General features: G+C 37.7%; 4 protein-coding genes across 10 annotated transcripts; 2 read left to right on the forward strand and 2 right to left on the reverse strand.

The window, feature by feature from the left end:
- Window positions 1-92,432: 92,432 nt before the first annotated feature.
- SPCS3 (signal peptidase complex subunit 3) lies at window positions 92,433-99,591 on the reverse strand. Its single transcript, XM_053585216.1, has 5 exons — window positions 99,449-99,591; window positions 97,824-97,899; window positions 94,759-94,833; window positions 93,629-93,744; window positions 92,433-92,588 (listed from the first exon to the last, which is right to left on the reverse strand). Exons 1-5 carry the CDS (start codon window positions 99,589-99,591, stop codon window positions 92,456-92,458), a joined length of 543 nt encoding a protein of 180 aa, XP_053441191.1. The 3' UTR covers window positions 92,433-92,455.
- Window positions 99,592-99,656: 65 nt separating this feature from the next.
- ASB5 (ankyrin repeat and SOCS box containing 5) lies at window positions 99,657-149,440 on the forward strand. Of its 2 annotated transcripts, none has more exons than XM_053585190.1 (8): window positions 99,657-99,792; window positions 107,334-107,617; window positions 143,136-143,215; window positions 145,043-145,150; window positions 145,819-145,969; window positions 146,104-146,238; window positions 147,760-147,951; window positions 149,071-149,440. In XM_053585190.1, exons 2-8 carry the CDS (start codon window positions 107,422-107,424, stop codon window positions 149,196-149,198), a joined length of 990 nt encoding a protein of 329 aa, XP_053441165.1. In that variant the 5' UTR covers window positions 99,657-99,792; window positions 107,334-107,421; the 3' UTR covers window positions 149,199-149,440. The 2 variants fall into 2 exon arrangements, with proteins under 2 accessions (XP_053441165.1, XP_053441175.1); XM_053585200.1 differs by having other exon boundaries at window positions 146,104-146,193.
- Window positions 149,441-156,930: 7,490 nt separating this feature from the next.
- On the forward strand, window positions 156,931-168,022 carry SPATA4 (spermatogenesis associated 4). Its single transcript, XM_053585229.1, has 6 exons — window positions 156,931-157,184; window positions 158,851-158,980; window positions 159,358-159,476; window positions 159,595-159,815; window positions 163,078-163,194; window positions 167,788-168,022. Exons 1-6 carry the CDS (start codon window positions 156,967-156,969, stop codon window positions 167,898-167,900), a joined length of 918 nt encoding a protein of 305 aa, XP_053441204.1. The 5' UTR covers window positions 156,931-156,966; the 3' UTR covers window positions 167,901-168,022.
- Window positions 168,023-170,246: 2,224 nt separating this feature from the next.
- On the reverse strand, window positions 170,247-243,532 carry WDR17 (WD repeat domain 17). 6 transcript variants are annotated; one of them, XM_053585244.1, is made up of 32 exons: window positions 243,404-243,417; window positions 233,441-233,563; window positions 231,785-231,879; window positions 226,335-226,463; window positions 223,222-223,405; window positions 218,835-219,065; window positions 213,960-214,211; window positions 213,283-213,405; window positions 211,561-211,745; window positions 211,020-211,188; window positions 208,228-208,319; window positions 205,588-205,670; window positions 203,669-203,755; window positions 200,241-200,405; window positions 198,538-198,740; window positions 197,019-197,168; window positions 196,801-196,931; window positions 196,406-196,531; window positions 195,184-195,339; window positions 193,277-193,341; window positions 192,324-192,456; window positions 191,297-191,388; window positions 189,818-189,917; window positions 188,482-188,621; window positions 184,649-184,669; window positions 180,471-180,582; window positions 179,981-180,122; window positions 179,550-179,652; window positions 178,598-178,699; window positions 176,601-176,699; window positions 176,071-176,251; window positions 170,247-173,661 (listed from the first exon to the last, which is right to left on the reverse strand). In XM_053585244.1, the coding sequence occupies exons 3-32, from the start codon at window positions 231,833-231,835 to the stop codon at window positions 173,542-173,544; spliced, it is 3,927 nt and encodes a 1,308-aa protein (XP_053441219.1). In that variant the 5' UTR covers window positions 231,836-231,879; window positions 233,441-233,563; window positions 243,404-243,417; the 3' UTR covers window positions 170,247-173,541. The 6 variants fall into 6 exon arrangements, with proteins under 6 accessions (XP_053441219.1, XP_053441210.1, XP_053441243.1 ...); XM_053585235.1 differs by lacking the exon at window positions 231,785-231,879 and having other exon boundaries at window positions 243,404-243,532; XM_053585268.1 differs by lacking the exons at window positions 200,241-200,405; window positions 231,785-231,879 and having other exon boundaries at window positions 243,404-243,532.
- Between the last annotated feature and the right edge of the window lie 9,360 nt (window positions 243,533-252,892).

Genomic DNA, 252,892 nt, shown 5'->3' on the forward strand with positions numbered 1-252,892 from the left:
GCTTTAATAGGGATTTCATTAAAATTGTATGTTGCTTTGGGTATTATGGCCATTTTAACAATGTTTATTCTTCCCAGCCATGAACACGGTATGTTTTTCCATTTGTGAACATCTTCAGTTATTTTTTTCTTAGAATTTCTTTGTCCTCTTTTTTTTATCATTGTTCTCTTTATAGAGATATTTCACGTCCTTTGTTAGATAAACTCCCAAATATTTCATCTTCTTTGGCACTACTGTGAACAGAATAGAGTCCTTGACTGTTTTTTCAGCTTGACTATTGTAGGTATATATAAAGGCTACAGATTTATGGGCGTCGATTTTGTAACCTGAGACACTGCTGTATTGTTGATCACTTGTAAGCGTTTTGTAGTAGAATCCCTGGGGTTTTCAAGTTATACAATCATATCATCTGTGAAGAATGAAAGTTTCATCTCTGTGACCCTATTAGATACCCTTGATTGCCTTTTCTTTCATGATTGTGATGGCTAAGACTTCCATTACAATGTTGAAAAGCAGTGGAGACAATGGGCAACCTTGCCTGGTTCCTGATCTGAGTGGAAATGCTTTCAATTTAATTCCATTCAATACGATATTGCCTATGGGTTTGCTGTAGATGGCCTCTATCAGTTTAAGAAATGTCCCTTCTATGCCAATTTTCTTAAGTGTTCTGATCAGGAAAGGATGCTGACTATTATCAAAAGCTTTTTGTGCATCAAATGCCAGAGTCATATGGTCTTTGTTTTTTAACTTGTTTATATGATGAACTATATTTATAGATTTACGTATATTGAATTAGCCTTGAGACCCTAGGATAAATCCCGCTTGGTCATGGTGCATAATTTGTTTGATGTCTTGCTTGATTCTGTTTGCTAGGATCTTGTTAAATATTTTTACAGCAATAGTCATTAGTGCTATTAGTCTATAATTTTCTTTTCTTGTTGGGTTTTTTCCTGGTTTGGTGATCAAGGTGATATTTGCTTCATAGAATGTGTTGAATAGTATTCCTTCTTTTTGTATATTTTGAAAAGGGTTGAGTAATATAGGTACTAGGTCCTCTTTAAAGGTTTGGTAGCATTCTAATGTGAAGCCGTCTCATCCTGGGCTTTTCTTTGTGGGGAGATTTTGTATAGTTGATGCTATTTCAGAACTTGATATAGGCCTGTTCAACATTTCCACTTGATTCTGGCTAAGTCTTGGAAGGCTAAGGTGTGCTTCCAAGTATTGGTCAATTTCCTTCAAATTTTCACATTTCTGAGAATAGAATTTCTTGTAATATTCATTAAGAATTTTTTGAATTTCTGAGGACTCGGTTGTTATTTTGTCTTTGTCATTTCTGATTGATGAAATTAGAGATTTTACTCTTTTTTTCCTGGTTAGGTTAGACAAAGGTTTACCTATTTTATTGACCTTTTCAAAAAACCAAATTTGGATTTATTGATCTGTTGTATAATCATTTTGTTTTCAATTTCATTTAATTCTGGTCTAATTTTAGTTATTTCTTTCTTCTGCGGGGTTTGGGATTGGAATGTTCCTCCTTTTCCAGTTGCTAGAGATGTCCCATTAAGTTGCTAAATTCTTCTCTTTCTGTTACCTAAAGGAAGGCTTGCAGTTCTTTGAATTTCCCTCTTAGGACTACCTTTGTGGTATCCCAGAGGTTTTGACAATTACTGTCTTCATTGTCATTTTGTTACAAAAATTTGGTAATTTCCTCTCAATCTCATCTATGACCCAGCTATCATTCCACATGAGGTTAGTTTCCATGTTTTTGTATGAGTATGCAGATTCCTGTTATGGAGTTCAACTTTCATTCCATGGTGATCTGAGAAGATACAAGGAATAATTTCTATTCTTTTAAATTTGCTGAGGTTAGACTTGTGACCTAAGATGTGATCAATTTTGGAGTATGTTCCATGGGCTGATGAGAAGAATGTGTATTCAGTTTTGTTAGGATGAAATGTTCTGTAGATATCTGTTAAATCCAATTGTTGAATGGTTAAGTTTAAGTCTAAAATTTCTTTGCTTAGCTTCTTATTGGAGGATCTGTCCAACTGCCAAGGGAGTGTTAAAATCTCCGACTATTCTGGTACTAGAGGAAATCAAGTTGCTCATGTCTGTTAGAGTCTCTCTTATAAAATTCAGGCAAATTCTGCTTGGGTGCATAAATGTTAATAATTGAAATCTCATCATGTTGAGTGTTACCCTTAACAAATATGAAGTGACCATCCTTCTCTTTCCTTACTTTTGTTGGTTTAAAGCCTTTTGTATCTGCAAATAGAATTGCAACACCTGCTTTTTTCTGATTGCCATTTGCCTGAAATATAGATGACGATCCCTTCACCCTGAGACTATATTTATCTTTTAAGGTAAGATGAGATTCTTGTATGCAGCAGATATCTGGCCTGAGTTTTTGTATCTACTCAGCCAACCTGTGCCTCTTTAAAGGACAATTTAAGCCAATCACATTAATTGTTAATATTGATAAGTCTGATAGAATTTTGGGTATCGAGTTTTTCAAAAGTCCAGTGGACATTTTTAATACTTTTGCCACTGTGGAAGTTGGAATTTGATCAAAACTTTCTGAGTGAGTTTACTTTCGTGGTAGAGGATTGTGCTGGTCCTTATGGAGGATAGTTTTAAGAATATCCTGGACAGCTGGTTTAGTTATGGCAAATATCTTTAACATGTGAATGTCATTAAAGTATTTAATTTCTCCATCATAAATGAAACTCAGTTTAGCTGGATACAGGATCCTGGGTTGAAATTATTTTGTTTTAGGAGATTAAAAGTTGATGACTACCCTCTTCTAGCTTGAAAGTTTTCAGCAGAGAGATCTGCAGTCATTCTAATATTCTTACCCTTGTAAGTTATGGTTTTCTTATGTCTGGGTGCTTGCAGAATTTTCTCCTTCATTTTAACTTCGGTGAAGTTAATTATAATGTGCCTAGGAGATGTCTTACTCAGGTTGACTTGTGCTGGGGTTCTGAAACTGTCTGCTATCTGAATTTTAGAATTTCTTGGCATGTCTGGAACATTCTCCTTCATTATCTCCTGAAGAAGAGCCTCTGTGCCTTTCGAAGTCACCTTGTCACCTTCAGGAATTCCTATAAGGTGAATATTAGTTTTCCTCAAATTATCTCATAGCTCTCTGAGAGAATGATCCATTTTTGCTCTCCACTTCTCTTCCTCTTTGTTTGGGAGCATTCAAAAGCTTTCTCTTCAATGTCAGAAATCCTTTCTTCTGCCTACTCCATTCTGTTACTGAGAGATTCTACTGTATTATTCAGATATTTGAGGACTGCAAATTCTTGTCTCAATGTGTCAAAAATCTTTGGTGATTTTTGTCTTTGAATTCATTGAATTCTTGAGACAACTTCTGAAATGCTCCTTGAATTGCTAATTCCAACTTTACTTCAATTCTATCAATATTATTTGCGATCCAAATTCTGAATTAGATTTCTGACATCTCAACCAAGGAATAACTTATGAATGGGATCTTCAGTTGTGTCTGCCATGTCGTTCCTTAGGGGAATTGATCTACTCTGGTTATTAATGTTACCAGAGTTTTTCCACTGATTCCGTCCCATGATTATTTTATACCACTTGGCTAGATGAGCAGATAAGGTGAAGTTGGGTTTGGGACTCCTGGAGTGGTGATTAACCAGCCTTTTGTCCAAGATCTGGGACTGGTGTCTGTACCTTTTCCCCTAGAGCTTTGCAAATGACCAGTACAGTGCTACTGCCTGAGAAACTGGAGACCTGCTTGGTGTGGTGGGGCTAAGTGGCTCTGTCTTGTTTTCAGGTGGTCTCTGTCCTACCCTAGTGAATCAGTTACTCTGGGTTGAAGTCTCAGCTGTGGAGAAATACGAGCAATTAGGTCACCCTGCCCCCCATGGGCAACAACTGAAAATGGAAAATCTAACCTTCCCACAACCACACACCCAGGGTACCACTTTGAATAGTCTTCGGGTGATTGGCTCAGTTCAAGAGGTCCAACTCAATTGTCCCAGTGAGCTCTGGTCTCAGGTGGGAGATTTCAAAAGGTCTCTGGCAACTAGATAGCAGAGGTCTGCTGGCAGCTCAAGTATGACTCACTCTGGTGCTCTGTGAGGTCAGAAGGACCCACCCAGCAAATGAATTAGTCTGGGAAGGTTGATGCATCCTTCCCCACCTGCACCTCTGTCACACCCAGTCACTGCAGGGCTGTGACCCAGTTCTCTCCAATGACAGATGCTCCAGAGGTTTGTGCCTGCCTGAGTCACAGGGAGATCTATGTCTCCTCAGCCAGGCTGCCACTTTCTGCCACTATCTGGCAGGGGGAACTGAGCCCTGACAACCTTGGGTGCTTAATGGAGACTGGGGCAGTTCACTCAGTTCCAGTCCTGCCCCTGATTTATGTTGCTGACAGAACAGAACAATTTCACAGAATTTGTTTCTGTCCTGGCTATATTCTGCTACAGATCAGATGCTGTTTTAGTTCACAGAAACTGTGACTCAGCACCGGTCTATGCTGCTGTCCAGAGCTGATATGTCTGTCCTGGCTAAAGACTGTGTTGAGGCAGGCATGGTTAAATCTCACACTCAGCTTTAAGTTCCAGCCTCTGCCCTCCTGCCTTTGTCTCAGCTATGATCCCCTGATTGCTGGGTGCTTCTTAAGCTCACTAAAGCAATCCTTCTGGCTGAGCTCCACCCTGGGAGTATGCTGTCTTGTGCATGTATTCTACTATCTGTCCCCACCACGCTCCGCCCAGGCAGGTACTGCCTCAGGCATACCCTTTACTCACAGGGCCTGTGTTTCCATCCCAGATCTGTTCCACCAGTGGCTGCCACCGGAGAAGATGCCTGGCTTCTTCTGGTTGCCCAGAGAGGCAGGAAGTGTCTCTGCAAAATATTCCCAGGGGTGTGAGCCCTATTGTACCTAACACTGCCGCTGCTGCTCTGTGCCGCAGGGCACCGCCTCTCTCTCTCCTGTATGGTTCCCTCAGTTCATCGTCTTCTCCTTACTCCCATGCCACAGAATCAGCAAAAACCAGTAACACCTCACACCCTGTCCACACTTCTCAAGAAAATGCCCAAGAATCTGGACTCCATGGAGGACAGGCCTCCAGACCTCAGAGTGAGAGTAGTGGGGAGTGCTGGGAGTTCAGAATTGCAGGTAGAGAATATATACAGTTTTATACAGTTTTATGCCTTGCAGGATAGTGCCATGGCACATTCGTAAGTCTTCTCTAGAGAAAGAGTTCAAGTTTTCAGAGGGCCTCTCTTGTGGGATAAAATAGGAGAGGATCTGAACTCTGCTTGCTTGTTTGTATAGAGTATACTGCGAGCTGTTCTTAGAGGGGAGGGTACTCCCATCCTCTTGGCAATGGATTTTGTACCTATTGTTTGTTTTCTTGGATTTGCAGCTCGCCTCAGCAGGGTTTATGTGCATTCTTCAACCTTCTCTTTTGGCTCAGCTCCAAACCATCAGCTTACTTGCTAAACTTCTGTCCTACAACTCTCCTTCTAGACAGGAGCCTCTGTGGAAAGCTGGCTCCAGTCAGCCATATTGCCTCTACCCCTCCTAATTTCCTGATCTTATAGTCACCTTTGTTCCAATTTTCTATCCTTTATGAATTCTAATCATACTCATTCATATCTTGCCCTCTATGTTAACTTTTCCATTGCATTGACCCAAAGAAGTACAGTTTTTTTTCTCCTGTTTCCCCCAAGCAATAGCCAAGTCTATTGTGAGTTATAAAAGAAGTTAACTGAAGATTTGAAAGGAACAGAGAGTGGGTGTGTAGCGCACAGCTACTATGTTTAAAATGAGAATGATGATATCTTGAGATTCAAACAATCTGCATATCCAAATTCTTTTCCGTTCCTTAATATTCTGCTTCAATATTGAGTGCCTCAATGAGCTATCTTTGCTTTAAACTGGGTAAGGAGGTTCCTATTTGGCTGTTTCTCAGACAAATTATCTACTGCTTCACTCCAATCCAGCATGATTCTTATAATAGCCCACAAGAGAGGTAACTCTCCGTGATGACTTGCCTTAAGAAAACAGATACAAAAACCATAAATATAATGTCAGCCAATAAAATGTAGTAAAATACTTTTAATCATAATATCCGAAGAGAAGAATGTATTCCAGAAATGAAAAGACATTTCATGGCTCGGTACCCGTAGCTCAGTGAGTAGGGGCCCAGCCACATACACCAGGGCTAATGGGTTCAAACCTGGCCTGGGTCTGCTAAACCGCAATGACAACTACAACAAAAAAAATTTCTGGGCATTGTGGCAGGTGTAGTCCCAGCTACTTAGGAGGCTAAGGCAAGAGAATCGCTTATGCCCAAGAGTTTGATGTTGCTGTGAGCTGTGACACCACAGCACACTACTCAGGATGACATAGTGAAACTCTGTCTCAAAAAAAAACAAAAAGAAAAGAAAAGACATTTCAGTACAATAACCTAATTTAAAAATAATTAATAATTACAATTAAAAGGAGAAAATCTTGATCACCTCCACAGATTAAACAAAACAAGTACTTGATAAGATAATTTCTGACCAAAACTACTAGTAAGCAGAAAATGGAAAAAATATTTTAAATATGATTTAAAAAAACTACCTCAAGGCAAGAGACTATTTTTCTATTTATTTATTTATTTATTTTTGTAGACAGTCTCACTTTGTCACCCTCAGTAGAGTGCCATGGCGTCACAGCTCACAGTAACCTCCAGCTCTTGGGCTTAGGCAATTTTCTTGCCTCAGTCTCTTAAGTCGTGAGACTATTTTTCTTGATAATAGAATCCTACAAATGATGCTCTTGGAGTCTGAAAAAGACAGGACCATCCACTTTCTTTAAATTACTTGAAATCTATTAGACAATGTTAAAACAGGAAAAGTAAGGTCACATAAATATTTGAAAGGAGAAGACAGAGGATCATCATTTGCATATATATATATATATTTTTTTTTTTTTTTGTAGAGACAGAGTCTCACTTTATAGCCCTCGGCAGAGTGCTGTGGCATCACACAGCTCACAGCAACCTCCAACTCCTGGGCTTCAGCAATTCTCCTGCCTCAGCCTCCCGAGTAGCTGGGACTACAGGCGCCCGCCACAACGCCTGGCTATTTTTTGGTTGCAGTTCAGCCGGGGCCAGGTTTGAACCCACCACCCTCGGTATATGGGGCCGGCGCCCCACCGACTGAGCCACAGTTGCCGCCCTCATTTGCATATTTTTATTGCTTTCTATCAGGAAAACTCAAGAGAACAAATTGAAAGACTTTTAGAATTAACTAAAGATATTAGTGGCCAACCAAAAATTACAGAGAATTTATTGGAAAAAAATACTCTAAAAATATGACAAATAGTCCAAATAAGGGTAGTGCCCTAGTCCACTCAGGCTGGTATAACAAAATCCCTTAGATGGTAATTTGTGGATGCAGAAATTTATTTTTCACAGTTCTGGTGCCTTAGAAGTCCAAAATCAGCCCATTCCTCATAGACATTTCCTCCCAAGGCCAGAAGGGCAGAAGGGATGAACAAGCTCCCTCAAGCCTCATTTAGAAGAACACTCATCTCACTCATGAAGGTTCTGCTTCCAGGGTCTCAACTCTTAACATCAACTTATTGGAGATTTGATTTCGACACACATTTTGAAGGAACACAATATTCAGATCAGAGCAAGTACATGTTCTGTAATTTCCCTAAGGCAAAAAATCCTAAGTTTGAAAATTACACCTTTTATAAATATTGGAATCTAATGCCTTTCAAAAGGTGTAAAGAATCGTTTTTAAAGATGGTGGATTATTTATATTTTCATACTATAACTCTTCAAGTCTAATCTCCCACAAAATAGCCCAAGATTCTTCCAAGTAAGTTCAATGCATAGAATTCATGGAGTTCAAATGAATTTTGAAGCTCTACTGTAAGGACTATTCTTGTGAGCAGTAACTAGCAAGCGCTACAGAAGAGTCCATTAGATGTTCCCAAGAGCAACTGAGTTCCAAAGCATTGTGGTCTTGGTCCAGAGACACCCTGGTGGAAAGTCCTTGCCAGTCTGTCACCAGCAGAGCCCACTTTGTTTTACGTGACACTTGTATACTCCATCAAGGGAAGTGCTAATCGACATGCGATTGTGTTTATTTCAGCCTTTAATGCTTATAAAGGATAGGTCACTGGTAGCTCTTCCAAATGAGCTCCAGGATAGGGAAGGAGAAGCCAGAATAAGCAGTCCAAACCCACTGCCCCACCACTGACCTTTATCTTCAGCTAGAGTTAACTTCCTGATGTCGATGTTGGAGAAGGTTCAGTTTTCATGTGACTTTAATGTAAACCAGCTCCCTAAAATTAGATAGAGACAAAGCTTTAGCTCTTAATGAACCAGAGAAGAGGTAAGCTAAGAGTGGTGCTAACTGTGGTTCAGGACCACCTCTGGCAGGATTTTCATTTTCTTCTCTTGTATATTATAGGCTCATCTCTTGAGAGTAAAGTAAACAGAAAGGACATTTGTATCCAAATTCAAATTTCTCCAGTTCACATTTGTGGTTTAAAAAATAAAAACTGAACAAAGGGCAATTATTTCAAGGGACAAGAGAGTTTTATAATGAGAGATGTAGCACCAGCAGTTATCCTTAAAGATCTGGAACAAACTGTGTCTCTAAAAATATCTGTGCCAACAGGACAGGGGCAACAGCTGGCAAACTGAGGACATAAGGAGAGAAGACCCTACCTGGATTGTGTTGTTAAATGTATCAATAGTTTGAATTTATGATATAGGAGTCAGCTGGCCTATATGGCTGGCTTCTAAGTAAACAGATTCCCGGGTGGTCCTGACCTATAACTTGTACGTCACCTGCATAAGCTTTCCAGAAAACCAGGAAATCCAACACTAAGCTTTTAATCATAAAGTTTCATTTCAGAGGTGCTTGATCAGTAAATTTGGACCCAAATCTACCCCCATTCTATTTTTTTTATTTCCTCAAAGACTTAATGGAAAATTGAATGGGAACAGGAAAAAACATCTCTAGGATTATTATCCATTTAAATCATAAAATATACTGGGAGAATGGAGAAAAAATTAAATATATCTCAATTTCTTTTTTATCAGAAAAGAATAGGCTTATAACATTTTATGAAGTTTCAGATTTAATCAAATCTATATTCTGTGAAGAGTCACAATTTGCCTTCCTATCATATGCATAGGAAACTAACTGAAGGATAATGAAGGAAGGAAATGCTTTGCAAATATGGTAACTAAGATTTCATGAGCCTGGGAGCAGGCTTTTAGAAAGGAACCAAAGTCCAGCCATGGTGGCTCGTACCTGTGATCCCAGCACTCTGGGAGGCCAAGGTGAGAGAATCCCTTCAGCTCAGGAGTTTGAGAACAGCATGAGCAAAAGTGAGACCCCATCTCTACAAAAAATAGAAAAACTAGCTGGGTGTGGTGGCAGATGCCTATAGTCTCAGCTACTTGGGAAGCTGAGGCAGGAGGATCAGTTGAGCCCAAGAGTTTGAGGTTGCTGTGAGCTATGATGCAGAACTCTCTACCCACAGGACAGAGTGAGACTCTGACTCAAAAAAAAAAAAAAAAGAAAGAAAGAAAGAAAAGAAAAAAGAGAGAGAAAGAGAAGAAAGAAAGGAGCCAAGGAATCTATTTTCATGGAGGAGGGGTAAACAAGATGTGGACAAGAGTAGTAATATAGCACAGAGAGCTTGAGGAAAATGTAGAGAAGGTGACGCTTTTTAGTAAGTAATTGGGGAAATTTGAGCAATAAATGTAGTCTCTTAAAAACACTGAGGAACCTGAGGGACTTGGAGACTGGTCTATGAAGTAAAACATCACAAGAAGGAGAAACAAACACACATATTCAATACCAAATTAAAACTAATTAACTGATCAACATTCAAGTGCATATGTGGAAGTGAATCTCAATAAAAATCAAGCTGGTGGAGGGGAAGGGAGGTGGATAAATTCACACCTACTGGGTGCGGTGCACACTGCCTAGGTGAAGGGGACATTTACATGTATTACTCAATCTGCACAAAAACTATGTAAACAGACTATGCGTACCCCTAACATTCTGAAATTAAAAAAAAAAAAGAAAGAAAGAAAAACTACAGATTTACAGACTAATATCTACTGTCTCTTTCTGTAATGACTTACAAATATCCCTGGGAGTTGTGGGGTTAATTCTCACAGCCTCACTTATGCCCCATTTTACATGGGGGGGACTAACATTCAGAGCTGGTGTCTTGCTGAAAGTCACGCTGTTTTCATGACTAGGCTGATAACAATGGCATTAATGACTAATTAAAGTGGTGTGGAGCCCCAAGAAAGGAAGATCTAGAAAAATTTGAAGCAGTGGAAGCAAAAGAAAAATCTGAATTAAATTGAGGAGCTTGGCTCCAACTCAAGTAACACTGATCTGCTTTCCTTCTCAGGAAAACACACTGCTTTGCAGCCTCCAGTCTCTTCCTCAGATCGCTCAGTCTCCCTGGAAACCCCACTCCTTGCCACTACACTGTCTTTGTCTAATAAGTGTTGTACTCATTGCTTCCTCTGGAAGGCCTCCCCAGTGTCCCCCCACCCCAGGAAATGCAGCTGTCCCTGGGCTCCCCCAGCACCCTGTGTGCTTGTCTCTGTCAGTCCACTCACCGTGCCATGGCTTGGCATTTCTCACATGTCTGTTTATCCCTGGGGGTCTTGAGCTTCTTGAGGGAGAGAACCATCTCTTTCAGCCTTTGAACTGTAGAGCTTCATTCAGCACCTGGGACATTAGCAAGAGTTTTGCACATATGGTTGGAAACAGTCTGTGATATTAAAGACACAGAGGGAGAAACACATTCAGATGACACATTCAGGATTGAGGTAAGGCAGGCCAAACTCAGGACAAGGAGTGAAGACACCCTCCTTCACAGATTCTGGGTTGCAGGATGCCTCAGGAAGGACATGAAAGACCCAGCAGTTCAGCAAAGTTATACTTAGTGAGAAGCTTGCTGACACAGGGAGGTGAGGAATTTTTGAACGACTCCTTTCAAAAGTTCTTTACTAGCCAGCTGCAGTGGTTTATGCCTGTAATCCCAGCACTCTGGGAAGCCAAGGCGGGATCACTTGAGCTCAGGAGTTCAAGATCAGACTAAACAAAAACCAGACCCTGTCTCTACTAAAAATAGAAAAACTAGCTTGCTGTGGTGGTGGGCATCTGTAGTCCCAGCCACTTAGGAGGCTAAGGCAGGAGGATAACTTGAGCTCAGGAGTTTGAGGTTTCTGTGAGCTATGACACCATGGCATTCTACCCAGGGTGACAGAGGGAGACTCTGTCTTGGAAAAAACAAACAAACAACAACAACAACAACAAAAACATAAATGACAGCACTTGGCTTTCTAACTTTTCACCTAGCATATGATTTAGTTTCTGAAATTCATTGCTTCTACTTCCTTTGACCCTCCCATCTTGAAGGAAATTCTTATTCTTCCAGGATTTCCTGCACATCTCTGTGATTTATCTGTGGTGTCGCTTGCGATATTAGATGTGCCAACCTTTTTGCTTTCACAAAGCCTTCTACATAATTGTGTTAAAACTCATGGCACATTTAAATTGCAAATTTGTATTTTTTTGCCCCACTCTCCCTCTAACTAGACAGAACTATTTTGAGGACAGGGATGTTGTCTTGTTGCTCTGCTGTCATCAATCCCTGTCCTAGCATAGAGTAGATTCTCAGATGGCATTTGTGAAATTAAATGCTACTATTGTTCAATAGCTGAGAATTTTTAAAATTTGTTTATTCCTCCACACTTAAGAATTCAAATTTTCACCAGTTATCTAAATAATTAATCTTGAAATGACTAGAATTGGATTAATTTTTTGTTTTTATTATAAAATAGTCAAGTTAATTCACATTTTAATCATGTCAGTGGCAGGCATCCTGCGAACTGTGTACTGCCTGAAAAAAACGTACATAAATCTGGCTTTTCCTTAACCACGTTGCAGAACCACACTCATGGGGGCTTAAATCCCCTTCACTTAGCGTAGTAGCTCATTTGGCCCCTCTTCTGGGTCAGTTTGTAACATATGCTTAGTTCATTCTAGATAAGGAAACCTCTAGCAGTTCAGCATTGGGATTTAGTTAAGCAGATAATCTAAAACACTAGATATTTTCTTAAGTCTTATCTGAATAATCCAGATCTCTGGAGTTTTCTATTATTGGGCTAGAAATCTTAGAAGGAGAGGTGTTCTCAAAATATTTTTCAACACAATTTGTATCTGGCTTTAGCCAAAAATAATGTAAAAGAGATCTGTGGAAGGTCCAAACTTTAATGAGAGAGAGAAAAAGAAAGAAAGGGATTTGGAGGGGGAAAAAGTTCTTTGAAAATTCAAAAAATTCCATTCTCCCTTACAGTTGAAACAACCATAACAACAATAAAACCACAACAAAAGTGTTAAACACGTGGGAGATCCATCCTTCATTTTAGGAGGAGATGGTGTGGTTCCCACCCATTCAGATATGAATAGTCCATTCAGTTTTCCCTGCCTCTGGCAAAATCACCTCAGCTAAGAGTACTGAAAGATGATGAAAAGATAAGAGTTCCAAGTAGGTCTGGCCTATATTAAGAAACACAATAACAGGAAATAGGTGGTGGTCACACAAGTATCAAAAGGTGCCTCAAGTGTGAACTTGGGGGAGGTGGGGAGGGCAAACAAAGCAATGATGAGGCCAGGAATCAGAGCAGCTTTTCAGCTGTGCTGAAGAGCTGCGCCTCAGTGTTTAGAATGTGTGGATTTTTCACTTCAATTAAATATTCAACTTTAATTGAATCCCTGTTCTAGGAGAGATCCCTCAGAAATGTAAGGTACCACCTGGGCCTGAATTCAGAATTCAGAGATGCATGCCTAAAGATGACGTCACATTTCTAAAAGCATTCCAAATGTTTGATTTGTTAATCTGAGAGCTATTTTGCTTTTAGGATTCTGCAAAGAAGAAGCATGGTCTAATTATTTCAACCAAATTTGATATAATCAAATGCTTGTTTATAGTGGACTAGAATTCCAGGGAGCTTGGAAGACCCAGCTCCAGCTGCAGTAGTAAGGTATATAATTCCAGGCAAACTAGAGCATGAATAAAACCACAGTATATAGAACTAGTATGAGAAAATAGTGTACACACCACAGTCAGTCTCTTAAATGGGTCATTTTGTAAGGTATTTATTAGTCTATGGATGCTGCAGTCTAAAATCCATATGCAGAAAATCTTTTCCTTTTCCCTTTATTTTTAAACTAAATTGGTATCACCTGCCATGATCATTTGTCTTATTCAGTGGGCTATTTCTGCTTTTGGGGCAGTTCCCTAAATTTGAAGTCTACCCTTAAAGAACAAACTTAGATCACCGCAGAAAATATTCAAGACTCTAAAAGTGATTTTTTAAAAAATGGAGTTCAAAATCATCTGAATAGAATGAAATGCATAATATTCCATGGCAGGGAAAAGAGTGAAATAACTCTAGAATGTTGCTAGTGGTGGTGTTTTTAATTTTTTTCCTAATCCTCCATATACACATCCTAATTGTAAGGTTGTGTTTACCTCCCCATTACTCAATCTCTAAATAACTCCCTTTCTGTTGCTCCTAAAAATATTTGAAATGAAACCAAATACATTTACAAACTGTGCATCTGCACCACTAAGGGGCCCATTTGTGAAATATGGTGCTCATTACTGATGGTGGAATTGGTAGGGAATTTGAAACCCATTTAGAAATGTTAGGAATTATCTCAGGAGGAGTAAGAACCTTATTTGGACCCAAGCTGTCTGCACAAATATGAAAAGAAAGACTCAAAGGCTTGGCTGCCATTGGTGAGTCTTAACCACCCAGTCACTGCGCAGCTGGGTGGAGATGGCTCATTTTCCTCTCACTGAGGAGAACTAGGAGGAGTTAATTGAGAACAGCACAAAAAGGCTCTCCCAGCTGCCTGCCTTTCTTTATCAGGAGCAGCAGAGAAGGTTAAAAACCTATTTATGATTGAAAGACTTCTTCCCATTCTTGCTGCACATGCAGTTAATGGGTCCCACAGAAGGGTCGGTTGCTATCTTCTTCTTCTTCCTTTTTTTGGGGGGTGGGTTCTTTTGAATCCTGGGAGAGTTCGAAATAAGAATGAAAGACAGCGAACTGTGACATGGAAGGCAGGGAGGAATTTCAGAGGGACGGTGCTGCACAGAGCTCCTTCCAAAGTGTTCAGAAACCTTATTTCAGCAATAGTAACAAGGAGGGTTTGGAGGCTGCTTGGGAGTCCAGGCTGCTATCCTGCCAATTCCCTGGAAACCAGGGGTGTTTCTGGGGTGAAATTAATCTGGGCCACACAGAGGAACACATCAAATTATGCAGGCAGCAGTCCGTCCAAGCCGCATTGGACATGAGACATTCTCTACTTCCTGACCCTAACAACAATTTGGAAAGTCCTAGATGAAGATTATGTCAATGACAGTCTTGCAGTGTAGATGGAGGCTTAGGAGGACATGATTGGTCCAGAACTGTTACTGGAATTTCTTTCTTCAGTAGGTCCTTGGTCTTGGGGATTCGAAGACTGAACTCAAGAACCACAGATAAGTGTTAAGATAGGATTTTATTAGATAGAAAGGAATACAGAAGGAGTAAAAAGCACCAGAGCTTCTGGCAAAGGGGAAGACCCAAGTCTGAAGTCTCCACATGGGTCCTCTATCTAGGGGTATATATAGTATTAGGTCTTTGCAGTTTTTGCCTCAGGGAAGGAATTAGGGTGTGTGCTCCCTGCTCATAGTGGAACCACCCAAAACCTTTCAGGCTGCTTTGTTCATGACCTTGCTGGAGCTCAGAGGGTGTGGCCTGGAAAGGGGCAGCCTGTTTGTGCCTAGAGATGGGGGTCTGATTTCTGAGCTCACCTGGACCTAGAGAATGGGAGTGGGGAGGTGTCCAGCCCTGAGTACAGGGAACCCTGTATCACAACAATCTTTAGACTCTCCCTCTGCTGATCTTATAGCACCTCTGGGAAGCCTTCTCAATGGCTGTAGAGATGGGGGTCTCCCTCTTGCTCAGGCTGGTTTCAAATTCCTGAGCTTAAGCAATCTACCAGCCTTGGCCTCCCATAATGCTAGGATTACAGGTGTGAGCCACATGATGGTTTATTTTTGATTAAGTGAATTATATAAAAGAAAAGGTTTATGTAGCAAAGGGAGGGGTGAGGTTGTTGAGAAAGGGAAACTTAGAAGTTTATAACACTCTCAGCCATCATCTGAAACAGAGGAAAGGAAAAAGCAAAGACTGAACTTTCAAATTCTTCCCAGTTTGTACTCAAAAGGGTGAGGTCTATAGTTTCTCACCTTTTATTAAACAAAGATCATTCCTTCAGAGATGCAAAGGTACCAATGGAACCAAGTAGGAGGTAGAAAGTTAAAATTTTCTGCAAGATAAAGTGAGGATAATTAGGCTGCTGGAGATGTACAGTAAGGAGGCCTGGGCAGCACCAACTCCTGGTGCTAAATGCTGGATGATGAAGTGATGCTTTGAAGTGATAGGGTCAAACCCTGCCCAAATAGGGTGGATCCCCCCTCCAAAGAATCAACCCATTACCCTCTCCCACCAGATGTTCCACCTAAGAAAGGTAAATGGGTCAACCCCCACCCTTACAACAGATGTCCAACCCAGGAAAGGGAATGGCTGGACCCCCACCTTCCTGACCTTTAAAACCCCTGTTTGCCATTACCCACATGTACTTCCCAGCCCAGTTGGAAATCCTACCCCACCTGCACCCAGGTGGAATAAAGCCATTTTAATTGCATGAACCAGGCTTCTGTTTTCCTTTCGTCTCAGGCCTTGGAATAATCTTTCATCTTTGGCTCTGTAACCTTTCATGAAGGAAAGTCAAGTTTCCACAGGATGAAAAAGACCATGCAGCACAGTGACGCTGCACACCCCTGACTTGAGTGGAAGCAGAAACTGAGTCAAGGTTGAGGCTACTGGCTCTGCCCCCTCAGTCTGCACCCTGGCCCACTCTTGTTCTCTCAACTAAACCTGACCTCTGTGAGCGCCATTCACTAGCATCCTTCTTTCTGATGGCCCATCTGATGGACTGCCAACTCTAAGGTAGTCCTGTCACCTTCAGCCAATATGCAGAGACAGGATAGGTCCACCAAACTTTGTCAGAAGGCTGGAGATTCTGGAAAACAGTGAGAATAGCCTCACCAAGAATGTTTTGTTCTTTCATTTCCAAAAAGCTTTTCAGAAATAGAGCATCTATGAAGTTGGCTTCAGATTGTAATAGTAGAAAGATCAAGTCTTTTTGAAACCACAAAGAGAATAAGGTTGCAGAGGTCTGTATTGTCAGGGCCAAAGTCCAGGCTCCCTGAGAGGCCCAGTTTCATACATAAAGGTTACTTTAAATAATAATTAGCACAACTCAGTGACAATCTATTCCATTTCCAATTCAAAAGTTAATTCCTTAAATCAATCCTCCTAAAGCAAAGACCACATTAACCCTTATTTTAAATAATCATCATCTCAGTGACCTATTACATTTCCGATTCAAAAGTTAATCTCCTAAATCAATCTTCCTAAACTATTCAAGCTGGGCACCCTATCTTTAGGGTGAGAGCTAAATTTACAAAACAATAAGAATGGTAGATAGGAGGTGAAGGTCACACAAAACCTAAAACAACCAGACCCAGCTGTGTCATGTCAGCTCTAGCCTGACTGACTCCATCTTATTCTCACTACCAGCACTTACAGGATATTAATGTTTCCATTTTAATAGGAGCATTTAAGATCCTGCCTCAAAGGAGTGACCATAATGAACTGGACGCTGGCAGTGAGGTATTTAATTATGACAGCCTTCTTACACCATCATATTGCACCTGCTTCACCTATAACATGCTACTTCTGACTATTACCAAAACTCAGTGCTGACTTTCCCAGGTCCATGCCAAGCACCTTGGCAAAGCCCCAAATGGTACCTTAAGTCCCTGAGCCATCATCCAGCTGCTAGAAATAATAATGTTTCTCTTCTGTACAGTATAAAGAAAATTCAGTTTGGGAATCATTGTCAGTAAATATTCAAACTTCATGCAAGTTGGCCAGATTGATTCTTCACATTGCTGCTACTGCTTCTTCAAAAAACATGACAACAACCACAAGAATTTTCCATAATTCTGCCTACAAAGCTCTTCAGAAATAGAGCATCGATGAAGTTGGCTTTCAGATTGTAATATTAGAAAGATCAAGTCTTTTGAAACCACAAAGAGAATAAGGTTGCAGAGGTTGGTATTGTTAGGGCAGAAGTCCAGGCTCCCTGCGAGGCCCAGCTCTTTACCCACAATTCTTCTCCTTTTCCAACTTGGCTCAAACCCACTAAGACCTTTGCCGCATACATAATGTTTATCGTTTTCCTCCCCCACTGTTATTCATGACTGAAATTGCTCTAGAAGGTAGGTGTGGGAAATGAAATATTCCTAAAATATAAGGCAATGAGAGCCATTAGATTTTGAGCTAAATTATCTTTATTTTTATTTTTATTTTTTTTAGACAGAGTGTCAATTTGCTGCCCTCAGTAGAGTTCCGTTGCGTCACAGCTCACAGTAACCTCCAGCTCCTGGGCTTAGGAGATTCTCTTACCTCAGCCTTCTGAGAAGCTGAGACTACAGCTAATTTTTCTAAAATCAGGATTTAAATCTTTTAAACTTCATATAATTTCAGAGGCCATCTTTTTTTCCTCAGAGAAAAAGAAAAAACCTGGTACATTATTTTGATGTATTCAAATAGAAGGAACCAGAGGAAATTATCTTTGACTGGCAGTGAACGTAACTGGTTATACAGAGTGTGTCCAAAAAATGTATACACATTTTAAACACTACTATCTATGTATTACTTTGCAAAGTTAAATTGAAGGTACATTACTTCTCAAATGTGCCTAGACATGCTACCCACATCCACTTTACCTGCAATTTGTATACTTTTTAGGAATGATTGATTTTACTTCCAACCAGATCTCTTAAAATGTGTATACATGGTCTCTCTTACTTTTCTTTCATTAGAGAGACCCACTACCAACTCTGAAAGTGCTCCAAACTTTCTCTTTGTTCTTAAATAAAATTTCTCTTTGTTCAACTGAAAAAAATGTGTATAAATTATTTTGGCACCCCCCAGTATCTTTTAATTGTGAAATGTGACTATCCCTTATAAATCCTGAATGTCAGCTGCCCTTTTCTCCCCCTCCTCTTCTGGTGTTATCTCTCTCTCTTTCTCTTCCCCTTTCTCTCTCTGTCTCTCATGCCCAGATGAAAATTAGAATATATTTCATTTCCAGCTTAACTTGCTCAGGTATCAAGTAGAATATGTGTACAATCTTCCCTCAATATAGCCCTAATACTTACTAAATAAAATTGGAACAAATAGTTAAGAATTCCCTTGATGGCTCAAGATCATCTCTAGTGAGATAAAAATGAACCTGAACATGGAAAAGAAAAATTGAAATCAAGACAGGCAAAGACCTCAATAAAGTAAAGCTATTTCTTTTTAAAGTGGAGTAACATCTAGAAAGCAAATAGCTGTCAGTATAACAGGATGATCCTGTACAAGGCCTGAGTATGGCAGTCCCAGGGAATCTGGGATGGCCATGAATGGATGTGCACTCTCTTTGACAGATTATTAGAAAGATAAGGGAGATTTCAGTGGTTTTCAAACTGCGCTCCAGGACCACTGCCAGGTTCAGGACGTGGTCCAGAAGACAGACATCTTACTCTTCAGTCCTGTCTCCACAATGACATCACCTACTTCCATTTAGTTTATGTTTCCTGCCCCAACACCTTGAACAATGCCTAGTACTTAGCTGGTACTCAAAGACTCAATAAATGTTTGTGGAATGACAGGATAAATTAGTATTTGTTAAAAAGTGAGAGTTTGCTTAAGATTATGTACTTGAAAGACTACTGCATTTTCAAAAACAAAAAAAAGAAAGAAAGAAAGAGGCCGAGTGGTGCGCTGGCTCTCACCTGTCTTCCCAGCACTCTGAGAGGCCAAGGAAGGTGGATTGCTTAAGCTCAGGAGTTCCAAACCAGCCTGAGCAAGAGGGAGAACCCATCTCTACTAAAAATGGAATAACTAGCTGGGCATGGTGGCACATGCCTATACTTAGTCAGCTTGTACTGGGGAGGCTGAGTCAAGAGGATGGCTTGAGTCCAGGAGTTTGAGGTTGCTGTGAGTTATGACACCACAGCACTCTAGCCAGGGTGAAAGAATGAGACTCTAAGAGAGAAAGACAGAGACAGAGAGAAAAAGAAAAAAATAAAAACTCACCCAGATTGAGTTCAACCCCCAGAAGGGTGAAATATCTTGCCCAACGTGTACAAGAAGTTACTGTGTAAACCTGGTCCCTGTCTCTGGATCTGCAGGGGTTCACAGCACACCCAGCTGTTCTTAATCTTTTCTTCACATGGTCATAGCTCAGATAATTACAATGGTACCTCACCTTTGTTCTGCCAAGAACACATTTGCCTATATCTAAATCAGCAGTTCTCAACCTGTGGACCCCACAGGAACTGTATTAAAGGGCCGCGGCATTAGGAAGGTTGAGAACCACTGATCTAAATCATCCAAACCTTCGTTCAAGTACTGGATAGAATTACAGTCAGTGATGTGATAAACTAGGAGATAAGAAACTACCTAAATACAGTTTATTTTGTTTTTATCTACAACCACTTAAGGACCATAGTCTAAAAACCTTTAGTTTAAATGAAACAGAAGATCTGAAAAAATCACAATCATGATTTGAAAGCTTTTCTCTTATTTCAGCTTCTTCTATCTCTTGGTTCTCTAAGAGCTAAATCCCTCAACTCACAGCCTGCTAGGGGCATTTCTATTCTTACTCAGATAGGAGATATCAAAAAGATCATGGGAGAGCTGGTCCCTGAGAGATTTCTAGCCTGGCGTGTATAGCCCAGAGATTGATATGTGTTAGATAATACTCAGAAAAAGTTAATACTCAATTATCAAGTTTTATCCAAATAAATCCCTTTCAAAATAGTCCGTTACTAATATTCAGATTTCAGTTAAGAACTATTGGTAACCTTTGTATCTTTCATTTACCCGTCTCATTCTTCTTTAAATACATCTTTGTCTTGGTTAGAAATTAGTTCTTATTAAGTGATCTTAAAGTGATTATCCTTATATCAATGTAATACCAGTTGCTACTTCACTAAATTACTAGTAACTCACATTGAACATGCATTTTCTTGGTTACATCTCAAGTTATCACAATGTCAAAGTGATTAAATTAGCAAACAATTGGTGTTAATGATTCTTGGAAAATCTTTAAGTACTAAAAAGAAAAAGTTGTCATGACTCTTAAAATTAGAAATTAATCATACTTGTTTTAAGTGCTAAGAGCTTTAAATGTATTAATGTTTCCTTACACATGTAATTTTTTAAGATTACTCATTTTTAAATGAGTGCCTCCCAGATTTTTAAATATTCTATGATAAAATTAACTATCCTAGTCTGCAGTTTAAATTACATGAAAACAATATGAAATAAAAAATAATAGTAAATATAAGTGGGAACTTACAGGGAGTAAGCTTTGGGGGGTTTAGGATATGGAAAAACAAGTTATTGTTTAGGTACACCCTTCACCAGCATTCTCACTAAATTACTCTTGTTCATAGATTGTGTATCTTGGCCAGACAACTTTTGAGAAAAGGAAACTCCACTTTACCTCTGGATCCAATTTTCCAGTATAATGCATTAGTACAAAGTATACCAGTGTTGACCTCACTCAGAGCCAAGAAGTTAAAAGTATGCTATTAAAGTTATAGCAGAAACACTCAAAATTGCTTAGCAGAGGATTAACTTGTTTCTCTGTTTATCCCCCTCCTCAGCAGGAATGAGTACTGCCTTTTGCAAGCTGTTTTCTGAGTTTTTATTAAATATGCACAAAAGTGCAGCAATATGAAACAATCTTCAAAAGTAATCACAACTGTTAGCTAGAATAACAGTGCCAGGTCCTCAAGTCATCTTGAGGCAGAGCAGACAGCATGAAAATTATGGCACTTGGGAGGGGAGACAAGATGGCGGACTGAAGCCAGCTTTCAACAAAGGCTCCCGTCCAGAAGGAGAGTTAAGGGACAGGAATTTAGTAAGTATCCTGGTGGACTTGAGCCTCACCAAGAGAGAAGGCTGAAGAACGCATATCAACACCGCTGAGGCAAGTTGTGATCGCAAGGACGCAAACAAAAGGTACAAAATCCACCACCAAGCGGACGGGAGTCCCCCTCCCCCATGAGACCGGCTCAAGAGCCCCACAATTGAACAAGCGGGCAGAAATTAAAGGCCCTCCCACTACACTCCACGGGAGAGACCTTCTAAAAACTGGACCTACCTCCCCTACTGGGGTGCCGTGGCGTTCTCCTGCCGGACATAGGGCTGAATAAAACTTTGGGAATCCTTTGCCGGCAACCCTGAATCCCCGGCGCTCCCCTCCCGCCCACTGAGGTCTGGAGGCCTGTCCCCCAGGACTTCGGATCCTTGGGTGATTTATCAAGGGGAGTGGAGAGTCCCCGAGTTGCGACTGGTCAGCATTAACTCTGAGGCGCGCAAGTGAGGAGAGGGCACCAGGCTGAGAGGGAGTCACGCCTCGCGGCATTTCCCTGCGGTGCAGTGCAGCAACCCTCCCCGGGCATACGGGGCCCAAGACTGAATAAGTCTCTGGCCTCCCCGCTGAGAGCTGAGAACCCCTACTCTCACTCGGGGTCTGAGGGCCTATCCCCCAGGAGTTCGGCTCCTTGGGTGATTTCTCGAGGGGAGTGCACAGTGCCTGAGCTGCGTCAGGTCAGCGCTGACTCTGGGACACATGAGCGAGGAGAGGGCACTCTGCTGAGGGGAAATCAAGCCTTGGCGGCACTTCCCTGCAGTGCAGTGCAGGAGCCCTCCCCGGACGGTAGTATTGCGTAAAACTGAATGAAACTCTAGCTTCCCCCCGCCCCACTCCCAATCGGGGTCTGGGGGCCCATCCCCCAAGAGTTCTGATTCTTGGGGGATCTCTTAAGGGGTGTGGACCCAGCACAAACTGCGGCCGCTCAGTGCTGACTCTGGGGCGCGGGACAGAGGAGAAAAGGGACGCCTGAGTGCCCACACCAGAGCAGCAGTTCCCTGGAGGTAGATCAACAGCCGTTTTTTCTTTAACGGCAGAACGCTCACTTCTGGATATTCTGAGGCCACACCCCCTGTCTCCCTGGGCAACCAGAGGAGGCCACCAGTGACACGGCTCACAAACCCGGAAGCCTCCAGGGCGGGGCTGACCCAGAGAGGTGTTCAGACGTAATTCTCCAACAGCAAAGACGTTTGAACTCAAAACAGCCCTTCTTCTGTAGGCAACGACAGGAACAGAGACAGAACCTCACAAAGTTGTCTGTTCTGTTCTGTTCTGTTAGCAGCATCCATCAGGGACGGGGCTAAGCCTGAGTGAACACCTCCTTCCCATCACCTGCATCAAACACTCAAAGATGTCAGGCCCCATCTCCTCCTGCTAGATAGCGGCAGTCTGCGGGGGCCTGGCAGACTTCCTTGCGATTCAGGCAGGTGCAAACCCCTGGAGTGTCTGTTCACTGCAGGCAACTGGGTTAGCCATCTGCAGAGATACCAGTGACTGGGTCCGACGGAGGGGCAAAGTGGGGAAGGAGACGTCAACCTTCCCAGACTGCTCTGTTTGCTGGGTGGCTCCTCCTGACTCCACGCTGCACTGGGGTGAGCTGTGTCAGAGGAGTCACCAGGCCCCTGTGATCCAGTTCCCAGAGACCTCTTGAACCCTTCCACCGGAGACAAGTGCCAATTGAGACAGTTGATTCGGACCTTTTGAACTGGGCTAATAGACTGAGGACTTTTCAGGCGGTGCCCTGGGTGTGCGATTGCAGGAAGGTTTGATTCTCCTTTTCCAACTGGGGCCAGAGGTGGGCAGGCGGGGTGACTTAATTGCTGATTTTTCCACACAGCTGAGACTTCAAGCCAGAGTAGAAGTTGCAATAGGATCAAACAGAAACCAGCTGAAAACAAGACAGAACCACTTTGCTCCACCACACCAGACAGGGCCCCAGTTTCTCAGGCCACAACACTGTGCGGGCCCTCAATAAAACCCCAGGGGAAAAACCAAAGGGAGTAAACCATGGGGCGGAATCAGCGGAAAAACTCTGGTAACATGAATAACCAGAATAGATCAACACCCCCAAGAAAAGATACGGCAGATGTGATTGAAGATCTCATTCATAAACAACTGGCTGAGATGTCAGAAGTCGAATTCAGAATTTGGTTTGCAGACAAGATTAATAAAATGGAATTAGGAATTCGAGGAGAAATTCAAAAATTGTCTCAAGAATTTAACGAATTTAAAGACAAAACCACTAAAGACTTAGACACACTGAAACAAGAACTTACAGCCCTCAAAGATATGAAAAATACAGTAGAATTCCTCAGTAACAGAATGGAGCAAGCAGAAGAAAGGATTTCTGACATTGAAGATAAAGTCTTCGAACGCTCCCAATCTCTCAAAGAGGAAGAGAAATGGAGAGCAAAAACGGATCACTCACTCAGAGAACTCTCAGATAATTCAAAAAAAAAACAACATAAGGGTTATAGGAATTTCGGAGAACGATGAAGTGGCTGCCAAGGGCACAGAGGCCCTTCTACATGAAATTATGAAAGAAAATTTTCCAGACATGCCTAGAGAATCTGAAATTCAGATAGCAGACAGCTTCAGAACCCCAGCACGATTCAACCCCAATAAGCCATCTCCCAGACATATCATAATTAGCTTCACTAAAGTTAACATGAAAGAGAAGATTCTCAAAGCAGCCCGGCGAAAGAAAACTATAACGTACAAAGGTAAGAATATTAGAATAACTGCAGATCTCTCTGCTGAAACTTTTCAAGCAAGAAGAGGCTGGTCATCAACTTTTAATCTCCTAAAGCAAAAAAACTTTCAACCCAGGATCTTGTATCCAGCTAAACTGAGTTTCATCTATGATGGAGAAATTAAATACTTCAATGACATTCATATGTTGAAAAAATTTGCCATAAGTAAACCAGCTCTTCAGGATGTTCTCAGACCTATCCTCCACAATGACCAACCCAATCCTATACCACAAAAGTAAACTCACTCAGAAACTTCAGATCAAACTCCAACTTCCACACCAGCGAAAGGATTAAAAATGTCCACTGGACCTTTGAAAAACTCGATACCCAAAATTCCACCAGACTTATCAATACTCTCCATCAATGTGAATGGCTTAAACTGTCCTCTAAAGAGGCATAGGTTAGCTAACTGGATACAAAAACTCAAGCCAGATATTTGTTGCATACAAGAGTCACATCTCAACTTAAAAGACAAATACAGACTCAGGGTGAAAGGATGGTCAGCCATATTTCAGGCAAATGGTAATCAGAAAAAAGCAGGTGTTGCAATTTTATTTGCAGATACAGTAGGCTTTAAACCATCAAAAGTAAGGAAGGACAAGAATGGTCACTTCATATTTGTTAAGGGTAATAATATGACGAGATCTCAATTATTAATATCTATGCACCCAACCAGAATGCACCTCAATTTATAAGAGAAACTCTAACACACATGAGTAACTTGATTTCCTCCAGCTCCATAATCGTTGGAGATTTCAACACTCCCTTGGCAGTGTTGGATCGATCCTCCAGAAAGAAGCTGAGCAAAGAAATCTTAGATTTAAACCTAACAATCCAATATTTAGATTTAGCAGACATCTACAGAACATTTCATCCCAACAAAACTGAATACACATACTTCTCATCAGCCCACGGAACTTACTCCAAAATTGATCACATTTTAGGTCACAAGTCTAACCTCAGTAAATTTAAAGGAATAGAAATTATTCCATGCATCTTCTCGGACCATCATGGAATAAAACTTGAATTGAGTAACAACAGGAATCTGCATACCCATACAAAAACATAGAAGTTAAATAACCTTATGCTGAATGATAGCTGGGTCAGAGATGAGATTAAGAAAGAAATCACCAATTTTTTGGAACAAAATGACAATGAAGACACAAACTATCAGAACCTCTGGGACACTGCAAAGGCAGTTCTAAGAGGGAAATTTATAGCACTGCAAGCCTTCCTCAAGAGAACGGAAAGAGAGGAAGTTAACAACTTAATGGGACATCTCACGCAACTGGAAAAGGAAGAACATTCCAACCCCAAACCCAGTAGAAGAAAAGAAATAACCAAAATTAGAGCAGAATTAAATGAAATTGAAAACAAAAGAATAATACAACAGATCAATAAATCAAAAAGCTGGTTTTTTGAAAAGGTCAATAAAATAGATAAACCTCTGGCCAACCTAATCAGGAAAAAAAGAGTAAAATCTCTAATATCATCAATCAGAAACAACAAAGACGAAATAACCACAGACTCATCAGCAATCCAAAAAATCCTTAATGAATATTACAAGAAACTTTATTCTCAGAAATATGAAAATCTGAAGGAAATAGACCGATACTTGGAAGCACGCCACCTTCCAAGACTTAACCAGAATCAAGTGGAAATGTTGAACAGACCCATATCAAGTTCAGAAATAGCATCAACTATACAAAACCTCCCTAAAAAGAAAAGCCCGGGACCAGATGGTTTCACGTCAGAATTCTACCAAACCTTTAAAGAGGAATTAGTACCTATATTACTCAACCTGTTCCAAAATGTAGAAAAAGAAGGAAGACTACCCAACACATTCTATGAAGCAAACATCACCCTGATCCCCAAACCAGGAAAAGACCCAACAAGAAAAGAAAATTATAGACCAATATCACTAATGAATATAGATGCAAAAATATTCAACAAGATCCTAACAAACAGAATCCAGCAACACATCAAACAAATTATACATTATGACCAAGTTGGTTTTATCCCAGGGTCTCAAGGCCGGTTCAATATACGTAAATCTATAAATGTAATTCAGCACATAAACAAATTAAAAAACAAAGACCATATGATTCTCTCAATTGATGCAGAAAAAGCTTTTGATAATATCCAGCATCCCTTCATGATCAGAACACTCAAGAAAATTGGTCTAGAAGGGACTTTTCTTAAACTGATAGAGGCTATCTACAGCAAACCCACAGCCAATATCATATTGAATGGAGTTAAATTGGAATCATTTCCACTCAGATCAGGAACCAGACAAGGCTGCCCATTGTCTCCATTGCTTTTCAACATTGTAATGGAAGTTTTAGCCACCGCAATTAGGGAAGAAAAGGCGATCAAGGGTATCCATATAGGGTCAGAAGAGATCAAACTCTCGCTTTTCGCAGATGATATGATTGTGTATCTGGAAAACACTAGGGACTCTACTACAAAACTCCTAGAAGTGATCAAGGAATACAGCAGCGTCTCAGGTTACAAAATCAACATTCATAAATCGGTAGCCTTTATATACACCAACAACAGTCAAATTGAAAAAGCAGTTAAGGACTCTATCCCATTCACAGTAGTGCCAAAGAAGATGAAATATTTGGGAATTTACCTAACAAAAGACGTGAAAGATCTCTATAAAGAGAACTATGAAACTCTAAGAAAAGAAATAGCTGAAAATGTTAACAAATGGAAAAACATACCATGCTCATGGCTAGGAAGAATCAACATTATCAAAATGTCCATACTACCCAAAGCAATATATAATTTCAACGCACTCCCTATTAAAGCTCCACTGTCATATTTTAAAGATCTTGAAAAAACATTACTTCGTTTTATATGGAATCAGAAAAAACCTCGAATAGCCAAGACATTACTCAGAAATAAAAACAAAACAGGAGGAATCACACTACCAGACCTCAGACTTTACTACTAATCGATAGTGATCAAAACAGCATGGTATTGGCACAAAAACAGAGAAGTAGATATCTGGAACAGCATAGAGAACCAAGAGATGAATCCAGCTACTTACCGCTATTTGATTTTTGACAAGCCAATTAAAAACATTCAGTGGGGAAAAGATTCCCTATTTAACAAATGGTGCTGGGTGAACTGGCTGGCAACCTGCAGAAGACTGAAATTGGACCCACACCTTTCACCATTAACTAAGATAGACTCTCATTGGATTAAAGATTTAAACTTAAGACATGAAACTATAAAAATACTAGAGGAGAATGCAGGGAAAACCCTTGAAGAAATTGGTCTGGGTGAGTATTTCATGAGGAGAACCCCCCGGGCAATTGAAGCAGCTTCAAAAATACACTACTGGGACTTGATCAAACTAAAAAGCTTCTGCACAGCTAAGAACACAGTAAGCAGAGCAAGCAGACAGCCCTCAGAATGGGAGAAGATATTTGCAGGGTATATCTCTGACAAAGGTTTAATAACCAGAATCCACAGAGAACTCAAACTCATCAGCAAGAAAAAAACAAGGGATCCCATCGCAGGCTGGGCAAGGGATTTGAAGAGAAACTTCTCTGAAGAAGACAGGCCGCACGGCCTTCAGACATATGAAAAAATGCTCATCATCTTTAATCATCAGAGAAATGCAAATCAAAACTACTTTGAGATATCATCTGACTCCAATGAGACTAGCCTATATCACAAAATCTCAAGACCAGAGATGTTGGCGTGGATGCGGAGAAAAGGGAACACTTCTGCACTGCTGGTGGGAATGCAAATTAATACATTCCTTTTGGAAAGATATATGGAGAACACTCAGAGATCTAAAAATAGATCTGCCATTCAATCCTGTAATTCCTCTGCTGGGCATATACCCAGAAGACCAAAAATCACAACATAACAAAGATATTTGTACCAGAATGTTAATTGCAGCCCAATTCATAATAGCTAAGTCATGGAAAAAGCCCAAGTGCCCATCGATCCACGAATGGATTAATAAATTGTGGTATATGTATACCATGGAATACTATGCAGCCTTAAAGAAAGATGGAGACTTTACCTCTTTCATGTTTACATGGATGGAGCTGGAACATTTTCTTCTTAGTAAAGTATCCCAAGAATGGAAGAAAAAATACCCAATGTACACAGCCCTACTATGAAACTAATTTGGGACTCTCACATGAAAGCTATAACCCAGCTACAACTTAACAATAGGGGGAAGTGGGAAAGGGGGTGGGGTGGGTAGAGGGAGGGGAATCGGTGGGATCACACCTGTGGTGCATATTACAGGGGTATTTGCGAAACTTGGTAAATGTAGAATGTAAATGTTTTGGCACAGTAACTGAGATAACGCCGGAAAGGCTATGTTAACCACTGTGATAAAAATGTGTCAAATGGTTTATGAAGTGAGTGTATGATGCCCCATAATCATATCATTGTATACAGTTATGATTTAATAAAAAAAAAAAAGAAAATTATGGCACTTGCTGGGGGAGCTTTCGTGCATGTCACCTCTGCAATCTCCTTCTCACACCACACACACACACACATGACTACACAGGAGTATGTGAACTAAGAGATGGATCCATGGTACCACATACATGAGGTGAAGCCTTCCATGTGAGTGTAATGACATAAGGGAAGGTCAAAGGTTGAGAGAGTGTGTGGACTTGACAGAAGTTTGATGTGACTCTGGGGAGAAAATGTGTGTGCCTGAGTGTTTGAGGCAGTAGAGAAATAAACAAGGGGAAGAATGATGACAACACTGACCCGGAAATCAGCGAGTCACAAAGGTGACAGCCTTAGGTGCCACCACAAGAGTGTGGACTCTGTCTTCAGAACAATTAGGTCATTAGAAGAATTCAAGTAAGAAAGAGGGAAAGAGTTTGGAAAGGTCCTTGTTGTCAGTAATGATTTTTGTCTTGCCTGTGAGGCCTATTAGGAAACAAACAATTAGGAGAGAGACAATGAGGCAGCTACAGGAGGGAAGCCATGAAGGGAAATTTGAAGCAAGGGCTGATTTAAGGTAGAGTGATGATGCATGTACTTGACAGAATTTTAGGTTATCTGGACATAGGGATAATAGAGAAGGAAAATTCAAGGATAACACTGCATTCTATTTCCTGGGGTACCATGCAGATAGTGTTGCCACTTATCACTTGATCAACTAACTCCCCACTACACACATTTGCTCTCACTGAATGACAGATAATCTTTAAGATAATTTTTAACTGCTTTACAATGTTTATCCTCAATCCTCTTGCCACTGAGGTGTTTAGAATCATTTTTGATGGTCATCTTTGAAGTACTCCCCTTGGCCATCTGGTGTCGGGAGTGATTGCTATTCAGTAATGAAGTATGTAGCACTTTTTTTAGGATAAGTTTGGGAACTTAATTGTCAGGCTGAGTAGGACAACAGCTCTGATGGCTATTCCAGAAAAAATCTTCCAAAAGTGCTGGCCTGGTGCAGTGGCTCATGCTTGCAATCCTAGTACTCTGGGAGGCCAAGGCAGGTGGATCTCTTGAGCTAAGGAGTTCAAGACCAACCTAAACAACAGTGAAACTCCTGCCTCTACTAAAAATAGAAAAACTAGCTGGGCATGGTGGCAGGTAACTTTAGTCCCTCCTACTTGGGAGGCTAGGGCAGGAGGGTTGCTTGAATTCAGGAGTTCAAGACCAACCTGAACAAAAGTGAGACCCAGTCTTTACTAAAAACAGAAAAACTAGCTGGGCCTGGCAGGCACCTGGAGTCCCAGGTACCTGGGAGGTTAAGGCAGGAGGATTTCTTGAGCCAGGGCACAAAGTGAGACTCTGTCTCAAACAAACAAAAGTGCTCTAAGGGATGGGCTAGGCGCTGGTGTCAGGGCGTAGCTTCCCAAGGGGAGTACCTTGAAGCTGACTGTAGTGACGATATGATGATATTTAGCAGTGAGGTATGAGGACATTTTCTAGGATGAATTCTTGAACTTAATTGTCTAACTTCATGTTTCATAAGTGAAGGAGATTTTCTTTTCCTAGATAATGATTTGGGCCCAACAGCAGCACATCCAAGTAAGTCACACAATGGTAACTCATAAGATATATGTCACAAAATATTAGAACATCATTTTACAAATAGAAAAACAGAGCTTGGAGAGGCGGAGCAAGATGGCAGCCGAGTAACAGCTTCCTTGCATCTGGGCACCGTGAGTCTGGGGAGATAGGACTCCAGGCATCTCTGGCTGGTGGGAACTGCCTATCATCACTCCTATGAGGATACAGGGAGTCAGCGAGAGACTTCTGGACCCCAAGAGGTGGACTAAAACCGTGGAAAGCCGGCAAGTGGTCGCGTGTGTTCAATCCGTCTAAACCCGCCCACAACTGTAAGTTCAGTAGCAGCGAGACTGCAAACCAGAAAGGCCTTACCTGTGAACTGTTTTGATGTCCTTGGACTTGGCACTGAGTTGAACTGCCTTGGGGAAGGCCTGAGCGGGAGTGCGGAGAACTTTGGCCATTGTCTAGGGCCCCAGTCTGAGCCGCTGAGCCAGACGGAGCTGATAGTGTTTGGCGGTGGGTCACACGGATCCATTGTCAGTGATCTGCCCCGGCAAGCTCTGCCCTCAGGGTCGCAGAGCTAGAAACGGGTGGGAGCTGGTAACCCAGCAACCAAGTAGCCTAAGGGTGGGGTCTGAGCCGCCTTGCAGCCCTAACCCTCAGGGGCAGAGTGAGATCGGTTTTGGCACACTGAGTAAGTGCATAGCCACTTCAGCAGCGATTCCAGCGAGAAAGCTGGGAAAGCTTCTGCTCAGCAAGTTTACAAGTTCAAAGTGCCTTTTAAGTAGGCTGAAGAGAGATTTAGGGTGTCTACCTGCTGGGGTTTGAGAAATCAGCAGCCTCCAGTCGTATCAGAACTGTGACTAACATCTCATACCCCAGAAGACCACGTGTTGCCCAGACAATATTCAATAACATATACAAACTGCTTTGTTTTTGGTTGTGTATTTTTTTCTTCTTTTTTTTTTTGGTTTGGTTGTTTTTTTTGTTTGTTTATTTTGACGTTGCTGATGTTCTTTTGTTTTTTTAATTTCAATCTTTTCCACACAGATCCCTTTTTCTTTCTCAATTTTCCTAGTTTAATTATAATTTCCCATTGCTGCCTTTTATAATAACTTCAACTTCATTTTTGCTAGTGTTTCTACCGATATAATTTGGTTTTTCACCCAATTTTATCCCCATAAAGTTTTCTGTTTGCTTCTTTTGGTTTGATTTATAGCATTTTTGTCTTTCCTCTCTACTTGGTGGAGGTGGGGTACTGTGTCTGATCAGGTTAGCAAAGAGCTGCTGACCTCAAGGGAACCACGCAACTGGGCACCCCCAGAAGGTGGGGTTTTTTAAGGTTGTGTCAAAGTACCCTACTGTACACCTATATTGCCCTGTCTCCCTCTTTCTGTGCCTCTCTTCTTTTTGTCAATATTCCTTATACCCACCCCCTCTCCTTTCTCTATCTTTCTTTTTTTCTTATCACTCGGTCCTCCTTTCTTTCATCCCCTTTTTTTGCTCTTCAACCTTCTCACCCTTCTGGTCCTATAACCCTCAGTCCACAGGCACAAGAACTTAAAGAGCAAGAGGAAGTGAAAGGAAAATTAGGGCAAGGAAACAGATAAAAGAAATCACTCATGAGGAAGAATCAGCAGAAAACTCCAGGCAACATGAAGAACCAGTCTAGAACAACCCCACCAAGGGACCATGAGGTAGCTACTGCAGATGATTCCACCAGTATAGAAATGTTAGGAATGACAGAAAGGGAATTTAGAATACACATGTTGAAAACAATGAAAGAAATGATGGAAACAATGAAGGAAACTGCTAATAAAGTGGAAAATAACCAAAAGGAAATCCAAAAACAGAATCAAATAAGAGATGAACGATATGACGAATATAAAAAGGATATAGCAGACCTGAAGGAACTGAAACAGTCAATTAGGGAACTTAAAGATACAATGGAAAGTATCAGCAACAGGTTAGACCATGCAGAAGAAAGAATTTCAGAGGTAGAAGACAAAGTTCTTGAGATAACACAGACAGTAAAAGAGGCAGAAAAGAAGAGAGAGAAAGCAGAACGTTCACTGTCAGAATTATGGGACTTTATGAAGCGTTCCAACATACGAGTTATAGGAATTCCAGAAGGGGAAGAAGAATGCCCCAGAGGAATGGAAGCCATACTAGAGAATATTATAAAAGAAAATTTCCCAAACATCACCAAAGAGTCTGACACACTGCTTTCAGAGGGATATCGGACCCCAGGTCGCCTCAACTCTAACCGAGCTTCTCCAAGACACATTGTGATGAACCTGTCCAAAGTCAAGACAAAAGAAAAGATTCTGCAAGCTGCCAGGAGTAAGCGCCAGTTGACCTACAGGGGCAAATCCATCAGAGTGACCGCAGACTTCTCTAATGAAACTTTCCAAGCAAGAAGACAATGGTCATCTACCTTTAATCTACTTAAACAGAACAATTTTCAGCCCAGAATTCTGTGCCCTGCTAAGCTAAGCTTCAGAATTGACGGAGAAATCAAATCATTTACGGATATACAAACATTGAGGAAATTCACCACAACAAGACCAGCTCTACAGGAAATACTTCAACCTGTTCTGCACACTGACCACCACAATGGATCAGCAGCAAAGTAAGAACTCAGAAATAAAAGGACAAAACCTAACCTCCACACTGATGCAAAAGATAAAATTAAGCAATGGACTCTCACCAAATAAGACGAATAGAATACTACCACACTTATCAATTATCTCAATAAATGTTAATGGCTTGAATTCCCCACTGAAGAGACATAGATTGGCTGACTGGATTAAAAAACACAAGCCATCCATTTGCTGTCTGCAAGAAACACACCTGGCCTCAAAAGACAAATTAAAGCTCCGAGTCAAGGGTTGGAAGACAATTTTTCAGGCAAACGGAATTCAGAAGAAAAGAGGAGTTGCAATCTTATTTTCAGATACATGTGGATTTAAAGCAACTAAAGTCAAAACAGACAAAGATGGTCACTTTATATTGGTCAAGGGAAAACTACAACAAGAAGACATTTCAATTCTAAATATTTATGCACCCAATTTAAATGCTCCCAGATTCCTGAAGCAGACCTTACTCAGTCTGAGCAATATGATATCTGATAATACCATCATAACAGGGGACTTTAACACACCTCTTACAGAGCTGGACAGATCCTCTAAACAGAAATTAAACAAAGATGTAAGAGATTTAAATGAGACCCTAGAACAACTATGCTTGATAGATGCATATAGAACATTCCACCCCAAAGATAAAGAATATACATTCTTCTCATCACCCCATGGAACATTCTCCAAAATTGATCATATCCTGGGACACAAAACAAATATCAACAGAATCAGAAGAATTGAAATTTTACCTTGTATCTTTTCAGACCATAAGGCACTAAAGGTGGAACTCAACTCTAACAAAAATGCTCAAGCCCACCCAAAGGCATGGAAATTAAACAATCTTCTGTTGAATAACAGATGGGTGAAGGAAGAAATAAAACAGGAAATCATTAACTTCCTTGAGCATAACAACAATGAAGACACAAGCTACCAAAACCTGTGGGATACTGCAAAAGCAGTTTTGAGAGGAAAATTCATCGCTTTAGATGCCTACATTCTAAAAACAGAAAGAGAGCACATCAACAATCTCACAAGAGATCTTATGGAATTGGAAAAAGAAGAACAATCTAAGCCTAAACTCAGTAGAAGAAAAGAAATATCCAAAATCAAATCAGAGATCAATGAAATTGAAAACAAAAGAATCATTCAGAAAATTAATGAAACAAGGAGTTGGTTTTTTGAAAAAATAAATAAAATAGATAAACCATTAGCCAGACTAACTAGAAATAGAAAAGTAAAATCTCTAATAACCTCAATCAGAAACGATAAAGGGGAAATAACAACTGATCCCACAGAGATACAAGAGATCATCTCTGAATACTACCAGAAACTCTATGCCCAGAAATTTGACAATGTGAAGGAAATGGATCAATATTTGGAATCACACCCTCTCCCTAGACTTAGCCAGGAAGAAATAGACCTCCTGAACAGACCAATTTCAAGCACTGAGATCAAAGAAACAATAAAAAAGCTTCCAACTAAAAAATGCCCTGGTCCAGATGGCTTCACTCCAGAATTCTATCAAACCTTCAAGGAAGAGCTTATTCCTGTACTGCAGAAATTATTCCAAAAAACTGAGGAAGAAGGAATCTTCCCCAACACATTCTATGAAGCAAACATCACCCTGATACCAAAACCAGGAAAAGACCCAAACAAAAAGGAGAATTTCAGACCAATCTCACTCATGAACATAGACGCAAAAATTCTCAACAAAATCCTAGCCAATAGATTACAGCTTATCATCAAAAAAGTCATTCATCATGATCAAGTAGGCTTCATCCCAGGGATGCATGGCTGGTTTAACATACGCAAGTCTATAAACGTTATCCACCATATTAACAGAGGCAAAAATAAAGATCACATGATCCTCTCAATAGATGCAGAAAAAGCATTTGATAAAATCCAGCATCCTTTTCTAATTAGAACTCTGAAGAGTATAGGCATAGGTGGCACATTTCTAAAACTGATTGAAGCTATCTATGACAAACCCACAGCCAATATTTTACTGAATGGAGTAAAACTGAAAGCTTTTCCTCTTAGAACTGGAACCAGACAAGGTTGTCCTCTGTCACCTTTACTATTCAACGTAGTGCTGGAAGTTCTAGCCAATACAATTAGGCAAGACAAGGAAATAAAGGGAATCCAAATGGGAGCAGAGGAGGTCAAACTCTCCCTCTTTGCTGACGACATGATCTTATACTTAGAGAACCCCAAAGACTCAACCACAAGACTCCTAGAAGTCATCAAAAAATACAGTAATGTTTCAGGATATAAAATCAATGTCCACAAGTCAGTAGCCTTTGTATACACCAATAACAGTCAAGATGAGAAGCTAATTAAGGACACAACTCCCTTCACCATAGTTTCAAAGAAAATGAAATACCTAGGAATATACCTAACGAAGGAGGTGAAGGACCTCTATAAAGAAAACTATGAAATCCTCAGAAAGGAAATAGCAGAGGATATTAACAAATGGAAGAACATACCATGCTCATGGATGGGAAGAATCAACATTGTTAAAATGTCTATACTTCCCAAAGCAATCTACCTATTCAATGCCATTCCTATCAAAGTACCTACATCGTACTTTCAAGATTTGGAAAAAATGATTCTGCGTTTTGTATGGAACCGGAAAAAACCCCGTATAGCTAAGGCAGTTCTTAGTAACAAAAATAAAGCTGGGGGCGTCAGCATACCAGATTTTAGTCTGTACTACAAAGCCATAGTGCTCAAGACAGCATGGTACTGGCACAAAAATAGAGACATAGACACTTGGAATCGAATTGAACACCAAGAAATGAAACTAACATCTTACAACCACCTAATCTTTGATAAACCAAACAAGAACTTACCTTGGGGGAAACACTCCCTATTCAATAAATGGTGTTGGGAGAACTGGATGTCTACATGTAAAAGACTGAAACTGGACCCACACCTTTCCCCACTCACAAAAATTGATTCAAGATGGATAAAGGACTTAAATTTAAGGCATGAAACAATAAAAATCCTCAAAGAAAGCATAGGAAAAACACTGGAAGATATTGGCCTGGGGGAAGACTTCATGAAGAAGACTGCCATGGCAATTGCAACAACATCAAAAATAAACAAATGGGACTTCATTAAACTGAAAAGCTTCTGTACAGCTAAGGACACAATAACCAAAGCAAAGAGACAACCTACACAATGGGAAAGGATATTTGCATATTTTCAATCAGACAAAAGCTTGATAACCAGGATCTATAGAGAACTCAAATTAATCCACATGAAAAAAGCCAACAATCCCTTATATCAATGGGCAAGAGACATGAATAGAACTTTCTCTAAAGATGACAGACGAATGGCTAACAAACATATGAAAAAATGTTCATCATCTCTATATATTAGAGAAATGCAAATCAAAACAACCCTCAGATATCATCTAACCCCAGTGAGAATGGCCCACATCACAAAATCTCAAAACTGCAGATGCTGGCGTGGATGTGGAGAGAACGGAACACTTTTACACTGCTGGTGGGACTGCAAACTAGTACAACCTTTCTGGAAGGAAGTATGGAGAAACCTCAAAGCACTCAACCTAGACCTCCCATTCGATCCTGCAATCCCATTACTGGGCATCTACCCAGAAGGAAAAAAATCCTTTTATCATAAGGACACTTGTACTAGACTGTTTATGGCAGCTCAATTTACCATTGCCAAAATGTGGAAACAGCCTAAATGCCCACCAACCCAGGAATGGATTAACAAGCTGTGGTATATGTATACCATGGAATACTATTCAGCTATTAAAAAAAATGGAGACTTTACATCCTTCGTATTAACCTGGATGGAAGTGGAAGACATTATTCTTAGTAAAGCATCACAAGAATGGAGAAGCATGAATCCTATGTACTCAATCTTGATATAAGGACAATTAATGACAATTAAGTTTATGGGGGGGGAAGCAGAAAGAGGGATGGAGGGAGGAGGGTGGGGCCTTAGTGTGTGTCACACTTTATGGGGGCAAGACATGATTGCAAGAGGGACTTTACCTAACAATTGCAATCAGTGTAACTGGCTTATTGTACCCTCAATGAATCCCCAACAATAAAAAAAAAAAAAAAAAAAAAAAAGAAAAACAGAGCTTGGCAATTCAACTATTTCTCTTAAGCCACGCCTAATGGAGACAAACTTTCAGAGCTCCTTCCCTCTAATTATTTTTCTTTTCCTTAAGGGTATTCCCAGGTAAGAGAGAGATCCTTCTGAGGGCCAGCGGAGAGGAGAAGGCTGGCAGATTTGACCAAATGCTTTCTCCTGGGTCACTGCATGTGAACTTTGAGCATACAGACCCCAAGGTGATCTTGCCCAACCCAGACCCCAGTACAGGAGGTCATGAACGAGGACATCAATTTTGCATTTGGGGGAAGCTCCCAAAGGGTACAGATGCTGCTGGCCTGTGGAATACCATTGGAGGGCAAGCTTCCAGGTGAAAGGAGATGGACATTCTCTGCTTTTTCACGAATTTCCTTCAATTCCCAGGCTTCTTTTCAGGACCTCAGAGCCGCAGATCAGTAAAGGCAAAAAAAAAAAAAAAGTCACACGTCACAGTCACAATAGCCTAGCACAGAAAAACTTTTGAAAAGGAAGAATTAGACTGACTTCAAAGTAATCCCCAGGAAAGAATGGATGTTTATTTTAAAGAACAAAGCACACTCATTGAGAATAAAGTAAAAGGACAGCCAGCCTTTTCAGTTAAGTAGTCTGCCTACTAAGAAATAACCATCCAACCTTCAGAGGAAAAATAAGACTCTACCTCAGGTTTAGAATTAGTCCTCTTAGGGTTCTATGGAGTCTTTTCACAGGAATACAGTATTATGAGAAAAGTTCAGGGCTGAACCCCTACACCCCCTTCCCCAAATGTTTATTATAATCCTTTCTCGGCATCTGAATTTGTATTGTTCAATACTTGCATTCTTGGCAAAGAGAATCTATGACCTGTCAAGATTAAAAATTTATTTAGGCATGGAATATGCCAAGATGATACATAGTTATGAATGAACATATTCTTCACCACAGCTGTTTCCAAATAGGAATGAATATCACAAATATTTAGTTTGCCCATTTTCCACTAGGTGGTATTTTCAGATTTCTCATTGCTTGAATTACAAAAGTAATATTCATTAAGATTGACCATTCTTTAAATGTGGTCTTAAAATCAATTGTCAAATCCTTGTCAAGCTTGTATGTGCAGGAGTCAGGTGTCTGTGGAATCTAAGTAGCCTTATCATGAAATTCTAAGGGAATTGTTAGAATAGTTGAATTTAAGATTAATGAAAGGTATTTACTTTCTCAAACAAGATAAAAATCTGATGTCCCATTAACAATTGTATACAAATACTTTTATATAAATAATGGTAGTAAAAGTAAATCACACACAGTGTAAACAGAAATGGCAGATTTGAACTGTGCTCATAAATTTTATAAAAAAGAATTTTTTGGCAAGCCAAAAAATGTATTACACCTGTAATCCTAGCAATCTGGAAGGCCAAGGTGGGTGGATTCCTGAGCTCAGGAGTTCAAGACTAGTCTCAGCAAGAGCAAAACCAACTCTACTAAAAGTAGAAACATTTGCTGGATGTCCTGGCAGGCACCTGTATTCTCAGCTACTTGGGAGACTAAAGCAGGAGGATTGCTTGAGCCCAGGAGTTTGAAGTTTCTATAAGCTATGAAGCCATCACATTCTACCCAGGGAAGCAGAGTGAGACTCTGTCTCAAAAAAAAAATAAAAAGAATTTTTATTGTTGCTCCATTATCTTATCAAGTCTATATTCTTGACAGTGGAAAAATAGCAAACTTTTCCAGTACATTGGTCCTTTGGTTTTACATGAATAGTACTCAGAATTCAGAAGAATAGCAGGAAATACTAATAGATTTAGCATTTGTTCTATAGGAAACCAGACACACTTGGTAATCACTCCTATGTACCTTAATGTCTGAGCAAGCATTAGAAGATGTTTACTTTTTCAGTCAAGTAATTAATAATCTATTACATTAGCACACCTAGAAATGAGAAATTGAGTCATTTTCATTGCACTTGGTGGTAAAAGGTTGTTGATTAAAAAATCCATAATGAATTTTTTCCTTTCTTTCAAAAAAGTAATGTTTATCTCAGAGAGACTCTGCAGACTCTGCCACTGTGTAGACTTCAACTTGCAAAATGAATCTGATGCATTTACAGAGAACATCTTTAAAAGTACCCTGCAACCCTATCAAAACAATACTGATTCCATTAACTTCAATGTCAAACTTGATAACTACGGATCCAAAAGAACTATTTAAAGTCTGTACTTTCTGATACTAGACAATGTCCAGAAAAAAAATGAATTAGACTAAAAATTAACACATTGTCTATATTAAGATGTTATATTTGAAAATAACTTTTTATAGAAAAAATAGAAAATGAATATCTTAGTTATCAACTGCTGCATAACAAAGCACCACAAAAATTAAGAGATTTAGAGCAATCATCATTTTATTTGATCAGAATTATTATATGTGGTTCTGTAACTTGGATTGGCCCAGGTGGTGGTTTTCTGGTCTTCTTGCCCAGGTATTATAACTCCTGTGATATGGCTGCTCAGCTGGGCTCAGATTGGCCTCCTCACCCCATCTGGGGTTGATGTGGCTGTTATATCCTATGCCTCTGACTCCACATGCTGTCTCATCCTCAAGAGGGCAAGATCAGAAATCGTAAGGTCTCTCCAATCCTCTGCTTGGAAATGACCCAACCACCCTTCTGCCTCATTCTCTTGGTCAGAGCAAGTCATGAGGCCAGCCCGGATTCCAAGGGTGGGAAATGGACTTCAGCCCTTGGGAGGAGGAGGGGCAGCATCACGCTGCCAAGGAATTAGCACATTCATCTCTGCAAACAATCTATCAGTTCAAACACACAAATAGGTCACATAGGAAAGCACCAAATGCTTATGTATGTATGGTATGTCTGTGTGCATATATTTCTTGTAAATGATAATTTGAGATGTATGAATTGTATAAAATGGTGTGTGAGGGAGGCATATGTATGATAGAGAATTAGCAAAGCAATGTAAGGACCACCCATAATTTTTAGTTACATCGTGTTTCTTGGGTTTGTGTTGCAGAATCCAAGTAAGAATAGGATTATATTATATACTGTTAGAGTATAGGTAGTTCATTTAAATAAAGTGATAAACACCTGTTACAAAACCATATTAATCTTTAGGGTACAGATACATTCACATGGCCTTTGAAAGACTTAATGAGGTAAGATGCCAACTGAATAGCTATGGGCTAATCTTCCTTTCCATAACATAATATACCTTCTCCCTTTCCAATCTTTAGTTGCTATTAATTTTTCTTTTTGCTTCTCACATATTAAAAGTAGGTACAGAGGGGGCGGTGCCTGTGGCTCAAGGAGTAGGGCACTGGCCCCATATACAGAGGTGGTGGGTTCAAACCCAGTTCCGGCCAAAAACTGCAAAAAAAAAGAAAAAAAGGGTAGCGCCTGTGGCTCAACAGAGTGGGGCGCCAGCCCCATATGCCAGAGGTGGCTGGTTCAAACCCAGCCCCAGCCAAAAAAAAAAAAGCAAAGAAAAAATTAATAAAAGTAGGTACAAAGTGATGGCAAAGTAAGAAGATCAGCAAACCCATTTTCTTTAAAAAGCAACCATACAGCTAGACAAAATGGACCAAAGCCATACAACAACCAGAGAAGCATTTATGACAAAAAAGATTGTCATTTATCATTTTAATATAGCCCACATTATCAGAACTTCAATTTTTCCTGGGGCTCCTCCCTTCTCAGTTGGTGCAGAGATCCTGCCAAGAAGGGACAAGCCGTGGGAACCGGCAGTTTCTCTGCAGCTGACAAGGCTCAGGCAATGTGGAATGCAGCAGCATTGCTGACTGAGTGACTTCTTGGAGCAGACGAGTTGGGACAAGCCAACAACTCTTAGCCCAAGGTTACAGAAGAAGTAAGGGCAAGCACACTCCGGACTGCTTAGTCAAGAATTTATACGACACTTTTTAATTAAAACTATTCCTTAAGTGCACTTTGACAGTGTTAAATAGAAGTATAATTTAAAAGCAGAAGTTAAAATTACATTAAAAATCACCTAAAAGGGCCATTATACACTGGCCCTCTCAGATTAAATAATTTTAAAATTGCCTTTATTTTTTAAGTTCATCCTAGAAAAAAATTTTGTTAAAAAGTGGTTGTCTTTCTCAAAGGAGTAGGGCGCCAGTCCCATATGCCAGAGGTGGTGGGTTCAAACCCAGACCTGGCCATAAACTGCAAAAAAAAAAAATTGTCAGCTAGGCCTGATGGCCGACACTACCCAGCATTCGGGAAGGCCAAGGCGGGTGGAGTTCGAGACCAGCCTGAAAAAGAGCCAGACCCCATCTGTACTATACATAGAAAAATTAGCCAGTTTGGGGGTGGGTGCCTGTAGTTCCAGCTACTCCAGAGGCCAAGGTGGGAGTGTCACTTTAGCCTCAGAGTTTGAGGTTGCTGTGAGCTAGGCTGAACCACAGTGCTCTACCCAGGACAACAGGGTAGAGCTCTACCTATGTCTCAAAAAAAAAGAAAAAAAAAAGATTGTCATTTATCATTTTAATATAGCCCACATTATCAGAAATAATTTTCCTCCAGCTCACTCTTTGTAGCTAGCTGTTTTTATACATATAACATGATCTCATGAAACCAATGACCTATCTGGTTTTAGCAAATGCAGGCAAATTAGAACTAAAAGTTCTAGTTTTTTCAGTAAAAGTCGGTAATGGAGAAATTAAATCTAAGTATCGCTTAATTAATTGTTGCCACATTGGAAAAAATACTGAATGTGAGCTGTATGTATAACTGCATATCTTCGTAAGTTGTCAAACAGAAGAAACCACTGTTCTTTATACTTTACACCCTTTTCCCATAAAACATAGCCCTAAAAATACTATACTGGACAATAGCAAATTACACCATTTCCCATTTTTTCCAGTAATTGTTACCTAACCAGAAACAAACAAACAAACAAAAAAAATCCAGACATTAATTCTGAGTACACTATTGTTCCCATTTTATCATCCAAACCAGAGACAGTAAGTTGTACATGAAAAACCAGCCTCATCACAGAAACTCATGCAAGATGAAGGAAACCTTTGTAGACATAGCCATTTTCCTCTACATTTCCTGACAGATGCATGAACAGGTTTCCACACCTGCCAAATAAGTTAGATAGATGTATCTCAGGAAATAGGCTTAGATCTTTCCATTATTAAGGTTTATTCAAGTATAATACATCAAACTGATGAGGTCACTAAAGATTATGTTTTCCAATGTCTGTAAATGCATTGATGCTTAATTATTATTTCCGCACCTAACAAAAGAACATATAGTATGAAATATGATTCTGAATTATAAGATAAAAGCCCTAAAAATACTATACTGTTATAAGATAAAAGCAGTTGGCCATCAGGAAGACTCCATTTTCTTTGCAATGAATAAGGAACTAATGTTAGAATCTTTTCAAATGATCTAAATTTGGGACTTAATTTCATGTCCCCTTCGACTCTGGGCACATTGATTCTATATTGATTCCAGAAGCTACTCCCTTAAGCTATTGTGTTTAATTTGCTGCCTGTCCTCCATATGCTAGATAAGCATTTTTAGATAATTTCATAATGAACATAATAAGGACATTCTGATGATATTCAAATTCTCTTATCACTTTGAAATAGGCCTTTTAATTTGAGGCACATGAGTTTAAAAAGCTAATTTATCAAATTTTATTTATTTGTTCTTTTCTCTACATATAAGCACATAAAGCTCTATTTCTCTTCTCCTTACTTAAATATTTTCTCAAATTTTTTATCTCATTTACTAACAATATTTTCTATTTGAAATTAAAGAAAATAGGCATTAGTATTTCAATGCTAAAAACAAAAAAGAAATAACTCATTTGCTCCATGAAGAGTTGAGCTATCATGAGGCTAGAAGATAAGAAGTATCAGAACATCTCCTTTACAATTATCCTGAACCACAACTTCACCTCCCCAGATCCTTCTGCAGGTGACAACTACATGAATAAGGTCATCCAGTTGGATACATTCATATTTTTGGGGATGGGAAAAAAGTGAAACACATCTTCATACCACTCCTTGACTCTTGCACTCCCACATAGGCACTCAATAACTTTCATTCACATTGTTGGAATTTGTAATTCTCCAAAATAAAACCAATACAGAGACACTGTACAGAGAACCAGGGGCCCTTGGGAACCATATCAGGGCTGGATGTGAAGAAAAGCAAGCCTGGTGAACAAATGAACAGGTAAGCAGAATGTGATGAGGAGTGCTTTTGAACAGCAGTCAAAATGGACAGATACAACTCTGGCTAAAAATAAATGAATCATAAGAGTTCATTAGATATGTGCTTCTTGGTCTATAGCCATGGTTTCAATAATATCAAGTCAATAAAATGGTTGCAGCATCATTATTTGTGAGAATCTCAAGATTCCCTTATAAATATGGAGAAGGAAAATGGAATAGAAAAAATTTCATGGGAAAATATTTTCAACAAAACTAGTTACAAAACATCTCCCCATATCCCAGAATATGGGTGATTGGCACCAGATTCTAGGGCTTTGTAGGATCAGTGGCTATGGAGAGGCAGCAAAAAAGAAAAGAAATTTCTGTTAGAAGAAAGGAGTTTAAATAAGCCCACATGTCAAAGTTCAGAAATTACTTTAAAATATTTCTCACACTTTTTAACATTGTAATGGAAGTTTTAGCCACCGCAATTAGGGAAGAAAAGGCAATCAAGGGTATCCATATAGGGTCAGAAGAGATCAAACTTTCGCTCTTCGCAGATGATATGATAGTATATCTGGAAAACACTAGGGACTCTACTACAAAACTCTTAGAAGTGATCAAGGAATACAGCAGCGTCTCAGGTTACAAAATCAGCATTCATAAATCGGTAGCCTTTATATATACCAACAATAGTCAAGTTGGAAAAACAGTTAAGGACTCTATCCCATTCCCAGTAGTGCCAAAGAAGATGAAATATTTGGGAATTTATCTAGCAAAGGATGTGAAAGATCTCTATAAAGAGAACTATGAAACTCTAAGAAAAGAAATAGCTGAAAATATTAACAAATGGAAAAACATACCATGCTCATGGCTGGGAAGAATCAACATTGTTAAAATGTCCATACTACCCAAAGCAATATATAATTTCAATGCAATCCCTGTTAAAGCTCCACTGTCATACTTTAAAGATCTTGAAAAAACAATACTTCGTTTTATATGGAATCAGAAAAAACCTCGAATAGCCAAAACATTACTCAGAAATAAAAACAAAGCAGGAGGAATTACGCTACCAGACCTCAGACTATACTACAAATTGATAGTGATCAAAACAGCATGGTATTGGTACAAAAACAGAGAAGTAGATGCCTGGAACAGAATAGAAAACCAAGAGATGAATCCAGCTACTTACCGTTATTTAATCTTTGACAAGCCAATTAAAAACATTCAGTGGGGAAAAGATTCCCTATTTAACAAATGGTGCTGGCTGAACTGGCTGGCAACCTGTAGAAGACTGAAACTGGACCCACACCTTTCACCATTAACTAAGATAGACTCTCACTGGATCAAAGATTTAAACTTAAGACATGAAACTATAAAAATGCTAGAGGAGAGTACAGGGAAAACCCTTGAAGAAATCGGTCTGGGCGAGTATTTTATGAGGAGGACCCCCAGGGCAATTGAAGCAGCTTCAAAAATACACTACTGGGACTTGATCAAACTAAAAAGCTTCTGCACAGCCAAGAACACAGTAAGTAAAGCAAGCAAACAGCCCTCAGAATGGGAGAAGATATTTGCAGGTTATGTCTCCGACAAAGGTTTAATAACCAGAATCCACAGAGAACTCAAATGCATTAGCAAGAATAGAACAAGGGATCCCATCGCAGGCTGGGCAAGGGATTTGAAGAGAAACTTCTCTGAAGAAGACAGGCGCGCAGCCTTCAGACATATGAAAAATGCTCATCATCTTTAATTATCAGAGAAATGCAAATCAAAACTACTTTAAGATACCATCTAACTCCAGTGAGACTAGCCTATATCACAAAATCCCAAGCGCGGATGTGGAGAAAAGGGAACACTTTTGCACTGCTGGTGGGAATGCAAATTAATACATTCCTTTTGGAAAGAGATATGGAGAACACTTAGAGATCTAAAAATAGATCTGCCATTCAATCCTGTAATCCCTCTACTGGGCATATACCCAGAAGACCAAAAATCACATCATAACAAAGATATGTGTATCAGAATATTTATTGCAGCCCAATTCATAATTGCTAAGTCATGGAAGAAGCCCAAGTGCCCACTGATCCATGAATGGATTAATAAATTGTGGTATATGTACACCATGGAATATTATGCAGCCTTAAAGAAAGATGGAGACTTTACCTCTTTCATGTTTACATGGGTGGAGCTGGAACATATTCTTCTTAGTAAAGTATCTCAAGAATGGAAGAAAAAGTACCCAATGTACTCAGCCCTACTATGAAACTAATTTAGGGTTTTCACATGAAAGCTATAACCCAGCTACAACCTAAGAATTAGGGGGAAAGGGGAAAGGGAGGGGAGGGGGGGGAAGGTGGTTAGAGGGAAGGGGATTGGTGGGATTACACCTGCAGTGCATCTTACAAGGGTATATGTGAAACTTGGTAAACAGTCTGTGAAGCTAGTGAATGATGCCCCATGATTATATCAATGTACACAGCTATGATTTAATAAAATAAAATAAAATATTTCTCTCTCAAAATAAAAGACCGTAGTCTAAGTAGATTATAAGAACAAAAGGTGAAAAAGGTAGAAATTTTCACAGTCTCCAAATAATGGATGAGTACAAATAGGTCATAGAAATATTAAAGGGCTGCAACAAAATCAGAGAATGCTGGGTAAGCCCAAGTTCTTAGGAAGTGGAAACTCCCAAGAAAATCAACTTTTCATTAAGACAGAGCCCACTTTGAGGAAATATTGCTAAAAACTGAATCCCAATTGGGCAGGCAGGAACATTGGTGGTACAGTAGAATTTTCACATGTTAGTGGGAGGAGGGCAAAGGAAATTGACGTCAGAAAGCTTTTTTTAGAGGTAATTACAAAGACAGGCATTATTTTTCATACTTCATAAGACCCATCATGAGGGAACTTCCAAAAATGAAAGTAAATGCCATATTGGTCAAATCACCCCCATAACACTATGGCCTCCTTTCAAAAATATAGAAAAACCCATCTCATTGAAACATGAAAACAGAAAACATATGTGATTGTTAGTCAAGACAGTATAAGCAAAAAATTACTCAAGTAACATACCAGCAAGGAAGCACATCAGAAAAATACATAACTTACTATTGCAAATTTGTCTCAAAAGAATTAATAAAATTCAGAGGCTAAGAATGAACAACATGAATCATAAAAGGAAAATCCAAAAATAATATAAACAGATAAAAGGAGGATATTAACAAATAGCAGAAAAAGAAAGGAAAAAATTCAGAAATAAAAACTAGACTAGAGACTAAAGAAAAATAGTGGTTCAAAGGAGGAAATATTTTTAAATTAAAAGTATGAGGAAAAAATATAAAAAAGTATTTGTGGGAAACAAGTAAACATGGAAAAGAGGCTGTGAAGATACAACATATGCATAAATAAAAACAAAGCAATGTAATGAATCAAGAACTTGACACACTATACTGGGGAAATTAAATTAGAATAGTTAACAGAAAAAAAAAAAGAATAGTTAACAGAGACACAGCTAAGTAAATTAATTGGACTTCAGAGAAAGAATTCTATGGACATCCAAACAAAAAGAGATTATAATTTGTAAAAAAAAGAGAATCAAATTAGCCTTACACTGACATCAACGTTTCATGACAAATGACAATAAAGAAGAAGCATTCTTAAATTCTCAAGGAAAACAATGTGGACCTAGGATTTTATATATAGCTAATTGATCTTCAAATGCAGATGCCAAAGAAAAACAGTTGTAAACACACAAGACTCAGGGGTTGTTTTATATGGTCTTCCTAATAAATCTGTAGAAAATAAACCTTAGACAGTAATAAATAACTTTGAAAAATTCATCATAAAGATGGGTAGCCGTGAATATATATAATTGTAGAATGTAGATTACTCAGGGCCATAAGCCAAAATAATTATAAAATTGTACAGGCTTTAACAACATACATACAATAAAACTAAGAAAAATTGAACTAGGGGAGTATATATGGAAAATAAAATAAGTTTGGTGATTGCCTTATAAAAATTAGCAGAAAGATGGGTGGCACCTATGGCTCAAAGGAGTAGGGTGCCAGCCCTATGCCAAACCCAGCCCTGGCCAAAAAAAAATTAGCAGAAAGTAAAAAAATAAGGGATAAGAGGTAACTAGCTAACATCAATATTGACTTTTACAGGAAACCAATAAAGAGTATCTAAAATTAGAGATGTGACTAAGAGTATCATATACAGAACCAATTAGTAACCATAATATGGTTTAAAGGTAACCATAAGGAAAATAATAGAAACCTTTATAATTCTAAAATAAACACATAAAAATAAAAAGTACAAAGAAAACAAACTTCATAATAAAAGACAATATTTGTATGTATAATTTTATAACTAATATTTAGAAATATAAGGCAAAACAGCATAACAGAACTAAAATCACAGATATAAGTCATATGATCATATGTCCAAATCACATAACCAGTCATATTGAAATCACTATTGTCCCCATTCATCTATTAAATGCAAATGAATTTCAGATTAGCTACCAATGCAAATTCCAACTCTATGCTTTTACAAAATAGAGCCTTAAAAGTAGATATCCAGAAATGCTAAAAATAAAAAGACAAAGATACACCAAGTGACAGTAAATAAAAGATTAAAAAGCATTAAACAAGTGAGGAAGTACATATTTTACTGTTAACAGCTATATTTCATAATAATGATAGACTATCCAAATGTGAAACTAAATCAAGGGGGAAAAAAGTGGGATTTAGGAAATAGGAGATCAAAGCCAGAAAAGAAAGGTATTGCCTGGATAGTAGTGAAATAAAGTCCTAGAGGATATAAATACAGCAGACTTAAAATATAACCAAGATGGAGGAAGAGGGAAAAAACATGAAGCTGATATCTGATATCTAACCCAGTATATGAGATTATATTTAAAGAATATTCATAATTTGAATATGGGGAAGATTTGGAATATATACTTAGAAAATTTAGCAAATAAAAAATTAACTCCTGGAGAAAAATATATGTGTGTATGGGTAGGTGCGTATGTGCATGTATAGGCATGTGTGTGTACACATGTATATATGAGGCCTGACAAGTAAGTCATGAATTTAAGAAGGTTTCAACATGACATGAAAAGATATTCTTGATAGTGGGAAGTGAGTAAAAGAGGAGCAAAGCAACAGACGACATTTTGCAGCCGTGTTCAAGGCTCTTAGGAAGTTTGTCTTTATGAACATAAAGGGTGTCCATAGACTCACACCTATCCAGGCGCCATATCAATCAGAAGTGGCTGTGGTTTTCCCACAGTCACTCCAACAGACAAGAGAGTGGTTTCACACATAGGAAAGAAAGTAGGGCAGATGTCCTGGGAAATTTTCTGGGCTCTTTTGGAAAGGTCTGAGGAAGGTGTCAACAAATTCTGCAGGTTGATTATGAGCCAAAGAGTATTTTACTATTTTCCTGTTTAAACACTGTTATATTCCACAGGCTTGAGTGTACATGAAAAGAGAGGGGAGAATCTATCATCTTATTTGATACTCAACAACACGAAGAATGTGAAACTACTGGCATTGTTTTCATTTTTCAGTTGTGAAAAAGAGTCCTTAGAAAGTGAACAGTGAGGCCAGACCTGGAACACACAACTTCTACCTTCTATTGAGGAGACAAAATATTAGCCTTACTTCTTAGGGGTTTTGGCTGGGCCTAAGAATTTGATTTACACTAAAAAGATTAATAAGAGAAAAGTGTACAGATTTATTTTTTATATGACATGAGAACATTCATAAAAAAAGGAAGACCCAAAGCAGTGGCAAAACCTAAATTCTTTTATACTAAATTGAACAAAGAAAGGCAATTGAGAAAAATCACCAAACTATGTGGGGAGGCTAAAGGAAGATGAGAATTATTTTAACGAGGTCTGCTTGTGCAGGAGGATTCTCTTGAATATGACTCCCTGTTGAAGAATGTTTCTGTTTTCCTGGAGCAAGGAGAGCATTTTTCACATGGGAATTTTTAATCTCCTGTTTTCAGGAAGAAAGGGTGAGATTAGAATACCCTTCTTCCATCTGCTGCTTTTTAAGTGCCTTTAGCTAAAAATAATCCTTCTGCCAAATTGGCACATTTTGGGATGTCGTATTCTGTCACCCTTCACTTTGAATTTTTAGTTTCATTTTGGTTTATTTTACTCTGACATATGGCCTCAATTTTAGTAGATAGTTTTTTTAAATGGACTGTATTTTAACTTCTGCTATTCCTTTTGCACATAAATTCTGAACGTCTACCATCCCCACCAAGGAAGAGACGATCTATGGTACTTCTTTTAGATTCTGCAACCTCAATTAAATGTAATTTAGGAAATTCTGTGTTCCCTGCAGGAATTGGAAAACCATCTTATTCATCATCACCCACTTAAAGGGAAAGACTTTCTAAAGAAAAAACATATTTTTTAAAACCATTTATCTTTCCAAATCTGAATTCTTAAAAATTTTCTTAACTTAGACACCTCCTCAATCTACCTTCAATCAAATTGTGCCAATTTCCATACTAAGGACAATCTATTAAAGTGCTTCCCCTTGAAAAAGTTTACATATTCCAGGAGAATGAGTAGCTAATTTTTATCAGTACTTAAATATGTCATTCAATATCCCAAAGACTTAAAGGGTTGTTTTGGGAAGATATTAAAACTTGAAACCCAAATTTTGCTTTGAATATTACTCACCTACTGAAAAAGAATTTTCAATAAACTCTGAGGATCCTTAAATCAACAAATCCTTATCAACTGTGATAACTGGACACTAGGTCCTATTAATGCTACTGACATTACTGATAAACCAAATGCTGTCACTCACTGTCTTTCCCTGAATTCTTACTCTACAGCTAAAAAAGCATGATGTCTCCTATAAAGACTTTTAAAATTCCCTCAGGAAGTGGTTATCAGCAGAAGCATACATTAAATTTGGTTGTCTATTTGACTGTCACTTATCCATGGAAATTATTTGAACTCTCTTAGTTTTCTAGGCAAACAGAAAGTGGTTGACTATCCATTTGCTCCCAGAGAATATTTCTTCTGGAGGAAATGGAAAGCAAGCTCTAATGTCAGGACCCAACCGCATCAGTAGCATTTCAACTCTTGAAACCCAGAACCAGATCTTAAAATCCAAAATGGATGAACAGCTAAATTTTTATATCTTTATTTTTCAATTTTAAATTTCACTATAACTCAATCATTTAAAATGTCTCAGAAAATCACTTTTGCCTAGTTAAAGAAATTAATTCTAAAACAGAACAAAAAAACTTCTTAAGGTTTTGTTAGGGCAGTCCTTTAGAGCATGTTAACACACTTCATGCCAAAATACTTTTAACTACATCCTCTTCAAGATTACCCATATCACAGTACATTTAAATTGCTAGAAAATCCTTGTAAACATTTACACATGCCAGAAAAAATCTAATGTCATTTCTATCTAAATATTTCTATCTAAATATTCAATCGAGGAAGTTATCTACTATCTGGCACATAAACTCTCTGTGTGTTTAATTTAATCTAGTGGACTTTTTAAATAAGAATTAGGTAGAAGAGTTACGTGTGCACAAGCTCGTGTTTACTAAACTCTTTTGATTGCTAATCTACTAGAAATAATTTCAAAGTATGTATGTCTTCATTTACTCTTGGATACTATGTGTGTTCCTCTGATAAAACCAGAGAAAAGACACTTCAGGTAAGGAAAAGATAAATCAAATCTATTTGTCTAATATTCTTAGGTACAAAACAAACATTAAATAATATGAGACATTTCAGGAAGAAACAAACAAACTAATCCAGAGCACTGCTCAAGACTTCTTAGTTTCTCAAGACTTCAAGCTTCAGGTGTGGAAGCTGACAGCTGTAATCCCAGCACTCTGGGAGGCCAAGGAAGGTCTATCCTTTGGGCTCAGGAATTTGAGACCAGCTTGACCAAGAGTGAGACTCCATCTCTACTAAAAATAGAAATACTAACTGGGTGTGATGGTGGGCACCTGTAGTCCCAGATACTCTTGAGGCTGAGGCAAGAGGATGGCTTGAGCCCAAGAGTTTGAGGTTGCTGTGAGCTATGATACCACAGCTCTACCCCAGGAACAGAGTAAGACTCTGTCTCAAATAAAAAAAAATAATAAAATAAAATAAAATAAATAACAGTAAGCCAGGTGCAATGGCTCTCACCACAAGGTAGAGGATTGCTTGAGACCATCCTGGGTAACATAGCCAGACTCTTGTCTCTACCAAAAAAAAAAAAAAAAAATTAAATTAAATAATTAGCCAGGTATGGTGGGTCTCTCATCCTGGCTGCTTGGAAGGCTGGGGCAGGAGGATAATTTGTGCCCAGGAAATTCCATCCAGCCTGGGCAACACAGCAAGAACCTGTCTACCTCCCCCAGCCAAAAAAAAAAAATCCTCCAAACCTCTCTTTCCTTTAGGAACTATATTTTTAGGGTGATCACCCAGAAATAAGAGCAGTACACAGACTCCATGTCTTTATTTTCATCTGGTACCACTGAGGGTGTGTTTAGGGAGGGCTACAGCACAAATACCTCAGCATAATTAATGTGTGCACGTGGCACTGCATGGACACCCCCGGGAACGGCCACTGCTCAGCTCTGGGGCAGCTCTGGGGCGGTCAGCAAGGCCACGCTGTCCCTGCTCCTGCGGAGTCCGGTCCCAAGTGTCTGACGCGCCCGTGTAGCTGTGGGCTGTGGCTGCTCACAGCCGCCTTCTAGATGTTTCCCGTACAGGCGTGTGTGTAGCTCTGTCTGGTCGCTTCTCTCAGGTTGTTGTCGTGGGTTACTGATAGTCTGTTTTGGGGGGACCCAGATATTCCCCTATGAGCCAAGCCCCACGGAGACAATAGGGACGGCCTCCCAGACTCCCACCGCCTCTGGGTTTGGCGCCATGAAAACGTCGCTAAATTCTCTGCAGGGATGTCCCATCCTTTCTAAGGACATAAGCCTCAGAGGCCTCTGGTGGACTCGTCATGTCACTCTCGGATACACACGACCCTTGTCACATCCCAATGTCGGCGTCACCTGCTCCAGGTCTCCGGTTGCAGCTCTGAGGCCACACGTGGCACAGCGGCTCACACCCTGAGCACGGCCAGCTCTGTCAGTTTTAACGAAATTCTCCCCCGAGTAATGATTTACCAGAAAGCAAACGGAATTCCAAGCTCAAAAATGACACATACCTTCCAAAGGAAGTATCTCGTTTCACACGGTCACAAGGACACATAAAGCTCAAGCCTCGTGGCGTCTGTGAGCACACTAGGCCCCACGCAGCGTGGAAAAGGCTGGAAAAGACGGGAAATATGTCCCTGTGCACCTCCTGCTGCCACGGCTAGAGGGCAGCACCGCTGGGGCCACTCACGAGGGAGCTACTGGGGGGCAGCATCGCCAGGACCATCCATGGTACTCACTTGCTTCCAAGAATGCCAGCTCCACAGGGGGCTGCTTGCAGCACCGCGGGGAATAAAAAGGTTCACACTTGAACAAATAGCAAAACATCCATTTTTGGACTTCGAAGTGCAAAAACAAGTTTGGGTTTCAAGAGTTTAAGCCCCTTTGTGTGGCTCTGTTCATGTCACCTGACTCGGTCCTGTGCAGTAGTGACTCAATGTGGCAGGCTCGCAAGGATGAGAGCTGGCCCTTTGGGCACAACACCTGGCAATTTTTAATTTTGTTTAAACTGTCAAAGATTTTAGGGATGAATTCCTTACCAGGTCTCTAAAAATCCCAATGATGTTCAATTCTAATAAGATACCATCCAGAGCAGACAGCATTAGAGTGATGTTTCCTAACTCCAGCCTGTTATTTAAGGTATTGAAGAATGCAGATATTCATGGACAAACCTGCCCAGACCACCCCAATGTCATGACCTTGGTAGGAAGTTGGAAGTAATTGATCTATGGCAACGCTGTCTTATAAAAACCCAAATGAGGTAGTTACCATCCATATAATATTAGTAATTTCAATGAACTAAATCAGTTGCATTATTTATCAGTTGCACAGTATAGTTCTGTGCAAAAACACCATTTACATGGAAACTGTGAAAAAGGAAAGAATTTTTAAACTAATTTTAGAACATCAGCCTTAATTTATGAAGCATTAGATTGATTCATTTGGAAAAATTGTTACTGAAACAAATATTTTCTGGCAGTGTTAGCTCAGAATCTGGTTATCTCACTCTTTTGTGTGTGTTTCTTTGTAGTTTTTTGTTTACTTGGTTGGTTTTTGCATGGATTGGGCTGGATGCATTGTAGCAACAAATAGAACTGTGGCTACTTTGTGTGTGTGCACGCGCGCGTGTGTGTACAGGCAGAAAAGCAGGGAAGAGAATGAGCAAAAAAGAAAATAAATATACAGGAATAATTAGGTTAAAATATTTAGTTTCAGTTTTCATTCTGACAACACAATTGAATCTATATATGCATTGGTCTTAAATAGATTTGTTACCATTTTATTTCAAAAGATCTGTGTAAGACTTAAAGAATATGTACTATCCTCTTATATTTTACAATTTGTTGTTGAAAAGGTAATGACAAAAAGTAGTCAGTAACCATCAAAGTAAAGATTAAATGATGATATATTGCAGGGGTCAGCAAACTTTTTCTCTGAAGTGTCACATGGTAAATATTTTAGGCTGCTGGCCATGTAGCCACAACTACTTAGTTCTCTGCCCATTGTAGCCCAAAGGACATGCACAATACTTCATCAATGAACATAACCATGTTCCAATAAAACTTTGCTGAGAGTTCGAAACAATTTTCATATATCATGGAATACTCTTTTGGTGTTTTGTTTTTTTTTCTGACAATTTAAAAATGTGAGAACTATTCTTAGCTAACAGACCACATGGGAAGAAGTTGTAGGCCTGGGCAGGGTAAACGACGTCAATAAAGCAAGCTGCGCCTCTGAGTTTGAGCTTCCTACTTTGCTCACACAGTTTGGTTTTTTGAGCATGAACCTGGTCAGGTTACCTTCTGGGACCTTACCTTTCTCATCTACAAGATGAGGGAGTTAAGGCCAGGCGCCGTGGCTCAAGCCTTCAATCCCAGCACATCTGGGAGCTGAGGCAGGAGGATTGCTTGAGCTCAAGAGTTCCAGACCAGCCTGAGCAAGAGCAAGACCTCATCTATACTAAAAACAGAAATACTAGCCAGGCAGGCACCTGTAGTCCCAACTACTCGGGAGGCTGAGGCAAGAGGATCTGCTGAACCTAAGAAAGGGAGGTTGCTGTGAGCTATGATGTCATAGCATTTTACCCAAGATGACAAAGTGAGACTCTGATGGAAAAAAAAAAAAAAAGATGAGGGAGTTAAAAACTTCCTTTCAGTTTTGGCATCTATTAATTTCAGTGAGAGCATCTCCCCTACTTGATATGGTTGATAATAACTATTATTGATAAGATATGTAATGGTGTTTTATAATTTGCAAAGTAAATTTGTATATTATCCTATTTAATCATCCTCAGAATGAAAGGGTATAATTTTGCCAACTTTTTGAATAAGGAAATTGAGGACCTGTGTGTTTAGGAAAAATTCCTGAGGCCACACTTCTAGTAAGAACAAATTCTCATCCTGAACCCAGATGATCACACTATGAAAAATTCTCATTACATTTCTAATACTTCCAGAAAATTATCCTTAAAAAGTAACTCTTTAAAATATTTAACACTCATGTTCTCAGTATTTTGATCACCTTGGGAACCTAATTGAGAAGCTTACAACCACAATTACTATATGTGTCTTATCTTTCCCCAGATACAGGCTGTAATTCTGAAAAGAAATTATGTCTAAGGAAAGAAAGAGAAAATTAACTGGAATAGGTAATAGAACATCTGTATCTCTTCTACACATCTTGTAAATTTGAGAAACTGGTAGCTGACATTTACAATTCAAGGTAATAAGCATTACATTTAGTTTTATTCCCTCATAAATACAATACCTATTTTCAATTTGCCAACCAACATAATGGGCTATATTCTTTATGAAGAGATGGTATCATCTTGACACAGAAATATCAAGTCCTAAAGAATTTTCTACTGAGTTTTCTAGAGAAAATCTTTGAGACCTTTTCTTCATCCTTGATCATTTCTTCAACCTCAAAAAGTAAAAAATAGTCTGTGGGCCTTTTTTAAACCAATAAATGCAAGGAATGTATAAACTGTTTTAATGATATGGGGTGATCTGGAATAAACTGAAGGAAAATAACTCAATAGTATCTTAATTTCCTCATGATATGCAGAGTTGGTCATCTTCCTTTTATAAAATTATGTACATTTATTCAAAAATTTATATTTTCAGTGACTATTGTGTGCCAAGTACTTCCCAGGCCTTGGGGAGACAACAGTGAACAAAACACATCTTTTTCCCTCTGGAGCTCACATTTTTTTGGGGGAGACAGATAAACAAAAGAATATACAATTTTTCCAGGTCCTAATTAGAGATACAAAGAAAAAGAAAGTAGAAAAAGGAGGAAAGAGCTGACAGAGGGAGTGCTTGACAGGAAGGTCAGAAAAGGAATATTAGAGTAGCATGTTGGCTCGAGGTAGCTGCCAAAAGAATTGAAAAGAGCAATATTTTGAAGTTATTTTTTAAGGATAATTTTCTGGAAGTATTAGAAATGTGATGAGAACTTTGATTATCTGGGTTCAGGGTAAGAGTTTGTTGCTACTGAATGTGTGACCTCAGGAATTTTTCCTAAACACACAGGTCTTCAATTCCTGTATTCAAAAAGTTTTATCAAGGAAAACAAAGTTTATTAATGACCTGCACAATGTGTTCCTAGTAACTACAGGCCATGTGGAAAATGCAGTTTTGGGGTTCCACACAGAACTTTGAAGAGAATCAACTGCTTCAATTATTACATAGGTGATAGAGATTGTGGAAGGTGGCTCCTCCAAGATGGTAATAACTGAAAACGGTAATGAGGAAGACAACTGGGTATTGATGGAGATAGGCTGGTAGATGTGGCAAGAACACACAGAAGGTTTCTGTTGATAGCTTCCATTTTCTCAGGGAAGTAGAGAGCCAGATTGTCAGCTGAGACTAATGGGAAGGGAGGTTTGGGGGCTTTGGGAGATAAATAATGGAATAATGGCCTAACATAATGGGAGAACAAAGGAATGAGGGAAATGTACCATTTTTCCTGGCAACATTGAGCCCACTTGAGATAAGTAGCCATTAATATACTTTTTTAAAGTAGTTATGACTGTGTACTTTCCTCCAATCATGGTTGGCTACCTCAGCACGAGGGTACTTGAAGGATAAGATTTAAGGAAAGGCTGAGGGTTATATGGGAGCGCACCATAGAGGCGACGAGGTCAATAAATTAGAGGTGCTCTCAAGATCAAAAAGTTGTTGGTGTCTTAGATATTTAGGGGAAATGAATGGGGAAAAATAAGATGTTTTCTTGGCTCACGCCTGTAATCCTCACACTTTGGGAGGCTGAGGCAGGTGGATCGCTTGAGTTCAGGAGTTCAAGACTAGCCTGTTCAAGATCCCATCTCTACTAAAAATAGAAAAAGTAGCTGGGTGTTGTGGTGTAGGCCTGTAGTCCCAGCTACTTGGGAGGCTGAGGCAGGAGGATCACTTGAGCCCAAGAGTTTAAGGTTGCTGTGAGCTATGACCCCAGGGCCCTCTACCCCAGGTCACAGGGTAAGACTCTGTCTCAAAAAAAAAAAAAAAATGTAGTTTTCATAGAATGAGAAACCTTAAGGTGAGTTTAAGTAGGTGACAGGGATTTGGTAATAAATTCTAGAGTATGACCCTGACTGAAGGTGACTGAGGGAGGGTGGAAGATCAAGGGCCTGAGAGTCTATTTCTCTTCAGTGATACACAGGCCAGTCCATAGTTGGCAGAAGGGAGGTGTCAGGAGACTGTGGACTCCTCTGTCTATCCTGCTAATCATCAAAGACCTGTAGAGAGTGCTTTATCAGGGGCTCTTCTTTGGTTCAGTCACATTGGTAGACGATCCAGGCACAGAACCTTGTGGGCACATCCTGGCAGCCAGGACATCTCTGGTGTCCTTTCTCAGGGAGGAAGCATGGCATGCCTTACGACAGTCACAAACACATAGTAATGTCAGAACAGTGTCAACATTCCCTTCTACTTCCTAGTAGGTTGCCTCCCTTGTCCCTTTTAGGAAAATGCATTCTGTCCGGGTATTCTTTTGGTTCTGTAGGCCCTCATTTCCAAAGTCTAGAAGGAGATAGGGTGAAAGATGAGGAAAAAGCAGCAGGTGGACCGCTTAGCAGTTATGCTCTATACATTGGAGAGTAGGGGGAAACGTTTCTCCTGTGCAACCCAGTTTGCAGGGTAGGTAACTTTCTTCATTGTCTTTTGTATCTTCCTATATTTACTTAGCATTATGCCTCAAGTTGTTTTGTTAAGGTAAAATAACTTGCAAATATATAATCTTAATTATTATGGTATGTTATAATTTGGACATATTACTATGGACATAATTCTTCTGTCATAGAGTATTTAATTTATAATTTTATAATTATAAATGACATTGAATAGCAAAATATATTTACATAAGGAGGTGCCTGTATCTCTCATACTTTGCTTTGGATCAGTTCTGGAAGGAAGTACATTAACCATGTTTTGGGGCCTCTTGCTCTGTGTGTGTATATTTATATATATATATATGTGTGTGTGTACACATAGTCAAATTTGCTTTCCAATTAGATTGTAGCATTAACGACATCTCATTAGCAATACATAGGGAATATCTCTTCACTATTTTGATATATCTAGTTAGCTTATGGTTTTTAAGAGCATAGACCTTTAATGGAAAAAGAAAAACAGATATGTGAAGTTAGAAGGTATCAATAATTATGTATCCATTAGAAAGTAATAAAATTATGTGAGAAAGCAAAACAGTAGAGTTCATTTGGGTAAAACTGAAAGAAGGGAGACGTAAACAGTAAAGCTGACCCAGAATTAATAGATAGCAGGGACCAGAAACTTAGTCCATTCAAAGAGCTAACAAAAACTCATTAGCTAAATTTAGAACACCTGTCAAGGTTTGACCTTGCAGCTATTTTCACAGATCTGAAGTGAGGATCATAGAGGGAGGCTGTCACGCCAGAATTAATTCCAATCAACAGGGAGGAATACGTTGGCAATGGAAAAAATTATCATGAGAAAAAAATAAGTAAATCATATGAGAAAGGAAGAAAGCTTCCTTTGTGTAATTCTTTGAGGCAGGCTTTAAATACAGAGGAAAGGATTTGATTCTATATTCCAGAACTCTCTAAGAATGATGGATTAAGAGAGTTTGAAAGCTCTAAAAATGTAATTATCTAGGCAATAACTAATTATTCCAATGAGGTAGAAAAATTAAGGGTAAATTAAGAAATAAATGAGTTCTGCAGAGTATTTTCAGTGAATTGAGATGGTAATAGATGCATACAACAGCAGGAAGAAGGGGCACACAGCCAAGGACAGATGTGAGGGTGCCGGCTCGGATGAATCACGAAGGTGAAATCCTCAAGTGAGCTGAGGGCTTGCGTGAACAAATGCTAAGGAAAACCCAGACATACAAACAAGAAAGGGATGGCCCCTGCTTGAGATGGATACTTGAATGTTAATGGATAATGAAAAAAAAGAAAAATACCTCCTAGATTCTTAGTTTATTCACCTGTTGTCTCACTTTAATAAGGTTCTTGCTAAAAGCGTCAAAAACTTTAATAAAAATATAATCAATTTATTCAAGCAGTCCCTGCTAAAATCATTACCTTACAGGGTGCTGGGAAACAGAATATTTGCAAAGTGCCATGTGTCACTACAGGAGACTTACGAACTTCAACAGGGGAAAATACAGGAAGGTTTCCCAATGGTTATGCCTTAACAAAGGGACCGATTGGCACATTGTGGCACTTCCTGATATTATGAATCTGATGATATGTTCCACATAAAGTATTCCTGTCAAAAATGTTTAACCTGAATCTAATTAAGCTTCTAGTTTTAATTTCCAATTAACAGGAAATAGTGGGGTTGGATACAAGAAGTCAGAGGAGGAAGCTCTGGGGGTCAAACTCTCCACCAAAGCAACCACTCAGCTGGAAAGAGCAATTGCAATCAATTAATTTGGAACACTAAAACCTAATTGGACAGTCATCACAACCAGGGGAATGCTTGATGAGGGGCAAGGCTGCTGACACATTCTAGGTGAGCTATGTGTGCAAAACAACTGCCACCCACCATTCCTCAACCCACTGCAGCCATGGGGACAGCCACTCAGACAGATGTCTGGCTCCAGGGTGAGCAGCAGAGACCTTGTTTTCTTTTCTTTTCTTTTTTTTTTTCAGTTTCTGGCCTGGGCTGGGTTTGAACCCACCACCTCCGGCATATGGGACTGGCGCTCTACCCCTTTGAGCCACAGGCGCTGCCCGAGACCTTGTTTTCTAAAAGTTTTGTGAAATGTGATTTGTTACTCTGGCGGAGCCCTGAGGACTGACTCAAGTGCTTGCCTGGGTTTCAGTCCTCTTAGCAACAGTAGTTTCCATTGGAAAATTTAAGGAGACAGAACCCTCTCTGCCTCTTTTTGGAATCAGACATTTTAAGGAAATCTTTGTCAGATCACTGGTTGACCATAGAGATAATGGAACAGAAATTTCAGAGACCACACACAACAAGGAATATGCACTTGGTAAAAATAGTTTGGAAAAGACACAATGGATGGCTCCAGATCTCAAAAAAAGCAAAAATCAATAATCCCTGAAGTGGAGGGGAGCATATTTGTAGAGTTACCATGTTATAATATATAGAATATCTCAACAAAAAAGCTAACAAAGAAATAGGAAAGTATAGACTATTCACAAGAAAAATAAATTTGGCAGGAAATATATCTGAAAAAGCTCAGATATTGGAATTACTAATCAGAAATACTATGTATTAAATTAACTGTGTTGAATATACTCAGTAAGCTTATGGAAATCATTCACAAAGAACTAAAGGAAATTAGGGAAGCAAAAGGAATGAACAAACCAAGAATGCCAATGAAGAGCTAGCAATTATACAAAGGAACCAAAGGAAATTCTGGAGCCAAAAAGGACAATAATGTAAAGGGAAAATTAACCACAAGGATTCAACAGCAGATTTGAACACACAGATACACAAAATGTGAGACACAGCCAGGCACGGTGGCTCACTCCTATAATCCTAGCACTCTGAAAGTTTGAAGCAGGAGGATCCTTGAGCTCAGGAGCTCAAGACAAGCCTGAGCAAAAGCAAGACCTATCTGTACTAAAAATAGAAAAACTAGCCAGGTGTGGTGGACAGGCACGTGTAGCCTCAGCTACTTGGGAGGCTGAGGCAGGAGGATCACTTGAGCCCCAAGAGTTTGAGGTTGCTGTGAGCTATGATGACACCACTGCACTCTACCCAGGGTGACAGAGAGGGACTTTGTCTCAAAAAAAAAAAGTGAAACACATATATAAATCATATTAAAATATTATTTAACCATAAAAATAAATGCAGTTCTGATACCTACCATAACTTCAAGAACCTTGAAAAATTATGCTAAGTGAAATATGGCAGACACAAAAAGACAAATATTATATGATTCCCTTTATGAGGTATCTAAAATAGACAAATTCATAGAGATAAGAAAGAGAATATAGGTTGAATATCCCTTATCTGAAATGCTCAGGATAGAAAATGTTTCAGATTTTGGATTGTCTTGGATTTTGGAATATTTGCATATATACATATATGCATAAATTCATATATATGTAAATGTATATGTATAAATATATAATACATATATAAATATGTATATATAAATGAATATATAAGAAATATATTTTTCTGTATTTTAAATATATATAAATTTATATATATATATATATTTATACACACATATAAATAAGGTATCTTAGGGATGGGACTCAGGTGTAACATGAAATTCATTTACATTTCATATATACCTTATAGACATAGCCTGAGGATAACTTTATACAATATTTCTTAATAAATTTGTTCATGAAACAAAATTTGTTTACAGAAGGTCAAGTATAGAATTTTCCACCTGGGGCATCATGTCAACACTCAAAGAGTTTCCTATTTGGGAGCATTTTAAATTTTAGATTTTTAAATTAGGGTTAGTCAAACTGTAGCGGATACTAGGGGTTATGAGGAGGGAGAAAATGGAAGTTATTACTTAGCTGGTATGGAGTTTCTTTCTAAAATGATGAAAAAGTTCTGGAAATAGATAGCAGTGGTGACTGACCAACATTGTAAATGTACTTAATACCACTGAATTGCATACTTTAAAATGGTTAAAATGGTAAATTTCAGAAATGAAATGAAATGAAAGAAAAGTCTTTCTTCTTAATCAAACACTATTTATCTTTTAAGTGTAGCCAAATCAAAGAAGCTATAATTTACTGTAAGGATAGAACTTTTTAAAAGCTTATTTCTGACTAAATTTTGACTAGAAAGCCTAATGTGTCAGAAAAAAAGATTAAAATAGATTGTTTTCTATTTAACTTTCTTGAAAATATTTTAGGGATACATAATATATTTAACTATAAATATAATCTAGCTTTTCCATTTTCTTGTATGAAGAAAGATTAATCAGAATGATCACAGGATTAAAAGCAGAGACTTTTAAAATTCATAATAAACTGAACCTTATGGTCAGATAGATTAATATGAGATATTAAAATGAAAATAATTCTAACTGAACTCCATTTTAAGACACAAAGTGTCAGCCTTTTTCAATGTTTATCGGGCATGTCTTCTTTAGGATGACTACTGCAATAAGACCTTGGCATATTTATAGGTTATATCTTAGGTTATTCAGATAATTTTTTAATTTCAAAATATTACAGGGACACAAATGTTTTTAGTGACATGGATTGCTTTTGTTAGGCTTTAGTCAGGGTCATAAGTGTGCCCAGATAATGTTCATTGTGCCTATTAGATAGGTTTTCCCCCTCCCTACCTTATTTCCATTGAGATTTATTTCCCTCCATGCACATGTGTGCTTATTGGTTAGTTCCAATTCACAGCATCAGTGGTTTTGTTTTGGGAAGTAGAAGAAAATGTATATAAATATGGCAGTTTCCAGAGGGACAGATCGTACTAGAAATTGAAATAAAGAATTGAGGCTGAGCAAGGTGGTCCATGCCTGTAATTCCAGCACTCTGGGAGGCCGAGGTGGGAGATCCCTTGAGCTCAGGAGTTTGAGACAAGCCTAAGCATGAGCAAGACCCTGTCTCTACTAAAAAGAAAAAAAGTTGAAAAACTAGTTGGGTATTGTGGTGGGCACCTGTAGTCCTAGCTACTTGGGAGGCTGAGGCAAGAGGGTTGCTCAAGCCCAAGAGTTTGAGGGTCCTATGAGCTGTGATGACACAATGGCACTCTACCCGGGGTGACCAAGTGAGACTCTGTCTATAAAATAAAATAAAGCAAAATAAAATATAAAACAAAATAAATTAAATTAAGTTAAAAAATTAAAATAAAATGATTGAAGCTTCCCCCTTTTGTTGGGGGTATCTGTAAATTAGGTCATATGAGTGAGCATAATTTAAAGATTATGGAAAACTAATAAGACTCTGTTTTTGGTAAGTGCACAGAAACATTGAAACACATTCTGCTAAAAGGATTTGATAAATTAATTAAAGCCGATTTGAAGATAACAAAACCCAAGACTGCTAAATTTCACAAACAGCTTAAAACAAGATCTAACCTTTAAAGCCTTTGCAATGACAAGTTTTTAGCATAGTTTTGATCAAAGATACCCCTTTATCTTCAATTAAATAACCCAAATGAAGAAGTGCCTCCCTGCAAGCATTGCCTTTTATATATGCTAAGTGCGATCTGCATTTGATCTTTGTATATTACATAAAGCTACAGCTTCCAAAGGTGAAAACGTAGCTCATTTTTGCTCTGTGGATATAATGAGAAGCTAGATCTCTAGAGTCGTGACTAATCAACTTGCTTTCCTCGGGGCGTATAAACTAGTACCTAGCGAGGTAGTACAGCATGTGGGCATTTTTCAGGGTGACTCAGTGGACATCAGTCAAGTTAATTGGCCTTTCCATGTCAGCTGCTTCACATGTAAATTTAGACCTACCTGGTGAATTGTGCAGATTTAATGAGTTACTATGCGTTAAAGTGTTAAGATAAGTCCCCAGCACACAGAAAAGGTGCTGCAAGTGTTGGCTAAAAGAAGTGACATAGGCATCAGGACGAACAGATGAAATAACACCCATGGGAACAATTGCTCTTAGGAATAACAGTCTAAGTTCAAATGCTGACTCTGATGTTTCCTTGGCTATCTAACCTTGACCATGACATTTAATCTTTCTAATCCTCTTTTTCCTCATTTTTTTTTTTTTGAGACAGAACACTTAGTTGTTCTCAGTAGAGCACTGTGGCATCATAGCTCATAGCAACCTCCAACTCCTGGGCTCAAATGATTCTCTTGCCTCAGCCTCCCAAGTAGCTGGGACTATAAGCACCTGCCACAATGCCTAGATATTTTTAGAGATGGGAGTCACACTCTTGCTCAGGCTTGTCTCGAACACATAATCTTAAGCAATCCACTTGCCTTGGTCTCCCAGAGCATTTTCCACATTTTTAAACTGGAAATAATGGCTGGGCATGGCTCACGCCTGTAATCCCAGCACTTTGGGAGGCCAAGGTAGGAGTACCCTTTAAGCTCAGGAGTTCAAGACCAGCCTAAGCAAGAGTGATACTCCATCTCTACTAAAAATAGAAAAATTAGCCAGGTGTGGTGTCAGGTGCATGTAGTCCCAGCTACTTGGGAGGCTCAGACAGGAGGATCACTGGAGCCCAAGAATTTGAGGTTGCTGTGAGCTACTATGATGCCACGGCACTCTATCCAGGGGACAGAATGAGACTCTGTCTCAAAAAAAATAATAATAATAATGGGGGAGATGAAAATGTTGTTTATTTCATAGGATTGTGGTGAATAATTAAATGAGAGGATACCTTTGGAGTAAGTTATGTGGAATCTGGAACATAGTAAGTTCAGAATAAATACTATTAACAGTAGTAGTGCTAGGATTATCATCACCAAAGAATCAGAAAGATGTTAGCACGATCAACTGCTTTTAATGGGGAAGCCTCTGGCTATTTCTGTTCTCTAAAGTGATCACACACCCATAAGATGGTAAACAGTACCTGAAAATTGACCTTGCTGATGCAATTCCTCAGAAGATTACTAACAAATTATCCCATGTGATAACTAGATTTGAGTCACAGCTATAGCACTTATGAGAAAAAAAGATGCCCAGACATCTGTCTAGTGGAAGGAAATTGAAAATATGTCATAAACCATAGATGTGTAGGATGCTTGGGATATGGCTTTCATTGTGTTTGCTTTAAACATGGAGTACACAAATGAATTGTAACCATTTATACGCACTATAATAATTAGCCAGTTAAATTAATCTAGTCCAAGAAGTTATGGACTTTGTGAAGAATAATCAGTCAATCCAAATGTTTTAACAGGCCAAGTCAGGCAAAACTGCCGAACCAATTTTCTCTAGATTCTGTTACAGGCACACACACAAATGCATAGTGTACATACATATTAAAGTTACATATCTTTAATATCTGAAGCACATAAATTTAGACTTCTAATTCAATCAGTGTTAGTGAGAAACCTGACATGCCAACATTTTTTTAAAGTCATTCTATGATACACCAAGATTTTTTGAAGTATTCTAAAAATCAAAACATGGTGTTCAAAAACAGTAGCACCACAGGAACGCTGCCAAAAAGTTCATGTTATGATACATACCCTCAGGGAAATAGTTGGACTAGCTTTACACAGTTATACTAATCCATTGAATTCAGGAACAATTGTTAAACAAACAATTTAGCTTTACATTAGACATGGGAGATGGGGGTTGGGGGTAACAGATACTCTGAAAGACGGGGAATCTATTTGCCAAGATTATCACAACAGGAAGGGAAGCCTGAGATGAGCAGCAGACAGACAGAGCACATGGGACCCATCCGAATTGTAACAACTGCATAATTTCATGAACTGGTTAATTAACTTGGTCTTTTATTCTTTACATCTTTTCCTCCTCCACGATTCTTAGTGTGGGAATTTGCACTGACAGGACCCTCAAAACTGAGGAAGATGTTATATTAAAAATTGCTTTCTTACGGACCTACAACAAGTTCAGTTTGAGAATGATATGAAATATTTTATTTTAGAGACAGAGTCCCCTCTGTCACCCTGGGTAGAGTGTGGTGGCATCAGCCCAGCTCACAGCAACCTCAAACTCCTGGGCTCAAGCAATCCTCCTGCCTTATCCTCCCCAGTAGTTGGGAGTACAGGTGCCTGTCACCATGCCTGGCTAATTTTTCTATTTTTAGTAGAGACAGGGTCTTGCTCTTGGGCAGGCTGGTCTTAAACTCCTGAGCTCAAGGGATCCTCCTGCCTCGACTTCCCTGAGTGCCTGGATTACAGGTGTCAGCCACCTCGCCCAGTCTATCTATATTCTGCATGATGGCAGATTTAACCCATGTAAAGACGGAGCCTTGCTCATAAGCCTTTGTAACACGAAGAAATTATTAACATGAGATTTTGTTGTTGTTATTGCTGTTAAAGTGCACTTTTTAGCATGACAGTTACCATATTTAAGAAATATTTATTTAGAAAATAAATATCACCAATGCTGTGCTTTTTCCTGATGAGATCCACATACAGAGAGGAGAGGTTAGCAACAGGGAAAAAAAGAAAAAAAGAAAAAAAGAGAGAAATCTATTTGTCAAGAACCAGATTCCCAAAAAGAAAAGCCTATTTTTTCATTTTATAGCACAAGGGAGTTTTCTCTTTATCACTGGTAGAAATGCTAGTTATCTGGATGGCGATTTCGGAGATTCAGTGGCCGAGAACCCTGGTAAACACAGAGGGTGCAGCTGCATTTCCACACCAGTGAGGAAAAGCCACTTGCCAGGGTAAACTCAGGCCTCATTGTTTCAAGGCAGCAGCTGCCTCTCTTATCAAAAACACGCAAGTCCAAAAAGAAAGGGGGGAGGTCTCCAAGGCCCACTTCTGCCCAGCAAATCAAATCCTGTATCAGACTGGTTCTCACTAGAAGGATGGACATTTATAATAATCCTGATTTATAATAAATCTGAGGGGTGCCCTTTGCTTTTTAAGGAAAGGAAAAAGAACTGTGGGGCTTTGCAGGAGAGGAAACTGCCATGAATCCAATCTACAGGGAAATCAATTTCACACGGCCATAATTCAAGGAAGTGGGGCAGTGTGTAATGATGTGGGCATTCATTTTGCTTTTTAAAATTTGAACTTTCTTTTTGGCTACTACAAGATTTTTAAAAACAGCTTGGATTTCCCCCCCTCTTGTTTCCCTCTACAGGCATTTTTGCTAAACATGTGAATGTGTGAAGCACAGATTCACACTGTGACTCATTACTATTGTTCCTGTAACTTTTCTCACCATCTCATCTGCATCATTTCCCCTTTCTCAGGACTAAAAATCAGTAATGGGAAAAAAGAAATCAATGTTCCAAGCCCTGTCCTTGACACACCATGAGACTTCCCACTAGCACATACTTCGAAGTTCCTACACAACTCAGGCTCTAACACAGAGTTATATTACTCACATGGTAACATAATTAGTCAATTTTTATTTCTTTTTCCCCTCTTGTTGAACTAGAGAGAGAAGTCTGTGATTTCGTTCTTATTTATGCTTCTACATAATGTACATCCTTGAGTATTTTTGTATAATATCTGCTAGAAAAAGAATGTTTTAAAACATTTTCAAGTAACAATTTCCATATATTAACACGTGACGTCTAGAACTTGAAGAGATGGGGTGCTCCATATATCTTGTTTGAGTCCACAGATTATGAAACCTCTGACTTTAAGAATGATCAATAAACAGTGATGCTTATGTAAGGTTTTTAATAAAGATACTAATGTTTTAATGGCCCCTTTTCAAAGAAATTCAGGGGCGAAGATGCAGTGCTTTAAGTCAAGACAAAAGACTGGAAGATATTCTAGTCATCAGATCATGATCTTTCATGATAGCATGTATTCTACCAAGGTTATATTGGGAAGGAGGACTGTGTACTTTTCATAAACAAAACTCAGGATACAGTGACAAAACAATACTATAGATTCTCACCCCTCGAATGAACTTCAGAAACCCATAATGTGATGGTTTCATCTGACAAATAAAGCATCTAAGGCCCAAGGATTGTGGCATCTTAACCCAAAGAGCACAGCCTGAATGAAATCTCAAGACTTTGGAATCCAGCCAGGCCCAGTGGTTTACACCTGCACATCCAGAACTCAGGAAGGTGAGACAGATGGATCCCTGAGCTCAGACAGGTGGATTTTAAGACCAGCCTTTTGCAAGATCAAGACTGACCCCATCTCTACTAAAAATAGAAAAACTAGCTGTGTCTGTGGCAGGCACCTACAGTCCTAGCTACTTAGGAGGCTGAGACAAGAAGATCTCTTGAATCCAAGAGATTGAGGTACCAGGGCAACAGAGTGAGAGTCTGTCTCAAAAAGACAAAAAACAAACAAACAATAAAAACCCCAAAGAGAATCAGTGTGGGAGCAGGGCAAGGACTTCATGGAGAAGATGTCTTCAGATGAGTTTTAAAAGGAAAAGAGTAGCGTGATTAGTGGAGTGAACAGGCAAAAGTGTTCTAACACCATAGACAGCCATGTGCAAAAGACACAGAAGAACATCACAGGTTTGGGAGAATCTGAGAAGATAAAGATAAAGAAACTGAGTCAAAGGCCTTGGCAACTGGCCTTGCACCTGGGATTTGATATAACCATAATGTACCCTAGAGTCCAATATAAGGAATCATAAGACAAAATTAGTGACTCAGAAGAGAGCAATCTGGCAATCCAGGGTGTGATGGATGGATCATGTGAGGAAGAAAAAATTCCTTAGGCAAGTTGAGAGCCAGACAAAGGTGACTCCAGTAAATCCCCCAGGGAGGTCTATAAGCCTGAGCAGGACAGTGGCCAGGAATTCTGCTCCTGACCAAAACCTACGAAGGACGTTTCAATCCTGACCATAGGTGGTCTCACCCCACCCTGGCAGGCCTCACGGGGAAAGCTTCCCTCGCCATCCCTGCCTGGGCGCACAACTCCATGCACTGAAGCCTCTGAAGACAGTTGTGGTCAAGGGCTCCCAGCTGGCTCTCCCTCTCTCTGCAATTCCCCTCTGGACATCTTCTCGCCCCACCCCTGCACATCCTTCCTGGAGGCCACGTCCGTCCTTATGCACATTTACATTTGCAGCCTTCACTCAGAGGGCTTCTCCTTCATCCAGGGCTATCTAACTTATGGGGAGGAACCTGGAAGATGCTTCTCCTCAGTTTTGGTGCTTTTCCACACTTACTTAGTCCGTGCCTCTATAGCTGACCCCCAGTGTTCTCCCCCTGAGTCCACAAAGGGGCAGAAGCCTCTTTTCAGGGCCCTTGTGGAGTCTGCAGGTGTGTGGACATGGCAGACCTCACCCAGTGCCATCACTTGGGGGTAAAATAGAACATTAAAGGGGGTCTGGAGCCTCTTCCTCTGGCTTTGCTGCTAGCTCAGAAAGCTGTGAAAGGCTTCACCATTTGTTCCACTTTGGCACATTGTCTTAAAGACTACTGCACCCTGACTGCTCCACTCAGCTCTTGATAGGTGGTAGAGGAAATGATGAAAATGTTGAATGTAGAAGAGACTCTAGTTCTGACTGCCATTCTTGTTTTAAGCAGATCTCCTGCATTCTCAGACCTCAGAAATAGAAACCATATTTGCAAAACATTTGGAGGAGAGAAACTTATTCATATTTAAAAACTACCTTTTAGGGCAGCGCCTGTGGCTCAGTTGGTAAGGCGCCAGCCCCATATGCCGAGGGTGGCGGGTTCAAACCCAGCCCCGGCCAAACTGCAACCAAAAAATAGCCGGGCGTTGTGGTGGGTGCCTTTAATCCCAGCTGCTCAGGAGGCTGAGGCAAGAGAATCGCTTAAGCCCAGGAGTTGGAGGTTGCTGTGAGCTGTGTGAGGCCACGGCACTCTACCGAGGGCCATAAAGTGAGACTCTGTCTCTACAAAAAAAAAAACTACCTTTTAAATTATTTAAACAAAGATCACAGTGGCAATGTTTCAGGCCCACGTTTATATACAATATACTAAAAGCCCATATTTCATGGAGAATACTAATTTGCATGAAAGTTTCATATTGTTAGCATTTGTAATGTAAATGTGAGAGCCAAGAGATCTCTAAATTATCGTATTTCAAAAACATTCCTGAAAAGGAATAAACTACGGGGACCTAACGTCTTATACAACTATGACAATGATTGAACACCTGTCAACTCCTGAAAAGTAGGGATTTGGGAAAACAGGAGGAAGAGGATTTATTTACCACCATGGTACTCATCTCTAATGTTAAATATTCATGTTCATGGAGAAAACAGTGTGCTCATTTTACTGTGCATTGATACTGTGGTAACTGCTGTGACTTCCTAGGGGAATATCGCCACACAGCAATTGCCAGAGATGCTCATCAATCAGTGCTTCTCAAATGCCAGCAGGTCGTCAGGCAAGTCCTCCCAGGGAACATGTGGAACTCTCTCTTCTGCCTCACGCTAGGATTTTCATCACATCCCACCATCAGCATGACTATTTGGACGCTCCTTCTCCCGCCTCTTCCTTTCTGTTATCATCTGCTCACTTTCCCACCTGCCCTAAAAGATAAACAGCTGAGTAATTGGTCGTTTAGGTAACTGAGTCCTCTGTCACTTCCAAAGTGGACATAGTGTGAATCAATGAGGGACAGACAAGAGTAGCGTTCTTTTCTCTTATCTTGTAATTAAGTGTGTGGACAATGTAATAGTGAAGGCATTACAGGAGTCCTTGAGGAAAAAGGCTGGTATAAAATAGTTTTAGAACCTATTCTAGCTACTACTCGTTATGTTATAAAACTCTTTGCATATGAGATTTTCAAAATTTAACAATAAATGTATTTTCTACTCAAATTGTACTGTTTTTCATAAAGTACAAATTGTTGTTTGTAATGAATCTACGTGTCTGTTTTTCCAAATTCTTCCTCAGCAGGACATCTTTTTTTTAGTCACTGATTGTATTTCTGTGCTTCCTGATGAATAATTTCTGTTTAATACACATCCCCTTAAAATTAGCTTTGGTATTTAAAAACTATGTAAATTAAGTCAAAAGCCAAACAATCTCAATAAATACAATGAAGAGAAACTTAGCAACTTTTGTTTTGTCTGGTTACAAATAGCTGAGTGGCAACAAAGATTGAATCTAAGGGGCAGGGGCAGGTTAAAAAGAGATTTCTGAGAAGCAGTTTAGCTCATGTCCCCACTTCAAGAAAAAGCATCGGCTGTATTCCTATACTGAAATATAGCACTCAGCCAAGCTGTTTCAGTAAACTGATTTGAAGTATAACAGTCACTAAACAGGCTTTCAGAGATATTATCATTTTTCCTGTAATAAATTCAGGATTTAGGGAGAAAGAAAGATTGGCAATATTTCTCACTTTTAACAAGCATACTCTTTGAGCATAAACTACTAATCCCTATTAAAAGTAGAAAGTAGATTTAGAATACAAAGATAGTCTGAGAAACATCTTAGGATTCATTGACTTTGCATTTACTGTATTTTCTTTTAAAAGAGGCACTTCTCATTTTTAGAAGCTGAATGAAACTCGCCTCATCAATCAAGCTTGTTTTACTGTGGTTTATACAATCTGTCCTTCCCCAACAAGCCCTATGCTAGGACCAACGGTTGGACAGAATGACGATTTGCTATCTTAACAGGAATAATTAAAAACCACATTGTTTCATACAAGTCTGCACAAATGCATACCACACATCTGTGAATTTTTAAAAATTCTAAGCCAGTGTTTTCAACCTTCCACAGCATACTTAAATTGATCAAAAACAAAAAGAGTAAAAAAAGAATATACTTACAGTGCTTTGAACTTCTTTCAAAAATAATTTAATGAACAATCTTTAAAAATTTTCATGGCACACCAGTGTGCCACGGCACATGGTTGAAAACCACATGTACTCTAAATTACAGGATGAAATCACCCCCTTCCACTGACATTGAGGAGTGATTCATCTCCCCTCGTGCAAATAAAGATTATTTTACTACAGACACAAATTTAAATTCCCTGCCTATCTTTCCTGTTTTCTCATTTATTTCATAGTTACACATTTTGAAATCTGAGACAGAGATTTTTATCTTTTCCTTTTGAAAGGTTCAATAAGAAGATAAAAATTCATCACAGCTTGAGTGCAAAATGGCTGGAGTCCCTGATAGGTTAACTAGAAGCATTACCATCATTACGGGTCAGCAAACATGTCACTTTGACATAAGGAAAGGTGATTTCTCCTCAGCTGGTGATAGGCAGGTGAGAAGACAAGTCAATTATGTAAGGAGAATGACTGACATCTGCTGGCCAACAAGAGAAATGAAAAGAAAATAATAGAAGTATGTAGCACTCACAGTTGCAGAGTGCATCCACCAGGCGATTCGGCACCATTGCCTTACTACGAGTCTAATCCAGATGTCTTCACCCAGAGCAGCTACACAGCTTGCCTATGAATTCCTCACATCTTACTGATCTCTATAGTCTGTGTTTCCATCAGCTGGACTCCAGACAGTTGTGTGCAATCAATAAAACAGGCTTTACAGGGGAGGAGCAAGATGGTGGCCGAGTAATAGCCTCCTTGCAACTGGGCAAGGTGAGTCTGGGGAGAGAAGACTCCAGCCAACTCTGGCTGGTGGGATCTGCCCAGAAACATCCCTTTGGGGACACAGGGAGTTAGTGAGAGACTTCTGTACCCCATGAAGAGGACAAAAGCAGTGGAGAACTGGCAAGTGTTTGCAAGTGTTCATTTGGTCTAACGCTGCCAGCAGCTGTAAGTACAGCAGCAGTGAGATTGCAAACTGGAAAGGCCTTACCTGTGAGCTGTTTTGGTTCTTTTGGACTTGGCACTCAGTTGAACTACCTTGGGAGAACTTGGGCAAGAGTTGTCTAGGGGCCCAGATGAGCTGCTGCCTCAGACAGAGCTAATAGTGTTCTGGCTGTGGGCTACACAGAGCCATTATGGGAGAACTGCCCCAGCAATCTCCGCCCTCAGGGTTGCAGAGCAAGGATTGGGTGGGAGCTAGTAATCTAGTGACTGAGCAGCCTAAAGACAGGGACAGAGACACCTTACAGCCTTGGCCTCAGGGGCATAGAGTGAACCACTTTTGGCACACTGGGTAAGTGGATAGCCACTTCAGGAGTGATCCCAGCAACAAGTGCTTTCCTGGGAAAGCTTCGGCTTAGCCAAAGTTAGCAGTTTAAAGTGGCTTTTAATTGGGCTGAGGAGAGATTTAGGCTCTCCACCCTGCGGGGTTTGAGAAATCAGCAGAGGCCTCCAGTCTCCATCTTGTATAGCCATATCAGCATTGTGATTAACATCTCATACCCCAGAAGATCACCTGTTGTCCAGACAATATCCAGCAAGATATATATACCGATTTTTTTGTTTTTTTCAATTTCAACATTTTCCCTATATATTTTTCTTTTCTTTATTTTTCTTTCTTTTCTTTCTTCATTTTTCTAATTTAAATATAATTTTCCATTGTTGCCCTTTTTAACAATTAGAACTTCATTTTTGCTAGTGTTTCTATCTCTATTACTTGGTTTTTCCCTCAATTTTATCCCATAAAGTTTTCTGGTTGCTTGGTTTGGTTTGATTTATAGCATTTTTGTCTTTCCTCTTTACTTGGTGGAGGTAGGGTACTATGTTCAAATAGGCTAGCAAAGAGCTGCTGACCTCAAGGGAACCACTTAACCCGGCACCCCCAGAGGTTGGGGTTTTTAAGGTTGGGTCAAAGTACCCACTATATCCCTATATTGCTCCTGTCTCCCTCTTTCTGTGCCTCTCTTCTTTTTGTCAATATTCCCTTTTACCCACCCCCTTTCTTTCTCTTTTTTCTTTTCTTTCTTTCTTTTTTTTTTCTTTCTTTTTTCCCTTCTTGCTCTTTTATCTTCTCATCCTTCAGGTCCTGTACCAAAAGAACTCATCAAAACCCTAGTCCAGAGGTACAGTAACTTAAAGAGCAAGGGGAAGTGAAAGAAAAAAATTAGGGCAAGGAAACAGATAAAAGAAATCACTCATGAGGAAGAATCAACAGAAAAATCAACATGGAAACATGGAAAACCAGTCCAGATCAATTCCTGCCCCCACCCCCCATGGGACCTTGAGGTAGCTACTGCAGAGGATTCAACCTATAAAGAAAAGTTAGCAATGACAGAAAGGGAATTTAGAATACAGATGATGAAAACAATGTAGGAAATGATGGAAACAATGAACGAAATTGCTGATAAAGTGGAAAATAACCAAAAGGAAATCCAAAAACAGAATCAAATAAGAGATGAATGATATGAAGAATATAGAAAGGATATAGCAGTGCTGAAGGAACTGAAGCAATTAGGGAACTTAAAGATGCAATAGAAAGTATCAACAACAGATTAGACCAGGCATAAGAAAGAATCTCAGAGGTAGAGGATAAAGCTCTTGAGATAACTCAGATATTTAAACAAGCAGAAAAGAAGAGAGAGAAGCAGAACGTTCACTGACAGAATTATGGAACTTCATGAAGCATTCAAATATACGAGTTATAGATATCCCAGAAGGGGAAGAAGAATGCCCCAGGGGAATGGAAGCTATACTAGAGAATATTACAAATGAAAATTTCCCAAATATTATCAAAGATTCTGACACACTCCTTTCAGAAGGATGTTGGACCCCAGGTCGCCTCAACTCTAACAGAGCTTCTCCAAGGTACATGGTGATGAAACTGTCCAAAGTCAAAACAAAAGAAAAGATTCTTCAAGCTGCCAGGAATAAGTGCCAGTTGACCTACAGGGGCAAATCCATCACAGTGACCGCAGACTTCTCTAATGAAACTTTCCAAGCAAGAAGACAATGGTCATCTACCTTTAATCTATTTAAACAACAATTTCCAGCCCACAATTCTATATCCTGCTAAGCTAAGCTTTAAAATTGATGGAGAAATAAAATCATTTACGGATATACAAACATTGAGGAAATTCACCACAACAAGACCAGCTCTACAGGAAATACTTCAACCTGTTCTACATACTGACCATCGCAATGGATTAACAGCAAAGTAATAACTCAGAAATTAAAGGACAGAACCTAACTTCCACACTGATGCAAAAGATAAAATTAAGCAATGGACTCTCACAAAATAAGATGAATAGAACACTACCACACTTATCAATTATCTCAATAAATGTTAATGGCTTGAATTCTCTACTGAAGAGGCATAGATTGGCTGACTGGATTAAAAAACACAAGCCATCCATTTGCTGTCTGCAGGAAACACACCTAGCTTCAAAAGACAAATTAAAACTCTGAGTTAAGGGTTGGAAGACAATTTTTCAGGCAAATGGAATTCAGGAGAAAAGAGGAGCTGCAATCTTATTTCCGGATACATGTGGATTTAAAGCAACTAAAGACAAAAAAGACAAAGATGGTCACTTTATATTGGTCAAGGGAAAAATACAAGAAGATGTTTCAATTCTAAATATTTATGCACCCAATTTAAATGCTCCCAGATTCTTGAAACAGACCTTACTCAGTCTGAGCAATATGATATCCTATAATACCATAATAACAGGGGACTTTAACACTCCTCTTACAGAGCCAGACAGATCCTCTAAACAGAAATTAAACAAAGATATAAGAGATTTAAATGAGACCCTAGAACAACTGTGCTTGATAGACGCATATGGAACACTCCATCCCAAAGCTAAAAAATATACATTCTTCTCATCGCCCCATGGAACATTCTCCAAAATTGATCATATCCTAGGCCACAATACAAACCTCAACAGAATTAAAAGAACTGAAATTTTACCTTGTATCTTCTCAGACCACAAGGCACTAAAGGTGGAACTCAACTCCAACAAAAACGTTCAACCCCACACCAAGGCATGGAAATTAAACAACCTTCTGTTGAATGACAGCAGGAAGAAATAATAGAGGAAATCATTAACTTCCTTAAGCATAACAACAATGAAGACACAAGCTACCAAAACCTGTGGGATACTGCAAAAGCAGTTTTGAGAGAAAAATTTATTGCTTTAGATGCCTACATTTAAAAAACAGAAAGAGAACGCATCAACAAACTCACAAGCCATCTTATGAAATTGGAAAGAGAAGAACAATCTAAGCCTAAACCCAGAAGAAGAAAAAAAATATCCAAAATTAAATCAGAGATCAATGAAATTGAAAACAAAAGAATCATTCAGAAAATTAATGAAACGAGGAGTTGGTTTTTTGAAAAAATAAATGAAATGGATAAACCTTTGGCCTGTTTAACTAGAAATAGAAAAATAAAATCTCCTGTAACCTTAATCAGAAATGATAAAGGGGAAATTACAACTGATGCCACAGAGATACAAGAGATCAACTCTGAATACTACCAGAAACTCTATGCCCAGAAATTTGACAATGTGAAGGAAATGGATCAATATTTGGAATCACACCATCTCCCTAGACTTAGCCAGGAAGAACTAGAGCTCCTGAACAGACCAATTTCAAGCACTGAGATTAAAGAAACAAATAAAAGCTTCCAACCAAAAAATGCCCTGGTCCAGATGACTTCACACCAGAATTCTATCAAACCTTCAAGGAAGAGCTTATTCGCATACTGCAGAAATTATTCCAAAAAAATGAGGAAGGAATCTTCCATAATCTGTTCTACAAAGCAAACATCACCCTGATACCAAAACCAGGAAAAGACCCAACTAAAAAGGAGAATTTCAGACCAATTTCACTAATGAATATAGATGCAAAAATTCTCAACAAATCCCAGCCAATAGATTACAGCATATCATCAAAAAAGTCATGCATTATGATCAAGTAGGTTTCATCCCAGCAATGCAAGGCTGTTTTAACATATGCAAGTACATAAACGTTATCCACCACATCAACAGAAGCAAAAACATAGACCATATGATCCTCTCAAGAGATGCACAAAAAGCATTTGATAAAATCCAGCATCCTTTTCTAATTAGAACACTGAATAGTATAGGCATAGCAGGCACATTTCTAAAACTGATTGAAGCTATCTATGACAAATTCACAGCTAATATTTTACTGAATGAAGTAAAACTGAAAGCTTTTCCTCTTAGAACTGGAACCAGACAAGGTTGTCCTCTGTCACCCTTACTATTCAACATAGTGCTGGAAGTTCTAGCCAATACAATTAGGCAAGACAAGGAAATAAAGGGAATCTAAATGGAAGCAGAGGAGGTCAAACTCTCCCTCTTTGCTGATGACATGATTTATACTTAGAGAACCCCAAAGACTCAACCATAAGACTCCTGGAAGTCATCAAAAAATACAGTAATGTCTCAGGATATAAAATCAATGTCCACAAGTCAGTAGCCTTTGTATACACCAATAACAGTCAAGATGAGAAGCTAATTAAGGACACAACTCCCTTCACCATAGTTTCAAAGAAAATGAAATACCTAGGAATATACCTAACGAAGGAGGTGAAGGACCTCTATAAAGAAAACTATGAAATCCTCAGAAAGGAAATAACAGAGGATATTAACAAATGGAATAACATACCAGCTCATGGCTGGGAAGAATCAACATTGTTGAAATGTCTATACTTCCAAAAGCAATCTACCTATTCAATGCCATCCCTATTAAAATACCAACATCGTACTTTCAAGATTTGGAAAAAATGATTCTGTGTTTTGTATGGAGTCACAAAAAAACCCATATACCTAAGGCAGTTCTTAGTAATGAAAACAAAGCTGGGGGCATCACCATACCAGATTTTAGGTTATACTACAAAACCATAGTGGTCAAGACGGCATGGTACTGGCACAAAAATAGAGACATAGACATTTGGAATTGAATAAAAAAACAGGAAATGAAACTAACATCTTACAACCACTTAATGTTTGATAAACCAAACAAGAACATACACTGGGGGAAAGACTCCCTATTCAATAAATGGTGTTGGGAGAACTGGATAGCCACATGTAAAAGACTGAAACTGGACCCACACCTTTCTCCACTCACAACAATTGATTCAAGATGGATAAAGGACTTAAATTTAAGGCATGAAACAATAAAAATCCTTAAGGAAAGCATAGGAAAAACACTGGAAGACATAGGCCTGGGGAAAGACTTTATGTAGAAGACTGCCATGGCAATTGGAACAACAACAAAAATAAACAAATGGGACTTCATTAAACTGAAAAGCTTCTGTACAGCTAAGGAGACAACAACCAAAGCAAATAGACAACCTACACAATGGGAAAGGATATTTGCATATTTTGAATTAGACAAAAGCTTGATAACGAGGATCAATAGAGAACTCAAATTAATCCACATGAAAAAAGCCAACAATCCCATATATCAATGGGCAAGAGACATGAATAGAACCTTCTCTAAAGAAGACAGACGAATGGCTAACAAACATATGAAAAAATGTTCATCATCCCTATATATTGGAGAAATGCAAATCAAAACCACCCTGAGATACTATCTAACTGCAGCAAGAATGGCCCACATCACAAAATCTCAAAATTGCAGATGCTGGCATGGATTTGGAGAGAAGGGAACACTTTTATACTGCTGGTGGGACTACAAACTAGTACAACCTTTCTGGAAGGAAGTATTGAGAAACCTCAAAGCACTCAAGTTAGACCTCCCATTTGATCCTGCAATCCCATTACTGAGCATCTACACAGAAGGAAAAAAATCCTTTTATCATAAGGACACTTTCACTAGACTGTCCATTGTAGCTCAATTTACAATCACCAAAATATGGAAACAGCCTAAATGCCCACCAACCCAGGAATGGATTAACAAGCTGTGGTATATGTACACCATGGAATACTATTCAGCCATTAAAAAGTGGAGACTTTATAGCCTTTGTATTAACCTGGATGGAAGTGGAACACATTATTCTTAGTAAAGCATCACAAGAATGGAGAAGCATGAATCCTATGTATTCAATTTTGATATGAGGACAATTAATGACAATTAATGACCCAGTGGGTGGGGGAAGGGGAGAGCAGAGAGAAAAAGAAGGAGGGAGGGGTGGAGAAAGGAAGAGCAGAGAGAGGGAAGGAGGGGGGGATGAGGTCTCAGTGTATGACACGTCTTTTGGGAGCAAGGCACACTTGTAAGAGGAACTTTACCTAATAAATGTAATCAGTGTAACCTAGTTTCTTGTACCCTCAATGAATCCCCAACAATAAAAACAAAACAAAACAAAACAAAAAAACGGACTTTACAAATGTAGGGCCAAAAAGTGAATCAGATCACTGGTGCATCAGAATGTAGTGGGGCCCTGGATGGGACAGACAGAACCGGGCAGTGGACACTGCTGCTCCCGTGACTTAACAGGCTTTAACATATTTCCCATTTTTAAGACAAGGGCACTTTTTATGGAGAGCCTACACTTCATATGAGGAGTTATTTTGGATGGCTACACTACAATCCCATGAGGTAGTGTCAGAGAGATGTGGAAAGTTGTCAAAGGTCACAAAGATTGTGAGCAACAGAGCTGTTAACTCACTCTGTGGTTCCACCGGATTCCAGGCACGGTGTTTCCACTGGACAAACTGGTTCAAGGAACACAGTATTTTTCTATCTTCCAGGGCCAATTCCATTTTATATCACTTTTTTTTTTTTCTCTTTTTTTTTATTGTTGGGGATTCATTGAGGGTACAATAAGCCAGTTACACTGATTGCAATTGTTAGGTAAAGTCCCTCTTGCAATCATGTCTTGCCCCCATAAAATGTGACACACACTAAGGCCCCACCCTCCTCCCTCCATCCCTCTTTCTGCTTCCCCCCCCCATAACCTTAATTGTCATTGTCCTCATATCAAGATTGAGTACATAGGATTCATGCTTCTCCATTTTTGTGATGCTTTACTAAGAATAATGTCTTCCACTTCCATCCAGGTTAATACGAAGGATGTAAAGTCTCCATTTTTTTTAATGGCTGAATAGTATTCCATGGTATACATATACCACAGCTTGTTAATCCATTCCTGGGTTGGTGGGCATTTAGGCTGTTTCCACATTTTGGCAACGGTAAATTGAGCTGCAATAAACAGTCTAGTACAAGTGTCCTTATGATAAAAGGATTTCTTTCCTTCTGGGTAGATGCCCAGTAATGGGATTGCAGGATCAAATGGGAGGTCTAGCTTGAGTGCTTTGAGGTTTCTCCATACTTCCTTCCAGAAAGGTTGTACTAGTTTGCAGTCCCACCAGCAGTGTAAAAGTGTTCCCTTCTCTCCACATCCACGCCAGCATCTGCAGTTTTGAGATTTTGTGATGTGGGCCATTCTCACTGGGGTTAGATGATATCTCAGGGTTGTTTTGATTTGCATTTCTCTAATATATAGAGATGATGAACATTTTTTCATGTGTTTGTTAGCCATTCGTCTGTCGTCTTTAGAGAAAGTTCTATTCATGTCTCTTGCCCATTGATATAAGGGATTGTTGGCTTTTTTCATGTGGATTAATTTGAGTTCTCTATAGATCCTGGTTATCAAGCTTTTGTCTGATTGAAAATATGCAAATATCCTTTCCCATTGTGTAGGTTGTCTCTTTGCTTTGGTTATTGTCTCCTTAGCTGTACAGAAGCTTTTCAGTTTAATGAAGTCCCATTTGTTTATTTTTGTTGTTGTTGCCATTGTCATGGCAGTCTTCTTCATGAAGTCTTCCCCCAGGCCAATATCTTCCAGCGTTTTTCCTATGCTTTCTTTGAGGATTTTTATTGTTTCATGCCTTAAATTTAAGTCTTTTATCCATCTTGAATCAATTTTTGTGAGTGGGGAAAGGTGTGGGTCCAGTTTCAGTCTTTTACATGTAGACATCCAGTTCTCCCAACACCATTTATTGAATAGGGAATCTTTCCCCCAAGGTAAGTTCTTGTTTGGTTTATCAAAGATTAGGTGGTTGTAAGATGTTAGTTTCATTTCTTGGTGTTCAATTCGATTCCAAGTGTCTATGTCTCTGTTTTTGTGCCAGTACCATGCTGTCTGGAGCACTATGGCTTTGTAGTACAGACTAAAATCTGGTATGCTGATGCCCCCAGCTTTATTTTTGTTACTAAGAACTGCCTTAGCTATACAGGGTTTTTTCCAGTTCCATACAAAACGCAGAATCATTTTTTCCAAATCTTGAAAGTACGATGTAGGTACTTTGATAGGAATGGCATTGAATAGGTAGATTGCTTTGGGAAGTATAGACATTTTAACAATGTTAATTCTTCCCATCCATGAGCATGGTATGTTCTTCCATTTGTTAATATCCTCTGCTATTTCCTTTCTGAGGATTTCATAGTTTTCTTTATAGAGGTCCTTCACCTCCTTCGTTAGGTATATTCCTAGATATTTCATTTTCTTTGAAACTATGGTGAAGGGAGTTGTGTCCTTAATTAGCTTCTCATCTTGACTGTTATTGGTGTATACAAAGGCTACTGACTTGTGGACATTGATTTTATATCCTGAAACATTACTGTATTTATATTACTTTTTAACTGTGTGATTTTTATTTATTTATATTTTTATGGCATTAAAATATTTACTGCAATATTATTTTTAACAGGTAAACATTAGACATGACCAAAGCAAACTAAAGTCCAATAATGGGTATATGCTGATGTATGTACATATGTGTGCATAGCTAACATAATGAAAAGATTTTAAATTGTGATAAAATACACATAACATAAAATGTACCATCTTAACCACTTCAGGTGTATGATTCAGCAGTGTTACATAAATTCATCATGCTGTACAACCAACCTTCAGGGTCTAGCGCTGTAAAACCAACCTTCAGGGTCTTTCTTCTCCTTTTGTAAGACTGAAATTCAATATATTAAATAACAACTCCCTGTTTCCCCCTCTTCATCTTCTTGGAAGCACCATTCTGCTTCCTGTCTGTGTTAAGTTGACTAGTCTAGGTACCTCATGTAAATGGAATTATATGGTATTTATCTTCATGAAGCTTGGTTTCCTCAAGCTTCACCCATATTGGGCTGTGTGTGACTGTGTGAATTTTATTAAAGATAACAGGGTCTGTCCACAAATGGTGGCTGAAGACCCTGGTTCATTCCTCATGATCTGGGCCAGCTTCTGGACACTCCATGTAAGTAAGTGTTTGGTAAAGAGATAAAGACCCAGAGAGCACTTGAGCACACTCAAGAGAAACCAACTTTCCTTTCTCTCTCAAGTACAGTTTAAAATATGGTCCTAGGCCAGGCGTGGTGGCTCACACTTGTAATACCAGCACTCTGGGAGGCTGAGGTAGGTGGATCTCTTGAGCTCAGGAGTTTGAGACCAGCCTGAGCAAGAGTGAGACCCTATCTCCACTAAAAATAGGAAAATATAGCCAAGTGTGGTGATGTACACCTGTAGTTCCAGCTACTTAGGACACTGAGGCAAGAGGATCACTTGAGCTCAACAGTCTGAGATGGCTGTGCGCTATGATGATGCCATGGCACTCTAGCCTAGGCGACAGAGTGAGATTCTGTCTCAAAAAAAAAGTGTGGTCCTGGTCTTCAGTTTCTTCCTAAGCCCAGTGATAGAGATGGATTACTTAACTCCTGCAATCTCTCCCCAGCTGTGCATCCAATTAGGAGTACAGCAAAGAAAACCATACCGAGTGTTCAGTTCATTATTATTCTGCAATAATATGGTCATAGAATCACTGTAATTATTTCCATTCATTAATTCAAAGGAGTGTTATTTTGTAGAATTTTTGATTTTGTTTATAATACTTCATGGATATTGAGGTGAAAACATGTACTCAAAGGTAGTCTCTTTTTACATGCAAACATACCACTCAAAATGTTACTTTGCCTGATAACACATTTGAAGAAATGCAGCTTCATGCCATTTTCTCTTATGCTTTCAAAAGTCTTGAATATGAAATTTGTATTTTGCCCGAAAATGAAAATAGCTCTCATCATAATTTAAATCACATGCAGAAATGACAAAAAAAAAAGAACTGTTTTATAACAAAAATAATTTCTATGAATTACACTACAAAATATCAGATATACCGGCTTCATAAGAAATTGACAGTGTTTTCAAATTTCTAGAGGTTATACACTTTGCTTTTTACACTTTTACTTCCAAAATGAATAAAAGTAGTCTGAATTTCGTTTTAAATATTAACATAGAAGGGAAAAGTAACACAATATGCCTTCTAAAATTAGTCAAATTCTTACATTAAAACTAGTTGAATCTTGAGCTCAATAGTACCATCTACTGGAAGCCAACCAGAAATGCTACAGGTAATGCTAATTTTCTTTCACAAGTATAGTGAATACAACTGCTGCCTTTCCAATGCCTAGCAATAACTAATCCAGTGTTCAAAGGACTGGTAAGAACTTCTTTGAGACAACTATTTTATTTGCTTTATTATGTAAACACACATAGAGGATATACTAAACAGTCTAACTCATTATAAACTTATAAAGTATCCAGGCGTGAACTTCTCATTATTGACAACCAACCTCTTATTATACAAAAGTTTGATATAGATTGATTAGCTAAGAAACAGCCCAAGATGAAATAATACATGTCATTGAAAAATAGAAAAATCATGAGATATAAAATGAAATGGACCTGGATTAACATTTCTGCACCATCACTTACCAGCTGAAACATACTGGGTTTCAATTTTCTTATTGAAATATGAAATAGTATTTAATTTGGGGGGCTCTTGTAAGAGATTAAATTGTACATGTATATGTGTTACTCATTCATTTGCTTATTAGCAATTGTTCTTATTCTTAGGTTCTTTTATTTTTTACTTCTGTGTGTTTATTCACAGTAATCTTGCATAAACTCTGTGATCTGCTTAATCTTCTGCTGACAGACACTACACCAACGCCCACTGTTGCCCAATGTTTTCCTTCTTGCTATCTCTTTCAGTGTTGCTTCCTGAATTATCCGAGGGTCATTTTGTACTCACTTTTACAGTACATAGATCCATTCTTGCTACTGTATTAAAAAGATACCCGGGCCAGGTGTGCTGGCTCACACCTGTAATCCCAGCACTCTGGGAGGCCAAGGCAGGTGAATCCTTCGAGCTCAGGAGTTCAAGACCAGCCTGAGCAAGTGCAAGACCCACCTCTACTAAAAACAGAAAACCTAGCTTGGCATTGAGTGCGGGGTGCCTGTAGTCTCAGCTACTCAGGAGGCTGAGGAAGGAGGATTGCTTGAGCCCAGTAGTTTGAGGTTGTTGTGAGCTATGATGTTATGGCACTCTATCCAGGGCAACAGAGTGAGACTGTCTCAAAAGAAAAAAAAAATCTCTACTTGTACAGGGGAATTCTGAACTTTCTTCTAAGCTAATTCTGAGTATGGGTGAGGCCAAGTTAATGATGGGAAACAAGTGCCTTTTTGATAGTTTCACCAGAAAGAACAGCAGTCCAAGAAGAAAGAAACTTGCCCTTTATCCCTGATAGTAACCCCATTGTAAAGGTAACAGAGGATATAGGCTTATGGGGGTTTCAGCTGATAATTCTGTGGTCTTCTCATTGTATAGATTATAAGTAAGTTCCCTACTCAAAGATAGCCCGACAGGCTGGCATTGCCTAATTTGCCATATTCTATTATTATTATTATTATTATTATTATTATCCAGCTTCAGAAATCCCAGAAGTTTGTGCTGGGATCGAGTCTCTAGTAGTCAAGGTCAGGGGCTCTGGTTACAAACATCAGAGCCTCCTCTACCCTCCTAAACATGCATCATAAGTGAAAAACAAACATGTATTGTCACTAAGCCACTGAAATTTGGGGACTGTTTACCTTTGCAGCATAAGCTAGCCAATCCTGATAGGAACAAATAGTTAAATGTAAAATATATAAGGCAACTCATAAAACTATTTATCTGGGTAAACAGAACTATTTTTAATATGCTGAAGGATAGTGAGGGTATCCCCACATTCCCTGAGATACTGTGTATGTTTTATGTGACTCTGACTTGCCAACAGGTTGTCCCAGAATGACCTTCTCTGACCACAACTACTTTGTCTGTAAAATGATGCTAAAATGCCCCCTTGCCCACCTAAAAGGCTTTGTGACTGACCATTGAGGCCCCTTCCAATCATAAAATTCATTTTCTCTAGAAAATATTATTTATTGTTCTCTAGATAAAATGGTAGGTAAACATCCCCAATATTAACATACCGCCTGCCACGAGTGGACTTGTTTGTGACAGAATGCAGAGAAGGTTCCCTAGGTGAGAAAACCTTCTAGGCACTCAGTGGTGAAAGAAATGGGGTCTTGAGGGTAAATCTTGATGTGATTGTTCTATTGGTAGGAGGAAAACTACAGTAGCACCTATGTAAAAACGGTAGCAACCCCATACTACATTCCACCTCTTTTTGTCCACCAGTTTGTAGTTCAGGTTGTCCAGAAAAATATCATTCTTTCTGAGGGTGGCTTACTGACCGTTTTATGTTTACTTCCCTTGCTTTAGTGAGAGGGGATTTATTTAACAATGTGCCTATGGAAGTGATAAGACTGAATTATTTCTGTCAGTCTTATTCCTTTTTTTTTTTTTCCTGAGACAGAATCTCACTCTGTCACCCTGGGTAGGGTGCTGTGGCATTAGCAACCTCACAGCAACTCAAACTCCTGGGTTCAAGCAATCCTCCTGCCTCAGCCTCCCCAGTATCTGGGCCTAGAGGCACGGGCCACCATGCCCATCTAGTTTTTCTATTTTTAGTAGAGACAGGGTCTTGCTCTTGCTCAGACTGGTATCCAACTCCTGAGCTCAAGTGATTCTCCCACCTTGGTCCCCCAGAGTGCTGGTATTGCAGGCAGGAGTCATCATACCCTGCCCACTGTTCGCCTCATTCTTAAAGATTTATAATTTTTTATGACACTGGTTTGTAAGCTTCGTCTCAGTTTCTGAGGTCATTGATTTCTCTTACCACTGGCAAAGCTTACACCCATTTTTAAGGTGAGTCATGACTAAATGAACTGATAGGTGACAGCTGTGCACGGCTACTCTTGGATTAATTTTTCTTTACGCTTTCCTGCACTGCAAGTTGTATACAGTAGGTGGCGATACTACACAGGGTGCGAGGGAGCCGCACAGAGAACCAGGACGTGGATCACCAGACCTACCACCAGAGGGCACCAAATGATCAATTATTGCAAAAGACAACACGCATTTGAGGGAAAGACCATTGCAAGAATTGTACCGTTTTCCAAAGACTTCACAAAAATATATCTTGCCAGCCTGAAAAAAAGTCCACTGCGTAAAAGTAAAATGAAATACAAGCACTCAAGGTATAAATTATGCACAGGGAACAAGGCCATCCCACAGGCTTTTGGGCAATATCACTTTTTATTATAAAAAGAAAAGTAAATTTTAAGGTTTGGCACAGTGGCTAATACCAGTAATCCCAGTACTCTGGGAGGCCGCGGCAGGAGGATCCCTTGAGCTCAGGAGTTCGAGAACGGCCTGAACAAGAGCAAGACCCCATCTCTAAAGAGATACACTAGCTGGGCATGATGGTGGGCGCCTGGAGTCCCAGCTACTGGGAGCGGCTGAGGCAGGAGGATCGCTTGAGCCCGGGGTGTGAGGTTGCTGTGAGCTACTATGATGTCATGGCACTCTACCCAGAGGGACAGAGTGAAACTCTATCTCAAAAAAGAAAAACGACAAATTTAAAAATCACAGAACCAAGAAAATAGTATTGCCGAAAATTACTTTTCTCTCTAGTGACTTCACTGATTACACTAGATTAAAAAATACTTCATTTAGAGAGAAAATTATTCTCCTGTTATTGTACTAATCATTTAATTCACTGAAATGGCACAACACTGGGTATACTACCTTTTTCCTATTAGTTTTTGAAAGGTTTGTTGGGCCTGAGTGTCTTTCTTCTACAGACAATTTCCTGAAAGCATATGTTTTCTAGCTAGGACAACCTTTCAGTTCACCAGAAAATAAAGGGGGCAAGAGTCTGGGGGTGACTCGTGATGGGTGGGTCACAGCTCCTCTGTGGAGCTATATGTGCTGCAGAAAGAACTGGCTTTGGAGCCCTCAGGTTCTGACCTTGACAGAAATTTCCTGAGCCTGTCCTTTTGCATTTGTGGTGTCCTGTGCAATGAATGCCCCAAGAATCCTCTTGCCTCCAGAATCCTCTTGCTTCTCCTGGTCACTGGGCCAACATCCACACAGCTCTCACTCATCTCCTTCAGTGTCACCTTGTCAAAGATTGGCTATCTCATTTAAACTAGCACCCAAATACTCCGTCTACCCTCCCTGATCATTTTTCTCCAATGTATTTACAACACTGGGACATGAAACAGACTTTTAGTTTCCCAGGTGTTTGGTACAGATTCTCTCCAAAAGATAGCGTTAAGTTCCAGGACACAACTTTATTTTCCTTCTTTCATTCCTGCTCTGCCTCTAGCAACCAGGACAGCGCCTACCAAATGGGAGACCAATGAACGCATGTTGAATCAAGAGTGAATCCCAAGGATGTCATGGCTGACCATGTTGTTTGCAAATGATCTACCACCTAATAGGGAGCAAGTAAATTGTAGCTGTTAGAAATTCTTGTTAGGCTCTGGCTTGTTTGGTAGCTGTTACTGCCTAAAATGAAATTTCTTTTTTAAACAAGGGATCTTGGAATTGACTATTTACCATGTAATGACCACCAATTTTTAAAATATGGAATAATAAATGAGTATATCTCCATAGTGTAAGCATTTAGTAAAACTTTAATTGCAACTTTGTATGTGGTACGAACATGTCCTAAAAAGCACAGAAGATATTGATACAAATCCAGTATCTGTCATAGGTTCTCCTGGAGACCTTCTACCTCTTACAGAATGGGCTTTCTTTGCACAAGGGGAACTGAACACAGAAAGACTTAGATTTGGAAGGATCAGTCCCTCTGGCTCATTTAGCAAACCTGACTGGGTAATTCAGTTCACCTGCTGACATCCTCCAAGACTTAGCACTTAACGCAGCCTAAAACATAATTTACAGAAAGAGACAGTAAAACCATCTGTTGGATAAGATCATCTGTTAGAGCAGCTGCACTGTAAACAGCTTTTAAGTTTTCTTTTCAGGTCTGAGCAACTGCAAGTTCACTAGTCACTCGATGGTCAACAGCATTCCGCACCAACCAGCTGCTCTGAGCCCAAACACAGGAGACAGATTATTCAGACAAACCATATGCCTGAGTGTTTTCACATGCTGTCTGAAAACTTAAACTTTCTTATTTATTGCACCTTCAGGAGAATTTTGGCTACATGATTTAATGAGACAAGTGTGTTGCACAGACCCCTGCCAATACCTTAATATGTTTATATTTTAATTGATAACCACTGTAATTGCAATCCTTTAATGTTTGGCTAAGACAACTGAAAAATCTTAAAGGCAGGCCTACAACTCCCACTTCAGTAAAAAACAGAACAAAATGAAAGTTTCCAAGAAAGCATGAAGTGTTTCAAAGAGCCCTCTGCACCACACCCCCCAACCCAGAGTGTAAGTAAGAGACGCTGAATAGCACACAGAAACGAGTAATAGGAAGCTGATGACACCAGAATGAAGTCTATGGATTCTACCATTGTAAATTTCCAGGTTTTGTACTGAACCCCACTGTATGTAAGACGTAAGCATGAGGGAAAAGAAAGGGTACAATGTGACCTCTTAGTACTGTTTTTGCAATTTCCAGGGAACCTGTAATAATTTTTTTTTTTGAGACAGTTTCACACTGTCACTCTGGATAGAGTGCTGTGGTATCATTATAGCTCACAGTAACCTCAAACTCTTGGGCTCAAGTGATCCTCCTGCCTCACGCTCTGGAGTAGCTGGGACTACAGGTGCCCGCCACAATGCCTAGCTAGTTTTTCCATTTTTAGTAGACAGGATCTCAGGCTGGCCTCCAACTCTCAAGCTCGGGCAATCCACTTGCCTCGGCCCCTCAGAGTGCTGGGACTACAGGCGTGAATCACCACACCTGGCCCCCTTGTTTTCCTAACCTACTGAAATCTGAAGTTCCCTATTATACCATTAGTGTTACTTTAGCTAATACGGAATACTTAACTGGGCTCTCCTATATTAAGCTGAGAGCAAGTCAGATAGAAATCAGCTTCTCATAAAATGGCATTTGCAAACTTCTTATTGAAACTTGTCAGGGAAGAGGCAGCCATCCCCAGCCTCTCTAGCAAACAGAAGCAGCAGCCTTTAGAAGGGCAGAACAGAGGTTCTCCTGTATCACACACGCTGTGCTACCAGCCCCTTTACTTCTCACCCCCAGGGAGCCTATTTCCAACCACCCTCAACATATCCACAAGTGCAATGTATGTAAGTTACACACTTAAGGGAATGCTTCCAAGGTCTCTCAAGCTTGAGGTTTACTTGGCTATACTCAGGTACATATATTAAACAATTAAGTTTTCTTTCTGCTGCTAATCAGGCAAGTCTGCTGACTCCAGAATTCTCCCTTTAACACTTCACCTTGAGAGAGGACAAGGGAGGGTGAGGGAAAACAGGTTAAGTTTAAAGAAAGTTCTGGAATGGGATTTCCCAGGTTGGGAGAAAACAAGAACATAAATTTTCACTTACTTCTTAGACCATCCCTTGCAGAATAAACCTGGGTGAAAAAAACTTACCCTCTGAACTCACTGATTTTCTATTATTTTGAGGGACCATTTCTGTTGTTTTGGCTGAGTTCAATGGTAAGTATGTTTCTACTGGGAAGCTCTGATCTCTGGAATAGAGGAAGAGTAGTGTTTCCACAACTCAGTAGGTCCGGGCAGTGCCGTAAGCCTGGTGTGTGAAGCAGCCAGCCCCACCAGCGCGTGCCCAGGGAGCTGGCAGTGTCTCAGCACACACACAGGGCTTTCCGATGGGAGTCAGCCATGTATTTTCATCCATTTATTAAACCATGAGTCCTGAGGATTTTTTTTTTTTTTTTAAGTCAGGTCTATGAGTTCTCTGGTGTTGTTTTAAAGTAAAGCAATTTACACATCCATCTTATCAGTAGCCACTGCCATTTGCTCTCTTGTCAAAAGCCTGGAACAACACAGACCACAGCACCTTCAGCAAGAGCAGCATCTACCTTGACTGGACTGTCCAGTGGAGCTTGTGGAAGGACAAGGTGAGAACAGTTAGATCTAATGTCATCAGGAGCTCAAGAATGAAAAAAAGCAACACTTACCAAAAAGGAAAGTGTTAATTACAGTCCCTGAGGGTCGGTTACACTAGAAACACAATGACTTCATTCACCAGTATTTATTGGGCACCTACTATGTGCAGGACACTATACTAGGCGCTGGGGCATACAAAGATAATCTGACACGCTGCCCTCAGAGAGCGTACAGTCTAGCACAGGAGCATACAGTCTCTGGAGAAGATGGGATTTTAGGTGTAATTAACCTCCTCCCCTTACCAAAAAACCCACAAAAATCAAAAAGCAAAACCCAAAGATATTCTCAAGTTTACTAGACTTGTTTCTTCCATTTACTTTTAGTTCAGCAGCTTCACATAAAAAGCTTAAGTCTGAAAGTCTTTTAAAATGCATACTTTCACTTGTAAACAAAATTCATTTTTATTAGAAAAATGCTGAATATTTATTGCAATTAAGAAAATTCTCTAATGTATTTTCAGTATTTTCATGAATTTTTTCTTATAAATGTGTATCTGTGAAGTAAACAATTTCCCAAGTTGCAGCAAACACATACAACAACTTTTTGAAACAGATCTCTCTAAACCACTGGTGCTCTACTAAAACAAGGAAAGACTTTTGAAATGGATGTGTTTATTAACTAAGTTCACAGCTTATGGGTTTTCCCCCCATAAACCCATTTCATGTCAATAAAAAGTATTATAAAATAACACCTCCACTGACCTCTAACTCAAAGACCTAAGGATTTACATCCCAAGCTTTAGACAGAAAACAGTAATGAAAGATGTTCATTACCACCTTAAAACCCAACTATTAATTGGCTGACCAGACCAAAGAACTATAGAATAATGCTAGGGAAGGAACTTCAAAATATCCACTTTCCTATTACAGTCTTAGGAATTTCTGAAGTTTGTTATTTTCTTTTCAACAAAAAGAAATCAAATGTAATCAATTAGGGGATAAAAAAGACTGATAGGCATGCTTGTCTAGATTAAACTATCAGAACAAAGGGCATGTGAGCACTATATTTAAAATCAATTTATTTCTAGCAATAATTACTTTAAGTGTCTTGCAATTATTCTCTTTTCTCAGAATCATTTGTGGGCTCATACTTAGTTTTTTTATAAGTCTGAAGCCTTTCTTCTTTGTAGACTTTTTTTTAATACTTGGAAAATACTGAGACTCAAGTAGACAATATAGTTACCAAATTGAACATGAGTTAATTTTTTAAAATGCAGAATACGGTAAGATACTGAAACAGTGCACACCCAAAAATGAGTTCCTAAGACAGAGGTTCCTTATCCAACCTTGGAGCTATTTTGTCCTGAGCAATTTTTCTAAGGAAAAAAAATTTCATCTACATTGTGCCAATTAGAGGCCTTTCTACTTCTTTTTCTCACCAAACAAAAAAGTGGGCTTTTCCAACCAACTGTAACTCAAGTAAATTTCAACATTAAGTTGTACCAGAATAATAGATCCACTTGTCACAGAGGGAACAGTGAACTTAAGCTGGTAACTGGCACTGGGTAAGAGCAGGCTTACCGTGCTTGCCTTTCATAATGAGAACATACCCAATGTTTAAGTTTGCACACTTGCAGATTTTAAATTTCCAAGTCTAATATTTGTACGAAGTAATTGAAGTTAAATTTTCTGGGTGTAGAATCTAATAGAAATAAAGTCAGATCAGTATGAAGTATGTTAGGCTTTCAATCATATTCCTGTCGTCACATTATAAAGGTGATTTTCCGTTCAATCTCTTTGCTGAACAGATAAATTTTATAGACTTGGGTGGTGTAAAAGGACCACCATGTAAGTTCACTATTCCAACTCGGTCATTTTTCAGAAACATCAGTTATTTTAACTTAAATTATTCTTAGAAAACATTAGCCCTTTTTGATTACTGTTGATAGTACAACTACAGTGTTAGGTCTTGGTCTTAAGGGTAAATGATTTGCAGGTGCTACTTTTGAGAATGTTTATTTACCCATTGAAGAAGAAAAAAGTTAAATACGATCATATATTCAGTCGCATATTGTGTTGAATCTTTAAATTATTTCATACACATTAAGATTTGCTTATATTTTTAACATAAGTTAAATGAACTTATGCAGAGAATGAAATATTACCTCTCTATATGTTGTTGGCTGCTTGAAAATTAGTCACTTCCATACAGAATGAGAAACCTCTTGCAGGAGTCCAGGGTAACAAAAAACATGAAAATTTTAAATCTGTAATCTGAGGTATAAGAAAAAGGATAAGCTTAGAGAATCAGAATATCTGAGTTCAGGTTTTAACTCTACTCCTTATTAGCTATTTAACCTTGGAGCAATTCAAGAAACTTCTGTGTTTCAGTTTCTGCATCTACAAAGAGCTAACACTGATTCTACTTACCTCATTAGATTATTGAGGATAGCATACAATAAAACACACGAGAGTGCTTTGCAAATGGAAAAGCACACGACAATATTACCACCTCAGTAACTATTAAAATGTAGAACTACAAAAAATTGTAAATAAATACCACTTAGTGGTACTAGGCATGCTCATTAGAACAAACTTAGCCCAGAGGGTAAATCATGCAAACATTTTCAACTTTGAATGGCAATGCTACAAAATGATACAAAGATACAAAGGAACATTTTTAGGGAAAGCACTGAAAGACACACATTTGGCTGACTTAAAGAGACTTTTTAAAATGATCTAGAATGATTTATAGCATATGTGTATAAAGAGGTATTTAATCTTTAAGTGGAGGAAAAAACAAGCATTATGGGGATTCCTCAGAGAAATAGAATAAAATTCCATCACTTTTGGCTTTTTTGTAAACCAAGTTTTTTAACAACTGTATTGATTTTTCCAATAATCAAACATACCTTACAAGAGTTAAAAGAGAGTATCTACTTCTAAATCACATCCAATGTGAGCTTGCATGAATGCAAGGCATAAAATACAGAGTTCTTATGACTCTACAGGCACCTGAAAGTTTTAACTACCCTTCATGCTTACATTATATTCCATGAAGAATAATGGAAATACAGGAAATACTTCAAATATATCTTTTTACAAATCTTTTTAATGCAGTTCCTATTCTCATAATACTCCACTATGGCAGTTTTTCTTTTCTTTTCTTTTTTTTTGTAAAAGTAAGTATAAGTAGTCTATTAACTTTTCCCTTCAATTGAATATGCCCTTTTATATTAGTTCTTATATATAAAAAAAAAACCAACCAAAAAAACAAAGATGCAAAAGAAGAAATAAATGAGATACAATCCATTAAGTATAAAAATATGTTGTTTCAAATTCAGAATAATTTAATAACTCTTCGTTATTTCATATGTATCTGGAAATGGGACAGACACGTGTCCTGATCCCGTCACAAGAGGTAGAATTCCAGCATTTGGTACAACATTCCAAGATAGGGTCAAAGTGACATTCCTGTTTCCCCTATAAAAAGATAAAATAAAAGTCAGCAGAAACAGTTAAAAAAACATTTTGAATTAAACACTGGAGTATCAAACACTTTACTTATAATCAGCTATTTCTCCTAATAGGAACCCTAATCTACAAAAAGAACTATTTTCTCCTGTCATTTGAAATCCAAAGACAAGGCTGAAAGATACCACCGTGACATCCACAGGTATCCCATAACAACCAACCTAAACTCACTAACAGCCGCAGTTAATTGAACTATCAACCAAAAAACCTGAATGAGTTAAATGTGAAAAGAGACTTGAGCCAGGAATCAGAAGTCAGTGATTTGAAAGCTAATTCTGTCATTATGTAGCTGAGCAAATCAAGAACCAAAATTTCTCACAATCTGAAATTTTCATCTGAAAATAGGTTTGGTTTGGTTAAAATACCTCTTTTATACTGATGTTTACCCACACTTAGGTAAAAGTGACATAAGAGATCACTCACTCTTTTTCCTTTGATATAAAAGTAAACTGAGGTTGAGAGAGAAGCTAAGTGACCAAAACCAATGCTAGTTCTCTTAACCAGTACTGACTCCATACCCCATGTGCTGCTTCCTCATTATGGTTTCCCTGACTCATTTTCAGAAAGGTCCTTTAATGTGACAATCACAGCTCTGCTACACATAAGCAAACCCATGATCCTTGTACACTCAGAGAAGAAGCTGGTAGGCATTTATTAATTTGACTATTACATCTCAACGACCACAAGAGAGCTGATTCATTTATCTTAGATGCCAATTTGTATTTCTACTCAACCTTATAGTTCAGAGCTGCATAAGTATGTCTGTCTCAATTTTCCTTTTTATCCTCTAATTTTTTTTTTTTTTTTTTTTGCAGTTTTTGGCCGGGGCTGGGTTTGAACCGGCCACCTCCAGCATATGGGGTCGACGCCCTACTCCCTGAGCCACAGACGCTGCCCTCCTCTAATATTTTTCTTTAAAATAAAAATACATTACATTTTTCTCTTTCACATCTTACTAAATGTAAAAAAATGACAAAAGAATTGCTCACTTGAGACCATTTCCATCATCAAAGAAAAAATACTTTGTCTTCATATCTTTCAGCAGCAGTTTCGGATTATCACCTCTCAGAACAATCTTGTCCCATAGGACAACCTGATTCAGAGCCTATATTCAAATGAAAATTAATTAGATACCTCATCAAAAATAGCATTGTATCAATCAGTGTAACCTGGCTTATTGTACCCTCAATGAATCCCCAACAATAAAAAAATAGCATTGTAATACTTCAAATTATAAGTATTAGTAATCAGTCTGACACATTAATGAGTCCAACTCTGAGGCACTTGCTAAAATCATATTAATTTAGGGCTCTCATAGCTCAATATAGGGTTTTAGATTCACACGTACCATTATTAGGTAATATCATCATTGCTAATGAATGTGAATTTCCATTTCAAATACTTCTGACCAATGTTCAGTTTTTCCAGTCAATTTCTTATTACTTCTGCTTAGGCTGTCTTTCTGCTTTTGTAATCCTTTAATATGACTCATAAGCTCAGGAGAAGAACAGAAGTATCAGCTCTGCCATTTTCCTGTTGTTTACATATGGTTAGAACATTAGCATTATCTTTAATCTGTGATTTCTTTGTAGGAATCTTTTTAAGCCATTTTTCCATTTGTTGAGGATTATTTAAAACTAGATAATATAGTACATTTATATAATGTTTTTGCAAAATGCTGAATGTGAATGAATGCTAGAGATAGCATGATCAACTTCTTGACCTACAGACTTTTTTCCAGAATATTTGCATGTTGTAGAAGTTATGTGACTGACTTAAGCCTGAACATGAGTATTAATATCAGTTCATACAGCAAGTATTAATAAACCTTGACTTTTCATTTTATTTTAAATTGAGGAATATATAATATTAATAGAAGCTCTTAACTGTTTTCCTTATATACCCCTGGCTTACTCTGCACACACCCTTTCTGAAGATCTCAGTGCTATAGAACTACAGAGCAGAAAGAAAAAAAAGAGAGAGGGACCAAAGAAGATAAAATCTGTGGCTTTTTACTAGTCAATTCAGATCAGGTATTTTGAATATATAAGATTTATATTCTTCCATAAAGAATATGGTTTTAAATAGCTATGAAATACTTCTAAAAGCATTTACTTACATTATTTTTTGTTGAATATTCTGCTGATAAATAAAGAAACAACTGCTTAACATTCCAATCAAATATGTTCTCTAGATGTAAATAAATTAAGGAATATATAAATCCTAAAGCAGTATACAACTTTTAAACAGAGCTTTATTTATTCTTAGATCATCCATAACAATACTAACACTAAAAATAGAAAAAAAAAGACCCAGGCAGCCCCTGTGGCTCAGTGGGTAGGGCGCCAGCCCCACATATGGAGGGTGGCAGGTTCAAACCTGGCCTGGGCCAAACTGCAACAACAACAACAACAACAAAATAGCAGGCATTGTGGCGGGCACCTGTAGTTCCAGCTACTCAGGAGGCTGAGGCAAAAGAATTGCTTAAGCCCAGGAGTTGAAGGTTGGTATGAGCTATGATGCCACAGCACGCTACTGAGGATGACAAAATGAGACTCGGTCTCAAAAAAAAAAAAAAAAGAAAAAAAGACCCAGAAACATACTGAGCAACTAATTTAATGAAATACAGTGGCTATAAACTTCATGTGCAGTTTTAAATTGCACGCTATTTTAAATTGCACATGAACTTTATGGCCACCCTGTATATAAAAGATATATGGCAAAATCCATCTATTCCCATACCAAAAAAAATCAGTTTGAGATTATAAACATACCCCTCTGTTCATCCAAGTATTACAATACTTTGATTACTAAGAAAATAACAAAGCAATCCAAAATTTAGTTTTTCTGTAACATCAACAAAGCCTGAAATAAAGAGGACTTAATATTTCACAGACATACTATTCCGCTGGAGCTCCAAAGTATAACCAATCACAACTATTTCAACTTAACGATTTATGAAACAAATCGTACATGTGGCTTTTGGTCACATGGCAAGTAGAGCACAAATGTCTCACACTTTTGTGCTCACACTTTAAGTACTTTTGTTAAGAAGGAAATGAGAGCAATTTGGTCTCCATTCAGCTTCCTAAAATGGGGCAGATACTTCCCCAGAATTGCAAGACTACTACTGGTTGTACTACTGAGAAATGAGCTAATGTTTAAATTTAACTACGTATTATATGTAATCTATTATTTTATTATGAGTTTACATGCTGGTAGGGATACCGTTATTACACTCTACTTTTAATAACGTGGATTCACTTATTTAGAACTGAGAAGTTTAGGACAAGGCCAGACACAGTGGCTTAAGCCTATAATCCCAGGACTCTGGAGGCCAAAGCTAGAGGATTGCTTGAGGCCAGGAATTTGAGACAAGCCTGAGCAAGAATGAGATTCTGTCTCTATAAAAAATAAGAAAATTAGGGCGGTGCCTGTGGCTCAAAAGGGTAGGGCGCCGGCCCCATATGCTGGAGGTGGTGGGTTCAAACCCAGCCCCGGGCCAAAAACTGCAAAAAAAAAAATAATAATAATAGGAAAATTAGCCAGGCAAGGTGGTAACACCTGCAGTCTCAGCTATTTGGGAAGTTGAGCAGGAGCTTTAGCCGAAAGTTTGAAGCTGCAGTGAGCTGTGATGATGCCACTACACTCTAGCCTGGGAAATTCTGTCCCCAAAAGAAAAAAAGACAATAAGCTTTTTTTTTTTTTTTTTTTGAGACAGAGTCTCACTATTGTTGCCCACAGAAGAGTGCCTTAGTGTCACAACTCACAGCAACCTCAAAACTCTTGGGTGTCAGCGATTCTCTTGCTTAGCCTCCCAGGTAGCTGGGATTACAGGCACCTGCCACAATGCCCAGCTGTTTTTTTTGTTGCAGTTGTCACAATTGTTTAGCTGGCCCTGGCTGGGTTCAAACCGGCCAGCCTGGATGTATGTGGCCAGTGCCCTACCCACTGAGCTACGGGCACCACATAAGACAATAAGCTTTTTATAAGAACAGGTACAATTACAAGTAATATTAGTAATAGCATTAAGAAACGTCAAAAAACTACAAAATTAGATTGGTAATACAAAATACAGTAGTAGAAATATCAGGAAATTTCACTGTGAATTCTCCAGTTTCACAAAATTACTTCTTTCACATTACAGCTAAACTTCCTGAGTAGATTTTTTTTTTATGACATGAAGACTTAAAAGTACACATACAAAGTTTACTAGAAAAGTCTTCTGATGATACACTTTATTTCCTTAAAAGGTACTTCCAGAACTAATTCTTAATCTACTTCTAAATGTAATAATTAATTTCTAAAAAATTAAGTTAGGGGCGGCGCCTGTGGCTCAAGGAGTAGGGCGCCGGTCCCATATGCCAGAGGTGGCGGGTTCAAACCTAGCCCCGGCCAAAATAAAAAAAAAAAAAAAAAAAAAAAAAAATTAAGTTAGAAGTAATTCCATAATCAAATAAACTATCCAAATGTACAATCTGCTTCAACTGTTTAGGTGCTTTCCACAAGTTTGGACTATTCATTTTTAACCATGGGGTCTTAAAAAGGCAGGTGAGATCAATCTAGAAACACAGTGCCAAGTTATAACCTAAGACCTGATTAAATGGCAAGAAAGAGCAGAAGTTGTCAAAAGATAAAGAAAAAATACTTAAATAATTTCTATTAAGTGGAAATGATTTAAATACTCTATTTAAGTAACTCTTAATTAAGATTTCCTGACTCTTATGCAATTCCTTATAATGGCAAAATGCTACCAATAATCACTTTGATACGGCCTTTCAAACTGTAACAAATGCAGTCTACTTTTTAAACATATGTTTCTCTCTGCTATATGAGTATTTTCTTCAGGCCTGTACATGAACTATTTCTAGGCAGACTTGAGTACTGGCTGGTAACATTTTCCCTTCTTTTCCAAATGATTTACTTTCTAAAAAATTTCCAAAGCATAGATTCCAACTTTCTCATTCAGCTTTTGATCAATTTAATGTTTTGGTGAAGAATTTGAAGTATGTTCACATTCTTTAAACTACTCATAAATCTATGAAGTCTTCGTTTTATTGATGAAAACATAGGCATAAGAATTTCCAATGTTTGGCTGATTCAATGGGACGGACATTCTCACTGCCCCCCCCCCCCAAAATCACCGAACATGTATCTAAGCAATGAAATCTTTTCTTAAAGGATATCAGCAGTTATATCAAATGTAATGAATCCCAGATCACTTCTTTCTCTAGGTCCAGTGAAGTCTTCTACATTTTTCCTAGAAGAAAAAAAAATACTAGTGTTATCATCCTTCAACCAAAACACACATAATTCCTTGAAGTGAAAAACAGAATCTTGTGTACACAGGTGAAACAGCAAAAAAACAAAAAAACAAGTAAAAACCAAAGAAACCTGTTACATGTGAAAACAGGACATTCTAATTCAATATAAAAGTATTATATTCAGCTATTTCACATACCATAAGAGAATCTCTAACAATATCTAGGGGGAGATAAGAAGGGCTAAGAGACTGTAAACACTTGGTATAAAACAATTTTATAGAATGGGAAGAGTAAAGTTACCCATGACTACAGGTGGTATGTGATTATAGTATACTGTCAGTCCTGTTACCTGAGATTTCGTTCCTTTTCCAGTTTCAGTTATCCCAGGTCAACTTGGTGCAAAAATACATAAGCCCAGTACAAGATATTTTGCTAATTACTACGTGTCAAATTCATTAGGTATTCTTCACAATTATTTCAAATAATTCTCACAACAAGCGTACCAGTTAAACAAAAGGAAATTAGGGCCCAGAATGGTGACAGACTTGCTCAAGAGAACAACAGCTTACATCTGTTCGGTGTCTAACATGCTCCAAGCTCTTGTGACCCTCACAGAGCCGACAGTGGCAGCGATGACTGCCACCCCAGGTGTATTCGAACCCTGGACATTATCTAACAAACATTAATGTAAGAAAAAAAAAAAAGGAAAAGAGAGAGGAGAGGCTCGCTGATGACTGGGCTTGTTGATGATTCTGATGGAAATATAATATAAATAAGGTTAAAGAACTCGTTGGAAGATGCTGTGAGAACCAGAAAAAAAACCAAACAAAAAAGGCGATTTATCAAGGACAAAAGCGCTAGAAAATAAAATCAAGGACAAAATAGGCAGATGGCGAAATGGCACTGTCATTCCGAAAAGCCATTTTTAGCCTTTTGGCATATTTATTCAAGCGGTTGGCTTTTTTAAAAACCCAACTAAACAAGAGCAACACAAAAGCCCTGCTGGCTGGGAAGGCGACGCCACCTTTTGCCCCCAGCTCATCCTCACGCCCCTGGCCAACTTCAAAGCAGCTGCCAGTCCCACCCCGTTAGGGGGTGCAAAGACAAAAACTGCACGGGGGACGTCAGACAGGACAGAGGCGGGTTCTAAAGGACAGCAAGACGACCCGGCTGGTCAGCCCCAAGCGCCGCTGGGGACAGCGGCCCCCAGACTCCCCCGGTTTCCTGGGACCCCGGCCCCGGCGGCGGAGCCGCTGTGCTGCTGTGTTGCTCGCTCATTGGCCGGGGCCGAGGGACGTGAGAGGCAGGAAGGAAGCGGCGCGCCGACCCAGGGACGCTCGAGAGGATTTGAGAGCAAGCCCGGGAATCTTCCGCGGAGGGGCCAGAGCTCCGGGGGCAGCCGGGGAGGCCCGCAAGGTGCTCCCGTGACGGCTGCCGCTGGGGGCCGAAAAGCCTCTCAGGAACCGGGGGTCCAGGCGGCCTCCGCCCGGGCCCCGCGGCCCCGCCGCCCCGCCGCCCCGCCGCCCGGGCCTCGTCCGCGCTCACAGCATGATCCGCGAGACGTGCAGCCGCACTGGGACGCTCCTGTCTTTGAAGGCTGTGGTGATGAAGCAGCCGAAGGTGAGCGCTGCCATCACGCTCAGCGAGAAGGCGAACAGCGAATTCGCCCGCGACAGCACCGTGTTCATCGCGACCGTGTCCGCCAGGCCCCGACCCCACACGCCAGGATAGTCTCGGGTTCGCGCAGCCGAGCGTCTCCCTGCGATCCGCGCCGCCTGCCGAGCGCGCGCGCTGCCGCCACCCCGCCCCCCTTCCGGTCCTGCGAAGCGAGAGCGCGCGCGCACCCGCCTTCCACGGCACACCCACCGGCGCACGGGAACGCGCCGAAGGTAACGACCCAGCTGCGGACCCTCCCCTCCGTCGCGCCCAGGCGCCTCCACCAATCAGCGGCGAGTGATGGGAGAGGCGTAGTCTTACCACGGAAGACCCGCCTCTTCCCTTTCTCGTTTCCGCCCCTCCGCGGTGTTGGTTCAGAGACCTGTGCGTAGACAAGCGGTTTCCTTTTCTCTGTCCTTTGGCTAAGAGATCTGGACTTTGGTCTCTTGATTGCATACATACCATTCATTTTGAATTGAAACCAGCAGCAAAGCAGGGTGGTTTGGAATCTATTCTGACACGTCGTGCTGTAAGCACCACTTTACAAGAAGTCTAGTGTTCTCTTCTTTGTCAAACGCTAGTTAAAATTAGGGGGAAAGGAAGGAAATAGAGATCGCCCAGGGCCCTAGAAGCAGTCAAGTGCACCGACACGTAATCCTTTGCTTTCCATTTCCAACGTCAGTCCCCTTTCTACTAATGCTTTGCTTGCTGCGGATACCTAAAGCTGTTTTTTTTTGTTTGTTTGTTTGTTTGTTTTTGTAGCGACAGAGTCTCACTGTACCGCCCTCGGGTAATGTGCCATGACGTCACACGGCTCACAGCAACCTCTAACTCTTGGGCTTACACGATTCTCTTGCCTCAGCCTCCCGAGCAGCTGGGACTACAGGCGCCCGCCACAACGCCCGGCTAATTTCTTTTGTTGCAGTTTGGCCGGGGCTGGATTTGAACCCGCCACCCTCGGCATATGGGGCTGGCGCCCTACTCACTGAGCCACAGAAGACAAATGGTTGATGCCACTAATAATAAATATTTGCATTTCAACACTGTGTGTTTTGATAACTCAAAGAATAACCTCCCTAGGTTCTTAGGATGAATGGAGATAATGGCTGTGGAATTGCTGTAACAGCACGATGTTATAAGACTATAACATTAACAAGCCATCAATAAATAATGGAACTGATGCATCACATTTCCAGTAGCCAGAAACTTTAAGGTTCAGTCCATGCCAATCCCTGACCTGGAGTACATGGTCTGCCTACACCTCTTCCTTCACAGATAAGGGTTTTGGTGATTATAAAAATAGGAGAAGGTCCACTGAAAAAAAATTATTTTTATTTTGCATCCATAGATAAGGTTAAGAATAACTGTCCTAGAATATGACAGGTAAAAACCGGAAGATGATGATCTGACCCTGATGCTGGCTTGTGTTGTCTGTTGTTGAACCTTTGCTTTTTGGCATTGTTCATTACCATTCAATTAATTTTCATACGGCCATACAAATACTATTATTACTAAGTGCGTCATGTGCCAGAAATAATTCAAACCTTGACAATACAGCACTAATAAGACAAATATGACAAAGAGCCAAGTAATGAAAAATGGATAAACTATATAGGCTAACGATTAATCCTTAGTTGAGTTTAAAATCTTAGTTTTATCGTCTAGGCTGCCTCAGTTTATGCAATGAAGCAAATATTTATTGAATGCCTACTGTGCTGCAAGTCATACAAAGATGTGCACTAATCAGTTTCTACACTCAGGAAGTTTATAATCAAGTAGAGTTAATAAAATAAAAACACAAATATGAAATGCACAATATATAAATACTAAAGGAAGTTGCAGCATAAAAGAGAAAGAAATCACATGTGTGGTGATGTGGGACCACACAGCATATGAAAATATTTAACACAGTGCCTGAACAATGCACATTAGTTATTGTTCTTATTTTAGGATGCCTTAGAGAAATGATGCTTATTATTGCATAGTAGGATATCCAGGAAGAATATTCCCAAAGATCCTGAACTGTAAGTTTGGATATGTCTAAGAGGTAGCCAGAAATCTGGTCCACACAAATGATGTATGTATAAAGAATTAGGCAAAAATAAGCTGGAAAGGTAAATTATTGTAGAAAACCAGGTCAAGAAGCTGGGACTTTATGTCAAGGAAATTACATGTTAAACAAGTTTAGCATCATGATACAGGCAGCCACCTATCAGTTCTATGTGGAGAGTGAGAGACTAAGGATGATGGCAGTGCCACAGAAAAAAAAGAGGACATAGGAGGGACTTTTCAGAAACAAAATCTACATATCTTAACAACTGCAAAAAACAGAGTAAAAGTAAATTGTGAAAGCATAGATGGAATTAATATTATTGTTTTGAATTTGATAATTGAACACACAGAAGTCCACAAAAGGGGCAGATAGGGATGGGATAAGGAGTTCTCTTAATCTGCGGTATTTTTCCATTTTAAAAAATTTTCTAGATATTTAATTATATCACCTACATTAGATGTCATTTTGTCTTTTCCTTTCCAGTTATTATATTTCTAATTGTTTTGTTCATTTCAGCAATTGACATTTCCAACATAATGCTCAATAATAATGGAGACAGTTTGTATCTTTACCTTTTCCTGCCTGATTTGAGCAGAAAAGTTCTTTCTGTTTTTCCATCATCTAAGTTACTTGCATTGAGATGGAAGCACTGTTTATATTATCTGGATGACTGTCCTTTTCAGGAAAGTGAGAGGGTTTGCCTGGTTCCAGGTGAAGCCTATGGCATTACCTTAGCTGAAAAACTAAATCAACCTTTTTCTCTTCCTGGCTTCTTCTGACTAACCTAGAAACTCACTACTGAAACTATATCTCTAATATGCCATGGTGGACATGTGGTCACTGGCAAATCCAGGTTTTAATTTGTGTCACAACATTTACATCCCAAGAAAACTAGTCCCAAATGAGGTTAGTGGTTTACAGATAAGCTGTTGGTATCAGGGATAGCTTTAGAAAAATATGTGCTACTTGGAGTTGGGGAAGTCCCCTGTTACAATGGATTCATACAACAAAATCTCTGGAATAAGATCCAGAAATTCAGGTCATACCTGGCGAGGTTAATTATCTTTTTTAGCTTTTTCAAATCCTCTGTATTATAGGAAAGTTTCTGGATACCCATTAGCAGACAAAGCCAGATACATCTGGAAAGGAAATAAAAAGGGGAAATGATGGATTTTTTTTCCTCTAAAATTCACAATTGGAGTTAAAAATGTATTTGAAAGGAAAGTACAATACAAGGCAGGACCTATGTTGTTGAAGAAACCATAATCTCAGGATCTGGAACAGGGTCATTCACAGACCCCAATTTTATTAGCTAATTGGCCACATTCCAGGGTTAATGATACATTTTACCTCTTAGATGAAATAGTAATCATTAAATTCTAAAAGTTTGTAAGAATGGTGATCACATTGCCATACTGGAAGTTCTGGAAGTGTCACTGTGACATCAGTTCACTCCTGAGATAGCCCATACTTTAGACCTTCAAGTGATGTCTTAGAGAAAGGTTTTCCCTATGAGTAGCCTTTTAAGTATGTGGTAGTTAAAATGAGATGGTTAGAACAAATTCTTAATCACAAAACATTTGGGTGGGGCATGCCAGCTTTAGCCTGGTGACATAATAGCCTAAAGGCTATTTATAACACATAGGGCACACATGCCCACTGTAGATCCCAGGGTGTGGTAGTCAGAAGGACCCGGGTGGAATCCCAGTACTACCGCAAGACGTATAACATTGTACAAGTTACTTACCTTCCGTAAGTTTCTGTTTTCTCATCTCTTGTATGAAAGGATAATGGCACCTGCTTTATAAGGACTCCAGAAAATATAAATGTATCAGGGTGCTTTCTGTAAAAAGTGAGAAAAACTCTCAATTCAAATTGGTTTAATTAGCAACAACAAACGAGAATTTATTACTTCATATCACTCTCAAATCAATGTTATTGTCAGTTCCAGTTGCTTCAAGTGCAACCAGATTCAGGTGACCAGAGGAAGGAAGGTGGCAGGATTCCACCTTCCTTTTGCATTGGCTGAAGTCCTAGGCAAGTTGTTTCTTTACTGCCAGTGATAACTCCTAGAATCTTTAAGCATAGGTGTTGTTACCTTAGCCTTCTCTTTTCAAAACTCCAGCAGAAGTCCTAGAAATATCTTTCATTGTCTAGTTTGGTCAAGGGTCATTATCTGGAGACAAGAGATAAAGTACATGGACTGAGGCTGGGCAATGTTAGGGACAGCCTTTGAAACACCCTGTGTTAACTCTTGGTTGCTCTATTCCACCTGCCTTCTGTTGTTTCAATGGAAGCTACTCATTAATGCTTAACCCTGAATAATCCAAAAGTGTTAGCCCCATCATCAAACACTCCCCTGTTCCTTTATTTACACTTGTTGAATACCCACAAGGTTCCATCTCATTTGATCATCATAGCATATATATAGCCTGCCCTACTAATTAAACTAAGTACCAGCTTAAAAACAATTTTGTATTGATCTTTTCTTGGTGTGTGTGTCCGTGTCTGTGTGTATAAATCAGTGACTCTCTCTATCTCTGCGACTCTCTCTATCTCTGTATACATGAGTCATATTTGCTCAACTCAGACTGTAAGCTCTTAAAAATAGAAAATTTTAGAGGCAATTTGAACATACATTTTATTTATAAGTATGTTCAAATAGTGCTATTCCTCATAATTAACCTTAGTAGGTCACTAAAAGGCTCTGAGCCCAGCTTTCCCTATCTTTAAAATGTAATTAATGGTAATACTCCTCCAAGATAGAATAAAATATAATAATAAATGAATATACATAAGCATAGAGTACATGGCGGACCCTTGATAATAATTTCTTCCTGTGTTTCTAATTCCTCTCATATCACCCATTCTAGTAACACAATGCTGAATTCAATGTCTATGTTTTGGTTTGACTGATTGATCAGAACTAACTCAGTAGAGAAAGTTGAGATATACTGAGCTAATCAACTAAATCTCTCTTCAGTATAGTAAATTATAAAAGCACTTATCACAATAAATTGTTTAAATGACTAATCAATATCTTCTTTTTCTAAGGAAATGCAAATGCCGAGAAAACAGATGCACAATAATTTTCATGTGATCATGTGTCTTTTAAATATTAACAGAGTTACTTGTGGCCTTCTTTGGAAGGGTTATAATATGAAAAATACAGCATCTTATTTTATTTGATGAGCTCAATTACTAAGAGTTATTTTATTTGGCCTTCATTTTTATTTAGAATGAACAGACTTAAAGATGGTAAAATTTTCTGAGACAGTATATGCCAACAGAAAATAGAAGTGGGAATCAAAGAATTTATAAAAATAGGCCAAGCATAGTGGCTCACACTTGTAATCCCAGCACTGTGGGAAGCTGAGGCAGGTGGATTGCCTGAGCTCAGGAATTCGAGAGGAGCCTGAACAAGAGAGAGACCCCCATCTCTACTAAAAATAGCCAGGCATGGTGGTGAGCTTCTATAGTCCCAGCTACTCAGGAGGTGAAGGCAGGAGAATCACTTGAGTGCAAGAGTTTGTGAGTTGTGAGGACACCATTGCACTCTACCCAGGACCAAAAAAAAAAAAAAAAAAAGAGGAGTTTATAAAAATAAAACCTGACATCTTGACAGCAAATCCTAAATATTGTACAGAAGTTTATCTTTCTACTGGTGGAACTATAAGAATTTAAACTTCATGTAGCAGTGATTGTAGCCTTAGTGAAGTAACAGTTTCTTAACCTCAAAGACTCCAGGCTCCTGATTAGCAGATGGGGAGATCATTATTTATAATAGCATTTACTGGTAAAGAGAAAAGAGTGAAACCTTAGACAGGCACTTAGACGTGACGATGGCAGGTTTTATTTCTGATGCTAAGGCAGGGAGGTGCAAGTGAGCAGTGACTCAGAGCATTGTGATGGGCCAGCTGTCTCTGGTGTGTGGTCAGGCGTCACCATGCCGGAAGCAAGACTCACTGGAGGAGAATCATCGTGTATTTACTCACCTGACACAATCTCACCACTAGAGAAAGGGAGGAACACTAAATTTATCTTTGATACTTTGAAGTTCATTTTCACTGATTCCCAACTCACGTATGAAATGGCACACTGGGTCTAATTAGCGTCCGATCAGCTAGTGTTTGGTCTCTGAAAATGACCAAGGGCCATTTTCACAAGGGACTTGGTAATTCCCTTTTAATATATTGATCTAATTTATTTTTCTGTGAGCTACTCATTTCACTGGGGAAAGAAGCAGCTTGCTTTATTTGACTCATTTATTTCACAGCAATTTCTCCCTCATCTTTGGAAAGTGTCATGTAAATTTGTCCAGTCAGGTAAGATAGATAGTATAAAAAGTGTACTCCTAGGCAGATAAGCTCACCACACCTACCAGTGTGACCAATCACTGCCAGGCTCCTTCTATTTGCTTATATCTTTGTATTATATGTCATATTGGAACTTTAAAAATGAATTGGAATCAGGCCCCCAAACCTGGTCATATAAATATATAAACAAGCTGTCTGTATAATATGCTATTTTGCATTTTGGCATATTACTTTTGGTCTAAATACCAAAATATATTACTGATCTTCATTATTTTTCTTATAATTTACTCTATTTCTCTTTTTAAATATAGCTTGTCTAGGGAGACCCCCGGATACAGTGGCATTTCATTCATGAATAAATCAGCTTGGGGTTAATAAAGATCATAGACCTAAAAAGCGTAGCATAGGCTTGATTTTGGACGGTCTTGGTAATGCTTGATAAATTCACCTTTTCTGACTTGTCCTTGCCAGGATTAGGTTCTTCCTCTTTGCGCTGTCATGATACTTCATTCTTACCTGTTTTTTCTTTATTTGATTTCTCGTCTGTTTCTTCCTCTAGACCATTGCTTTTCAACCTTTTTTATCTGATGGCACACTTGAATCTGTAGTTAAACTTGCACAGCACATAAACTTCCACACCAACATTTAAATATGTTGAACAAAAAATAGAGCAAGGAAAAGAACATATTCACTGTACTTTGAACTTCTTTCAAAAATAATTTAATTAATGATCTTTAAAAATATTCAAGGCACACCTCAGATCCTCTCATGGCACACCTGTGTGCTGTGGCCCCCAGTGGAAAATCACTGCTCTAGACTGAGATCCTTGTGGCAGGGGCCATTATATTCATGTCTGTCTGCTCAGCATCGTGCAAAATCCCTGACAAATGTCAGGTGCTTAAAAAATGTTCCCTGATGAATGGACAGTGTAGTTATTAATCCATAGTGTTCCAGTCTAATCAGTTGTAAGAAAAACAAGATTTTTTCTAACAACAGTGAGGGCAACATCCTTGGCTACTTTGGTAATTGTCACTAAGACACAAGTCGTGGACTCTTGGCTAATTTAGCTCATGGTTTACAAACAGTGGGGTACTATTTTAAAGCTTTGACTTGATAGTCTTAACTTGTGACACTAACAATGGGGACCCCAGACCCCAAATCATCAAATGGTTCTTGATAATTAAATACCAAAAAAGGAAACAATGTGCACATACATTTCAATATCTGGATTTTGAAATTCAGAGCAGAGAAGTGGAGAATGGAAAGTCAGAAGTCTTGTGACACATGGTGCAGTTGGTTCCATGGAATATTTTCAGACCAATAGGAGTTTGTGAAGAACTTTTATGGACAGTATAAATATTTTGAGCTGCCGGCATCATTACCAGCTGACGTTTTCTTTCCTCAGGACCAGCTGTTCAGGAACATCCCAGCAGAGAGCCAGGCACATTTGAGACTTGGATCTGGAGAGAGGCCTCTACAGACTCTTCGCAGCAATGTCGGTGCTGGAAGAAAGCCGGCCATTTGCTCAACAGTTGTCCAATGTCTACTTTACAATACTTTCACTTTTCTGTTTTAAACTTTTTGTGAAAATCAGCCTTGCCATCCTCAGTCACTTCTATATCGTGAAAGGCAACCGCAAGGAAGCGGCAAGGATAGCAGCTGAATTTTATGGAGTAACCCAAGGACAAGGTATGTTTATGATAATCCTCTCTTGTTTCAAGTTTAGCTTAACTATCATTTGAGCCACGATCCAAGAAAACATCACATGTTTTCTTTATAGATTGCTTCAAAGGGAATATTTTTTAAATTTTTGTCAGGAAAATACTTGTAACTCTCATCATGGTTTCATGAAGAAAAAAATTACTGTTTGTGTGTTTGAGTTAAAATCAAGGCATCCTTATACAACAGATTAATAGAAACGTATTATTAGATATATTCTATGCACCTGTGGCTCAAAGGAGTAGGGCGCTGACCCCATATGCCAGAGGTGGTGGGTTCAAGCCCAGCCCTGGCCAAAAACTGCAAAAAAGAAGAAAAAAAAAAGAAACATTTAGAAAACATAACCATTCATTTTCCAACTCATAGCGTTAGAGATTGGTTTTGGAAATAACTTATTGCACTTTAATTATCCTTTAATAGGTGTCTGGATTATATGATTTTAAATCAGATGTTTAAAATCCGGTAAAAAAATTGTTATAAAGAAAAGATTTCAAGATTTTGTTTGTAACAATTATATGTTAATAAGATTAGCCCTTTGATTCTAAAATAAAGCACAGAAAAATAAAGATTTATGGTATGTGTTTTCCTGATGGAATTGTTATTGCTTTGCTCAGCTTGTGAAAAATTAATTATAAAAGGATAGAAGAATAATTAATAAATTTCAGATTTGTGTAACTAAGTGCTTCCATGTTCCTTAGGAGAAACCGAAGAGAAACCAAATGAAAACAATCATTTTAAGTCTAGACTTTGAAGTTGTAAAACTATTTACATTCTATTGCACCAATATTCTGTACTATAAAAACAATTCATATAGTCTTGGACTATTATCTATAGTCTAAAGATTCATTTCAGATGTTAAAATCAGCAGGCACTCAGGAGCATTTGATGGTCAAATATCTCTAACACAACTTAAATTTACAGAATCAGAATGTACTATCACACAGTTAAAGAATGTAAATGTTTTAAGAAGACCACTTAGAGTAGAAAGCTTCCCTTCTTAAAATATATTTCCTACAGTTTTCAACGTGTAACATCATTCATTTTAAGCTCTGGATTATTCTGTTGATACAGGAAAGTTGAGTGAAGGTGGAGAATCTTTTTCAGTATATAAGGTAGATAATGAGTACATTTCTCCTGAGGAAAATTGCTCTTGTGTCAAGTGGGGCATTTATGTACTCGCTTAAAATGAGGAAAATGTACATGCTCATATCAAACTTGCACAGGGAAGATGAAATCTCAGGGAAATGGGTGGCATTCAATTTTTTACCTACCAGCTCCGCTTCAGAAAGGGTATCTCTGTATTGAAATATGACCTACACTTGATGTAATCCTGGTGTAAATTAAAAAATTAGTTGGTAAACGGAATATTTATGTACAAAACAGCCAACAGAAAAAACATAACAAAAATTATATGTGTAGACATAAGGCTAAACACAGATTATATGATCATAAAATGGTAAAATTTGCCCTCACAGGCCACCTATAGCTCATTATTTTATAATCAAATCTTGTCTGTGTATTATGAAAATCACCTTACATGACAACATGTAATATTGGCTAAAAGAAGAAACCTTTGTTTGTGGGTTGACAAGGGTTTTAGAGAAGGGTACAGAAGCTCCTTTTTGTACATATTTACAAGTAAAAACAAACAACTGTATCTCTTCAGACTGATGTTGTGTGCTTATGCTGGGAAATCATGGTAGTATTTTATAGGGAGCAGCTTCCTTGTTCCCCTCTATTTTACAATTCTATCTTAAGGTATATTAAAACTTTAGGATTTTGTCTCAAGAAAGAAAGAAGTAAATCAATACTTAACAGAAAATACTTTTCCTGGATACACAAACTGGGAACAAAGTTTTAAGAAACTTTGTTTTATGTTGTTTCTAATGTTAGATGTATTTAACAAAATTCTTGGTTCCAACATCATGCAATTATCTATACATTAAACAACAGAATATGTTATCATAATTTTAATTTTGCACCAATATTGCACCAATTTTATTTCCACATTAGGAGATAAAAAAATCAAGTGCCTTAGAATAACTCTTTCTTAAATTCCTACTTGTAAGAGTTAATGTTTCCGTGCCCCAGAAAATTATACTTTCTCCAGTTTAACATAGCATTTTCTTTTATTTACTAAAATTAAATCAATTTTATCTTGTTTGTAGCTTTATAATCAACGAATCAGCCTTAATTATGTGTTGAATCTAGCAATTTTCTACTTCCTGGGAAAGATTATCACCTCCATTCCACTTTGAATTGGGTTTCTCATCCTTGTTTTCAAGGATTAGCCAGATTGCTCCCCAACATTTCTGATAGGAAGTTGCCAAATTCCATGAAATAAGAGATGATGTATGTATTTTCATGTCTTTCATAATCACAGAAGACCCTGTTGACAACCTTGGATGTCTTCCCATGGGCAACAATACTTTGGTATGAAATAAAAAAAAAAACTGTTAATTTTCCTAGATGCTATTGCAAATCAGCTTATTGTATTAAACCACCGTTAGGGTGGTTTTTAAAGCACTTTCCAGTTGGAGATGAGACCAAGGTATAATTACAGGAGAGAATCCTAAAAAGATAAATATTATCTAAAATAGCTTACAATATTTCCTCCTTAGTCTCTTTACTACTCCATTAAAATTTATAGATCAGTCTTTTCATCTCTAAGACTTTTATCAACCCCATCATCAAATTAAATGATGAAAATAGCTTTTCTACATAACCACGTCCTGTATTGTTTTGCCTTAAATGTTTCAATTAAACTCTCTGCTTATCAGAGGTTTGGTCTATTTTTGAAGCTAGCACTGTACTTTGGGACTGATTGTGAGAGTAATAGGAGTTGAAAGGTGTTTTCAATTGATAATATGAAACAGTGCAGAGTGAATGGGAAGATGGGGGGATACATTAGTCTGGAATCACTCAAAGGCCTCAGGAAGAAGCCCCAAATTACATCCCAAAGACACCTCAAGAGGCAGCTCCTCTCATCACAGAGAATACTTTTTAAGTTCTATCTCAGATTCTGATGAAGTTTAGCAGTTTTACCTACAGGTGGAGAGGGCAATTCTAAGCACCTATTTTTTTGAGCACCCTTGATATCAAGACACTAAAGACGCAGATACACAAGACAAACTGTATTATTCTCATTCTTAAATAGTTTGTTATTCTAAATGAGGAGATAGGATATCTACGTATAATAGTCACTTTCCAAAATACTAAATCAGTGATTTTCATCCAGGGTATCATGACCACGGGTGTGCCTTAGGTATGCCATGAAAATTTTGAAAGATCATTAATTAAATCATTTTGAAAGATGTTCAAAACAGTCAGTATATTCTTTTTTAAAACTTTTTTTTGATTAACATAATGTAAGTGTGCTGTGGAAGTTTAACTATTGGTTCAAGTGTGCTGTGAGATTAAAAAGGTCAAAAAACTTTGTACTAAATGCCAAGTGAGTCCAAAGAATGAAAGGATTGTCTCCAGATTTGAACTTTCAGAGATGTCTTCACAGGGGAGGCAGATGCTGAGCTGACCTCAGGATGAGCAGAGGCATGGATTTATGGATACACATAGAATACTGGGAGATAGTAGATTTGGCTAGAGAGGAGAGTGCTTGCACTGTTCATATCTGGGTAGCAAATTGGGCCCAGATATGAAAGAATTTGAATGGCAGGCTAAGCAATTCTTTTTTATTTTTTTCTTTTGAGATGGAGTCTCACTCTCTTTCCCAGGCTAGAGGGCTGTGGCATCATCATAGCTCACAGCAACCTCAACTTATTGGGCTCAAGTCATCCTCCTGCCTCAGCCTCCCAAGTAGCTGAGACTACAGGCACCCCACTACCACACCTGGATAGTTTTTCTATTTTTAGTAGTGATTGGGATCTCGCTCTTGCTTAGGCTGGTCTCCAGCTCCTGAGCTCAGGTGATCCACCCTCTTTGGCCTTCCAGAGTGCTGGGATTACAGGTGTGATCCAGGATAAGCACTGATCCAGGATTAGCCCTGGCCCAAGATAAGCACATCTGACTTTACTTTGAAAGCAAAAAGAGTCAGTGAACGTTTTTGGCATAAGTGAAGCTGGGAAAAATAAGGAAGGATGTATATGAAATCATACTTTAAGGTAGATTTACATAGTAGTAATCTTTGGACTTGGACAGGGGATTATGTTTGAAGTGGGTTGACCAGGAAACGAAAGCCTAGACCCATTGGGGGTAAGAGAAGAAAAAGAAAGAATGAATTTGATAATGCAAAGGATAGCACTGGCAGAATGAAAAGATGTTACCTTGGAGTAACCAAGTGTGTCCTAGAGTTAGATAGTGTCAGTCAGAAGATGGAGCAATGGAGGTGGACCCTCAGCTGTGTGTCAAGTCTGGTGGGTCACCTATCTAACTCTACTGTGAAACAGCAAGGCATGTCAGGAAGTAGTAGGACTAGAATTCTAGTCCTGCACTTGATTTATTTAATATATTCTCTGTTTCACTTTTTATTTTTATCACCAAGTAGCATTCTGATTACAATTTGCTCACCATCTAGATCTACCTGCAAAGATAGACTGTGCTATCTTGCCTCAGAGTATTTTAGTCCATTGAAAATTTATAGTTCTTATTGTAAATGAATATATTTGCATCTTGATATCAATCTTCCAAAACTGTTTGCTCTTTGAGCTATTAAGTCCACTTCTGAGATGTGAATTGCTCCAGGTGTGCTGATAGAGCAGAATTTTTTTTTTCTATTGTTTGGGATTCATTGAGGGTACAAAGAATTAGGTTACAGTGATTGCATTTGTTAGGTAAACTCCTTCTCATAATTATGTCCTACCTCCAAGAGGTGTGCCATACACTGTGACCCCTCATCCCCCTCCCACCACCTTCTTCCTACTCTCTCATTCCCCTATCTGCTCCCCTTATTAGCTCATTGACTACCTTCATAGCAGAATTTAGTACATTGGATTCTTCTCATAGCTCACAGCAACCTCAACTTCTTGGGCTCAAGTCATCCTCTTGCCTCAGCCTCCCAAGTAGCTGAGACTCCAGGTACCCCACCACCACTCCTGGATAGTTTTTCTATTTTTAGTAGCAATTAGAATCTCGCTCTTGCTTAGGCTGGTCTCCAGCTCCTGTGCTCAGGTGATCCACCCTCCTTGGCCTCCCAGATTATAGGTGTGTAAGCATCATTCTTGTGATGCTTTACTAAGAGGAATGTGTTCCACCTCAATCCAGGTTAATACAAAAGATGCAAAGTCTCTATCTCTTTTAATGGCTGAAGAGATATACATACATCCCAGCTTGTTAATCCATTCCTGGATTTATGGGCATTTAGGTTGTTTCCACATTTTGGCAATTATGAATTAAGCTGCAATAAACAGGCCATACACCAAATTTTGAATGGTGGAAAATTTATCAAGATAAAGTGTCTCTGTGAGGCTGCTTGAGAAACATGTTAGCTGGTGATGTTTGGGGCTGACCTGTTCAAATGCTCCTTTTGTGGCTGAGACTTTAGGTAGAATATAAAATATATTTACAACCATTGGGGAGAATGTTTTGCTTGTGGTTTCATAAGTTTTGTTTGGGGGTTGAAATTAAGCATGCAATTTTTTTTCGTCAAATCTATGGTGGACACTTGAAAATAGAACACAGTGTAAATACACCCTCTCAGATGGAAGGCCAAAAGAGTTTGTCATTTTGGGAGAATATTGTAACTTGCCTAGGAAAAGCAGCCAGAATTTTATATAATATCACTTTCCTCTACATTAGTGAAATCCATCCTAGGATTGAAAGCAACTTTAGGAATTTACTTTATGGTGGATGCCAGCACTGGAAACAACAATATTCATTACACTTGTTTCTGGGAAGCGACTTGTTTGGTGCTGCTGTGTGACCTGCATGAGAGATTAGTGATCTTAGGAACATTTCTCGGAATCTCAGTAGTGAAAAATTTCAGGGGGAAAATCTATAGAATGACTTATTTAATGTTTTTTGTTATATAAAAATATCCTGAAGATGTGAGAATTTTTGGACACATTTTCTATACTTAAGTGGAACAACTCTATGTAAGAATAACTGAAATCAATAGAGCCACTCTTGCCTGAGAAAAGATATTATACTCAAAGGTGCTATTAAAAATTTTTTTAAAGAAGTTTTAATTTTGTCCAAGGTCTACTATTTTTTTCAGAAATGCCAAAGCACATTTTTGAAAGAAATAATTATCATCTTTTAAATTAAAAATGGAATCTAGGAACAAAATTCCAGGTTTAGAAAGGGCTTTGTCAAATATTTATGTATTAATTCAGTTCTTTTTTTTTTTTTTTTTGTAGAGACAGAGTCTCACTTTATGGCCCTCGGTAGAGTGCCGTGGCCTCACACAGCTCACAGCAACCTCCAACTCCCGGGCTTAAGCGATTCTCTTGCCTCAGCCTCCCGAGTAGCTGGGACTACAGGTGCCCGCCACAATGCCCGGCTGTTTTTTGGTTGCAGTTTGGTCGGGGCTGGGTTTGAACCCGCCACCCTCGGTATATGGGGCCAGCGCCTTACTGACTGAGCCACAGGCGCCGCCCAATTCTGTTCTTTTTTTACTCTGTGCCTTAGTTCATTTTGTGGTGCTATAGAAAAATACCTGAGGCTGAATAATTTGTAAAGAAGAAAGGTTTATTTAGCTCTGATTCTGGGCTACTGGGAATGGCCTCAGCTGTTTCCATTCCTGGTAGAAGGCAGAAGGGGAGCTGGTTTATACAGAGATCATGGATCACGTGGTGAAGGAGGGCGACAGAGACATGGGGGGACAGGTGCCAGGCTCTTTTTAACAACCAGATCTCTCAGGAACTAATAGAGTGATAACTCCCTCACCCCCTTAATCCCTTCATGAAGCATCTGTCCTCTGGCCCAAATACCTCCCATTAGGCCCCATGTCTAACATGGGGGATCAAATTTCAACCTGAGGATTGGAGGGAACCAATATCCAAGCCACACAGTCCATATGTGTAAATTTTGGGAATTGACACAGCTTGACATTTTAAAGTTAAAGACCTTGCTAACTTAGAAGGGATCACTTTTCCTAGAAATATTCTCCTTGTACCTTTCTGTTCCTCTCGCCCTCTCTTTAGTCATTCACTTACTTGCTCATTTGCTACTTACAACATATTATACGTAGACAGCTGTGCCTTTATGTATCCGTAGGTGAAAGGCACTGTGCTAGGCACTAAGATAAAATACACAATCTACTGTCTCTTTCCTAAAGGTGTGGGTACCCTTAGTGGAAGAGAGACAGATAAACCAGTAATTAGACCGCGTGGCAAATGCTCTTTTTCAGGGCTACAGTTTATGCAGGTAGAGGAAAGAGTATACAGCTGAGCAAGAATAGTTCCACGTGGCGGGTGGATTGCTCAAGTTCAGGAGTTTGAGACCAGCCTGAGCAAGAGTGAGACCCCTGTCTCTACCAAAAATAGAAAAACTAGCTCTGTGTGTTGTAATGGGCACCTGTGGTCCCAGCTACTCGGGAGGCTAAGGCAGGCGGATCACTTGAGCCCAGGAGTTTGAGGTTGCTGTGAGCTATATGGCACCACAGCACTCTACCCAGAGTGACAGAGTGGGTAGAGTGAAACTGTTTCAAAAAAGAAAAAAAAATGTTTATACATGTTCTCTCCCACATTCATGCAAGCATCCTCATTCATAATGCCCATGAACTTCCCAATTCCCTACTTTCATTTCCTACTAACTTTTCCCCTTCCTCAAACTGTTATTTCTATCTCATATTTCTCTTACCTAAAACTCACAGTTTTGTCATTAAAAGAATTTATTTACAGGAAAGAAACAAGTTTGCTTATAGCTTATCTACTAAGCCTTGGGGAAAATGAGAAATGTTTTGGGTGAAAAAATTTCAGAATAGATTTTGTGTGTTTTCGTAAGTGACATTGATACAGTCAACTCTTAAATTTTTATATGATAAGGATAAAGAGAGAGGCACCTGTAGCTCAGTGGGTAGAGTACCGGCCCTATATTCCAAGGGTGGTGGGTTTGAACCCTGCCCCGGCAAAACTGCAACAAAAAATAGCTGAGCGTTGTGGCAGGTGCCTGTAGTCCCAGATACTCAGGAGGCTGAGGCAAGAGAATCGCATAAGCCCAAGAATTGGAGAGCGACATAGTGAGACTCTGTCTCAAAAAAAAAAAAAAAAAAAGATAAAGAATGAAACATAGGGGCTCGGTGCCTGTAGCACAGAGGTTATGATGCCGGCCACATACACCAAGGCTGGCGGGTTCGAACCCGGCCTGGGCCTGCTAAACAACAATGATGACAACCTCAACAACAACAAAAAAATAGCCAAGTGTTGTGGCAGGCGCCTGTAATCTCAGCTACTTGGGAGGCTGAAGCAAGAAAACTGCTTAAGCCCAAGAGTTTGAGGTTGCTGTGAGCTGTGACGCCACAGCTCTCTACCGAGAGCGACATAGTGAGACTCTGTCTCAAAAAAAAGAAAAAAAAAAGAATGAAACCTAGGTCTAGGCTTCCTACTTTCTAATTTACTTTCTCTTATAGAAGATGATAAATTATTAAAATAAGTGAGTTTTTATTTTGTTGCTGTCACAACTGATAAAGTTTTGAATTTAACTCAGGCTGCTAAATACTTGGGTACCTACACTATTCCTGGCACAATGTATGTGCCATATTACATATACTAACGTGTATATATTAGTTGCATCTAGTGCATAACTAATATACAGGGTGGACATAAAGTTCATGCGCAATTAAACTTTATGTCCACCCTGTATATACATGAAAATACATAATATTTTATGTACAGAATTTATTTATTTATATATATTTATAGATCATATACATTTACCACATATACAATGCGAGTTGCTTTTTTAGTAAAAGGAGAAGACTTGGATGGGGGCACGCAAACCTTGCACGTGTAAAACAACTAAACCGCAAGCAAGTATTAAAAATCATATGTGGTGCTAAATTAAAAACAGTCACGTTTTACAATTGAGGTTCTCTTAGGTGCCAGGAGATGAAGAAATTGAGGTCAGTTGAGAATATAGATAGTTCACCAAGAAGGGAGAACTTAAGGCAGAATTTGTCAGACAGAATAGGAGGACTGACAATAAAGTTTGCAAACTCAAGCTAGAAAACGTGCTACATACCTCGTTGCTGAATATCACTATAGTCAACTTTGAGGTCCTTCCCTTGGGAAGCTGTGCACTATGCTAGCGCCTAGTATACCCTTCAAAGCAAATTTGAAATTCTTTTTCTGGAATGGCCATCAGAGCTGCCATCACAAATGTGGTCATGTAGAAATAGGGATGAAACCAAGCCAAATATAAAAAAAGAAGAAAGAGAGAAAGAAGAAGTTTAGAATGTGGACCCGAACAAGCCTGGGGTTCAGCTGGAGCAAAGGTTAAAGTATTAATGTTAGAGATAAAGATGCATGGTTGAGTTTGATGCCAACTGAGTGGGGGGAGACTCATCTCAAAACACACATAGAAAAGTAAACTGCTCTATTAACAGCTTTTTATTTCCTCTACAGGATTCAGCATATGAAAAAGTCACTAGCTAATGTAAAGAATTACCACCCTAAGTATTTTACAGAGTCGCTGCTGTAATGATTTTTTAAATATTTTTTTATTAAATCATAGCTGTGTACATTAATACAATCATGGGGTACAATGTGCTGGTTTTATATACAATCTGAAATATCTTTAATATATGTCCTCATGTGTATTTCATGAACTGCCTCTCAGGGAAGATGGGATGCCTCCCTGGCATTGACCCAGCACATCCTTAGAGTGTTTTCATGGTGATTCACAAGTCCCTGCAACAGTTTTAGTGTGTTAAGCTCAGGTGCTAAACTGGAAAGTAGAGAAAAAAGGTTATTCTCAGTGACAGATAAACCATGTCATTGAAAGCAGGTGGCGTTTTCTTCTGAAGCCACCCTCAAACAGTTAAGGGCAAAGAGAGAAAGCGGGAGGGGGGAGAGAGAGAGACCGCTCACTGGCTGTGTAGAACTTTTGGCATTTCTTTGCCACCAGCTGCATAGGGAACAAGTCATTTATTCTTTCCAACTTTCCCTCAGTAACACAACAAAACAGACCACTGGCTTTTAGACTGAAAATGCCCGAAAAATATCAGGTGTGTGTGTGCAGGAAGGGGAGGTTTAAGGAGTCTCATAGATTGTTAAATTGTTAGTGCTGGAAGAATCTTCCAAATGGTCTGCGAGTCAACAAGTCCACTCTGAAATTTATGTTAAGGGTTTTTCCTAAATTCTCAACTTCCCCATTGGTTACTATGGGACTAGACTTTTTTTTTGGGGGGGGCAGATTTTTTAAATCTGCCTTCTAAATAGATTTAAGAGTTTTCTAGATGGGCTTCAGGGTTGTGGTGTGAGAGGACAAGGCTCCCATGGGCCCTTTCCCCTCTTTGAACACAGCAACTCCATAATGATTCTTCATAAGTTGGGCTTTAAGAGAAACCTTTCTTCAAAGAAATACATAAAATAGTATTTAAAAGTAAACCATTCCAGTTTATTTAAAATATTATTTGTTAGATATATCTTCACAGGACCTAACTATCCTATAATCTGAGTCATAACTGAATATCCTTTCGAAATTCTTTCCTAGGGATTAGAACAGCAGCAAACATTCGGGGCCCGCCAGGAATGTGTATAACTATGTGACATGACCAAGGCATCCTCTGCCCACCAGGGCAGCTAAAATGTCAATGTCACCATTACCTACTGAGTAAAACAGAAAGCTTCAGGGTTCCATAGACTCTTTCCAGAAGGCTTATAGTCTTAAATGATGGGCATAGTACAAACAAACTGAAATTTAACACCGAAATGCCATTCATGTTTTTAAATAGAAGCAAGCGCTGACTCACCTCTGCTGCCAAGTGTTCAGCTTGATTTAAATGAACACAGGCAATGGTACAATTAAAGTTAAGGTCCATCAGTGGAAAATCGGTTCTTCACCATCATGATGCAAAGTCCCTTATTAGCTGATTGAATCAGATCAGGCTGCCAAAGTGGGAAAGGAAGCCAGGAGGCCACCCTTCTTCTAAAGGGGTCTCAGCACACTACAATAGCAGTTGAGTAATGACAGTGAATGACTTTGTGAGTGAGTCAACTCCTAATACCAGACACATCTTTGATTAAGTACTGAGGAGATTTTTGAGTATTTAATGTTTTCCAAACTCTACTTCTCTCAGTACAGAAATGATGATTTCTCTTATCCATCCAGTGAAAGGAATAAGTAATTTCTAGAATGAAATGAAATACTGAATTTTGGAAACTTTGCATCCTATTCCCCTTTTGAATAATGGTCCATAATAGTGAATTTGGAAAAGGAAAAAGTGCTAGTTCCTTTAAAGTTCAAGTACACAGATCACAGATCTATGGAGTCTGGGAAAGAAAAGATACCACTTCACAATAATTCTCCAGGAAGTCAAAGGAAAGGGAAAGGAAAATGTGAGCATCTCTCTCTTGCTTTCTGTAGTTATGACGAAATGCCCGTGAGTAAAATATAGCACAAGAGCTAAGTTTTATGGCTACTTATCATTAGTCAAAGAAACCAGTAAAACAAGCAAGACTGGATAGGGTTGGAGAGAAAATCTCCTGTATAGTGACCATCCAGTACTAAAACAATACTTCCATGTCTAATTCCAAATATTCGTGAAAGAAAGGGAAATCTGTTTAAGTAAGCTCAATTTTTTAAGATCTACTGGAACTGATAATATTTTCTTAAAAAATAATTTTTATTTACAGAAGTTAATTGAATTCAATGGTGTTTTTATAATTTTTAAAGATTAATTTTTAAAACTGCATACAAACAACCACAAACCTGGTTCTATGAAATTACAGTGCATATTTTATACTTTTGAAAGACAATGTATTTAAGTGGAAGGGACAAAAAGCGTATAGTTTGTAATTAACCTAAAGCTTGTGTGGGTAAACTTGTGATTCTTGCTAAGTACCTGAATGGAGACAGAATTGTAAGAAGACTACAAGGAAAGCAGATCTGTCAAAACTGCTGTTATTCTGGAGAAGAAAATTATAGTTTGCTAGACAAGAAGTTGTTTGGTCCTGGAAATAACTGTCAACAGCATACAGGAAAAACAATGCTTTAGGTATTGAAGAAAGTCAGCAAATATTTGTAGAATCAATTTAAAAAAGCTTAAATAGGAAAGAATGGAGGTTAAAAAACACATTGCATACAGCATAATGATTTACCTGAACGTAATTGTCCTATCATGGTTCTAGCACTTTCCAGTTGTGTGATCATAAGAAAGTTGCTTACACCTGTGGGTGTCCTTCTTCATTGGTAAAACGGAGATATTAATGCTTACTTCAGGGAATTAATGCAGATCTTATATGAGATATAATTTATTACCTAAACCACTTACCACAGTGCCTGGAACATAACTATCACTTTGTGAACGTTAGTTCTCTTTGTTATACTTAAAAAAATTCAAAGGCCGCATAAAATTGCCCACAATTAGGTAATACAGACAAGCATCAATAAGAAAAGATAATGAAATTATAATAAATCACTTTTGTTTTCCCAATAGTTGCTACAAACATGTAATAATACCAGGATGTCTCTCTCTCTCTTTTTTCTTTTTGTTTTTTGAAACAGAGTTTCACTCTGTCAACCTGGGTAGAGTGCTGTGGCATCATCATAGCTCACAGCAACCTTAAACTCCTGGGCTCAAGTGATTCTCCTGCCCCCCGCCCCCCGACCTAGTTTTTCTATCTTTAGTAGAGTTTGGGGGGGGGGGTATTCACTCTTGTTCAAGTTGATCTCAAACTCCTGAGCTTAAGCGATATACACCGCCTCCGCCTCCCAGAGTGCTGGTATTACTGGCCTGAGTCACTGGGCCCAGCCCTTGCAAAAATTTCTGCTATGAATAAAAAAACTAGCTGAGCATTGTGACGGGCGCCTGTAGTCCCAGCTACTTAGGAGGCTGAGGCAAGAGGATTGCTTGAGCCCAGGAGTTTGAGGTTGCTGTGAGCTATGATGACAGAGCACTCTACTCAGGGTGACAGAGTGAGACGCTGAGCGTCAAAAATAAAAAAAATTCTTCTACGATCTTACTCTGTCAAAGAAATTTTTCTTCACAGAAATTCTTTGGATAGAAATATATCCCTGGGCAAATTTGGTCAGATAGTAGGTCACCATGGCCATACTGTAAGAAAACTCTGTGAGGAACTTGTAAGAGCGCATTGAGGTGGTGGCTTGTCATAGCAATTCCTGGTTCCTCTTTTACAGCAGTGCCAGTGAGGGAGTCAAAGCTGCCCACCCTCCCACACACCCAAGCACTGGATATTAACACTTTGTTGACTGGCAAATTTACACAGAAGTTATCCCATGTTACCACTTATTACTCTGGTGACACGATCAAGAAAGTCTTTACAAATATCCTACATTATCCTATGTTTTAAAATTGCAATAGCTGATGCAAGTTCAAACACAAGTCAACTTGTGACTGTCAATGATGTGTTAACATCCTTTGCCAAACCAGCCTCCTTAAAAGCCTCTTTTCCTTTTATTGTCTTTTCTGTTAATCCCTGGCAGCTGAAAAGGAAAAACAAAAATAATGACTCCATTAATGGTGAAGAGCTGAGTCAGCTGGTTCGGGGATTTATTTCCTCAGTGCCTTTCTGCCAACTGGTCTCTACAGGAATGACCAAATAATGATTTTTCAACTACACATATCTTATAAAAAGGTAGGGTTTTTTTCTCCCCCTTATGAGAAAGAAGAAAAATAAACCATTTTAATAAGCAGGTTATATCTAGAAATAAAGATGCAGAATTATTCCTTCATAAAATCATTGAAAGACCTCAGACTCTGAAACATATTTTAAATTATCTGGGGCCCTATATGCAGGTTTGCAAAGTATCCTTCCAGGAGCTCTGGCTCCCAGGGACACTTATTTCTTTATCAAGCTGATGGGAAAGCTATGTGAAGCTGACTAGGCCTCTATTCAGAAAATAATAAATCACAAATAATGACTTTTGTTTTTTATCTTCAATATGAGACTATTAATTTATAAACATTACCCCTGGGAACAAAGGGCTGATTAGAACAAGTGGGGAATTAGGCTGCCAGTTGCAAGACCCCAGAGGCTAGCTTTCTCTTTCCCCAGGTATGGTTGGTGTGAAATTCAACTACCAGTCAGCAATGAGATTTTACTACTGAAAGCTTGGCAGGAATATGATGGAGCAAGCATAAAGAACCTTCTCAAAATGGTATGCCCTATGGGGACTTCATAAATTTGAGAGTAGCCTTTTTGAGTAACAGCAGTATATGACCACCCCTAAAATTTTTAGAATGTAGCTAGCTCACTCTTGCCTAGTCTTTAATAAAGTCTTTTTTCTTTCTATAATTTATATTTATTAAATATAAAAGCTAAAGTAAATCAAGAACATAAAAAAATTTAATCTTGTAATTTCTAATTTAAATGGAACATATTTCTGGAGAAAGGCAATGTTACTGGGAGTCCTTACTGATGAATTTCAGAATTAGCATAGTGAGTTGTGGATTGGAGCACACATTGCTGTCCATATTTAACTTTTTTTATTTCATATTAATATGAGGGTAGAAACGATTAGGTTACATTTGCTCAGTAGAGTCCCTGTTGTAGTTGTGTCCCACCCCTAGGAGCTGTGCCATATACCCACACATTTTCCCCTTTAGGTGGGAGCTCACCGATCCCCCTTCCCTCCTGGTCTCCTCCTTCTCTCCTTCCCCCAACTTGAATCAAATTGAGTTTTTCTCTTATGTGGGCATGTATTAGTCTGTCTACAGGCTACATATTAGTATTGAGTAATTGGACACTTGCTTTTCCATTCTTGGGATACTTTACCAGGAAGAATGTGTTTCAGCTCCTTCCAGGTTAATACAAATGATTTACATTTTTATGTCTGAATAGTACTCCATGGTGTACATATACCACAGCTTGTTAATCCATTCCTGGGTTGATGGACACTGGTTGTTTTCACATCTTGGTGATTGTAAATTGAGCTGCGATCAACAATCTAGTGGAAATGTCCTTACGATAAAATGCTTTTCTTTTCTTCTGGGTAGATGTCTGGTAATGAGATTTCAGGATCAAATGGAAAGACTATTTTGAGTTCTTTGAGAATTCTCCATGCTTCTTTCCTAAGATGCTATATTAGTTTGCAATCCGACCAGCAATGTAAATGTATTCCCTTCTTCCCACATCCATGCCAGCATCTACAGCTTTGGGACTTTAATAAACTCTTAGATAATAATGCTAATGATACAATACTGGCTATTTGTTCTCTGAGATGACAGAAATCCAGTTCTGTGTGATAATTCTGAACAGTACTATTCAACAGAATTGGTATTTTTCAAAATAGCTAAATCATAGTTGCTTTCAAAAGCTATGTTTTAAAGTTTGGTAAAATACCAATCAAATTTCTATACCAGAATGCATGCACAGTTATGCTTTGTAAGCTTTTAGTAAATGGCTGAATTTTGGTCATCCCATGTAAATTCGTTAAAGGAATCCCTTTGGGGAAAAAAATCTATTTTATAATCATAAATTTTTCATCAACTACATTTTCTTAAATTGAGGTACACCTATGAGTTGCCTTTCCAGTAAATATTACATGGTTAATATTGTAGACAGGAGAAGATAAGAAATGAAAAAAAAGCAGGCATCCTCGTCAACAGAAAGTGGATCCCTTGTTTCTCAAATTTGCTGTAATTTGACTTTAACAGATATAATTGGCTGCTTTCTTTGAACATATGCTGTTCTGAGGGTTTGAGCTGACGCCTTAACTCACACTTTCTTGTGGTAATAAGTTATACTTTTATTGTAATTCATGAACTCTTTTTCACACATGCTCTTTTCATCTTTTACCTAAGGAAATGGTATTGTGCTGCTTTTGTAGAGAAGAAAAAAGAGGCTTCAAATTGTAGAGGCCTTTACTTACTCAAGGTTATCTATCTATCTATTCAGAGAAAAGTAAAAGTGAGAGCCCCAATCTTTGGCATTGTGGGATTTTGTTTCTCTGTCTTCTGCTAGGAAACAGGCAGCATTCCTTGTCCAGGGCTAGTATCTATGCTGGGTGGCAGTCTGTCTTTCCAGATCCTTGTAACAATCCTAGCAGGACACAGAATTTCATGACGCTCTCTGAGCTGCTTTCTCCCCACCCTCATGATGGCCCAAATGGAGTCCTGACTCTGTCATCAAGTCAGCATTGAGAGGAGCTTGTAAGACTCACAAAACAGGGATTCATTTTATCCTCAGGACTTAGAAAAACTCCTAGCACATGACAGGTATTTATAAACATTCAAGGAAGGAAAGTATCAAGAAAGAAGGAAAAGTGAAATGAGGAAAGTTGAGGGGATTTAAACTTAAGTAAATGGAATTTACTTTCCACACTTTCAATAGAGGATGGCGCCTGGTCTATTCGTGCCTAACCCAGTGTTGTAGACCCATATGCTTTGGATGAGTGACAATGGAAGGTGACTCTGGGAGTTAACTGTCAAAGAGAAAATGACAACAGAAAGGCGATTCTGTCCAGAGGTCGAAAGGTTGAATATATAAGTAATGCCTCCCCTCTTTCTTCTCCATCAATCTATGTACCTCTTCCCAATTTCTTCTAACCTCATGAAGTTGGCATTAGCCTCTCCCCCTCCGTGCTTCCTTTTAACTAGGATCATTAAAGCAACTAAGATTTAGTTATTTTGAAAAATATCAATTCTGTTGAATAGTACTGTGCAGAATTATCGCACAGAACTGGATTTTTGTCATCTCAGAGAACAAATGGCCAGTATTGTATCATTAGCATTATTACCTAAGAGTTTATTAAAGTCCCAAATAATGGTGATTAACATGTTCAAGTGTCTTCATGGAGACTGCTTTTCTTTCCATAAGGAACACTGATTGTTCACCTTTTGATTTTCTATTTTAAGTGAATATATTTTTATTTTATTCTTGCCATTAATATTACTATAGCTTTTTCTTTTTTTAATTGTTTGGGACTCATTGAGGGCACAAAGAGTTAGGTTACATTGATTGCATTTGTTAATTGCATTCCACCCCCAAGAGGTGTGCCATACACCATGAGCCCCCCTTCCCTTCCCACCTCCCCGCTCCCTCATTCCCCTATACCCCTTGTATTAGCTCATCTACTGCCTTCATATGTGAACTGAGTACATTGGATTCTTGCTTCTCCATTCTTCTGATGCTTTACTAAGAAGATTGGGTTCCACCTCAATCCAGGTTAATACAAAAGATGTAAAGTCTCCATCTTTTTTAATGGCTGAATGGTATTCCATGGTGTACATATATCATGTTAATCCATTCCTGGGTTGGGGGGTATTTAGGCTGTTTCCACATTTTGGCAATTGTAAATTGAGCTATGATAAACAGTGTGGAGGACGCCAAGAGCCAGACAATCTCTGAGCAAGATGATTTGCAGCTGGGGGACAGACCCTCGGGCGATTTGTCCACACGTGCTCCTTGCAGAGAAAGAGCCTGAGCCCATGGCGGTCCTTAGGCACGCAGTCATTGTCTAACACTCCCCTCACCTGTCTTGTACTGTCTCAATAAAAGGCTACTGCGGAGGTTGCTCCGGGCTACCCTGCAATCAAGGTTAGGTTGTCTCCTGCAAGCTTGTATTTCTAATCCGTGTCATGCCTGGTTCCTTCCTGTGGCGATGGAGACAAGGGCCATAGGGGCCAATAGGGGCTGCGACAAAACAGTCTAGTGCAAATGTCCTAATGATAAAAGGATTTCTTTTCTTCTGGGTAGATGCCTAGTAGTGGGATTGCCGGATCAAATGGGAGGTCTAATTTGAGTTCTTTGGACATTCTCCATACTTCCTTCCAAAAAGGTTGCATTAGTTTGCAGTCCCACCAACAGTGTAAAAATGTTCCCTTCTTTCCACATCCACACCAGCATCTGCAGCTTTGAGACTTTCTGATGTTTTCTGACCTAATCTTCACATCATCAAAGGTTGTTTCTTTGTAAATTTACAATCAAATGCTTAATATAGTATTTGAAAGGGTGTACAGCAAACAGAAAACACCACAAATGCCATATATGGGAACTATAACTGACAGGGTGATGGCTCTCTTTTTTTTTATAAAGCAGATGAGAAAATTATCTAGTGTTAGAAGTGTTACAAGAAGGGCTATGGTGGGTGTAAGACTAAGAATCAGACCTGCTGAAAATAATACCTCTGGACTTCGGGTCTTCATCCTTCCAGACACTCTGTTTGCTATACCTGTGTCCCAAATCCTTTAGTATCTGATTTAGTTAGCAAAGTGGTAAAAATGATTAAACAATCAAAAAAATTGCAATCTAGGCCAGGCATGGTGGCTCATGCCTGTAATTCCAGCACTCTGGGAGGGGGAGGTGGGAAGATCCCTTGAGCTCAAGAATTCAAGACCAGAAGCGCTTTACCATTTTGTTTCAGGATTTACCATAAAACTGTTTTGTGTAGCCACATAATATATATTTAATTGAATTTTATATTACACTTTTTTTTACCAAAGTTGGTAAAATTGAAAAGACCTCCTTATATTACTAATAAAACATTCTTCACCACTGTGCTGAGGTCCTGAAGTTATATGTGTGGTTTTGTAATTATCTCAATGTTATTTTCTCTAATGGCGATTCTTCAGGCCCTACTAGCTTTTCCTAACCACCCATTTCAGCTGAGAGGAGGTAACACGGACTATAAGATTCACAGCTGGATGTTTCCCAGCGACCTGTATGTAAGGAGTAAATGAACCTTGAAACAAAGGTCAACTATTATATAACAATCATTTAATTTTCCCCAGATGCTTACATCAGGCTTGCCCTCAGACCTCATCTGCCCTCATTCACCACCACTGTCCAACAGATTGAGGTGCTCATGTTTAAAGAAAATAGTATACAAAATAAAATGGAACAAGAATAGTGCTTAGAGATGGCTCTTAAAGAGTTGTATGAATGCATGGCCTTGTAAAAAGAAAGTGAAGAAATGCAGCCTCTGACAGCTGAATCATGTCCTGTTCCAGATGTGCCTTTGCAAGGGTGACAATTTGGCTCGGACAGGTAGAAGTCAATCCTACATATCTTTGTGATGATTTAAGGTTGAGATATTTATCTTGTGCTTAGTGAGTCGTTAGAAATTTGGAGAACATAAATATTCTTTTTTTTTTAAGGTGGGAATCTTGTATTTTTAAAAAGACATTTGGAAAATGAAGAGATGATCACAGATTTTGCCCTAAGGCAAAGGACTTAAAGATTCTATCAATTTAAGTATCATTATAGAAGGCAGCTTATGAACTGAGCTGCTCTTTAGAAAATAAAAATTGCCAACCTGTATTTGTGGATATTATGGAATTACATTTTCTTGTGTGATTATGGCATTGCAGTTATGGTTATAAAGAATCCTCATCTCTTAGAGACATGGACCGAACACTTACGTTTAAATGATGATTAGTTTCAAATGAGATTAGTTTCAAAATATTCATAGGCATCTTTGTAGCAGATGTGGGAGGGTTATTGATGAAATGAGACTAGCAGTGAGTTGATAATTATTGAAACTGGGTAATGGACATAGATGTATATATGAAATATTCTATAGTAAAGAGTGAGTGCCAAGCCACATCCAAGCAGGAATATATTTATCCTGATCTTTTTTTTTTAATTAAATCATAGCTGTGTACATTAATGCAGTCATGGGGTACAATGTGCTGGTTTTATATACCATTAGAAATATTTTCATCACTGGTTAACATAGCCTTCACTGCTGATCTTTTTTTTTTTTGATACTGAAGGAAGTGTTGTTCATTATCTAAGTCCCAAAATTCAAGAACATACACTCAAATAAAAATTATATGTGTATCACTCACTCAATAATTTAAATCCTACTTCTTAAAAGCAGTGAGCTCTCTAAGTTTGTGATTGTGTAAAGGAAAAGAAAAAAAGTTTATATTTGTGTCCCAAATTTAGCTTTTAAATTGTCAGATGGTGATCCCACTTTCTGATTTTTCAAAATTTCTTGCAAAACTTCATTCAGTCTGAACCATGCCTTATACGGTTACATAGATTTCTGTCATAACGCCTCTTAGATTTCAATTTCCCATTTGAAGTCTGAGAGTATTAAGATTTCTTTCCTGTATTAGTATCTCCATCTCTCTGATTGTTTCCAGTGCCTTTCATTAAAACTTGAGCAGCTGTAGCATCACTTTCCACGTGAGGATGATTGTCAGAACAAGCATAGGTTCCTGTATTTTTAGCCACATTAGCCCTGGAGTAAAATAGAAATAGAATAGACTTGCCCTTGTTTCATCTCCTATATCCTTTCTATAAGATTTAAAATGTTACTTTAGTCTTTGTGGATAGTAATATTAGGTCACTGCTAATCTATGGCATACCTTAATTCTTTCTGTTTTTTGTTTTTGTTTTTGTTTTTGTTTTTTGGAGACAATCTCACTCTGTCTCTCGGGGTAGAGTGCCAAAGGGTCATCTTAGCTCACTGCAGCCTCAAATCCTGGACTCAAGCTATCCTCCTGCCTCAGCCTCTGGAAATAGCTGGGACTACAGGCCACCCACCACCACATCCAGCTAGTTTTTCTACTTTCAGTAGAGATGGGGGTCTCACTCTTACTCAGGTTGGCTTGGAATTCCTGAGCTCAGGCAATCTTCCCACCTTGGCCTCCTAATTAGATGCTTTTGCTCACAGTTCAGAGCCCATTATCGTCTATAAAAATATAATTTTTATTATTTTCTCTAGTTTTTTATCTGATACTGGTTCTCTTTAACACTTCGGCACATTCATGGGGCCTAATAAAATTCTCTAATTTATCCAATTTGCTTTTTCATTTACACTAAGGAAGCTGTTATTCACATATCTAGAGATTTCCAGTGCTCTTCTATTTATACAATTATAGATGCCCAATGCTTAAATAATTCTGTCTTAACACATCCACTTTGTTGTGCCTGCTCTTTTATGAAATTCTATAACTCAGCATACTGAGCATACACAGAACATACGTGATCCATTCAGACTTTTGTTCCTTATTTTGTTTTCTAGTGAATTAATCACAACATTTTCCTTCAACTCCATGGAGTTGCTTTTAAAAATTACCTTTGCTTTTGATCCACTTGAAAGTTTCAAAAGAAGAAAGTAATAACTGCTTTTCCGACAGGCCGGTGTGCATCTAAGTTAAAAGAGTGTGTAGTTATGGCCTTTTTTTTCTGTAGCACTGAAAATTTGTTTATCATCACCAAGAACTACAGAAAGCCTTCTTAAAGTACTCCTGGAAATTCCATATTTGAATTACTATTTATTTATTTATCTGTTTGTTCTGAGACAGAGTCTCACTCTTTAGCCCTGGGTAGAGTACCATGGCATCATCATAGCCCACAGCAGCCTCAAACTTGTGGGCTCAAGAGATCCTCCTGCTTCAGCCTCTCATGAATCTGGGACTCCAGATGCCCACCAACATGCCTGGCTAGTTTTTCTATTTCTAGTAGAGACGTGGTCTCACTCTTGCTCAGGCTGGTCCTGCTGGAACTCTTGAGCTCACTCGATCCACCAGCGTCAGCCTCCTACAGTGCTAGGTTTATAGGCATGAGCCACTGCAACCAGCCTGAATTACTCTTTAAACTAAAATTGTATTTAGTGCCCTCTACTTAAGACGTGTAGTGGTACACTCGTGACATCACAGATGTGTATACTCAGTCCCCTAGTCAGTGCACAGCCTAGCTAGGGAGCAGATAGGCAGATTATTATACAACATGGTGTCTAAAATTGTATTAAGAGCAAAAATTGTTCTGATACTTACAATAAAGCTTCCTCTATTTATTTTACAATAACAAAAGCATAAAGTTGAAGGGCCATAAGCTTGAAATTTAAATTCCTTTTAATTAATTTAATTTTAATTAAAATAAATTTAATTTTAATTAATGTAATTTAATTTGTTTTTGTTTTGAGACAGAATTTTACTTTGTTGCCCTTGGTAGAGTTCTGTGGCATCATAGCTCACAGCAACCTCAAAATCTTGGGCTTAAGTTATTTAAATAAAAATTAATTTAATTTTAATTTAATTCATTTTAAACAAAAACTAATACTTACTTTTACTATACATGGTTTGTGTAGATTATCACCCTATTCTTATGAGTACAAACTAGGGAACAAAGAGCCAGTGGTTAGTGACAATTGGCTCATGTAAATATATGGGACCGAAGAGGCCCCATTCTAACTTCACCTTGGGAGGTGCCACCCATATAAATAGCCTGGGCAGAGTGGGCTGCAAATTTCCATGTAATTGGGGCTATCTGGCCTCTTCTGTGATAATATACTATTTCTAAACCTCATCAACTACCTTGTCCTGTGTGTATTAGTCTTAGAATCTGATCATATTCAAACTCTGCATCTTACAGAGAAAGAAACTGAGGTGCCGTGGGGCTGTTCCTGCCAGGTCACATGTGCAGCTGGTAGGATTAGAACTTAATTTGAGATAAGGAAAAGACATTTTTGGCATTTACAACTCTGAAATAAACATTGGCAGGGCAATATGGCAGCAAATAGTATAATAATAGAGTAGTTCATGGGAAACAATTTTACCCATGAAATGTTTTTTTCTCTACTTATTACATGAAAGCAATACCGCCAATAATTTTTTTACTTGTATGTACCAATGGAAAGTAGAGCCTAAACATTAATGATAAAAAATAAAGATAGATAGCAGAAGCTGTCACTATTTTTCACGAAGACAGATCTCAGGATGTCAATACCCTGTAATGCAATCTCCAGCTCAGTTAATCCTTGGAGCCCTATCATAGTTCAGCCACTGCTCTTGACTTGATCACAGACCGCGTGCCTTGTTCAACTTCACATGCCAGCAGAAAATACCAGGCACGTGTCTGATTTTTCCTCTCATCTCTCCAGCTACTCTTTCCTTGTAGGCCTTTTAGGGTGAAAAATCTCAGCTGTACTTAAATTGACTGCTGACGTCTTTGGGTTTAGAGATGACCTCCAGAAAAATCACAATAGTGGGCTGTGCCCATATAAATAAGGGAACTGTGGTTTTGTACCAAGCCAATTCTAAATTTAGATCTTACAAAATGAAAACATGAGCTAGCTACCAGCTGACCCTAAGGCACATAACATATTTATTCCTGAGGATGAAGGAGAAAGACTAATTAGTAATTGGCCACTACTGAGCTATCTGGCTGCAATAGTCTGTCTGCAGTCATTATCAAGGAGCAATTTTACATTTGATTGATTTGTAGGTCATTTAAATAGGCTTTCATATTTTAAAGGGAGAACTCATTATAATTCTGTTTCAAGTAGGAAAAGCAACTTTACCCATTTTTTTTTTTTTACTTTCTGTATCACACAAATAGTTAAATACTTCCAGCTGCAGCTAGTCTTTGCTTTAAAAATAGAAAATGCTACAGCATTAGCGGTCTATCCACCACACTGCACCTACCAGCCCTACTTCCAGGTTTCTAAATAGAGTGCAAGGTGGAAACCTTTCTCCAGTTAAGCACGCGAGAATTCTGAAGGGAAGGCAAAAAACATAGTTAGGAATCCAGACGCTAATATTTCTTCTGGCTAGAGCACTTGTACTTAATGACACCTGGTTGTCACAGACAAAAAAAGTCAACCAAACCATGTCCGCAGATATTGCTGTGAAAAGAGACTCCGTTAAGCAAATCTTCACCAAAAGAAGGCTAGCAAGTGTAGAGGAATGCCCTTCTAAACGAAAAGCTAGCTGGGGTATTCTGACCAGTCAAGGTTAGTAGAGCAGCTGTTGCAGTTATCTGCTGATGTCCTGAAATAAACAATATTGACCTGTTTTTGCAAATACTAACTTTAAACCGTGAGTGCTTTCCAAAGTGTGGATTGAAGTGTAAATGTCGGCATGGCAAAGGGCTGCTCTGCATTGTCACCTGTTAGTGTCTGTCTGGAAAGTGCATCTGCCGCCTCGTTTTCACGACTGTGTATTGAACATGACCATAAACTCTGAGACTTGGGGTTGTTTACCTTTCTGTTTCAGCAGGAGTTGCTAAGTGGGTATGGAAACAAGTAAAGATGCTATTTAGCAGGAAAAGTCTTGTTTATAGGCAACAGTGGAATTTTAAATCATGTAAATTAGGCCATCAAGTAGGAGAATGATTTAGGCAAGAAAATGAATAGAGCAGCTTCCTTAAAGTGCTCTGATACAAAGTTATTCATATTCATAATAGAAAAGTGTGAAAGGTATAAAAGAGAAGGAGCACAGTACCAAAGAGGAGCTACATGAGGGAATTATTTTTAAAAAGAATAGTCCATTCATTAGCATAAATTTTAGTAAAACACAAATATGGTTGATGATAAACTTAAAACGTTGGAAAGGCAAGTTCAGAGATAAAATGACACCCCTTCCTAAAATCTTCAGTTATATTTTCAGCTGGTCTCTGGATTAGGAATGAGATAGGTTCTGTAGGTTTGCTCTTAAGTTGAATGTAAGTTGAAACAGGTATATTTTACCTATTACCTGTAACAGCCTCCGTACTTAAGTGTGAGTTGGACATCAGTTGGAGGTTTGTAACTTGAGTACTGGCTGTACTATGTAATAGTTGGAGTTTGAAGAATATTATTTATAAATGATTATTAATATTAAAGACATACAAAGCATTTTTTTTATTATTAAATCATAGCTGTGTACATTAATGCAATCATGGGGCACCATACACTGGTTTTATAAACCATTTGACATATTTTCATCACACTGGTTAACATAGCCTTCCTGGCATTTTCTTAGTTATTGTGTTAAGACATTTATGGTCTACATTTAGTAAGTTTCACATGTACCCTTGTAAGATGCACCGTAGGTGTGGTCCCACAAAGCATATTTTTAAGTAGGATGAAATACTATATTTTCTTTAAAAGAGTGAGAAAGCAACTGGATCCCTTCTTTCCACACCAGTACAATATAATTAACAATAAAATTGAGGAACACACTAAAGTGGATAAGAGTGGTTGACTATAAACAAGATAATGTAATAGTCCAGCTATTTATTGGATGCTTACTATGTGCTGGGCCCTGGTAGAGGCTGGGGAGCAGTAATTACCAATCTTCACCCTCATGGTCTTTAACATCCAGGGGAAATGCAAATACTGGGCCAGGTGAGGTGCTTTACGCCTAGCATCCCAACCCTCTGGGAGGAAGAGGTTGGAGGATCCCTTGAGCTCAGTTCAAGCCCAGCCTGAGCAAGAGGGAGACCCTATCTCTACTAAAAATAGAAAAACATTAGGGTCCCTGCTACTAGGAAGGCTGAGGGAGGAGAATCGCTTGAGCCCAGGATTTTGAGGTTGCTGTGAGCTATGATGACAGAGCACTCTACTCAGGGTGACAGAGTGAGATTCTGTCTCAAAAAGAAAGAAAGAAAAAGAAAAAGAAAGGCAGTTACTTCAGAGTCCTGTCATTTCTTAAATGAAGAGTGAACTATATACCCATGCACTAGGCCATAGGTATTAGCAACATAATAGCTGCGGTAAAGGCAAAAAGGAAGTAAATTTTTTTTTTTTTTTTTTTGTAGAGACAGAGTTTCACTTTATTGCCCTCCGTAGAGTGCCGTGGCATCACACAGCTCACAGCAACCTCCAACTCCTGGGCTTAGGCGATTCTCCTGCCTCAGCCTCCCGAGTAGCTGGGACTACAGGTGCCCGCCACAACACCCGGCTATTTTTTTGTTGCAGTTTGGCCAGGGCCGGGTTTGAACCCGCCACCCTCAGCATATGGGGCCGGCGCCCTGCTCACTGAGCCACAAAAGGCCACCCTAAAAAGGAAGTAAATTAATCTACCTGGATGAGTTTCACAGCTCTTTAATGTGGATAGAGACTCTAGAGCAGGCGTCCTCAAACTTTTTAAACAGGGGGCCAATTCACTTTCCCTCAGACAGTTGGAGGGCCAGACTATAGTTTAAAAAAAAAACCCTATGAACAAATTCCTATGCACACTGCACATATCTTATTTTGAAGTAAAAAACAAAACGGGAACAAATACAATCACACAGCCTCATGTGGCCTGCAGGCCATAGTTTGAGGACTCCTGCCTAGAGCAGTGGTTCTCAACCTGTGGGTGGCGACCACTTTGTAACAATGAAAATACATCCTGCATATCAGATATTTACATTATGATTCATAACAGCAGCAAAATTACAGTTATGAAGTAGCAATGAAAATAATTTTATGATTGGGGGTCACCACAACATGAGGAACTGTATTAAAGGGTTGTGGCATTAGGAAGGTTAAGAACCACTGCTCTAGAGGAAGTTGGAACTAAGCTATAAAAGTATCTAAATATCTAATTTGGTGAAAAGGTATACATTTTTAGATCCTCTTCTTTGACATAATTTAAATATTTGAAACTATAAAGAAATGCCTTATGCTTTGATTAAAAAAAAAAAATAACAAGTCTTAACAAACTTTCACTAGATTTAGTTTCAAATTTTCCCAGCACTATTAATGAGAATATAAGTAGGACTATTCTTGCTGGTGATAGTTTTATGATACACATTGAAATATTAGAAAGTTCCCCAAACCAGGTAATTAGACATATTCACAAAGATAAATAATAGTGTTGATTTCGCCAAAATAAAAGCCACCTAAATATCACTTAATAGGTGATTAACTAAATAATTGTATAGCTATACAATAAAATACGTATCATAAAGTAGTCACTTAAAATGTAGAACTATGTTTTATGACACAGGACAATGACTATATCATTAAGTGAAAACAAATCGGTTAAAATCAATATTAGTAGTATGGTTATACCTTGATCTAAAAATGAATGTGTGTATAAAAATGTTGGGAAGGATATACACCAAAATGTTTGTAATAGTTATATTCAGAAATAATCATTATGATTCCAGTGTGTTCCTTTATCCATTTAATAGACCACTTTTATAATAAATAAGACATTACAGTTATTGTTTCTGTATGTTGCTATTTTACATATACATATTATTATATGAAAATGTAGAGAGGAAAATCCCACAGTTCTTTTCATTTTCATTTATAGAAACTCTCATTTTACTTGTCTAGTTAGTTAAATGTATTTATTATAGATCCATTATGAATGAATAGCCCACTAAATACATTGTGAAGTCTTGGGTTGAAAAGAGAATAACGTAGTATAAAATTTCATTGGACATTTTAAAGAACTAAGTTTTCTTTCTGGCTTTGTCAGTTATTGTTTATAACTTGAGGCAAGTCATTTAATCTCTCTAAATTTCAATGCACTGGAGATACCATTTGCTTCATTAAGGACATACTTAGTGGCAGACACTTCTCACACAGGCCCATTTAATGCTTATAGGTGAGGAAACTGAGATTTAGCAATTTAAAGAAACCTGCCCAGTTGCCAGGGCAAATAAGTAATAGAGTCAGGTGTCCACCTTGCACAGCCTTATCTTTTAACCCTATTCTCAGTTCCACACAGTCTCTAGTCAGGTTTGATGAGGTTCAGTGTAGTCATGCAACAGAAAGCAGAAAAAGCCCCCCAGGGAAAAGCAGTGAGTGGGTGAGTGAGACTCTGGTTTAAGAAAATCCAAGAGTTTGCAGAGTTTGCACTTGCAACACAGGAAGGCCGCATGTGTTATCTGCTCACACAGGAGGCTGGGCATAGTGGCTCATGCCTATAATCCCAGCACTATGGGAGGCCAAGGCGGGTGGATCCCTTGAGCTCAGGAAATCGAGACCAGCTTGAGCAAGAGGGAGACCCTATCTCTACCAAAAATAGAAAAAGTAAATGGGTGTGGTGGCAGGTGCCTGTAGACCCTCAGTTGCTTGGGAGGGCTGAGGCAGGAGGATCCCTTGAGCTGAGGAGTTTGACATTGCTGTGAGCTGTAATGACACCATGACACTCTACCCAAGACAACAGTGTGAGACTCTGTCTCCAAAAAAAAAGAAAGTGCTCGCACACAAAGGAGCTGAAAAATTACAGAAGGAAGAGAGTACTGTTGACGCGCTCAGGGAGATTTTGGAAGAGGAAGTTTTTGAATTGAGCTTTGCAGGACAGAGATAAGGAAGAAAACAATCTTGTCCAGTGGAAAACAATCTTACTCCACAAGCTGCCAGGGTCAGGGCTTGTTTAGTATCCAGTTTACTACTGGCCTCAAGCTCCTATCCCACCAAGCCGCCTGGGAAATTTCATCATGTTAATAATGTCTCTTCCCATCCTCTCCCTTAGAGCAGGTGCAAAGGTTGTGCTGAGTGCTGGTGCATTAGGGAACATAGCTGACCTGCATACCCCAGGCCTGCTGCCCATATACTTGCAAGTGAGCCATTTTATCCTCTGAAAAATAGTCAGGCAAATCAAACTTTAGGCATGGATTTCTGTCATAGATGTGGGGATACAAGAGCCTAAGACCCATCTTGTTCCTCAGGCCTTATTACCTCTCAGGGGTACAGCTCCAGCATGGACCTGGTTCCTGCTACTACCTAGAACCAGGGTGAAAAATCTTCCTCTATTGCCTGTGCTCTGCATCTCCCTTTTTTTTTTTTGTGAGACAGAGTCTCACTCTGTCACCCTATGTAGGGTGCTCTGGCCTCAGCCTAGCTCAAACTCCTGGGCTCAAGCAATTCTCCTGCCTCAGCCTCCTTCAGTATCTGGGACTACAGGCACACCATATCTGGCTAATTTTTCTATTTTTTAGTAGAGACAGGATCTCCCTCTTGCTCAGGCTGGTCTCAAACTCCTGAGCTCAAGGGACCCTTTCTCTTCGGCCTCCCAGAGTGCTGAGATTATAGGCGTGAGCCACTGTGCCTGACCACTTTCTCTCTTTTTTATCTTCTTCTCTTACATTTTCCCTCTCATTTATTCTTTCTCTCCTCTTCTTGCTTTTTCTTACCCTACTAATGTGGCTTCCTGCTCCCAGATGTTGCCCTTTTCACTGGAAATTATCTTCCAACCACTTTTGCTGTTTAGTCCTCATAAACTGCTATAAGTTGAGCAGGAAAGGCAGGAGAACAAAAACACAGGAGCCATATGTACAAAATTCTTAATACAAAAAAAATTAAAAAAAAAAACAAAACAGGAACCCTCCAATCAATTACTGAGCAGCACAAATTATCTTCCAACCACTTTTGCTGTTTAGTCCTCATAAACTGCTATAAGTTGAGCAGGAAAGGCAGGAGAACAAAAACACAGGAGCCATATGTACAAAATTCTTAATACAAAAAAAATTAAAAAAAAAAAAAAACAGGAACCCTCCAATCAATTACTGAGCAGCACAAGAAAAGATTTAGCAGAGAGAAGATATTATGAACAAAGAAAAGAATAAACTGTTTGGGGGAATGTATAACATAATACAATTTAGCTTAAGTAGAGGGTATGGGAAGGTATTAAGTAGTAGAAATTCATCAAAAAAGGAAGAGCTAATCCATATTGTAGGTAATATCCAATTCTAGGGTAAGAATGTTTGACTACATTTAGTGGAGACTCTCACTGGGTTTTACTCTAAGAGAGAAGGGAAACCATTGGATTCTTTATGAATATAAAAGGATGGCTCCAGCTCCCATGTTTAGTAGTCTGTTGGAAGGGTACGGGTGGAAACACACCAACCAGAAGCATTTTGTTCATATGAGATTGACATACAGCCAAAATTTGGACAATATTTCTTTTTTTTTTTTACTTTTTTGAAACAGGGTGTCATTTTGTTGCCCAGGCTAGAGTGTCATGGGTCATCTGAGCTCACTGCAACCTCAGACCTCTGGGCTGAAGGGATCTGCCTGCCTCAGCCTCCCAAGTAGCCGGGACTACAGGTGTCTGCCACCAGACCTGGCTAGTTTTTCTATTTTTAGTACAGGCTAATCTTGAACTCCTGAGCTCAAGCGATCTTCCTGCCTTGACCTCCCAGCATGCTGGGATTACTGTGCCTGGCCAAGTTTGGATTATATTTGAATGGTAAAGGCCATGGGGCTTCTTGGTGCTGACCTGTGGTGTGTGAGAAATAGAAGTTAAGCATTATGCAAAGCTTTTTGGTTTTGAAGCACCTAGTTGAGTGGAGTTGCCCTTTGCTGATAGAACAAAAAATTTAGTACCAAATCAAGACTTCAGTTTGGTGCATGTTAAGTTGAATTGCCTACTGAGATAGCCAAGTGGAGAAGTTGAACAGGCAGCTGCAAATAAAAGTTTTGAATTTACAGGAAAAGGCTGGCCTGGGGTAATCAGTATGTGGATAATACACATATCTGTATTCATGGCCCTAGGTGAGATCTCAAGAGTGAGTGCAGACCGATGTAAGGACTGAGGGTAGAATGATGAATACCCTAAACTTCAGTTTCATTGGCTTGATGGTAAATCTGCCCCCTTAGAGCAGATGATTATCTATGTAATATTTTATAGCTAAGGGAACTATGCATTACCATTCTTCACAGAAATGAAAATGTTGAGTGAAAATGTCATTGCTTCTTGCCTCTCCTTATAATGAATTCCCTGTTTCAGATGCTTGGTGCCTTTCTTATTTTGAGAATGTGGAGAAAAAGCAGGTGTGGACAAACCCACAGGCCTCTGTGCCATGCTAAGCTAACTCTCAAAGTGAGAAGTGAGAGCACATCTCACTTCTGCTCGTGGAATGATCTGAGGTTGGGAGTAGGCAGAGACTTTTAAAATAATCAAACAGCTTTTCTGTAGCCAGGAACAGAGGTCTAACTGTAATGCTTTTATTTCATAGCAGGACACATATAGTAAGGAGCACAAAATAAGTCAGGACCAGCAATTTCTCAAATAAAAAGGAGTGATCAGTAATAAAAGGCAATTTTGAAAATAAATCAGATTTTCAACTGCTGTCTTTCTTTTTGGAGGTTAATAGTCATATTACAAGAAGCTTAGAGCTCCTTAAAATGGCTGAACAGAACTAGCACATAACAAGTGACTTTTTCTTTTCATGCTGATTTTTAAAAAAGCTATGAGTCGGATTTACCTCAGCAGTGGCTGGTATGAAGTACCATGGGGAGATGGTGACCTAGGTATGATATTGACCCTTGCAAAACTGTATAGATCTGAAAATATGAATGTTTTCTCTCTAGCAATGTGGTGTTTACAAAACAGGGCAGACTCTCTCTCTGCAAATTAAATATCAGATGTCTGGAACTAGTGTTGCGTCTAAATATAGTCAGAGCCACCTCCTGTGCAGCTACAGAGAGACCATAGCAGTAGGCATTTGACTAGCCTGGTGAAAGTTACAGATATTCTGTAAAGCCATTTCACACCGAATAATTTATCTTAAAAAGTTAAACTGAACATTTTTTTTTAGTAAGGGTTGCACTGCTTTATCTTAGACAATTTACGACTAACTCATTAAAAAAATTACTAAGTAGCTGTGCATAAATGTATTTGCATTTTGTTCTTGAGAAAGCTCATAAGTCTTTCTAATATAAAGAGCATATCTGTATAGAAAGGTAATATATTTAATATTGACCACATTTAAATGGAAATTGATAGTTGCTAACTTTCAGATTTTAAAACATGGAGAGGTAAAGACTTAGTTCGAAACAGAAATTGGAACATGATATACACTGTAGTGTCCTTTCATTCTCACGTGGGATCAGATTACAGATATTCTTCTAAGGAATTATAAGGAAGCAAATGAACTGTGGTTGCTTGGGAGTTACAAAAGCAGAATTTGAAGCAAAGAAAAAGAGTTTCTTCATTGAGTGGCATGTATGTCCTATAAACTACTCTTTTAATAGATCGATATAGCTTCATTTTTCAGAAAGGAAAAATGTAACAGCAATTGTTGATTATTGGCTTAAATACTTTTGTAAATCACTCAATTGCTTTGTATCATTTACTTAAGTTGGCAGCAATGAAAAACATTTTAGTCAATTGATGTTATTATTCATGGCTTGAGTTTGTCTACTTTGGGGGGGAAAAGATTGCTCCCTAAAATTCATATTAAAATCTCCCCTATTTTGATACGGAGGCTCTTGGTTTTGCCAATTATACTAGGTAGTATTTACTGTGCATTTATATAGCAGGCACTTAGCATGCTCATTTCTAATCTTCCCTCAGTTCTGGTTCATACATACATAGTGCTTGTCCCAGAGAGGTTAGAGGACTTTAGGAAGGCACTGTCCTGAGCTGGGACACAAATCCAGGCCTTCCTGGCCTTCAGTCTTTCCCCTCTGTGAGCTTCTGGCACTAGACTCCATCTTCTTCCTTCCTCACGACCTTCTCCTCCTCCTGCTCCCCAGCTCTTTTTTCTCCCTCCCCCTCTCTCTTTTTTTTTGCAGTTTTGGCCAGGGCCAGGTTTGAACCCGCCACCTCCAGTATATGGGTCGGTGCCCTACTCCTTTGAGCCACAGGCACTGCCCTCTCTTTTTTGTAAGACAGAGTCTAACTCAGAGACACCTCAAATTATTGGGTTCAAGAGATCCTCCTGCCTCAGCCTCCCGAGTAGCTGGGGCTACAGGCACCTGCCACCATGCCCGGCTAGTTTTTCTACTTTTAGTAGAGATGGTGTCTTGCTGTTGCTCAGGCTGGTCTCAAACTCCTAAGCTCAAGCAATCCACTGGCCTCTCCCTCCCAGAGTGCTAAGGTTATAAGCGTGAGCCCCCAGCCCCTTCTTGAGGGAACAGTGAGGGACTGCAAGGTCCTATGCTGGCCAACGGAGCTTAGTTCTTCCCATGAAATGACAGGACAGTGTACTCAGAAGCTTTTGTCTTTGCCTGAAGGACCAAGGGATCCCTCCTACACAAGCCACGTCTGCTGATCACTATGACATTTATCTCCCTTTTCCAATGGAGGTCATCTTAATAGAAATAATAGCAACACACATACATAAAATCCACCTTTACTTTTTTTCCCTCCTTGCCTTGAGGGACTTAAGTTTTGATGGTAAAGAAAATGACAGTGTGGACAGAAAGTTAAGGGACAGATGAGGGAGGAAACTGGGGGGTGGGATATGGAGTAGTAAATTCAGACACTTATATTTCTTTATTTTGGTCCTTGTATGGCCTGTTTTCTAAATGATTTTTTTTTCTCTCTTTCTCCCCCTGCCCATTCCCAACACCAGAAAATAATGCTGAAATTGCTCAGGAGACTAATACAGTCATTTTGATGAACAAACACAATAGCATCTGAGGGAGAAGAGCCAACTGGTAGGAATACCAAGTGCCCTTCAGCTGCAAATTTTGTTGGCACTGCTGCCCCTCAAAGGTCATTGTAATGTGCTAGAAAGGAATGAGTCCAAAATGAATCCCAAAGCCCATTTCTCAGCAGTGCCAATCCCAACATCTGGTGAATTATCATGTTAACTAGTGACAATGGAAAAACAGGAAGTGTTAATGAATTGACATCCCTATAATTTAGCATATGTCTTTTAGTGATAAATTCAGGATAAAGAAATCTATTATTATACAGGAGGAAAACACTGATCATTATAAATATTGTATTTATATTTTTTTGAGACAGAGTCTCACTCTGTCACCCTGGTGTCATAGCTCACAGCAACCTCAAACTCTTGAGCTCAAGCTATCCTCTTGCCTCAGCTTCCTAGTAGCTGGGACTATAGGTGCCCACCATAACGCCCAGCTAGTTTTGCTATTTTTAGTAGAGGCTGAGGTCTCACTCTTACTCACGCTGGTGTCCTACTCCTGAACTCAAGCAACCTACCTGCCTTCGTCACCCAGAGTGCTGGGTGAGTCACAGCACCCAGCCTGTAAATGATTATTTAAATGGACATATATATTTAAGCATGGATTACTTAAAAGTCTATTAATGCACTACCACTTTGCTAATGAAACTGAACATAGGGTGTTACACATGCGATGTATATTTACATATACAATCTGTTTGGAAAGTTAGTATTATAATTTTCATATTATCTTATTTAAAGATTCATAATGAAAATTGATGTAAGTTCTGAAGTTCTCCAAAGTTTCACTCTTTGCTCAAGCTGTTTAATGCATATAATATTTAAAGCATCAGATTTCATCTTAGAATTTGGAATGTGAAACATGCTCTTTCCCCCAAAGAATGTTATTTATGATGGTAACTTTTGCAATTTTACTTAATTAGAACATAATGCTCTAATTTCTTAAAAAGTATAAGTTTGCCACCAAATTTTGTCCAGCAAATATTATTATTGCAATAATACAACTGTTGCACACTACAAGTAAATAATATGCAAAAGCTACAGGATTTTCAATTGAAAACATCTAGATAAGCAAGAAATAATGTTAAATGGAGATGTTCTCTATCTCTTCCTTTCAGATTTGTAGTGTTTTTAATTTTAAACCTTGATTATCTTTGTTCTGCAACTCAACTAGCACAAAAATTGGGTGGGAGATTTTTCAGGGTTACTCAGGGGTTTGCCTTCTCTTCTTTTTATATATACTTGATAACATTTCATTTTCAATGCCTTTTTCTTCTGAAATCACAGTACAGAAGAAATGTGGTAAAAGGATGAAATGAAATAAAACTGCTGTTTAGACAGGAAAGTTTAATTTCAGAGAGATATTAGAAGGAAAAATATAGCAATGAAAAAATGACAACAGACGTGTACAATATTACCATTTGCTACAATGCTTTACATACTATAGCGTGTGTGTTTTGAGAGGCAGGATTACACGTATTAATTAAAAGTATTGTCTCTGGAGGTCTCTGGAGCTGGCAGTTGGTAGCCCTGCCTGAAGTGGGTTGTTGTAACTTCTCATTAATCTTACTTACTAGTAATATTAAGTGACGCCCTAAGGCAGCAATTCTCAACCTGTGGATCATGACTCCTTTGGGCATCGAATGACCCTTTCACAGGGGTCACCTAAATACATCCTGCATATCAGATAGTTACATTATGCTTCTTAACAGTAGCAAAATTATAGTTATGAAGTAGCAATGAAAATAAATTTATGGTTGGGGGTCGCCACAACATGAGGAACTCTATTAAAGGGTTGCAGCATTAGGAAGGTTGAGACCACTGGCCTAAGGAATCTCATATGCTCCAACATACTCTTCCTTAGCTCCACCATGGGTAGGAGTCAAGTTTCCCCTCAGTATCCTGGACCTGTCACTCTAGTCAACACTGCAGCTTCCTTTTTAGCCTGCTGACCAGGGGGACAGGAACCCAGAGAGCTGAGTGGTGGTCTCAACTTGCAGCTCCGTGGAATCATTGTTGTGCCTTCTGATGGAAATGTTTCTGCCTCTGGAACTCAGATCTCTAGGCCAGCTAAGCAGAAAGTCAGGAATCAAAAGTTTTGCTAGTGGGTTAATGGTGAGGGAGAGTCATCCAGAAAGCACCATGAGTCTGGGGTGGGTCAGTTCCAGAACACAAATTATGGCTCTCTGGATTTGGAAAGTGCATACTTAGCTCCTCTAGGTAAGACAAATTTCCTAGTATGTGGTATAAATAAATATCTGGGTTCCCATGTCAAATATTGAGCATGAATAATTCATATTAAATAGGAATTGATTGCATCTTTTAGCACTGACCCTGACTCTCAGATTTTTGTTTTCTTTCATTTTTGTCAGGTTCCTGGGCAGATCGATCACCACTGCATGAAGCAGCAAGTCAAGGACGCCTTCTTGCTCTAAGAACACTATTGTCACAGGTAATATATGACTTATAGCTTAAAATATGCCCCCTTCCCATGGGCACAGAACATAAAACATTGTCAAAGTGAATCAATTAAAAAATAAAACCACAGGCGGCGCCTGTGGCTCAGTTGGTAAGGCGCTGGCCCCATATACCGAGGGTGGCGGGTTCAAACCCAGCCCCGGCTGAACTGCAACCAAAAAATAGCTGGGCGTTGTGGCGGGCGCCTGTAGTCCCAGATACTCGGGGGGAGGCTGAGGCAAGAGAATCGCTTAAGCCCAGGAGTTGGAGGTTGCTGTGAGCTGGGTGAGGCCATGGCACTCTACCGAGGGTGATAAAGTGAGACTCTGTCTCTTAAAAAAAAAATAAATAAAATCACTTACATAGTCTTATTGCCCTTTTATTTTAGCTCATGTCAGGCAAGTCAATAGTTTCTGATTTATCTTTGAAACTTCTTCACAAATGTTTTGATATAATCATATGTCTTAGTATTTCGAATTCTCACCCAGTAGATTTGTTCACTGGTCGATCTTTAAGCATACATTAGATTTATGTAATATTTAGTAAGCAACCTAAATATGCGTAACTCTGTAACAATGAGTACAGATAGATTAGTAATAAAATATCCAAAAAGGGGTAATCAGGCAGATGCCAACATAATTATGGTTATCTCTAATATGTTATGGCGAATTGCCTATGAAAATGATAGGACAATTATTTCTATACCTGCCTGCTCATCAGACTTACCTGAGGAAAAATGAAAAGCACAGATTCCTTATAGAACAGAAAGTACTCTGGTTTGGGCTTGTTTGTTGTCTCAAGGTTATGGTGAGGTTCAAATGTACACTCAGACCTGGGAGTCATTGTTCTCGTGTCCTCATTATCAAGGAGAAAGGGATTTTCTCAAAGGTGAGGTTGTGTTGCCCTGTTTAAACAGCACAGCCTGGGACTCAAGATCTGGAGCCTGAAGCTGGCACTTGAGCTGAACCATCTCAGCCTCCATTTTCCCATCTGTAAAATGAAGATGTGAGATGAGAGGCTTCTTCATGGCCTTCCTGTTTTTTGATAATTATGTGACTCTTTTATGTTGCTCATCACTTGCTTGGGGGAGGTGATGGAGAAGCCTGTAAAAACATCACTCATTTCTAAAGGGTAATCCTCAGAAAGGGTCGTGCCGTCCTTTGAGAGAAGAGTGGTCTTGGGATATTTCTCAGTGCTTATCTCTTGGCTACTCATAGGTCTTCAAGCCCGATGTGAAAGGAAGCTCACACTTCTCAGGTTCTGCTGTTAGCTGGTCACTCTAGCATGTGGCAGGAGGGATTGTTTCCTCATGCCTGACTGGCAACATAAAATCTTTGAAAGGATCTTAAAAATTGTCATTTGCTAGTGACAAAGATTTGGGCTGATTACCTGTTTTCTTGCCTTCACTTAAAGATTCTTATATCCCTTCTGTATTACTGGTTATGGGTGGTCCATGATGTTATGAGGATTTCGCCTTGAAATTCTTCCTATTGTGAGCTTGGTATGATTGTCAATAGACATTGAATTACCAGAGATATCAAGAAGGCAAAGTATCTCATGTCCTATTATTTAATTTTTTAGTCTGATATTGTGAGTTTATTTGGAATAAAATGGTTTGCATCATGGTGGGGCAATGATGGGGATAAGGAGTTTTGACAAGTGATAGACTCATAGCATTTGGACCAGCTATTCCTGCTAACTGGAAAATTGATTGCTTGAGGTTCTTTGATCTTTAAAAATATATCACTCTTCGATGACATTGATAGAGATGATTTTAGGTAACTTTTTGTACACATTTCAAGATTACTCCTGTCACCTTTAGGGTTATAACGTACATGCAGTAACCATAGACCATGTCACCCCACTGCATGAAGCCTGCCTTGGAGGTCACGTGGCATGTGCCAGAACTCTTCTGGAAGCAGGAGCTAATGTAAGTATCTTTCAAAGACATTAACAATTTCACATCTACTGACTGAGAGAATCAAACAAGGCTCTCACTCTGCTCTTCTTTTCCTTCTTTCTCGGTAGCTTTCAAAAATAGCAGAATAAAAATAAAGTTCTCGAATTGCCTCAGCCTTCTCATGGTACTCTGAAAAGGATTTCCAATCATTGCAGAATGGCATGCATAATGATACAGAATATTCTGTATATTATTTCCTCCTTTCATGGCTCTAAATAGCAAACGATGAACATCTTTTTGCCTATAATGTTTGCCCATATTTTGGATGATTTTCCTTTGATCAAAATCTCAGAAATCTAAATCTAAATCTCTTACCCATTTTAGCAGTTTAAGCTAGCAGTGTTAATGTGGCTTCATCACAACTTGCATTACCATTACATTGAACTAATTTTTGATCACCTGAGTATGCATTTTTTCATGATTTCCATTAGTTGTAGGCCAATTCCTATAACCTATCACATCATATTTCTATTCCTTTTCAATGTATTCCATTTCTCATGTATATATGAGCTAAACAGATTTTGTCATATTAACGACAAGTTATTTCTATTAGCAAATTGTATGACTTCTGAAAATATGTGACTACATCAGTTAGTCATGTATCATTTAGCAATCTTAGAATTCTGGTGCTGGTTTAGGTAAATGCCCTCACGATAGATGGTGTGACTCCATTATTCAACGCGTGTTCACAAGGCAGTGCAAGCTGTACAGAACTTCTCTTGGAATATGGTGCCAAAGCCCAGCTGGAGTCATGTCTTCCATCACCCACACATGAGGCTGCCAGTAAAGGTAACTTAGCTTCAGGATTAAGTGATAAGAGGGAGAAAGTTTATCTTTCAATGAGTAACCCTGCAAGGAGAAGCATGGGGTGGGGTGCACGTGGGGGATGCACATGGACACTCATCTCTACCTTGTATTGGCAGGTCACCACGAATGTCTTGACATCCTGATTTCTTGGGACATAGATGTTGACCAAGACATTCCTCATTTGGGAACTCCTCTCTACGTGGCTTGTATGTCACAACAATTCCATTGCGTCTGGAAGCTTCTTTATGCTGGTATTTTCTTCAAAACATCTTCAGTTCTTCCCATACACAAAAATGATTATTTCTTTCTCTAAATAATCTTCTTTAAAAATTAGATCTGATTGCTAAAAATGTTCGTATTATAACAAGCATTTTTACTTATATAATATAACCAATTAAAAAAAGAATTTCCTGGCTGGGCACTGTGACTCATGCCTGTAACCCTAACACTCTGAGAGGCTGAAGCAGGAGGATTGCTTGAGGTCAGGAGTTCATGAGACCAGCCTAAGCAAGAGCAAGACCTCATCTCTAAAAATAGCTGGGTGTTGTACCCTAGGTATTTGAGAGGCTGAGGCAAGAGGATCACTTGAGCCCAAGAATTTGAGGTTATTGTGAGCTATGACACCATGACACTCAACCTGGGGGCGACAGAGTGAGACTCTGTCTCAAAACAAACAAACAAACAAACAAAAAAAAATGGAGGAGGAGGAGAAGAAATTTGGAAAGAGCAGGAGGAACTCTTAAATGTATTACTTCTTAAAGATATCATTAGTTTTACAGATAGGTTCGGAAAACAGAATTGAGAAGAATTTATACATTTTTGTGGGTGGACATCTACATTTCTTGGTGTTGTGACCCATTTTGTACTAGAATGTGGGATTATTATTTTTTGCAGTATCAAACAGTATTTATTCATTGCACACACATAAAATGACCACCATGTGCCAGGCCTTTCACTAAAATAAAATAATTACACAATAAATAATTTAGTATGTAGGATTGTGTTTTTAAAATCTAAGCATTTTTTAAAAATTTACTTTGCATGCAGATAACATCAATGTGCCTCGCTACTTAAGAGGCTCAGTACCTTTATGTATTTATTGACTTAAACCACATGAGTGAGAAGTGGCAAAAAATCTATATACATTTTACCTAAAAAGCTCACATATCTAGATTTATAAGATTTGCAAGAAATTGAAGAGCCCCATTGCTTTAAAATAAAATGAAAAGAATAAGAGCAAAAAGCTCTCAAATAATTCTTAGAGCTATCAATCATGATGAAAATCGACAGCACTGACCTGTACACTGTTTATAATATTAGTTAATATTACTTTTGAAATCATTTTAAAATTCAATTTAATTACATTTCAAGTATTAGAGAACAATACAACAAGTGTATGCACCCCTATTCAGATGTACTCAGTTATAAGGTATATGAAGTGTGTATATGGTCCAAAATATGTATACACATTTTAAAAAAGGAAAAAAACTATGCTAACATTGTAATACTGAAGTCACATTTGACTTCTGCAATTACGAGAGGTGCGCAAACGTGACTTGTATTCATCTTTTGGTAATAGTTTTTCCTGTCTTAAAATGTGTATGCATTTTTTGGCACCCTCTGCATATATAAAGAAAGAAATCATTACAGGTTAGAGTTGAAGTCCCCTTTGTACCTTCCTCAATTGCCTTCCCTTTCTTCTCCCCACTGAGATAACTGACTCATCCAATAATTTTTATTTATATTTATCATGACTCCCTAACTACCTGTAGGTGCTGATGTACAGAAAGGCAAATACTGGGATACTCCACTACATGCGGCTGCTCAACAATCCAGCACGGAAATATTAAACTTACTGTTAGAATTTGGAGCGGACATCAATGCCAAAAATACAGAGTTTATGCGACCTATAGACATGGCCACATCCAGTAGTGGGGTGGAAAGAATACTGCTTCAACATGAAGGTGAGAAGAGTATGTGCGGACAAATAGCACAAATACGTACTAGCCTAAAATAGATGATATTGTCAGGTGCGGTGGCTCATGCCTGTAATCCCAGTACTCTGGGAGGCCGAGTGGGGCAGATCCCTTCAACTCAGAAGTTCAAGACCAGCCTGAGTAAGAGTATGACCTTTTTCTACAAAAAATAGAAAAACTAGCTGGGCATTGTGATGGGCGTCTCTAGTCCTAGCTATTTGGGAAGCTGAGGCATGTGGGTCACTTGAGCCCAAGAGTTTGAGATTGAGTGAGCTATGATACCACAGCACTGTACCCAGGGCAATAGAGTGAGACTGTCTCAAAAAAAAAGAAAGAAAAATAAAGTAAAATAAAATAGATGACATGGAAAGGCTTTATGTTGGCATGTAGTCATAGTGGCATAAAATTTGGAATTTATTTTATCTAAGTAGGTCATTTGTCAACTTAGGTTCTATCTATAAAGAAGATATGATGTTTTTAATTTTCCTTTCTCATCTAAGCTATCATATTTCTTTGGTTAAGTAATTCACTTTTTGTTTTGAAAATGCATACTATGTAGTTCTGATGTAATATTTGCTAATTTACATTTGGAAACACGCCCCATTTTATAAGGACATGTAGCTTCTAGAACATGCTGAAGAAATATAATCAGGAAGTATTTTCATCCTAAAGGTTTTTGTTCTAAAATAGAATTTCTTAAGTATTGTCTATAACAAAATATCTTACCTTAAATAATAAATCTAATATGATGAAAAATAACTAATTCAAAAATTTCCTCTTTTAGTGCATAATACTTCTGAGGGCTTTTAATTCCTATCTCCTTTAAAAAGTATAATTTGTCTCTGAAGCCTTAAATGCAAGAATAATTTCCTAAGTCTGAGGATCATAATGTTTAAAAGAACATGTGGACTATATCTCAATTATAATAAGATCTCATAGGTAAAAGCTATATAAATGCTTATATAAATTTCTTTAGTATAGTGGTCTCATACTATCTCAGTTTACTACAAAGCATCAGTTTCTTTTATGGCTTTATTTTATGTATCTTACAACACATAAAAATTTATTTCTCTTTTAACTAATGGATACTGTCATATCTTCTTGTAGCTACCCCGAGCTCTCTCTGCCAACTTTGCCGACTCTGTATCCGAAACTACATAGGAAGACCAAGATTGCACCTTATCCCACAGCTCCAGCTGCCAACATTACTGAAGAATTTCTTACAGTATCGATAAAGTTGTAAAATCACCCTAAATGCCTAGAAAATAAAAAAGTATATTTCATTTGCTTAATGAAAAGTTCATATTAAAATATGCTAAAAATGAAGTAAAAGGGATATGAGATAACCCAGGGAAGCAGTGAAATATCAATTATCATTATAAGTGTATTAGTTAGGATTATTATTGTATGCATTTTTGTCTTTGGATTATAGTATATTTATAATATCTATTTAACAATTCCAATATATCCTCTTGTTGACTTAGAAAAAAATAAAGTCTCCATTTTATGATTTTTTTTCTAATGAAAAAAATAGAACTCTTACTACAGTTATCTATATTATATGGCAAAAGCCCTGTATTCTCCAAATAATAGATTCACATTTTAATTTGGGATAGTATAATTGGTTATTTGTTTTTGATAAACAAGATATGAGTATGGTTTAGAAAAGAACAGCTAATATGGTTTTTGAAATCAAAATTACTCTCACTCAGGAAATCCACTATGTTGAACGTGTGCTTGTCATTATAATAACCAAGTCATAATGTGGTCCTTTCCCTAAAAAGAACTCGTTTAAGTCACTTTTCCACAGTAAATGGACCTGTCATAGAAACTGGTTAAGACTAGAGGTCAATACTGCCCTCTCACCTTGAGCTGTTTAGAACATTATACACCTGGCTAGGCCTATTTTAAGACCCCCTCGTTCTCAAGAGTAGCTTCTAAAGGTCTCTTGTCTGTGCCTTCATATATATTCCTCTAACCTTCTTTCATGTCTGAAATTGCCAATACCTAGGGATATCTACACTGAAGAAAATGAACTTCATATGTGATTGACACTGAGGCATAGGATCATGAGATGAGTCCAAGACTGCAGAAATGGAAGATAAAATTACTTATATTGTGGATTTTTTAAAGGTGTGCCACTTGGCACATTTAGAGACCTTAAAAAATGAACCCTACATATACACCTTAATAGTGGTGGTTTTAATTCTTTTTATGCAAAGCAAGGGTACAGAATAGACTGTACTTGCAAGTACTAACAAAGAGAACATTGTATAAAAGAAGATATGGCTAATCTAGTCTTCTGCAAGAGTTTAATACTGTGTTTATTCTCTTTAGCTTTAACTGTACTTGAGTGGAGTAGAAAAAGTAATAAAATTTTCTGTCTTTTATGTAATTCAGAGAGATTTGGGCATATTATGAATTTATAAATGAAATAATCAACATACAATTCTCTGTAAAGTTAAAATATTGATGAGTTTTATGGATTTATTAAATTTTGATAAAATAAATATTTTGACCATGATTTTTGACAGCCCAGAGCCTATTTTCCTCTCAGTTCTTGGCTAATTTCCAGAGTTTAGAGAAAAATAAACCATTTTTTGTATGTAACCCCAAAGTCATTAAGTTTGCATTTTGGAAAAACAAAATTAGGTGTGATGAAAAACATCTATTTAGATTTTTACAAATAGACAAAAAAAGCTGTGGCATATCTGTTAACATATTCTATGTGCCCTAGAGCCTTTTGAATGTCCTACAGAATATCTCAGTCTAACATTTGTAATGAACATTGTGCATTGTAATCGATTTTTATTATAGAATAACGTCATTGACTATAATTAGATATTAAAGCTACCTATTGGTAAAAACAGGTTTCTATTAGTAATTTCCCTGAGTTAGATGTAAACTTGGATTGAAAGAGTAATGCAACACATCTCTCTTCATTGCTTGTGCCAAATGAGAGAAGTATCAATGTTAAAAAGGACTCCTTAAAATTTCAGTATATTTGTACCCTATATCTTAGCTTGAGTATTGATTGTCTTATCAAAGAAGTATTATAATTTAAATGCATCGTATATTTGTTAAGTTATTAAAATGTGATTATTATATATTGGAAGAAAACACTTTGTTCTTTTCTAGTTAGCATTTTATTTTATAGTGAAAGGTGAAGGAGAATATGATTCAACTGGACTAATGTTTTCACCACCCATTTCCAAATTACTGAATTATGGGCACTAAGAGTAGAGTAGTGCCGAATAAAAACAGATACCTGAAAGGTCTTCTAAACCAAAGCATACATATTAAAGATCAAGGACAAAGTTTCACAGAGGTGCAGAATGAAAAATTATTTGACTTAGAGTAAAGAAATACAGTGAAATAATTGCTATAGATAGGCACTGTTAAAATATATACTTTGGGGGGGAGTATTTATCTTCCATTATTTTTATAGCTGCAACATATATTTGTTGTTTCTGAGAAAGTAAATAGAAACATGGTGTAAAAGAAGGCATTCTTCAGAATGGACGGTCTAAATGCATCTATTGATGTTTTCATTGTTTCTTTAAAGGCATTAAACAGAACTGACTATAGCTACCCATAGTAGCTATGGTCAGGTTTATATAAAATGTTAAAACTTACCCTCTTTTTTGGATTATTCTCATCTTTTTACTCTTAATTTCTCTATTATTCTTATCATCATTTATAATTCAGCTTGTTGTGAGGTTTTCCTTCTTGCTCAAAAACTTAAAACATTCTTAAACATTCGAGATAAATGGAAAAAAAATTTACTGAGAAAATTCAGTAGTTCCCCATCTACTCTACTGAATTTTCTCAGTAAATTGTTTTCCATTTATCTTGAATGTTTGACAATGTTTTAAATTTTTTGAGCGAGAAGAGTAGGGTGCCGGCCCCATATGCCGAGGGTGGCGGGTTCAAACCCAGCCCCCGCCAAACTGCAACAAAAAAATAACCGGGCCTTGTGGCAGGCGCCTGTAGTCCCAGCTGCTCCAGAGGCTGAGGCAAGAGAATCGGGTAAGCCTAAGAGTTAGAGGTTGCCTTGAGCCGTGTGACGTCATGGCACTCTACCCGAGGGTGGTACAGTGAGACTCTGTCTCTACAAAAACAAAACAACAACAAAAAAAACAAGTTACTTCAGCTATGTAGGTCTCAGTTTTCTCATTTTTTAAAATGATGGGTGTCTTCCCATTTTGAGTTACCTGCACCCAGTGAACAGAAAGTATGTTTCCAGAATGTCTACAGGCGTCCTCAAACTTTTTAAACAGGGGGCCAATTCACTGTCCCTCAGACCGTTGGAGGGCCAGACTATAGTTTAAAAAAAAAAAAAAAACTATGAACAAATTCCTATGCACACTGCACATATCTTGTTTTGAAGTAAAAAAACAAAACAGGAACAAATACAATCACACCACCTCATGTGGCCCGTGGGCCGCAGTTTGAGGACCCCTCATCTAGAACATTGGAAGTAGACAGGGTGGTTTAAAAATTTTCATCGGCTGCCAGAGGGAGCTTCTTAAAAAAATGTGATGGGCTCCTCATCCTAATCAGGTACGGTAATCATTAGATTGTTGGGTACCTCTTCCAAGAACCAGAAGGATGGCTCTCTTTCTGGGATTAATGCCATGTACCTTTGTAATTGGTGTAGCTATCTTTATGCAGTGAAATCTGCTCATCCCACTTGTAACATCACTGTGACCCTAGCAGCAACTACACACTTTTGTATTATGAAATAGCAAAAATAGGCTAAGACTAAACACCAGCAACCAACCATCATGACCTTCAAGTGTCTTTAGGGATGGGTAGCTCTAGAACAGGACCAACTAGGCTGCAACACCTCCAAAGTTCTCTCCTTCTCTACAAGTCTATTAGCTGTGAAACTTCACATACCTTCAAACAAATATTGTATATTTTTTATCACTGTATATCAAAACTAGCTTGCTTGTGCGTATAAGCTTACCTTCAGCAAGCTGATGAAAACAGCTGATCTCAATGAATTTTAAATTGTGACTATGGCAGATATAAAATACTCTTTATAAATGAACACATAGAAGTCTCAAATTTTTAAGAAATTGATGATTTACATACTATTGATTTATAGATCACAAATAGGGATATAAAATATTTATGTTCAAATTCAATGGAGAAATATTTACAGTATATTTACAGAGCTGCCACCAGATGAAGTTTGACAGTTAAGTTCATAAACTCAGACTAGAAAAAGTGAAGGACTATAATCTTTAGTGACTGTTATGCTGCTATTGATCTGGGAAATACTTTTTTCTCCTCTATAACAATCTGCAAGAACCACCAAAAGCAGTTCACTTTTATCTAGCAAATCAGAAGTACACATTCATAATCTTGCCTAGAGGCCAATCAATTTTCTAGCTCTCTGCTATAAGACTGGTAGAGATTTTTGATGGCTTAGCATCTTACTGAATACTGTGCTAGTCTTCTATGTTGATGATGAAATGATCACTTGGCATGAAGAACAGGAAAGAAGCAAGCTCCTCAGATGCCTGAGTAAGGTGTAGGTGACCCAGTGGCAGAGGAAAATCTCACCACAAGGACCAAGCAGTGTTATCGTTCAAGCATCCAGTCAGGAAAACAAAGGAATTCTATGTACTAACCAAACTAAACTAAAATAAATATATTCCTCATTTTAAACCTTCTTTTCTGTCTTCAAAAATATTGGGATCTTAGAGGGATGTAATAATAGTACTTTCTCCTGGCCAACTTCTGACCAAATTAAAAAATAAAATAAAGGCATATAGATGGAAGCCAAAATATCACCTTTTATAAACTTTTATACAGTTGCCCTCTGAACAATACAGGAGAGAGGGAGATAATCCCTTGAGCAGTCAAAAGTCCATGTATAACTTTTTGATTCCCCCAAACTTACTAACAGCCTATGTTACTGATAACACAGCTGATTAACATATTTTGTATGTCATGTGTATACAACATTTTTAACAATAAAGCTGGAGAAAAGAAAATGTTATTAAGAAAATCATAAGGAAGATAAAGTATATTTACTATTAAGTGGAAATGGATCATCATAAAAGTCTTCATCCTTCTTGTCTTCACATGGAGTAGGCTGAGAAGGAAGAGGAGGGGTTGGTCTTGCTGTCTCAGAGGTGGCAAAGACAGAAGAAAGCCCATGTATTTGTGGACCCAGACAGTTCAGAGCTGTGTTGTTTAAGGGTCAACTGTATAAAGAACTGGTTAAACAGATGTTGAAGAACTGAAAAACTAGAATGGGAACCATCAAATTAATACCAAGACCAAAACTTCAGGAAGCAATTACACCCCTAGAGAAGAAATTGAGGTTATAGGAACCAAGGACTTGGAGGACAAGCCCTAAGACAGACTTCCTCAGGAGTGTACACAGCTGTTGCCAATACGTCAGGAGCTTAAAGGAGAATCTGAGAGTAAAATTTGGGTCTTAGACTTCTAAGGAAGGCTGCTTCTGAGTGGTTGCTAAAAGCTCTGAGAGAGAATGGTGAAACTTTTTCCAGGAGTGTTAAAAAATGTTGGAGACTGGAACCAACTGCCACTGCCAGGTGAAGCTTTGTTGCTGTGGTGACACATGAGTATGAACAGCAAGCAAAGGAAAAAGGCCAAGTCCCTTTTCCCTGCCTCTTGCCTGCTGGTCTGTCTCTAGCTCCCCCTATTGGCATAATTTACCATACACCCAGCAAAGGAAAAAACTCATTGCAGAGTTCCAATTCCGGCACCACAGAGGCTGTCTGTAGAGATGTATTTGCTTAACAATTGGCATATTTGTTACAGAAAAAAGTTTAACTCCTTAGTCAGGCTATTGACAAGGAAGCCCCTGACTATAATCCTAATCTACCTGACCAGCCATCACAACCCCCATCTTTGGCTAATCCTCATGCTAATGTCTAATCCTAAAAGACTATTTGTTATTTCTTGAAGCTGATGAAACAAACGAAAAGGCCTCATCTTTTGATGCCTTTGCTCAGTTAGTCATTATAAGTGAAACTGCTCCCTCTTCATCCAATAGCTTGCCCTGATTATCATAAAAACAATTTATTCTTACTGGGCACAGTGAGCTGCACACTATTTTAGGCTCTTAATATGTTTATTTAATCCTCACAACAAACCTATAAAGCTTATACTATTTCCATATTTTACAAATAAAAATAGTTATATAACTTGCCCAAAGTTACACAGTTAATAAAAGTTAGAGCCAGTCCTTCCAAGCCTGTGTCTTAACCAACTTAAAATACTCCTTTAGAAGATCTAAATCAAAGGTCACCTCATCAGAGAAGACTTTCTAGTGTTGCAACCCCTATGGCCCTGGTGATTGCTGCAAGAAGGAACCAGGAGTGGCAGGGATTAGAAGTACAAGCTTGCAGGAGGCGGGCTAACTTTATTGCAGGGTAGCCCGGAGCAATCTCCCCTGTAGCGTTTTATTGAGACGGTACAGGACAGATGAGGTGAGTATTAGAGAATCACTGTGTGCCTAAGGATTGCTATGGCTTTGGGCCCTTTCTCCACAACAAACACCTGTGGACAAATTGCTCGAAAGTCCACCCCCCAGCTGCAAATCATCTTGCTCAGAAGTCCTCTGGCTCTTAGTGTTCAGGGGTCCTCAAACTACAGGTAGCGGGCCACTTGAGGCAGTGTGATTGTATTTGTTCCCGTTTTGTTTTTTTACTTCAAAATAAGATATGGGCCGTATGCATAGGAATTTGCTCATAGTTTTTTTTTTAAACTATAGTCTGGCCCTCCAATGGTCTGAGGGACAGTGAACTGGCCCCCTGTTTAAAAAGTTTGAGGACACTTAGATCTAGACTATGCCACGCCAAAATTTTTGCTTCCTCTCAGTGCATGGAATCTTCTCACCAATATTTGTATTTCTGGATCTCTTAGAAAAATAGTTAACTGCTCAGGTGTCCAGTTAGCACTTCATGCACTAACGGAAAAGCACTGTGTCTGTGCTATCCACGATGGTGGCCACCAGCCACATATATGTGAGCAGTTGAAATACAGTCAGCATTACTGAATTTCCTTTATTTTAATCAAACTTATTTAAGTCACCACATAGGGGTGGTGACTACCATATTTGATAGTAAAGATCTAGTTCCTCAAAAAAAATGTTCACAGGCTTCATGAATCATTCATTAAAAACTTGTATAGCCTCATCTTTGTTGTTTTTTTTTAACCATATAGAGAGCACTTTGGTTTATTAATGAACATGTCTATATGTGAAGTCAACAAAGTATTAGCACCACTATCAATACTCACCCCATATTTTATGTACCCACTTTCCACTTTTAGCATTATTTTTGCTATAAAACATTATAAAGGATTTTTTATTAAAATTTTAAAATTTTGATTGCCAAATTATTTAAGGCAGGTATAAAAAAGGAAAGCATTCAATATACATTTTACATAAATTAAACCAGATTACAACATAAAACAACCAGACAATAGCATTAAAGTTTCTTTTGTAAAACTGGATAACTGCAAACACACGATGCTTTCATATACTATGTCATTTTTTTTTTTTATGAAAGCTGAATGAAATCATTAAAAAGAAAAGGTATGTTAAATTTCGTACACAAATATTCAATTTCAAAGACTCCTCCCCTCCGCCACATCCCTGTCTTCTGGAGCCTTCTCCTCGGAACGCTCCTCAAAAACGGCAATATTTAAGATACAAAATTACTAACAAGGAAACAAAAGAAAACATACGCACTCGAAATTGGTTAAAAGTGAGGCTGACAAAACCAAGGTGAGACCGCCGCCCAAGGGCGACACCCTCACGACCGCACTCTCGCCATGGAGGCGGCGTCGCTTCCCCGACTTCACCCACAGCCGCGCGCCCAGAAACCGGGGCAGCGGGTGGCCCAAGGCGCCTGCGCGAACGTTGAGGCTCCGCCTTCACCCCGCCAGGTCCCGCCCAACTCATTCTGCATTCCCGCCGGCCTCTGGTGTTGCCATAGAAACCCAGAAAGCGTCATGGCTGCCGCCGGCCGGGAGAAACAGTATTTGACATTGCCGGCGGCAGCCCTTTCCAAGTCATTGTCATTTTTGCCACAGCCAGCAGCTTCTATCCCAGAGAAGACTAAGAAGTGTGTGGTCTATCCGCATCCCCCGAAGAGCTCCCGCCTGTCTCGCTCCGTCCTGCGCTGGCTCCAGAGTCTCGATCTCAGCTTCTTCCCCAGGAACGTCAACAGGTGCTAGAGGCGGCCCAGACCCGGGAGTTTGCACCTTCCGCAGAAGCCCGGGGTCCCCACAGCCTCCTTTCTGCCACCTGTCCTGCCGCCCACTCACCACACCCACCTGCACAGGAAAACACCTCTCAGGGAGCAAGGGTTTTGAAAAAAATACGATAAGACGTTTTATTGGCCCAGTTACTCAATCATTAAACTGTACAATTAATTAAGCTAATGTAGAATGCTTTGATGACCGCAAAGTTGTATTCCTCCAATTCTAGTGAGGATCAGTGGTTTAGGGTAATCAGGGATTTTAAATAGATGACTTATCTGTAGCAGTTAATATTTGCTCTGAGAATGCCAACTAAAGGATTTAGTTGGCAAATGAAATTAAGGCAATGAATCTTTTTGCAGGAAACATTCTGGTTTAAGGGAGTCCCTCATTTACCAAGAATATATCAAGATCCCCGCCAGTGAATGCCTGAATCCATTGAACGCAATTGCCATCAGCTGGAACACATTTCTGTTCATGTCTTGTGCCCACAAATTTAATGCCTTTTCCATCTTCACTAAGCACTTCGTGCACAATGGGGCTGCACCATTTGCTGTTTGAGGTGCAGTGTCAAAACTAGCACTCAGTTTTCTCTTTCTTCATAATTTCAGAGATAGAAGATTCTTTCTTACCATAGATTTTAGCATCCTCAGCATGTGATATTTTCCCCCTTTCCTTACCGAGCACTTTTCACATTTTCACTTAAAGCACCTTATAACTTATCTTTGCCATGCCAGAATTGCCATTTTTGCTTGGGGCCATTATTAATTAAAATAAAGGTTCCTGAACACAATCACTGAGGTACTGTGACAGTGTATTTCATAACCAAAAAAGCTATTAAGTGGCTAGAGGACAGACAGTATCTACAGCGAGGGATAGTTGAACAAAGTGAGGGTTCACTTCCTGGACAGAACAGACAGGGTAGATTTCTTCACACTATTCATAAAGGTGCACAATTTTAAAATTATGATTTATTTCTTGCATTCTCCATTTAATATTTTCAGACTGTAGTGGACTGAAGGTAACCGAAACTGCAGAAAGCCAAACTGTGGCTTCTAGCCACTTAATAGCTTTTTTGGTCATCAAATACACTGTCACCGTACCTCAGTGATTGTGTTCAAGGAACCCTTATTTTAATTAATAATGGCCCCAAGCAAAAATGGCAATTCTGGTATGGCAAAGATAAGTTATTAGGTGCTTTAAGTGAAAATGTGAAAAGGGCTCGGTAAGGAAAGGGGGAAAATATCACATGCTGAGGATGCTAAAATCTATGGTAAGAAAGAATCTTCTATCTCTGAAATAATGAAGAAAGAGAAAACTACATGCTAGCAATGACTACTGTACTAGTTTCAGTATTCGGTACTTCTGACAAGGAGGCTAGGGATCATGCTAAAGTGCACATTCAACAAAATTAGTAGTTTGAGTACCTGAAAAGAACACTCAAGCCTTTGATATGTATATAATCTCACTAAAATGCTATTCCAATTAGGTCGTCCTCAGAGCAATGACCCAACAAAATTAATTTTACAAGATACTTTGTCAGTATGGAATATTAGATGTGTTTTAGTTACTTATAAAATAATACAAACTGCATAATTAACTACACTTTGTATCATTCTTTATTGTTATGATCAGGGATTTTTCAAATGGTTTCCTGATTGCAGAAATACTTAGTATATATTACCCCTGGGAACTTACACTATCATCCTTTGAAAATGGAACCTCTTTAAAAGTCAAGCTGGATAACTGGGCACAGCTGGAGAAGGTAAATTAGCAACTATTTACACTTTTAACTGTTAAAAACTTTGTTTTAAAAGGTGCACTTCTAACTTCTTGGATCTCTACAGGTGTGTATGACTGCGCTAGGATTCAATGCTGCTGAGTTGGCGGCCTCTTCTGTTATCACAAAATTTAGTAAATCCATTAGTTTATGTCACAAGGCACCTATGAAACTGTGCATATTCATTTCAATTAGAATGGGGTTTGATGATTAGTTTTCCTGCTGAATATGATCTGTTAAATATGATGTGTTAAACAGCAGAAAATTAGTTGAGAGATAAATAAAATAGAGAGTAGAGCAAATTCATAATAATTGGAGATTTTTTATAAAACTTATGATGAAAATATTTTCTTTCTACAAAGTTCCTGGCCAAAAAAAAACTGAAATTACCTAAAGAACTAATCCATGGAACAATACATTGTAAAGCCGGAGTACCTGAAATACTAATGCAAGAGGTTTATACTTTATTAACACATCGAGAGTAAGTTATTTAAAATTATTCAAAATTTCCTAAGTAGAATTTAATATGAATATTTTGATAATATAAATCTCATTACGAAAGTGAAGCTTGTCAACAGTGTTTTATTTCTTATTTCCAGAATTAAAAGCATCCAGGATGACTTGGTGAATTTCACAGACTACAGTTACCAGATGCGTTTACCCCTGGTTCCCAGATCTACCGCTTCCAAGTCTATTAAAGATAACATTAGGTTGTCAGAATTACTAAGCAATCCCAACAAGCTCAGCAATGATCTTAAAGTAGAGTTCCTCTTTCTTTTACATATGTTGCAAAGAAAATTAAGTAGAAAATTAAATCCAGGTAAGTTTTCCTTGGTAACAGCAGAGTTCTTTCACGCTCTGGGAGGCTATTCTTGGGCACAGATGAAAGAAAACCTGAATTGGTCCATTTCTGTTTTCTTCTGTCACTCATTCAAAGGGGGGGACCTTCACTAATGCCAGCAGCGGATGCTTTCTTATCAGTGGAGTGGTTTATGTAATAATTTATTCTTCTGATGATGGCATACGTTGATATAGGGAATAGACTTTTTTTGTTAGAAAAATGTTTACAAATCTACTCATGTAAAACATTTGTGGGAAATAAGAAGTTCATATATCAGCTCAAGTAACTAAAGTTCTTAAGAGTTAATCAGGATGTAAATTTCTTTGGAAAAGCTGAGATTACCATGATTCACTGTTAAATGCTATCCAGAGGATAGTCAGTGGAGCTTTGTTGGTGTGTAGACAGGAGGCAGATTGAACAACCCACAGCAACTTTTCAGAGATAGGACCAAAATCATTCTGTACGTATCCAAAGCATTTGCCATCAGATTCCCAGACAGGAGGAAAAGTAAATGAATTTTTTTCTTTTTTTACACTTATTCAGGATACCACTCACATACTGAAATCTTATCTCATTTGATTCCAGACACCTAGAAACCTCATCATTTCTGTGGCATTTGGAAAGGAGTCAGATAGATATAGGTCATTAGAATTCCTCTCCTAAGAACCCCATTTTCTGAAGAAAGGAGCTATTTTCTCTCTGGTCTCAAGGGAGGAGAGGAAAGCATCAATTTTAATACCTCCCTAAAATTGTGAGATAGATATCTTGAGCTTTGTCTTCCCTTACTCTGTCCACCTTGTATATTTCTTGTTTCTCTTTAACTTTTCTCATCTCTGGCTCATGAATTTGTGAGTAAAAGAAAGAATTTTATACTTTTGGAGAATTTTATATTCGAATTTCCTTGTTTCTAAACATTCAAGTTTTGCTGTGAAATGTCACGCATGCAAGTATATAACATACGTGTGCAATGTAAACAAAAGTAATGACAATGAAAAATCTCTTGTATATCCTTACACAGTTTTGTTAACACCTTCACCTGCCCTGGTGTGCCCCTCTCTGAGTGCATTCTCCACACTCCCCTCTGAGGATAACTACCGTTCTGCTCCCTTTGTTTATAATTTCTTTGATTAAAAAATATTTTAATGCATGCGCACTAATTATATATTATTCTTCATTTTACTTATACTTTTTTTTTAGAGACAGAGTCTCACTTTGTTGCCCTCAGTAGAGTGCCGTGGCATCACAGCTCACAGCAACCTCCAGCTCTTGGGCTTAGGCAACTCTCTTGCCTCAGCCTCCTAGGTAGTTGGGACTACAGGCACCTGCCACAACACCCAGCTATTTTTTTTATTTTTTTGAATTGCAGTTTGGCTGGGGCCGGGTTCGAACCCCCACCCTCGATATATGGGGCCGGTGCTGTATTCACTGAGCCACAGGCACTGCCCAACTTATACATATTTTTAAACTTTAAGATTTCATCTAACTTTGCAAAACTTTGCAGTAGACAGAACAGCCCCCACGTTGTCCATTTGGCCCTAATCTCCAAAACCTGTGGATACGTTATGTTCCATGGCATAAGAGACTTTGCAGATGTAACTAAAGTTATGAACCTTTGAATAGTGTATGCATGTGGGCCCAATCTAATCACAGGAGCTTTTAAAAGTAGAGATTTTTCTCCAACTGGAATCAGAGGGATGTGAAGTGGGATAGGATCGCCACCTGCTTCTGTGGCAGTTCCTAGCACAGCTTCTAGGAGCAAAGAACAATCCTGGGCTGACGGCCAGCAGAGAACACAGGGATGACAGGCCTACAAACATGAGGAAGTGCATTCTGCCAACAAGCTGAGTGAGCATGGAGCATGAGTCATCCCCAGAGCTTCCAGAAAGGAGTGCAGTCCTGCCAATACGGTGGCTTTAGCCTTGTGAGAAGAATCTAAATAGAGAACCCACACTTTTGTCCCGCAAGATAAAAATGGCTATTGTTTTAAGTCATAAAGTTTGTGGTAATTTGTCATGGCAGAAATGTTTTTGTCTCACATATCTTTCTTTCAGACTGAATTTTTTTTTCCTGAAAACTTTTTTCCCCAGTACTCATTTAGAAAATTTTAAATTTCTACTCTTTAGCGCTAATCTAGAAATTTTAACATGCATATTTATCTTGGTCTAAAATTAATTCATATCTTTATTCTCTTCCTCAGAAAACTACAAAGGCTTTACGACACTGGCTCTAATCACTCCCTGCCAGCCCGTACCTCAAGTCCAGCATTTTAGTTAACTGAGGTCTATCAAGTCACTTTTTAACACCACAAATCACACATCATTATTTTTATTTTTCTATTTAAAAGTCCATCTTTGCACAAAGCTAACCTATATTTGCTTTTGAATGCACTTTCTCTTTAGCCAAGAATTACTGCAGCTCTTCTAATTCTTGAATAATATTCCATCTCCAGTCTTGATTCTAGAGACTACTAACTTCAAAAGTTTCTTATTTGTAGCCAAAGTCATTAATTCATTCAGATTCTAGTTCTGAAACTATACAAACCAGAGTCATATTTAGCATTAACAGAGCACAACTGATGAGTAGAAGTGACTGCAGGCTCTTCTTCAGGCCTCGTGAAGGATGGGCCACAGAAGAGGGAGTGATCTTTAGAAACACAAGGAAACAGCCCAAAGACTGTGGTTCATAGGATTAGTTACAAAGAAATAGGGAAAACCTACAAGTAATATTAAGGCACAATTTTGTACTATAAAAATGCTGAAGAAATAGGTGCTGTGTGACTTTATTTATAACATTAAAAATAGGTAAAGCCAACCTATATTTAGAGAAGTCAGGACAGTCTTTGCCTTTTAGGATGCTGTCTGGAAAGATAAGAGAGGGTTGGGGGGTAGGGGTAAAATATCATTTTTTGATCTGGGTGATAGTATTCCAGGTATAGTCACTCCATATTGGAGTAAATTAAATTTATGATTTGTTCACCTTTTTGTGCATATGCTATCACTAAATAAAAATGTATTAAAGACTTTTAGAAACATCTAGATATTGCCTTTAAAAGATCTATTTTCTGCACCAAAGATATGTGAGTAACGTGGAAAGGGCATTATTAATCTGTGTATTCACACCATTCTGAAGAACATGACGTGACAGATACTTTAATCATTTGCTTAATTTTTAAATTATCATATTTTGACAATGGCTGTTGTGACTTTTTTTGAGAAATAACGTTTGTATTTCTGTTTCATAGAATGGTTTGGCGTCAAACCCACAGTGGGAGAAATTACTCTCAATCGTCTTCCTGCCCAATCCTCTGGGTGCAGGTTTAAGGCCAAGGTTCCAAGGGGAAAAGTTGCCCCTATTTCACGTAAGTTCTTGTTTTAACTTTTTGCCTCTTAAAATAGATTTTTGTTTGTTTTCCTTTGTTCAATTAAAGTTTTAAAAATAGTTAATTTGTTCTAGGCTAATATTCAGTCTTAAATTGTCTGCAGTTATGCTGTTTCTTTTTTTTGTTGTTGTTTGTTTTTTTAAGACAGAGTCTCATTCTGTCACTCTGGGTAGAGTGCCATGGGGTCACAGCTCACAGCAACCTCAAACTCTTGGGCTCAAGGGATATTCTTGCTTTAGCCTTCTGAGTAGCTGAGTCTGCAGGCACCCGCCCCCATTCCCAGCTAGTTTTTCTATTTTTAGTGGAGATGGGGTCTCACTCTTGCTCAGGCTGGTCTTGAACTCCTGAGCTCAAGGGATCCACTGACCTCAGCTTGCTGGAGTTACAGGTCTGAGCCTACCGTGCTTGGTCTGGATTGTGCTTTTTGATGCAGGGTAGAGAGGGCATTTGGTCTCCTAAGGCCCTGTCACCCCCATGCCCACCTGCTATTAGATACATTTCTGTCCTGATTTAGTCTTCAATAGGTGAATCTAAACAGTGAAGCTCTTTAGCAGAGCTCCAAACTCACTTCTTTAGTATAAGTCAGTCCTAAGACATACATCAATACTTAAATACCTAGACTTCCCAATTAGTTGTAGCACAAGATGTTCCTTGTTGAAACTTTGTTAATTCAGAAAGCATTTATAGTACAGCAAACTACAGCTCATAGGCCAAGTTCAGCCCGTTGCCTGCTTTTGTATAGCCTACGAGTTAAAAATGCTTTTTGCATTTTTTTTTGAGACAGTCTCACTTTGTCACCCTGGCTTGAGTGCCATGGCATCATAGCTCACAGCAACCTCAAACTCTTGGGCTCAAGCGATTCTCTTGGCTCTGCCTCCCAAGTAGCTGCGACTATAGGCACCCACCACAACACCTGGCTATTTTTAGAGTTGGGGTCTCACTCTGACTCAGGCTGGTCTCGAACCTGTGAGCTCAGGCAATCCACCTGCCTCCGCCTCCCAGAGTGCTAGGATTATAGGCATAAGCCACCCCACCCAGCCCTGCTTTTTGCATTTTTAATAGTTGAAAAAAAATTATCAAAATAGTATTTCCCAATACATACAAATGTTCTGAAATTCAAATTTCTATGTTCATGAATAATGTGAGACATAGCATGCCTGCTCATTGAATGCTTTGCCTATGCTGCTTCCCCTACAACAGCAGGGGTGGATATTTTATTATTTATTTTTTTCAGATTAATGTGAGGGTACAAACCACTAGGGTACAGTGTTTGCATCTATTAGGTCAGATCCCTGTTGTAGTTGTGCCCCTCCCCCAGGAGGTTGCCATGTGCCCTTACATTGTGTCTATCAGGTGGAAGCTCACTAATCCCCCTCCCTCCCCCTCTCTTCCCCTGGCCCAACTTTAAATAAGTTTTTCTCTTGTGTGGATGTTTATTAGAACATCTACTGGCTTCATATTAATATTGAATACATTGGATATTTGCTTTTCCATTCTTGTGATACTTTACCAGGAAAAATGTGTCTTAACGCTGTCCAGGTTAATACAAAAAATGTAAAGTCTCCATCTTTTCTTTTCATTCCTTTTTTTTTTTTTTGAGACAAGAGTCTCACTATGTCATCCTTGGTAGAATGCCATGGCATCACAGCTCACAGCAACCTCAAACTCTTGGGCTCAAGTGATTCTCCTGCCTCAGCCTCCCAAGTAGCTGGGACTATAGGCACCTGCCACAGTGCCTGGGTATTTTTTTTGTTGTAGTTGTCATTGTTTGTTTAGCTGGCCTGGGCCGGGTTCGAACCTACCAGCCTGGGTATATGTGGCCGGCGCCCTACCCCCTGAGCTATAGTGCCACCCTCTCCATCTTTTCTTATGGCTGAATAGTATTCCATGGTGTACATATACCACAGTTTATCATTCCTGGGTTGTTGGACATTTAGGTTGTTTCCACATCTTGGTTGTTGTAAACTGAGCTATGATAAACAATCTAGTGCAAATGTCTTTACAATAAAATAATTAAATGATTTTTTTCTTCTGGGTAGATATGGATAGATAATTAACTGCTAAAGAGTGTATATGGCCCACAAAGCAGAGCTGCCAGGATTAGCAAATAAAAACAGAGGGCAATGCAACAAATAATTTTGAGGACATATGTAGGGCACACATTTACTAAAAATTATTTTTTATCTGAAATTCAAAATATGGTGTCCCATGTTTTATATGGCAACCCTACCACAAAGACTAAAGTATTTACTATCAGGCTCTTTACAGAAAACGTTTGTGGACCTTTGCTACATAGCATGTTTCCAAAAGTACTAAGAAGGATTTCACTAGGGGTAAATATTTCTTTTTTATATAAAGTCTGAGAGATCAAAGTCATCAGATTCCTTTTCTGGAAACTTATAACCTCTGAAAACCTTTAAAATGCTAATATGCATTGTAAATTTTAAAGAGGAGAGATACAACATAAAATGTGTTCCAAATTCTCTTTGATCACATGTCAATATTTGGTTTTCCTTTTGCTTTGATGGCCTTATAGAACTTAGTGTTCCTTAGAGTACATTTTTTTTTTTTTTTTGAGACAGAGTCTTAGTCACCTTGGCATCATCATAGCTCACAGCAACCTCAAACTCTTGGGCTCAAGTGGTCCTCCTGGCTTAGCCTCCCAAGTATCTGGGATTAGAGGTGCCTGCCAGTTTTTTAATTTTTAGTAGAGATGGGGTCTTGCTCTTGCTCAGGCTCATCTTTAACTCCTGAACTCAAGAGATGCTATTGTTTCAGCTTTCCAGAGTGCTAAGATTACAGGTGTGAGCCACTGTGCCCAGTCCCAGAGCACATTTCTTAACAGACAGAGGCCAGCCTATTATCCTCCTTTAGATCATTGAATACCTGGGATATGACAGAATCCAACAGCAGTGAATGTTTCAGTAAAAAAAATGTATATCCATAACGTCACCTTCAGATTCTGGGAAAACCACCTCTCCTGCAATCTGCTCGAACCTCCTCCTGCTGGTGATACATGCAGGGAAAGTTCCAGCAGGGTAGGAGCTGCGGCCAGGGCAGCAAGTGGAGCACCAGGAGGCAGGAGTGGGTGTGATGGGAGCAGAGGCAGGGCAAGGAGAGACGCGGGGAGGATTCTTTATTCTTTCTTCCTTTCTCTTTTTAACTTGCTTGCCTCTCCCCTTATGGCTAAGTGAACCTTCCTGGGGATGGGAAAGGCATTACCTCTTGGTTTGGCACCCTCAATGAAAAGAAAAGCAAGAAGGGGTAGTGATGTCGTCTCAATATGGTCTCTGTCCCTGTGTAAGACACAGGTGCAAATAGGCCATCCAGAAACTGAGGCCTACTGATGTCTGAATTGCTAACGAGTATTTCTCATTTCTGTTACGTTTCTGGAAAATTTTCAAGGCTCACATATGAGTTTGCCATCATTATCTCTGATCAGGATTCCAAGGAAAATGGATTTTTACTTTAATAGTTTTGATAGTGTACAAATTACTATAAATAACATCTCCCAATTTATTCTCTCAATGCTCTTTTTTATGGTTCTTTTTCACTCTAGTGGAAAAGGAGGTGGGTTTGTGGAAGGCTTCCTGGTAGAGGGAAGATCATGATGGGAAGGTGAACATACATTTGGGGGGGTTTGTTTTATTTTTTTACTTCTCTAAATACTGTTTCAGATACGTACTTGTATTATCTTAGTTTAGGTACACAGGAAATTAATGAAACCTGTGGATTTGACATTGGTAATGATATGAGAACTATTTTAAGAATTAAAGGATTTTTTTTCTAAACTTGGTAAAGACATTCTGTTTCAGTTGTTTCTTGATAAAAGGGTAGAGTGAATACTTTAGGTCAGCTACCCCAATTTAAAACTTACTGGAGAAGAAAGTGGCTGGAACATTAGACTACAGGAACTTAACCCTATCTATCTTCCAATGTCATATTGTACATAAAAACACTGAAATCACAGGCTGTTCATCTGAAAATCTAATTGTCAAACAGAGTAGCCAAAATTCACTGTAAGGTAGTTATATACCTTTGCTTTTTTTCTTTTATTAACACTTAAGTTACTCTACTTCTTTACCAAAATCTAGTTTCTAGCAAAATTACAGGCTAATGGGATAGAGATTTCTTACTTGCTCCTGGTCCCCCACATGAGAACTGAGTGGCCAGCTTGGATGCCTCAGTGTAATCAGAGTTCCATAATAAACTGAATTATGAATCACAGACATTTGTCAAATCTAAGTCCAAAATTGTGTCACTGTTGCCTCAGCTGCTTTATGAAACATTATCTAAAGATAGTTGTGTCATATTTAGTATCAGGTGCACCAAAATAAGCCCTGGGTATTTTTAGGCACTGTAGATGACTTCAGAAGGTGGATGACATTCAGATGTTTTTTTAATGACTACTATAATACATGATTTCGATATTCTTATTTACCAGACATTAAGATTAACCTGTGTTCAGCCTGCTGCCAATCATTCTGCATATATTTGATATGTTAGAAACACTGATGGTTGTGTAAATCTTTAAATAAATTGATTTTAATTTTATTTATTCAAATATTCCAGAAAATGAAGGTAATGGTGCCAATTCGCATAGAGAAATTTATGTGAAGCAAGGTGGAATACAATCCTGTGAGTCTGTTGTGGAACCTACCACAAGCATGGAAAATAAACCTTGACAAGCACTTGTCCAGTGTCTTTGAAGAAGTGATACCACCATCTCTTGCCACACTAAAGGAATGTTACCATCTACTTGTGGATGTGTTTCAATAATAAACAAATGGAAGTGGTGTCTTATCCATAATTGGACTGAGAACATTTCTTTTCAATTCAATACAACAACTATTTATTAAACAACTGTGCCAGGTACTGTGGAAAATATAAGATCAAATAAATAAGTGCAGAATCAGCAAAAATAATTTTAAAGGTACAATTAAACATAATTCACCATAAGTAACAGTTCTTTCTCAGAAATTTTATAGGAATGGTGAATCTACTTTGTAATATGTTTTTCTCACTAGAAATTAAGAGTTACTACATTGGGCCGGTGCCTGTGGCTCAAGCAGCAGGGCACTGGCACCATATACAAGGGGTGGCAGGTTCAACTCCAGCCCCAGCCAAAAAAAAAAAAAAAAAAGTTACTACATTGACTATTATATATTTATACGTCATATTCATTAATAAAAATTCATTTTTGAATTGTTATACACTGGCTCATAGAAAATCTTGCTCATTTCCATTATTACCCTTAATTTAAACCACTTTAGCAAAAGTCTCTGAAGGTAGAAATGAAAATAAAATCTTAATTATGCAGAAGGTTCAGAACCTTCAAAGATGCAGATTAATAGATACGTTTGGCTGGAAACTGGCATTTATATTGTGGGATGCGGCATTAGTGATGTGCAGCCTGGAGTGAGTACTTACTGCAGTGTTTACTGAAATTTAGGGGACCCTAAATACATACATACAGACACATTTAGATAAGGACTTGGCATATTGTATAGCACAGGTATTCAGCACGAAAGTACATATTTCAATTATTAGGTACAAATGTCTCAAATGTCTTTCCTACTGATAAGGAGTGGTGGGGAAAGAAAATCAGGCTTTCTTTAGAATTTGGCTCTGGTGTTCAGCAATCCATTTAGTTCAATTTAAAAATTCCTACTGGATACTGCAGAGTTCCACATTTTTATGGAAGGGAAACAAAAGCAGACTGATAATCTGAAAAATTATCTTTCATGTATTCTTGGTAATTTAACATTCATATGTGGAACATCTACTTCAACTGGAATTATTCACATTTCAATGCTGGCTCACTAACAAGTCAGCACAAGTCACTCGACTTCCAGGCTGCACATCACTAATGCCGCATCCCACAACATAAATGCCAGCTTCCAGCCAAATGTATCCATTTATCTGCATCTTTGAAGGTTCCAAACCTTCTGCATAATGAAGGTGTTATTATCATTTCTACCTTCACAGACTTTCTTGCTATATTTCACATTTTTAGGATAGATAACATTTGGGGAAAAAACTCGAAGAGAGCCCTGAAGATAGGAGTAACTCTTAGGAACATGTTCAGAATCCAGTTTTGTCTGGGAAGAGATCTAGTAAAGATCCAGTTCAAATGCGTATCTCAACCAGCCTTAAGGAATTTACCTGTGGTCTTGTACTCTGTTATTTTCTAAAGTATAAAATTATGATTATAACACTTTAACCCATGAAATTAATTCTTTGGGAAAGGGTTTTACAGGGTTTAAATGAAATACGATCATAGTAGGCAACCTCAAGAGCCTCTTGAGGGTGAGTGTGTCAACAGAAGCTAACACTACAGGCATATTTTAGGAATACCATTCACTGCAAAGGGGATCTTACACAGAGGAAGCAATGCACTCTTCTTTTTTCTTTTTGCAATTTTGGCCGGGGCCGGGCTTGAACCCACCACCCCTGGTAGATGGGGCCAGCGCCCTACGCCTTGAGCTACAAGTGCCGCCCGAAGCAATGCACTTTTCTAGGACAGACTGCAGCCTGTAGAGGAACAGAATCTTTTGATGGGCAGAATGTTTGCCATGGGGATAGGAATACTGTGACATGCCATTTATATTAATTAGTACATGCTTTTCCTTTTTTATACTAATTTTGGGATATATTGTACTCAGTGTTTCTTATCAGTGGAGAATTAGCCTCTGGGACAATACAATGAAGCGATCTTCCTAAGTTTCTGGGTAGGGTAACCAGCCAGTTAGCCCTTCATACCTCTAACGCCTCTGCCTCAGCATTCATGGACCAATGGCGGTCTCTCACTGCTGTTTCCAGGCCTGAGACTACTGCTTATCTTAGCAGTCACTATGCCACATCAGGCTTTAACTGCAGTACTTACTAAAATTTAGGGGACCTGAAATACATATTACATACACATTTAGATAAGGACTTGTCATATTGTATAGCATAGGTATTCAGCATGAAAGTATATATTTCAATTATTTAGGTACAAATGTCTCAAGGATTTGGTACAATGAGCATTTATTAAGAGTAGATTATAAAGATGTCTCTATATTATTGATACACTAAATATGAGATGCTAAATTTTACAATTTGTGAAGCTTTTGCTAGATTCAGAATACTTTCTGATTTGCAACCCCCAAAATGTAAATTTTCTTGTTATAAGGACAATAAAATACAGCCATTGCTCTCATGCAACCCTGTTGCTGAACACATTTGGACAATTTCATGGAAATACAGATATTTCATTTATCTTGATTGACATAAAAATCATATATTTTCACAAGATATAACTTATTTTGATGTCATTTTATTAACCACCCTGTAACTAGTAACTTCAAGCCAAAACATTTTTCCAATGCTTTGAAAATCATTATCTAAGGAGACTCTTATTTCATAAAGGCATATTTAAACCTGCAAAATAATCTGTCCACATTATTGGTAGGATGAACTTCTTGAAATAATAAAATAAATCCATATTATTTATTTGCATTTTTGCATATGAAATCTAACAGTAAAAATATTTTTATAAATGAATTCTTTTTGTTTTTCATATTAAGGCATAATATATACAGATTGACGCAGTCAAATGGCATATTTATAATTCTATGAAGAATTAATAGTTATATAATTAAGGTACAGAACACTGTAGAAGCCAAGTGATAAGAGAAAGATAGTTGAATTTATCCAATTTAAATTTTAGACAGAAATTGGGTTATTCTTTACTATATTCATGTATTAAAGAGTTGTGTAATGTTTTCTTCCTATTTATATACAATATTATTTTCCTGCATTCATTAAAAATACAGAAGGTAGTAATTGTTTATATATGTATAACTTAATGATATCCTTTAAAGTATTTAAAGCACAGTCTTATTAATATGTTTAAAAAAAATTAAAAGAATGACTGACATTGAGACTGCAGTCTCTAAGTGAGGGGATTTCAGTATATATGTGCCAATTAATAATTCTCCTCCGAAGGAAAATCTGAGTTACAGATAGCACTAAAAGTTACAAAAATACTTCTCAGGTACTCTTTTTATTACCCATTGTGTCTCTGAGTCACATATATTTTTTCCTATAATATTTATTAATTTTTTCATAAAGTGAAATTTAAGCCTGTAATGTCTTTTCTGAGAAGTTAGAAATTCTCTATGGGATAAATATGATACATAGATACATAATATATTTTTTTCTAGTTTAAAGAAAAAGATTGTTTATGAAAGTTTTAAAAATATTTTGAATGTAACAATTTTCTTTTTTGTATTTTTTAAAAAATGCAACTATTTTAAAGATAATAAAAGCCCCAATCATCCTAGTTGTATGAGCTTACTCTTTAGTCAGACAAAAATATCTACATTATAATCCTGCAAAACAACTTGAGTATCAAAATACTATTCTTCTTAGTATGCATTAATTTCATAGATTTGAAAGTCAGGATTCTCATCAAGTTGAAATACAGTATTTGTAATTAGATATCAGGATTTTTACAGCTTTACACTTTAATAAGTATTTCAAAATTAAAATTATATAATATATCCAAAATCTCAACTAGGGTTCTATCTCCTTACAGAAATTTATTTGAAGCTAATTGTCATCAAATAAACTTTGCTGTAAAGTTAATATAAATTGATATGAGCTTATTATGCAAATATTAAATGCATCAATCAAAAACTAGTTATCTATGCATACCAAATTATCTTTAAACACAATTATCACCTAACACAGGTGCTCATATATATCTGATCACCCTTTGTATTTTTCACCCACAATTTTTTTCACACCTATACACTTGCTATTGGCCCAAAGGCTGAGAAGTGATTTTTCAGGCCTATATAACTTACATCTTGAACAGCTGAACTTTATATAAAAATCTCTATAATGTTTCTTTTTTTTAAAAAAGGATTTTGACAGCATATCCATCTATGTATTGATATGTACTAAACTTATAACTGAAAACTTTTATACAATATGAATGAAACAAGTGGTTTATGATACATTTAATAAAGGACAAAATAGGTGTTTGTTAACTTGATCGGTTATGCACACCTTACATTTTAATATTTCAAGATATTCAATCATTCAAATATTAAGTACTACTTGTATATCAAGCATGATTCTAGGTGTTGCACTATTTTATAGGTTTAAGTGTTTCAACAAGATAATATTTTGGTACCTTTCACGCTTTGTGAAACTTTTATATGAAGTCTGACAATTAAGTACATGAACTCATCCTAGAAAAAGTGCTATACACACCTTGCTGCCGAATACACTACAGTCTCCTTCAATGTAGGAAGCTGTGCACTGATGCCAGTGCCCAGTCTACCCTTTAAAGCAATTCTGGAGCTCTCTTTCTGGAATGGCCATCAGAGCTGTTGTCATATTACCCTTGATGTCCTGAATGTCATCAAAATGTCTTTCTTTCAATATTTCCTTTATCTTTGGGTAAAGAAAAATGTCACTGGGGGCAGATCAGGTGAGTGAGGATGTTCCAATATAGTGTGCTGTGTGAGCTGGTGCACTGTCATGATGCAAGAGCCATGAGTTGTTGGCTAAGAATTTCAGTTAAGATTTTCCCAACTTTTTCTCTGCTATGCTTCTCTTAGCCAACATTCATTACACATATTCCATGAATTTCTGCAATGTTTTTATTGATTCTGCTCATTAGTGGCTACCCTCTCTTATCAGTGACTCTTTCTCTTCCCTCAGAAAAAACATTTAATCCATTTATACCCTACTGTTTTCTTTGTGGCATCCCCATAAACACGTCTGTGATCTCACTTCCATTCTTGCCAAGTTTAAAAAGAAATTTACGAATGTTTGTTTGTTGCTCTAATTTAATCTCTGACATTCTCAGGATAACACACAAAAACATGCAACAACAATAATGAATGCCACTCAACAAGACACCGCCACACATCCATGTGAACGCAGCTGTCAGACACTAACAGACAAAAGCTGTGAACCCTACCAAGTTGTTTGTACAGAGATGCCAATGTAAACACATAGTGGCAAGTCTGCCAACTTAATTTTTAGATCTGATAGCTTTTTATTCAGTCTTTTATTATTTAAATATTTCCTTCCTCTCAAATGTGGCTATTACATTTTATACAGAAGTCAGCTATTTTTTCTTTAAAATATATAGATGTTTTATTTTTTGAAGTTAATAAATAAAGTTAACTGTTGTTCTCTACCCTTCCCAATCCCTAGTCCTCCTCCCCACCTTGGGCTCTTGGACAACCAAGATTAAGGTAATACTAACTCACAGGAGTTCTTCTTTAAAAAAAAAAAAAATTAAGCAAGGAGAGAAATCTTCTATCAAAATGGATTGAGTCGTATTCCAGTACCTAAAGGTGAGAATGGATTCACCTTTGCCCACATCAAAGCATCATTCAATGAGATAGCAGATTTCCCATCTTCAAGGAAAAATACAGGGCCCTGTACACAGTGAGAGTTGAGGAAAGAGAAGATGAAATTATAAATCTGTAAGATACTTTTTAACTTTCAAAAAGAGAATCATTAATAAAGAACCAATGGTAACATTTAGGCAATGCTAATAGGAAATTTAAGACTATGAAAAGATTAGTATTTTTGAACAGCTACTGAATATAGAAGCTTTTTAAAAATCTTGTTATTCTTTAATGTCTTTCAAAAAAAATTCAGTTTTATAATTTGAATTCTTTAAATATAGTAGTGCTACCAATGACAATAGGTGTGGTTAGCTACTAATTGCCACAAAGTTTATTTAAAAAAATACATGCCTAGTACTAAACAAATATATTTCACTATTTTAATCATGTAGCTTATTTCAATACAGCTGGGGAAATAATTTAAGAAAAAACTTTGAACCTGGCGGCACCTGTGGCTTAGTCAGCAAGGGCGCTGGCCACATACACCTAGGGTGGCAGGTTTGAGCTCGGTCTGGGTCTGTTAAGCAACAATGACAACTGCAACCAAAAACTAGTCAAGCATTGTGGCAGGTGCCCGTGGTCCCAGCTAATTGGGAGGCTGAGGCAAGAGAATGGCTTAAGCCCAAGAGTTTGAGGTTGCTGTGAGCTGTGATGCCATAGCACTCTACCCAGGGTGACAGCTTGAGACTCTGTCTCAAAACAAAAAAAACTCTGAACCTCTTCCCCAGAAGATAAAGAATATATTGTCCTAAAGCTGATTATGTAATTTATATTATGTTCAGTCATGCAATTACTAGCATATTTATATATTTAGGTGCATCCATTATTACATATGCCAAGGGTAGTTAGGAAGAACCAAATGTGAAAAACTTTTCAATCTATATTACTCAGCTCTTAGAAGGCAGAACATGATTTAAAAGGCATAAAATGCAACAATAATTTTATTTTCTTAATTAGGTTTTAAGGCTATCAGGGTTTTGGTCATAATTTCAAATGATACATCTTGTTATTAGATAATTATTCCTAGTTAACAAAAAGCCCTTCATAGGAATAGGTGAAGCAGACAGCTTCCTGTTGGTAGGTCCTTCAAATTTCACAACTAGAACCACAGCACATTGATTTTCTTTTGAAATATAATAGATATATTGTAGGTCAGTAGCACTTCATCTATATTAGTTACTTGTACCTTAATGTATGAGATAATTAGATTTAGTTCAGGTACAAAGAGGTCAAATAGTGTCTATTAGTTTATTTGGCTATCCCAGATGGAGAAAAAGAATTTTAGAAGGAAAGAAGGAACATAAAGGCACTAAGTACTAGAAATGGTACATAAAGGGTAGTCATACTCTAAAAATTTCATATTTTTTGCTCTCAAATATAAGTGATTGAGTTTATTGCTTTGGTTTCCTTATATTGTAACCTAAATGGGTGGTAAAGGTATAGACAACTATGTGCCCTGTTTGTTTTTTGGAACATAGTGGTGTATTCTGATATTTAACTAGCTTGCAGTGGTAAGTTGAGTTTTAGTTAGGGATTATATTAGTATCCATATATTTATTTTGAGTGGCTGTGCCAAAAAATACCCTCCTCTTTAGCACTGCATGTCAGCATTAGAAATATAATTTTCCACCTTACACTAGAGATAAGAAAAAGAATCTGCTCGGTGAAATGTGTACATTGCTGGAAAGTAGAGCTCTTTTACTCCAATCTGTAGTGTCAATTAGCACTTTCTAGAGATTTGGCTTTGTTTACTCTTATAACTAGTCCTGGTTCTAAGATGACTTCTCCATCTCTTCAAGGTAGTGGCTCCCCAACCCCCCACCCCCAGGCTATACTGGGAGTCCCTGGAGTCCTTTATCCTCATTAATTTGATTGTACAGTAGGGACCATTCCTTGGCAAACAGCCATTCCTTATAATGGATACTAATGACTTTAATTGCTGAAAAGTTTGGTTTACTCTGTGTAAGAAAGTGCATAATATCTAAGCAATACACTATAAACACCTCAGTCGTTAAGTGCTTTGTTTTTATACAACACAAATGAAGACTAGAAAATTACATTCAACCTATTGTGATACTATCATTATTTGTAACTGTGCCGATTGTGGTTTTGCTCCCTTAATTTCCCTTAGGATGTGACCTATTTAAAACATATTTGTTCCTAAGTATACATATAAATTGCAACTAAGTATACATAGTATGAGAATTGCTTCTGTGCTAATAGTACAATGATTGTGTCTCTGAATTTATTTTAAGGAGAAATCAACTATTTATACTAGCTATAGGCTATCCACAGTGGGGCAATAACTCCTTATAGACTCCAGACCTCTTTATAGTTACCTACTTTTATTCAACTTACGTTGTTTTAAGATAATATTTCGAAAAATAAACATAAAAATGATGGAAATACATACTTCATGCCTGACATGAGGCTGTACCTGGATTTTTAATCCTGTTAGACAAGAAATGTGAGTATCAGAATGACTTGGAAGGTTTGATCCAGTCACATAATCTGGTCCAATAATTCCTTGGAGTGATTCTTCTTTTACTCTCTTTAGTAAAGTTGCATAAACCATTCTTTGTGAATCAGAAGGTGTATAAGGAGAGTCTTCCAATGATCTACGTTTTCAACAGATGTTAAAATTTCATTTTTGGAGAATCATTGAATTACTGAGGTTTAGGTTAGAAATAATCTCTGACTATGCTTTAGTTCTCCTTCACAGATGGAGGCAAATTAACTTTACACTTAATTTATAATAAAACAAGGGACTTTAAAGAGGCAGAAAATAATAGTATTGTAAATTTTACTACATTATTACTGATTTGTTAGTGTGAAATCAATATATGCTAAATACATCAAGAGTCATTGTTCTGCTAAAATTAAAAATGAGACCATACACATTCCAAACACATTTTTCTAAAAATGAAATATCATCTGCACTCCAATTCTTACATTATATTCACTTACTGGTTGGTAGACTGTGTACAAGATCTCCATGCATCCAGTTCTTCAGTGAGCTGTTCAATTTTTAAAGGTACTGACACCTTCCGACGTTTCAACAGCTGACTGTGGAAAAACAATTAATATCTGGCATCAAAAGCTAAGATATCAGAAAATGCAAGTGGAATTTAATTGCAATTTTAGATTTAACAAGTATTGTTCAAAAATATATTTGTGTGTAAACATATTGATATATATATACAGTAGAGATGCAGATGCTCACTTGTATGTTTAGCAAAGTCTCTGATCAGTTAAAGATATTCAGTAAACACTGGTTGCGTGAGTGACTGAGTGGTCAAGTGGATGGACAAATGAACTGTGTATTGCATGGAGAATTGTCAGACGAGGCACACAGTGGGGATAATAGGCACAGTAAGGGACAACACTTAACCATGGTTCTGATCATTAATCCTGGACAACAGAAATGTAAAGATACCACCAAACAACAAACAAAACAAAACACCACCACCCACAGGACGAACAGATTCGAGAAGATGATTTTGATTTTGAGGGTACTTAGTTTAAGGCTGGAGTTCAGCAAGCTGCTGGATACACATGCAGGCTCATGGAGAGCAGGCTACTCCTACGTATAAAACAATGAGTCATCTCCTCAGAGGTGACAGGTGAAACCAAAAAATGGTGAGGTTTCTGAAGGATGAGTACAGAGAGGAGAGAGGGGTGGAGACTCAGGAGGAGAGAAGGATGGGGATCAGGAAAAGGCAAGGAGAGGAGGAGGGAAGGAGAAAATACAACTCCAAGGAGTCATATATTTAGCAGGTTAGGGCAACAAATATATAAGCAGCAAAACAAGAGAGCAAAGATGGAATTATCAGAGAGGAGACATTCTTTGAAATTAGGGAGTTCTAAATTCCTCTTTCAGACTAACAGGTTTCCCTCAACTTAGACATGTTCTCTCAAGTCTCTTCTGCCTTATAAATAAAACCTTTCTTCTGATTCTTGATATTAATTTAATGTTTAATAAAGAATGTTCTTTCTCTTTACTTTCATCATAATATATTGATGAATACATTTAATTAAATGTTATTTTATTTCTATATGATATGTCCCATTGCTCCTATATTTTGATATTTTTAAAAGTTGCTTCCAAGTTTTGGTTATGCTGCCTACATAGAAATAGGTTTTTCCTTGAACATCCTGGGAGTATTAATTCCATATCATTCCTTAGTTTCCATTAGGTGGCACCTGCTGCTTCATCTACACAGCAGTTGGGACAAGATGATGGCTGAAGTTCAGCAAGTTGTTACAAATTGTAGGAGTTTGACTGGTAGGTTATACTTGAGTATAAAAGACTAAGGTACCTACTACTCACAAATTCCCTTCACTTTGCCTTTTTCTACTGTACAGATTGCTTTGCTTTCTTCTACTATAAAAAAGATGGGATGCCCAGTGTCCCATCTTCTTTGAAGCGTAGAGTTACACAATTCTGGCCAGTGAGATGTAGGCATAAAACCCTAACGGACTTTCCTTCTTGAATAAAATGGTCTTGCTAGGGAAAAGCTGTTTGTGGTGTCTCTCTCTCCTGCTTAGAAGGCAGCCATTGCCTGTGGAGGCTGGCACCCATCTCCTGGCCACAGGAAACTCCAGCAACAGGAAGGAAGTCAAACGCCAGCATTCAAAGAAGGGAAGGACACAGGTCCTGGAAGAAATCATCCAACAGCTGTGACAGCCCCAGAATGCCCACATTATGTGTCTTGATGTGCACGATTATCAATAAACTCCATGAGTTTAAGTTAGTGTCAGAATTTCTGTTATTTACAGCCTAATGCATTCCTAATTCCTATAGTTAATTGCCCTTTATTATGAAGTACATGCTGAATAAATGAATGGGTGCATGTAATGATCCATTTGATGCCACCTCTAATCCACTTCAAGACTATCCAACTTAGTGAAAGGAATTTATTTCTCTATGATTTTATGATAGAAGAAAAACATTTTTTTTTTACCTTGTGTACTCATAAAGTGCTGGAATAATGCTTTGGTACTGTTTTCTGATAGCCAACAATGCACCAATATAACCACATAATATTAGCAACTCATTTCGAGCTCTATAAAGAAAAAAATATATACATTATTAAACTCACACAATTTTAAGGCATAGAATTTTACTTGCATGTACACTTCATGAACTTATATTTTGATGGGTGACAATTATCTTTTTTTTAGCAATGTACATTTAGGAAATTTTCTAAACTTGAGGATGATGATTTGTCAGTTAATAATTCCTATTTAGACATTTTATGCTATATCAGAAATTAAAAATTATAATTTAAAGTCATTAAATAGTATCTATCTCTTGCCTGACTGTTTTTCTCTATTCCCTATGTGATTTGTTTCTAAATAACTGCTTTGATCAGATTTAGGAGTTCTGGGCTTACTGTGTGACTCTAGGAAAGGAAAAGAATATTAACTCCTTGCTGAGGGGATCTACCAGTTTCCCAGGCTGCTCATTAGTTCTATGGACAACTTAAGTGGTGCTTGACTTCTGAGATGGTGTCTATTTTCTGTTTTCTAGCACTTCCATTTCTTTATCCCAAGCCTAGTATGGTGCTTTGTATGCAATGGATACTTACTAAATATGACCTAGTTTCTTGAGGTCCAAAGCCATCCAAAGGCTTTGACCTAGCGTTTTTGAATAAGAAGTGTGAATATGAGTTTGTGTGTGTGTACATGCTTATATGTAAACATACAGACACTAGATATTACTAACTGGGACCATTAATATTTAATATTTGGTTTCAAGTTGATCTAAAGACTATCACAAAAAAAATGTAACTTTTCTGTAAGTACAGCTTTCTCTCCAAGGTGACTCTATTTCTTGACCTGAATACAAAAACAATAGAGCTATTTCAAACTATGGCATGATTCACTTATATATTTTGTAGAAAAAGTACTCACACAGTACATGTATGCAAGAGTAACTTTTCAGTACGAATATAACTCAATAAGTCAAGAATTGGGTAAATGGTATCCAATGTCCAATTGGAACTACTGATGTAATCTGATAAAATAAAACAAAATGAAAGGTTCTCTAAGTAATATTATCCAACTTGTTCATCCAATTTTTAACATATATAATTAGCTCTTTGGCAGTCCTACCTATCTCTCTATTTTCTAGATCATAAGTATTTTCCTATTCACCTACTCTTGGGTCTTCATACCATAAAATCAGAAGAGATGTCATATTTTACATCAATAATCACTCTCTTTTTGAATTTAGGATGACTAGTTCTTGATTTGAGGATTTGAATTAAGGCTGAGCATTAATATGAATGAAAAGATCAAATAAATCAGTAAATTTTACATTATACAACCAATCAAAACATTACCTTTGACAAAGTCAATACCAATGGGAAGGGCCCTTTCAGGTTCTTGACTTAACAGGTAATATTTCACAGTTTCAAAGATATTCCCATCTGCACAGGCTGTCTCAGCTAACTGCATACATTCTTTTACTGTGGGTAGATTGCACTAGAAAACAATGGATGTGACAACAGTGTTACTAAAATTTATAGAGATAAAAGCAATAGTTTAATAAAATCCCATTTACTTGTTTTCCTTGTTGCTGTGATTACCTTTGGGATCTTTGACCAGTTTGTTACACTCCCTTGGGTGGTCAACTCACAGGAGTCCTACTGTTTATGTAAAAAATTTAGAACAATGCCAAGCACATAGCAGAAGCTCAATAAATTGCTGTACTTAAAATTATCCCAAAGGGACCATATATTTCTCTCCATGTGTCTTTGTTTACTTGTACCCATAATAAGTTAAATCCTAGCACTGTATTCCAAACTAGAATATTTAATATCATCAGCATACCTTCTCATGAAGATCATTTATTTCTTCAATACACCCTGGGTAGAAAGCGCAGAGTTTTACTAAATGTAGTTCGTTATCAGGAATCATCATCAGAAGATCAGCTGCCAAATTCCTATTCATATAATAGAAGGGAACAGTTTAGTGAGGAAAATATTGAAAAATAAAATTTGTAACTATCTCCAAGGAAGGGGATTCGTATAACATACCCCCCTTGCTTTTCTGTTTACACAAACAGTACTAATTTTCTACTTAATTATGAAACTACTTCAAATGTAGATTACAGAAATCAACGTGCATGAAAGACAAAGGTATTCAAAAATTCCTAAATATAAAAGCAATCTAAAATTTATATACATGAGTATTTACATATTTAGAATCAGTTTTATTAGTGAAGAATAATTCTCCAACCAAATCAAGTTGTTTTGGATATATTCTTTGCAGTGGATAAAGCAGAACTTTATGAAAGTTAATTCATTACTTTTTGTTATGCTTGTCAACAACGGAAAATTGTACTGACCAACTCACTGAAATGAGTATTATGCTGATGTAGTTTAAATTTAGAATTTTGCGAATTCTGCATATTACTTAAATTTTAGATTAGAATCAAAGATAGAAATGCAGCTTGCACATATCCTTTTAAAAGATTCAATTATTATAATAAATTACTTAAGGCTTTAAAAAATATAAAATGGTACAGCGTCTGCAACTTTACATTAAAAATATTATCTAACTCCAGTAAGATTAGCCCACATCACAAAATCCCCAAACCAGAGATGTTGGCATGGATGTGGAGAAAAGGGAACACTTCTACATTGCTGGTGGGAATGCAAACTAATATGTTCCTTTTGGAAAGATGTTTGGAGAATACTTAGAGATCTAAAAATAGACCTGCCATTCAATCCTATAATTCCTCTACTAGGTATAAATCCAGAAGACAAAAAATCACATTATAACAAAGATATTTGTATCAGAATGATTATTGCAGCCCACTTCATAATTGCTAAGTCATGGAAAAAGCCCAAGTGCCCACTGACTCACCAATGGGTTAATAAATTGTGGTATATGTACCCCATGGAATATTACACAGCCTTAAAGAAAGATGGAGACTATACCTCTTTCATGTTTACATGGATGGAGCTGGAAAATATTCTTCTTAGGAAAGTATCTCAAGAATGGAAGAAAAAGTACCCAATGTACTCAGCCCTAATATGAAACTAATTTATAGCTAAAGCTATAACCCAATCTCAGCACAAGAATATGGGGAAAGGGGCAAGGGAGGGGAGAAGAGAGGGAAGGATGGGTGGAGGGAGGGTAATTAGTGGGTCCACATCTACGGTGCATCTTAGAAGGGTATAGGTGAAACTTACTAAATGTAGAATATAAATGTCTGAACACAATAACTAAGAGAATGCCATGAAGGCTATGTTAACCAGTTTTATGAAAATATTTCAAACTGTATATGGAACCAGCACATTGATTGCATTATTGTACACAGCTATGATTTAATAAAAAAATATTTTTTATAGAATCTTTGCAGATCACTAGGTGAGAAGTCTTGGTTGCATGCATTATAAGTGAAGAAAATGCCTAATTTTTAGTGATTTAGGATAAAATTCAGCTTTAAAAAATTGATATATAGGTATTCAGCATAACTTTTAAGTAAGTGAGACTTCAAATGAGAATTTAAAAAGCTGTGAGCTGGGGCTGCTAAGATTAAAACTCTACTTCATCTTTTTACGAAGACTTTGGTAAAATCTACATTGTTCATTTATGGGAATCAATTACTTTTAAAAACTTGAGACATACTTAATCAAGAATATAATGAATATATAATAGGAATACAAATAATTTGCAACCTTTGGTGTCAAACACAAATTTTATTTAAAAAATTTTGGGATGAACTCATATCAATTCAAGGCGGGGGGCAGGGGAATGAGGGCATGAGGAGAGGAGAAGGAGGAGGGAGATGGGTGTGTTCCCACCTGATGAGCACTGTGTTAGGGTGTATGGCACACCTGTTGGGGGCAGGACATAATTTTAAGAGGGACTCTACCTAACAAATGCAAACACTTTTAACCTAATGTTTTGTACCCTCAAATTAACCCAAAACAATAACAAAAATTGGGGATGAAATTAACTGTAAGATTGCTATATGCAATGTAACTCACTGGGGCTCATATTTAAGATTATACGTAAAGTAGTTCCTTTATAGATTGGAAGAAAGATGTGTGATATATTTATCTGTGTGATTATATGTAAAACCTAGTCAGTGAGCAATACATTTTTGCAAATATTCATTTCTTTTAAAATAATCTTATATATGTATGTTTTACTTTAAAAATGTTATTTATTTTGACCTTGGAATAAGTAATACATTTGCAATGGATGAAATGTCAGAAAACATGGAAGAATATTTATTGAAAAGTTTCTCTCCCCTCTTGGCCTCATCTATTCCCATTTGTTTTTCCATAGGCAGTGTTGGTTATTTCTTTTTTTAAGTGTCATCCTAGAGTTATATTAACATATACAACCAAATGCATTTACGTATTCCCCAACGCACCCCCATTTCCTACATAATTAGTAGCAAACTATACCTGTTATTATTATATTATTTTTTAGCATTTCTTTTTTTTTGTGGTTTTTGGCCGGGGCTGGGTTTGAACCTGCCACCTCCGGGGTATGGGACAGGCGCCCTACTCCTTGAGCCACAGGCACCACCCATTTTTTAGCATTTCTATCTAACATTTCATTGTACTGATGTAACATAACACGTCCTTTCTATTGATGGATATTTAGATGATTTCCAATCTTTTACTATCACAAAAAATAGTAAAATGAATAACTTTGTATAAATGTTATTTTGCATATGTAAAGGTTGCTTAATTTACTGTAAATAAAGCACATAAAATAAGTGCCATGTGTTAAATTTTAAACTATCCTGCTGTTATACTGAAGAATAAAAAATTAAAAAAAAATTCTTACTTTGCCACCCAGCAGTTGAAAGTCCTATATTTTCTGCTTATTTAAAAAAAAATAATTTGGGGGCTCTCTTTTTCAATATGATAAATATTCTAAAATACAACCTCCCATACATATCACAAACTATTAGGATTTTAAATTAGGCTTACTTAAGGTTTTTAGAATAAGAAAAATTTTAGAGAAGTACCTAAAATTTGTCATAAAATATCCTAATAATTCAACATTCTATTAATAAATAATTTTCTAGATGATGTCAATAGAGAATTGCTAAAATAGTACAATGATCTTTCACATTGTTTTCCCTTAATTAAACATAGTATCTTCCAAAAGGGCCAGACTTTCCATTACGTTGTGCAGATAAATCTTTGAATGTTATTACAAGTTCCAAATTGGAGTAGTTTACCCGTTGTTGCTAAAAAGTATGAATGACTTTGTATGTTTTCTGACACCAAAATTTTGTAGCAATTATAAATAATTTCTATGAAAATACAGACAGCTTAATTTGCTTTTACTGTGTATAAGATAGCTATGCTAAAATACTATCCAAACTTCTATGAACTACAAATAAAATCTGACTTCCTTAATCTAGAATCATATCCTGATATAGTGAAAATTTATAGCAAGGTCAGCTAATGATATTCAATATTTAATCTAATTCACCTTTTAAAAGAATCACTACACATATGGGGGAAAGTATGTATGTGTATACATATATATGTATAAAATGATACAGAACAACCAAATGACCTAAATTCTTAAATTTCAATATCAGAACAGGCATTTTATTTTGCTTAGCTGAGTTAGCTATCATCGGATAATTGTGGAAAGCTACAGTTCTTTTATTGTACAAGTTTTAAGTATAAAATCATTGGTGATTTTGTCCTAGTTTATAGAAATGGTTCTCATTACTTTGTAGTTAGATTTAATGTGCTTTAATTATATATATATGAATTGGTACATCACAAAACAAAGTGAAAATGGTTAATGATTCTTTCTTAATATAGAGAAGATATGCAAATAAAAAAATAAAATACTTTATAAAGTTTTAATAAACATGCTTTCAAATAAAAGTAGAGGCTGGGTGCTATAGCCTCAGTGGTTAGAGTGCTGATCCTGCAAACCAGGGGTTGTGAGTTCAAGCCTTTCTTGGGCTTGATTTAAAAAAATAAATAAATAAAATAAACAAAAGTAGATATTACCTGTATCCAACAGAGGGAAAGCTAAAAAGAAATATTAAATATGAATACCATGACCATACAATGAATTTAGTAGAGAGGTAAACTTTTATCAGTAGAAAACATGAAGTATTTGTGGTTTATAAGATAATAAACATACTTTTAAAGTTAAGTAGCCATTTGCTTTCTAAGCTGTAGTGCTCTTTGGATGGTCATAAGGATTACAGATTTCTCCTGGAAATAAATCTGATCACATTATTTCAGAATGTGAATATTTTCCTGGTTTCCAGTATACATGTCTATGGGTATACAAAGGAAGTACTCTTAAGTAGAAGTTACAAGAATATAGAAATTTGTTTTTTTATTAAAAATATATTACAAATAGAAAGGTTTTAAAACATCATTTTGAATTTATTAACTTTTCTATTGGATCCTGCGGCGCCTGTGGCTCAGTGAGTAGGGCGCCAGCCCCATATGCCGAGGGTGGTGGGTTCAAACCCAGCCCCGGCCAAACTGCAACCAAAAAATAGCCGGGCGTTGTGGCGGGCGCCTGTAGTCCCAGCTGCTCGGGAGGCTGAGGCAAGAGAATCGCGTAAGCCCAAGAGTTAAGAGGTTGCTGTGAGCGGTGTGACGCCACGGCACTCTACCTGAGGGCGGTACAGTGAGACTCTGTCTCTACAAAAAAAAAAAAAAAGAAAAAGAAAAACACAGGTTTGATCTGTGAGGAACCAGTTATGTGAAGATTTTCTTCCATCTCTGCCACCCCAGCAACAGCAAGACCAACTTCCCTACCCCTACCTCCTCCCCAGCCTACTCCACATAAAGATAATGAGAACCAAGGCCTTACTAGGGTCCACTTCCACTTAACGGAAAGTAAATATATTTTCTATTCCTTATGATTTTCTTTACTAGGGTCCACTTCCACTTGTGGAAAGTAAATATATTTTCTATTCCTTATGATTTTCTCAGTAATATTTTCTTTTCTCTAGTTTACTTTATTGTAAGAGTACATAGAACATTCAAACTCTGTGTTAATTGATGTTTCATGTTATCAGTAAGGCTTCTGGTGAACAACAGGCTATTAAGAGCTAAGTTTTGAGGGATTCAAAAGTCATACTTGAGGCCAATGAGATGGCTCACTCAAGCCTACAATCCCAGCACTCTGGGAGGATGAGGAGGGAGGATACCTTTGAGTTCAGGAGTTGGAGACCAGCCTCAGCAAGAGTGAGACTCTGTCTCTACTAAAAATAGAGAAATTAGTCAGGTGTTGTGGTGGGCACCTGTACTCCCAGCTACTTGGGAGGCTGAGGCAGGAAGACCACCTGAGCACAGGAGTTTGAGGTTGTTGTGAGCTGTGATGATACCACACCACTCTGACCTGGGCGACAAAGTGAGACTTAGATTTCCTACTGCACTGGAGGTTGGTGCCCCACCCTGTGCATTGCTCAACTACACACTGCATTTATGTTTTGCTATTTTTAACCTTCACTTTTTAAAAGCAAACCCCCTTTTATTTAGATTAGATGATAACTTTTACATGGAGGTAGCCACATTTGGAAATAATTTGCATTACATTTCATGCTTTGAGATGGATCTAAGGCAAGTCCTAGTTACTCTATAATTGACTACTAAGGTTCTTGACAGAGTGATAACTGGATACTCTCAGAAGATGGTCAGCATTAAATGTATTTAAAATCTAGGATTGATGGTGGGGTGCCACCACATTTTGGTGGGGGAGAGAAAGCTGTTATATAACTGTAAAAAAGTTATGTATAAAAATGAGAACAACTTTGAGATCCTTAAAGCCTTCAGATCCAGACAAAAAGGACCATGTACAGTATTGTTCTTTTTCTGAGCGAGCCTCAGATAAGGAGGTGGTACAGGTTGTATATCATATCCCTTATCTGAAATGCTTGGGACCAGAAGTGTTTTAGATTCCAGATTTTTCTTCAGATTTTGAACTATTTCCATATATAATGAGATATCATGGGATGGGACCCAAGTTTAAACACAAAATTCATTTATATGCATACATACCTTGTACAAATATAATGAAGAAAGTTTTATATAATATTTGACATAATTTTTTACATGAAACAAGTTATATGTTAAGAACTTACATGTGCAATTTTCCACTTGTGGTGACATGCTGATGCACAGAAAGTTTTGAATTTTGGAACACTTCCGATTTTTAGATTAGAAATACTCAACCTACATACTGTAGCAGCTAAGAGCTGAAACTTTAGAGCCAGTTTATGTAGGTTTCCATCTTGGCTCTACCACTTACTGAGACCTCAGTCAAATTAAAACCTACCTCATGGGGCCTACGGAGGTTTTATGGTAAAGTGCTTAAAACAGTGCTTGGCACAGAGTAGGCAGTATAGAGGTGTTAGTTGGTTGACTTTGTTATTATCATTACTATTAACACTCGGCATGTTCAGCAGTTAGCCATGTGTATAGCTCCATCTCAAGGATGGTGAATGTGTTATGAAGAGAGGTCAATATTATGAGTAACAAGTTTAATAAGAAACTTTTTGAGGTCCCAAGGAAAAAGAAGATAAAAATCTAAAAATCATCTTTTTTTAACAAATATCTACTAAATGGCTGAGTGCAATGGCTCATGCCTGTAATTTCAGCACTTTAGGAGGCCGAGGCAGGTGAATTGCTTGAGATCAGTTCAAGACCAGCCTGAGCAAGAGTGAGACCTCATCTCTACTAAAAAGAGAAAATCTAGTTGGGCTTGGTAGGGGGGCCACCTGTAGTCCCAGCTATTCAGGAGGCTGAGGCCAGAGGATTATTCAAGCCTAAGAGTTTGAGGTTGCTGTGAGCTATGATGCCATAACACTCTACCTAGAGGGACAGAGTGAGACTCTGTCTCAAAAAAACAAACAAAACAAAACAAAACAAAAACTCTAAATATCTATTAAATAATAAAATCACATCTTTTGTAAAGGTGCTTCCATATGATATATTCTCTGACCTAAGAACAGGGCTCTGCAGACATGAGGTATCTTTACTTCAATCGGGAGTTTCAGGCTATCACAGGGTATTCTCAGGGTCTGTCTCTTAGGCTATTTCCAGAGTCAAGGGAGAAGGCCAGTTTCAAGTCTCTAGCTAAACCATCTTTGTTATTGCTTTCATTAGAAAAGTGACTTTATTTTTCAAGCCTGAAACTAGGACACAGATTTGACAAAAATAAGTGTACGAGAGATGTCTGAAAAGTTTGAAACCAGTGTTGATGCTATATTTCATTTTACATGGCTGGATATTTTCAGGATAGCCCTTGGGTATATGCAGGATTTTAAGACGTGAAAAGTGCACATGTGTTGTCTCATGATACTTTTAGGTACTTGAAACTTTCCAGACTTACAACTGGGCTCCTTCAGAATGGCTTATGATAGATTCAGTTTATAACCACGATACTTCATTCCCTCATCATCATTTCCTCCCACAATCTTATTCTTTATAAAAAAGGAGAGCTTGGGTGGCGCCTGTGGCTCAGTCGGTAGGGCGCCAGCCCCATATACCGAGGGTGGCGGGTTCAAGCCCGGCCCCGGCCAAACTGCAACCAAAAAATAGCCGGGTGTTGTGGCGGGCGCCTGTAGTCCCAGCTACTCGGGAGGCTGAGGCAAGAGAATCGCTTAAGCCCAGGAGTTGGAGGTTGCTGTGAGCTGTGTGAGGCCACGGCACTCTACCGAGGGCCATAAAGTGAGACTCTGTCTCTACAAAAAAAAAAAAAAAAAAAAAAGGAGAGCTTATATTCTCCCCAAACACATCTTATCAAATGGAATTTGCAATGCTTTTAAAACATGTGCTCCATCTCCATACAATTATTTTTAGGATTTTACAATTCTTACCATATTGGAATCATCATGCATTTTCTTGCCAGTAATTCAAGGGCATAGTGGGTTGTTAGCGCTGCAGACTCGCCCAGTACCGTGCCCACACAGACAGCCAACTCCAGTTCATTTCCACGAACCAGGTATGCCATAGCAAGCTTGCTCAATAAGAAAATAATTTCTTCAGTTGCATAGATGCTGGGTAGGATCATCATGCCCCTCCAAGCTCACAAAGTAGATAAAGTAGCATTAACCTATAAATCAATTATTCTTATAAAATATTGATTGCAATATTTCTATAAAGTCCCAATATAAGAGTAATTGCAATTTTCAGATGGAAAAGTTGATAATGAGACATAGAAAAAACTTTATGAGGACAGAATTTAAGAGGTTAGAATTCTTGGTCCTATTTTTGTAACTAATCCCACTCCACTTCCTTAATATGTTCTTCAGTCTCTCTAGCAGAACAAAAATGTAAATTTTTAAAGACTTCTTTAAGAATATACAACAATTATCAATTATTCTCTAAAACTGATACATCTAAGAATTTATTTAATATTTTCCTTATTGTGATCAGGTACAGTGACTCAAGCCTATATTCCCAGCACTTTGGGAGGCTGAGGCAGGTAGAAAAGCTGAGCACAGGTATTTGACACCAGCCTGAGCAAGACTGAGACTCCGTTTCTACTAAAAAAAAGAAAAATCTAACTGGGCATTGTGGTGGGTGCCTATGGTCCCAGCTATATAGGAGGATTGGTGAGCCCAGGAGTTTGAGGTTGCTGTGAGCTATGATGATGCCACAACACTAGTCAGGGGCAGCAGAGTGAAACTATCTCAGAAAAAAAAAAAATCCTTATTAAATTAGTGGGTGAAGTGGAAAGTGTATTAAAAATATACCATGTGAAGAACATATTAAAGTACATTTAGAAATAAGTGCTTTCATTTGTATTAGTTTTTGAAGTCCTAACAACTACATTTGAAATGTAAGGCAAATATTCATATTTTTATTGTGGAAGACATTGGAGACTCTACTAGGTTAAGTGACATGCTTAAAGTCAGTATATGGCAGAAACAGGACTCAGACTCAGATATTTTGGATCTAAGTCCAGAGATTTTTTTCCCTTTATAGCACTGCTGCTTCTCACAGATGATGTAATGTTTAAAATTAAGATTGTTACAAATATGTATCTTGTGATAAAAATAAAACAAAAGGTTCATAGTCTGTAGAGTTAATGTGTGCTCACTAGGTGTGTCACATGCAAAATCAGATCTCACACAGTCACTACATCTTTTCCCCTCAGACACAAGGACACATCTACAGAGCTTGCCATTAGCACAGTCTGAAATGTTGTACCTCAATATTATCCATAGCCAGATGGCAACATGCAGCTAGCACTGCCCGACCATCCTGAAAATACCATTCTGCCAGCTCTTCGCTGACTTTGTACAGGAGTCTGGAAAGAAAAAAAAGGCATATATTCTATATAAACACAAGAATTCAATCATAAAAGTGAACCAATACCCTTTTATAAGAGTGATTAAGGGACAAAATAAGATTTAACCTGACATCCTTGATTTATGTACAAAGCCTCACTTTTTGAAAAAAAAATCAGGAAAGCAGGCTTTCCAAGTATGTGATCTCCTCACCCCCACAACTGTCAGATGAGAAACCTACCTTTCAAAATTTATCACCATGCATGAGATAATTTTATTGGGTATATATTCAACTAAGAGGCAGTTAACCTTGGAGAAATTATGAATTGAAGTAAAATTTTTCAAAATTCAGGTAGTGTCAAAAATGTGGAAACTTTAAAATGCCAAGTTGAGGAACGGCAGAGAATAGCAGCAAAGATCCAGAAAAGAGGCCTGCGTGTGGTAGCTCACACCTATAATCCCAGCACTGTGGAAGACTGAGGTCAGTGGATCTCCTGAGCTCAGGAGTTTAAGACCAGCCTGAGCTAGAATGAGTCTTAATCTCTACTAAAAATAGGAAAACTAGCTGGGCCTGGTGGTGGGCACCTGTAGTCCTAGCTACTTGGGAGGCTGAGGCAGGAGGATCGCTTGAGCCCAAGAGTTTGCGGTTGCTGTGATGCCAACAGCACTTTAGAGAGACAGAGGAAGACGCTATCTCAAAAAAAAAAAAGAAATAGTAATAATAATAACAAAAGAAAATAATATGTTATTCCCAACACATTACTTGTTTAACATGTCATGATCATTTTCTACGTGATGAGAATCTTAAAAGTTAAAATATCCTATTTTTTAGGCTAATAATAGGAGCCAACAGAAGTGGTCGGAGAAAATACACTATCAGTTTTAAAAAAGACAAAAAAGCCAAAAATTCTAATTTCTAATTCTTTTTAAAAATAACTATTTGGGTTTCTTCCTTAAATGAGCACTAAGTCATATTCTAGACACTGGTACTGCGGTCGTGGAACTGTGAATGACACTGCACGATGTCCTGTCTGCTGACTGTGCAGGGAAACACCCCTAAGCAGCCCCCCTTCTTTTCACAGATGCTCCTCTCCAACAGGTGTGAGGCATTTCCAGGTGCCTCGTTTGCACTCTCTCTACTGCCATGCGTTCTGCTTCTCTGAAAGCTGCATAGAAAGTGTGCAGACTATGTTTCTACACCTGGCATCTCCCCCTCCATCTAGGGACGAGTGCAGTCATGGAACTAGATCCTGGTGGGAGATGCGGTTGAACGTGAGCCAGCCAAGTCCTCAGCATACAAGTGAAGACCAGCCCTTTCTGGTACGTAAACTCTCAGAAACTCCTAAAAAGAAACCAACCATAAAAAATATTGACCCCAAACAAAGCATAAAGCACTCACTCATTAAAGTCTTCCTTGTAGGCATCACCAGAACATGAAGCTCCTTTTGGTGTAGAAACATGTATGGTTTGCATATTTCCCTCATAAGCAGCCTAGAATTTAATTAAATATTTAATTAACATTGAGCTAATTGTTGATGACTGACTGATTTCAGCATACGTTTTCCTTTTTTTTCCAAAGCTGTTGGAAAGGAGATTTTTATTTTCTTCCCATGTGGTGGAAGGACATTGTGTCCCCCAATTCGATTTCTTCTCTTTAAAGAGACAGTAACCTAATATATCAACCACTACTGAAGGCTGGGCAAATTGACTAGAAGGTAAGTTGTGGACTTGGCCTCAGGAACCAAGAATTTAAGGTGATCAAGATGAAAGTAAATGACACCCACTATGCGGTTGACCATAGAAACCCCATGTCTGATGTTTTGGCCACCTATAGTAAGCAGAATCTAAAAGGGCTACAGCCATACAGCCAGGCACAGAAGTCATTTGTAATCCTAAGTGACTCTTAACCATTCTCTTTGGCCCTGAGCTGCAGGCAAAAGGGCAGAGTTTTAACAAATCCTCTAAGAGCAGAACTTCTCAGTCCCAAGGAAGTACCATGGCAGAGAGCTTGGGAGACATGCAAGGGATTATTTCAGCATATTATTTTGACAAAGTACACAAATCGTAATTGAAATTGATATTATAACTTTAAAAATCGAAAAGAAACAAAATGTTAACTCCATTGTGAGTACCACAATAAACTTTCAAGAAAATGACTGCTAAAAATGTTGTTTGAATGTACAGCATGTAACAGTTAGCAGCCTGTGAAAAGTTCAGAGTTTGGAGACACGCTTATATATTTAAAAATCTAAAGTAAGTTCCATTGATCTGAATATAGATGGTATGACTGAAATGTTGGGAGAGAAGGCCAGGGAGGTGGGCAGAGGCCAAGCCAGCTGTGACTTGTGAGGAAAAGCCAACCAACACAGTCTCCCGCCCTCCACCCCCACATCCACGCAGACAGCCGTGTGCGCATGTGGTTATACCTGTGCAACAAGCAGAGCTTCCTTGAGCTGACCTCGGGATGTAAAGAAGCTGACTAGTTTCTTCACATCCCCAATGGCTATGCAGTATGGAATGACATCATCCTTATCTTCCTCAATTAACTGGTCAGCTCTCCTAATAAAATAAGGACAGTTTTTTAAAAATACTAATTTCAAGGATTTTAGTTGGACTGAGATTTTCTGAGAGCACAGCTACAATTTGTAGCAGACTTCATAAAGCCTGCTGGCAATCACTTTAGAAAAGTCTCTGCTGATCTGCATTTATCACTCTGCACCCTTCTTTATCATCAGCACCTCCCTTATATACATGTGGAGGAAATGGCAGAAATTAATGCTTGCAGGGAGAAGTTTTCAGATTCTTTACAAAATATTATTTTATGAACTTTAGGTTTAACATTCAAATATCTTAGTAAAGTATCACAAGAATGGAGAAGTATGAATCCTATGTACTCAATTTTGATATGAGGGCAATTAACGACAATTAAGGTTATGGGGGCGATGGAAAAGCAGAGAGGGAAGGAAGGAGGGGGGCGGGGCCTTGGTGCGTGCCACACCTTCTGGGGGCAAGACATGGGACTTTACCTAACAAATGCAATCAGTGTAACCTGGCTTATTGTACCCTCAATGAATCCCCAACAATAAAAAAAATAAATAAATAAATAAAAAACATTCAAATATCTTACTACTTATATTTAAATGGCAATATATTAATCAGTGAGTATGTCTGCTGATCTGTCCATTCCCCCTCTGACATAGGAAAATATAAGAGCACCAAAATGATGACTCTAACAGATTCATTTAACTTATAGTATTAGTAGATACAAAAGACAATATAATACAGAAATCCCACAAGCTACTTCTGTATTTATTTATATACAGCTTCTAAATTAACATATGACTTTAAAACATCTTTGAAAATGGACTCTCTGCCTTACCTCTGCATTAACTTCTTCCAGTATTTCACAGAGACCCCTGGTGCAATTGACAGCGCTTTGTCCCACTAGAACACAAGGTGGGAAGAGCAGAAGCGTATCTATTTTGATTATACTGTGTAATTCTTAAAAAACCTTTTGATGAATTCATATTTACAATGCAGAGATTTTAGAGTTTTTTGATTTTAAAAAATACTTTTATATTCTATCTCATGTATTCCATACAGTCTAAATACCATACAACCCATCTTATGAATCAAAATGCATGGATTTCAAAAAAAAATTTTGCACCAAAATAAACTCAGACTAACTTGTTATATATAACACGTCTGAACAGGATCTAGTTGGAGGCACTAAGAAGGGTAAGACATCAGTTTGAAAAAAGCCCCTATCATAGCAAAATGAATTCTGTTAAAACTGGAGAAGGAACAAATATCAAATATTCATGGTAAAACATGGATGGAAGAATGGTGAAATCACTGATGCTTTTTCAAAAAGTTTATGGGGTCACTGCCCCAAAGAAATCAGCAATTTACAGATGGATAACTCATTTTAAGAAGGAACAGTCTGATGTCCAAGATGAAGCCCACATCAATTTGTGAGGAAAAAATTCACCTGTTCCTGCCCTAACTGAAGAGGCCTGGTGAGTAACAGCACAACCAACCGCCAATACCATAGACATTTCAGTTGGTTCCAGTTATACAATTATGACTGAAAAATTAAAGATGAGCAAACTTTCTGTTTGATAGGTGACAAAATTGTGCCCCCTATCAGCTGTAGACAGCATACAGATTTCAGTGGAAGTTTTAAAAAGGTAAAATCAAGACCCAGAAGCATTTCTTCAAAGAATTCTAACAGGAGATGAAACGCATCTTCAGCAGTACAATCAATCCTAAAGACAAAGCACAATTAAAGCGACTGTTACTCAAAGGTGGGAGAGGTCCAGTCAAGAGCAAAGGTCATGGCACAGTTTAGTGGACTGTTCAAGGAATTTTGCTTGTTGACTTTTTTTGGAGGGCCAAGGAATAACATCTGCTTGGTACACACATTTTAGGAAAGAAATCTAAAGCTTTACCATCAAAACACCCAGGAAAGTTTCACCAGAGATTCCTTCCCCCCACCACAATGTTCTTGTTCATTTCTCTCATCAAACAAGTGCAATTCTGTGTAAGTTTCAACAGGAAATCATTAGCCACTCATCTTACAGTCCTGATTTGGCTCCATCTGATGTCCTTTTCTTTCCTAACCTTAAAAAATCTTTAAAGGGAACCTATTTTTCTTCACTTAAAAATGTAAAAGAAAGACTGCATTGACACAGTTCAATTCCCAAGACTGCTGGTTCTTTAGGGATGGTCTAAATGGCTGGTATCATCCCTTACAAAAGTGTCTTGAATTTGATGAAACTTACATTGAGAAATAGCTTTTGTTTTTGTCTTTTAATTTCACTTCTCCACAAATTTTCTGAAGTCCCTTCCTACATGTATCTTAATAAATTTTAAAATAAAATATGTAAAACTCCATTATTTACCAGAGAAAATCCATCCCATCATTTTTATAACCAAGAGAGCTTATAAAAGCATAGGCTGGGCTCCCTCCCCCCAGAGTTTCCGATTTTGGAGGTGTGGGTGGGACATACATGTCTAATGGGGTCCTAAGTGACAATGACATTACTAGCCTGAAACACAGTAAGACTTCTTCAAAAAGCCCTCGCTTTGGTAACTACGGATGTAGGGTATACACTTAATACCAGATTGGCAGAGAACCAATAAGATCTGGGAAAAGAATAAGTTTCATTTTTTATTATTTAAAAAAATTTTTATTAAGCTTCATATGTTTAGTACTTAGAATTAAGTATATCCTAAATACTTTACTACGTTAAGCTCATTGTTTTTACTTTGCTAGCACATCACCTCTCCGAGTTCAACCATGAGTTCACAGTATCTCTGAATCTGTCCCAGTCTCAGATGTATCTCTGCAGCGTCCTTCAGTCTCTCCTCCTTAGTTGGTACACCAATGCCACCACCAAATTTAGACATCTTGACAGTCGTTAGTTCTTGGGCTTCAGACTGGTTCAAAAGAAAACAAAATTTAAAAAATTTTGCTTTCCCAGAGCTAGTGGTAACTGATGATTATAAAAACATTACATGAATATATGTTTCACAAACATACAGCTAAAGAAACTACACACCTAAAGAACAGTACTTTATCTACACAGTACGACACCTCCTTAAACATAATGTTTTCTACACAATACGACGCCTCCTTAAAGGTAATGTTTTCTACACAATATGACACCTCTTTAGACAAAGTTTTGGTATACTGAGGGGACAGAGGGGAGAGACTGAGAGCACCCTCCAGATGCTGTGGTCCACAGGCCACACAGCAGTGATGAAGTCATGTACAAATGGTCAAAAAATACATAAAGGCTCTAGTAAAAGTGAAGAGTTACTGGCTCACTTTAATTGGTTCCTCTACTGTCAAAAGAGTTTGCTGTTATAGTCATTAGTGGTTAAGTTTATGATTAAAGTACTTTTTTATAAATAGCTGTCATATGTGACCATTATAGCCACATCCTTGACAGAATTCCTTCTGTGTTCTAACAATTGATTATTGATATTTCAGAAAATATATAAGCAATTTCTTCTTTCTGGCGCCAGGATGGGTTTTGTTATTAGTGCTGAATATTACTTAATATTCAGGTATAACTAATAGTTTTGCATGGAAATTCATTATGAGCTATATTATGTTCAGTTTTAATAAAACATATTCCAGCAAACAACCTACCAGGCCTTCTAAGACTAAACTTAGAGTAACCCCCATGTCAGAACCATCTGGTAACAGGGTAAAGATAAAACCGTCCAGGAGTTCCAAATGACCTTTAAAGAAGTTCATTAGGTTTGATCTATGAGACGTGTAAGTACCTTAATCTGTTCTCAAATAAGTCTTACCCTTATGATTGGTTTTACCAAAGATTTATCTCCTCAATGATCACCTATTTTAGTCTCCTCAATGATTACCTATTTTAGTCTACTAATCTAATCATGATGTTTCATTTCTTACATCATGTTTATACTTTAACAGTAAAATGTAAAAAAATTGCTTAAGCATATCATATTCGCATACTGTACTCACTGTTCTAAATTTAATCAGATGTCTCGAATGCATTATTCCTTTGCAGTAGTTCTGAGGGAGTAAGCTATCATCCTGCCCTTTTATCACAGCAACCAAGTTCCATAAATTGTCACTGCCACCTGGAGGCTAAAATGGTGATACATAATAATCAAAGATACACCAGTGAATAAAAGACCTCACAGCATTCTGCATCTTCACTTAAATTAAAAAATTAACGAAGTAACTATACAGTATTTCCAGTTTTACATTTGCTTTCTTACAATGACAGATTACACTCAGAGGGACCCACTGAGTCAGGATGGTGCATGTGAGTATGTGACAGCTTAATGACAATTATTGTAATGATTCATTTTGTTCAAGGGAAAATGTTCACACTTGCTTCCTAGAATACTTACTGATAAACATTCTGAAAACCACCTGAGCTTTTTTGCTCGAGGATTACCAGTTGGTTTTTCCACTTCTTGCCTAATGTCCCTTGACACTTTACCGCACAGCAGAGGAGGAGTGCTTTGTTCCATAGCATAGTCTGAAGAACAGACACGATTCAATGAGAAAAGATTTCTTACAAATCATTACTTAAAAATAAAATCTGATACATGCATACGTTCAATACCAGTGTTCCCGATAATTTCTTCCCAAGATCTGTCTGCCAGAATATTTATTTGTAAAGGAGTGATTAAAGGTGTTAATGACCAGAGTCTCACTGTAGAATCCCGAGAGCAAGAGGCCATAGTGAAGGGCCGACTTGGATGGCATGTTAAACCTGGTGGAAAAAATGAATCTGTTTTTACTAAAGTAGATATTAAAAAATAGCTTTTATTTATATGTACCTCTTAACACTCTACAGAATTTAAGTTATGAAGCAGTCTTGTGAATAACTGAAAGGTTCTCAGAGTCAACCTTTTATTTGCATTTAATACCAGAAAATACTATGAGAATGTAATAAAGTATTGAGTAGATTCCTTAAATATCAATATAAAATTGAATAATTACTAGAAAGCAAATGGTCCTGGACGAAACGTCAAAATCGTATTTCATGTACTTAAGCAGCACAAGTATACAGGAACCTCAATGCGTATGTATTAATAGTATCTGCAAATTAATGGACAGATTGAAGTTTTAATGTCAAGATCAAAGAGTTGAGTACCTCTCAATTTTGATATTAATAATAACAAATTGGATTCTCTCTTTCATGTAGTTCTACACTGAGTCACCTAAAAGGCCACTGTGGTAAAGCTTATGGATCTGAACGGCTGGATTGGGATTTTCTTCTCTAAGAAATCATTTTTGCATTTTTTTTTTTTACATATACATGTGTTTATTAGGTTTCCATTTTTTGCCTTCACAAAATTAAAGAAGCTTAAAATTTAACAACAATAACAATGTTTAAGATAAGGACTAGAAACAAAAACCTTGTAAAGAACAAACAAACATAAATACATTCAGAAAAGAAATTAGAGCATTGCTGCATGGAAATATTAAGCAATAATGATAATAATAATAATAATGCAAAGAAAGTAACATTCACATTTTGCATTCTTCATCTACCCAATCACTCCCATCAAGATTTAAGAGTAAGAATAAATACAAATAAATATGAGAGTAAAGTGTTCAAAAGATAAGTAATCAGATTTTCCATACTGAGTTCAATTATATTAAAAAACTAAGTATTATATTTAAAACACAAAACATTGCCCTATGTATCCAAGAATAGGTGAATGGCTACGTAAGTTATATCTATATATCTACACTATTATTGATTTTCTGTTCTGCAACTTACCTCTGGAGTAATGATAAAGGGAAGAGAAAAAATCTATGCCACACATGTTTATTTGTATATGTGTCTCTCTCTGTGTGTGTACAAAAACACAGGTACGCTGGCCATGAAAAGGGGAGAAAAAGACATTATGGTGCTAACAATAGTTATCATCTGATAATTTTTGATGACTTTTCTATCTTCTGTGTATTTTTATATACCAATTATAAATATATATATTTTCTAATGAGAAAAATGTCATTTTAAAATGAAACACTGAAAGACTTCTTGAAAAATATAGCATTGCTCAGAAATTCTGAGCATTATTAAGCATTATTAATCTATCAAAATAACAAATATGTGAAAAACACATTACCATATACATCTGCACCATGATCAGACACAGTGTCCAAACATGTTCCATCTCGAGTGTCCCATACTTTTATGGTGTAGTCCCAGCTGCCAGATATTAGTAGATATGGAATCTCAGTATTCCACATTAATCCCCTCACAGGTGCAGTATGTCCACTAAGAACATTTATGCAAGCATCTTGAGTATAGTCCCAGATTCGAACAGAACTGAAAATAGAATACTGTGCATGTAATAATATTCATGTTATAATTTATCTTATTAACATGTTATTGATAGAGCATAATGATTATTTCTTGGCATATGTAAAAAGCATTTTATGTTTCAAGATACATTAAAATTCTTTCATTTATTTTCAACTGACAAATAACTATATATTTATGGGGTACCACGTGATGTTTGATATATGTTTACAATGAGCAAAGATTAAAGCAGGCTAATTAACAAATCTATCACCTCACATATTTTTCCTTAGATGGAAATTGATATTTAACTAGGTAACTGTTAACATTATTTTAACATACTCTAAATACCTTTCCTGATATTTACTAATAGTAAAGGTACTATTTTATAGTTTATATGCCGCACTGCATAGCATCTATAAGGTCTTCTCTGAGTACATCAGTATTCATGGTTTCCTACAATTCTGACTTTACTTAAAGGTGCTAAATAATATTAGGGGCGTATAACTTTCACCTATATTAACTATATATATGTATTAACTTTCACCTATATTAACCTATATTATCACTAAAGGGACCAAAAACCAGAATTCAGCAAAGCCTTTCAATTTCATTACCATAAGTTAGCAAAATGCATACTGCTATCTTTCTGAAAATATTTCTTGCACAATAACTATAGATGACACTTTTTTCATGCAGAATAAAATTTAGACATTGAAGTTTATGTTTAGACTAGCATAATCTAATAAATGAATTCATATTCACTTTAACATAAAAAAACATATTAGAAGTAACATTTTAACTGATAACCCACAAAAATCTCATAATTGTTTTTCTTAAGTTTGGATTTATATCAAAAATTCATGATGAAAATGTTTAATTATTCAATATTAAACCTGTGGTTACCAGGTATTACAAATTTTATTTGTGTAAAGTAAGATTTTCTAACCTAAATTTTTCTCATTTTCAAATAGTGACTAAAAAACCCACACTATGTAACTCTATCTTGTTTGAATATAGAATGTAGATAAGATTTCAGGAGCTCTCAAAAATCCAGAAAAATGTTAAATCCCTCTCATTTCTAAAATACCTTCTCTTCACATAAAATGTATGCTCATTTTTTATTCCAGTTCATGATGAAAACAGAGCATAGCTGTTTTCCACATAAAACAGGGAAACATTATTAAAAACAAATTCTTCTATCTCTTAGTTATTTGTTTCAGGTTTTTTTCCCCTTTTCCTCACAGAACCTTTTAAAATTTGTTTACGTTTTACTAATAAGCTAGAAATAAGCATCCATAGTAAGCAAAATAAATAAAGGAATAAAAATCATGAATATAATGATAATATAACCATGGCAGAATTTAGCTTTTGTTAAATGCAGTTAGGTACTTGTTAACTGTGTACTTGTTAAGTTCATATTTAAAATGTTTCCACATATAATTTGATCATAAATAATATATATTTCTAAGAAAGCATAAGGTTATGATTTTAAGGACTAGAAAATTAGAATCCAAAAATACATACCCATCATCAGAACCACTGCAAAGAATTCCCTCCCTCAGAGGAGACCATTTAACATGAAACACTTTTGCTGTGTGCCCACTAAATACTTTCAGTGGTTGATCAGAGCTGGTGGCTATGTAATAGACACGTACGTTTTTGTCTTCACAGCCAGTGGCTATCATGTCTCTGAAATACCATCAATGGAACAGTAAAATATGAAAAACTGGATATTATTTACTACTAATAATTAAAAGTGCATAATAGTTCTAATTTCACAGAGTAGAATTTTTTGCTTCCTGAATGAAGTTAGATTTAAAACTTAACATACGTAAAAACGTCATGTATAATCATGTTGTTTACTTACAGAAACTTCCCCTGTACAGAAAGAGTTCCTTTTTAATCAGTTGAATTATTATTTTATTTACCTTAGATCAGAGATAATAGTATTTATATTTCTATTGAAAGGCTTTGTTGATTCTGTCACATGGGTTATAGGGCTTATATTTATTTAGGTCCACATGCAGATATACACCAGTTTGCAAACTGGTGTGGCAATCTGAAAGTGGGCAGATTGTACCTTCTCAGAGAGCACTAACAGGCCAGTGTCTCCATTTAGAAAACTATATTTAGCATACCTACATATATTTACATGTATTTGTGATATATTGTGTATTATGTCTATGCAGATACATAAACATAAAATATTAGAAATGATATCATAAACATTCAAAGAATGCACATAAAGATACATAAATTATAAAGTCAGAGATGGTTCATGAATACACTTTGATATGTTCAACATGTTTCCAATTATCTACTAAAATGTTAAGTATAAGATGAATATAGCAATTACGACCTTTTAAAAAAAGCTTTTAAAATTAAAAAATGAACTTGATTTGGTATGTTTGGTAGTACGGTTAATAATAGTTAAGCACAAAGGCTTTCCAGTATCATTTTAAAATACAGCTTTCTTAAGTAAACATATTAATCAATATTTAATTTTTATTTCAACTGGCCAAATTCTTATTAACTCTATAAAACAGAGAAATAAGAATGTGAAGTTGTTTAATTGGTCAGATAGAGGGTAATTCTATTCATTTGTATATTTAACAAATATTTATTGAATGTCTATCCTTTTCAAGGCACAGGGAGGGCTAGGGACACCGTGTTTTGCTAAGAATACACAACGAAACATGGGGCTAACATTTTAAAAGGTGACACAGCCAATGGGCAAAAAAATATGTAATTAAAATTTTAATTTTATTATAGTAAAAGGCATATTATACTGGAATTTTAACTAATATGGGGGTCATGGAAGACTTTTCTGTGGAAGTGGTTTTTGGAGCTGAAGGACAGGTAGCTATTACCTACATCCAACCCTGGTGGGCTGCATGGTGTGGGGTAAGAATTAGATTACTAGAGAGAGGGGGACAGCATGAGTGAAAACTTTGAGGTAAAAGTCAGCTGTCTGGATCAAGAAACTGAACGCCAATGAGGCTGGAGGCAAAAAGCTAAGGTTTGGACTGAGTTTAAAGTAGCCAGGTGGAACCAGATTAACAAGGCCTTCCTTGTAGGGCTTGCTAAGAGTTTCCATTTATCCTACAATTAGTGGAAACTCTGAAAGTAGAATGATGTGCTCAGATCTGTGTTTGCTCTGCAGCATAGAAAGGTGGGGTGGGGAGACCAGGAGGGGTGATAAAGCATATAAGATCCTGCAATTTATTAGGAAGGAGATTTTTCAGGAGAACAAAAAACAAAACAAACAAAACAAATGTTATAGGTTTGGTGGTGGGGGGGTGGTAAGAAAAAGAAGAAGAATGTTCAGATAGAAAATATGATAAGAATTGGTGGAAATGGAAATGGAGAGATAGTAAGATATAAAAGAGAGGGCAAAGTCTGGCTTTATTGATTTTTGTTGTTAGCAGGATCAGCCACAGAGACAGGAAATACTGGAGGATGAGCTGGTCATGAGCCCATTTTGCACATAACCTGAACAGTGGCCTATAAACTCTTCTGCATTTATTGAAAGAAATACATTGGTCCATCATTTTGTGTGATATGTGACTTGACACAGCATTATAAGGTTTTAATATCTTAGTCTGCATATTTCCCACATGTAGTATGGAAAAGTATAATATAATTCACATTGTTTTAGACCAATGGTTCTCAACCTTCCTAATGCCGTGGCCCTAATACAGTTCCTGTGAGTTGCAACCCATACGTTGAGAACCGCTGTTTTAGACAGTATCTAACAATTTTTAGATGTTATTTATATCCCATGAAAGGGAAATCTGAAACACAAAATTCTTGGAAATGCAATGTGTTAAAGGTCCACTGGTAGTAAAGATTTGACTTGAGTTGAATTTTAAATCTAAGCTGATTTTTACATGGATAATTCTTGGCTTTCAAACAGGGCTAACCTTTCAAAATCATACACTGAAGTTCCACAACTTGGGAAATTTTCCAGCGCACAGGCACTAACATCAGCTGAGGGACAATGGGAAGTCACGAGGGACAACATCACGTGTAGATTCCCAAAGAAATAAAACAGAGAGCATGTTTCTACGATACAGGCTACCCATAAAATGGACTAATTCCCATTTTTCATTACTTAGCAGTATGCTATCTTCCTAAGTATTTGAAAGTTGTTTTGAAAGCCAGAAATTGATGTTTCTAAATCACATAAAAACTTGATGGAATATCCTGTAATCCCTCTTCTGGGCATATACCCAGAAGACCAAAAATCACATCATAACAAAGATATTTGTACCAGAATGTTTATTGCAGCCCAATTCATAATTGCTAAGTCATGGAAGAAGCCCAAGTGCCCATCGATCCACGAATGGATTAATAAATAGTGGTATATGTACACCATGGAATATTATGCAGCCTTAAAGAAAGATGGAGACTTTACCTCTTTCATGTTTACATGGATGGAGCTGGAACATATTCTTCTTAGTAAAGTATCTCAAGAATGGAAGAAAAAGTACCCAATGTACTCAGCCCTACTATGAAACTAATTTAGGGTTTTCACATGAAAGCTATAACCCAGCTACAACCTAAGAATAGGGGGAAGGGAGAAAGGGAGGGGAGAGAGAGGGGAGGAGGGTAGAGGGAAGGGGATTAGTGGGATTACACCAGCGGTGCATCTTACAAGGGTATATGTGAAACTTGGTAAACGTTCTGTGAAGCTAGTGAATGATGCCCCATGATTATATCAATGTACACAGCTATGATTTAATAAAAAAAAAAAAATTGGAAAAAAAAACTTGATAGAATAAAAACAGCTTAAAAAAAACAAGCAATTATAATGCTCCTTTTCATTTGTTAGGTAAAGGGAATACTACCTAAAAAGAGTGATGAGCATTACCTACAAGAATAGCATCAAACTTCAGGGTTAAAATCTCCCAAAGTGATTTATTATTTGTATCAGGGAAAAAAACACGTACTTGTTATTTTGGCTCCAGTCACAACCAAACACTGCCGCTGGGTGTCGGTACTTGTGTAGGACTTTACCATCAATTGTTCGAATGATACTAAAATTGATTATAGCATGTTAATAAAAAGACAACAGTCTAAATATATTATTCAATGCAACACAGTCAGAATTGTAAATTTCACATATAAATATCACAGGATAGAGACTTTTTCTACGAAGAGTAAGGAACATTTAAAAGCACTGCATAAATGATATTACCAGTTTTAAGTGTATCTGCATCATGTAATATTACTAGTGGTAATCCATTTAAGTCAAATGAAAGGTGATCAATTTTAACTTAATTTCTAGAAGTTTGTTTAGTTCAGCTAAAGTATTATGTAACACATCTTAAAACAGAATGCTATACTATTATACATTAGATTTTCACTTTCAAAATGAGGTAGCTCAAAATTAGTACTACTTAAAACAACTCATTTATAAAGCTGATGGTATGTGCTATCACACCAAGACCAAGACACATAAATATAACATTTTAGTTATATAGTCTCAATAACATAACTTGAAATTCAGAGAACATCCCCCAACCTTCTGGTACCAGAAGGATACCAAAAAAAAGGATACTATATAATTTAACTGTGAAAATAAAAGAAGCTCCAGTCCTCAGTTATTACCACAATGCAAGGGCTATCAATTCCATTAGAAATAAAATATAATCATAAAATGAATTACTGTACTATGAAACTTAAAAAGTCTGTGGAAAGATCCCCTTAAAAGTTATTAGGCCCATCTTTAAGCTCACTAGGGAATAGTGGTGGCTGATGCCTGTAAGTGTTTAGACACTGAAAATGGTATTCATGAAATAAATAATGTCCTAAAAATATAGGGTAAAGCTAATTATGTATCACTTAATCAAGAACTCTTAGGTACATCTTAAGTATTTTGGTATCTATCAATTAGCAAATAGTTCATTTTAAGGAAAAAAAATCACTAATGTTGTTATTTCTGAAAATTTAACTTCCTGGTAAGGATCTTTGGTTCCCATAATTATTCCATTGAAATTAAAAAGTAAGTTTGAGAAAAATGGAGAGAGTTTAATAAAACCTCTTTGTCAGGAGACAAACCTGTATAATCTTCAGAACCATTGGTGTCTACTCCCACCTGCCAAATATGACAATACTTAGTAGCTAACAAGGGTAGTAAGAATTGATTTTAAAAAGTTTTTTGAACCAAGGAAATTCTTTCTTTATATATTCTATGTGGACTTACAGAATTAAGAAAGCACAAATTTGGTGGCACCTGTGGCTCAAAGAGTAGGGCGTCGGCCCCATATGCCGGAGGTGGCAGGTTCAAACCCAGCCCCGGCCAAAAGCTGCAAAAACAAACAAACAAACAAACAAAAAACCCCCCACAAATTTCTGAGACACAGGATCAGAGCATCAGTGAAAGTAGTTACTACAAACAGGCATTTCTCATGTTACTTCAATCCTCCTTACAAAGGTTTTTTTTTTTTTTTTTTTTTATCCCTTTATAAATAACAGCATACAAAACTCTGAACAAGTTTCTAGAGTACTTATATCTCTTGAATCATCTGCAAAACTGAAATACTACTGGTCCCAAAATGTGATGAGGATTTTAAGACTTTGTGAAAAGTTCTTAAAGTTTCCTTGAGGCAATTCAATCATTTAGTTATAATCCAGGTAGTGTTTTTATTTAAAAAGCAATAACTGGCTAGTTTCTTATTTTTTAAACACCATTGCACTTTTATATATATCATGAAAATATACCATGTGACTATACGTGCTTATAAATAATATTTCTGATAGTTGGCAGAGCTGGACAAAGAAAATCTCAGTGATACATAGTTAGAATGATCAATCATGTCTTTTATAAGTAGATAATCTTGTCTTTCATATCATATATAGCACTTACCAGAAGCCATCACCACTGCAGGTTGCTATTCTTTTGGAATCTTTATGACTCCAGGCAATGCAGAATATTCCATTTTTTCCATGCTTCAAAAAATGTAAAATACCTATCAATAAGAAATAATTCACCCCCTTTTTTTTCTTAATTATTTACTTCTTCTAAGCATTATTTTTTTTTAAATCAGGAACTTGCTGTTGATGATACTAACAGAAACATCATTGAAATCTGAATATATCCTTTAAGAATGTCTAAAGCTGTCACACTTAAGAAATAAATCCACTGTTTTAAGACATAAATTGGGCGGCTCTATTTCTTTTTGTTGGACACTATAGGTATAATCAAAATCTGCTTCTTCAGCCATCTGTAGGATTAAGCTATGCTTTTTCCCATGAACACCAGTCTGGAGATAGTTATTTGTCTGCTTTCAAACCCAGGGCTACCACCACTGTGGTATAAGAAATGTTGTAAGCAATTGTTATTATTGGTTGTTTCTCTAAGTTCCAAAATTGTATTTTTATTAAAAAAGATTTAAAGTTATTCCTGTAATAAAGCAGTCTATTTTTACTTGTTTCTTCATATATAGGTAGATGCAAAAAAAGGGACAAGTCTCTATACTCATTCCATTTAAGGGGTGGAGGCTTCCATCAGCTTCATTTTTCCATGGAAAGTGCATTTATGGCTCCCTATATCCCTGCATTTCCTTTTGTGGGCATTTGCTGCTTAGTTAATTAAAGCTGGCTTTGTTAATTTCCCCCATATTCATTACACAGGATTTAAGAAATTTTGATAGTGATTTTTTTTTTCTTTTGGGATAGAGTCTTACTCTGTTGCCTTTGGTACAATGCTGTGGCATCATCATAGCTTGCAGAACCTCAGACTCCTGGGCTCAAAGGATCCTCATGCCTTAGCGTCCTGACCAGCTGGGACTACAGGCACCTCCCATCATGCCCAGAAAGTTTTTCTATCACTAGTAGAGACAAGGTCTCGCTCTTGCTCAGGCTTATCTCCAACTCCAGACTTCAAGCAATCCACCAACCTCGGCCTCACAGTGTGCTAGGACTACAGGTGTGAGCCACCACTGTGCTACTGAATGCTGGGAAAGATATAAATTCCTGTAAAAGATGTCCTTGATACTTAGAGGCTGGGTTGCTAGTAGGCTGGAACTGCTTATGTGCTAATGGACAAGTATTATAGGTCACAAGATGCCAAGATGCTATAAAAAAATATCAATGATCTAATAAGTAAGGATATAATTTTTGAATCTAGGCCAGTAGTTTCATTTTCAGGCTCATTTCTTCTTCCATCCCACTATTTATTATGGCCTGAGTTGCTGTTCTAGTGATTACTGAATTGAAAGAATACTGCCCTGTTGTATGTGGAGAAAGGAAAGGATACAACTTCAAGATCCTTTGTCAGTACTACTGTGAAGCCAATTTATAATAACTCACACTTGCATATGAAAAATGAAACACAACTTTAGTCTATGATGAAGAAGGGAAGGGGAGGAAGAGGGATGGAGAGGGGGTGGGAGGGATAGTAGAGAATAGTAGGGGGACCACAACAACTATAGAGTACATTGCAAGTACAAGTTGGTTCTATCATGTGTAGAACACAAATGTCCTAATGTTATAATTGGGTAAATGAGGTGAAAGCTATGCTGATTAGTAAGATGTAAGCACTCCAATTTGTACAAAGAATCAACACACTGAAATGGGCATAAATGTATTTATGATCTATGTACAAAGGACTTAATAAAAAAAAAGAAAGAAAAAAGAATCCTTTGTCAGAGCATCCTCTCTTGAGCAAAGTCACCTCCTGCAGGTGGCTAAAGTCTCCCTGACACTCTGCATTTGCTTTACTACTGCTGTACTAGATCCAGGCTACTAAAGTCCATTCTCAAAGGGTAACAGTCTTTTTTGCACAAAACCTTTTAAAGCCTCAAATATATAAGTGATTTTCAAAGCAATTATGTGTTTAATAAGATTCATCAGTGATCATTTAAAATAAATAAAATGTCAAGACAGTGAGAGAAAATCCTAGATCATATTTCTGCTGATTCATACCTAACATATTGTAATGAGAATGTATGCATTTTTCAAATATTAATGGAATTCAGTGAAAATATGGGATGATAATTTAAACTGAAGGATAAATACAATCTGTGACACAGCACATAGGAAGAGACAGGCTTTAGAGCTTGTCATAGAATGACAGAATTTGAGAAATGGAAAGAAATCTAAGTAATATATGGTCCAACATCACCATTTTATAGGTGAGGAAATAGGCAATAAAATGATTCTCCTGTGTCAAGAACTAGCATAAAGAACCAGGACTATAATTAGGGACTTGCTCTAAGTTTCGTCTTCTTCCCATTATTTAGTATTTGCCTAGATTTTGTGGAAGATGATTCAAAACTCCTCCTCTGAATCTCTAATGCATTAAGGTAGAGTTTTATATCATACAGGCGTGCCACAATTTCCAGAATTCATTTTAGCACGTGACTGTCCTCTTGGGTTTTCTTTTGCTTGAGAGAACATGCATACCGCTGGATTATTAAATGCTATGCTGGCCAAGAAAAACATTTACAGAACACAAAAACAGCATAAGACATTGTGTTATTCAGTAGCAGTAAGTACATCTTACCTCATTAAATCGTTGAACCATTCTGCCCTTTTCAACATCCCAAATAAAAGCACCATTTTGAGAAGTTGCCCCAGCAATACGATTTAAACCACCTTTAGGAAACAATTTATTAGACATACTAAATAGGTGCCACGAGTGTAATTCTGGTTAAAAATGTAAGTTTTGAAAATGTAAGAATTGAGATTTGAAAAGTAGTTCTTTAATTTTTTTTGCAATGGAAATTATCAAATTTATGCAAATATAGAGAATAGTAAAATGAATGTATCCATCATACAGCTTCAAAAATTATCAAAATATGGCCAATCTTGTTTTGTCCATAGCTCCTGATGGATTTCTTTGGAGTCAATTTATGATGTCATTATTTCATCAATAAATACTTCAGTGTAGACATCTAAAAGACAGGGACCCTTTTATTATCAAAGTCAAACTATTGTAATCACAACCACAAAAGTTATTAATAATTTCTCAATATTATTATACACTGTCAGTATTCATATTTCCCTGACTAATTAGTAATATTTTAACTGTTAGGAAAATATTTCTGCAAGAACACCACATGAAAAAAACTCAGTTTCTCTATGAAAAAAATAGTGCTTTCTGTTTTTAAGAAATGAAATATGTCTGTGAAGATGAAACTGCTCTGAGTCAGTAGAAGAAAGGGCTTAGATGAGTACTTTTTGCAAGACACTGAAAGAAGATGTTTCTCTACTAAAGGAAAGGAGCAGCTGTCAACTGCTACCTACGTGTAAAAACATGAAGGAATTACTATGTGATAAATGATTACAAGCACTAAAAATAAAAAGTCCTCACCACATTTCTAGAATTTCCATTCTTCTCTCCTTTTTGGGTTCTTAAATTATTTGGGACATGTTTCCAAATTTATTTGCACGTTTTTTCCTTTCCCCACGGTGTCTACTCTTAAATACAGAGGGAGTTATGCAGTCACTTATGGCCTGCTCTACTTCCCTGCTTGTCAACCTTCACTCACTTTTAAATTTCATCCCCACTTACCTAAAGATCATGATTCATTGGTAATCACCTGGCAGAAAACGGCGAAATTCCCATTTTGAAACATTTTTACTTTCTTGATACAAATTCTCAATGTAGAGAATGGAAGAATGTTTTAAGTAAGATTAGGTCTTCTGTGCTATGATTTCAAACAATGGTTTTTATAGTCAAAATTTTAATTTAAGTTTTAGGTTAGAGATATACACATTGTATAGGAGCAAAAGCGTTCAACTAATAGCAGCTATAGTTCAATGTTTCTGTACTGACCAGTCTAATTCCTGTATCACTAGCCAAGGGATCTCCCCTGTGAAGATGCATATGGCAATAATAAAGAGCATGGACTTGGGTATTTTCTGCTTAAAAGAAGAACCACTTGTCATTGAAAGTTGTAAGCGCAATCTTTTTCCAGACTTTTCCTCGCTGTAGGAGATGAGGGATACATAAAGCAGTGGTCCTTAACCTTTTCTGTGACATGAATCTCTCTAAAAATCTGATTACTATGATACTTTTTGACAGATATAGGTACATATATATACACACACACCAACAATTATTCATAAAATTCCAAGAGATTCTCAGACTCTCTGAAGGCATCTAAAACCCTTGAAGGCCTCCCAGATGGTCCAGAGCCTCAGTGGCAATGGTTGGCCTCTGCAGCCCTTGGCCCACAGGGCACTGAGGGGCAATAGGGACCCAGGGCACCCTGAAAGGCACTGCTGAGGCCCTAACTACCGCCTGCATGTGGATGGTGCCCACCATGGTCGCTGAGAGACCCCAACGAGATTGCCCCACCCCCCAAGCCTCCCTGCAAGGGGTGGGCAGTCACCCCCAAAACAAAGCTATTAAAGAGACGTGATACTTCTGTTAAAAAATAAAAATTAAAAAAAAAAAACCCTTGAAGGCCTATACATTCAAGGTTAAGAATTCCTGTGTATAAAGAAATAATTTTAAATATAAGAATAACTATATCCTTGTTGTAGGTGATTATTAAATTAATATATGACTATTAGGACAAATAAGTACACCATTATATGTCCTTTATAAAGCAAGAAATCCTTTTAGGCATATAAAATTATTTGTTACTAGGAAATATTTTGGGAGAAAATGTCAGATGTTTCATAGGACATCTCTCTTTCTTGTATGGGAAGATAGCATCTTTCTGAGATCAAAGAAAATATTCTATTATGGCTTAAAAGTTCTTCAATATTACAAAGGTGGAATTTACAGAGAATCACAGGGTTACAATTCAACTGTTACTTGATATATAATCATTCATTTATGAAACAGATGCATAAAAGAAATTATTATAATTTTTAGAAAACATCTCTTTTTCTTATTTGATCAAATAAGAAAATTTTTTATGTAAATTTGATTTACATAAAAAATTTCATCTACAATGTATTTTATCTTTAAAGGAACAGCTACACAAATACAACCAAAATCAGACGGGTCAGGAGCATCCTGATTTCCTGTAGCCTTTCTATATAACCTTGTCACACATAGGGGCTCAGGAATCAAAGTGCTTTGCAGGTTAGTCTATCCTAAAACCTCACAAAAATGAAATCAACCATATTCTGGCACTAATTTGCCTCTACAATCATTTACAGTGGTTCTCAACCTTCCTAATGCCCTGAACCTTTAATCAAGTCCAAAGGGGTTGCAACCCACAGGTTGAGAACTTATTCAGAACAAGATGACATCGAAAGGAAGAAGATAATTCAAATGAAAATAAAATTTAGAAAGGCATTTAATTGTCTCCCCAATTTTAGTAAAATACCTCTTACCTGGAGCCCATGAAAGGGAATAAATTACCCCTTCATTACCCGGAGAAGTGTACACTGCTGTTAGCGTGTTTATATCCCAGACTTTTATAGTGCCATCAAATGAAGCTGTTGCTAAAAGATTGGGATCGTCAGGTTTGAATTTGCAGTCAAAGATAGTTTCCACATGTCCCTAGGAATGTAGCATAAAAAAGTCATAGCTACTAAGAAAAACAGATTCCACAGACTGACTTATCCTTTCTCCTGAAAGAATATGCTATTCTCGTTTTGTTTTCCAAAAATAGTATGACTATGGAATTTTTCATTATACATCAAATATCAGTTAAGTAGACATCTGTATGTTAGAGTATAATGTTAAAAATTTATTGCAATATTAACAGTTTTCTTATTACTCTATACATTTTTCTAAAAAATTTCAACCAAGTAAAATAAACTAATATATCACTACTTACAAAAATAAATTTTAATAATATTAATACAGAGGTGAAAGAATTTTGGGTTTACACAAAAAGTGCTGTGTTTAATAGAAAGACTACAAGCATACCAAGTCCCTGAGAAAATCCCACTTCTTAGCTCCCATATCATAAAGCCCAACTCCACCATCCAAGAAACAGCACACTGCATGCCCGGGGGGCAGAGAAAAGGCTTGATTCTGTGTTAAAGTGGGGGGTGGAACTGCTTCACTGGTTGAGGATGTATAATGATTTTTGGTTGGAGATTGGATTGAAACTAAAAGAGAAGGAAAACAAACAAACAAAAAAACATTTACCCAACAGCTCCCCAAAGGAATGAAACCACAGGGTTTAATTTTTTTTTTTTTATTAAATCATAACTGTATACAATGATATGATTATGGGGCATCATACACTCACTTCATAAACCATTTGACACATTTTTAATTTATACACATAAAGATCCTTCACTGTGTAAAACATACAGAATCCGTATCAGTAAACTTTAAGGCAAAGATCGTATTTTCTGCCACATGAGTACTTTTTCAGCATTGCCAAAAGAAGTGGAAATGTAAGCACAAAATTCGATATTATTTTGAAGAGGTACATACAAGTACAGATGGAGCAAATGGATGAAAATTAGTGTGTGAGGAATTACAATCTGTTGTGAATATTTGTTTTGTCATCCATCCATAAATTTAAACACACCATGAATATTTTTAAATTATAACCTTCCTTCAAAATGCTGATAGAATAGCTTATTCTATTTCTATACACACAAACATGCATACATGTAATTTTTTTCTTTTGAAACAACTCTGTCACTAATTTCTAAGCCAATGTAAGTATTTTTGAGATTATTTATAATTCGCTTTGACTCTCAAATTAAGAATCACAACACTCTCTGACATACATTTGCATCTCAATTTTTCTTTTCTTTTCCTCAGATTTCCTCCTTCCTCCCCTCCCTGTCTCTCTCTCTCCCTCTCTCCTCCCTTCTTCCTTTTCACAGCCTTCCATTTCTCCTACAAATATCCTTATGTTTGGTTAATTTTTGTATATTCTTTGTCCCATATTCTGCCTTCTTTTAAGAAATTTTTCCTTAGAATATAAATAGTCTCATGCAAACATAATCCAAAATAATGATGCCACTGGAAATTATTACTAATTACATACTGGAATATGGAACAATATTTTCCTGTATTTTTTTTGATTAAAAGATAACAAGGTCTTTCTTATTGCATCCATTATGGATAATACTCATTTCTTAAGAGTCTGAGAATGACAAAAGTTCAAAACAGAATGAACTACTAACAACAAAGAGGCACTTGGTAGCAAGCCATTTGGTTCAATGAAAATTTGCTGATAGTTTAGTTGAAAATTAGTATTATCCATGACTGTTTTTCTAATATTTTAATTTGTTTACATTATATACCAATCTATTTATAATTCATGTTTTTTAGAATTTATGTACCAATCTATTTATAATTCATGTTATAGAATTCATGTTTTTTGGAATTTGTTGAGTATGTCTACCTTTTAAAATTTTCATTTTCATGATTGTTCTTATTCCATACTTTGTTATATTAAAAAAATGGGGGCAGGAGGGCTAGAAGTCTACGTGTAATTTGGCTCTAAATGTTTTCAATTTTAATATTAGTTATTGCTTTCATGGTTACTTCTACATATATATTGTTAAAGGCTATCTTTTTAATTGCTTTGTGGTACCATATAGTAATTGATATGCTTATATTATTGTATCAGTCATTTTATTTGAGAGGCAGTTTGACGAAAAATTAAAGCTTTTTACTTACATTTTTTCTTTGGAGGAGAATTGAGTACATGCAAGCAGTGAAATCCTGTTTTCTTTAATTTAAGATTATCAATAGGTGTTGTTTTTGAAACATTCCAAATGCGCAGAACACCCACTTGAGAATCTAATCAGATCAGGAACAAAAGCACAACATGAGATATGCTGTTTGACACTACAATGACAAAGATTTCAACTTGCAGGATTTTTAGCAGTAATTATTGACATCCTTCAACCAAGAATACTATATATTTCTGGCATGTTTAGTATTTTTTTCTCTGTTCTGAACCTTTTTGTAGGGTTAGAAACCTCCTACTCCACCACTTTCCCCAGAAAACACCATTATAAAAGTACCCCATTGACACACACTCATCCTAGAAAGCAGCAGAGACAGAAAACTCTCTACCTTTCACATTAACTATTCCTTTCTCTTTTGAAGTGTTATAAAGTGCTCTGTCGTCCACTTTCAGCTAAATACGGACTCTCAAATATACCTGAAGACCAATTAGAAAGTCCTCTTTCTTCTAAAGACTCCACCTTAATAACTGCTTTGGAGAAGAGTACGGCAGTTCCTCAAATGTTTAAACATAGAGTTAGCATATGAGCCAATGTGTCTACTTCTAGGAAGATCTCACATAAGTCCACAGAAAAACGTGTGCATAGCAGCAGGGGTAAGCTTACCTCCAGTTATAAACATCCCAGGAGCACTGGGGACCCAGGCTAAGCACTGCACTGAAGCTGCTGCGCTGGGAAGATTAAATGTTGTTATACAATAAAGTGATTCAGAATCTACCAGGCGGATTCCATAATGCAAATTAGCCACAAGAAGATAATCGGTAGACAGTGGGTCCCACTCCAGGGCTGTAACTGGATCTTCTTCTTCTGTCCCTTCAAGAGATTCAGGTCTCAAAACATGTTTCTGGTTTTTATTACCTATTAAAACACAAATAAAAATATTTCCAAAAATTTCTCAAAAAAGATCAACTAGATGATGTCAATATTCCCCTTGCCTCTACCCATCCCTGAGGGTAATAAGGATATAAATCTGGCATTTTTATGCAGAAGGTATAATTGGCATGTGAATGTGGGTGAATTAGTTGTCCTAAGGATGGAAGTCAGACTCAATGTCTGTCTTGGCAATTGCTAGAGGCTTGAATGTTTTTCTGATTTGTTACCAAAAAGCTAATTTTGTACTGTGTTACGGATAAATAACACACTCTATCTTGTCAACAATTACAAATTCCACTAAGTTACAGCATCTATGTGGACAGGGAAAATGCTTATGGAAATGAAGAATTTCATGTAGTGAGTCAAAAGCATAAATACTGTGCCTGGATGACTGCCCGGACTCAACCCTAGTTCTGCCATTTCCTAGCTTTGGGGTTTGGGACAAGATAATTAACAATGGCCAGGTTTGGTGGCTCACACCTGTCATCCCAGGGCTCTGGGAGGCTGAAGCAGGTGCATCCCTTCAGCTTACGAGTTTGACATCAGCTTGAGCAAAAATAGAAAATTTTTTTAGTCTCCACTAAAAATAGAAAAATTAGCCAGGTATAGTGGCAGGCACCTGTAGTCCCTACTTGGGAGGCTACTTGGGAGGCTGAGGCAAAAGGATCATGTGAGCCCAGGAGTTTGAGGTTGCTGTGAGCTACACTGCCACTGCACTTTAGCCTGGGGCAATAGAGTGAGACTCTACTTCAAAAAAAAAAAATTAATTAAAAATAAAAATAAAAAAAGCAAAGACATGGAAGGGAGAAAAAAAATTTTTAAAGATAATTTCTGTGTGTCTCAGGGTTTTTTTAATTTTATTTTTATGATGAAGAACATAACAATACTTACTTCAAAGAGCTTTTTAAAAATAGTGAATGAGTTAGTTGATTAAAGCACTCAGAACAGCATGGTATATTATAAATAGCATATTGATAGTATTTACTGCTATTGCTTCTTCATTCATTTTACCTTGTATCCTAATCATAATTCACATTTGACTATCAGTACAAATAGGGAAGCCAGAAAAATAACACATCTGTAATTAAAGCAAAGGAACATTAAACAATCTTCTTCTCCTTTGTAAATTATATGTACTGTTATAGGACAGACGCGAGATATCAAGACCCAAAGTCAATTAATATAAGTTAGGAAGTTAGGAAGTCTTTATTAAAGAAAAGACAGAACAGCGGGCTGTTCCCCCAATATGGACAGCATCCCAGACCACCGGTAGAGTTCAGCTTATATAATGTGGGTTGATGCAATCTTGGGTGAGTTTGCGTGATTAGAAAATTGCAGAGGCAGGTATTAAATGCTTACAGGGTACACAAATAAAAATAATCACAGACATCCAGTCACATTGGTTTTAGTCATTCCTTCTAACTGTCTTTCTAGCCACCATGTCTATTGGGCGTCTTAGTATGATGGGGGTCGCGGAAGGCAAATTGGGGAAGTCAGGGCTAGTTTCTGCAGCTCAGACTTCTCAGCACCACTACCTCTGCTTCCTCCCTTTTTTTCTTCTGTCTCCTTAACATTTCATTAAACAGTAAACAGTTTATTATGATTTCTTACACACTTATGCTATACTTAATGTCTAATGCTTTCTACTGTTTATCATTTATTAATCTTTTTGTTATCTATTTTACCTAGTCCTAAACTATTGTTAAGCCATAGTAACTTCCCTAAACTACTGTTAAGCAGTCTCCCTCCCCCTCCCGCTATTAATTGTGTCTTGCTGATTTAGCAAGAATTTAAGGGTGAAGCAAAAAGGAAGGCAACAAAGGGGTGGGTGAAAGTGACAGGATTTTTATCCCATCTCAGTACAACTTTAAATATAGAAAAAATTAATTCTGCTGATATGCCATATGAAAACTCCAATAAGCCAGTCCTCTCATTCTCAAACAAAAAAAAGGCAGTAAAATAACAAAATTTAGACACTACAACCTTAACAAAAAGTACCAATTAGTACTAAGTATTATAAACTTGAAATGAAATGTTTATGTTTTTTTTTTTTTGTAGAGACAGAGTCTCACTTTATGGCCCTGCGTAGAGTGCCGTGGCCTCACACAGCTCACAGCAACCTCCAACTCCTGGGCTTAGGCGATTCTCTTGCCTCAGCCTCCCGAGTAGCTGGGACTACAGGCGCCCGCCACAACGCCCGGCTATTTTTTGGTTGCAGTTTGGCCGGGGCCGGGTTTGAACCCGCCACCCTTGGTATATGGGGCCGGCGCCTTACCGACTGAGCCACAGGTGCCGCCCGAAATGTTTATGTTTTTAAAAATGCAATTAAAAGATATCACAGCTCTTGCTAAATTTCCATATTTACACAATTATTTGACATATGAGATTATAAAAGCATAAAAAATAGTTTTCCATGGATATATATTTGTATTAAAAAATCTTGTCACTTCTAATTTGGGATTAAGCTTATCAGAATATGTTCCTGTTTAAGTAAAATGTTGATTTTAAATACATATTTAGAATTTTTGCATATATAATCATAGAATATGGATATTAGATTTCTTTTATTTGGTTTTCTTTTATTTTGCTTTTTCTTCCTCCAAATAAGCATCTGCCAAAGTTCTATTTGATACAATAAACAGTGATACACATTGATATAGCCAATCATTACAAGGTTGAGAGAATTAGAAAAATGACTTATTATATTCAGTGCTTTACTCACTGTTCTTAAATAATCTTTAGGTATTTCCATGTGCCAGTTAGTAAACATGGATTTACAAATAATCCAGCATGTAACAAGATACTCAAAATACAGTTTCAAAGCTCCACCCTTATAGCCAAAGTGATAAATTATGTTCATCGTTCACTTTCCTATCTGGTTTTCTAGTATTTTTAATCTAAAATTTAGAAAGATAAACCTATAAAATTTTACAGTTATTAGAAAAAAGGATGATATTTTATTTACACAAGATGTTATTATTATTATGATGTTCTATTTTATTAAACATCAGGCACTAAAACGGCCCTTACAAATTAAAAATGGGTATAAGACAAGAACTGGAGTAAGGGCCTAGCTAAAAAATAAGACACTGGCCCAGCTAAAAGTAATAATAATAGGTTGAGTGCAGTAGCTCAATCCTTTAATCCTAGCACTCTGGGACACCAAGGCAGGTGGATTAGTTCAGGAGTTCAAGACCAGCCTGAGCAAGAGAAAGACCCCATCTATACAAAAAATAGAAAAACTAGGTAGGCATGATGGTGGGTGCCTGTTGTCCCAGCTACTTGGGAGGCTGAGGACTGTTTGAGCCCAGGAGTTTGAGGTTGCTGTGAGCTATGATGATGCCCCTGCACTCTACCTAGGGTGACAAAAAAAAAAAGAATAATAATAATAATGATAGTGATTAGCCACTATCCCCCTGTCTGCTACTCTGTGGTCACATAGTTGGTGGTCATAAAGATTCTTAACTTTTTCTATCAATAATATAACCACATCAAAAAGAGAGAACTGTGAATTATGTCACTTAACTATGAGCCTTAATGACCAGACAGAACCTGCCCCCAGCGCAGAGGATATAACAGAGGAAGTACCAGCCTAGGTGTCTGCGCCATCAAATCCAAATGAAGACACTCATCATTTCTCCTCATGGAAATCAATGAAGAGACGAAAGCCCCACCATGTTAAATTAGCAAAACTAGAAGGAGCAACCAGGGACGTGTTCAAAGAGCCAGGTGGGAAGGTGGTAAAGAAATCCATGTGTATTTTTTATCTTTCTTTAGAAGGTAAATAATAGATCCTATTTAAAATATATTTCATATATAATGTCCCCAGTATATCAATGTTTTATATAATCCTTTTTTTAAACCTTAGAAATATAATTTCCAGAAGAAAGATTTGTTTACATTTTCAGGTTTTTTCTGTTCTATTTAACTTTCTTTTTTCTTCTATAAATGTAAGAAATATTACATGTAATACATTTGTGAAAGTAGTTGTTCTGTTCCTGAAAAAGGACTTTCACCCATCCATCTACCCACTAATCAAATACATCCAGAGATGCCAGATGGCTCAAAGTACGTTTCACAAATATTAACAATACTTATTTATGAGGGAAGGGCAAGTCAAGTAACTTTCGATTTTTAATTGTACTTTTTGTTACTCCTTCAATTTTAAGAAGGAAGACAAACTAATTTTTCAAATTTTTAAATTCATGGCCTATCATTTCTTTTTATGCCTTTGCTAAAGAGCTGTGGCATCAGAATGGCATTTTCACAAGCAAATGGGAAAGTATCTTCCAGCTGTATTTCCTTGTTCATTAGGTTATTTTCTGGTAAACAGGCAGAAATAAAGAGTTGACTTCAAAAGTATAAATAGTTAACAAAGGACTAATTTTAATCAGTTCCAAATAAAATCTTCACAGCTGCAATGAATGTATTACAACACCTCTAAATAAAATTTACGTCAAATGAAGATTTGGAATTAGCACAATACTGGATAACATTTGAACAACTATTATATCAAAATTAAAGTTGTATTACTTTTGGCCTTATGCTAAGTAAATAAAGATTATATATAAGAAAAATACATTTTAAAAAACCTAATTAAATTCCTACCTGGCTGAAAAATTGATAGACTTCCATCAAGATGACCAAACACTACTTTCCCCCTTTTTTGGGTGTGCCATCTGAAGATACAGATGTCAGACAAGAAGCTGTGAGCTTCTCTGTGTATGGTTACTCCACTGTCTGGCCCTGAGATGGTCCAGATGAACAGGGGTCCTCTGTGGGAAACAAATGCCACCGTATCACTTGCATTCCAGCACCAGCTGAGAGAGGCAGGTATCCCTGGAATAAATTAAACACAAACATGGAACAGAAGAGATATGGGCGTACACACCATTAAATACTGTTTGCATTGACATTTCTAAAAGAAAGTAAAATACAAGAAGATGTTTATTATTTTAAAGATACATTACTTTCTTAGTTGGGAATTGGATTTATAAAGAAAGCCTCAAGACTACAGAGAACACACACAGGGAACATCCATGATGAAAAGAAACGTACCTCGGTTAGGTTCAAACACTCTGATATGATCATGTTTCATATATGCAAAGAAATTTACGGGGATCGTTATTTTTGTAGACTATCTATTAAGGCAATAAGTACTCATTGTGTGTTTGTATAAAAGACCTTTTCTGGGCATCCTAGGTACAGAATATAATATGAAATATACTTTCTGCTTTAAAGAATTCTAAATGGGCCAGCGCAGAGGTTCACACCTGTAATCCCAGCACTCTGAAAGGCTGAAGCAGGTGCACTGCTTGAGCTCCAGAGTTTGAGACCAGCCTGAGCAAGAGTCAGACCCCATCTCTACTAAAAATATAAAAAGTATCTGGGTGTTGTGGCAGGTTCCTATAGTTCCAGCTACTTGGGAGGATGAGTCAAGAGGATCACTTGAGTTGTGAGCAACCCAGGGCACTCTAGCCTGGTGACAGAGTGAGAATGTCTCAAAAAATAAACAAATTAAAATAAAGAATTCTAAATGTAAATTGGGGAAACAGATTATATGCACGAAATTTTTATATTACTATATTATATATAATTATAAATAAAAATAAAAATTATATAAAAATTTTTATGTCATTATATTATAGTAATATAAAAATTTCTTAACAATGGATTTAATGTTATAATCTATGTCTTATCAGTTTATATTAAAATCCTAGCTTGACATCAGATGAATTAAACACGTCACTTTATCTCTAAATCTCAGTTTCCTCATCTACAAAATGGAGATTAAAAAAGTTGACTACTTATTTCACATGAAAAAAAGGAAATATTGTATGTAAAAGTACCTTTTCAACTATAAGATGGAACAAAAATTTGAACTGCTAATGTACATGCTACGGTTGTGATAAAAAAATCATATATTAAACAAATGTTATGGAAAATTTATGACTCAAGAGAGAGATTAGGAATTTCCCAACTCAATCACATTGTTGACTGCATCAGAATCGTCAGACTGAATATAACATATCAGATGCAGTCAGGGGCCAGGCCTTCATTTTTAACAAGCTTCTCCAAATGATTTTGTTACGCAGAAATGTTGAGGAATCAGTGGAATCACTGTCTTGGAAAGAAATTAGATTTGCATTACACCTAAAAGGAGGGGTAGACTTTATAATATATGAAATATCATTGTTTCCTAGGAAGAAGTGATATATACAATGACTCAGAGTTGAAACTCAGTGGTTAACAATAAGTTTAGTTTGTGTCAACTGTTTCTCCAAGAGGCAGAAAATCAAAACCTAATGCCTAGTTCAGAGCCTGACAAATAATGGGAACTCCATAATTATTTGCTGAATGTATTATATGTGAACAAGGCTGATAAAAAATTGACGGAGTTTTAGGATACATTAATAGAAGATGAATTTTCCCCAAGAGGAATAAAATACTTTTCATGGATCAATCCTCCACAGCACAACTGAAGAACAACAAAATGCTGGCTTTAGATGCATCTTTAGAGAAAGGCAGCAAGGAAAGAGAGGGGACCAGAAACAATGCCATATAATAATAATAGAAAACACTCTTTATCTATGAGCACTTTCAAGGGCTCTGCAAATAATAACACATTTAATTCTCCCAACTGCATTCTGAGAAGGCAACCAGCATTATCCACTGCTATGCAAAGTGTGACATTTTCCAAGTTGGGGACAATTTGAACATTTTACACTTGAAGAAACTGATGCTTATTTCCCTTTAAATGAGTTGATTATTAGAATAAAAGAATAATGAAGTGAAAAACACAGAGGAAAGATCAAGTTAAACTACTGTATATAAAAGTTAAGAAAAAGGTCAATTAATACAAATTTCTATTTTGCTTCAGCTGGATTCTAAAAAGAAAAGCAGGCCAGGCACAGTGGCTCACACCTGTGATCCTAGGACTCTGGGAGGCTGAGCCAGTTGGATTGCTTGAGCTCAGGAGTTCGAAACCAGCTTGAGCAAGAGTGAGACCCTGTCTCTAAAAAAAAAAAAAAAAAATAGCAGGGCGTTGGGGTGGGCACCTTAAGTCCCAGCTCAAGGGAGACTCAGTCAAGAGGATTGCTTGAGCCCAAAAGTTTGATGTTGTTGTGAGCTATGACACCATAGCACTGTAGGGAGGGCCACAAAGTGAGAGTCTGTCTCCAAAAAAAAAAAAAAAAAAAACCGAACTCTAAGACATTTCAAAAAGGGTTATTCAAAATGCAAGTGAGAAAGATATTTTAAAATTCCTTTGCAAAAAAATCCCCCGAAGTTTTCAATCTTCAAATTAAGAAGATACTTGCAAATAGCATGAGGGAGTTATTGAAAAGTCTTCAAAAATTTTCAAAGAAAATAAAAGATATATAATTTACCCAAATTATCCCAATTATTTAACCATTTTGTGACTTCTAATAACAAAATATTATTTAATTGTGTATGCAGTGGCAAAAGAAACTATGGTGCATACAGCTCATGAATAAAAACTAGTCTGCTGAATGGATGTGATGTATACAGTGTTTGATGGTAGATACATGGGTAAACTAAGTGAGAATCCAATAATATGTCAGCTAATCTGTACTTTTGTATAACATTTAGAAAATGCTTATTATGCATTTACAGCCTGGTATTGACTTTGTGTTACAAGTGTATGAGAACCACATTATTATGCAACTTTTTTAGTTTATGGCACATAAAACATGGAAACAATTTTAAGAAGGATTTGTTGTGCTATTTAAAATTAATCTGACACAAAGCTGGATTTAATCTGTAAGGAGAATGCATTTTTGGTCAACAAAAATACCGAATAACCTGCAGAATTTGTGATTGGTGGAGAAATAGATTTGATGAAAAAACATGGAGAGAGATAGCAAATCTTGACTAAGGCAACCAATCTCTGAAAATCACAAAGCTTTGTACCAAAAGTAATTTGACTTTTTCTCACTGATATACAGAAAACCTTAAGGAAAACTATTAAGTACATTAAAGGAAGCCCACCAAAGTAGTTGACTTGTAAAAATAATTTACTCAGAGATTGTAGCAGTTTACTCACTGCCTAACACAATACATTGGCTGCTATAAGTGAAAATAAAGAATAAGGCTTATGAACTTGGGAATGAGAATTAACCTCACTTGACAAGTATTTTTAAGATAATAGTTGATTAACAAAATGATGTATTTTACTGATATTTCCAGCATTCTTAATGACTTACATTTGAAAAGACAATGGAAACACCAATGTACTCATTATACTGAATAATATCTAAAGGTTACAAAGACATTTTATTATTATGGAAACACGATTTAAAAATAATTGCCTATGAATTCCCAATATTGTTGCTACATACTTAGAAGAATATTATAAAGTTCAGCAAAATATAATTAGTGAAAGTTTCTTATCTCAGTTTTGAATTTCAAAATTATAATCATTATCTTTTAGAGAAGCAGCTGAATATGGAAAACATATCCAACAGAAGCTTTTAAAACCATCATCAAGAATTGAGCTACTTTTGGTGTTCAAAAGAGAGTGAATTATTCTGACATTTAGCACAGAAAAATGATTGTTTAACTTAGAATAAATATGAGTTCCCAACGCTAAATAGAGAAAGTATAATGAATTATTCAAATTCATAAAGTCCCATTTGTGTGAATAAACAGGCAAGTCCTATTACTTATCTCACTAAGAAAATCTTTCCTAATTTTTATTTTTGTGTTTATTGTGGACAGTTTTATGTTATATTTAAAAATTAGTGAAATTATTTGGTATTGACTATTTTTAATTGATCATATGTTCTATGTATAATTATTTAATGAAATTTTGTTTCAGCTTTAAGAGACAGGCAGACAGGAGTCACAACATAAAATGTATTTCTTACAAAGGAAGTCTGAAAACTACTTTAAAACCTGAACTAATAACAACTAACAGTGTTTATTGAAATAAAAATATTCTAACTAATAAAACAAATTCAAGTTCTAAATGTACCTTTTTGACTGTCGAGTTTAGCAATGACTTTTTGTTCGGCAACATTCCAGATGATCACCAAGTTATCGGTGCTGCCACTTGCAAACAAATCAGGGTTATGTGGACACCAAGAGATTGCTGTGATTGTTTTTTTATGTTCAGACATAATTGCATGAAGTTTGAATTCATTATAATGGGGATCCAACTAAAACAAAATATATAAATATAATATTTTAGTGTTTCTTTTGAGGTAATACACTATCCACTAATAATCACATAATACAAAATGAAGGTACATACATACATATTAGTTCATCTAATAATACAGATATGAACACAAGTCTCAGCTTATGTTCAAGTGTATTGAAAAAACCTTTTAAAAAAAATGAAAGAACTGAGATGAAACACATCAATTTCAAATATAAGTAAAACTGAATGTTTTTACCTTTCAATATGCATAATTCAGAGTTTTATTATATTTTCCATATCTCTATCTATTTAGAGAAATTAATTTATTAATGAATTCCTATTATATTTATAATTCAATACGATCAGACTACTATTACACACCTGTAATCCAAGCACTCTGGGAGGCCAAGGTAGGTGGATTGCCTGAGCTCAGGAGTTTGAGATGGATCATAAATTACTCTATCTTTAGAGTACTTTAATATATTAGTGCATTACAACTCAATGGTTAAAAAAAATTCTGATGCCATTTAAGAATATCATTTAATAGTTCAGAAAAAACTTATTAACATACCAATGTCATCCAGAGTGTGGTAGATTAATAGACTTTGACTCTATTACTGGCATTAGGTGTTATTTAATAAATATTTCCTCTAATACTTATAACATTTTATATTGATGTAGCATAATTTTCAAAGCATTTTTATTTAGATAATCACATTTAAAACAATACTTATAAGTTTAATTAATACTAATGTCCCCATTAATAATGCAATTTTTATTGGCATACTTTGAAACAAGATTTTACAGTGGATAAGCTGTAATTTATTTGCATTAATTTCTAAGTCAGGATAATTTTTGTTTGTTTTAGTCCTTAATGACATGAAAATTTTCTTGTACGTTGTTTACACTAATAATTCTAGGTTAATCATCCTAAATATTTGTCACAAAATGTCATCAAAAAATTGAAAACATACAAACTTAAAAAAATTGAGTTCTGCTTTCATCCATTGAGTTTCATCATCATCCTTAGCTCTGAGAAGAATAGTTTGCCTTGCCTAAGTTCCTCTTCTTTAGAAGGAAACAAAAGAAGAAGATAGGGAGTTAAGACTAGGAGAGAAACTTTGTAGGAGGAATTTGGAAGTGAGAAACTCCACACAGAGTGTGAAAAAGGTAGGAAGAAAAAGTACCCAATGTACACAGCCCTACTATGGAACTAATTTGGGACTCTTACATGAAAGCTATAACCCAGCTACAACTTAACAATAGGGGGAAGTGGGAAAGGGGGGGGTGGGTAGAGGGAGGGGAATCGGTGGGATCACACCTGTGGTGCATATTACAGGGGTATTTGCGAAACTTGGTAAATGTAGAATGTAAATGTTTTGGCACAGTAACTGAGATAACGCCGGAAAGGCTATGTTAACCACTGTGATAAAAATGTGTCAAATGGTTTATGAAGTGAGTGTATGATGCCCCATAATCATATCATTGTATACAGTTATGATTTAATAAAAAAATTAAAAAAAAAAAAAAAAGTAAAAGGTAGGCAGGAGGGAAAACGAGGCCCTGGGAAGGCTTGGTGCCATCCCACGCATGGCGGGTGGAGTGAAAGAACATGAGTTATCATGAAATTACATTTCAATTGCTAGATATTTCTACAGTTTTGAGGAATGGACTATACAAAATTTTACTCTACATTATGGAAAATGAAGTTTTTAATGGATTAATGCTATTATTCCTTAAATTTTCAATAACCCACAAAACTATTAGTTATGGACTAATATGTGGTAATGAACAGGGATTTTTACTTCAGGATAAAACAATATGTACTTTTTACCCTTAATTCAAATGGGCTGGAATTTCAAGAATTAAGCAATATTCATTTAACACATTTAATGAATACCTACCTAGTGCCAGAAAGTGTGCAAAAATTTGAGAATTCAAAGATGAGAAAGACTCACTTCTAGTAAAAGGAAGCCTGGAAAGAGGGACCCCATTCTGCGAGGTCCTTCGCTAGTAAGAAAGGGGGAAGCAGAATACAGAAAAGAGTATTTTGGATACACTGGAGCTGAGATTTGTAAGAAGAGAAGGTGTTCTCTAAACAGGCAGTGTAGGCAAACTGAAAAATTAATGCAAGATATGAAAGACTCTGAAACGTTTTAAAAAATGCAGCTACGTAGGATATCTGGAATATCTGGAGTGAGAGAGGCAGGAAGATCACAAGATGTTCCATGTCATACTATGAAGTTTGAATATTTCCATAGGGAATAAGTAGTAAAAGATGCTTCTAACATTTAGATGCGCTTGACAGATGATTGGTTATACTGAAGCATAAATTAGAAGCAGGCAAAGTAGAGGCAGAGAGAGGGACCGTTAAGAGATGATTACAATAGTTCAGATGAGACATATATAAAGAAGATACTAAAAGACATAAAATACTAGAATCAATCTTGGTCCCCAAGTTTATAGGATAGGATATGAATAAAAGAGAATCAAAGATAGATATATCCCAAGAATATCTTAAGATATATCTATATTAGTTTTAATACTAATATAATGATCTTTGATGTGCTACTCACATTCTTTAACTGACAAGAGAATTTTCTTATATTAAATTTACTAATAATTTAATCTTATATCACTTCTTGGCCTTTGGCTAACATCAAGGATCTCATTATTTAATACTATGATATAAGCATTTCTAAAGGTGTAACTTATAAACCCAACACAGTGTAAGTAGCAAAAAACAGGGAATGCAATCACATATAATAATAACTATAAAAAATTAACATATATGTTATAAAATGTAATATTAGCAATTATACACATATAGCAATGAAATTGTAGCGTTATGCTTTTCAGCTAACATAGAATTAAAACTAAATATTAATTAAATATTCATTTTTCCTGGTAAATTTAACAATTGCAAAGTATGATTATAACTTTACCTGGTAAATGTAGATAGCCAGGGTCGCACAATATGCAAACCTGTCCCCACTAGCAGCACATACGTCCTTGTTCCATGGCTGACATCCAGCAGCCAGCAATCCCACTTGCCTTACCTGGGACATGTTTGGCTTGAAAAACAAATTTGAAGGAATATCAGTCGTTTTTGTAATTTGATAAGCTTCCTCTTCATTGTTTTACATCTGTCTTCCCCCAAGCCTTACTTTTATTCCTTGAAAAAAAATTTACCAGTGCTATTAATTGCCACCTATATTTTCAGAGAACAGGAGTTGAAATCCTCAAATGTCTATAGACATTTATATCAACACATGTAATTTAAATTTGAAAAGCAAGAGTTCATAAAGGACTGAATGACAACTGACACTTGACCGGTAAGGAACTAAAGGGAAAGACAGAACATGCATATTCCATGTAAAGGGTGCCAGTACCTTTAGAAGGCCATCTCATGTTCAAGATTTATGAAGCTTCCTACAGAAACTGAGCAGTACTAGTGATAGATTTATTTTTAAAAAGCATATAAATTATTTGAAGTACAAATTAGCATCATAAAGTAACACTGCTATGCATATGTGAGTGCTTGTAAATATAGCAGAACCTCCAGAGCTGACCATCTCCCTACACTGACCACCTCAAGTTGACCTTCTTTTCTTTTTTTTTTTGAGACAGAGCCTCAAGGTGTTGCCGTGAGGCAGAGTGCTGTAGTATCATAGCTCACAGCAACCTCCAACTCCTGGGCTTAAGCGATTCTCTTGCTTCAGCCTCTCAAGTAGCTGGGACCACAGGCACACACCACAATGCCCAGCTATTTTTTGGTTGTATTGTCATTGTTGTTTGGCAGGCCCAGCCTGGATTCAAACCCGCCAGCTCTGGTGTATGTGGCTGGCACCTTAGCCGCTTGAGCTACAGGTGCCAAGCCTTGACCTTATTTTCATAGAGTGGATGTGCACTACATATCAGTACAGTAGATCTACTTCCTTATGGTGACCACCTGCACATATTGACCAGTTTGTTACAGTCTCTTGGGTGGTCAACTTACAGAGGTTCTACTGTATTCAGAACCTTGCATTAGAAATATCCGTTCTGGCCCGATGTAGTGGCCCACGCCTATAATTCCAGTACTCTAGGAGGCTGAAGCGGGTAGATCCCTTAAGCTCAAGAGTTAGAGACCAGCCTGAGAAAGAACAAGACTGTCTGTACTAAAAATAGAAAACCTAGTTAGGCATGGTGGTGGGCACCTATAGTCCTAGCTACTCAGGAGGCTGAGGCGAGAGGATCGCTTGAGCCCAGGAGTTGAAGTTGCTGTGAGCTAGGACCCCACTGCATTCTACCCAGGGTGACAGAACAAGATTCTGTCTTTAAAATAAAAAAAAAAATCCTTTCTTCTTCCTCTAATGACATTGATATTTCTTCAAACATTAGCCTTCAGGATAAATAAAAAAGATATACATTTCTTTTTACAAATAATGTTATGTTACAATATCCTTATTGGCTAAAAATATATATATATATTATCTCAGCCTCAAGTGAGTTGCATAGGCTTTTGTAGATTATTCTGGGGATCTATGATTACTACTTACAGTGTAACATTTGTGTCTAAATAAAAATTAATTTCTGTTTAAGTAAACATTGAATTTACATTTGGGGAAAAAACGCGATTAGAGAAAAATAAATTAACACAAATTTAAAATGAAGTTGTTTTAAAATTTTCACCTTCTGCTAACCTTTTTCACATTTTTAATAATTAAAAAACTGATTTTGGAGAAATTTTAGATTCACAGCAAAATTGAGCAGAAAAGTACAGAGAGTTTCCACATATTCCTTATGGTCTTTCCCTATCCCATAAAACAAACTTATCCACCATTAATATCCAGCACCAGATGGTACATTTGTTAAAATTTATGAACCCATATTGACACATCATTACCATCCGAAGTCCACAGTTTACATTAAAGTTCATTGTAGGTGTTGTACATACTACAGACTTTGACAATTGCACAATGACATGTATCCACTGTTGTAGTGAATCCAAAATAATTTAACTGTCCTAAAACCCTCCGAGTTCTGCTTATTCATTTACCCACTCCCTAACTTCTGGCAACAATTAATCTTTTAATGTCTCTGGAGTTTTGCCTTTCCACAAAATCACACAGCTGGAATCATACAGTATATAGCTTGATAGCTCCTTTCTTCCTCCATTGTTGTTTTTTTTTTTTTTTTGGTTGCAGTTTTTGGCCAGGGCTTGGCTTGAACCCCCACCTCCAGTATGTGGGGCTGGTGCCCTACTTCTTGAGCCACAGGTGTCGCCCCTCCATTTTTTTTTATTATAGTAAAATACACATAACATCAAGTTTACCATCTTAACCATTTTTAAGGGTACAGTTCAGAGGTACTAAAAAAATCCATAATGTAGACCTACAACCACCTTCCATCTCCAAAATTCTTATCTTGTAAAACTCACTACTATAAACAGTAACTCCCCATGCTCCCTCCTCCAGTCTCTACAACTACCATTATTCTTTCTGTCTCCATGAATTTGACTACTCCAAGTACCTAATATCCGTGGAATCATACACAGTTCTGTTTTCTTGTAACTGGCTTATTTTACTTAGCATAATGTCCTTGAGTTTAATCCATGTTGTAGCACATACCAGAATTTTCTTCCTATTTAAGGCAAATAATATTCCACTGTATACATATACCACACTTTGCTTATCCATTCATCCTGTCAATGGACAATGGGGTTGCTTCCAGGTTTCAACTACTGAGAAAAATTCTGCTATGAACGTGGGAGTACAAATATCTCTTCCATACCCTGCTTTCAGTTCTTCTGGAAATACATGCTTGATCATATAGTAATTCTATTTTTAGGTTTTTGAGGGGCCGCCATGCTGTTTTCCACTGCAGGTGCTCTGCTTTACATTCCCTGCAACCAGGAACAAGTGTTCTGATTACTCCACACCCTCACCAACACTCATTGTTTTCTGTTATTTGACAATGGTCATTCCAGTGGGTGTGAGATGGTATCTTATTGTTTTTATTTGCAATTCCCTAATCACTAATAATGCTGAGTGTCTTTTCTTTTTTGTTTTCACTTTTTTTGAGTATTTTTTTATTTTTTCAAATTAATATGTGGGTACAATTTTTAGGTTATATTGTTCTCACTTCTACATTTTTTTTTTTTTAATTTTTGGGGAATCATTGAGAGTACAAAGAATCAGGTTACACTGCCTGATTTGTTAGGTAAAGTCCCTCTTATAATTGTGTCCCTCCTCCAAGAGGTGTGTTACACACCGTAGCCCCCTACCCCTTCCCTCCTTCCCTCTCTCCACTCCCCCATTTCCTCACTTCCCACCATGTACTAGCATCAATTGTCCTCATATCAGAATTGAGTACATTGGATTCTTGCTTCTCCATTCTTGTGATGCTTTACTAAGAAGAATGTGTTCCACCTCCATCCAGGTGAATACAAAAGATGTGAAGTCACCATTTTTTTTTTAGTGACTGAATAGTATTCCATGGTATACATATACCACAGCTTGTTAATCCATTCCTGGTTCATGGGCATTTAGGTTGTTTCCACAATATGGCAATTGTAAATTGAGCTGCAACGAACAGTCTAGCGCAAATGTCCTTATGATAAAATGATTTTTTTTTCTTCTGGGTACCTTCCCAGTAATGGGACTACAGGATCAAATGGGAGGTCTAATTTGAGTTCTTTGAGGATTCTCCATACTTCCTTCCAAAAAGGTTGTATTAGTTTGCAAACAAGAACATACACTAGGGGAAAGACTCCCTATTCAATAAATGGTGCTGTGAGAGCTGGATAACCACATGTAAAAGACTGAAACTGGACTCACATCTCACTAAAATTGATTCAAGATGGCTAAAAGATCTAAATCCAAAGCATGAAACAATAAAAATCCTCAAAGAAAGTGTGGGGAAAACACTTGAAGGTATCAGCCTGGGGAAAGACTTTATGAAGAGGACTCCAGGGGCAACTGCTACGACAACAAAAATAAACAAATGGGACTTAATTAAACTGAATAGCTTTTGTACAGCTAAGGAGGCAATAACCAAAGCAAAGAGACAACCACCAGAATGGTGCAAAAAGATATTTGCATATTACCAATTAGACAAAAGCATGATGTCATAATACAAATGCCAAATTTGTGCTCTAAAGATAAAATTTACACTTATATGTGAGTTTATCAATGCTATACCTCCAATTTACAATTTTTAACTCAAAAATTAGACTTTTCATGTAAATATTTAAAAAATAACTTTTAAAAAATCTGATATAGGGCGGCGCCTGTGGCTCAGTCGGTAAGGTGCCGGCCCCATATACTGAGGGTGGCGGGTTCAGACCCAGCCCCGGCCAAACTGCAAAACCAAAAGATAGTCGGGCGTTGTGGCGGGCGCCTGTAGTCCCAGCTATTTGGGAGGCTGAGGCAAGAGAATCGCTTGAGCCCAGGAGTTGGAGGTTGCTGTGAGCTGTGTGAGGCCACAGCACTCTACCGAGGGCCATAAAGTGAGACTCTGTCTCTACAAAAAAAAAAAAAAAAAAAAAATCTGATATAAATGTCTTAACACAATAACTAAGAAAATGCCATGAAACTTATGCTAACCAGCTAGCACATTGTACCCCATGATTGCATTAATGTATACAGCTATGATTTAATTTAAAAAAACTGATATGCTAAACGCTGATTATACAGGCTATATATGCATATACAAACTACATGAAAAAGAGTGAAGTAGATTTTTGAAAAGAACTGAAGTCAATATTCATGCTCCAATTTTCTTCATTCAGAATAAGGCCTTTTGTTTTCATCTATGTCCATATAAGAACTGGTCAAAACTTGAACCAGAAGGAGCTCAAACTCGAAAAGATGAGATGGTAGCTTTAGGTATTTAAGTACAGCTACTCGTTAATATGTTTCAGAACTAGGGATTTACTTTGGAAGGCCCATAGTAGTATTAAATAGCCAGGAGGGCAAGATTTTGAATTCTCATAATCTGTATGAGGTGCTCTAAAGTCATGTTTATATTAGCCCAAAGCACATTTCTTGAAATCCACTTTGCCTCCCAAATTAGACTATTTTCCCTACCCCCGCCTATAAAAAAATATATGAACTACCCTCAAAAAAAACAAACAAACAAACAAAAAAACACAAAACTCTTCTACTTCAAAACATCAGAAATGTAAGCTATTACATTTGAAATACACTCACAAAATTCAAACAAGAATTCTGGCATTGTGTGTGTGTATGTGTGTGTGTGAGAGAGAGAGAGAGAGAGAGACAGGGAGGCTTGGAGTGCTAGAGAGAGACAGGGAGGCTTGGAGTGCTATCATTAAACTCAAACTAAAATATTTCCATCATTTATGGCTAAGGTTGGAATTCAGGAAGAAAAGCTACTCATTACTACCAACCTCTTTTCTGAAGGATGCTCGAGGATTTACAACATGAGAATCATTCTTCATTCAGATTTTCACCTAGTCAGCTTGTTTACCACCATGTCTCACAGCTTTAAAAAATAGTATCAGAAAAAAGCCCATGCGATTTACACTGCTTAGGATTTATAATTAAAAAGTAAAACGCTGATACGTGTGATTAATGTGATTAAAATGGAATCGTGAAACAGAAGGAAGAAAAATAAAGTACTGCCTATCTTTAGCTAGCAGCATATCCCTTTAAACAAGCATGGTGGAAAATGTCATCAAACTGAGGGATGATATTCTGGGTCTGTTATTCCACTAATCAACGAAAATAAAAACCCGCAAATTGTCTTCATTTAAATAATTAAGAAATTCTTCAGGGCGGCGCCTGTGGCTCAGTGGGTAGGGCGCCGGCCCCATATGCCGAGGGTGGCAGGTTCAAACCTAGCCCCGGCCAAACTGCAACAACAACAACAAAAATAGCCGGGCATTGTGGCGGACACCTGTAGTCCCAGCTGCTTGGGAGGCTGAGGCAAGAGAATCGCGTAAGCCCAAGAGTTAGAGGTTGCTGTGAGCCGTGTGATGCCACGGCACTCTACCCGAGGGCGGTACAGTGAGACTCTGTCTCTACAAAAAAAAAAAAAAAGGGCGGCGCCTGTGGCTCAGTGAGTGGGGCGCCGGCCCCATATGCCGAGGGGGGCGGGTTCAAACCCAGCCCTGGCCAAAAAAAAAAAGAGTATCATAAGGGCGGTGCCTGTGGCTCAGTGAGTAGGGCGCCGGCCCCATATGCCGAGGGTGGCGGGTTCAAACCCAGCCCCGGCCAAACTGCAACAAAAAAAATAGCCGGGCGTTCTGGCGGGCGCCTGTAGTCCCAGCTGCTCGGGAGGCTGAGGGCAAGAGAATCGCGTAAGCCCAAGAGTTAGAGGTTGCTGTGAGCCGTGTGACGCCACGGCTCTCTACCGGAGGGTGGTACAGTGAGACTCTGTCTCTACAAAAAAAAAAAAAAAAAAAAAAAAAAAGAAATTCTTCATTAAAAAAAGGTGAAAATAATAAAAGAGAAGAAAAAGAATACGTTATGCTAAACTAAATGGATTTTGACAAGTTACATTTGAAATCTACTATTGCAGTAATAGATGTGAATACTATTTTCAAAATTCTAAGCAAAAGTTACCATGGTAACAATATAGTTCCTCTTGAAACATAATTAACTGCCTAAAATTGTATCAGATGCAACAGGGTACTCTTCTCCAGAATTATTTGTCACTCTCTTTTATAATATTATTTAACAAATAATATTAGCATACATTTATGTTCTATATCATTAAATGTTTTTCTTTATGTGAAATGCTTGAAATTATTACTATTTTCACATTGTTTGAAACCTAAAAGACTTTCTGAAACATTACTAAGAATTCATCTAAAATCAAGATAGGAAAATAATATCTTTTCCTCAACCTATAATTATAATTACCCTTACATGTTACATTCTTACTTCTGCTTTAAAACCTAGCAATTAAGTGTCTTATTCATCCTCACAATTTGCAATGCAAATATGTCCACAGTATAAGTGACACAGAAATACAGCTGTTTGAGGAGCAATGCAGAAAAAAAATCACAGGAAATTATAATTACAACATAAATATATCTTACTCTTTGTAGTCCTTCATACCAATCATCTTGCTCAAACCAATTTGAAATGTAAGTCATCCAAGCCATAGATTGTTTCTATTTTAATCAAGGCAATTGGAAACTCGGCATCAGAATAGGCAGCACCTAAAGTAACAACAATGTGTTTCAGCCAAACAAGATTTACCAAAATCTCTCTTGTGGCATGATGTTAGTTCAAAATGTGAGAAGCACACAAATATTTCAGCTGAAAGTATTTTAATAATTTACAAATTAACTGGGTGTAGTGGGCTGAGGCAGGAAGATCACTTAATTAAGCAGAGGAGCTTGAGGTTGCTTTGAGCTCTGTTGACACCACTGCAACACTCTTGTCCGGGTGACAGAGACAGACATTCTCTCAAAAACAAAAAACAAATAAAGAAATGAACAAAAAATACCCTGAAAATCAGACAATGTTTTCCTAGACATTGGATTTAATAAAAGAAGAAAACAAAGGCATGCTAAATTTCTCATTTTACAAAGGTAATTAATAGACATTAATTTGCTTCTTGATATTTGGGAAGAAAGTGACTTAACCAGGCGTCCTCAAACTTTTTAAACAGGGGGCCAGTTCATTGTCCCTCAGACCATTGGAGGGCTGGACTATAGTTTAAAAAAAAAACTATAAATAAATTTCTATGCACACTGCACATATCTTATTTTGAAGTAAAAAAACAAAATGGTAACAAATACAATCACACCACCTCATGTGGCCCACGGGCCGCAGTTTGAGGACCCCTGCAAAGAAATTGATTCAGGCCCTTTTATAATTTAAAAAACAATGTAAAATAATAAAAATATAAAACAAAATCTTACAATTTAATCTTTAAGGTAAAATATACCATAAACAAAGTTAAAAGAAAAAAACTGGATAAAAATATATTAACAGATATAAAACATCTTACTTAATATGCAAAGAGTGATTATAAATTAATGATCTGAAACGTTTATGTAGTTAATTTAAATAACATGTTGTAGTTATGTTTCTATATTTAAAAATTTATATATACCCACAGAAACATTAAAAACTAAAGGAATACATAGCACAAGGTAAATAGCTGGCTATTTTTGATTGGCAAGATGGGGAAATGTATTACTCCTTTGAATTATATTTTTTAAAAATTGTAATGATAACTGCTTAGTTCATTTATTCATTCAACAAATATTTATTGAGCAACGTGCCAGTCGCTGAAGAAAAAGCCCTCGGAAAAAAAGATAGACATTCTGCCCACCCAGAGCTTTTGTTCTTGCAGCAAAAACTCAGAAAATAAGCACAACTAGTAAGTAAATAGTATATATATTAGAAGATAATACGTGGCATAGAGAAAAAATAGAGGGAAAGAGGATAAGGAGTTTTGGCAATAGAGTCGCATTGTAAATGGTACGGGAAGGCCTCACGAGTGATACTGAGCAACATCTGAAGGAGACAAATGAGAAAAATATGAAGACAGCTGGTGGAAAAGCTTGTCAAACAGAGGGAGCACAAAAGCAATACTCTGTGACATGTTCCTGGCAGGTCTGAGTAATGGTAAATAATCAATGAAAGCTCCTAAAAATGTGTCTTCAAATTGAAGATACACCAGGATGCAGAGATTCAAGGTAGTTCCGTTAAACGCATCCTTCTATTCTTCTGAATTGTGTCAATTTTCTATAATGGGAATGTATTACATTTGTTACTAAAAATCAAAAAACAGAAACCTAAAAAATCTGACTGAAATATCAGCCTTTAAAATTTGGATATACTATATACTCACAACTGTGCAAAAAATGTTTTTTTCTCATTATATAATCAATATGTGCTGTTTGAAAAATACTTGAAAATGCAGAAAATTGGAAGAAATGTTTTAAAAATCCGTTACAGCCGGGCACAGTGGCTCATGCCTGTAATCCTAGCACTCTGGAAGACTGAGGTGGATGGATTGCCTGAGCTCAGTTTCGAGACCAGCCTGAGCCAGAGCAAGACCTGGCCTCTAAAAATAGCTGGCCTGCAGTCCCAGCTACTTGGGAGGCTGAGGCAAGAGAATCGCTTCAGCCCAGGAGTTTAAGGTTGCTGTGAGCTATGATGCCATAGCACTCTACTGAGGGTGACAAAGTGAGACTCTGTCTCTAAATAAATAAATAAAATAAAATAAATAAATAAATAAATACATAATCCGTTACATTCCCTTGAGATCTTCCTTTGTTCTTTATCCATAATTCTAAGCGACCACTACTGTCATTGTGAAATGAAGAGTCATAGATTATCAAGGATAAATAGAGTTTTAAAGATCTCTCAATAAGTGTATCTCAAAGTGTGCTTCACAGGTCTTTTACATTAGAATTAACTTAGAAACTTGCTAAAAATACAGATTCTGTCTCAAACTCCAAATCAAATGAATCAAAATCTTGGGGTGGAGTTTTTTTTAACATCATCCCCAGATGATTTTTCTGCATAACTAGAGCTTACAACCTACTGACCTAGTTCAACGATAGTAAAGATGAGTTAGCAGAAAAACTGTCTCTGGTGCTCTTTTACTGCTTGAGATAAAATCTTCAATTTCTATATTTTCTGAGTTTGCCTTTTACATGCTTAGTAGGGTCTTTTACCTAAGCATTCCCAATATATGTCAAATCATGATGTTCTTAAAAGCTTAGATGGTAAAATAGGTCACAAGCACAGTATTAGCCGGATTAAAATCCTAGATTAGGTAGCAAGTAGAAAAGAATAAGGTCATTATGGCAGCTCTAGTCTGAGCTCACAAAATGACCACTCATACCAGTATGAATTCCATTTTGGTCAGCAAAACACAGAAGTTATACTATGTAAGATCAAGTACTGTGTATCAGAGGAAAGAGATGCATGGAAAGGTGAATGCAGTGATCTCCATCGTCCATCTACACATACTCATTTTTATGCTTTCCTACATTTTCACCACCAAAATGAACATTATGAGGATTTGAATCCCAGGGGTAGATTTACTAGGTGCTTGGAGGATTATAGAGTTTTCTGTGCTGTGATGTAGAAATGATTTTTGATTTGCGGGAAGAAGTGATCAGACTGACAGGACCATGCCAGAAAATTTTCTATACACCCGAGGACCTCTGTTCCCCTTCTTGATTAATCTAGTTAGTGACCGAGGTTTTGTATATGAGTTTTTGGAGCAGCATAGGCCGTTATGATTATCTGTCCTGTCAACCTCAGGATTTCCATTTAACAGAAAGTCATTCATGCCGGCATTTTCACGTTCTCAACAAAGGTGTTACAAAAATCATTTTAACAAGTCAATTGAGAAAAACCAGTACAGGAAATGAAACAGAAGCTTGGAAACTCAAAAACTTAAAAAAAAATAGACTACACAGACACTAAACTTGAAAATATCTTCTATATATATTTAATATATTAACAAAGACTTGAAATAAGTCCTAAAATGTGGTAAGGAGCCGATGTACAGGTCAGTCTGCTCATCTGTGCCTTATCTCACCCGTTACAGATTATACTCTTAGCCAACGGAGAATTTCCATTACCATGAACTTTCCATTACCATGAACTAATGTAATTATGAAGGTGAGACATCATGTCCAAAAAGCTATTAAGATATAAATATTAATAAAATATATCCACTATTAATTTTCAGGAACAAGTTAATTTATTTCGTAGTTTAAGGTATCCCCAAGTATAAAGCTTTCGGAAATGGAATGGAGCATGGACATTATCAGCTCAAGAGGCGACCAAGTCTCCAATGGCATAATGTTCCTTATAGCAGTACTTCTCAAACTCTACCTTGCATAAGAATTATTGAGGCTTGTTAAAATGTAGATTCTTGGGCCCTTTCCTCAGAAATTTTGTTTTGGGAAGGATGTGGTCTGAGAATCTTTATGTCCCAAGAGACGCCAATGCTGCAGGTCTAAGACACACTTGGAGTGACAGGGCTGTAGATAGCATCAAGGACCAACATAGAAGAAAATCCAGATGATAAATATCTCCAATTTAAATTTCACCTAAGGATACCAGTAATCTGACATCACTTCCCAAAGTATCTTATTTTAAACATTCTTACCATTTAATTTGAAGTGTGATGCTGTATATGCTTATATAACATGAGGTGCTTTGGGATAAAGAATTTCTTAGGTAACCAGATCTCGAATCACAAAAGACTTAGCAGCAAAACTTATATTGTATTAAAATACAAATCAATACAGTATGTAAATCTGGAGAAAATATTTTTTAATATTTTAAGTAAACTTTCTATACGAGACCAAACATATGTATATTGTTTATTATGTACAACAAATCTTTTAACAATACAAAAGTGACTTAATTATTCAAACTTTGACTTAGTCAACTAAAGAAATACAATGAAAGAGAAAATAATGTTGGTGATATATTTTATAGCTCTTTAGAGGGACAGCTTCATGCTGAGTGTCAGCACCGGGGGTTCTAGTCCAGCTTTCCCTCTCCTAATTTTGAGAGGGAAAAATTATCATTGTGCTCTCATCTATAAAATAATAGTGTGAGATTCAGTTGTTTCCAAGGATCCTTCTAGCTTAAATTATGAAATGGCTCCTTCCAACCTATTAACCATGGTTACCTTAAAAATAAAATGTTGCATAACTCTTTTCAATAAGTCATTCATAACATTTTATCTTAAAGAACCAAATTTAAACATCAGCTATTTTTCATTAATCAAATATTCAATTTTTTCCTTTTTATGTATACACATTTCCTACTTCATAGAACAAATATTCAATTTTTAAGACTGTACATGGAGCTGTTTATATTGGAAAATGAAGGGTTTATTATAACACTGTAAACATGAGCGCTGCATGTAATGGGAATAATTTTCTACTTTCCAATTTGAAAGTAAGTTGTATGTTTGTGTGTGTGAGATATGAAATTGAACTTATTATACATCATTGCAATGAGCCTGCCTGGGATATCGGTACATGCTTACAACTTAAAAGTGTTAAAAAAATCTGGAAGAAGAAAACAAACCTATGCATAAGGAAAATAGCTTAATGACCCATTTCGAGTTCTCCATTTCTGGACATTTCAATCTATAACCAATTACTGAAAGCTTTGGAGGTATTTTTGTTTGTTTGTTTAGACTGGGTCTTGCTTTGTTGCCTGAGCTAGAGTGCCGTGGCATCATTATAGCTTAGCACAACCTCAAACTTCTGGCCTCAAAAGATACTCCTGCCTCAGCCTCCCAAAGTGTTAGGATACTACGATTACAGGTGAGCCACAGAACTCAGCCCACGTGTTAAATCTTATAAGATCCTCACAAACAAATGGAAATTTATTTCTTTTACCTTTTGCTAGAATTTCCCTGAATATGATAGTTACTAATTATCCTTATAATAGCAAATAAGATTGATAAATTAACTCCCATATTGTCTTACTATAGAAGAGTTATATTACTACCTGTTTTTATAGTTCCTTCCTTCCTTCTTTCTTTTTTATTGAGACAGACTCTCACCTTGTGGCCCTTGGTAGAGTGCTGTCGCATCACAACTCACAGCAACTTCAAACTCTTGGGCTTAGGCGATTCTCTTGCCTCAGCCCCCCAAGTAGCTGGGACTACAGGCGCTCACCACAATGCCTGGCTTTTACTTGTAGAGATGGGGGTCTCACTCTGGCTCAGGCTGGTCTCGAACCTCTCAGTTCAGGGCAATCCACCTGCCTTGGCCTCCCAGAGTGCTAGGATCACAGCGTGAGCCACTTGGCCTGGCCTCTATGGTATATTTCTTAAATTAGATTGTAGAATTCCAAATTTTAGAAGATAATTGGTTTATTGAACTGTGCTTTATAAGTACATTTAAAGTAAGAAAAGGTAAGACATTTATCATTATATACAAAAAAAAAAAAGATTTCACTCCAGTAGCTGATAATGTGATATCTGAAAGTCAAATGCTAGATGTGACGCCAAGTACAGGCTTTTTTTTTTCTCCCTAAAGTCTAGCCTACTTGAAATGTTTCAATTTCTCTTCAATTATATTTGTCTTATAACTGAAATCAGGTGAAAACAAGATGAACTCTGTCTTCTAATGAGACAGCCCATGCTTTGTCACGTGAACTTTTAAAATCTTTCTAATCAATCATGATAGGATTTCTTTTTCTTTCAAAGGGCATAGATCAAAGCTGGTAATTTTATAGCGTTTCCCTACCAATTTTTGTTACCAAAGTTAAAAGTTTTTCTTGAACATTTTAAGTAAACTCAAATAAGAAAAAAAAACGTTTTCCTCTAGGTTTTGTTTCCCTACAGAGTAGATTCTTTGGAGAATTTCTAAAATTCTTTTCTGGTATCCAGATCTAATTTCTTTCTTACAAATCACCAAGAATAGTCCCATCACCAGGGAGAGAATAATTGCCATTTTATTACTATAAAACCAAAGCATGGTCTTGAGTATTGAAAAGTGCCCTCTAATTCTTAGTTTAGGTTCAGCACCAGTAGCTCAGTGGCTAGGGCACTGGCCACATATACCGAGGCTGGCAGGTTTGAATGTGGTCCAGGCCTGCTAAACAATAACAACTGTAACAAAAAAATAGCCAGTCATTATGGTGGGCGCCTGTAGTCCCAGCTACTTGGGAGGCTGAGGCAAGAGAATCGCTTAAGCCCAAGAGTTTGAAGTTGCTGTGAGCTGTGATGGTGAAGGTGAACATAGTGAGACTCTGTCTCAAAAAAAACTTAATAATAATAATTCTTAGTTTAATATGGTTCTGAAATGAAAGAAAAGAAACAGCCTTTTTTTTTTTTTCTTTTTTTAGACAGTTTCACTCTGTCACCTTGGGTACAGTGCTGTGGCATCATGACAGCTCACAGCAACTTTAAACTCCTGGGCTCAAGTGATCCTCCTGCCTTAGCCTCCTGAGTAGCTGGGACTGCAGGCACCTGCCACCAGACCCAGCTGGTATTTCTATTTTTAGTAGAGACAGGGTCTCACTCTTGCTTAGGCTGGCCTTGAACTCCTGAGGGCAATGGATCCACCGGCCTCAGCCTCTCAGAGTGATGGAATTACAGGGGGTGAGCCACCATGCTCAGCCAAAGAAGCCTGAGTTAATAATATACTACTCTCAATCTTCTAGTATGATTTCTATGAATTAAATTACTCTCAGTGAAATCTCTGTTCCTGAAGACACACTGGAAGCTCCAAGACCTCACTTTAATTTTTTCAATCTGTTAAATAGAACAGATATAAAAAATATAGAATGAGATAATTCAGCAATTATAGAAAGTAGTAATATTGCTTGCATATACATCATTACCATGAATGGCTGGGAAAACTATCATTATTCAGTATTATAATTCAATTATTTAATAAACATACTTTCCTTGCACATATCAAATTTCGAACAAATTCTGTAATACAGAAAGAAAGTGTGGATCCTTCAAAATTGTTGGAATTTCATCTTCACTATAGTGTTTAGGCAAACAAAATTAGGTAGTCAGAAGAATTTGCACATATTTCATTAATAGTGACAACCCAATCATTCATGTTTGACTTCTAGTACCCATCAGAGCAAAACAAACATAAAACTGTTCTTAAACATCTCTGAATAATTTAAAACTGCCACTGGCCCCTCTATGCCCCGGCTAGGGGTTATAAGGTGGAGTCTTTGGAAGATAGCAGCAACAACAAAAAAAAAACCCACATTAGCCATAATAGTCCCTCTACTGGGAGCAGAATTTTTGTGGCTCAGTGAGTAAGGCGCCAGCCCCATATACCGAGGGTGGCGGGTTCAGACCCAGCCCCGGCTGAACTGCAACCAAAAAATAGCCGGGCGTTGTGGCGGGCGCCTGTAATCCCAGCTGCTTGGGAGGCTGAGGCAGGAGAATCTCGGAAGCCCAAGAGCTAGAGGTTGCTGTGAGGCCTGTGTACATCATGGCACTCTACTGAAGGCGGTAAGGTGAGACTCTGTCTCTACAAAAAAAAAATTAAAAAACAAACAAACAAAAAAAAAAAACATTGTTTCCCAAGCTAAATTAACTTGTAGCTTTCTACCACATGGAATTATTATGTAACTAATGAGTAATTTAAAAAATTAAAGTATGGTGGCTCATGCCTGTAATCCCAGCACTCTGGAAGGCTGAGGCAGGAGGACTAACTGACATCAGGAGTTTGAGACCAGCCAGAACAAGAACAAGATCTGTCTCTACAAAAAAATAGAAAAATTTGTCAGGTGTGGTGGTGTCCTGTAGTCCCAACTATTCAGAAGGCTCAGACAGGAGAATTACTTGAGCCCAGGATTTGAGGTTGCTGTGAACCATGATGGCAGCACTGCAATCCAGCCTGAGCAACAGAGTGAGTCCCTGCCTCCCCCCAACATAGGATAGCAATATTTAATTATTAAAAAATAAAGAATTTTAAAATTTTTAAGTAATTATATTTAATGTTGTCTTCAAGAATGCCCACAGTTCTTTCCGCAGTTCTATTACCATTAACACAGGAGAAAGTCAGATCAACATAAATAAAAAATTCATCAGTTATTTTTACACAATGTAAGTTTATGAAGTATACTCAAGAGTTTTTTTCTTTTATTATTACTATGTACACACTTTGAAATAGGGCATTGGTTTGAGAAAACTTCCCAGAAACTCTTAAACTCTTAATGCAATGATTTAAAACTATCATTTGTAACATAAATCTGCAAACAAGCCATTAAAACATGTTTCCCCAAATTACTGACTCATAGAGCAGGAAAGGTTGTCAGATTGCTTATTTCAGACATCTGCATTCAAACAAGTAAGAAAGATACAACTATTTTTTCTCAGCACTTAGTCTCAAACTAAGAGGGGGGTACAGGGAAGATAGTATTTTTAGGATTTACTGATCACATTGTTCATGTCTCTTACGTGCAATACTATCTTTTTTTTTTTTCCTAGAACACACTCCTTTTTATTCAAGTCTCTTAATCTTAAAAGAGTGTAAGTTTGCATGTTCTATAGAATTTGGAATCCACTCCTGTCAAGCAAGGTAGTGATAAGACAATTCATAAATTTACAAATGCATAAAATACTTACACCTTTGTTGAGTTCAATTTATAAATTCTCATAACTTTATTTTCATCTATTTTCTGTTTTTTGCAACCCAGAAATGTTTTGACTGCTAAAAGTGACAATTATTTCACGTTGTTGAGCTTTGACTCTTTGTACTCTTTTTATAATGAACATGTGGGGTTTTTATTATTCATTAGTTTTTTCTCTCTAAAAAGTATTTATGAAAGATTCAGAAATGTCATCTCTCTTAAAAAACCTTGTTAAAGGTATGTATGCATATATAAAAATAGTCATAAATACTTCTTTCAGATAATAATTAAACTTTTCATATATTTCATTCAAATCAATTACTTGTAATTGATACAATTAAAAAGTCAGCCTAAATTTTTTGTTCCTTTTAATCTTTGCATGCAAAATAGCCTGTTTGGCGGGGGGAGGGACAGGGAAGATAGTATTTTTAGGATTTACTGATCACATTGTTCACGTCTCTTACGTGTAATACTGTCTTTTTTTTTTCCTAGAACACACTCCTTTTTATTCAAGTCTTTCTCAGTGCAACCGTGCAGATAATTTATGCAGGATGTGTCTGGCTGGCACAGTGCCGAGATTAACAACCTAGAGACATACGCCAGACATACATATATATGCACTTGATCACCTTAAAAAAAAATAAAACGTCTCTCGAAATGGTCATAGCTTACAGCCCAAGGGCAGGTCACATATCCTCACGTCGGCAGTTGGCTGTGCCTTGCACCAGCTAAAGGTGTGACTCTGAAACTCACGGGGATCATCCCATTACGCAGCACGGCGCGCAAAGCCCATGCAGGACGCACACACCCTAGTCAGTCACCGTGCAGAGCGGCTCGAGTCCCCTCCCCCTCACGCGACGCCACACATTTTTCGGGAAGTCCCCTCCTCTGCAGAGCCGCACCCGCCCGGGCCTTACCCCCGCGGCCCCACGGCTGCTCCTTACCTGGCGCGGGAGGCGGCCGCCACGGCGGACAGCGGAAGGTGCTGAAAAGGGCGCGGCTACAGCGCCGCCGCCGCCCGCGCGCGGAGCCGCCCGGCCCTCCCCTCCCCGCCTGCCGGCCCGGGGCTCCAGGGGGCAGGGAGGCCGCCAGGCCCCGGCTGGGGGCGCCGCGGGCCCAGCTGTTCAGGCCCCGCCCTTGGAGTTACAGCCACGCCGACCTCTGATTGGACCGCTTCGGAGCGGGGCTGGAGGGAGGGGAGGCGGAAATAGCTCGTGACCCCTAGAGACCGCCCAAAGGGACCAGCGGTTACCTAGCAACGGGAGTCAAGAGGGGCGGAGGGCGCGGTTGCCAGGCGCTCGGGGGAGGTTCCAGACAAAGAGGCTTTGCAAAGCGAGGTCCCAACAACACAATACCCACCGAGTCTAGAATTTCTAGGAAAAGCACCCAAGAAGATAATAAGTAAATCACCCTCTTTCTGGGGGACTTGGAGGAGGGACCAGCTGCTGCTCTGCTCTTACACCGGCACCTGGAATGCGGCTGCAAGCGGCTGTCTCTTCTGCGTGCGGTGATCGTCTGATGGTCTCCAGCAGCTCAGGGGGATGCCACTATTTATAAGATTATTTGTTTCTATTCGTCCGGTTGCATGTAGTTAATTTACCTGCCTTCTCAGTGTGCAAAACTTGTCTTTTTCCCCGTGAAATCTGATTGAATGGAAATGCTTGGGTACTAGATTAAATTATTATTAATAGAGTTTTCATATCTCTGAAATGTCTTCACTATCCGTAGGCTTTATCGAACATCTGAGAGAAAATAAGCCTTCATGTATTCTAAATAAAGTGTAATGTATTAAGATTTATTGAGCTTGAATTAAGTACCAGGCTCTGCATAGCTAATAAGTGAATGGTCTACCACAACTAGAGAAAGTCCTTGAATATAATTCCTGCTCCGGTAGATTTTATTCCTCTTTTCCGCCCAAGTATTCTCCCCAAAGACCATTGCCTACCAAGGCACTTACTATCCTATTCTGTAAATTATAATTTACTTAGAAGTTGATTCTTCACATAAAACAATAAACTTGTTAAGTACTAAGGTCAGTCCTTACAACTTTGTTCCCTAAGGAATAGCAGGTTCCCATTAACTAGTTCGTGGATAGATGGATAGAAAAATAAATTAGCACATAATCTACCAGATAAAATATAAGGAGATCAACTAAATATAATTCAATTGTGTTAAGTTTTAACATAGGGCTACATAAAAGTGCTATAAGGTAATTTCAGCTGAGGGAGAAATTTTTCTTCCAGGATATTTAGGGAATCTTTCATTAAGAGTGATATTTTAGCAGAGATTAGAAAAATAAGAACATGGATTAGTAAAAAAATAAAATTCCATATATATGTTAGACTTTAACATCTAAGTTAAGGGAATACATTGAAGTGTATAAAATCAGTGCTTTTTCTTGGGAAGATACTTTATAAATGTTGCGAGGTCCATATGGTGCAGAAAAATGAAAAGCATGACCCATTAGGAGAAAAACTCAATAGTTCACAGAAAAAAGATGCTGACAGCCTGAATTAAGGCAATAAAAATAAGAATAGTGAAGAAGACACATTTCTGTGAGACTTGACTATGATTTCATTTATGATGGATATTTGCTAGTTGTGGTGGTGAAGACTCAATAGTGACAACGAAGAGGAAAAATTATCAAAGACAAAATGTCCAGGTTGGTCCCTCAGTTGCTCATTGTTGCTCCAACACTTCAATTAAGTTAAACTGAATGAGATACCCAGAATTACTTTGTGTACTTGCAGTTTAAAGGTGAAGGTATCAAAGTCTGGAGAGGTACAGAATTTATCCAAGCTCAAATATATAGATATACAGAAGGTGCCAAAAAAAGTATACACATTTTAAGAAAGGAAAAATCTATATTAGAATTATAACACTCAAGTCACATTTCGCTTTTGCAATTACAAAAGATACCAGATACAAGAAAACAAATGTTATCTGTATGTGTTGAGTATTACAATTTTGGTACAGTGTTTTCCTTTCTTAAAATATGTGTGCATTTTTTGGCATTCTCTGTATATTTATACTCATCCCTATTCACAGTAGAATTAATATCATGATCCCAGCCTCCCAGTTTGCTACTCTTATTCCTTTACCATGATTTGATTCATTATTTGGTTCATTCTCCTGAGCAGGAGATTTAAAGAATCACATTTTTAGTTAGATCTAGAGAAAAAATATAGCATGATTTTTAAAGAAAAGATCTCTTGGTGGAAACTATGAACTAATACAGCCTCTTTGGAAAGAAGTATGGAGAATCCTCAAAGAACTCAAAACTAGACCTCCCATTTGATCCTGCAATCCTATTACTAGGCATGAACCCAGAAGAAAAAAAAATAATTTTATTATAAGGATATTTGTACTACATTGTTTTTCCTCAGCTTAATTTACAATCACCAAAATGTAGAAATAACCTAAGTGCCCATCAACTCATGAATGGATTAATAAACTGTGTATATGTATAACATGGAATACTATTCAGCCATAACAAAAGATGGAGACCTTACATTTTTTGTATTCACCTGGATGGAGTTGAAACACATTCTTCTTAGTAAAGCATATCAAGAATGGAAAAGCAAGTATCCAATATATTCAATACTAATATGAAGCCAGTAGATGATCTAATACACACATAAGAGAAAAATTCAATTCAGTTCAAGACAGAGGGAGAGGGGGAGAAGGGAGGAGGACAGGGAAGTAAAAAAAAAAAAAGAAAAGAAAGAAAGGAAGAAAAGATCTCTTTACTCTGATTTTCATTCATTCTTTTATCCAACAAGTGTTTAATGTGAAGTTCTCATCTCATTAGGAAAAAAAATTGTCTTCACCTAGGCAGGCTGACAGTTTCAGGGCAATCATTACTTCTTAACACTCCCAGTACATGGGGTTCTGCATGATTAAATTTAAAAGCAGAATGATTAGGGGAGGCTAGTTAATTCATCCTCAAGGCTGAGCAATTTCAGTGACAGCAGTGGTTTGAAAAAGGTGTTTAATGTAATTTAGTGTGGGAAATGCCTTTTCTGTGGATATTCTGAATAAAAAACCAACTAGTATAAACTTTTTTTTTTTTTTTTTCAGTTTTTGGCCAGGGCCAGGTTTGAACCTGTCACTTCTGGTATATGGGGCTGGCGCCCTACTCCTTTGAGCCACAGGCGCCACCCTAGTATAAACTTCTTAAACTTAAAATTTAGGAAAATTTAACCAAAAGGACTTTAGATTCACCCAAATTAAATGCCCTCACACTATTTTTAATGTTAAAAATGGTAAGAGAGCAGAAACACACACAACAACAACAACAAATATCAAACCGATGCTCAGTAAATATGTACAGAACCAAATACTTAAAGATTTACTGTATTTAAAAACATTTTGAAATTGAAATTGAAAACTTTTTGGGCTGTGTGTGATGGTTCACATCTGTAATACTAGACTGTGGGAAGCTGAGGTGAGAGGATCACTTAAGCTCAGGAGTTTGAGACCAGCCTGAGCAAGAATGAGACCCCATCTCTACTAAAAACAGCCAGGTGTGGTGGTGGGGGCGCCCATAGTCCCATGTATTGGGGAGGTGGAGGCAGGAGGATGACTTGAGCTCCAGAGTTTGAGGTTGCTGTGTGCTAGGCTGAGGCCATGACACTATAGCCTGGGCAACACAGTGATGCCCAGGAGTTGGAGCTTGCTGTGAGCCGTGACACCACCGCACTCTACTGAGGGTGATAGTAAGTAAGACTCTGTCTCAAAAAAAAAAGAAAAGAAAGAAAGAAAGAAAATGTTTTTAAATAAATATATATATTCTACTTCCACAATATTGACTACCAAAAAATTAATATTTCTGTTATGAAATGTAGTAAAGCAGTACCAGAATGACATAAATTAACAATCTGAAAGGAGTTCAGATCTCTTTAGAACAAAATTGATTGAATTCTTGCAAGTCATAACATATTAAACAAAAAGTACAGTAAACATCTATTTTTAGTAAATTTTGTTTCTATTCTACTTGTGTCATCTTTAAAAAAAATAACACATTATACATGGAGTGGAATTGTCCTTTTTACCTCTTGTCACTGGTTTACCTTTTCCTTTTACCCAGATGCAGCTAATGTAACAAATCCCTCTATGTTCTAAATTTGTTTTATTTTCTGTTATTTAAAAAATTTTATACGTACTTGAACACATATGTATACTGATACATATATTGGTAGGTATAATTTATTCATTTTGATTGATGTCTATCTCATATTAGGAATATAGAATATATCACCACAAATATTTATAAGCCTATTGACGAGTATTTAAGTGAGTGAACTTTCTCAAATGCAAAATGCAGTGAACATCCTTGTATGTAGATTTGTCTATTGAGTTTCTTGGACTACACAATGGAACTACTGAGTCATGATATGCCTGCATCTTCTCACCGCTCTGTATCCTCACCAACATCATATTTTCACTTTATTTCCAACCTAATGAATGAAAAATGACATTTCCACATGACTTAAATTTGTGTTATATGTCCTGATTTTGTTGAAATAGAGTATCATTTTGCATTTATGAGTGTTCTCTTTCTTTGGTTATTTTTCTTACCGATTTGTAGTTTTTAAATATTCAGGGCATGAATCAATGTTAGATGTACCCATTGCAAATACCTCTCCAAATGTTCAGTTATGGAAAAATTCTCAATCACTATTCACTTAAATATTTATTCTATTTTCTGCTTCTAAAATTTTGAGTGAGCCAATAATAGAATTCATACTTCTGGCTGGGTGTGGTGGCTCGTGCCTGTAATCCTAACACTCTGGGAGCGAAGGTGGGCAGATTGCTTGAGCTCAGGAGTTTGAGATCAGCCTGAGCAAGAGTGAGACTCTTGTCTGTACTAAAAATAGAAAAACTAGCCAGTCATGGTGGCGGGCATTTGTAGCCTCAGCTACTTGGAAGGCTGAGACAAGAGGATTGCTTGAGCCCAGGCATCTGAAGTTGCTGTGAGCTAGGCTGATGCCATGGTACTGTACCTAGGGGGACACAGTAAGACTCTATCTTCAAAAAAAAAAAAAGAATTATTAATTCTACCTGTCACATCTTTATTTCCTTTCATCCTTATAATCTTTGTCCCTTAGGGCTGAATTCTTTATGACTCTCTCAGTACATTATTCCAATTTAATGAATTTTTCTTTTCTTAAAATACTTTCAAAGTGATGATTCTTATTGTATCTCAAACAGAAATTTTATATTTTGGTAAATAGCATAGGCAACTTTCATCAGAGGTGGATATTATGACTCCCTAAATGTAAAATTCTCCATGATGGGGATTCAATTCATATATGTGTGTGTATTTATATACTTTCTATGTGCTTAAACAAAATTTATTAAAGGCTTACAGGTAGAATTGAAGAAGTACATATAATAGACTGAAGCAGTGCAACAGAATAAGCCAAGCTAAAATAAAGCAAAGTTCCAATTTCTGGTTCCAATTTCTAGAAAATATGGGTTAGGCCCTTTTGCTATGAAAACAAGGTAAGATGCTATTACTATGAATGGGAGTCCCATGTGAAGCAATTTGCTGAAAACATTTCAGAAGACTTTGGGCCCCAAAGATAAAGTGTTTTGGTTTTTTTGCTTACTTGTTTGTTTGAAGGATCACTGTCAGTGCTTACTTTTAATCAATCTTTTAGTCTTTTCATGACACCACATTGAAAGGCAGCTAATAATTAACAAAAGGTTATTATGATCATAAACAATAGTAAGGAAAAACCTGACCTTTATAAAATTCTTATTCAGAACATGGCTAAATTTCCTTTCGCTGTGCTTTTTGGAAGCAGTTATAAAATTAAACCTCAGAGAATTTCCTTGTGTTACTGTAATCTCAGATCCTAGTCTTTTGACCAAAAAGAAAAAAAAAAAGAAAAATCCCTAAATATGTATTGTATGAAATAGGAAAGCAACATATTTTATACTGTGTTTTTCTGGGTGGCAAAATAATAGACTGATGAATTTTATGGCCCAGAAATATTTTTAAAGAAGCACAACATGTTAAATTAATTAAAAAGTCATATTTTCTTCTATATCATCCTTCTGCACTACCTTGTTCTGTGACACCCTGATGCCACCCTTAAAATTTATTCATTTATTCATCTATTATTTATTTTGGGAATGAAATAGATTTCTCTTTTGTAGAAGTAAGTGTTGAAATTTTTAAAAAATACATTTTTTTCTTAAAAGGAGAATGTGGTCTAAGCAAGAAAGACACTCAGTAAATGTCTAATATTTGCCAATTACATAAATTGCTTTGTTAAATTAATTTTATAGCATTTGACAACAAATTACTTAAGGAAGTGGCTATATTTAGCTTTTCTAACCTTTATATTAAGAAATACTTTGTTTTTAAGTTGAAATGTACAGTAGCTTATAAAGCAAGACCCTCAGGGATTAATTTATAAGTGTTCTTTAACCTTTTAATTGCTAGAGCATTTTTGTGTTGTTTGTATTGGACAAAGTCCTTTGTCCCTCTCAGGGGTCCTCAAACTTTTTAAACATGGGGCCAGTTCACTGTCCCTCAGACCGTTGGAAGGCCGGACTGTAGTTAAAGAAAAAAAACAAACTATGAACAAATTCCTATGCACACTGCCCATATCTTATTTTGAAGTAAAAAAACAAAACGGGAACAAATACAATCACACCACCTCATGTGGCCCGCGGGTCGCAGTTTGAGGATCCCTGCAAGTCTAGATTATTAGTAGGCTACATTTTGACAACTTTCTTGTTCAATCGATATGCCATTTCCCCGGTTATAGGCATTTTGCACATAAATGAGGGAATTAAACATACGATGGGTATAAGCGGTTAAAATGAACATTCAAAAACTCACAAATGTATATGGCATGTAAAGAAAATATTAAAATGAACTTCAAATGGAGGAAAAACAGTTTTGGGTGGGAAAGGGAAGACATCAGTTAAATCTTTTATTTATATATTTATTATTAAATCATAGCTGTGTACATTGATATAATCATGGGGCATCATTCACTAGCTTCACAGACCATTTACCAAGTTTCACATATACCCTTGTAAGATGCACAGCTGGTGTAATCCCACCAATCCCCTTCCCTCTGTGGTTCCCCTGCAGAAAAGAAGCTGAATTGAGTTCCAAATCAGCTTGTCTTTGCTCTTGTATTGTCTACAGACTGACGATCCCCTGAGGGCCAGGTGCGTCTTAGGTTTAGTAAAGCGGACTTCTGGGTCAGCCCCGCCCTGGGAGTTTCCCCGGTTTGCAAGTTGGAGTAGCCTCAGGCAAATCCTATACTCAGAGTCTCTGGTTGCCAGGGAGACAGGGGGTGTGGCTTCAGAATATTCAGTAGTAAGCTGTATTGCTAGCAAAAGAGGGCTGCTGTTTCATGGCTCGGGCAACCGCTGCTCCGGTGTAGCTCCCCTCCGGCCAACCGTCCTCTCTCCGCTCCCGTACCGAGAGTCTGCACCCCTCGAGCAATTGCCCAAGAGTCTGGACCCCTGGGGGACAGGCCTCCAGAGGGGAGTGCGGGGAGGGCTGGGAGCCTGGGGTTGTGGGCAGAGAACACACACAGCTTTACACAGTTTTATGCCTGGCCGTATTGCCACCAAAAGATGGCTGTCGATTGTGCCTCAGGGAACTGCCACTCTGGTGCGGTCCCCTCTCCACCGACCAACCAGGACTGGCCTCCAGAACTCAGTGTGAGTGAAGGGGAGCGGTGGGAGCTCAGAATTCCAGGTAGAGACTATATACAGTTTATACAGTTTTATGCCTGGCAGGAGGACGCCATGGCACCCTAGTAGGGGAGGTAGGTCCAGTTTTTAGAGGGTCTCTCCCGTGGAGTGTAGTGGGAGGACCTTTGAACTCTGCCCGATTGTTTGTGGGGCACTCCGAGCCATTCTTATGGGGGAGGGGACTCCCGTCAGCTTGGTGATGGATTTTGTACCTTTTGTTTGTATCCTTGTGGTCGCAGCTCACCTCAGCGGGGTTGACCTGCGTTCTTCAACTTTCTCTCTTAGTGCAGCTCAAATCCACCAGGTTACTTGCAGAATTTTTGTCCTTTAACTCTCCTCGTCAGTTAGATCTTTATCAGAAAGGAAAGAACTTTGATATCTATTATTTCATATAATTTAAAAAGTGGGCGGGGTGCGGGATCACGCCTCTAATGTAGCACTCCGGGGGGCCGAAGTCCCGTGGGGAGACTGCCTGAGCTCACCACGAGTTTGCGATCAGCCTGAGCCAGACACAGACCTCATCTCTGAAAATAGCCAGGCGTTGTGGCGAGCACTTGCAGTCCCAGCAACTTGGGAGGCTGAACACAAGAGTTTGAGATTGCTATGAGCTATTACGCCACAGCACTCTACCGAGGGCAACTACGTGAGACTTTAGCTAAAAAAATAATAATGACAACAATAATAATAATAAATCAATAAATAGAAATGAAGAACTCAGAGAGCCAGAAGGGTGCACTGTGGTCAAGGCATAGGATTCCTTTGAGCATTCAACAGGTCATATATGTGGGACTCCAGCTTTGCACATGTAACATACTCATTGAGGGGGCAAATAGGCAGACTTCACATTTAATTGAGTTGATTGATTCCCAACATATATCACATAGGTTCACCAGGGAGAGAAGTTAACCTCAGGACTTAAGAAGACCAAAACAGCATTTGAGACATAGCTTAAAATGGCCTATCGGCATGACTGTGAACTCGAATTGTCTAATAGCTATCAAGTCATCAAAGAAGATTTTGGTCTACTTATTTACCACTGCTATTCCAAAATCATTATTGTCAAATTTATAGTGATTCCCAGATGTGTGTGTGTGAGTGGGTGGGTGTGGGTTGGGTGGTGGGTGGAATGGGTGAGCGGGACAGGGAGCAGAGAGGTCTATATAATGATTATTTTCTATGGAGTGGAGAAGATTTTAAGCTCTTAATAATAAAATATCGTTGTGAGTCTTTGCTTGTTTAAGGTACAAAGTTCAAGGAGTATTGTCTGCACAGATTTTCTTAGAGGGACAATTCTACTTTCCTAATATTCAGTTGCCACTAGATGACACTATTGCACCCTAGTAAAGTCAATGCAGGCATTTGATTTGCTCTTTGTGGACGTAGGTCCTGTTAGGCCTGGCTTAATTGTTAGCCTGAAATTTTGTTTCATAAAATTCCACTCAGACTAGCAATCAGTTACATCTCCTTGCTTGTCCAACCCTGAAATAATAGCGATTATGACAGCTGGGGCTCCATCTCCTTACTGGAAGCTAAATCAATGACACGCAAGCATTAATCTTCAGCCTCTTCCTGAGGTCAGTAAGGAAGACTGTAATGGTGGAATTTTACACAATGAGAGTGTCTGTTGCACCAATGGAAAGAGAATTCAAGGCAGAGAGAGAAACAAGTAAACTCTAAGATATGGCTAGTAAATACCCCTGTGA

This window comes from Nycticebus coucang, chromosome 1 (genome assembly GCF_027406575.1).
Source record: "Nycticebus coucang isolate mNycCou1 chromosome 1, mNycCou1.pri, whole genome shotgun sequence".
Classification (NCBI taxonomy): domain Eukaryota; kingdom Metazoa; phylum Chordata; class Mammalia; order Primates; family Lorisidae; genus Nycticebus; species Nycticebus coucang.

Bases quoted from the DNA above. Each gene is read 5' to 3' on its own strand.
- SPATA4 (XM_053585229.1), top strand. From the start codon at position 156,967: ATGGCTGCCGCCGGCCGGGAGAAACAGTATTTGACATTGCCGGCGGCA. The intron at 157,185-158,850 runs GTGCTAGAGGCG...TGTTATGATCAG, and splicing joins TTCCCCAGGAACGTCAACAG to GGATTTTTCAAATGGTTTCC. The intron at 159,816-163,077 runs GTAAGTTTTCCT...TCTGTTTCATAG, and splicing joins AAGTAGAAAATTAAATCCAG to AATGGTTTGGCGTCAAACCC.
- ASB5 (XM_053585190.1), top strand. From the start codon at position 107,422: ATGTCGGTGCTGGAAGAAAGCCGGCCATTTGCTCAACAGTTGTCCAAT. The intron at 143,216-145,042 runs GTAATATATGAC...TGTCACCTTTAG, and splicing joins TAAGAACACTATTGTCACAG to GGTTATAACGTACATGCAGT. The intron at 145,151-145,818 runs GTAAGTATCTTT...GTGCTGGTTTAG, and splicing joins TTCTGGAAGCAGGAGCTAAT to GTAAATGCCCTCACGATAGA.
- SPCS3 (XM_053585216.1), bottom strand. From the start codon at position 99,591: ATGAACACGGTGCTGTCGCGGGCGAATTCGCTGTTCGCCTTCTCGCTG. The intron at 93,745-94,758 runs GTAAGTAAATGC...ATTTGAATATAG, and splicing joins AATATTCAACAAAAAATAAT to GCTCTGAATCAGGTTGTCCT. The intron at 92,589-93,628 runs GTGAGCAATTCT...ATCTTTTTATAG, and splicing joins GATGATGGAAATGGTCTCAA to GGGAAACAGGAATGTCACTT.
- WDR17 (XM_053585235.1), bottom strand. From the start codon at position 233,506: ATGGCTTGGATGACTTACATTTCAAATTGGTTTGAGCAAGATGATTGG. The intron at 192,457-193,276 runs GTAAGGCAGAGA...TTATTTTATTAG, and splicing joins TGGAAGAAGTTAATGCAGAG to GAGAGCTGACCAGTTAATTG. The intron at 178,700-179,549 runs GTGAGTACTTTT...TTTTCTTTATAG, and splicing joins CTCTTGCATACATGTACTGT to AGCTCGAAATGAGTTGCTAA.